We start from the raw sequence: 277,399 nt of genomic DNA on the forward strand, positions 1-277,399 counted from the left end.
ATCCCTGTCCTGGATCCAGAGTAGGGGGGCGGCCTCAGGGCCCTGTCCACATGCCAAAGTGTGCGGTCCGAGCTGGAGGGGCTTTTGGTCTTGGAGTTCAGGTAGCACCTTAGTAGAGAAGGGGGAGACGTCCTCAGAGAGACGACGGTCAGCTCCGCCCCTCGCCTCGGGCCTCGCCCTCCCGAGCATCCTCCCAGGCCCCTGAGCACCCTCTGGTCTCCCATCCGACCGTCACCTGGCTGCCTCCAACACCTGCCTCTCGCCAAGTCACTGGACCCCGAGGAGGCAGCCCCGCCTCCCCGCCCCGCCCACCCCAAGGGAGGTGAAGTCAGAGATGACGACACACAGGCTCCCTCGGGGGCCCGGGGTTGGGGGGGCAGCCGTGGGACTGTGGGCGCAGGGCCCCGGCCTGGCAGCTGGGGCGCCTCGGGGGTGGCTGTTCCCCGCGGCCTGGCCAGCCTCTGGCCACAAGGGTGGGCGCCGACCCCCACGGGGCCCCCCAGGCCCGCCCGTCGAGTCCCGAGTGTGAGAGCCGCAGGAGGCTGTTCCCGGGGCCGGAGCCGGGGCGCAGCGGGCCTCGCCGCTGGACGAGCTCTCAAGTCACCCGGAACCGGTGGCCAGGAGCTGCCCTGGACATCATGACGGAAGTGGCCGCGGGGGCCCGGCATCGAGGGGGGCACCCCGGAGGCCTGCAGCGTGGGGCTGTGCGGCCACAGTTCTTGCCCCCCTGGGGGTCGCGGAGGGACAGGGGCAGCTCCGGGGAGGGGCGAGCCGGGGAAAGATGAGGGCAAGGTCTGTCTCCCTGAGACCAGGCTTCCCTGTAAGAGCCCCCCCAATTATCCACCTTTTTGCTGAAACGATTTTTTTTAAAGATGTTATTTATTCATGAGAGACACAGAGAGAGAGAGAGAGGCAGAGACACAGGCAGAGGGAGAAGCAGGCTCCATGCAGGGAGCCCGACGTGGGACTCGATCCCGGGTCTCCAGGATCACGCCCTGGGCCGAAGGCAGGTGCTATACCGCTGAGCCACCCGGGCTATCCAGCTGAAACGATCTCGAGCGAGACTTGTGTCACCTAGAGCCAAAAGAGCCCCGACCGACACGGCCACATTGGGAGCCTGAAAGGGTGTCGGGAGGCTCCTGTGGGGACCCCGCTGAGCCGGGTGGGACGTGGGGCCCAGAGGCTCGACGTCTGCTGGTGCTCCGGGACGCCTTCCTGTCCCAGGTGGGGGGCTGGGCAGCCCTGGCCGTCGGGGCATGAAGCGGTTGGCCCCGCGTGCATCATCTCGAGGTGCCGGGTCCACCGGGCCTGGGTAGGAAAACACGGGGGGAGATTGCGCTGGGTGCTCCCGAGCCTGGGGGGAGGCTGCAGGAGAGGGGCCCTGCGCCGGACGGGAGGGGGCTGACAGCTGCAGGGACCAGCTTGGGCCTGCGACACCAACGCCCCTCCACCTAAACCAGGGATGGGAGAGGCCGAGGCTCCGCTCGCCGCCCGTAGCCCGGCACGCTCACCCCCCGCAGAGCGGGGTCCTGGCCACGGAACGTGTCCTGGGAAAGTTAGAGGACTTTAAGGCCGGGAGAGTTGGGATCCTTGGGGGGCCCAGGGATTGAGCACCTGCCTTCAGCCCAGGGTGTGATCCTGGGGTCCTGGGATCGAGTCCCACGTTGGGCTCCCTGCATGGAGCCTGCTTCTCCCTCTGCTTGGTCTCTGCCTCTCTCTGTGTTTCTCATGAATAAATAAATAAAATCCTTAAAAAAAAAAAAAAAGGCCGGGAGAGTTTGGGAAGCCTGCTCTCGAAGCCACCTGTTCCACTCGTCTACATCAAGGTCACCTGCGCAGCCAGCGGCAGGGCCAACTTTCCAGGCCTCCTGCCCGAGCTGTTTACCGTCCCAGCCTCCGGGCCAGAGGACTGGGCAGGGACCCAGGAAGGGGGTCAAAGGGCACGATCCTAAAGCTTTGGCTGATGTTTATTAACAGAGCTCTCCGGAGAATGAAACTGCCAGGCCGTAAAATACAGTTTGGGGAGGAAAATGCCTGTGTTCTCAGCCAGTGACGAAAGCCCGAGTAGAATGACCACAGAAGGTGCTGGGCATAGCGAGGGAGCCTCGGGGCACTCGGGGGACCCGTCCAGTGCCTGCACCTGAGAACACCGATAAGGACGGAGGATTGGATGGTGTCCAGGAATTAGGTTTTTGTGTTGCATGTATTGTGAATTTTGGGCAATGACACTGTGGTTTGTTTGGGGCTTTTCAAATCCTTATCTGTTAGACGTGCACGCTGAAATGGGAGAATAGCTGGATTTGCTTTAAAATACCCTAAGAACAGGGCAGCCCGGGTGGCTCAGCGGTTTAGCGCCGCCTTCAGCCCAGGGCATGACCCTGGAGACCCGGGATCGAGTCCCATGTCGGGCTCCCTGCATGGAGCCTGCTTCTCCCTCTGCCTGTGTCTCTGCCTCTCTCTCTCTCTCTGTGTCTTATGAATAAATAAATAAAATCTTTAAAAATAAATAAATAAAATAAAATAAAATACCCTAAGAACAAAAAGGACAGGGACAGGGGAAGTTTGGCAGGTGCCAGGGATACTTAAGGAGTCACTCCATTCTCTTTGTGTGTAGGTTTGCAAATGAAAAAAAAAGTTAAAAGTGCTTGTAAGTTTTGCTGGTCATGCAATTTAACCACCCCACTGACCACGGGGTCCTGGGTGACGAGCATTCTAGAGTCTCCTGCCACCTGGAAACTTGGTGGAAACCCAGACTCTCAGGCTCCACCCCACACCAGGTGACACGGGCTCGGCATTTTAAGGAGATCTCTGGGTGATTTGTGCACACGCCAGGGTCTGGGAAACGCTGATCTAGGCTCGTGAGGGAAGAGCTGTGTGGTGCCTTGTCCTCCTCCGGCATTTGAATTCCAGATACAGGGATCCCTGAGTGGTGCAGCGGTTTAGCGCCTGCCTTTGGCCCAGGGCGCAATCCTGGAGACCCGGGATCGAGTCCCACGTCGGGCTCCCTGCATGGAGCCTGCTTCTCCCTCTGCCTGTGTCTCTGCCTCTCTCTCTCTCTCTCTCTCTCTCTCTGTGTGACTATCATAAAAAAAAAAAAAAAAGATTGAATTTCAGATACAAAGAAAGCGGTTCAGTGTGTGACTTCGTCTAGAGTTGGCAAGATTATAGGAAGCCATGGCTAAACCTGATCCAGACAAAACTGGAAAAGAACAGACCACCCAAAGTCACGCTTCCCGACCTTTTCTCCTCATAGAGAGGATAAAAATAATATTTGGCTCAATTTATGAGCACGTTACAAGGCAATTTTATTCTTGACAATGCTCCTGTTCAAAACAACTATAAATACTGGGGAAAGGGTAGAGAATTCGTCAAGGGGCAACAAAGGAAAGGGCTGGTATGATGCTGTCGAACCACCAGGTCAACACTCTGAGAAGTACTCCCTTTCGTCCACATGGAGGCCCACGTGGTGATCACGAGACTGAGTCCTCCCTGGCCGCCAGGGTGGAAGATGAGTTACATATGGAGGATTGAACAAATAAGTAAAATACTGAAGATAACGGGAGCCAGGCTTCCCATCACCAGAGGGAAGATTCACAAAGATGCAACAGGAAGACGCCAATAAATCCTGTGGTGTTGGTTTGGAGTTGGAGCTATCTGCACGGACACCTGGCCTTTAATATATTTAGATGAATGTTGAAATAGCTATAGTTGTGTACGGGTACGTACATGTGTGTGATACACATATGTACATATATCTACAAGCCCTACCCTCTAGAAAAGCCTAGAAGCAATGACAACCCAGGAATGAGAGGGCACCTTGATTTCTGACTACCATTCTCCATGAATAGGTATCAGGGCTCCATGGAGAAATGGCTGATCTGAGGGCTGGGGTAAGGAAATAATAAGCCTGGAGCATCTCAGTGTTCTAGAAAGTAAGAAAGGGCTCAAGGAATAACAGAGACGTGTTCCCAAGGATGTAGAAACCAGATTAAAGAGACTCCCACATGCTTTATCTGGGACAATTTATCAAAATAAGTAAGGATAGGAATGGATTTTAACTCAGCAACTAAAAATAAGAATCTGTTAGTCCAGATTGAAACAATTTTTTTACAAGTTCTTTGGGTTGTTCTTTTTTAAGATTTTATTTATTGATTCATGATAGACAGAGAGAGAGAGGCAGAGATATAGAAGAGGGAGAAGCAGGCTCCATGCAGGGAGCTCAATGCAGGACTTGATCCTGGGACCCTGGGATCATACCCTGAGCCAAAGGCAGAGGCTCAACCACTGAGCCACCCAGGCGTCCCTGAAACAAATAATTTTAAATAGATGGGAGCAGGAAAAAAGCTCTACAGTAAAATGGCCACTGATATAATTTATTAACTAGCAAGTATAAAATATTTAACTTGACGGTGGTGAAACACGGCAGACATGTCTTCAAGTGACAAGCGTTTAACACCACCAGCAACAGGACAGTCAAGATTGTGTGGGATCCCTGGGTGGCTCAGCGGTTTAGCGCCTGCCTTTGGCCCAGGGCATAATCCTGGAGTCCCAGGATCCAGTCCCACATGGGGCTCCCTGCATGCAGCCTGTTTCTCCCTCTGCCTGTGTCTCTGTCTCTCTCTCTCATTCTGTGTCTCTCATGAATAAATAAATAAAAATATTTTTAAAAAAAGATTGTGTGCCCCCAGATATAATGCACTGGCGGAATACGGCATCACTTCTGTGATATTCCTGCTAAAAGTGTACGCACAAACCGAACCTACTTAGGACATGACAATCCAAATGGACGTTATTCTAAAAAATAACCAGCTGCACTCTTCAAAACCGCCCGTGTTACGAAAGACAAGAAAAGACAGACAAGATGGAAGAGATATTACAACTAAATGTGGTGAGTGATCCTGGACCAACAGAAGACCTACTTGGGACAACCGGTGACATTTGAATGGTGACTGTGGTCTAGATGGGTAGTACCATTTCAAAGTGAATTTCCTGAATTTGATAGTTTCCTCTAGTCATGTAAGACAGTGTTCTTGTATTTTAGGAAATACATACTGAAGTTCTAAGAGGGTAGTGAGGTATCAGAAAAAAATATACATGGATTCACACATGAAGAGTTATAAGGCCAATACCTGCGGTACAATAGCAATTGGACAACCTAAGCGAAGGGCATACTGGAGGGGAGCCCTTCTTGCTACCTTTCTCTGAAGTTTGGGATTATTTCAAGATAGAGTGTTGTTTTGTTTTGTTTTGTTTTTTAAGTCTAAGTGAAAGCTGGAATACTGAGATGCTGATTTTCTCAGAAGGCACTTGAAACCCTGGGCAAATGTAGATGCCTCCCAAGACGGCAGCGGAGAGGAAAGCTTTGGACTCCTCTTTATTGTACCATCATGTTTTTTTTTGTTGTTGTTGTTGTTTTTGTTTTTTAAGATTTTGTTCATGAGACAGAGAGAGAGAGAGAGAGAGAAGCAGGCTCCTCAAGGGGAGTGTGATGTGAGATTCGATCCCAGGATCCTGGGATCACAACCCGAGCTGAAGGCAGACACTCAACCACTGAGCCCCCCAGGCATCCCTTCATCATTTTTTTCCCTTTATCATTTTGAAAAGATGTTTTCGCTGGGTATAGAATTCTGAGTTGACTCTCCTCCTTTCGGTACTTTATAGATGTCATCCTAGTGTCTTCTAGCTTACATAATTTTTATTTTATTTATTTATTTTTTTAGCTTACATAATTTTTATTTTAAAAAAAAATTTTTTTTTTTTTTTTATGATAGTCACACACACAGAGAGAGAGAGAGAGAGAGGCAGAGACATAGGCAGAGGGAGAAGCAGGCTCCATGCACCGGGAGCCCGACGTGGGATTCGATCCCGGGTCTCCAGGATCGCGCCCTGGGCCAAAGGCAGGCGCTAAACCGCTGCGCCACCCAGGGATCCCAGCTTACATAATTTTTAAATGAAAAGCCTGTGTCACTCATTTTGTTGTTGCTCCTTTGTTTTCTCTCAGCTGTTTCCCAGATTTTCTCCATCTTGGTTTTCAGAAGTTTGACTATGAAGTGCCTGGGTATGTTTTTGGTTTTTGTTTTTCCTTTCTTTGTGTTAATTCTCATTGGGGGTGTTCTGAGCTTCCTTGTTCTGTGGTTTGTTATCTTATATTGATTTGGGGAGAATTTCAGCTGTTATTTTTTCAAATGCTTCTTCTGTCATATTTTTATCATCTTCATCTGCCACTTGCGTTACATGCCTGATATCGTGGTACAGCTTAAATATTCTGCTCTGTTTTATTGTTTCCATGTTTATTGTTTCAGTTGGGTTAATTTCTACTGACCTGTCAGCAAGCTCATGAATCCTTTCCTCTGCTGTGTCATTTTTTAAAAAAAATATTTGTTTATTCATGAGAGACACAAAGAGAGAGGCAGAGACACAAAGAGAGAGGCAGAGACACAGGCAGAGGGAGAAGCAGGCTCCATGCAAGGAGTCCGAGGAGGGACTCGATCCCGGGATCCCACGCCCTGGGCCAAAGGCAGATGTTCAACCGCAAGCCCCCCAGGATCCTGGCTGTGTCATTTGTTAAGTACATCGAAGCATCTCATTTCTGATGGTTGGGGGGTTGTTACCTTGTGCTCAGCCTGAGACATGGAATTCAGGGGGTTTGCATGTACCTCAACGTTCAACGCTCCATGGATGCCTGCACCACAGAGGGAATCCCTCTCCAAACACTTGCCCCTTCCCCAGCAGCAGCTTGCCATTATTTATGATGCGAGGCTTGTGTTGGTGGCAGGAGAGTTTTCTCCTCTGTCCTCCTCCAGCCTTAGTTGCAGACGGGCCCTGTGCACCTGAGCCTCAGGGGCGGGCTCTGTCCTCCCCACATAGCATCTGACCTTTGCATGTCCTGGTAGTGGGTCTTGGGTGGCAGGGAGTTTCCTGCCCTTTCACCAGGTAGCAAACTTGTTTTGTGACAGTGCAAGATCCTGGTCCTGAAAGGGTTTCCTACTTCCCACTAGTGACAGGCAGCACCTGCTTCTACTCACCTCAGCAGTTGCAGCCTTTATGTGGGGCTTATTTCTTGCCTTTCCATTGCTTTTGTGTCTCCTAATATTCCAATAGGATCATTTTCTTTTGCTCATTAGTGCAAGTCTGCTGCTTGCTTGTCAGTGCTCTCCATTTTTGTCTCAATCTGTCTTTTCTTCACCTTTGTATCCTACTGTGTGGAGGAGTCCTACGTTGGCAATTATTTTCTTTGAGATCACTGAAGGTATCATTCCACTGTTTTTTGTTTTTTTTTTTTTTTAAGATTTTACTTATTTATTCATGAGACACAGAGGGAGGCAGAGACACAGGCAGAGGGAGAAGCAGGCTCCATGCAGGGAGTCCAAGGAGGGACTCGATCCCAGGACCCCGGGATCACACCCTGGGCCGAAGGCAGGTGCTCAACCCCTGAGCCACCCCGGTGCGCATCATTCCACTGTTTATATGGCGACCATTCTTTCTGTTCCAAAATCAAATGTCAGCTTTAATGTCATTTCTTTCAAAGTCATCATTCCCCTCCCAATTCTTCTTTTGCCTCTCAAAAATTGTGGTAACATTATTGATGTGTTTAGATGTAGATTTTTTTTTTTTTTTTAATGTAAGTTTGTGGGCTTCTTGACTCTTTTAGTGTCTCCTCACTAATCAGTTCTGGGTAAGTCTGAGCCATTCTCTCTTCAATCTGCTTTCCTTTCTTCTGTGGCTCCAGTTATAGCCTGTTTGATTTTACCATATTCTCTCTTAGCTTTTCTTCTGTTTTCCATTTTTTAAATTATCTGTACTTCATTATAAGTGGTTTCCTTCAACTGTCTCCCAGTTAACTAATTTGACCTTGTTATATTTAATCAGCTTCCAAATATTACCCATTGATTTCTTTGAGGCATTATATTTTTCTCTTCTCAGATTCCCATCTGGTCAATTAAAAAAAATCTGCTGGGTCAAATATAGTTCCTGGTTCCCCTCTTTATTAGCTTGCTAGGGCTGCCATAACAAAGTACCACACACTGGGTGGCTTGGACAACAGAAATGTACTTCCTCACTTCCTAAAGGGTGCAAGTCCAAGATCTGAGTGTCAGCAGAGCCAGTTTCATTTTGAGGCTTCTCTCCTGGGTTTGTAGACGGCTGTCTTCTTCTGGTGTCCTCAATGGTCCCTCAGCTGTGTGGATGTCTGTGTCCTAATTTCCCCCTCTAAATTCATAAGAATACCAGTCATATTGGATTAAGGCCTACCTCAATGACTTTATGTAACCTTTATTACCTCTTTAAATACCTGAGATACACAAATAGTCACATTTTGAGATATTGGAGGTTAGGACTTCAATATATGAATGTGAGTGGGAGACCGACACAATTCAGTTCATAACACCTAAAAATTTTCAAGTTTCTCCTTTATTTTTTATTTATTTATTTTTTCATAGAGATGCAGAGAGAGAGAGAGAGAGAGAGAGAGAGAGAGAGAGAGAGAGAGGCAGAGACACAGGCAGAGGGAGAAGCAAGCTCCATGCAGAGAGCCTGACGAGGAACTTGATCCAGGGTCTCCAGGATCACGCCCTGGGCTGCAGGCGGCGCTAAACCGCTGCGCCACCAGGGCTGCCCAAGTTTCTCCTTTAATCTCCATAAACAGCAAATATAATTGCTTCGCAGTCTGTGTCTGTCATCTTTGGCATCTGGGGTTCCTGTGGGTCCTTTTATTATTGTCTGTTTCAATGTTGTCTGTCATGGTAACTCGTCTCCCTGTAAACCTACTTATCTTTGACTATGTGCATGATGTGGCATCTGCAAAATATGTGTAGAAGGAAGGCCTAGGGTTATTTGCTTTAGCTCATGCGTGGGGGCACTAGCTGTTCTGGATCACCTTTATCCAAGTTCAGGACTTGAGATTTCTGGGCCCCCATGTACCCCCAAACAGGTTGCAATCTGTGTGAGGGTTGGTTTAGTTAGCTACTGTGGTACAACCGTTCAAGATCCCCAACTTAAAGCATAAGGTAGTTTACAAAGGTCCCCACAGTTGGTGGGGCTGGACTTTAGAAGTTCTTCCCTCCAGCACTGTATAGCTGCCTCTTTCAGATCAGCAAACACACTTTCAGATCAGTGCTCAGCCTCTTAGTTGCCTCTTCCAGATTTACAAGTATATCCAGGGAAAAGGTAGTTCACTTTTCTACATTACCATCCTTTGCCTGGACCCAGCCTGGGAACCCCAGGTGTTTTGTTGCTTTTAGAAAGATTTTAGAAAATATCTAATATTCCTGGCTGTCATCAGCAGAAGAGTTGGACCAACATTACCACAAATGGACGCCAAGAGTCATCTTTTCAAAAGCTATCATATTAATTTTAGAGTACATTTAAACTTCATGACTAATAGAACACTTTTTATTTCTTCTGTGAAAGTGATTATTCGTGACCGATGCAAATTAACAAGACTTATTAGATGTTAAATATTAAAATATTAACCAGAGTTGGTGTAAAATTCTATCACCTCCTTTTTTAAACTTTTTTAGAAATCGCTACACCCAATACGGGGCTCAAACTCATGACCCCAAGATCAAGAGTCACACGCTCCATCGACTAAGCCATGAAGGAGTCCCTAAAGTTTTAAATTTAAATATGCATTCCAAAAATTATCCAATGAGCACATAAAAAGTTATACATTTTTATAGAAATGGAAATGATGATATACAAATGACAAAGTCTCACAAAATGGTTTTTTTTTTTTTTTAAGATTTATTTATTCATGAGACAGAGAGAGAGAGAGGCAGAGACACCGGCAGAGGGAGAAGCAGGCTCCTCGCAGGGAGCCCAGTGAGGGACTGGATCCCGGATCCCGGGATCACGCCCTGAGCTGGAGGCAGATGCTCAACTGCTGAGCCACCCAGGTGTCCCCAAAATGGCCTTTAGTATCAGTTGTTTCCTTGGACAGGGCCATCTCACATCTCTTGCTATAAAACTGACAATCAGGGATACCTGGGTGGCTCAGTGGCTGAGCGTCTGCCTTCAGCTCAGGGTGTGATCCTGGGGTGCTGGGATCCAGTCCCACAATGGGTTCCTTGCATGGAGCCTGCTTCTCCCTCTGCCTGTGTCTCTGCCTCTCATGAATAAATAAAATCTTTAAAATAAAAATATAAAAATGTAAATAAATAAAACTGACAATCACTGCAAGATCCTAAAATCAGTTTTGTTTCCAACGTACTCTTTTTTATATCTTTATTCAACATCTTCCCCATCATTTTACACCTACGGCTGATCCTTGACATACAGACAGGCTAGAACAATTGAGTACAGCAAACCCTGGGGAAGAGAAGCACTCTGACTTACTTTTTTTTTCTTTGTTTTTAAACTTTTTTTTTTCTGTTTTTAAAGATTTTATTCATGAGAAATACAGAGAAGCAGAGACATAGGCAGAGGGAGAAGCAGGCTCCATGCAGAGAGCCCGATGTAGGACGCGATCCCGGGACTCCAGGATCACACCCTGGACTGCAGGATCACACCCTGGACTGCAGGTGGTGCTAAACCGATGTGCTACGGGGGCTGCCCTGACCACTTCTTTTCTGATCAAACTTTTTTCTTGGGCCCAGAGTATTATTTTGAAAATGAGAAATCCTTCTACTTGAAGATAACCTGGGTTCCCTATCACCAGCTCCTCAGCCCAGACAGAAAGCGCAAGAGGGTGGTAGAGCTAGTTGCCCGAGCAAGCTAACAATCTACTTACTTTTATTATTTGTAGCCTTTAGGTAGGCCCTCCTCTACCTGTAGCACCAGAGGGAGGCAGCTCCTACTCACTTTCCCCAGCCACAGGTCAGCCTCACCAGTAGTGTCAGAGACTAAGCCTTCCCCACTAGCAGAACCTCGGCACCAAGCCTGTCCCAGCCTGTCCTGTGTGACCCTTCCTGGTTTACTTTCTCCTCCCCTAGTTGGCAGTTGTAGCTCTCCAACCTCCAAATCTGACCCACGTTTGCTCCCTCCCCAAACCGTCCCCAGCCTCTTCTCAGAACTTCTACATTCACTTTCTTACTAGGCCTCTAAGACTGGCTTCCCTGGGGGTCCTTTCAGTGGCTTCTTTCCTTCCCCCTAAACCTGAAGCAGTAGGTCTCCTGGTGGTGGGCTGTTTCCTCTAGATCACACCACTGCCAACTTCTAAACCACTTTCATCCTTTGGAAGAAGCCCTCAAAATCTCAACCTTTGAAGCCTATGCTTCTAGACTAAAGCCATTATCTAGCAATAGTTCTTGAAGATTTTTAACTCCAGAATCCCGAGCACCATCTTCTCATGCACATTACATCCACTACCACTTGCAGCAGTTTCAACACCTAGATATCCTTTGAGCAGCATGGTCTTTTTGACATTTTCACTTCCAGTAATGTTCACTTCTTACTCCTCCTCTTGCTCACAGGTCTATCACCTAGAAACTGTCATTACCAGTAACTGTGCTCCTCCATAAGCACAGCAGCATAGGTACACCACACTTCACCTTCCAGCTCCCTTAAATACTTTTACTCAAAGTCTACGTGGAACTCACCAACTCTACACAGATAATTTTTAAAGATTTTATGTATTTATTCGCTAGAGACACACAGAGAGAAAGAGAGAGACAGACACAGGCAGATGGAGAAGCAGGCTCCATGCAGGGAGCCCGACGTGGGACTGGATCACAAGTCTCCAGGGTCATGCCCTGGGCTGAAGGCGGCGCTAAACCGGTGAGCCACCCGGGCTGCCTCTTTTTCTTAGAATGTTCTGCTGTTACTGGCTTTAGCTAATCAGAATCCATTCCTGGGGGGTCTGGGGATGGGGGGTGGGGGGAGAGGATGCTGGGAACACTGTTAATTGTAACCTTGCACCTACTGTTAATACCTTGGCACTTCTGTTGAATTCAGTTGGGAAAGTTCTGGTTAAATTCAGTGCTCTACCTTCTCTAGCAATTCTATTTCCCTGGTGCATTTGTTTTCCCATTCTCCAAGACAACTATTTTACATTTTCTTTTCTAAGTCTTTAAGTAATTTCTTCACCCAAAGTGGGGCTCAAACTCACAATCCGTGATCAAAGAGTCGCACATTCCACCGGCTAAGGCAGCCAGGCGCCCCAACGCTTCTTTCACCAAACCTCTAACATCTCTTTTTCCCTTTTCTAAGATCCATCAAAGTAAGATTTTTTTCAATCTTTTTTATTGAACTTAATTTGAATAGATGAATTGACAAGCCTCTAAAGCCATTAACATGAAAACCTCCCAAGAGCTGATTAAGCCACATGTTGGGCTCTGCACTCAGTGGGCAGTTGGCTTGTCCCTTTCCCTCCCCGCCTGCCCATGCTCTCAAATATAAAACAGCAAGTTTAAAAAAACCCTTTATTACATAATCTCTACACCTAACCTGGGGCTTGAACTCACAACCCCAAGATCAAGAGCTACATGTCTACCAACTGATCCAACCAAGCACCCTCAAAACAGTATACTCCTAAATACACTTCCTTGATGCTACCATGAAGTAAAAAAGTTTTTACTAGCTATTAGACACAAATGGGTGTTAGTCATTTACTAACACATTATCCATCCTTAAGTTGACTGCAGACTTTTCATCTATGACATACGTCATGGTTTCCTTTCCATTCTTTAGATTTTTATCTCTACACACTACCTAGGGACTTCAATGCAATGTTTTTAACATAAACTATGACAGCAAGCAGCACCCTCACCTTGTTTCTCATTTTGAATAGAACAAAATATACCACATGCCAGGTACAGAATACCTAATTCTTTACCACTCTCCTGTGCTTATTACTCTGCTTCAGCCACATATTCTTATAAAGTCACACTAACATGTCAAGTCTCCCCTATCTGAAAGCAATGCATTCCTATGGAACCCTCTGTAAGCTGAGTAAAGTGAAGAAGCAATTACCAATGTCCATCAATGGATGGACGAAAATGTGGTGCATACACACAATGGAGTATTACTTGGCCATCAAAAAAGAATGATTATCTTGCCATTTGTAAGGTGGATGAAACTAGCGTATTATGCTATGAAAAATAAGCCAGAGAAAGACAAATATAGGATTTCTTATGTGTAACTCAACAAAATAGATGAACACAGGGAAAGACAGTAAAAATAAAAACAGGGAGGCAAACCATTGTTAGAGATTCTTAGAGAATTGCTGGGGCAGGGGCAGGGACGGGCCAGGAGATTGGCTAAAAGGGCGATGGGCATTAATGAAGCACCATGTGATGAATCACTAAATTCTATACCTGAAACCAATACTATACTATACATTAAATTTCAATTTAAAAAGAGCATAGATGGGATCCCTGGGTGGCGCAGTGCTTTGGTGCCTTGCCTTTGGCCTGGGGCACGATCCTGGAGACCCGGGATCGAATCCCATGTCAGGCTCCCGGTGCATGGAGCCTGCTTCTCCCTCTGCCTCTCTCTCTGCCTATCATGAATAAATAAAATCTTTAAAAAAAAAAAAGAGCATAGATGCTTACAGTTCCAAACTATGGTGACTTGACTGTTCTTAGGGAAGGAGCCTGGTGGACCCACTCTTGCTGCTCAGTGTGCACTGTCCTCTGCAAACAGCTCACTGCCGCAAAACAAACACCAAATACTATTTTCATAAAAGCAGAAGTTCTCTTCAGTTTTTTTGGTGGGGGGGGGGAAAAAACAGTAACATAGGTTTTTATTAAAGTTACCAGTGCAATGCAATCTTGTGAATTCTGAGCACACTCTGGAAAGGAGCACCACCACCTGGACTTACACAGAACTGCAAGACTCCTGGAAGTGCTACTCTAAACCCCTGGCATCTTTTCCCTGAGGGATGTCCAGGATGATCCCAAATGAACATGTAGCAAGATACCATAAAATAACCAAAACAGGTTTAGGTTAGAAGGGGGTTGAGACCACATAATTATTTTCAACGACCTCCAAGTTCTTTATCAAGTCTTCCTTTGGGTTAATTTGTTGTTACCATCTTGAATCAATCACACTCAGGAACTGAGCCTGTTTACTGACCACACTAGGCCGTGTGGCAGGCTGAAATAATTCTTCCACAAGCACAGAAATAAGTGGCTTGCAGGGAACAGAATTAGTTGATGCTAGAGCATGTCTTCTCCCCTTTACCACTGCCAGCAAAAAGAATTTAGAAAGAGAAAAATGTCCAAATTATCATAGTAAATATTTTCTCTTGTTCAGTAGAAGTTCGTAGGTCACTTAATCACACATTTTAAGGAAATTTCCCTGTGTAATCCAGTGAGTACCATCTATTTGCAACTAGATTTAAGTTAAGTGCCCTATGGCCAAGGCTAAGGACACACAAACTAAAACAAGACAAAAATATACACAAAAACAATTATTTAAGACCTTTATTAACGGGTGCTTGCCGTTTGTTGACTTTTTTGAAAAAATCAAGTTGTAAACTTTTATTACAAATTAAAAATGAGGTTCTTAAAAATCTCAACTTGACCAGATATGAAACAATTTAAAAACCTTTAAAGGTGTATTGAGAAAAACCAGGCTTTTTTTTTTTTTTTTTTAAAAAACACGTTTATCATTACCAAAAAGAGACGTCTTTAGGTAAAAATAATAAAAACCCCATGCTGCATAGATAATGCAGATAGTTCTATTTATCTGGTCAATGGGCAAAAAGCAAGCACTTAAGGTCTTCAGCTCCAATCTTTTGTTCATTTCTTATTGCTGGAATTTCATCTTCATTTCTTCATGTTGGATGACTAAACTACAAAAAAAAAAAAAAAAAAAGAAAAGAAATAAATTAAGCTTATCTTGCACAATGGACTACAATGTTCTTTTAGTATAACCCCAAATTGCTCCAGATCACATCAGTTAAGTAGGGAAGAAGGCATTAACAAACCTATATGTTTATCCCAAGACACAGATTACGAACAGGGGCAGACACAATGCTCTGCAACAAGAATGGCTATTTACAGGTTCTGGATGACCTTCTGTCACCCGGAAAATAGGAGGAAATAAACCAAAAGTATCACTGGCTGGAAATGACAATTTCTGAGCCAAAGACAAAATTATATGCCTCTCAGTATCAGGTAAAAAGCTGGAATTCCTAACTGTAGAACTGATATAATATCAAAGCTGCCACTTTCCCCAAAGAGATTATAGGGCTCATCACCATGCAGGTTATTAATGCTAGTGAACTATCCCACCTTTGTTTGAAAATACAATGTAATCATCATACTTCTTATAGGATGAAGTTATAGTGAGACTCTCAGCCTACTGGTGAAATCACAGAATTCATTCAGAACAGTTGACAAAAGGCCCTAATATTCAAGAAATATTTAGATAAGCCTTCAGCTGTCACAACTGAGGTGTCTGAGAGGCCAAGTATGCCCTGATAATTGCCATTACCCAAAGAGGATATTCAAGTAACCTGAAGAGGACTGTGGGTAAAAGACATCCTCAAGTTTACAATGGCTCATCTTACCTGACGACCTGGGATTTTCTCTTACATGAATGGCCACCACTCTGCTCAGAAGGCAGAAGGCCACCTAAGCCTAAGCCTACTTACCCGGATGATGGTAGAGATGGTAAGCCGGCATTTACTCAGCCCCGCCCTGCTCAGCCTCGGGAGCGGACGAATTCTCAGCTGGTGGATCGGCTGCTTTTGTCTCTTTGCCATCTTGTGGTTTAGGGTTTTCTGGGCGTCTGCGTCGGTAATTGAAGTTGCGGCGGTACCGACGTTGAGGTGGCTGCTGACCTTGGGTCTCATCTCCTTGATTTTCCTTATCTTCCTCATTTCCATCCTCTCTAGGCTGTCTTTGGCGAGGAGGACCCCTGGAATGAACATTGTGCAAAAACTTTTAATGAAAAACCTTCACTCTTTTTTTTTTTTTATTTAAATTTTTTTTTTTTTTTTTTTTTTTTATGATAGTCATGCACACAGAGAGAGAGAGAGAGAGAGAGAGAGAGAGAGAGAGACAGGCAGAGGGAGAAGCAGGCTCCACGCACTGGGAGCCCAACGTGGGATTCGATCCCGGGTCTCCAGGATCGCGCCCTGGGCCAAAGGCAGGCGCTAAACCGCTGCGCCACCCAGGGATCCCGAAAAACCTTCATTCTTTAACCAACCCACCAGTGTTATCACTTGGGTCAGTCAACTAAACTCTGTATCTAGCCTGCTTATCAAAAACAAATGCAAACTTTGTTCCTATTTCACAGACTGAACATGAGTGTGCAAGGATTTGTAGGTGTCAATTGAGAGATGTGCATTTAAAATTAGTTTTAATGGACTAACTTAACCTATTACAAAGTTAATCATGAAACCACTAGCAGTGGCATAACCAGGGTTGGGAAGAAGTGCTACTGATCCTTCATGGATAGAGAAGCACATGCTGAAAAGGCAGGGCATCAAAAATAAAAGAGGCGCTCTCTGTACATAATCAAAATACACAGCAATCATTAGTCATTAAGGACATGCAAATCCAAACGAGTCTGCCTCATACCCACACCAGGATGGCCATAATCAAAAGATCAGAAAACCACCAGTGTTGGTGAGGATATGGAGAAGAAACTAGAATCCTCACACACTGCTGGTGTAAATGTAACAGTGCAGGAGCTTTAGAAAACACCCCAGCAATTCCTCAAAATGTTAAAGAGTTACTATGTGACCCAGCAATTCCACTCAAAGAGTTCTGTACCTGAGAAAATATCCATTTTATGATAACCAGTAACAAAAATGTGACAACAATCCAAGTGCCTATCAGCTGACTAACGAAACAAAATAAGACATCCGTGCAGTGGACCCAGATTTACCCATGAAAAGGTAGAATGGTGGTAGCCAGGGGGTGGGGTAGAGGGAAATGAGAGACTATTAATTAATGGACACAAGAGCCTTTTTTTTTTTTTTTTTTTTTTGGCTGAGGGTGGAAGGAAGTAGTGAAAAAGTCTGGAATTAGATAGTGGTCATTACCATTGGCTTCTAAGTCAATTTTCCCCTTTTCTTTCTAAAACTCTGAGCTTTTCAAATCTTATGTTAGGCTAGGTTCCATATACTATCCTTTGCCTGTTGTAGTTATCCTGACAGACTCAAATAACTTGAGCATTTTAAGTTCTTTACCTCCTATCCAGTTGTTTATTCTGAGTTCTCCCAGTTTTAAGCATTCTACTCTCCAAACACTCCTTTTCCTATTCTTGTAGTTTAATTCATTCTTGTTTTCCCATTCTTTTATTTCCACTGGGACTTATAATCCAGTGATTTTATCACTTACTCTAGCTCCCATTCTTTAATATTTTTCTCCCTTCTTACCCAAGAATGTAAAGCCCATCATTAAATTATGACCAATCCCAATCCCAGAATCTTCATCAGAATTGACAAATGCTAGACAAATTCAACTCTGCTCAATCTAAGCCTGCTGCTCAAAAATGGCTGGGAAAGACAATCACATTGGGTGGACCCAACTTTAAATTTGTGATCATTTTTCTATCCTTTGATTCCTAGAGCTCATTCCACATCTTTGTCCCAAATTCCCCCCACTTCTTACCTCTCCCTCTCCTTTTGACTTGACTAGCAGCACACCAGTGCCCACACACTCTGGCTTCTTACACACAAAAGGGTCCAACCCTCACTTTTGCACAAAATCCTATCCTATCTGGAGATAATTCTAACAGTCGCCTTCTGCCAACTGTCTTCTACTGCCATTTTTCAGCCTACAAATACACCCTCTATTTCTTAACACCACTCCTCCTCTCATCGCCATTCATTGGTCTCCTTTTCAGTAAAAACTGCTACACTTAGTGACAGATCTTTCAATATGCTCTGGAACCTAATTAGGATTTTACCCCATTCTTTATATCTAGCACTGTCAACTTGTCTATCCATTCAAATGAGACTCCTACATCTAACTTAAAAGGCAAACAGCCAAACTGAAGCACTCATCAACAAAAACTCACGTGCAATTTTTAAAGACACTAATGAAGCAAGGCAAAAAATTTAAGCATCTTTATAGGATTAGGATAACAAAAAAGTAAACCAAGTTTTCTGCCATTGGTACCCATGGATGTAAAGAACAGACTGCCATGAGAGCCTATTTTAGCTCAATTTTAAATGCACTGGTCACTGTAAAAAATGATACTGTGGTATTATACGTATTTCAACAAGGTAATCTAGGTCTAGATTAAAAGCTAGTTTAAACAATAGTTCAGCTCACGATCAACAAAGTTCATCTGTCAGCATCAATAATCTTCCCCACTCAACAGGGAAAACCCCATTGATCCCCAACATCCAGCAATGGGTGGAGATTTTAATGAATCAGCTAGAACTGCAGGCCATTTTCATGAAATAGAAACTCAGAGGACACAACACACATCTATGGAAACAAGAATTACAGACACTGGCTACTGCAAAACCCTCAACGCATATATACTGGTGTAGATAGTGCAATCTCAACTGAGTTCCAAATTTCTGAAACTTCAGTGCTGTGCTTTCCTTGCAAACATGGGTGTATGGGTATCCAGAAACCTCTCTTAGAGTCACAGTGTATTTTGAAGACTTCTGTATTGTATTTTGGATACTTTTACAGTAAAGAATGGGTTTCTTAAAACTTAAATTGCGAAGTGATTAATGGAAAATTAGGCCTTCTCGGGGGTGACACCATAAATTCTTCATATATGGTAAGGTACAGTTTTCATACTCCCTTAATGCTTTAAAGGCAATGCTTATCTTTACCTTTCTCCCTCCCAATGAAGCAGGTCTTAAACATATAACACAGGTTGAACTATTCTCTCACCTGTTCAAGGACAGAAAAAACTGAAATTCCATACCCTCATTTGGGGGAGGGAGAGAACCCACAACCGTATAAAGTAGACCTCATTTACACAAGCTGTTTTTAACCAGTGCCAGCAAAGAACACATTCTCAAAGATAACTGACTTCAGGTTCACTTCTTAGGTATCTGATGAAAGAAAACGTTAAGCGTTCACAAATAAAATGACTCAAAAAGTCTGCAGGAGAAGCAGGTTGCTGCTGAGTCCTAACATATGCTTGAGAAATTTAATACAAACCATACCTACGGAATCGTGGTCTATAACCTCGATACATATTCTGTCTCACTGGTCTACCTTGTTCTCCTGCACCCTGGTTGTCAGCACCCTGAAAAGACAAGTTGACTCAATCAGTAATAGAGTAAAAAACCAAATCCAAAGTTTGCATACAGGAGTTAAAAAAAAAAAAATGCTCCCCATGAGACTAATCACTCCAATATAGGGGAAGACATCCATAAAATGCAGTTCTATTTAAAGTTATTGCATGCTGTTGATGCTTTTCTTTTTGGTGAAAACTTACTTCCATCACTTCTCCCTGCACAGGAGGGTTGGAATATTGTGGTCGACGCCCGTAGGGTCTCCGCATGTAGTAAGGTGGGAACCGTCGCCTGCGGTAGGGCCGGCGTTGTTGGGCCTGGCCTTCGGGAGCACTTTCCGATCCCTCGTTCTTTTCCCCACTCTCACTATTCTGGTAATTCTGCTGGTAATTGCGTGGAGGACCCCTGCGACGTGGATAGCGTCTATAATGGTTACGGTCTGCTGCATATTTACTGCCTTGCACTGGAACTCCACCAGGGCCTGTAACATTTGCTGCCTCCGCACCCTACAAAAGCCATCATATATTGACAGTGACAACAGAATTAAGTACACTTTACAAAATTTACACAAAGCAAATAACAAAGGGTCTATGTGGCCAGGGGTGCATAGAAATGATTAAATATCAGTTCCTCACTGTTCCGAAGAGATTGCCCTCTAACTGCAGCCAGCACATTAGGCTTGATGCACCTGTGTTCATGTGATCACCTGACCCATCCATCCACATTAGAGCCACCATCCTAACGGATAGAGATCTCCAAAACATTTCGATACTGAAGTCAAACCTTTACACAAAAAGCATCCTCACCTTTTCTCCTTCAACAACATCAAACTCCACAGTCTCTCCATCTCCTACACTGCGAAGGTACTTCCTGGGGTTATTCTTCTTTATGGCAGTCTAGTAATATCACATTCCAAAAATAGATTAACAGGGGAGAATAATGTGCTTTTTCATTCAAAATGTACCAGAGTCAATATTATTTTAGATTGGATATACACTTAAAATTAACTTTATGTAAGACCAAACCGTCAATAAATTTAGGAAAACAGGGACCAATGCTACCCCCAACCTCAACCAAAATACTCTAATCTTACAAGGCCCCAACATTTTACCACTATTTTCCGAACTAAAGTATTTAACACTCGACACAACAATTATTTTTTTTTAAAATGCCTTTTGCAAAAGCATCATGTGTAGCTTTAAACAAAATGAGGATATCCATCTATCCCCAAAGACTGCACTTAATAGTAGAAGCTAGCCCCACACAGGGCCAGTTTAGATGACAGGCGAGTTTAGTTTTGCATGCTTCAAAGTTGACAAAACCAACTTTGTCCCTGTGTTAACCATATCAAACTCAATTACAAATGTCAACCAAAATCCCTTCCACCTGGTCTGTGATAGTACTTCAATGGAAATGCAAATGCAATTCACATGTATTGACTATGCGCCACTCTTTATCAGACCACATGGGATAATAGGTTATTACCACCTCCAAATACAATAAATCTCACATTGTTACTTGTTCTCTAGATTGCTACAACAAAGTAAAAGGGGAAGAATAACACCTCACTTTTGAGTTGAGTAGAATACAATAAAGTTCTTTCATGTGTTAGTCAACCTCATGACAAATGAGGTGAGGTATTATTACTCCTTTTTTACAAATAAACAGGCTTTTAAAAGTTAGGTGACTTGCCCAAGGTCACACAGCTAAGTGGCACAGTATGGACTTTTCTAAATCCAGATCTTGGGACTCCAAATCCCATGTTCTAATACATCACAGCGGTATCCATTACAGGGTCACTCATGCATTTCCATTCCATAGGAGGCAGGACAATCAACAAAGCTGAAGCCAATTAAGCTAAGTTGCCCAGAACTGCAATATCCTTGATACACTAAGACCTGAGCATCCAAAGTCTCAAGAAACCACTAAATGTTGAACCACTTCCAAAATAAAGAGGAAAGCATATTGGTGACACCTGTGGGTCAGTACCATGTGGGTGACATGCATTCAGCCAAATAATTGATCTCATCTGTCATCTAAACTGTCACAGCTTTCATACCTTCCATATATAGCCAACACTCAATTACCTGCAGTCATAGGGGATAGCAGAAGTACAGAGAATTTTAATCTCAAAACTTCTTTCAGTCAGCATCTTCAAAACACCCTATATGTGCCCCAACCATTTAGTGTTGCTGACAAGGAAGACCGACCAGCCTTGCGGTCTCTTGTTCCTCAATGTGCATATTCCTTGAACATGCCAAAGTAAGGAACACAAAGGAGTTGGCATTCCATTTTATAAAACATTTGTTTTAAAAATAACACTGAGCAGCCCTATACTTATGCTTAAGATTTAATTTTAAAGGTTCACTTTTTTTTTTTTAAAGCAATCTATACACCTGACGTAGGGCTCAAAACCATGATTCTGAGATCAAAAGTCTCATGCTTTTTTGACTGAGCCAGCCAGGTGTCCTTATGTTTAGAATTCTAATGTTTCCATACTTTATATATTTGACCCTATGATTATCTGATAAGGTTTTGGACATTACTAGAGATTGATCTGGCTCCCTTGATTGCTGCTGACACCTCAGGGACAAAAGCACCAACCTCATATAGCCCTTCCTAAGAGAAGTATGCTGCCATCAAGCTCACACCTGCCTGAGTAACAGTGCGAGTGTGAAACCTGTCTTTTGTTGTCTAGATAAAAAGTACAAAAAAGTGGTTAAGAAGCTCTTAGGGTGATTTTCAATGCAAGATAATATTTCAAGTCTCGGTAAAAAAAAAAAAAAAAAAAAATGCAGTGCACACACATACACAACTGTGTACTTCCTACCCACTGCAAACCTGTTGAGGATCATGAAGTCCAATAGAGCCCATGAGATACCTAAGCTTGAGATATTAGTGTTTACTGCAGTAAATGTACTTTAATAAAATTAAGCATTGCTTAATGCTCATTTTTCAAAGTATTTTTCTTAAATGTACTTGTGAAAGCTAAACAAATGGCACCTGATCATCCCATGTTAGTTTTTCCCTCTCTAAACACTGAAGCCAATCCGAAAATTATTTAATGAGTGATTGTCAACTTTGTCACACTGCCTTTTCACTCAACCACAAACTAGTGAGAATTTATAAATTTTCCAAGTCAACTGAAATTCTCAAAGTACTTTAAACAGAAGGACCCAAGCTAACTTTGGTGGTATTCTAGAGTCCACTTCAAATTTATGTTTTTTTGTGGCTTAGTTCTATTTCCCCAGGATTATTATGATTTTTTCCTTACCATAGAGGTGAAATCTGACAGTGTTTGAAAAAAAACCTCAAAGTTTGTGTATTTACTGCAATACTAGTCAATGGAGATTTTTTCTTCCTCTGAAATTAGGTTTCAAAATTTAGTGAGTTGAGCACATTTCCTCATTTAAAAAAGCTACAGCTATTAACAAAATACCCATTTGAAACACCTATTTTAATTAAGTAAACCACCAATACAATGTTTCAATGTATACATTCAAGCAGACTCCCACTCTTAGAGTAGGCACTGGAGCTAAACTGGTGTTTGGATAAAACAACCTTTTTGCAGGGAACAGTTGAGAAAACACCCATCCCTTTGTCACAACCCTTAAAACTAGGACTCTAAACATTCACACAAGCACTCACCTGGTGTACAAATACATCTTCCTTGGTGTCATTCCTGCAAGACAGAACCAAGTTGAAAAAGTCAGAAAATGGAACACATTTCATGTTGCCAAAGGTGAAGGATAAGCTTGGTTCTTGGTGCACTTCCCCCTATTTTTCCTATTGTTAGAGACTTTCTGGCTGCCAACCAGCCACCAGGAAACTTAAAGCAGAAACATAGTTTTTGATTTTTTTTAAGACTAAGCACTTGCCAACAGCCGTAATCTCACTAACTATAGAAACATTAAAAAGAAAAAAAAATGTCTTAAGTGTGACAAGCCAAAGGCTATTAAGAGGGTTTAAATGACTAGCAACTATCCTCCTTATTCTACCAAACGTTAACAAAACTTCCTAGCATATACCACTTACTCCTAGAGCCTTGTTACACTAATTTCAGATAATATATCTCCTTCCATTATTACCTTTTCTTATTTCTTCCTCACCATTCCCAATTCTCCTTGACTTCATAAAAACCTCTAAAAAAAAAAAAAAAAACCCCTCAAAATGTACGATACCAGGTGAGAGTCCCAATGTTAACTATAGGCTTTGGGCGATGTGGTAAGGATAAAATGTCACTCTGGTGCTGACTGGGGCGGCGGGGGGGGGGGGGTTTGCATGTATGGGCATGGGGTACATGAAAACACTTTCTGCTCAATTTTTTTTGTTAGGAACCTAAAAACCTCTCCTTAAATGGACATGTCAATACCCACATCATTAATGTGGTGACAAGCATTGTACTGGAGAGCTAAGGAGGCACAGATGAATGAGGTAGTTTCCTATTTGTGCATACACCCCTACATTCAGTATCAGACACTATTTTATAGCACAACATTTGGCTTAAACCTTAAAAGAAGTTCACTGGAAAATGAGAACATGTTCCAGAAGTAGACAGAAAGGAAGTCATCGACAGAGGTAAAGCAAATAGCAAATTGAACACAAACAGGGTTCAAACACACCAGAGCATGAAGCATATGGCAGCAGGGGAGGGTAAAATGAATAGGGGCTAAATGATTATGTAGGTAGAAGAGACACCAAAGGCTTCTGAGTAGACAAGTATGGCATGATAACATCATCGAATGTTAAAAATTTTGTGGATATTAGGGAAATTTCAAATACAAGAGGAGCCTAGTTAGTTCTAAAAACTACTCTAGAAACCCAGGCCAGGACTGATGGAAGCCTAGGCTAGGGGGCATTTGTGAGGGAATATTTGAGGATCTCTTTTTTGAGGTAAAAATGGGGAAAACTTTATGGGTACATGGATTTTGGAAGTGAGGGGAAAAATATGATGAGCTTATTTTAGCTAGGACAGTGGGGTTAAGATGATACTATAAGCAAAAACTTACAGGAGAAACATTTCCAGACCTTTAATGACCTCCCCCACCTTCTTCATTTTGTCCAGTAGTCAGAGAATGGGCTCAATAACTAATATTTAATGACAAAAGGACCAAAGTTGCAATGAACTAGACTGGCTTACTGACTGTTGGCTCCTTATTGAACTATGCATCAAAGAATCCATATAGCTTGGATTATTGTAAAATGAGGACATATATGGTAACAGAACTTTAAATCTTTAAAAGAAAAATCTACACACACCCAGAATACTGCAAAAGCTATTCAAAAGAAGTGATTAAAAACGGACCTTTACAAGCTAGTTAAGTACTGGAAAACTTGGGGATCCCTGGGTGGCGCAGCGGTTTGGCACCTGCCTTTGGCCCAGGGCACGATCCTGGAGACCCGGGGATCAAATCCCACATCAGGCTCCCGGTGCATGGAGCTTGCTTCTCCCTCTGCCTAGGTCTCTGCCTCTCTCTCTCTGTGACTATCATAAATAAATAAAAAAAAAAAAAAAAAAAAAAAAAAAAAAAAAAAAGTACTGGAAAACTTAAGGAATTAATGGTTGCCATAAGGCCCATCTATCAAGCCCACAGGCTTCCCACAAAGTTCCACAGCCATCAATCTTAAGTTCTCACTTCTAACACTGGGATTGAATTTCAAACCCTTAAGGATCCAAGGAGAAATGCAACAAAAATCTGGTAAATAGAGAAGGAAAGCTGGGCAAAGTCTAGAACAGGAACTCTCAACAGAGGCAGTGCTGATCACAATAGGCCATTTAAAACTGTTCCAAAGATGGGCACTATTTGCCATTATCAGGGTGAGGAGGAGTTCAGGCTTGCTGGAGGACTAGGTAAAGAATTATAAGTACATTTATTATAACTTGAGTTTTGAATCTGGTATTTTAGTTTTAATATCCATTAAATTTACTAAAGATGGGACTTCCATATAGAGAAAAGTTCATTTACTGATAATGCCACTTGTGTATCTAGGTAGCCAATACATCATTTTATCAGTTGGTATCTGTGATGCCACTGACTATTCAACATGTCTTCTGATATAGTTGCAGGTAGCTACTGTACATACAATACACTACACACTACACTAAAAAGAAATACAAGTAGCTATCTACAAAAATTTTTACTTCAAGATCAGGGCAGCCCAGGTGGCTCAGCGGTTTAACGCCGCCTTCAGCCCAGGGCGTGATCCTGGAGACCTGGGATCGAGTCTCACGTCTGGCTCTCTGTGTGGAGCCCACTTCTTCTGCCTGTGTCTCCGCCTCTCTCTCTCCTGTGTTTCTCATAAAGAAAAAAATAAACAGCCAAAAAAAATTTTTTTAAACTTCAAGATCATAAAAGGAATTAGAATATTTAGCAACTACTTATCTAGTAGTTAGAACTATCTTCTTAAAAGTCCAAGGTAGGAATACACCTAAACATCCCATGAAAGACAGCTTAAGGAGAGGTTTTGTAGGTACAAAGGTATGTGGGAACCAATACAGGCTCATTAATGATGTGCCAGACAACAGCACTCATGTACTTGGTGAACAAACCAGCCTACTAGGGAATTACCATAGCCAAAGTATACCTGGAATTTAAGAAATGTGACAGCTCAAAAAAACGCAGTTTTAACCAAAATAGAACACTACAGTTTAGATTAATTAAATCGATCTAATAGTTACAACTTAAGTGACTATGCAGAAATTCAAGGTACTGCTAAAAGAAAACCCAATTTTTAGTCCTCATCCCACTATTAACAGCTGTGCAACCTTGGAAAGCAGTCTCCTCCTCACTGGATCTCCTCCTTCATCTGCAAAATGGGAAAAATTAGATAGGACAGACAGCTTACCTTACTGAGGATTTCAGTTCCAGATATTGTTCCAATGCTTTAACTATACGTACCATTCAATCCTCAATCCTGAGGTAGACACTATCATTAATCCCTCATTCTACAAATTAGGAAATGAAGTATGGGTTCGTCTGCTCAGTGGTAGAATTGGACTCCATAGACTCTGATCTTAAGCATGTTGACCAATTTGGAAATCATTACATTTTTAGCTCTAGAAGCAGCCTACAGTAATATGGTCTCTCCATTTTCTGGGAGGACAACAAATAAGTATCCCTACATCCTCACCTGCATTACACAGCTATTCCAAGTAATTAGATCAAAGTTCTGCTAGGTATCTCCTCCCCCCTTGTAAAAACTATTTTGGGCTCACAAGCCATACAAAAAACAGCTGTTGAGTGGTAGTTTGTTGACCCATTATTATTATTAATGCAGTAAGAAGAACAGAGACATCCCTAGTACTGAACCATACCTTTTGTGGTATAAGCTGAGAACCAAGAGGCATACTTCTAACTTTACCATACTTGACTGAGGGTAGAAAATTATGGACTGGGCAGACCAATATACTAGTAAGCTACCTAGCTAGGGGTGCCTGGGTGACAGTTATGTGTCCAACTCTTCGATTCAGCTCAGGTTGTAATCTCAGGGTCGTGAGACACAGTCCTGCATTGGACTCTGCTCAGCAGGGAGTCTGCTTAGGACTCTCCTCACTCCCTGTGTCCCTCCCCCAACCCATAAAATAAAGCTTTAAAAAAGCAGCAAGCTAGCTAGGCGCTGTGCTAATAAGCACCAGTAATAAAAAAAAAAGGTCTATCCTCAAGGATTTTTATTACAGTAGGTTTTCCACATATTACGAGTCCTACCAATCAGAGAGGAGGAAGAGGAAAAGAGCCTGGAAGTATACATACAGCAGTGGTTTAGCGCTCCTTAGGAGAACCACTGGAGCCAAGGTAAGAATTCTGGCTGCTATCCCCATTACTAACTACATGATCTGAGGCGAGTTGCCTTATTTGGACAGTGGGGATGAAACAACACTTACCTGAAGACCACACTATCATCAAACCAAAGCCCATCTATACATACTGCTGCCAGAGACATTTTACTGGCAGCTCACTGCCTAGTACTGTGGTCCAAAAGAAATAAAATGCAAGCTTGATACATGTTTGTCCAACTAAGTTCACTTTACATCATTTCACTTTCTTGAAAGGTTTCATGGGAATGCGCTACTTTTGGATTGCAAGGGGAAATCTGTATCTACATTTATTTTTTAGTAGCCACAATAAAAAAAGTAAAAGCAGGTTAAATTAGTTTCACCATTTAAACATGTACAATCAGTATAAAACACTAAAGTATTTTACATTTCTTTTTTCATACTAAGCCTTCATAATCTGCTCTATTTTTTTACACTTCTGAAAAGTAGGTTCACAAACGCAAGCTGTTCATGAGAAAGTGGTTCAAAACAAACACTAAATTGGGTATCAGTCTTAAAATTCAAATTAAAAATTACATTTCTCAGATGCAATAACCACAAGTCTAATGACAGCACAGGCCCACAATATTCCAACCGTATCACTCCATACAGCACAGTCTTCCTGCTCTGAACTGAACCCAAGTGTACGCTTTCTGCTGTATTCTTCTACTCCACCTCTGGCTGGATAAGGGCCTTATTTACACTGAAAAGTTTTCATAAAAATTCCACCTCTCAGGTTCTCACCAAACCAGTAGTACTGTCCTTATTCACCAAATAAGTATGGATTTCAAGGAAAAAAGAATCCGCAAGAGGCTCAAGGAAAAAAGGGGTTACCGTTTTTAAGTTTGGAAAATGCTAAAGAAAAAAAGAAATCCCGCTGGGATTTAAAAAGTCTCTTAGGGATCCCTGGGTGGCGCAGCGGTTTGGCGCCTGCCTTTGGCCCAGGGCGTGATCCTGGAGACCCGGGATCGAATCCCACATCAGGCTCCCGGTGCATGGAGCCTGCTTCTCCCTCTGCCTCTCTCTCTCTCTATCATAAAAAATAAATAAATAAATATTTAAAAAAATAAAAATAAAATAAAAAGTCTCTTAAAAGTTCCTAATGTAGCACAATTGAAGGTAAAAAACATGTAGCCAGCACTAAACTCACTCCTACACTACTAAATTTATCCAGAAATTGTCTTAAGATTTTAGTGTCCTGGGGACGCTTGGGTGGCTCAGCAGTTGAGCATCTGCCTTTGACTCAGGGCATGATCTCGGGGTCGGGGATAGAGTCCCACATCCGGCTCCTGCAGAGAGCCTGCTTCTTCCTCTGCCTGTGTCTCTGCCTCTGTCTCCATCTCATGAATAAATAAATATAATCTTAAAAAAAAAAAAAAAAAAAGGTTTTAGCGTCCTAAAGTTTTAGGAAACTTTTGCCAAATCACAGTTGCCTTAAATGAAACCTCACATAAAAGCTCATGTATCCATAACTAAATGCTCTTATCCTATTATCTTGTTGCAAATTACCATACCACGCTCTTAACAGCTTAAATTGCCCAAACACAAATTATTAATCCTACAATCAAAAAAACCCTCTAGGATTTAGCATCTATATATGCTCCATAACCCAAAGCATCCAAGACACCAATTTCCAAGTTCTGTAGATGGTTATAAGATCATAACCCCCCCCCCAAAAAGATCATAAGCCCTACTTATCTTTTTACTTGTTTTCTATTACACCCAACAGGCACATTATTTTCCATCATTCTGCCTCAAGTGAGCTGGATTGTAGAGGTTTCCAAGGGCTAAGACTGAAGGGTGGAAAACTCAGCAAAAACAGCCCCAATACTTGAAAAACAGAAGGCAAATAGCTAGTTCTGTATTCCAGAAGATTTTAAGATGAAAAGGTTTTACCTATCAGTGAGTTGGTGAACTAGGAGGACTTCTGGCCAACTTAAGATCCATGGCTAACACAATCAGAATGTAAATTAATCCTAAAGTGCCTTGTACATAAGTCTGTACCAAACTGAAGAGCTTCAGTTCTGAAATCCAAACAAAAACACCCTCTACACAAACCTACAACTAGTAACAGGGCTCTTTCAAGACTGCCAAGGATACAGCATGCCTTGGGGACTATTTAGACATCATTTTTTATGCCTCCACCCACCCACCCTTCCTTAATAGCACATCACCAAGTCAGTGCCACAGCATTTAGTCAATCATGGTATAGATTATCCATCCATACCTTCTATATTTAGAGAGATCTTACCGTTTGTGATCAAGTTCAGTCTGATTTTAATAGCCCAAGAGACTTGGCGGCAATCATTCTTTCACAGGTCTACAAATTTTTAAAACTAAGAACCAGGTAGTTAATATTTTAGGCTGTATCTGTCACATATTATTCAAATAACCCTTAAAAATAAAAGAAAACCCATTCTTAGTTTGCAAGTCCTATAAAGACAGAAAAGATTCAGAAGTGAGCTAAGTGTCAAAGGTTCCTCTCCTCTAATTCCTCAACTGCATCCCAGCATTAGCTATATTAAGCCAGTTCTTTTAATTTGGAAAAGCCAACCTGCAAACTGGACTGTGGCTGTTACAGTGCTACTGAACCATACAAAAGAGGCAGTGCAAAGAGAAAGATTTTCAAGTCTGGGGAACTAATAAATCAGAACCCAGGAGTTCCAGCGACTGCTAGCTATCACCTAGGAAAAGTCTTTTGATGGCCAAGAATAGCCACCCTAAGATATTACCTCTAACTGTGGATACCAACCAAATTGAAGGGGACTAGGGCCTATTTTCAGGGACAGCGTAATAGCAGCTAGTTCAAACCGTAGCTTTGACACTTACTATGCTTCCTAGGGCAAGTTACTCAACTTCTCTGTCTCAGAATAATATTGACATCTTTTGAAGCTTGTTTCCACCACTTCCAACGATTTTGAGGATTAAATGGCTTAAGAGTTCACGTAAAGCACTTACAATAATGCCTGGTTTAAGTGCCTGAGAAACATTAGCTACTTTTTAATGTCACCACTGTATGAAGGGAGTCACTCACATCAGTTACATAATATATATACACAGGGAACCCCGAAAACAGAAGACTAAACCTGACAGCTACTACTAAGCATTTTTCCTAAAGAAAAGATAGCTAAACCCTTTCTTGCCTTAGTTTATCTCTTCCTAGACCATGGGTAATAAACTCAAATGCATATGCAGAGACCAGGCAGGGAAGGGAAGTCAACATGAGAAACTTAAGCCTGACCTATTATGGTAAATAAGGAGAATGTATGCCCCAGTTAAAAGTGGTAATAATACGCATACCCAGCTGATCTATTTACATGGGATTTCTGACCCCAAAGCCAAAATTCAGTTTGTAAAATATTTTTTTTATTCATGAGACACAGGCAGAGGGAGAAGCAGGCTCCCCTTATGGGGAGCCTGATGTGGGACCTGATCCTGGGATCCTGCCCTGAACCAAAGGCAGATGCTCTACTGCTGAGCCACCCATGTGTCCCTAAAACTCAGATCTTAAAAAAAAAAGTTGGTAACCTGAGTATTTTGGAGATTATGTCCCCAATTTTAAGTATCATTAATTAATCCCAATTCTTTTTAAGACACCGTGTAGTCCAAACAAAACATATGGGGGTAGATTCAGCTAATAGGTCACCACTTTATGTCCTCTGCCTTACTGGATTCTCTGTGCTCCAAATTCCTTGCCTACCCCAAAACCCTAGAATGATTGATCAAGCACTTTTAAGTACTATGGAGAACACACAAGTACTCCTATTGCGGTCACTATGAAATACACATGTCCCAATAAAAAAATTGCTACTGATTCACGCCTTTTCATGGATTTGATGAGCATGGATTAATCCTCAACAGCTGGAAGCAAAAGACAAAATTAGGTTTCCAGATTTAAAAAGCAGAGAATCAAACCCTGAAACCACCAACCCCTGTGGCATACTTCTAATGACATCTTCAATAATTTTGAATGAAGCTTTTCATAACAAAATGAAAAGAAATGGGAGGGGGTATTAAATAAACCCCTCCCGTCACGTAACCCAATTACTGTTTAAGGCACAGCACATGAAGGACTAACCATGAATTTCTCAGGATTTCTAGATTCTGCAGCCTAACAAAAAGCAGCAAAAATGCTTGCCGTGTTAAAGCTCTATGCTCTTATTCAGCACCTTTAATACTAGAAAACCATCTGAAGAAAACACTTTAAAAAATAATTGAGGGATCCCTGGGTGGTGCAGCGGTTTAGCGCCGGCCTTTGGCTCAGGGCGCCATCCTGGAGACCCGGGATCGAATCCCACACATCGGGCTCCCAGTGCATGGAGCCTGCTTCTCCCTCTGCCTGTGTCTCTGCCTCTCTCTCTCTCTCTGTGTGACTATCATAAATTAAAAAAAAAAAAAAAAAAAAATTGATAAGGCTGTTACATATTGTTAATTTAAATCAAAAAGTTTACATAGAAATTATCTTTTAATTAAAAAAAATCTTAAGAACCAGTATGTAATTCACAGAATGCCACGGTTAAAATTATAGCCACAGCACTCATCTCAAACACTATTCTCTCCTTTATACAGAAGCAGCACAGTGTCTGCCTCTCCCCAACTCCCACCGAAAGCCCAGTGTCTTACGTACCCAACCAACTTGCAAACTACCATACTAAGTTTAAGACCTACATTTTTCCTTAATCAAGGCAAACATCTCCAGGACTTAAATGCAGTCAACATTTTTAGTGACTTGAAAGCCTTCGAATCAGTGAAATAACTGGTTTGGAAACACAAAGCATTTAAATCAGTTAACTTGACAAAATAGTTGAAGTTAGGACAGTCCACACAAAGGATCATCGAAAGTCAATTTACATTTAACTTGCCCTGGAGAACTACCAATTGGGTTGACTCCAAGTTAGAAAACAGATATTCAAGGAATGGCAGCTCATAAAAAAACCTGAGTATGCAAATAAAGTATTCTTTTATCTTGGATTATCAATTGTTCACTTCAAAAATCATAACCTATGTCCAATTAACAAGATACAGCAAAACATAAAGCACGTGGTAAAATTTCTAAAGTGCAAACTACAATCTAGCCACAGAAAAGGCTGCAAATATACAGTCCCATTCTAATGTGTACACCAGCGTAACACTGGGTAGAGGATTAAGGGCAGTGTTTTCAAGGTATGGCCCACAAAACATAATCGCCTGGAATTTTTGTTAAAAATGTACACTAGACCCAATGAATCCAGGCTAGGAAGGAACTCAGGAATCTGCATTTTTAAACAACCTCCCAAGACAAGCCTACGTTAATTTAAAAACTATTGGTTTAGGGGTTAGGCCAGTAAGGAGAATCAGACAATTAAGAAGGAAATCCTAAATATTCAGAGATCAACTAAGAAGTGGCCAAATACAAGCACCCAAGCACCCCCTCCCTTCCTTCATCGCTAGTAATCTATTGTCAAAAAACTGATTTAAAAAATGTAGCCTTGGCCTGTCACAAAAGCAGTGTATGAACCGATGGAAAATTCCTAAAGATTCTGGAAGAAACAAAATGTTTCTCCACACTACAGACGTGGAAAACAGACCATCAAATAAATGCTTACGATCTATTTTGTCTTGAACACTTCCGCGGTACTTTACGGTTGAGGAATGAAAGGTTTTTCATCAGCCAATTAGGTCTTGAAGCTTGCTCTTGCCCACTTGGTTTCTAGCAGTAGTGCCCATTTCACAAGCATTCAGCATTATTTCTTACTCGCAGGTGTTCTCTCCAACACCTGGCCGCTTAGTGCCTCCTGGAGTAGGAAGGTAAGAGACGGCTGCGCTGACAGGCGCCTACCTGGGAGGCCAACGAGCTAGGAGCACACGGTGCTCTGGCCCATCTGCAGCCGCACCGGTAGCCCGGCTTGGCAGCCATCTTGAAAATGATGCCCGGCTCGCAAGGGAGACCACGGAGAGTACAGTGCGTGCCCGCACGTTAGCAGCGCGGCTGCTACAACCATTCTAGACTCGTCCTAAGGACGGGGCTGAAAGAGTAGGGGAGAGAACAACTGAGAACGGGAGAAGGGCGATTTCTTCCAGATGCGACTGCAGGAACAAATAAAAACTGTTGCAGTCCTCACGTGAAACTGATCCGAAGCCTTCACAACAGCACAGATTGAAACGTTAAACAAAGGCGATATAAACCTTAACAGTCCAGATGACAGCACCTCACCTCCTCGCACTGTCAGTCTTGTTACCTCCAAAGGCTAACGCGTCGGAAATAGCCCCTACGCACTAACGGGGGGGGGGGGGGGGGGGGCCACAGCACGTTTCCCACCACCAATTTCAATGCCGCATACGAGGGTGGCCAGGGTGAGAAACGCGCCCACGAGGAGGAGACTAAATCTCCGGTTGCTGTTTGCCCCGTTAGGAGTTGCCTCCCTCGCTGCGCTTGCCCTTTAAATGGCCCTGCACCTAACAAGCCTCGCAAACGGACTTCCGAGGAGTATTCAGCTGCAAAACAAAGAGCGTGTCCAGATCCCTAACCCCGCAGCCTTCAAGGAAAAACCACCTCGCGCCACCGCGGAGCAAGCAGGCTACACACGCTTCCACCCTTCCGAGTCCGCAGCGCCTACCCACCGAGCAGAGCATGCAAGAGGCAGGACGGAGGCTACGGCGGCGGTCATCTCACCTGTTGATGAAACCATATCCGTTTCTTACATTGAACCATTTTACTGTTCCCAAAACCTTCGTTGCTGGAGGGGAGGGGGAAAAACACAGAAACAAAAAACCCACGATTACCAGACGTCCTTTCTTGAAAGCCGCCACGCTCGGGCGCCCCGGCCCCGCACGCGCTGCGCCGCGGCCCGAGGCCACCTGACAGCCTTTCTCCTCCCGGGCCGCGCGCGGGCCCCGCGCACACGTGGGTGGGCGGGCGGGCGGGCTGGCGGGCCCGGGGCGGCGGGGGCCGGGGCCGGGGCCGGGGCGGGCGGGCGCGGCTGCGGGGCGGGGAGCACGTGAGGGAAGGGGAAGCGCCCGGCCCACTCGGGCCTGCGTAGGCGGCGCGCCGCGCCCTCCGGGCACACGCGGAAGGGAGCGGGCGGGGGGGGCGGGCGGAACAACGGCGTGCGGGCCCGAGCGCACGCGGCCGCCGGGGAGGGGAGGGACCCCGCCGCACACGCGGTCGGCGGCGCGCGGCGCCCGGGGGGAGGGGCGCGCGGCCGCGGGGTCCGCAGGGGGCGCGGGAGGCGGCGGGCGCGCGCGCAGGCCGGGCACGCGGACCGGGGCGGGCCGGCGTCCGCGAGGGCGCGAGTGGCGGCGGCGGCGGCGGCGTGGGGGAGGGGGAGGGGCGGCCGCGCGCCGCCGAGTGGGTCCCCGCCGGCCGCGCGCCCCCGCCGGCTCGCCCCGCTCCGCGTAACGGTTCCGCCGCCGGGCTTCCCTCCGGCCCCACCCCCGGCCCCGTCCGGCCCTCACCGATGACCTTCTTGTCCCCGCCGGCAGGCGCCGCCGATGTGAGGCCGCCCGGGCCGCCGCTCCCTGCGCCGCTGCCCGTGGTGCCGGGCTTGGTGTCGGCGGCGCTGAGGGCGGGGGCGGCGGGGGGGGCGGCGGGCGGCTGCTGGGTCTCGGCCTCGCTGCTCATGGTTGCGGTGATGGTGACTGGGGCCGGCTGCGGCAGCTGCGGCTCCTCCCGGGGTGTGATGGTAACTAGGCCGGCGGCGGCGGTGGGGCTGCTCAGGGCTCTCTGGGGTCCGCTCTCCGCTCCCGCTACCGATCGAACTAGCGAGAATGGCGGGACGGGCGGGATAAGCCCTGCGCTCGGCCCGCCCCGGGCGCCGCTGAGTGGCCAGCCGCGCTGTCAATCTCACCACCTGACCCCAGCCCCTGGCCCCTATTGGCCGGCACTTTATCACTCCTCCGCTCCCATTGGCTCTCAGGCGGCTAATTCGGCCGACCTACAACCGTTCCTGCCTCCGCCGCCGCCATAGAGACCGGAACTAGAATTAGAGTAGAGTCACCACGAGAACCATAGAGTACCCGAGAGGACGGGCAGAGTGAACGTGACTTTCACGAGGCTGCGGCGCGGGCGGGCCCCACGTCCAGGGTTGGGTCCTGCCCGGGGGAAGGGCAGCGGCCAACGCCGGGGCCGGGATTACCTGGCCTGGCCCGGGGGCTCGGAAGGGGAGGCGGCGACACCTTGGCCCCGGGTGGAGGGGAGGCCGCCTCTCCCCCGCCGGTCCCTGGATGTGGTCCTTGTGACCTCGGGCCATCGCTGCGGATACAGCCGTCTTTTCTGCAATGGCCGTGTGCGGTCTGCACAGCGAGGGCTTCGGGGACCGGCCTAAACGGATGCATTCAAAGAGCGTCCGCTTGGGCGGAGCAGTCACCTTGGAGGGACCGTGCCGTCCGTCGGGCCGCCCCCGCTCAGCATATTTAGGGCGGGGGGCGGTGGGGTGCTCCACGGCGACCTGCCTCCTGCACGATCGCACGATCGTACCTCTAAGAACTGTCTCGTTAAGTATGCACGTCTTTCTGTATTGGCCACAAACCAGATTCCACTGCAGCTCACGTTTATTGAGCAAGCTGGCCATTTTCCTTGCATTCTGTCCGTGCAGCAGCCGTGTGAAATGGGGACTACCGTCCTCCTCGTACAAACCATTTCTGAGGCTGCCACCTGATGTAGCCCAAGTCCCCCCCCCCCCCCTTCATTCGTTCTTAATGCTAAGGGTTCTCCTGTGGGCCCTGACGCGCCAGCACGAAACTCCCAAGTCTCTGCCCTAAATTCCGTCTAGGGATGCAGGCAGACGTTTAAACACAGGAATTTCAGTCTTGAGGATGAAGGCAGAAATTTAAACTCCCACAAACACTCTTACAGCTTCGCAAAAGCACAAAGCATTTTGGGAGTGGAGGTGGGAAGAAGGTGGGAGTGCCGACTCCAGGCACGAGGAGGTTTATGCAAAAGCCTGGAGGCAAGACGACGGGGAGGGCCTGGGGGAAATGGAAGGCAAGTAGTCGGGGTAAGGCTAGAATGAAGACCTTGGGTTATAGAGGTAGGCTGGTTCCAATTAGGAACATTTTTATTTGAAATTATCCTAAGGGCAATGGTGAAAAGGGTAATTTTAGAATTTTAAGTAGGGAGTGGCAAGATTTTTAAAAAATGGCTACTGGGTGGAAAAGGGATTGTAGAGGGACAAGATGGAAGGAAGGAGGCAGCAGGCTGGGGCAGGATGATGGAGGCTTGTCCATTCCACCTCCTAAAGATCTCTAAATGCCAAACCAGATCTCTCATTCCTCCTGCCCTGACACTAGTGCAGGCAATCATCTCTTGCTTACAGCAGGAATAGGCAAACTTTCTCAGAGAGCAAACAATTTAGGCTTTGCAGGCCAGACGATTGTGTCTCAACTGCTCAACTTTAGAGCCTGAAAGCAGCCAATCAATAAACAAGTGCACCTGTGTTCCAAAAACCGCAGCGTTGTGGACGCTGAAATTTGAATTTCATATTTTTTTTTACATATCACAAAATATTCTTTTGTTTCAACTATTTAGACACTAAAAAAACATTCTTATTCTTAGCTTAGGAGCCACTGATAAACAGGGAGTACCGTCTGACCTGTCAACCGGTCTGCTGACCCCTCACTTTAGAGCACTACTGTGCCCCCCTACCCCTGGCCAGTCTCTACCTCTTTCTTACTCTAATATCCTCCACCGCAACATCCAGAGCATTCTGAAAACATCTATCTGATCATGAGAGTCCTACTTGAAATCTTTCAGTGACTACTACCACTCTTAGGTTTGTCCAAATTTCTTATTGTGATTTACAGGACTCTGAAGGACCTCTCCAAACTGACACTTCTTTTCACATTTCCTTGTTCAACCTTCCAGGTGATCTTTTAGCCATCGCCTCCTGTGAGTTATTACATACTATTCCCTCTACATAGAACTCTCTTCCTTTCTCTCTTCTTCTCTTTTGCCTGCTTAACTCTTCATCCTTTGGGTCTTGCCTCAGATGTTATTCATTAGGAGACCCCCCCTATCCTAACACACTGTGTCGCACTATTTAAATCTTCCTCTCCTCAGACTGAGTTCCTGAAACATCTGGACTAGTACCTGACACCCAGCATCTTAGTAAGTTTGTTCTATAAATAACGTGGTGTGGAAAATGGACTGGAGAAGGTACTGGCAGCGGAGAAGTCATCTGGGCAGCTGCACCGGTAATCCGGGTGAAAAAGGCTTGCAGCAATTATGTGTATGGACAGAATAGGTGGATTCTGGAGCTGCTATTTATCTGTTCCAACTCCACATAACTTTTGACTGTTAAAAAGAAAATGCTTCCTCAGAGGCAGTTCTTCCAACACTGGGGACATTTAAAAGTGTGCCCTATAGGTTTGCGACCTTTCTTCCAAAGTAGAGTTACAAAGACACTTAGAACAATGGGAGCAGGGGATCCCTGGGTGGCTCAGTGGTTTAGCGCCTGCCTTTGGCCCAGGGCATGATCCTGGGGCCCCGGGATCAAGTCCCACATCGGGCTCCCTGCATGGAGCCTGCTTCTCCCTCTGCCTGTGTCTCTGCCTCTCTCTCTCTGGCTCTCATGAATAAATAAATAAAATCTTAAAAAAAAAAAAAATAACAATGGGAGCAGCACCTCTGTGAATAAATGAGCAATATTCCCTCTGTAACTGCTTTGAAGGGATGGCTTCTCAAACAGCAATATCAATTCTGTAAGATTTGTCTTTAAAATGTTACTTAAAAGTATCATTACTTATCCACACTAAGCCCTCTCTTCATGCTCAATGAGTATAAAGATGAGTTACATAAGAAACTAGTTTCCTTGTAGCCACCTCCATAGCCGCAGAGATGATACTGATGCCCTAGAGGATAAATAGTTCACGTCAAAATTCAACCCCTGCTCCAAGGTGGGAGCTTTCTGCTCCAAGGTTTGCTAGCCCCTTGCTAGTACACTGTCCAGCATGGTGACCAGTTTGGACAACTTCAGTGCCACCCTTAAGTGATAGGAAAGGCAAAGAGATTCATTCCAAGAATCTCCATTGCGAAATAATGTTCACCCGGTCTTCCATCTCTAACAGAGTGTGGCCCAAGAACATAGTTCCTCTCCCTAGAAAGCCCTCAATCTGTCCATAATTAACTCAAATGTTACCTCTTCCTTTCATGCTACTCCTCTACCCCCCACCCCTACAGCATACCATTGTACATACCATCCACACAACAGGTATTCCTTGAGCACGTACTAGATACTAGATACCTTTCTAGGTGCTGGGGACATAGCAACAAAACAAAACAACACAACACACCAATATTTCCTGGTTCACATTCTAATACCACACTGAATTGAAATGTGCCTAACTCCTGCCACAAGCATGGGCCACATCCTACTCATCTTGCAGCTCCTGTCCTCTCCTGCAGGACAGAGACTGGCCTAGAATGCAGATGCCAAAAGTAACTGGATTCAACTGAATGACCCATCACAAGAACATCAACTCAGGATCTCAGCTGCTCATCCTTCTTCCTCTTTCTCTAATTCCACCTTGTCTGGTTAAAGAACTCTCCACCATTAGGTCGTCCTTTCTTCACTTTGTCGCCCGAACCCTGTCTACTTAGCTATAGAGAGTTGCAAATATCTATACTGTAGGGCCTTTGTATAGCTCACCAGCTCCCTGTACCCCAATACACTGAAATGGCACTTTTAAACAGGTTCTCTTCTGTCACAGAATTCAGCTCTGCGCTACCTCTGCCACTGCCAGGAGTTGAGTCATCCCTGCCCATGAGCCAAGAGAGATGGCAAGAAATGGCTTCATGAAAGGAACACCATAGAGCTTTTTTATTTTTATTTTTTAAATATTTATTTATTCATGAGAGACACAGAGAGAAGGGGTGGGGGCAGAGACACAGGCAGAGGGAGAAGCAGGCTCCACGCAGGGAGCCCGATGTGGGACTCGATCCAGGATTTCAGGATCACGCTCTGAGCCAAAGGCAGACGCTCAACCACTGAGCCACCCTGGTGTCCCACCATGGAACTTCTTTTTTTACCCCTTGAACATTATGCTCAGTGAGGTCTTTCCATGTTGGGCCATGTCCTTTCAGGATAAGCATTTTCCAAGGCAGTTACCTTCATATCCATGTTCTTATTTGACTCTTTCAACAATGCTATGAGGTAGGTAGGTGTTATTATCCCCATTTTACAGATGAGAAGACTGAGGTTCTGAAAGGGGAAGAGAACTTCTCAAGACCTCTACTGTTTAAAAAATGACCCCAGGGGCACCTGGGTGGCTCAAGCCAGTAAGCATCTGCCTTCAGCTCAGGTCATGATCCCAGAGTCCTCTCCCTAGCTTGTGCTCTCTCAAATAAATAAAATCTTTTTAAAAGACCTCAGATTAAAACTAAGATTTGAGTAAATTATTCCCATTTCATCATGACTGAGACACATTCTACCAAATGGTCTCGGATCCAAAAATATCCCAAGTTAGTGACCTTTTTCCCACAGGCTCCAGAACCAACCAAACTGAACCTGGGAACATCCTTGGAATAAATTGTACTTATAGCCCTGGAGCTTTGCCTTCTTTGCCCAACCAGCTGGAACCAAAGAAGGGAGTGCTACAGTTGCTTGCAAGTCTGAGGCATCACCTAACCACAGGGACAGTTTGGCTCCGGTCCATGCTAGCCTCTGGCGAGAGCTAGTCCTTCTAGGTGAAGGTAAGGTGTGAGGGGACAGGCTAGACTATCATTATAATAGGTTAAAAACAACACATATAACAAAACAAAACAAAACTTTATTTACAATCGAAAATGTAAACAGTCTTGGGTTCTGAATCTGTGACACTTCCAAGGTCTCTTGATCAGAAAGGTCAGCAGCAGGCAGGGAAGCAAACACAGGGGCCAATCCAGATGATCTCCCTCAAAGCGCCACCCAGAGCAAGGGAAGGCCTACGGTGGCAGAGGTGGAGGTCTGTTAGGGATGGAAAAGAAGCAGCTCGGATGCAACTGAAGGGGACATTCCATGAGACACAACACTCCCAGCTCTTGTCTACACTCCTAACCTGCTTTTCCCCAAAGAGCAGAACTGGCCTGACTCTTGCCCACGGTCAGACCTTTGGTTCCTCATGATAAAGTTGAGAGTGTATTACACAAGAACCAAAAAGAAAGAAACTAATATTTATGGCCATGCATATAGCCTTTTATTTGCCCTTCACAAACTGTGCAGGATATGTTATCTGTAATCAAGCAGAAGAGGAAACTAGGGTCTCTCAGGGTTTATTTTTTTTTTTTTTTTTTTTTTTTTTTGTCTCTCAGGGTTTAATGGTTTGACGGTGATGGGGCTTCTTGGTCTCCTTGGCTCCAAAGTCTGTGCTTTTTGCCAGACCTCGATGGCTCTCTGTGGAGCTCTAGAACAAAGAGCAATCCTTCGTCCTTGCAGGTTTTGGTCCCAGTGTCATAGAGAAAGTAAAGTCCACACCCTCTGTTTATGGCCTTGGTAGTTAGCTTTAAGAACAGAGTGAGTACATTCAGAAACTACCCTGTCTCCCTCCCCCTACATGTGGCCACACCCCTTTCCCTTCAGGGGACAGGGAGTCCTGGTGTCAGGCGGCAGGCTCAGAAGTTTACCCCTAGGCCCCAAAGCAGAATGTATAAAACTGCGTACATGCACTTTGTCCGTCCCATGGTGCTCCAGGACCTAAGCTCTATTGTAGACCAGGTGCTGTGTGAGTCAGCGTGGTCCCTGCCTCAAGGAGTTCTGTCTAGAGAAGACCAGGCCAACAGGGGTAATGTGCCACGTTAGATGCCGTACGGAGATGGACCAAGTACTGTGCCAGCACCCAGGAAGGCACCGCTGCTGTGCCTAGACCGGAGAGATGGGAGGGACCAGGCTGGTTAGCCACATGCTCCTGGGAGCAGCTGCGAGGAACTAGGATCAGTTAAAACTCCGTATATACACAATTTTATTTCTATTATAAGATACATGCTCAATAAAGAAAGTTCAAGCATACACAGGACGATAGAAATGGGGGGAAAAAGACTCTTTGCCATCTCTACACAAGTAACTATTATTAACAGTTGGCTTAATTTCACTATAGTAATTCCTGAAACACTCAAATGTACTAAATCTTGACTTTGTCCCTTAACATTCCCTAGAAATGGGCAGCCCGGGTGGCTCAGCGCTTTAGCTTACCACCTTCAGCCCAGGGAGTGATCCTGGAGACCCGGGATCCAGTCCCGCATCGGGCTCCCTGCATGGAGCCTGCTTCTCCCTCTGCCTGTGTCTGTCTCTCTCTGTGTCTCTCATGAATAAATAAAATCTTAAAAAAATAAATAAATAAATAAATAAATAAAAAGGAAGAGTAAATGATACTCTTTCATAAAAAAAAAAAAAATTCCCTAGAAATCTGCCCCCCCCCCGATCTACGTTTCTTTTTCAGGCTACGTGGTATTTCACTGATTGGTATAGCTCAGTGTGAGACCTGATCCCTGTGATCACTACCCGGAGCTGTGCCTTTGTACTGGATTGGACTGGAATGAAGCCATTCTCCCTCCCTCTCCTTTTGGCTGGCAAGGTTTCTGTCTTTCAGGGCAGGCGACAACAGTGTCACACACCCAGCAGGCATGCAAATATTTGCTGTCAAATCTCTGGTGCTTCCTAGACCTGTATTTTCATGGGGAACCTTTTCTCTGGCCCGGACTTCTGCAGTGGACACCTCACCGACCTCAGCTTCTCCTGCACGTTGCTGCCAGAATCATCATTGGAACAAGCAAATTCAATCACAATGTCCTGCTCAGAATCTTCCAGTGGCTCCTGTTGGCCTGGTTCTTTTTGGAGGGCCAGGCAAGGCTCCTTTCTGACAATGCCCAGAGTACAATGGACTCTCACCCCAGGAGGGAACAAATGTGCATACTGCCTGAAGCCCTCTCAGGATAACATGAGTATCTCAGCCTGCCCTGATCTCACAACTGGCCCTGGCCTTCTCCAGCCTTACCCCTTACCTTTTGCTTTAAACACCTTCCTGCTTTGGCCATATGAATTAGGTGCAGTTTCCCTTACAATTCCTGCTGTTTCCTGCTTTTGTGCTTTTGCTCATGCTGTTCCCTCTGCTTGGAATGCCCTTCCGTTTTAGCCACCTGAGAAGTTCTCTTCTTTCACCTACTCAGCCAGCCAGAGCAGCATCTCTCCTGTGGTCTCCCCAGACTGGTTCAGGCAGACATAGGCATTCCAGCTTTCCTTACTTTGTTCTGAAGCCTCTAGTCCAGTGCTCTTTGCACTATAATTGTCAGTTTCCCCAAGAGACTGTGAGTTCCTTAGGGACAGGAACTGGGCTTTTCAAATTTGCAGTCTCATATGCAGCATGGGGCCCATCTTAATCCATCAGTGCGTACTGTGGAAAGAATGAAGGACCAGTCCATGTGCCACCAACATGCCTCATCATCTTCCTCTACAGGAACATATCACATCTATGGGTAATCCCAGAATGGGGGACAGTGTTTCCTAAAGCTCCACCATTCCAATAGCACCTTCGCCACTGTTCTAGCCACCACCCACAGGTTAATTAATTTTTAATCTGATCACCATTTGAATTTGAATGATGCCACACTGTTAAAAGGTACTCATCACAGCACCACCTAAAGCAGCGTTACCCATATTCCTCTGATAAGATGCACCTGAAATGCTTGTTACAAACATAGCGTCCTGGATCCTACCTCACACTCACTCACTCAAACTCTCCAGAAAAGGGATCTAGGAATTAGTAGCGTTAACAGATGACCGCAAGTGATTCGATTCTTTAGGGAATTTGGGGATGGAAGAAAGCTATCTACTGCTTGCTACAGGTACCAGGTCTGGGGATAATTGGAAGAGCAGCAATCCAGACTAGCTGGACTGCCAGAGCCCTCAGCCACTCCCCTTTCCAAGAGACTCTCAAACCAGAGGCTCCAGACCAGTCCCCAAGTAGTCCTAAGTAGCAAAGAAACTGGCCTAGACTACAGCAGGAGAATCATGAGGGCCAAGGGTCACTTAGGTATACCTAATCAAATTCATCGTAAAAAGCTTTCACAGCACCCACAGAGATAAAACCATGGTTTCTATATCTAGAGTTGTACAGAAAACTTCATGCTCACTAAAACCAAAGTCAGGACCTAAGGCAAAACACAGAAGTTCCAGGAGTGCTTCCTAGGGAGATACAGCTCATCAAGCCACCGGCACCATCTTCTATCTCCTTCCCATCTTCTTTTATTTCCAGTGCCTAGGCACAAGGCCCCATATGCATGATTTGGTGATATCTTGATTTCAATGCAGTAGATTCCTGCCGGACCAGTGCCACCAAGAAAGGATCTCCTTCTGGGTCTTTCTCATTGGAATATGGAGGCTTCTTAATTAAAAAGCAGGTTCTGTTATTCTACTATAGCCCTGCCACTCAAAGCCAGCATTAGCATCTCCTGAGTGCTGCTTAGAAATGCAAAATCTCTGGCCCTATCCAGACCCACTGAACCAGAACCAGCATTTTAACAAGATCTCCTGGTGATTCATAAGTACATTAAGGTTTGAAAAATACTGCCCAGTAGGGTTTGAAAACAGCATCTATATTAGCTGTCAACCATTATCCTGCCCCACACAACTGGAGGAATCTAAAACATTCCCATAGGAATTAGAGATGCTTGTAACTTTATAGCTGGGAAGAAAAATGATGGGAGGACAACTGTTCTCCAGGGAATTAATCTCCACTTTTCCTTTCTTCCAAATCACAGTACTGAGAAACCCAAAGTGGGGTCAGTACTGCCACCTAAATCCCTAACACCTTAAAGCTTATAATAAAGATTTTTGGTAAAGTTAAATGAGATAATTCAAGTTCTTAGCTCAGTATTTAGCACAAAAAGTATGCAATAAACGATAACTGCCATTATGATGTTGCCTCTAAGTATTAGCTATGAAAAGTTCAATTCTGAGCAAGTCAGGGGTAGGAGACTGAATTGGAGGTATCAGACTTCTATTTAATTAAAATTAAATAAAAAAATAAATAAATAAAAAATAAAATTAAATAAAAAATTCAGTCCTTCAGTCACATCAGCCACATATTTCAAGTGCTCAACTGTCACATGTGGCTGGAGCTGCATGATGGACAGCACAGATATAGAACATTTCCACCATCACAGAAAGGAATTTCTATTGGACAGTTCTGGTCTAAGAAGCCTCTGGAACGTCAAATGGACCCTGTGGAATTTATTCTGCTTGGGTTGCAGGCCAAGAAGAGAGGCTTCCATGGGGGCAAAGGTTTACATACCCTTTGCTAATAAGAGATGAGGAGGGGAGGGTTGTGATCACCACCCTCAGAAATCAAGCCCCCAACAAGGATTTCCATGAACTTTCTATAAGGGACTCAGAAAAATAAAGAAAAGAAGCCCGAAGCAAAAATTTCTAAACTCCATATTCTTTTTATCTTTGTCCTCCGGTAGTGATCAGTGGTCAATCCTTAGAAGGAAAAGGACCTAGTAGCTCAATTTAGGTTCAGCAAAGAACTAAGTGGGAGAAGGAGGGAAAAGCCAGACACTACTGAAGTAGAGCATGCTGAGCCCTAGGGACCCCTGGTACTGGCAGAAAAGAAACCTCAGGGTGTCAACTGTGCCTGAGAAGGGATCTTTTTTGGCTGGACAAGAGAGAGGACCATGTGCAGCTTCTAGGAAACACTTGTGCATGCCTGCCTCAGCATTTGCACACACCAGTTCCCTGCCTAAAATGCCTGACATTCTCCCTCTCTATTAACTCATGTAATAAATTTTTAATGAATGCCTGTAAGTGCCAGATGCTATAATACAAAATCACAGAGAGAGGTATGTATAGTTATTAAAATGGTCTGGCATTTGACTAGATCTCCACTGAGGAACAAAAGCAGAGAAAAAAAACATAAATTCTAGGTAATTTTTTAAGTATGTAAATAAAACCATAGAAATATTAGAAATAATACAAAAGACATTATGATCTGAGATATTAAGGACCTTCCTAAACAAAACAAAACCACAAAAGCCGTAAGAGAAAAGACGGATAGTTTTGACCTCATCAAAACTTAGAACTTCTGCTTAACAAAAGTTATCACCAATGTTCAGAAAACCAACACATTGCTAGTTTTTGCTTAAAATACATTCTGGACAAAATAGTTATAACATATAAAATAGAGAACTAAGGTTCAAAATTTATAACTATTCAAATCATAAGAGAAGGGTAAAATATGTTATATGCTACAAACATAGAATATTGTCAGTTTTGTTTTAGTACAAAGTAGTTTCATGTGATGGGAGAGGAAAAGTCTTCAAGACATCTGCCAAATGGAAAACAAGTGATGAACAAAATAGTGTGACGAAATTTGGGAAAAACAAAACCTCCCAAAATAAGATAGGAACAAAAAAGGCCCTGAAGGACATACATCAAACTGATAAAGCAGCTACCTCCTGGGACAGAAGTGGGATTGGATGGGGTGGGGGAGGAGAGATGATAAGGACTTGAACTGTTTTCTCAAGATTGTATTATGTTACATTTATTTATTTATTCATTCATTCATTCATTCATTTATATTTAATTTATTTATTCATGAGAGACAGAGAGAGAGAGAGAGAGGCAGAGGGAGAAGCAGGCTCCATGCAGTGAGCCCGACGCGGGACTCGATCCTGGGTCCCCAGGATCACGCCCTGGACTGAAGGTGGCACTAAACCACTGAGCCACCCGGGCTGCCCAACATTACTTTTATAACTAAAAATAAACAACCAAATGAAATATATGAATCTTCATTGAATCTTTTTTTTTTTTTTTTTTTAGAGCTATTAAAGTTACTATGTGGACATTGGGGAAGTTGGAGCATGTATGTTAAATAATATTACTGTGAAAAAAAATATTACTGTGGTCATGTAGGATGCTATTTTTAGGAGTTGTTTGCTGAAGTATTTAGGGGTAAAGTATCAAGAAGTCTTCACCTTTCGGGATGCCTGGGTGGCTCAGCAGTTGAGCCATCTGTCTTTGGCTCAGGGCGTGATCCCGGGATCTGGGATCGAGTCCCACATCGGGCTCCCTGCATGGAGCCTGCTTCTCCCTCTGCCTGTGTCTCTGCCTCTTTCTGTGTGTCTCTCATGAATAAGTAAATAAAATCTTAAAAAAAAAAAAAGTCTTCACCTTTCAAATGGGAAAGAAAGGAAGGAAAACAATGGAAGGAATGAAGGTAGAAAGGACGGGAGGAAGTAGGGAAAGAAGGGGAGCAGGAGAGAGGAGAGGCAAGAAGGTAAAGAAAGAAAACAAGTTAAAGCAAAAATGATAAGTGAGAATCTTAACCACTGGAATATCTGGGTGAAAGGCAGATAGATGGGTGTTCAGTGTATCATTCTTCCAACTTTTCTGCAGGTTTGAAAACGGAAGGAAGGAAGGAAGGAAGGAAGGAAGGAAGGAAGGAAAGAAGCAAAGCAAGGCAAAACACCACTACCCCACACCTAGCTGAAGTGATCAATGTCTCCCTTGAACTCTGATAACACTTAGCAATGTCACTCATATTACCAGTGATCACCTCGGAGAATGTGTCTTACTCCCCCCCATAAGCTCCTGAAAGACAGGCATTTTTCAGTTGTCATCCGGCAAGGAGCAGGCAGTGGCAAATATGGGTAGGAAGTGAGCCCACATGGGCTGAGAAGTATGTTGCGTTCACTTATGAGGCTGGCAGATACAAAGTCAGGGCCTGGAAATGAGCATCAGTTCTGAGGAGAAGCGTGACAGCTGTGCTCCAGGCGGCCCAGGCTGCTCCCAGCAGGGAGTTGCTGGGGGGGGGAGGGAGGGGGGAGGCGGGGTGGGGGGAGGAGGGGGGAGGCGGGCGGGGGGGGGGGGCGGAGGAGGCAGGTCCTTCCAGCAGGAGCCCTGAATGGAAGGAACTACAGTCGGGCAGTACTGTCGGAGACTGCCTACTGCTTCTCAGGTTGATACTTTGTAAACCACCAAGTGGTAGAAAAGTAAAAACACCCCAATAACCCTTCCTCTTTTGATCCTTACAATGAGCCCGAGATAGCTATTGTCCCCATTTGACAGATGAGGAAAACAGGCTCAGAAAGGAAGGTGATTTCCCCAAGGTCACAGAGACAGGAGACGGGCTCAATCTCATGCTCTCATGTTTCAAGTGTGAAGTTCCTTCCACTAGATCATGCTGTCTTCACTGGGGACTCCTAACCAGGAGGAGAAAGACACACGTACCTGATGATCAGTCTTGCTCTGGACTACATCTCCCCACACTGTGAGATTACCACAGGTAGCTTGGGCTTATTGTTGGGGCCTGTGGGAACATTCTAGGAGAGAAAGCACAGTGGAGATTCATGTACTCAGACACAAGCTCACCAAACATTTACTGATGTCTGTCAGCCCCTGTGCTCTGGATTGAGGACTCAGGGACTGAAAGGATAACAATCCACATCCTAGCAGAAGGGTAAAGATAATCCAGATCAAAGAGAAAATGTACTACAGTTTAAAAAAAAATATCAAACCTATGATATGTAACAAGGCAATAAGTTATAAGACAGAGTTTATACAACAGGGCAGAGGAAGCAACCACTGCTTCAGCAGGTCAGGAAGGATTCACACCACAGGAGATATCTGAGCTGGGCCTAGAAGGAGGCAGTGGATCCAAAGAGGAGGAAAAGAAAGGAGAAGGGCATTCCAGTAGAGGAAACAGCATGAGCAAACGCTCAGGGGCAGGAAGGAGCCAGAGGCAGGAATGTGTATGGCACATTTAGAGAAGAGCTAGTAGCCTGAGGAGGCTGTAATATGGAGGCAGTAGAGGCAGAAGGGGCTGTGCAGAGGTGGCAGGAACGAGGTCATGAAGGATCTTGGATCCACTGTAGGATCTTATCAAGGAGGTGAAAGGGCTGTCAGAGGCCAAACTTCGGTGTGCACTAGAGATGCAAAGCTGCAGGCTGAAAACACAGGGAGGCAGGGGCCACGTACTCCTCCCTCTTCCTGAGGGAGCCCACGTAACTGGAGGTGGTCAGGCCCGGGCCTCACACACTCGGCTCCTAGACCAGAACGGACGAGATACAGGAAATCAGAACATGACTCACCTCAATCTTTCGCATCACTAGAAGTCCATCAATGATCTTTCCTGTAGGAAGAATAAGAGCTAGACTTTATTATTCTCATTTGCGTAGCACTTTCCAGCTTCTGATGCCCACTGTTAGCCATCATCTCATTTGACCCTCCTCCTACCATCAGAAAATTGGGACCTGATGGAAGTGAAATGATTTGCCCAAGGTCACAGGTAAGAGGTTACAGAGCGCTAGGTCTGAGCGACTGCAGAGCCCTACCATACCATGCTGCCTCCGCATGGCGTTTCTTCAGTGATACCATCTGGGTTTCCCTCCCAGACACACAGATCAGCCAAGTGGTCACACACTCTATCACACAGCCCCTCCGCCCTTCCCTTTAGTGCTCCAAGCACATGTCCTCCCCACCTCCCACCACCTCCACCTTCCCAGACCAGTTATATCAGCTGAGCCCTCTTGGGCTTAGAGCCTGGGGACTGGCTCCTTTGGAAGTCCCACTCCGTGTGAATGGGGCCTGGACTCTGGGACAGGAATAGCACTCACCAAACACTACGTGCTTCCCATCCAGCCAATCACATTTAGAACAGGTGATGAAGAACTGGCAGCCATTTGTACTGGGACCACTGTTTGCCTGACAGAAACCAAGTACATCTCCAGTGAGTTTTCCCGGCCACGCTAGCCGAAGGATAAGATTCCCAAAAGAGCCTGTAGCCTTGATTCCTTTCTTTCAGCAAACCTTACTGAATATCTACTATAAGCCAGGTCTCCGGAGCTAGGATCCAAGGACATAAACAGGATACATAATCACTGCCCTCAAGGAGCTAGATCCTTGAATCAAGGCACAGTTCTCCTGCAGTGTGAATTTGTATGTATGTATTTATTTATTTATTTAGTGTGAATTTTTAAAGTGGGAACAACTGTTCATGGGACCTGATTTGCTGTATTTAATCCAATATTGGTTATACCTGGATTATAGTTACAAATTAGATACCACTGAGAAAAAGCCTGTTGCCTATGCCATAAGCTCTTTTGTCTGAATAGCTTTGTACTGCACCGTGACAACGGTAATAAATGCCTTTAAGAAAATGCAAGAAATTGCTAAGCTAGTGCCATGCTAGAAAAAGACTACATTTAATCAATGATGTTTGCTTTTTACAGCTACACCCAAAATCCTTATTGAATTTTACAGGAGCAAGAATTTTTTAAATTGAGAATCTGAAAGTCTCTACCTGTATCCTCCCTTGAAAATTTTTTTTTTTTTAATTTTATTTATTTATGATAGAGAGAGAGAGAGGCAGAGACACAGGCGGAGGGAGGAGCAGGCTCCATGCACTGGGAGCCCGACGTGGGATTCGATCCCAGGTCTCCAGGATCGCGCCCTGGGCCAAAGGCAGGCGCTAAACCGCTGTGCCACCCAGGGATCCCCTGAAATTATTTCTATATCATTACATTTCATAATGTGTTATAAAAGAAGAGGCTATTATTACGTACGATGCAGAGGGATAATTTCTAGGGTGATATTTGACTTTCTAATGAAGTGTACTTTTGTACTTTACATGCTAGTATCCCCAAATTGCCTTTAATACACTAAATTCAGGCTTTTGTACATCGACAAGTTACCTTTCAGTAGCACTGCCTTGCAACAAGGTCTATGTGAACATTTTATTGCATACTTCTTTTGTTTTGGAAAAAAGGAGTAGAAAGTGGAAAACAGAGTACTATTAAAAGCACAGGTCTCGTAAGATTAACATGACGGAGACAGGACTGGAAATAATGACATAGGCCACTAGCAGTAATTGGACGCTGCGTGGATTTAAATTGGTTAATTCTGTGCTCAGCTGTGTAGGGATAAAAGTGTGTATGAAATACATTCACAACACTGTCTAGGGGAACGTGCTCACTACCTCACTGAGGATTTTTAGTTATATTTAGAAATGCCCCACGTAAGATGAGGCTACTTTTGGGTTTTCTGCGTGTATTTAGAACAGCTCATTGCACGAAAGCAAGGGAATGCCTAAGCCAGTCACAGAGGGCACACATTGTGCAATGAGGGACAGACTTCTCAGGGCTCCCAAATCTCTGCTTCCTTCTTTCCACCTAACAACCAACCAGTCAATCAATCTACCTTGCTGCTTGGCGTATGAACATTTATTAGCAAACAAACCAGAGAACCATCATATACATTTTATAGCTCAGGAGACGCTCTCTGTCCTCAGCCACTCATTAATTCATTCTCAGGCAGGTCTGCTTACTGCTTTCGAGAATAAGCTCTGGAGCCAGATGATGACCTAGCTGGAATCCCAGCTCCACCACAGACTGTGTGACCTTAGTTTAGTCACATACCCTCTCTGGGCCTCGGGATCCTCATTTATACCTATCTCAAAGGGATGCTGAGAGGATTAAAATGAATTAATGCAAATACAGTGCTTTTTGAGCAACTGGCCAATAAATGTTAGCCATCATGCTGATGATCTTTTGGTCATTCATCGGTATCTGCTCCACGCCTTTCTGTCTCAAGTAGTAGGGCTTCAAGACCACTGAGGCCCAGTCCCTGCCCTTAAGGAACTTACGATTTAGAGGAGGATGGAAACAAAAACAGTTCTGCACATGATTTGTGATAGCACAACTTCACCAGTGTCAGCTTGAGGGAGCAGACACGGTTTCCTTCCATTTTTCTGACTCCTCCATAGATGCTAACATAGGGGCATGCCCATAGAGGGTTCCAGCCCTCCTAGCAAAGATCCAAGCCTACCTAAGCTCCTCCTGCAGCATTTACCCGTGATTACCCAGCCTGGCTTTCCAAAAATGGGGCTTGCACAGTTTGCTGGTCTGGTCTTGCCCAATTCTCATGGTAGCATCCTGACTAGCTTCCCTGCGCTCACCTCCATATTCCCATCTGCCACTCACCCCGCAGCCAGGAGCTTCATCCTAAATCACAAAGTTTATTGACCCTGTTCAAAAAAGCGTATGGCTCTCCATAAACTATGCAAGAAACTCCAGACACTTCATCTTTACTTTCATTTAAAACCCTTAAGGAGCTAGACCCACCTGCCTCTCCAGGGGTCTCTACTGGCCCTTCCCTCTCCCATTCATAAGAGATGTTCTCATCCTTCCTCACCTTCAGCCCCTTGACTGCCACCCTGCTATTTCACACCACCTTCCTCTGAAGCCTGACCCCTGAAGTACTTACTCTCATGCTACGGGGCCCTCCCAGTACTTTTACATACCCGGGGGAGCCCTTATATCAACAGGCAGTAGTGTGAATTATACTACACTGGGCTTGTCATTTTGCATGAGTATTGCCCCATTAGATGTTAAGTGTCAGAAGGGCAGGGATCAGGTCTGTACCAGAGCACCGTACACTCGTCTGAAACAGACTGGGTGTCGGAAAACCTTCACTTGATGAATGCCTGCCTAAATAAGTGGAAGGTTATGCAAGTGAGCACAGAGCGAGTGCCTGGAAATACTAGATCAGGGAGAGCAAGACTAGAGACCCTGCCAGGGAAATGGGTGATGAGGGAAAGCAGGGAGGGGATTCAAGAATGAGAGGAATGCAAGGTGGGATGAGTAAGGAAAAATTAGGGCAGGATGAGTAAGAGGAAGACGAGGGAGTGAGCATGCAGCAGAGTGAGCAGGAGTGGGATAGATAAGGCATGGAGCTGAGAAAGGGGAGGGAGAGATGGGAGGGGGTAGAAAGGGTGCTCAGGGAGCAGGAGAGGTCAGTGAGCCCAGAGGAGGACCAGCCAGGAGGTGGCATGAGTGGGAAGGTGTCTTGGGAATCCTGGTGGATGGAGTGCCAAGTGCATGGATGTTGGGCCTAAAGGAGAACTGGCTGTGTTCTGAGCAACAGGGTTGGATGCCAAGCTGCATATCCTGGCTCAGACAAAGGTAAGAAAACACACATCAGAGTTCAATTTTGGTTTCCCAGATTGCTAGGGGGCCCAGCTGAACAAAACCAAAGCCAACTGGGAAAGGAGGTGAAGCAGAGGTCAGTCCTGGGACAAGCAAGAGAAGAGTTTGCTTTGATCCTAAGAGACATCACTGGGCTCAAAAGGGGCCCAGAAACCTGCTGCATACAAATCTAATCCAAAACCTTGACTGGGTGGGCAGCCTGGGTGGGTCAGGAGTTTAGTGCCGCCTCCAGCCCAGGGCCTGATCCTGGAGACCCAGGATCAAGTCCCACATCAGGCTCCCTGCATGGAGCCAGCTGCTCCCTCTGCCTGTGTCTCTGCCTCTCTCTCTCTGTGGGTCTCTCATGAATAAGTAAATAAAAATCTTAAAAAAACAAAAAACCAAAAATCTTGACTGGACCTCACTTACCATGGAAAGCAGGCCTGGAGCTGAGTGTCTAAGTTTAAAATTTTCATCTGCAAATGGCCCCCGGTAAATACTGGCAACTCCAGTACCATCTCCCTGAGCAGAGAGAAAGGAAGTGTTAGCAAGTTTTGAGTGTTGGGCATCCCCTGAAGCCCAAAGGAGGAATGCTGCTGCACCACAGCAACACTCTTCAGGTATACTCTTCCTCTTGAAGGTCCCTTTGAGAACCACACCTCTTTGACCCCATTGTACAATCAAAGCCACCCCCATACAAGGCACCTGCAGCCCAGAGACTGGCCAGGGCACTGCATAGATTGGGTCCAACAGGTCACAGCTAGACTTCTAAAAGTTCGGTTTAGACAGAGGCAAAGTAGGGAACAATAGTACAACCATCATGTACATAATCCTTGCCACTCCTGAAGACTCTTATGCCTGGAGTCAAATAAAATTACCCACTTAACTGACCACTATCCCTACCTCCCCAACCTATGCAAGTGGGTGGGTTCTTGGAAGTCTAGTCTATACAGATACTACTACCCTCCCGATCAGAGCTGATTGGTCCAGGGGAGGATGCCCAAACAATGCAGGACCAACTAAAGTTCCTTCTCTGGGAATCGGGAAAGAGGACTGATGCTTCCCTTCAAGGTTGACTTTATCATGTAAACCTGGAAGCTAGCAGTGACCATCTTCTGTAAAGCGGACTAGAGAACAGAAAGAGAAGGTAACATACAGGTCCAGAGAGCACTGGAGAAACAGAAATAAAAGGAGTGCCTCGGTTCCATATGGCTTTCCAGTTTTTAGACCTGTTTCTTCCTTTGGGTTTCATGAAACACCTTATCATAAATTCCCAATTTCTGCTTAAACTAGTTTTATCAGCATTATCTCTTTGCTCTTTCAGTAATCACACGGAATAAGCACTAACATCTTCCTCATTTTTCAGCGGAGTCGACTTAAATCAGGGTAATAAAGCAACTAGACCACAGTCATATTTGCAGTACCATAAGCAGAATCCCTGGGGTCTAAAGGTAATATTGAGAAGGTGCCAAAAGACAAATCTCTTCCAGCCAGTAAGGAAAAAGAATATTGGGTGCATGGCAGAAAGGGAAAGCACCGACCTAGGGCAGAATCAAGGGGCCCTTATTGAGGCAAAGATTACCAAAGGGGATTAACATAAGCCAGAGATGGAAAAAAACTGTCAAAATCGAACCTTTATTTGGTTAAAAATTACTAAAACCAAGCTCTGTGTAGTGGAAAGATCTGGATGTGAGTTCCAGATCAATCCTTTATGAGCTGGGAAAGTCACTTCATATCACTGAGCATCACTTCTCTCAACTATCAAGTTAAGATGGAATCACCTGCTCTCTACACTGCTGCCATGAAGATCCAATCAGAAGAGACCCTGCAATTGACACAGCACTATATACATGTGAGCTATTATACCTTTAACTCCTACATATATACAGAAGAGAAACCAGTTCACTTCCAATTTCCCAATAAACCTGGGGGACAGACCACTGCCCACATCCTTCTCTACAATTATGCGATCTATTGCTCTCCAGGAGCCAGAGTAGGGAAAATAACAAAAATTAATTCTCAGGGGATCCCTGGGTGGCTCAGCGGTTTGGCGCCTGCCTTTGGTCCAGGGTGTGATCCTGGAGTCCCGGGATCGAGTCCCACGTCGGGCTCCTGGCATGGAGTCTGCCTCTCTCTCTCTCTCTCATAAATAAATAAATGTTTAAAAAAAAAATTCTCAGAGCAAACAATAGGCAGTGGCTTAAAAATTAAATAGATACATATTAAAAAAAAAAGCTAACTTAAATTTTTAACAATTGTAGATTGATCAAATAAATTTGTTATCTATTCATAATGGGATATTACATAGCTATTATATCGTGACTTAATGACAAAGAAAATGTAGACAATTATTAAGCATAAAAAAATTAAAATGTATACATGATCTTAAGTCTGCTAAAAATTATATTTGATATACATACATATGTAACAATAAGACTGGCAGCTATAAACTAAAATGCCAAGAATATATTCCTTGAAAAGCAAGACTCCTTGAGAGATGATTTTCTTTTTTGCACTTCTGCAACCAAAAAATAATTATTAAAACAAATACATATTCTTGGTCCAACTCTAGAAGGTCTCAAATCCTACTTCTGCTTCTTGTTCATTCTATTTTTTCTTTCCTAAGAGTGGCACCAAACAACTGTTTCTTGACACTCAGCCTTCTGGCTGACCGACTATATTGTCTGATCCTGGAGCTATCGGCAAGTGACTGGATGTGCCTGGCAATGACCAGTAAGAAGCTGGTCTTGTCCCTGTTAAGACAATACAGCAACACAGGAGCCTATGGGAAGGAAGGAAGGAAGGAAGGAAGGAAGGAAGGAAGGAAGGAAGGAAGGAAGGAAGGAAGGAAGGAAGGAGGGAGGGAAGGAGAAAGAGAGAGAGAGAAAGAAAGAAACAAAGAAAGAAAGAGAAAAAGGATGAAAAGGAAGAAAAGAGGAAGAAAGGGCAGAGAATAGATTTTTAGCCCTTCTTACCAGGTACCACAAAGTATACAGTTGCCCAGGCCCTACTACCATCAGTGGAAGCCAGGGGTTGCAAACTTGCCCTCCAGGGGCAAGTGACATAAGTAAGGGAAGCAGGTGGTAGTGACTGAGGTGAAATGGCAAGGACAGACCCTGATTAAAGGAACAGTTATTTGATTCTAAACCATTGCTGCTACATGAGAAACACAGGCCAAGTGCACACCTGTTTTCCATTCTTTAAAGAGAAAGCAAAACTCTGGAATTTTCTGGTGAAATGTCCCAGTTTTACAACATCACACACATGAAACAACGTGTATCTAAAAGTCTGGTTCACCTAAAATCTGCCACTTTGTAACCTTTCCTAGACAGGAAGGAAGTCTTTAAAAATTCCTCAAAGTTTAACTAAATAAATATACATAAGAAGGAGAAAGACATCTCCCAAGACTCAAGAAAATAGCAACATGACTAACCAAATGATATTAATAAGACCACAGACATGCACACAAGTGGTTGGTTAAGAACAAAAGTAGATTTAAGAAGAAGAGATATGGTTTATTCAGCACCTTCCAGAGTCAGAGGAAGGCGAAGAGGCTTGGTATGAGAGACACATACAGTCTAGTCACAAGAAAGTCCATTAATCGCAGCGAAGAGCCATTCTACTGGGCCCCGCTAGTAAATAGAGGAAACATCCTTCCAGAATGATCTACCTCTGTTGCTCTGATTCTTTGCCCACTAAATCGGTTTCTGATGAAAAACTCAGCTTTCCAGGCATGTGCAAATAGGACATAAGCATTTAGCTCACTGAAAGAGAACTTACTGCCATTTAGAAAACAAAACAAAACAATTGCATCTGATTTCTACCCAAGTTTCATGTGACTGACTAGTTTGCATCTCTCATGGATCATCTATAGGCATGCTGGGAAAGTTAGCTTCTGGCCCTAAAAGGCTGATTTGGAAGTCAGTGACTCAATCAGGGTGCTGATGTCTGTCACCTAATGGTATAAAGAGTGGAAGCCAGCAACTCTAAAGGACATTCCTGTCACCCCTCTTCCTCATCAAACTTGGTTATTGTTTCAAGCCTCAGGACTGGACTCCGTAGCAAAAAAAATAGTAGCAACAGCAGTAATAAAAACCAATATTCCTACAGGTCTTTATTAGCAAAGAAATAATACTTACATTAACAAAATCCCCACCCTGGATCATGAAATCTTTTATGACCCTGAAACAGAGAATAAAGCATCCTGAGAGAAGGTTCTGTCATTTAGAAAAACATTGACGTACTCATTATACTTTAGATTAACACTGATTTAAAAATAAAACGTTTTTTAAACTTTGGTGTTTTGTTTTTTTTTTTAAAGACTTTATTTATTTATTCATGAGACAGAGGGAGAGAGGTGGGGGGGCAGAGACACAGGCAGAGGGAGAAGCAGGCTCCATGCAGGGAGCCTGACGTGGGACTCGATCCGGGGTCTCCAGGGTCACGCCCTGGGCTGAAGGCGGCGCTAAACCGCTGAGCCACGCGGGCTGCCTCCTTTTTAAAGAATGTTCTGCTCTAAAAAAAAAAAAGTAAGAAATTACAGGGCAGCCCGGGTGGCTCAGTGGTTTCGTGCCTGCCTTCGGCCCAGGGTGTGATCCTGGAGACCCCGGATCAAGTCCCGCGTCCGGCTCTCTGCATGGAGCCTGCTTCTCCCTCTGCCTGTGTCTCTCATGAATAAATAAATAAAATCTTAAAAAAAAAAAAAAAGTAAGAAATTACTTTTTTAGAAAGTAATTCTAAAATCCTGCAGGATGGTTTGCCAAGCCTTACCTGTGGAAGGTGCTCCCTTTGTATCCTATCGGAACCCCATCTTTTCTATAACCAAAAAGAAAGAGACTTGGAATGACGACAAGTAATGACAGGTCTTCCCAGCTTCCCACACACTCGAGCCAAGAGACTCTCTAAAGGTGGTGGGGAGGAGAGAGATAAAGGAGGCAAATGAACTGAAGACAGACCCTTGGGGTATTAACCTACTACCGGCACCAGCAATCATTCAAGGCCTACGGGCGTGGTTCCCCAAAACCCCACTGCGGCCCCGGGGCACCCTTCAGGAGCGAGCAGACGAGTCAACCACGTCTGAGAGACTGACCTGAATTCTCCAGTGCAGAACTGCCTGAAAGGGAAAAGAGGGGATGCTTCAGTCTCGGTGACCCCACAGCGGGGGGCGCTCCTGGCGCAGAGGGGCGGGGAGGGGAGCGCGGCCTGAGCCCCCCGCGGGCCCGCCGGCCTCGACACCCAGAATTACGATGAACTGAGATGGGAAGGGTAAAAACGGGGACAATTCGGAGCTCCGATCTCAAGGGCGGGGAGCGGGCCGCCACGCAGGCCCGGTCCGGCTCCCGGTTCCGATGAGCATCCCCTTACCTAAAATTCTCGGCCGTCTTCGGCACAACGTCTGCAAAGAGCTCGATCTTCATGCGGCCGACCTCCTGCAGGCGGCGGGACACGGTCAGAAGGCCTCAGCGAGCAGGGATCCGGGGGGGCGGCCCGGTCCCCCCCGCCCCCCGGCGGGGCGCTGGGATGCGCGAGACGACTCCTCTCCCTCCCGAGCCCCCCGCCCCGCAGGTCGGTAGGTCCCGGTCCAGCTTCGCCTTCTGGCTTCCCGAGTCCGCTATCCCCGGGTGCGGGAGACCCTCCTGGCCGGGCCTGGAACCTCACCTGGCCGCCGATGCTGACATCAAAGAACACCACGGGATTGACGGGGCTTGAATTTGCCACCGCCATGGCTCCGACCCGGAAGCAGTAGCCGCAGGCACCGGTTCCGGCGAACCCGAGCCCCGATTTCCGGGGCTTCTACTCGCCGGCGCAGGCGCAGGCAGAGCCACCCGAGGCCAGGCCCCGCCCCCCGGAAGTCCCGCCCCGCTGCGGAGCGCTCCCGGCCTCCGGCGCCGAAACTGGGCGTCGCGGAAGTGGGCGGGGCCAAGGCCTCCGAGCCGACGTACACGCCGCGTCTTTCCCCCTCCGCTCAGTGTGCGCCGCGGCGGCGCGGGAGGCGGTGGGTCTTAGGTGCTGGACCCTGAGCGCTCGGGTTAAGCCGGAACCGGAGTTCTGGTTCTCGCGAGCTGCCCCTCTTGTCACCTACAGTTCATTCCTGCTGGAGCTTTTTGTTTTTTTCCCCCTTTTAAAGATTTTACTTATTTAATCACGAGAAAGAGCGAGGCAGAGACACAGGCAGAGGGAGAAGCAGGGTCCATGCAGGGAGCCCCACGTGGGACTCGACCCCGGGTCTCCAGGGTCACACCCTGGGCTGAAGGCAGGTGCTCAACCGCTGAGCCACCTGCCCCCAGCTAGAGCTTTTAAAAAGAACCTGCTTATAGATCATTCCTGGCCTCCCATCCTTAGCTCTAGTGCCTACTATTGAGTAGCCCATAGTGAGGATCCAATAAATAGATTCAATGAATTGAGTGAAAAAAGGTGACCTTGGGCAAGGCTTAGAGTCACAGCCTGTATCTGATATCATAGCTATTGTGTCCTATATCCTTTGATCATCCTTTTTGGCCAGTTGTCTGCGGAAGCAGGGGTTACATGTAAAAACTCAATGTCTCAACTTAATGGTGTCTTTTTTATTTTTAGTTACTTTTCCTTTCCCCTTGGTATCCTTCTCTATCTCCAACTGAAGAGGGAGAAGAAAGAGTCCGAGGAGAGTAGGAGGGAGAGGAGCAGGATGGGAAGAAAGAACAGCAGGAGTCACCCTTCAGTATAGTTTATACCAACTATTCTAAAATAATTTTTTTTTAATTGGTAATATCCAATGTTGATGAGGTTGTGGAAAAACCAGTGCTAGTGAAAATCAATGATGATGCCTAGCATTTGTTAAGCAGCTACTAAGTTCTAAATACACATTTCATTTACTTTGGTCCTCACAACTCTATGGGACAGGAATGACTACTGTTCCCATTTATGGATCAAGAAATTGAGGCTTAGAGAGGTTGACCATAGGGGCACCAGTGGCTCAGTCGATTAAACATCTGACTGCATCTCAACTCAGGTCTTGATCTTAGGGTGGTGTGTTCAAGCCCCACATTGGGCTCCATGCTGGGTGTGGAGCCTACTTAATAAAAAGAAAAGACAAGAAAAAAAGTCTGACTATAGAAACATTACGTTGACACAAGTTTTTCTTTTTCTTTTTTTTTTAAAGCAACACTACAAGTGATATACCAAAACTGTGTAACATTTGTGTCTTCTGGCCCATAACTGCCAATCTTTTCTGGAGTAACTCGAGAGAAAAGAAGAGTTATATTCGCAAAGACTTTCACCACAGCATAATCTCAAATAGTGAAAAAGCAGAAACAACTTGAATGCAAACAAGATAATTTATAGAACATCAACGTGATAGAATATCATGTGGCTACTGAAAGAATAATTATGAAGACTGCTAAAACACAGGAAAATGTTTTATGGTGTATATATATATATTTTTAAAGATTTTATTTATTTATTTATTTATTTATTTATTTATTTATTTATTCATGATAGACATAGAGAGAGAGAGGCAGAGACACAGGAGGAGGGAGAAGCAGACTCCATGCCTGCAGCCTGACTTGGGACCCGATCCCGGGACCGTAGGATGGCGCCCTGGGCCAAAGGCAGGCACTAAACCGCTGAGCCACCCAGGGATCCCCTGTTTTATGGTATATTAAGCTAAAAATCAGACTGTGAAAATGAACTTATAACAACCACTTAAAAAAATATATGCATTTGAATAAGAACCAAAAAGGAATATATGAAAATAGTTGTGTTAAGAATACCAGATTAGAGGAGATTTTTCTCTTTAAAGTATTTGCCTTAATATGATTATGTTGTTTTTACTTTTCAAAAATAATACCCATGATAATAGGGGGAAAGTGCTGAATTAGACATATATGTGCTCTGCTGAACAGAACACTAAGTAAACCATTGAACTTAAGTCATTATTATTGATCAATACAAAGTTACTTGAGGATATCAAACACACTTGAGAAATATATTTTTATAACTGGTTTAATGAATTTATCAGCAATTTCAAAGACTCTCAGTTGATGTCCAGTGGGGATCTGTGGTAATTCTTCTCCATGTCATGTTCCACCCTCACACCCAAGCTTTAAGTTAGCAGCTTCGATCAGTCTAGTTTTAGCCACCAGTGATTTTATGGTTCTGACTTTTGGTCTTGTTCTTGGATGCACTGTGTCTCTTTCAGAATAGTCACTTTTATGTATCCAGCTTCAGAATTCTGTGAACCCTAAAGAGACTTGGGGGACTTCAAGGTTTGCGATTGCTTCTTCTGACTTACGTTCCTCAAGCTCTTGAAGGTTTCTGACTGACTGTACCAAACCTCTTCCTGAAAAACTAAGAATGGCCATTTGTGAGGACTTTGTGAAAACGGGATCTCTTGATAGCACTCTGGGATTACAGGGATAAGGTATCAATTGGATTTCAGTTTTTTACAAGAGTCAAATACAAAGAAAGTCAAGTAACATTTACCTTAAATTTATGTTCAGGGATTACCTTCTACCTTAAGTCAAGATTCTGTCAGATATGGGGGTGAAGAGGTGGAAAACAGAGAAGGAAATGGAAAAAGATTCAAGTACTAAGTATAGAAAAATCGCCCCCAAATGCTATGCTTTGTCAAGCTAGCAACTCAGGAGGGGTTAGGCTGCCATGACTCTCAGGCTTGCAGATGATTGTCTTGACTTTACTAACCTGGAGCTTGATAAGGGCAAGATTTTACTCCATACTTCAAGTTCAGGGACGTCATTAATTGTCTCCTAAAAGAAAAGAAAGGATTGCATATTTAAAATTATAAGCCGTTGGCAATATGATCCTAAAATGTATGCTTTATATATATGTTTGGCTAAAGATTTAATTCACTTACCTCATACCAATTAGAATGGCCATCATTAAAAAAACAAAACAAAACAAAACAAAAACAAAAACACAAGAGATAACAAATCCTGGCACAGGTGTGGAGAAAAAGGAACCCTTGTGCACCATTGGTGGGCATCTACATTGGTGCAGCCACTGTGGAAAACAGTAGGGCAGTTCCTCATAAAACTAAAAACAGAAATGCCATATGATCCAACAATTCCACTTCTGGATATCCAGAGAAAATGAAATCACTGTCTGAAGATATCTGCACCCCACGGCCCCATGTTCATAGCAGAATTATTTACAACAGCCAAGACATGGAACCTAAGTGTCCATGGATTGATAAATGAATAAAGAAAATGTGATAAACACACATGGAATGTTATTCAACTATAAAAAAAGAAGGAAATCCTGCCATTTGCAATGACACGGATGTACCTTCAGAGCATTATTCTAAGTGAAATAAATCAGAGAAAGACAAATACTACATGATTTCACATATATGTACAATCTAAAAAAAAACAACTCACAGAAGCAGAGATCAGATTTGTGATTGCCAGAGGTGAGGGTGCGGTGGATGGAGGAATTAGTTGAAGGTGGTCAAAAGGCAAAGACTTCCAATTATAAGATAAATTCTGAGGATGTAATATACACACTGAAGACAACATTTAACAGTGCTGTACTGTATGTTTGAGAGTTGCTAAGACAGTAGATCTTAAAAGTTCTCATCGCCAGGAAAAAAATTGTAACTAAGTGAGGTGATAGAGGTTAACTAATCTTATTGTGATAATCATTTTGCATTGCATGCATATATCAAATCATTATGTTATACAAATCAAAGTTACACTTTTTAACTTATGCAATGAATGTTATAAGTCAATTACACCTCAATAAAACTGAAAAAAATGTATTCCCTAAATACCTATAGAATATCTGGTAATTATAAATCTTACATTTTTACATTAGCACTTCCACTGTAAGCCTGCTTATTATATCTATTTTCCTACATGAATCACCTCATATTAGCTGATAAAAATCATTCTGTTTTATTTACTTAGGTAAGGTTTTCTTAGTACTCTGGTAAATATTTTCTGTCCCTTTAAATTATGAAAAAAGTATTTTTTTCATAAAATCTATGACTTTTTTTTTTAAATCTATGACTTTAAAGACCAAATACCCTTTCTCACAGAAACCAATCAACAGAGACCAAATTTTACATATGATTATGAGGGTTTAGTAATTCTCCAAAACTTGGACCTCTATTTAACCTTTAATATAGGCCAGTTTGTTTCTGTGAGAAATTTTTAGTTATCCTGAAATAAATGAGAAACTTCTATAAGGAGGAAAAAACTAGCATTCAGAAAAATTTATAATGTGTGAAAAATATTACTAGACTAGGAATTAGGAGAGCAAGGCTTGAATTCTGGCTCTACTAGTTGTTAGACTCTGATACATCCTGTCACCTCTCTGCGTTTTGCTTCCTACATTTAAAATGTAAGAATAACAATTAATACCTAATCTTTCAGGGGTATTGTGAAAATTTATTAACATAAACATATCTAACATATGGGAGGAACCCAATAAGTGTTCAATATAGAAACAAGTGTATGTATATGCAGTGAAAGAAAGAAGCTATATATATTTTAAAGATTTTATTTATTTATTCATGAGAGATACAGAGAGAGAGAGAGAGACGCAGAAACACAGGCAGAGGGAGAAGCAGGCTCCATGCAGGGAGCCCGATGTGGGACTTGATCCCGGGTCTCCAGGTTCACGCCCTGGGCTGAAGGCGGCGCTAAGCTGAGCCACCAGGGCTGCCGTTTTTTGAATGCCATTTATTTGCCAAGCAACACACTAGGTACTTTATATGCATTATTCTAATTATTCTACTTTATCGCCAGCAGCTGTATTTGAAATTCATTCACTGATTCATTGATTCATTCATTCATTCTTGTGGAGATATAATTCACGCAATAAACAACTCAGTCATTTAAAGTGCACAATTTGGGGCGCCTAGGTGGCTCAGCTGGCTAGGCATCTGACTCTTGGTTTCAGCTCAGGTCATGATTTCAGAGTCATGCGATCAAGCCCTGTGTTGGGCTCCACACTCAGTATGGAGTCTGCTTGTCCCTCTCCCTCTGCTCCTTCCCCCTGCTTGCACTTTCTCTCTCGCTCTCTCTCTCTCTCATATATATATAAATAAATAAAAGTAAAGTGCACAATTCAATGGTTTTTAGTACATTCACAGGGTTGTACAACCATTATTACAATCAATTTAAAAAATCTTCAGCACCCCCAATATAAACCTAATACCTTTAGCTACACCTCCCATCCCTAAATGATTCAGCCCTAAGCAACTACTCATCTACTTCTATGTTTATATAGTTGCCTATTCTGGATATTTTATATAAATGGAATTGTATAATATATGGTGACTGTTTTTCTCATTTCACATATCTTTAAACTTTGTCTGCATTATAACATGGATTAATGCTTCATTCCTTTTTATGGCTGAATGATATCCTGTTGTATGGATGGATATAACACATTTTATTTTATCCATCATCTGATAGACATTTGGATTGTTTACTTCTTGGCTATTATCAATAATGCTGCTCTAAGTCTTTATATACAGATTTTGGTGTGGAACAACCACCTTTGAGTGTTATTACTACATTTTCCCAGATTAGGGAACTAGAAAGTGAATTAGGTTTCCTTTCTTCACACAGCTAGTAAAATGCTGAGCTGGGATTTGAGACATGAGGTGCTTTGAGAAAATATATCAAGGACACAAAGCCATATTTTGAGAGGGGAGGATTCAGAAAAAGCTTTATGGAAGAGAAGATATTTAGTTGAATTCTGAGGGACAGTAGGAACCAGCCAAGAGAAAATCTGGTGGAGGGAAGTCATGGGAGAAGGCAGTGGAGGGAGAGGGGTTTCCTAGAAGAGCCTAAAGCTGATAGAATATAGAATTCAAAGACCTGTACAATGTGGAACCCTAGAGTGGATAGGGGAACCAATGAGAGATAAGAAGGGTGAGAGTGGCAGAGGCCAGGTTGTGGAGAATATGAAGACTGTGTTGGAAAATTTGGGTTTTATCAACGAGACTGTGTTAAGTCATTGAATAGTGTTGAGTCATAAACTCAGATTATATTTTGTAAAGACCCCTCTGGCTATAGACTAATAGAACAAAAGGACTTCAAAAGACAAAAGCCAGGAAGATGGGATGTGTCTTTCCAAGTAAGGAAAATATATGATCCAGAGGGAGGAAACTTCAGAGCTTTGGGTGAAACAGCAAATAGATCTGTTTCATTTGATCAAGTTTGTTTGATGTCAGAAAGTTATTTGGACCATGGGAAGTTCCTGTGTGGCTTCAGTTCTTCTGGCTTAGACATCAACAACTCTGGAAGCCTTCTCTAACTACCCCAGACAGATCTAGATGCCATTCCACCTGCTTTCACTGCATTCTGGGCCTACCGCTATTGTGCTTATCACAGTATATGGTAGATATGACTTTCACTCTCACTAGGGCTGAGTGCAGGGAGCGCAAACACTGTATCTTGTACATCACCATATCCAAACCACAAGGGGGACAGTGTGAAACCTGGCACACTCTATATGCCTAATAAACATTTGTTGAATGAATGAACTTTATCTGATAGACAAAGCAAGTCTCTGAAACTCTGTGAGATGAAGAACTACGAAGGCAGGCAGTGTTTCGTTAAGATTACTCTGGAGGCATGGGCAGGACAGATTACAAGGGAAGAGTGAAAGGAGATGAGTGAAATTGTTGCTGTAACTCAGGTACTAAGTGCTTGGGATATGGAGGGTAACACGATGAACATAGCTCCTGCTCTCATGGGTTTACAACCCAAAAGAGAGAAAGATGGGATTACAATGCAGGAAGCAACATGGTCTCTTACCAGCCTATGTCTCCAGTTATGCCAATACCCCAAATGGGAAACAGTACACTTGGGGTATTATGAGGTAACGGCTAAGAACAGAGAGAGTTGGTTTCAGTCCTTGCTCTTCTATTTATCAGCGATGTGCCTTGGGCAGTGATGTCACTTCACCTCACTAGAGCTCAATTTCCTGAGCTGTGAAAATGGCAAGGTTATTTTGTAGATTAAAAGAGATAATGTACATAAAATGCTTAGCAAAGTACCAGGCGCATAGCAAGCACTCAATAAATGTCAGACTCTCACCATTTTTGTCTCTGAGGTGTTGCAAGGAAAGAGGAGATCTAGAATATGTCTGATCTCTATATGTGATCTGTTTGTAGTATGATAATCATTGAGAATCAAGAGACGTGGGAAATGTCAGCAGTAGCTGTGTGACTCAGGTACATCATTAACCTCTCTCGAGTTTCATCACCTTCCCATATAAAATGAGGGGACTGAAGTGGAAGATTCTTAAGATTCTAAGTTTAAAAGCAATTTTGGAGTTGTTTTAACACATATGAAGATGTTACCAGTTGGTACTTTTGTTCCACATGAAACGTGGAGTTTGATATACTGTAGTCCTGACCCATGTCACATTTCTTATCTTGTTTGAGCATAATATGGTGGCAATCAAAGCTATTGGTCCTAGTATATACTCCACTCAGGCTCTAACTCAGTACCTATAAGACTATAATGCTTATTCATGTATGTCTGTCCTTCTCTACTTAACTAAAGACTTCAAGAAACAGGGTCTATCTTCATATTCCTAGGATTTAGCATAGTTCCTAAAACTGATAAATATTTGCTGAATGAATAAGTATATTGTGAATGGCTAGACAATTGAGAACAGTTGTAGCTCAAGCAAAAACATAAACTGTTGGAAATCAAGCCCATAATCTGGCAGTTCTACTTTTGACAAAATCTACAAAACAACTCATATGCCTTAGGAATAATTACCTTTCTTTTATTTTTTCTTAAATTTTTTTACCTTTCTTTTAAAAAAGATTTTGTTTATTTATTTAAGAGAGAGAGTGAGCAAGAGCAAGAAGTTGGGGGAGGAATGGAGGGGGAGAGAGAGAGAGAGAGAGAGAGAGCGAGAGAGAGAGAAAGAGAATGAGAGAGAGAGAATCCCAAGCAGATTCTGTGCTGAGTGTGGAACCTGATATGGGGCTTGATCCTGCAAACCTGAGACCATGATCTGAACTGAAATCAAGAGTTGGATGCCCAACTGACTGAGCTACGCAGGGACCCCAGAAATAATCACCTTTCTGAGAATAAATCAGATGTGGGTCTTATGCTCATACCAATAGTACCCAACAAACAGAATCTACATGAAATATCTTGGGAAGAAACATCTAGCAGATGATATAAACCAGGGGAGAAAGCAAGCAGCCTCTGTATCCTGGATTCAGAATGCAACTCTGTTCACTGAAGTCCCTTTTGCTGACACATTGACCAGCTTGACTCTGGACCTTCTCTGAACCTATACTATTTGCCACAGCTGTCTGGACTCTGCTACTTGTCTACTTGGATTTCTGTACATTAATTGCTTTTCTCTGACTCCAATGTTCTCCTCAGGCTTGACTCATTGCCAGACCAGACTATCTCCATTTACCTCTCTGAGCCTCAGACTGCTCATTTCTCAGGGCTAGAATAATCCATGGCAAACAGGTTTGAGAATGAGGCATACATGTGAGAATATTTAAATTCATTCATTCTCAAATATTTATGGAGCACCTGTCTATAGATACAATGACAGATGAGATAAAATACTTGCCCTTCAGGATCTCACTGCTGAGTTAATGAGATAGAGAAGAAAAAAGGCAATGATGATGTAGTGTTAAGGAAGAAGCTATGAGACATGTACAAATCTCTTTGGGATAATGTAGGGGGAGAGTGTTTACTAAAAGCTGACCCAGGGGTGCCTTGGTGGGTCATTCAGTTGGGCATCTGACTCTTGATCTTAGCTTGGGCCTTGATCTCAAGGTCATGAGTTTGGGTCCCAAGCTGACCTAATAAAGAGCAAAGTTGGCCAAGAGGAGTCTCAGAGTCTGTTGCTCTGGTGCAGCCAATGAGCCTCTTTGCCACAGTCCACTATGAGGCCAAGTGCAGCCTACAGCTACATGAAGATGAAGGGAAGGGACACCTGGGTGGCTCAGCAGTTGAGCGCCTGCCTTCAGCCCAGGGCATGATTCCAGAATCCCAGGATCGAGTCCCACATCAGGCTTCCTGCATGGAGCCTGCTTCTCCTTCTGCCTGTGTCTCTGCCTCTCTCTTTCTCTTTCTCCCTCTCTGTGTCTCTCACGAATAAATAAATAAGATCTTTTTTTAAAAAAGGAATACGTTTAAAAACAAAGATGAAGGGAAGAGACAACACAATAACCTTGGCAACTAGGCTTCATATGAAGGACACGCAAAAGCACACATCTTACCTTTTCTTCATAAATCTGCATGCTCTTTATGATTCGCTTTAAGAAGCCAACGTGCTGTGTAAGCCGGAGGCTGATTTCCCGCAATTGCTTATTTTCTTGATCCAGAAGAAAGACTCTAAGAATGGGATAGATCAGAGGAATAATTGAAACTTTCTGTATAATTACTAAAACTCAACACTATGTCCCACTTCCCACCAGCTCTGGGTCCTAGCCCACTGCCTAGATTATGTTTGGCAGAATGATTCCCACCATGTTCCAAGACCAAGTAGAAACTAATAAGCTTCTGAACCATACATAGTCATTAAAAACATATTGAGAATAGAGACATACCATATGCAAGAGTGTGGAAGGCACAGTTCTAGCCCTAGAGAAATGTGATGATGGATATGGTCCCATTTAGGGGTGGGACTGAAACAAGAGACTCTGCATCCCTTCAAATATTGTAGCTACACAGCCTGCATCTGGTTCTAATCTCATGCAGTCCTCCCATACTTTTGTAGCAGTAGCATAGCAGCAGTAGTAGCAGCAGAAGCAGTAGTAATAGTAGTAGTAGCAGCACTAGTATTAGTAGTGGCAGCAGTAGCAGTAATAGTAGTAACAGCAGCAGCCATAGTAACAGTAACAGTAATAGCAGCAGCATCAGTAGTAGTGGTAGTAGCAGCAGTAGTAGTGGTACTAAAAGCAGTAGTAGCAGCAGCAGTAGCAGTAATGGTAATAGTAGCAGCAATAACAGCAGCAGCTGTAGTAATAGCATTAGTGGCGGCAGCAGCAGCAGTTGTAATAGCAGCAGTAGTAATAGTAGTAGTAGCAGCAGTAGTATTAATAATAGTAGCAGCATTAGTAGCGGTAATAGTAGCAACAGAGTAATAGCAGCAGCAGCAGCAACAGCAGTAGCAGTAGTGGTAGCAGCAGCAATAGCAGTAGTAATAGTAGAAGTAGAGCAGCAGTAGTAGCAGCAGCAGCAGCAGCAACCTTTTACCACGTACTTACCATGTGTTACGCACTGTAACCACCCACAGAGTTAACACTTAAAACCGCTCATGTATTGGCTCATTCGATCCTCACAACAACTCCATGAAATCACTATCGTTATGGAGTCCATTTTACAGATGAGGAAACTGAAGCCCAGAAAAAAGCAACTTGTTTAAAGACATAAAAACCAGAAAGTCGTAGAACTGAGATGCCAATCCAGATCTTTCAGACTTCTAAGCCTGAGTTCCTAACCAGTATTCCAGGCTCACTCTCCAGGGCCATGGTTTATTTAGGACACATGAGGGTACAACAGTGTGGGTCGGAGATTTGTGTTTGAGTTCTGGTTCTGCCACTTACTAGCTGTGTGATCCTTGGCAAATTACCAAACCTGAGCCTCAGTTTTCTCATCTGTAAAAGGAAGAAGCACCCTGTAGAAGAAACTTACTCCAGTTTCTGGAGTAAGTAAACTGTAAGTAACTGTAAGTAACTCTTGTAAGTAAAACATACAAGTCCAATCCAGATGGCCAGAGTGTGTCTTTAGGAGGGTAAGAGGAGAACATCATTAATGTTAAGGCACGGGTAATAAGTCAGTTGTGTTGGGAATGTCAGAATCAATGACATAGTTTGAGAAGGGCAGTGGCTTATATAGAGTATATTCAAGGGGAGACACAGATAATAAGAGATAATCAGAGACTCCCCAGGCCTGCCCGGAGAAGTGTGTGTCCACAATAGCAGAAGGAGAGTTCCAGGCTACTGGACAGATCTCCCCACAGACTGTGGGCTGCAGGGCCAAGCTAATGAGGTTTGCACACTACTGTGTCACTGACCAAGCTACCTGAGCTCCCGAACCTTTCTGGACCTTAGCTTTCTCACCTATAAACTAAGGCTAATCCCAGAGCATCCTTCGTGGATTGGTGTGAGGCTTGGTGAGACAGCGAACTTACATCAGTGCCTAGCACATAGTAAATGCCCCCAAAATGTTATCACTATAGCTATTATTGGTGACTCTATGTGTTAAGATCAACCCATTCTCTTTGCCCTAATTCTGTGCTCTTTGGTGAAGGAGAAACCTCTATGGAGAATTCACTGGCTCCTCAGGCAGGATCGCACCTACCTGTTCTCGACTGAAGATATTACGCATTTGTTGCTGTGGGTTAATTGTTCTTGGTCTAGGAATTGTTCCAGAAGTTTCCTTTTCTCTAGGAGCAGTATATCATTTTGAGCAATGACCTGGTCCCGGAATGCCTTATCCTAGAGATCATAAAGCCCCTCGTTACTGCAGGAGGAAGAATTATGAAATGGACAGCAAATTTCCTTTTTTTATTTTTCCTCTCTTGCCCCCTAGGTTGTCTTCACCTATTTGCTGATGTTGCCAGCTATATAGTTCTTTTGTTGATTTTGGTCATTTTAGGTCCTGCCTTTTTTTTTTTTTAAACAATTAGTCATTCTTCTGGCTAACAGTTAAAAATATCTGAGCACTCAACTTCCAGTAAGATCCCAAGGCTTTCATGTATATTTTAATATCACAGGGTATCAAATCACTAACAAATACAACTGAATCTCCTAAAGCTCCAGTTTGACATTTTTCCTTATAACACACCTCCATCTGCAATGTGGTGATAGTCTTAGGCAAAGAGAAGAGATGGGAATTTAGCCCTCAAACTTGGCAACCAGCGTCAGGATCTTAGTTGGCTTGGCAAATCAAGCAGGTAAGCCAGCTACTGAGAATATCTTTGTGGATATCAGCCCAAAGAGACTTCTAGCTTGACACCAGGTTTCATTTCCTACCAACAATTTTCCAAAAAGCAATAGCTAGTGAAGCTATAGCTAAAATGATAAAGGAGGGTAGCTTGTGAAAAATACTAACGTTTTTATATTGAAAGAGTCAGTGGATATTAATAAATATCACTGTTGGTGAGGAGTTCAGAAGCTCAAAAGTGTAGACTTGCCCTTTTCACATCAGTGATGACCTATCACTGGTAAGTGCCTTCACCCTTCTGTGTTTGTTCCCTACCTGCCAAAGGCAGGAGTGAGTGGGGATGGGAAGAGAATAATGAGCTGCTGGCAGATGGTGAATCATAGAGTTAAGAGGGGCAACTTTCTTACTATCTTTTAAATAAGGCACCGATATAGATCATCCAGAAAAGACTCCATCTATTATTCAAGAATTGTAAGAAAGGATATGACATTATGTTCTGAAACAAACCACTCCAGATTTTAAAGTCCCGCAGCCAGGACCCTTCAATGTCTAACAATAGTCTTGTCTGCTCTTATTTAAGTATGTTTTTGGTAAGGATTGAGAATAGAAGCAGTCATCCCACTGATAATACTCTGCAGTTACAACTGGATTAGAAAGGAATCTGGATGGGGCAGGCTCCTGAAACTCTGCCCTTTGGAAATGCCTTATTCTTTGAACCAGAAAATCAGGACATCTGCTCTAATAAAAGGATAAAATATTTGGAGAAATTTGGTTTGGATGTTTACAACAGGCAAGAGACTCAACAGGCTCACTGTATAAAGAGAAGGCTGAAGGAATGAAGTCCAAAAAAAGCGGCATTACTTTCTGGAGACTTGGTGCTTGGAAGGTGAGCCCAGCTCTGGTCCGTGGGCCCTAAAATAAGTAAAATCAGGACCTCCAGGTTTGTACCACTGTGGCATTAGTATTTCCTATTCTATTAACAATTTCTCTTGTTAACTGACATATACCAATTAACATGTTTCTAAGAGAGCGTATACCAAGAGAGAAGAAAATAACATCTATGTATAGTTGTCTGTGTCAGGTGCCACTCCATGGCATTTCCTATTTTAACTGCACAAAAGCCTTATGAGGTGGGGATTAGTTCTGGCATTTCATGATGGAAAACAATACCCAGAGACTTGTGCCAGGTCACAGAACTATTCAGTGGCAAGTCAAGATTTTGCATCTAAGGCCAAAACCCACAGCACCCTTCAATGGCAGTAGGCAAAGGGACCAACTGCCCTTCCTTAGCTCTGCATATTTGCCATCTCCAGAGTATTTCCTGGAGATCTGTTGTTCTCTGGGTAGATGTGTCAGATTCCCAGGGCTGCTGTAACAAATTACCACAAACTGGATGGCTTAAAACAACAGGACCTGTTTTTCTCACATGTCCGGAGGCCACAAGTCTAAACCTGGAAGTGTTGGCTGGGTTAGTTCCTTCTGCCTCTCTCTCAGCTTCTGGTGCTTACAAGCAGTCCCTGGTGCTCCCTGGTGTAGCTGCATCACCCCAACAGCTGCCTCCACCATCATGCAGCCTTCTTCCCCTGTGTGTGTCTACATGTGCTGGCTCTTCTCATAAGGACACCAGTCATACTGGATTTGGGGCCAACTCTAATCCACTATGACCTCATCTTAACTAATTACACCCGCAAAGACCTTATTTCCAAGTTAGAGCACATTCTGAGGTTCTGGGGAGACACAAGTTTGTGGAGGACACTCTCTAACCCAGCACAGTCAGGAAGAAAGTAAACATGCCTGCTGAAAGTAGGAGGCTGTTTCTGTCATGTAACCCTAGGAGTGGAAGGCAGGCAGTACAAGAACATGGCAATGCAGAAGTAGGCTGATATTTCTGGTGAGCCCATGAACCAGGATTGCTACTTTCATCTGTATACTTTTGTGTACTTTTCCTAGTTGTGAGTCTAACCTAGATCTAAGTCTTTAAAAGTTTGACAATTTCGTGCCCAAATAGAAGGATACAGCAAAATCCAACTTATTTTCCTTTCTTACTATAGCGTGGAGTATCAGGAGGATTTTTTTTTAAACATTGGTGACCCATCTGTTATAATCCAAAAATGTTTTATTGTGTGTAGTCTAGAATTCTTAACCATCCCATAATAGCCCATGGAATGACTGAAACTGCATGAGTTCTTTCGGGATCCTTGGCACACACATAGCAATGAGTATTTTAGGAGTGAGCACAGAGTTTTCAAAATTCTGATGGGCTAAGGATCTCAAGAAGGGAAAACATTACTGGCTCTCCACTTTGAATTCACATAGCTTAATGATCTCCAGACCATTCTGCAGTTGATTCCATGCCATCTGTGTCATTTTCTTCCTGCCTACCACTAAGTCACAGGGGCAATGGGACAAGGATGAAGCAGCCATGAATATTGAGGAAAAAAAAGCCTAGAGACACTACACAAGCATTGATAAAGGAACACGAGTCACCCACTTTCTCTGCCATTTAAAACTGACAGAAGTTCGATGCAAACTGAGTGCAACACGAAGTAGGAATGAATTACTGAGGGTCCTTTGGAAGTCTCTGCTGATGCATTTAAGAGAAGACATTTTCATTTGAAAACAAGACACTGATTGGGGTTGGAAGGGCAGGGTATTTTCAGTGCCTGATCCATTTTAGCAACACCATGAGTCTTACTTTTTTTTTTTTTTGGCAGAATTACACCAAAAGAAGGTGCAAGGGAAAGAAATGAGAACCTAGGGTATGAAGAGATTGCAAGATAATTAAAGCAGGAGGGGACTTTCTCGAATGAGCCGAGCCACAGCACATCAGGGAGCTCTTCACATTTCTGCTCACCTTTTCCTTTTCTTGATGCAGAATTCTGATTTCATGTTCTAGTTTTTCAATTTTCTTATCTCGTAGTTCTACTTCGTGAACTAAACGGTCCTTAACTCTGCGAAGTTTGGCTTTGTGGTGCTGATGTTTCTCATTATAGTTCCTATAAATGTAAATTTAAACAGAGTGCAGTTGAGCAGTGAAAGTTTATGTTGCTTCCTCAGTACGCACCTTTCTTAGGTTTCCTTCTCTTGCTTTCTTGAGGCCTGCCACCAGATGTGGATACTTGTCCAGCCTCACAGCTGTAGGACTTCTGGCCCCCAAGGTAGGGGAATGGACCAAGGGTAACCTCCTAAATAGCAGCAGCTTTAGTCACCCCCAACTCAGGAAACTCTTTGACATCTATTTCTGATTCCTGCTCCATGGAATCAGTAGTTGAGTTCCTAGTTCTTGGCTATACGCTTGGACAGTGATAAACCCACTCCAACCTCCGATAACTGAGTCTGCTCTCAGTCCTTGCCTGAGTCTGGACTTCTGAAGGCCAATTCTACGTAGGTCTCTGCTCAAGACTCTAACTCAGATTCCGACATAAATCAAACTTACCGCCAGCAAGCCCATGAGAAGATACTCAACATCATTAGCCATTAAGGAAATGTAAATCAAAGCTACAGTGAGATACCTCTCCACACCCCCTAGACTGGCTAAAATAAAACAAACAACAACAAGTGCTAGGAAAGATGCAGAGAGATTGGAACTCTCAAACACTGCTGGTAGGAATGTCAAATGGTGCAGCCTCTTTGGAAAAAGCCTGAAAGTTCTTCAAATGGTTCAACAAAGAACCCTGGGACCTAGCAGTTCCACCCCCAAGAGAAAGGAAATGAAAACACATCCATGTGAAAACTTGTATATGAATATTCATAGTAGCACTATTCACAATAGTCAAAAGGTGGAAACAACCCAAGACCATCAACTGATGGATGGATTAACAAAATATGGCATATTTGTACAATGGAACATTATTCTGGCACAAAAGGGACAACGTACAGATCCATTCTACGACACAGATGAACCTTGAAGGCATTATGTTAAGTGGAAGAAGTCAGTCACAAAGGACCACATATCACATGATTGCATTTCTATGTCCAGAACAGGCAAATGCAGAGGGTTCCTGGTGGCCTACGGTTGGGGGCAGGGAGGGAAAATGAGGATGGCTAAAAGGTTTCTTTTGGGGGTAACAAAATGTTCTAAAATTGATTGTGATGATGGATGTACAACTAAAGCCACCAAATTGTACACTTTAGTGGGTGAACTGTTTGGTATGTTAATTATATCAATAAATGTTTTTAAAAGAAGGACAAAAATCTACATTACCATTTCAAGCTACTATAAACAGCTAATCTGAGTAAACAAGAAAATAGATTAAAGCCTGGATACCCCAACTAGGCAAGCGTCTTTGAAGATGACTGTGCTTTCCAAATAAGGATATGGTTAGTCAAGAAGCACCTCTTCAAATTAAAAATTGAGGAGATATCTTACTTTGAACCCATTAGGTCTGATAACACAAAATCACTCTAAACTAGTGTTTCTCGACCTCTGTCCTGTTGACAATCTGTGCCAGGTGATTCGTTGTTGTGGAAGCCTGTACTGTGGTGTGTAGAATGCTTACACAGAATCCTTGGCCTCGACCCACCATATGCCAGGAGTACCTTCTACCGTGTGACAACCCCAAATATCTCCAGACGTTGCAAAATGTTCCCTTGTCCGGGGAGGCAAACCACTGCCCCATGAGAACCATGGCTGCAGCCCACGTTCCTAAACTGAGTTTTCTCTAAGCCTACAGCAGTGATTCTCAAACTGTGTCCTGACTGAGAGCATCGGCATCACCTGGGAACTTGTTAGAAATGCAAAGTCTCAGGCTGTATCCCAGAACTACAGAATCATAAACTTGGGGTGGATCAGTGTTTTAGCAAGTCCTCCGGGGATTCTAATGCAGACTAAAGCTTGAGGGAAAGCCCTGGACATATTTGGGAGGGAGCCCCTTACCACTTCCATTTCATTATAAACAGACCCCTTGTGGCAGGCTATAAGGTCTGCAGGTATGTAGCCTTTCTTCTTTCCTGCTAACCAAAGCCAGATTTCATTTAGGTGTCCACAGAGAGTCCTTGATCTCAAGAAAGGTGGGTGGGCCCCAGCTGTGTGTGTGTGACAGGGGGGTGGGCTTGTGAGAAGGTGTGCCTGCTGGACACTTCTAGGAACTTGAGAAACCATCCCTCTCCGCCCTAGCTGCCCTTGTGCTGAGGCTGTGCGACCTGCAGCTGCAGTCACTGCCTTGTAACCACGATGGGACAAGCCTAAAGACGAACGTGCCCACCCACCAAGCACAGCAGAGCAGAATGAAGGAAAGAGCCTGGTCCTTAGAGACACTGAGCAGCTGAAGCCATCTCCACAATCATATTCCTTGAGATTTTCTCCTCAAGGAAGAGAAAGGAGAAAAGATTTTTGGTCTAAATATGTGTCAGGTGGTTGCTTTGTTTTGGTTGTGTTTTGTTTTGCAGTCAGTTACATCCTGATATCTTAAAAACAAAGCAAAGAACACTACTCCAAACAAACAAAAACTATTCTAATGGGGGGTGCTTGAGTGGCTCAGTCAGTTAAGGATCTGCCTTCGGCTCAGGTCATGATCCCAGGGTCCTGGGATGGAGCCCCGCCCAGTGGGGAGTCTGCTTCTCCCTCTCCACCCCCCCCCACTCATTCTCACACTCTCTCTCTTGATCTCTCATGCTCTCTCTCTCTCTCTCTCTCTCTCAAATAAATAAAATCTTTTTAAAAACTATTCTAACAGTCTCTATAGCCCCTGACTCCCCTGAATGCCTCGACATTTGGGTAATGGCATTTTAACTGAAACAAAATGTGTTTAAGGAATGAGAAAGCTACTCTTGGTCCCTGTAGGCACTAGAGGACACAGCCAGTCAGGCCGGGGGTGGCAGGCAGTCTTCACATTTTGACTATCTGATCTTACCTCTGATACTTAAACTGGGGGGAAGCCCTAACTTAAGGGAAGGTAACTAAAAACCTTGTTTGATTTGATTTGATTTTTTGGAAAAGATTTTTATGTATTTATTCACGAGACACACACACACAGAGAGAGAGAGAGAGAGAGAGAGAGAGAGAGGCAGAGACCCAGGCAGAGGGAGAAGCAGGCTCCATGCAGGGAGCCCGACGTGGGACTTGATCTCAGGTCTCCAGGATCACGCCCTGGGCCGAAGGAGGCGCTAAACCACTGAGCCACCCGGGCTGCACCCTTGTTTGATTTTAAAGCAAATTTGTGCAGCCTATCTCCATACTCTATGAAGTCAGCAGACAGAGGCTGTGCAGGAGTTAACTCCGTGGACCAAGGTAGCCAAACCCTTCACATTCCTTGACTGGCTCCTGGGAGACAACCTTTAAGCCCCTGGAATATCCTGCTTGGTAACGACATCTTTGATTACCTGTGGCCTGGGGCCACACCAATATTTTATGCTAACAGTATGATTGATGGTGAGTGCATTTTTGTTCAGCTAGAGCCCTGTGCTGTGCTGTCAGTTTGACCTTGGGGGTTAGGGGAACTAGAGACTGAGTAGTTAAGGTTAATCATTGGGGCACTCCATGACTATGTGACTGACCCCTGATAAACTCTCTGGATGTCAGGCCCAGGTGAGTTTCTGTGCTTGGGAATACTCCATACATGTTGTCATGCGTCATTGCAGAGAGGATTATGTACTGCCCTATCTACTCTAGTGGGAGAGGACCACGGGAAGGCTGCTTGTGTCTTGTCTCTTCTGGCTTCTATGTGCCTTTTTCCTTTGCTGATTTTAATCTGTATCCTTTCACTGTAATACAAACCATAACCATGAGTATAACAGCTTTTTTGAGTACTCTGAGTCTCGATGAAATCACCATACCCGAGGGTGCTCTAGGGACCTCCTCACACGGAAGGAAGTTACTTCTACAGAGAAGAATGCTAAAATATCAGCAAGGCCAAGCAAACCAGACACTGCTGATTTTTCCCAGTAAGAAATCTATTTTTAAATTTTTAATAATTAAATTAAATTTTATTATTCTTAAATTGAGGTATAATTGGGGCATCTGGGTGGCTCAGTTGGTTAAGTGTTGGACTCTTGGTTTTGGCTCAGTTCACGATCTCAGGGTCATGAGAGCCCTGTGTTGGACTCTGCTCAGCAGGGAGTCTGAAATTCTCCCTCTCCCTCTGCCCCTCCTGCTCATGCTCACTCTCTCTCTTTCTCAAATAAATAAATAAAATCTTTAAAAAGAATAAAATGAGGTATAATTGACATACAACTTTATATTAATTTTGGGTGTATAACATGATGATTTGAAATTTGTATATATTGCAAAATGATCACCACAACCTAATTAACATCTATCACCATAAATAGGATTTTTTTTCTTGTGATGAGAACTTTTAAGATTTACTCTCTTAGCAACTTTCAAAGATGGGATGCAATAATATTAACTATTAACTAGTCACCATGCTATATATTACATCCCCATGAATTATTGAGCTTATAGGAAAAGCTTTCAGTGTTTCACCATTGAATATGATATTAGCTGTAGGTAGGCTTACATTTCAGGTCTTTAATCCATTTTGCATAAATTTTTGTATATGGTATAAGAGAGTGGTCCAGTTTTATTCTCTTGCATGTAGCCATCCAGTTTCCTTAAAACACTTTATTGAAGAGACTGTCACTTCCCCACTGTATATTCTTGGCTTCTTTGTCATAAATTAATTGATCATGTATGTATGGGTTTGATATTTTGTTTTATGTAAGAGCTGGGAGCCAGATGGGAGGGAAGGAGCAAAGCAGACTTATCTAGATGCTAATTCTAGTCAAACTGTGATAGAAGAGCTACTCCAAGACGGTCCTGTGTTCTTCTAAATTATGTCTTACTCCTAAATATGTTTTTGTAAGACTCCTCCATTTTCCAAAATAGTGCCCTCTCTCTCTTACTTGCTGATCGTAAGAGAGAGAGGGCACATACAAGAATCATTTGCATGTTTTCCCTTAGAAGATTAACTTAGCTGTTAGTGGGACGCCTGGGCAGCTCAGCAGTGGAACATCTGCCTTTGGCCCAGGGCATGGTCCCAGAGTCCCAGGATCAAGTCCCACATCAGGCTCCCTGCATGAAGCTTGCTTCTTCTTCTGCCTATGTCTCTGCCTCTCTCTGTGTCTCGAGTGAATAAAGAAATTAAAAAACAAAAAAAAAAAACAAAAAAAACAAACTTAGCTGTTAGTCAGATATCCGGCTGAGAAGTTGGAATTCCTGAAGGCCAGAGACATACATACCAGCCTAGATACAGCTTGTCATTGTGTTTGGCAGTGATTGACTGCTGGAGTTGTCCCCAGTCCATTTTCTCCTTCCTCTGTCATTATAGACCCTCTGATTTTCAGCTGGGCACCTGGTTACCCATAAAGTGAACTATACTTCCTGACTTTCCTTCCAGCTAGGTGGGACCATATGAGTAAATTCTGGCCAATAGAACATGAGTGGAAGTAGTGTGTCCTTAAGGCAAATGGAACATCCTTGCTGTCCCCTCTTCCTTTTTTGTTGGCTTGAAGGTGGATGAGAGTAACATGTTAAAGATGCTGGAGCAACGAGACAAAGGAGTCTAGACTCCTGTTACACTGAGTCACCATACCCCTTCTAGACTGCTTATGTCTACACTGTTAAGTAGGAGAGAAAACTTTTCCTTTCAAAAGATGTTGCTATTCAGGGTCTCTGCTCCAGCAACTCTACCTACATCCTAATTAATAGAGTTGGTCTAGATACTGGGTTCATAAAACTGCTTCAGGCCTGTTCAGTTTTGTGGCTCTTGCAGTACCCACTGCATAGGATGAAGTATATATTTTTGCAGAATTGTGTTCAAGATTACCACTGCTGTGACTTAGATTCTTTACAGGGAGATATTTACATCTCATAAATGTTCTTATTTCCCTTTTTACTAGAAATAGTTTGGCAAAAGATATCACTGGGTTTTAGCATCCTCTGGTCCATGGCTTCAGAGGTGTAACACCTACCAGTGTACAAACAACCTACCTGGCATCCTCTGGGTTTCTCAGCTGTTCACAATTACTCTGATTTTTTTTTTTTAAGATTTTATTTATTTACTCATGAGAGACACAGAGACACAGGCAGAGGGAGAAGCAGGCTCCATGCAGGGAGCCCGACATGGGACTCGATCCCAGGTCTCCAGGATCAGGCCCTGGGCTGAAAGCGGCGCTAAACCGTTGAGCTACCCAGGCTACCTGCTGAGCCACCCAGGCTACCCTACTCTGATGTTTTGACGTCATTTGAAACACAGCACTTGTTTCTGGGTTTTATTTTACCCATCCTGCCCTAGGATATTAAAACCCAAATCCTAGCTGCTTTCTCTCTTATTTTGCCATTGGTAGTATTAAGAAATTAATTTTTAAAAAAGATTTATTCGTTTATTTGAGAGGGGAGGGGCAAATGGAAGAGAGAGTCTTTTTTTTTTTTTTTTTTTTTTTAGGAAGAGAGAGTCTTAAGCACACTTCCTGCTGAGCATGGAGCCCCACGTGGAGCTCAAGTCTCACGACCCTGAGATCACAACCACTGAGCCACCCAGCTGCCCCTCCTTTCAGTCTTTTTATAAGCATCTTTTGTTTAAACATTGCCTACATTAAAATTTTAGTCTTACCGTCTTTCCATTTATTATATTGTAAGCATTTCCCCATGCCACTGTCTAGTCTTTGGGGGTCCCCATGTTTTACAATTGTGTGAGGTTCCATCAAGTGAGCGTATTATGCTTGACTGAACTGGCTCCTGTTGCTTGATATTCAGGCTTCTTTCTATAGTGTTATGCATGGTTTGAAGAGTATGTTGATGCAGTACAGCTGGTGAGAGCTTGGAGCCTTCCCTCGCCAGTGCTGGCTGGCTAGGTGGCACACCTTTTGGTTTGGTCAGAAGCTCTCCTGGCCAACGTGTGTGAAGAACATGTGAATTTTCTAAGTTTATTTTTCACTTTATTAACTACTAGATCTATGAGGCAGCACAATACTCATGTCTAAAATGTAGGGACAATTTTTTGCTTATGTTTAAGTAAAACCAGATGGACTTTTCTATTTTTTTTTTTCTTTCAAAAAGGCAAGGAATTTGTTCCTCTGGAGAGTGGTTGGGACAACTTGGAAAAAATAAGCATTGTCTGTAAAGGTCAGGGCTGGGGTCAGGGGAATGAAGACAAAAATGAACCTAGAGTTTGATCATTCCTTCCATTTTCTTTCCTAAAGCTGTGTTTTTAACACTGGATGACCCATCAGAACCACACAAGGAAGCTTTTATAAAGACATTGGTCCCTAAGCCCTATCCCCACAGATTCTGATCTAACTAACCTATATTGGGGTCCAGGCACATGAAGCTAGGGTCAGGACCCACTGTCCTAAAGGCAATGGGCAAATGACACGGAAAAATATTCAGCCACACTAGCCATCAGAGAAATTTAAAATAAAATGACAAATATTTATAATTATAAGTGAGCATTAAAAAAATCATAGAATATGTTGCTCAAAAGAAGTCAGGCACAAATATTACATGCAATAATATTCCATTTAGATAAAATTCTAGAAGAGACAGAGATCAGAAGAGTGGATGTCTGGGAGGAAGTGGGGGACACATCTCTGCATCTGCAGGAGATGCAGGGCGACTGTGAAAAGTTCAGATGGAACCTTAAGGGATAATGGAAATGTTCTGGATCTTGAATACAGTAGCAGTTGTGTAGGTGTATATATTTGCCAAGTATAAGGCTGTACATACACAATCTGTGCATTTATTATAGGTCAATTATACCTCCACTAAAACAAAGAATATTGGGTAAAATTTCTTCAGAGCCCTCCCCCCAATAGCAGCACCCAGTGCTAATGAGGATGTGGTGTGAATTGCTACTTTTATATAATGATAGCAGAACATTTTGGTGGGATGCTTCTGAATGTTTGCCATGACATTTTAAGAACCAGAGTTCCAGATTTTTGACCAGTAATTCCACTCCTGGAAATTTATTCTATAAAAATAATGTTTTAAACAAAAAGTATGTGTATGTGTGTATATATACATATACCAAAATACCTTTTTTTCTGTGTTATTCTGAGTAAAAATCTCATTTATAAGACCAGTGAGTAATTTGTAACTCAGGACTGTGTTGTGAGGGTTGATTCCAGCAGGCCTAGAACTGACCTGAGCTGTTTTGCTAAAGTTCTTCCTTGGCACTGACTATTGGTCAAGTAATGAAATTTGCTGATTAAAGCAGCATTGCTTTGTAATCCCAGGGCCGAGGAATCTGATGGCAGTTTTCACCAGCTTGTCAGCACTGTTTACTGATAACAGTGAGACCAATGATTTGTACTTGGTCTCAGTAAGATCTCAAGAAGACTCTGCTGTTGAGGCTGGTTACGTAGCAGAAATATGCTCACATGACCAGCCGAATATATATATATATACATATACGTATATATACAAAATATATATACATATATATTTATATATATGTGTGTGTATATATGTATAAAGAAAAATCTCAGTTGAGACTCCATCTGGGGGGGTCCCTGGTTTTGAGGTATTCAGTGCACACACTGGTAGTTCCTGACCCAAGAGAGGAGGTGCATGCCAGCATGGCCCTTACACATCTGGATCACCTCTGGGGATCCTGGCTGGACCACTCAGGACTGTCTGCTGTGAGACTGCCATGGAAGGCAATTCTGTTGTGCTACTGTATCCTCTCCTGCAACAAGTTGGACATTTGGAAGCACTGTCATTGGATCCTGTTAGTCTTCTTTAGCAATCAGATCCTGTTTAACTGCAACTATTTGTGCAAGGGTACATCAACTTTACAAAATACTATGTTTTACAAAAATAAGCAAATTCAAAGGCAGTCGCAACAAAACACTATGCTTACGAGACAACACTAAGAGGAGGGGAATATAAAATTTTATCCAAGCTATGGGGCAGCCCGGGTGGCTCAGTGGTTTAGCGCCACCTTCAGCCCAGGGCATGATCCTGGAGACCCAGGATCGAGCCCCACATCCAGCTCCCTGCATGGAGCCTGCTTCTCCCTCTGCCTGTGTCTCTGCCTCTCTGTGCGTGTCTCTCATGAATAAATAAATAACATCTTCAAAAAAATTTTTATCCAAGCTATGATAGTAAAATCATAAAACTGTGTATTGACAGAGACTAGGAATGAATACATGAAGGATTCTGGGTAAGCAATTTATATACACATTAGATTCAGTGTCAATTCATTTGGCAGGCATCGTGGCATTTTATATGTTCTGGATCTCGCACTTCATTCTTTCAACTCCTTCTAATACCGAGATAAGGTGTGAGAAGAGCACTATATAGGTTATTAGAGGACTGAGTTCTAGTCTTAGATTTCTAAGCAGCATCAACTGAACCACACATAGTCCCCTGACCATGGTTTCTACATTTCTCACTAATATGATGATTGAAGCAAGATAAGGAATACCAATGACTTTGAAAAATACTCTTTGCTATACAGCAATGGACAATGGTTTTAAAATCATTATTATTAATACCATCAACATAGTTGGCGAGTAAGAATACAAAAGAATAAGAAATTTCAGCCTAATAGAAGGAATAGAGCAGGAGACTACAGAGCTGGGAGCGGAGGGGTGGGTCATGGAAAAATAACTAAAAAGAAATAGAATAATAGCTGTGTGCTAGACATTGTTCTAAGTGCTTTATGTCTGTTTATTCATTTAATTTTCACAACAACTTTATGAGATAAGTGCTGTTATTTTGCCCGTTTTAAAGATGAGGGACTTTGGGCATAGAGAGGCAACATAATTCATCCACAGTCACACAGCTAGTTTCTAGTGGATCCAGGATTTGTACCCAGGCAATATGGCTCCAGAGTCCATATTCTGAACTACTATGCTACATTCCAGAAAGGAGAGCAGGAGGCATCTGGTGGAATGATGAGCAGGGAATGGAAGAAAGAGCAAGAAGTTCAGAAACACATTTTTTATTGAACACCTAGTATATACTGTAGACTAAGGAAAATAAGACCATAGTCCATGCCCTTGAAAAGCCTATAGTCTGGTAGGAAGACACGTAGTGAATCACATTATTTCAAAATAATGCGGCAAGTTCTGAAATAAATACAAAGAGGCATATACCAAGCGCTGTTAAGGATACAGAGAACAAGCACTTCACTCAGCCCAGGCTGGTGGCACCAAGAATGGTTTCTTAGAGAAGGTGACTCCTAGCCTAAGAATTATGAGTTGAAATGAGGAATTGAAACAGGGAGAGGGTGATCCGGACTGAGCAAAGTATGTGCAGGGAGAAAACCATGAAGGCAAATGAAAAGGGTGTATGTGGGAAAAGCATGAAATCCCTATCCAGAGGGAACTGGTTTTTGTTTACCTCACATGGACATCAAACTGCTTCAAAAGTTGCCCATATTTTTCACGTAGCACTTCCTTCTCTTGCTGCAACCCAGAAAGCTTTTCTGACAATTCTTGGTTGCTCTTAAGATGCTGAAAAACAATTTTTAAAAAATTAGTCTATTCTGTGCTGCAAGGTTGGAAGTCTGAAAACTACATTTCCCAGACTCTCTTGACAGCAGAGTTCCAGCACTGCGGGGGGAACCCATAGTTCTCCTCTAGCACTAGCAGGTAAATGGACGGAGAGACAGCTGACGAGACATTTGCAGGGGCTTCAGGAAGTGTTCCTGCAAATCTCCCACTCTGGGGCTGCAGGAGTGGGTTTCTCTGGGATTTCTGAACTTCTGGAGTTACTGAAAGTCAGCAGCAGTTCTTTCTGACCTTCTCTCCACCCCTACGTTTCCCTTCCAACAGTTTCCCTTCCAACAGTTTGTAAGCATGTTATTCCCTGTGTTAGATCCTTTCTTGCTTGAGATATCTAGAGTAGATTCTGCTTTCCCAATACACTTAACGGGTAAAATGCTAGGCACTCAATAACTATTAGGTATTACTCAGGTCTATGGAACAGGAAAACTGAGAAGCACATCTATTTGCTTTTCTTACCTCGTCTGATTTTCTTTTTTCATCTTCTAGTTGTTTAAGTTGGGCCTCCTGTTCCTGAATTCTGGATTGTTGCTGAGAAGTGGTTATTTCCAGTTGATTCCCTTTATCTTGTAAGATGCTCACTTGCTTTTGTAGCTCATTTACATTCTGATCTAGGAGTTTCCTGAGAGCAATTAATGTACATTAAATCACACTGAAATTATGGAATTCTTTGACCTAAAATTGTTATATCATCACAAGGGATTTTACTGGTTCATTGAGGTAGGGCACGTGTCCATAAAATAAAGAGACCAGCACAGGGGACCTCTTTTGTGACAAATGCTTCTCTTAGTTCTCTCTCTCACTCATCAAGACAACCCTACAAAGAGGAAGTAATTTCCCTTATTTCACAGAGGAAGCTGTGGTTCTGAGAGGTTTAATTAACTTGCTAGGACAAGATGAAGGTAGGGCTCTGATCCTGAATCTTTTATTCTTTCTACTTGTTCTTGTGGCTTTACAAGTTGGGTCCCTTGATCTTGGTTCAACATAGGGCTGTTAGTTACAAATGTTATTGATACTAATGCACACAGGTTAACACTGCAAGAGCTGAATCATAAATAAGCCCATGTTTGATGAGGAAATTCACCCTTTTCCAGAAGGGCCATAAGTACTTAACTCCTTCAGAGGGAATCTCATCAGACTACAGTTCGTGGAAGAGTTTCTGAGGATTTCTGACAAGGCTCTTTGGATTTAGGAGATGATCAAGAAGAATATGATGAGGATGATGGAGTAACATCTACATGCTAGGTCACTACTGATACTGGACAACTGAACTCACTTTCTCTAACTTCAGTTTTCAGAAAAGCCAATGGATTACTGGGAAAGATTGATATTTGAGACTTGGAACTCATATCTCTCAGCCTCCAGCACCTCCAGCTCTTGTCATGGCTCTGGATATAAGTGCAGGCTCTATAAGCTTACCTTGTATGATTCATATCTGCCCCAGCACCAGGACTGCCCCCTTCACCTCTGTTTTATCTCATTCATTATAGACCTGAGCAATTCTTGCCAATTACTGTCTACTCTTTTAGTTCCATTCTGAATTTCTGATCAAGGGGCCAGACTAAGAAATAAGCTTTGGAGCTGAAAGGGAAGTTTTAAATTGCTAGAACTAAAGAAAATTGAGTTATATGCAATAGAATCTAGGAGTTGGAAATGGACATTGAAACATAGCAAGTCAAAATTTAAAAAACCAATGAAATGTTAGAAATTAATTCCCATATTATATATAGTTTGAAAAAAGACAAATAAACCAGTTATGCCAATGAATGAAATTAAGAAGGCTCTCTGCTCCTCTCCCTTAGATATATGCAGCCATATCTTCTGGTGCAGTGCCAGTCCTGTCCCTGAGACACAACGATGAAAGTTGGAGTAAGTCAATTTGGCCATATTGGGCACCTGGCCACTGGGACTGCTTTTAACTCTGGTAAAGTGGATACTGTAGCCATCAATGGCCCCTTCACTGACCTCAACTACATGATCTACATGTTCCACTATGATTCTACCCATGGCAAATTCCATAGCATAGTCAAAGCTGAGAACAGGAAGCTTATCATCAATGGAAAGCCCATCTCCGTCTTCCAAGAGCAAGATCCCACCAACATCAATTGGGATGATGTTGTGCTGAGTATGTTGTGGAGTCCACTGCTGTCTCACCATGGAGAAGTCTGGGGCTCACTTGAAGGGTGGGGCCAAGAGGATCATCATCTGTTCCCACTCTGCTGATGCTCCCATGTTTGTGGTGGGCATGAACCTTGAGGAGTAAGACAACTCCTTCAAGATTGTCAGCAATGCCTCCTGCACCACCAACTACTTGGCCCCTCTGACCAAGGTCATCCATGACAATTTCGGCATCGTGGAGGGACTCAGGACCACAGTCCATGCCATCACTGTCATTCAGAAGACTGTGGACAGCCTCTATGGCAAGCTGTGACATGATGGCTGCCTAGAATATCATCCCTCCTTCTACTGGCACTGCCGAGGCTGTAGGCAAGGTCATCCCTGAGCTGAATGGGAATCTCACTGGCATGGCCTCTGTGTCCCCACCCCCAATGTGTTAGTCATGGATCTGACCTCCTGCCTGGAGAAAGCTGCCAAATATGATGACATCAAGAAAGTGGTGAAACAGGCATTACAGGGCCCCCTCAAGGGCATCCTGGGGTACACTGAAAACCAGGTTGTCTCCTGAGACTTTCATAGTGACACCCACTCTTCCACTTTCAGTGCTGGGGCTGGCATTCCTCTTAATGACCACTTGGTCAAGCTTATTTCCTAGTATGACAATGAATTTGACTACAGAAACTGGGGGCTGGACTTTATGGTCCTCATGGCCTCTAAGGTGTAAGAAACCCCTAGACCACCAGCCTCAGTGAGAGCAAGAGGAAGAGAGAGGCCCTCAGCTGCTGGGGAGTCCTTGCCCCAATTCATCCCCTAACACACTGAGAATCTCCAGACCACCACAGTTTTCATCCCAGACCCCTGAAGAAGGGGAGGGGCTTGGGGAGCTCCTGTGTTGTTATTACCATCAATAAAGTACACTGTATCCAGCTTAAAAAAAAAAAATAAATTAAGAGATAAATGGGTTGAAGCCTCCTGGTTTCCCCAATGGCCTTAATCTCTCAATCCATTCCTTACATAGCAACCAGAGTGCTCTTTCTACATCACAATCTCATCATATCATAAGGTTCAAATACCTCAATATAGCTTGCTAGCTAGCTTACCTTTCTAGCCTCGTTTTCTTGCCCCCAAACATTTTGTTCCAGGCAAAATGAACTTTTTTCACTCCTGAAATAAGTCATCCTCTACACTTATTTCTCCCCTGCAACTCCAACCTTGTCCTTATCTTCCTCTTCTAGGACTTCTTTCCCCTAATATTCTCTATTGAGCTATCCATCCCAAGTTCCTCACACTAAGCTTAAACAGATTTCATTGAGGAAGGCTTTCTTGAGCTCCCTAGACTAGACTAGGTGTTTCTGCTATGCACTACCATAGCATCTTCTTTTAGTATAACACTTATTATAAAGTCTATGTACACAGATATTCATTGCATCATTATTTGTAACAGCAAAAATGTCTAAAAAGCATTTTATATAAATTATAGTTATGTAACAGAATGTTATAAAACTGTTTAAAATAATATTATGGAACTAAAATCAATAACAGACCGATAGCTGGAAATTCCCAAAATATCTGGAGATTAAACAATATGCTTCTAAATAATACATGTCAAATAAGAAGTCATAAAAAATTAAAAATATTATGAACTACATGTATTTTACATGAAGATGAAAATACAACTTACAAAATTTGTGAGTTGGAACGAAAGCTGTGCTTAGTGGGACATTTATAGCATTAAATGTAAATATTGGGCAGCCTTGGTGGCTCAGTGGTTTAGCACCACCTTCAGCCCAGGGTGTGATCATGGAGACCTGGGATCGAGTCCCCTGTCCGGCTCCCTGCATGGAGCCTGCTTCTCCCTCTGCCTGTGTCTCTGTTTCTCTCTCTGTGTGTCTTTCATGAGTAATAAATCAAATCTTAAAAAAAAATAACTGCAAATATTATAAAAGGAAGATAAAAAATCAATAATCTAAGCTTCCACTTTAGGAAATTAGAGAAAGCAGACCAATATAATCCTAAATAAAGCAGAAGAAAAGAAATAACAAAAAACAGAGCAGAAATTAGTGAAACTGAACACAGGAAAACAATAGAGAAAAACAATTTAAATGGTTCTTTGAACAGATCAATAAAATTGATAAACCACTAGGCAGGGTAATCAAGAAGCAGAGAAGACACAAATTCCTAATATCAGAAATGAAAGATGGATCACCACTACTGATCCTATGGACATAAAAAAGGACAATAAAAGAATATTTTTTTAAACAAGTCTATGCCTACACATTTGATAACTTAGATGAAACAGACTGGTTCGTTGAAAGACACAGTCTACCAACACTTATGCAAGGAGAAATAGATACTGTGAATAGACCTCTACCTACTAAAGAAATTGAATCACTATTTAATAACTTTTCAAAAAATAGGGCACTAAGCCCAGATGGTTTCACCAGTGAATTCAACCAAACATATAAAGAAGAAATGATATCAATTCTCTACAATCTCTTCCAGAAAAAGTGAAGAAGAGGGAATACTTATTAATCAATTCTATGATGTCAGCATCTCCCTAATACCAAAACCAGATAGAGATGTTACAGGAAAGGAGAGCTGTAGACCAGTGTCTTCCATGAACATGCCCCAAGTCCTTGATGTGGCTTGTTACGTTCAGCAGGGCTTGAGTCTAGCTTACTTTTCTAGCCTCTTTTCTTGCCATTTGCCTTATTCTCAGACATTTTGTTCTGGGCCAGATGAACATTTATCACTTCACTGAAGAAGATGTTGATGACAACAGTAACAAAAATAACATCAAATATTGCAACAACAATAATAATAATAACACCTTTTTAGTCCTGACTTGTAACGTGTCAACTTGTCCAGGAATTACCTCTGTATATGTTTCTGGTTAGACTGGGCTACAAGAGATACACTTTACTTGTACAGGGTATGGAGGGTGGAAGTAAAGCAGTTTGGGTTTTACACTCAGGAAGTCAGAGTAGGTGCCTTTGAAGCTCATCCCCATTACCAGGTATCTGCGGCTCACCTCTGTGTGAAGCAACAGCTAGGCTTGCAACTGCTCTATCTTCTCCAGCTCCTGGACCAGGTGTTCAGTTAGCTCCTTGATAAGGGAGACCATTTTCTCCTGCAGGACACCTACTTCATCAAGGTTGGAGGCAGGGACAGGGTCCAGTCCATCCTCACGATTTTGCCCTGTGCTCATGGGTTTAGCTTGTCATTGCACTCTCACTTCATATCCATCTACACTTCCTGACCACTCATCCTGCAGACTTTGAGCTCTAGCATAAGATGAATGATGATAGCCTTACAAACTGTGTAACCTGCCCCACAATGGCATAAGACCAAATCTTGGTACCAAATCTCTTACTAAATATGTATTTCTCTTACTGGTTCTATTCTGATGGATTCCTGACTAATACGAGTGCTTACTATGTGCCCTATGCTGATAATATAACCTAACTCTTAAAGCTCATTTAATCCACGCAACAATCTTATGAATTAGGTGTGGAGAGGCACTGAAAGGATAAGAAACTTGACCAAGATTATGTAGCTCTTACATAGCTAATAAGATGCCCATGTTATATTGTTAGGTAAAAAATGCAAATTCAAAAGCAACATAGCTAATAAGATGCCCATGTTATATTGTTAGGTAAGAAATGCAAATTCAAAAGCAACATATTATTTTAAAGATTTAATTTATTTATGAGAGAGAGAGAGAGAGCATGAGAGGTCACAAGCAGGGGGAGGGGTAAAGGGAGAAGCAGACTCCCCACTGAGCAGGGAGCATGATGCAGGACTCGATCCCAGGACTCTGAGATCATAACCTGAGCCAGAAGGCAGATGCTTAATCGACTGAGCCACCGAGGTACCCCAAAGCAATATATTTTAAAGGGGTCAACTTTTGTCAACAAAATACGAATAATAAAAATATATGCATATGTGTAGAAAAAAGACCTGAGAAATATGTATGAACCACTTGAAGTGGTTATTGCCAAAGGACAGAATTCTAAAGCATTTATTCTTTTTATTTTATATAGCTCTTTTTTTTTTTTACAAAGATTTATTTATTTTATAAAGAGAGAGAGTGCACAGGTCTGTGCGAGCAGGGGAGGGGTAGAGGAAGAGGGAGAGAATCTCAAGTAAGCTCCATGCTCAGCGCAAAGCCCAACACAGGGCTCAATCTCCTGACCTTGAGATCATAACTTAAGCCAAAATCAAGAGTCAGAAGCTTAACCAAATGAGTCACTAATGTGCCCTAATATTTCTCTTTAGTAACTGAAATTTCATAATGAGTATTATAATTAATTATAATTAATTACAATTGTACTTGCTAGAATTATCCCATGGAAGTAGTAAAGGATATACACAAAAATTTGGCTACAAGGAAAGATATTAGGTTATTGCTTATTACAGCAAGAAACTGGAAAAGATGTAAATATACAACAATAAGGGATTAAATTAATTATGGTCTGTTATTAGAATAATGTTCTAGAAGGTTTATGGAAGATAAACCGAACAGTGAAAAAAGTAGGTTACAATCTAAATATCTAAATTGGGGTTGCTTTCCTCCAGGTTACAAAACAATGTATATTATATAGTTCTTTGTGGAAAAGAATTTCCCTACATATTTCATTTTCTTATAGCTAGCTGAAATATTACATATTACTTCTACATAGTTTGTCTTGGGCGATCTTCACAGAAGTAGTATAGAGCTGGTATTACTAGTCCCACTTTAGAGATAAGAAACCAAGTTTCAGGGAAGTTAAATAGCCTTTTCCTTGTTCAATTCTTGGATTACATCTTTTGTTTCTTTTTTAAAAATATTTTTGAGTATAGTTGATGCACCATGTTGCATTAATTTCAGGTGTAGAACGTAGTTATTTGACAAGTTTATACATTATGCTGTGTTCACCGTAAGTATAGCTACCATAATATGTCACACACAATGCTATTACAATACCATTGACTATATTCCTTATGCTGTACCTTTCATTCCCATGATTTATTCACTCCATAACTGCAAGCCTGTATCACCCACTCCCCTTCATCCTTTTTGTTCATTCCCCTACTATCCTTCCCTCTGTCAATCCTCAATTTGTTCTCTGCATTTATAGATCCAATTCTGCTTTTTGTTTGTTCATTTGTTGTTGTTGTTTTTTTATTTTTTTTATTTTTATTTTTATTATTTTTTTGTTTTTTTTTTTTTAGATTCTACATATGAATCTGGTATTTATGGTATTTACCTTTCTCAGTCTGACTTATTTCACTTAGCATAATACTCTCCAGGTCTATCCAATTTGTTGCAAACGGCACAATCTCATCCTTTTTATGGCTGCATAATATTCCATTACAGAGGGTGTACGCACGTACAGCATCACATCTTTCTTATCCATTTGTCTATTGATGGACGCTTATGTTGCTTCCATATCCTGGCTATTGTAAATAATGCTGCAATAAACAAAGGGGTGCCTGTATCTTTTTAAATTAATGTATTTTCATTTTCTCTGGGTAAATACCTGGTAGTGGAATTACTGGATCATATGGTGGTTTTACTTTTAATTGTTTGAGGAACTTCCATCCTGTTTTCCACAGTGGCTGTACCAATTTATGTTCCTACTAACAGGGTATGAGGATTTCTTCATATTTTGTTTCTTTAAAAACCTCATACAGTTGTTTTGCAATCTATTATTCTTAATTCCTGTTGCAGAAGTTCTTGGGGGTTATAAATCTGGTGTTTGTTGTATCCAATGACAATCATTTGTGGTAGCCAGTTTCCTCGTGTCATTTGGTAATTTTTTATTGTAGGCTTATATCTGATTAAACTTAATATATAGGAATCCTTCACATCTGAATTGGGCTTTCTTTCCTCCAAAGATAATTTGGGGAAGTCAGGAAGCTGCCTACTAGGGAACACTTCAAGACTCTCAGCTTAGTATCAGAGTCCCTAGTTTACTCTCCCACCTTAAGGCAAACTTCCTCAGCTCCTTTTCCCAAACCCGAGGTGATATTATTATTTGCCCTCTGACTTAGAAGTTTATTCACATTCATCATTTTTGTTTGAGCTTATTGTATTTTTGCTGTTGGTGCTTTCTCTTGCTTTACTGTGGGTAAAGCTTTAAAAGGTATACGGACTATAGTTTATTCAGGATCTAGCTGTGTTATAACAGAAGGATGGCCTGCCATCCTGTTAGAGGCAGCAGTGAGACAAATATTTTTCTACTGTACCTCACTCAGTGAACTCATTATTCATTCACACATTTATTCATTTACTTATTCAAACATTCATTCATTCACTATTTTCTGAGTACCTATTGAGTGCTAGGCCCTATACTAGAGCTTTTAACTAAAGCTGAAAGTATATTTCTCAGCTTCATAATATACATGAATGCATATCTTTTCAGCAGCTAAAACCAACTTTTTCTTAAAATATATGTGAATTACTGTGAAAAAAAAGAAAGAAACCAGTTACTGAAGTTTAGGGTATCCAGGGAGATCGCCTAAGTAAGAATTCTAATAGTAATCCTAATAATTTGAGAAAAAATAAAAAAGAAAGCTCTTAATCTGGGAACAGATTATTGATGATTAAGATACCTGGAAAGTACTTGAGACTTCTTTGAAGAAAATCAGCTGATAAATACAAACATCAATTTCATTTGGTTTGCCTTTTCACCAGTCATGTTAGAACTAGAAAAGCAAATCCCAGAGTATCATATTTCAGAGGTAATACAATTATCAAGAACATGGACTGGGGGCACCAAGTGTGTCTCAAAGCAACAAGATACAATCCCTGCCTTTACGAATCTGACACGCTAGTGTGAATGGCAAACAAGACCAACAATGAGAACACAGTGTTGGTAAGTCTGGTGTAACTGAGTTCACTTGAGTGGGAACACTGAGGAAATACGTCCATAAACTGACATTGCTGGCAAACTCGGTGGTTAGCCCGGGGGAAGCTGCCGTCTTTGTTCCTCTTACCTGTTTTGTTGCTCTTCCTGATATTGTTGCTTTGTTTTAGCTTCATTTTCCAGGGCTTCTTTTATTCTTTCCTCGAGTTGCTTCTTCCCCAAAGCACACGTGTCTGAGAGACAGACTTTGTGAGCTTGTTCTAATTTCTGCTGTAGATCCAAAATCTTGAAGGAAAAATTTCACCAATAAAATGTTAAGCAAAGTCTGACTTTTTTTCCAATTAGGGATATGCCATATGAGGAACTGGCAAACACAGTGCTAACAAACAAATCTGGTCTAAAGTAAACAGCAAGGCTAGATTTATTTTAATTTTAAAATAAATTACCTAAGTTTTACAATATATGAAACATTCACACAGTTTAACGGATGTTTGTGTAAATGAAGCTTTATAGTGAAAGCTCCTTCCCATCTCTAGCTTGTCTTCCTGCCAGTTTTCCTGCACTACATACATAATCACTGGTATTAGTTTCTTGTGTACCTTTCTGGGATTTATTTATGCCTACATAAATATTATACAGTTCTCCCTTGTATGCATATTTTTTACACAGATGATGACATATCATATATACTTATGTGCTTTGCTTTTTTAAAAAATATATTTTTTTTAGATAGAGAAAGAGTGAATAGAGGAGGAGAGGGGATAGGGGGAGGAGAAAGAATCTCAAGCAGGCTCCATGCCCAGTGTAGAGTGCGATGCAGGGCTTGATCTCTTGACACTGAAACCACGACCTGAGCCAAAATCAAGAGTCAGACACTTAACTGACTGAGCCACCTAGGTGCCTCAGTTGCATTTTACTTTTTAAAAATAACACTATATTTGGGGATTTTTTCCATATTATATATGTATATGGAACTCTTATAGATGTATACCATTCCATTATAAGGATATATTATAACTTATTTAAATAGATCCCTACTGATGGGATATTTAAATTGATTCCAGTCTTTCGCTATTACAAACAATCGCTCTAGAATAAATTATGAGATATGGATTTGCTAGGGCAAAGGTATTATTATTTGTTTGTTTGATAATGCCAAACTGACTCCATAGGTATTAGGCCAATTTATACTTCCAACAGCAATGTGTGAGCATGTCTGGTTTCCTCACAGTGCGGCTAGATTCATGATAAGATTTTTTTTTAAATTTTATTTATTTATTCATGAGAAACACAGAGAGAGGCAGAGACAGAGGCAGGTACAAGTACTAAATTGTTTTCCAAAGTGTTCATACTGGGATGCCTTCGTTGCTCCATCGGGTGAGCATCTGGCTCTTGATTTTGGCTCGTGATCTTGGGGTCCTGGGGAGCCCTGCATGGGGCTCCATGCCCAGCACGCAATCTGCTTAAGGATTCTCTTTCCTCTCCCTCTGCCCCTCCCCACACTCTCACATGTGCTGCTCTCTGTCTAAATAAATGTCTTTAAAAAAAAAACCCAAAGTGTTCATGTTAATTTATTCTTCCAATTGCAGTCAATATTTAAAACTCCTTATTGTACAAAATGCTCACCAATATTTAGTACTGTCTAAATTTAGATTTTTTTACTAATCTGGAATTACCAACTACTTTTCTGTTTTGTTTTGTTTTGTTTTTTTTTTCTTTTCTGTTTTTTTATTTAAAAAATTTTTTAAGAGATTTTATTTATTTATTTTAGAGAGAGAGTGAATGAGAGAGAGAGAGAGAAAGAGAGAGAGAGAGAGATCATGAGCAAGGATTAAACGCAGAAGGAGAAGCATACTCTCCACTGAGCAGGGAGCCCGACTGGGGGCTCCAACCCAGGACCCTGGGATCATGGCCTGAGCCAAAGGTAGACACTTAACTGACTAAGCCAGCCACCCAGATGCCCACCAATTACTTTTTTAATGGAGTAATAATATACACAAAGTGCACATATCTTGAGCATACTGAATGGAGTTTCACTTACAACTGTCTCTCACATCAAGGTATAGGATACTCCCAGCACCACAGAAAATTCCCTCTAGTCCTCTCCCAATTAGTGACCCTAATAAAGACAATCCCATTCTCAGATCATAACTTAGTTTTGTCTATTCTTAAACCTCATATAAATGAAATTAAACAGTATGAATGTTCTTGTTCTGGTTTCTTTAGCTCAAAATTAGGCTTTTGAGCATAATTAAGATTGCTGTAATCTACATTTATTTATTTATTTATTTATTTTTAAAAATATTTTATTTATTCATGCACACACACGCAGAGAGAGAGAGGCAGAGACACAGGCAGAGGGAGAAGCAGGCTCCATGCAGGGAGCCGAACATGGGACTCGATCCTGGGTCTCCAGGATCAGGCCCCGGGGCAAAGGAGGCGCTAAGCCGCTGAGCCACCCGGGCTGCTCGCTGTCATCTACTCTTAGATATTTATTTTATACTTATATGGTTTGATGAAATGATTTATTTACTTATTTTATGATTTATTTTTTTATGTGAAATTTGACTCTCCAACCCACAGACCAAAATGTGCAACTGTTACATACTACTGCCACCTGGTGTTAGGCAATCTGAAATGCAGGGGCATTATTTCAAAAACAGTCCATTTCACAACACAAATCTCCCCAAAATTACAAAGTAAATATCATATCAACAGACAAATGAGAGAAGAATAAATCTTTTAAAAGTTGAAAGTATAAAACAAAAGTCATATGGCTTCAATCGGTTACTTTAAGTTCATGTTATAGCTTTAATGAAACTTAACCTTTTAAAGTTCACGCAGTTTAAAGAAACACGAGATTTACTGGAACGGTAGGAGCAGGTGATGTCAAAAGAGAGGAAAGTATGGAAGAGCAAAGAAAAACCCGAGAATTCTATCAAGTTGGCATTGTAACTACTTCTTAATATCCTTAGGGAAATAGGATTTCAGTTGTGATATTCAGTGCATGCTGTTTATTAAGCTCGAGGATAATTACCTTCGCTTCTGCATCAGCAACTTTTGATTTCTCCTGATCCAGCTTTTCCTGCAGGTTGTTCTGTGATTTAATGCTCTGAGCCTGTACCTCCAGCTCCAGTTCCCTGATTTTCTGCTGACAGTGCTTCCATTCTGCTGTGAGTGAAGAGCACATCTTTGTGCTATCTAAGAACTTCTGCTGGGCCTGCTTTAGTTCAACTTTGATCTAGAGGTGGGGATTAAACAGAGTGATAGTAATAAGCATTGAAATAAGACGAATATTGAGCCAGGATAAGCACTTTTCATAGCAGTGCAGTCCCCCAAGAGCTGACAAATAACCAATGTCACATGGATGGTTACCTCTCTGGAGCTGTCATGTGTTAGTAAGATTTGCCAAAGTATATCCAGCCAGATGGCAGATGGCAGCTGGACAGAGGAATTTCCCCAAGAGTTTCTATACACGCATCATCTGAACATTTTCCATCCTTTTTTTCAATCTCCTACAAGCTGGCTTTCATCCTCACTACTCCATGAAACAGTTTATGCCAGGGGCACTACTGATCTCCCCACTGCCAAAATGAATCCAATGGACAAACTGAACTCTTAGGTAGTGTTCACTCCCTCCATCTCAGAAAGTTCTGTTGGAGTCTATATGATACCGAACTCTGCTGGTTTTCTCCTTTCTCTTTTCTGTGTTCCTTCCTGGTCCTTTCACTCTAATGCTACCCAACTTCTAAATATCATTGGACTACCCTAGGCCTTGAGAGTGGTTTTGAAATACCACCTTTATGCCCATAACTGCCAAAATAAAACTCCTTGAGTCTGTCCATATCAAAAATCATTTTTTCCCTCAATCTCCCTGATTTCAGTAAGTGATGCCACCACCTAAAGTTCTGTTTGAGCCAGTAGTCTGAGAGTCATCCCCGAGCCTTCCTTTCTCATCATGAGCCCATTTGGCACCTGCTGGCATGCTGCCTCCACAACGTGTGTCGCATCAGCCCATCTGTGTCCACCACCCTTGTGTATGACATCATCATCTCTAGCCTGGATCATCATGATAACAACATGGTCCTGCTGCTTCCATTTTTATTCCCTTCTTATCTCTTCTCTTCATTGCAGCCCAAGTGTGTGTTTGTTGTTTGTTTGTTTCTTTCTTTCTTTCTTTCTTTTTCTTTCTTCCTTTTTTCCTCCTTCTTTCCCTCCATCCCTCCTCTCTTTTCTTTTCTTTCTTTCTTGAGAGCAAGTGCACAGGAGGGAGGGAGGGGAAGAGGGAGAGGGAGAGAAGCTCAAGCAGGCTCCACACCCAGCACAGAACCTGATGCAGGGCTCCATCTCACAACTCTGAGATCATGTCCTGAGCCAAAATCAAGAGTTGGAGGCTTAACTGACTGAGCCAACCAGGTGCCCTCCCCCCGACTCCTTTTCTTCCCCTTGCCAACCTCTTTTAAATCACAGGTTACTTAGCACCATGAAAGTAAAGGGACTATCTTTATATTTAAAAATTGATGACTAATTTTAGTAAAAATTTTGAAAATTTAAATGAAAAGAAAAAATTTCTATAAAAATAAAATTTACCAAAGTTGATAACAAGAAAAAATGAAAAGTGTGATTTCTTATAACTATTAAGAAACTGAATCAGTAATTGAAAATCTTCCTAGAAGAAAACTCTAGAATCATAAGGATTCAGAAATCAGTTCTTACAGTTATTGAAGAAGAAGGAATTGTAATTTATTGTTAGAAACTCCTCCAGAGAACAGAAAAAGGGTATGTTTCCCATCTCATGTTAAGGGGCTAGGGTAACCTTAATGCCAATATCTGACATGGATGTTATAAGAAAGGAAAATGACAGGCCAGTCTCATTCAGGAACAAAGATGCAAAAATTCCAAAGAAATACTGGCAAGCTAAAATCAGCAATGTAGAAAAAGAATAATAATTTAGGATGAAGTTGGGTTTATCCCAAGAATGCAAAGTTGAGTTAACATTAGAAAATCAGTTAATGTAATTCACCATATTAACAGATTTAAAAATCAAAATATGCAGAAAAGTAATTTGATAAAATTCAACATGTGCTCATCACAAAACATTGAATGAACACTAGGATTTTCTTAATGTGATTTTTAAAAGTCTTAAAAAAATACCTTACAAGACATATTCAATGAAATGAGACTGGGAAGGAGAAAATGTACCCACTATCACCAGCTCTATTTGGCACTATATTAGCCACTGCTTAGAACAAGGATAAAGAATGAAAGGTGGAACATGTATGTAGAAGGGAAGAAGGAAAATCATATTTATTCTTAGATGGTATGATTGCTTATATATAAAATACAGAATAATATAAACATAAATTATAAGGAAGTAATTAAAAGCATGGCAAGGTTTTTATTAGAAAAAACTTAGTACATTTTTGTGTTAGCAATAGTTAGAAGATGAAATTTTTTAAAAGTTACCACTTACAATAGTATGGAAAGTATCAGCACCTAGGAGTATGTCTAACAAAAGATGTATAAGACCTCCACAAATAAAATTATGATACTGGGAGAAATTAAAGAAGACCTAAATATAATATATACACATTTTGTAGAGGATTTGATATTATAAAGATTTAAATTCTCCCCAAATTTATCTATAGATTTGGTGTATAAATTCAGTGTAGAAATCCCAAAAGACCATGTGTGTAAATATGTGTATATGTGTGAGTACATGTGGTATGTGCGTGTACTTTGACAGGCTGATGACAAAATTTATACAGAATTTCAAATGGCCAAGCGTAGCCAAGGCATCCTAGAATAAGAACAACAAGAAAAAAAGATGTGCTCTATCAAATATTAAGATTTATGTAAAGCTGAAATAATTAAGATAGCATGTTATTGGCTCAAGAATAGACAAAATAGGACAATGGAACAGAATAGAGAGCTTGGAAACAGACCATATATATATACTAATATTCTTATGGCCCAGGTGACAATATAGTAATGTAGGAGAATATCTTTATGACTTTGAGGTCGTCAGTGATTTCTTCCTTTTTTTTTTTCTCAAAGATTTTTTATTTGTTTATTTGAGATAGCAAGAGAGAGAGAGAGCATAAGCATGAGCCAGGGAGAAGAATAGAGAGAGAGAAGTAAGCTCTCCACTGAGCAGGGAACCAACTTGGGGCTTGATCCCAGAACCCTGGGATCATGATCTGAGCTGAAAGCAGACACTTAACTGACTGAGCCACCCTTGTTATAAATGGCAAACATTGATTAGGTTAAAATTTAAAACTTTGATTCATCAAAACATATATTTAGAGAGTGAAAATATAAGCCATAGAGTAGAAGATGTTCATAATACACACCTGATCAAGGCTTCATAAATTAAGAATTCCTATAAATTAATGGGAAAATAAAAAGGAGAAAGAAAGAAAGAGAAAGAAAGAAAGAAAGAAAGAAAGAAAGAAAGAAAGAAAGAAAGAAAGAAAGAAAGAAAGAAAAGGACAGAAGCCCCCCAGAAAGGTAAACAAAATCTTGAACAAGTGTTTCACAAAATAGAAACTCAAATGTCAAATAAATATATAGAAAGCTGTTCAGCTTCATTTTTATTTTTTTATTTTTATTTTTTTAAAGATTTATTTATTTATGATACACATAGAATGAGAGAGAGAGAAGCAGAGACACAGGAGGAGGGAGAAGCAGGCTCCATGCCAGGAGCCCGACGTGGGACTCGATCCCGGGTCTCCAGGATCGCGCCCCGGGCCAAAGGCAGGTGCTAAACTGCTGAGCCACCCAGGGATCCCCCTCAGCTTCATTTTTAAAACAAGGAAATGCACATTAAAACTGCTAAGAGCTACCACTATACACATATAAGATTAGCAAAAATTGTAAAGTCTGACAGTATCAAGAAATGTCGAGAATGTAGAGCAATAGAAAACTTCATACCTGCTGGTAGGAGTATAAACCTTTAGCAGAAGTTCAAGTCATATATACCCTATGATTTCACTCCCACTCTCTTCCTAAAGAAATACGTACTATGGATGGACACCAGAACACATGTATACAAGTGTTCACAACAGCAGTTTTTGAAAAATAGAGGCATTACTCAGATCCTTTTGTGCATTCACTATTCAAGAAAGAGTCTTACATTCAATAAATGAACATATCTGAAATAACATGCTCTTATGCTCTATGTTTAAAAGCAAAGGTCCTTGGATAAAAGCTGCTCAAGCGTCCAGAGAGCTAAGCTCCTGATACCTCCTTTTGCATTAAGTTCTGAACACCAGATATGCCATCTCCAAAAATGTTAACAGATATGTAAAAATGATCAAAATGATTTATTAAACAGAGTAGAAATGCATGTGCGTAGAAATAAAGAAACTCTACGGGACTAATATGCCTTGATATCATTGGTGGTCAATATAGATCAATAGAGAAAAACTACTGTAATAAGCTAGTCTCTTTGGTATTACCAAAAATAAATTATAGATCAAGTTTTAATAAGCTTCCTATTTTTCCAGTAAAAATCCTTCTTTGTCCCCTTCCCTGCCACTCTAAACTAGTTCAACCTCTCTCTCTCATTTTCTCATTTTATTTTGGAGGATTGATACAGCTTTTTAAACTTCATTGACAGGACCAAACCTATTAAATACAGGTGTCTTCTCAAAAGGCTCTCTAACTTATTAGCTAGGAACTTTCATTTTTCTTTCTTTTTTTAAAGATTTTATTTATTCATAAGAGACACCCAGAGAGAGAGAGAGAGAGAGAGAGAGGCAGAGACGCAGGCTGAGGGAGGAGCAGGCTCCATGCAGAGAGCCAGACGTGGGACTCCGTCCTGGGTCTCCAGGATCACACCCGGGCTGAAGGCTGTGCTAAACCGCTGAGCCACCGGTGCTGCCTGGAACTTTCATTTTTCAAGAACCAGGTAGCCATGTATAGAGGAAGACATGTGATTTCACTTATACGTGGAATGTGAAATGCAATACAAACAAAACAAAACAGAAATGAATTCATAAATGCAAAGAACAAACACACTATTACCAGAGGGGACAGAGGTGAGGGGGTGGGCACAATATGTGAATGGAGTTAGGAGGTTAAAAAATAAATAAAAAAGAACAATGTAGCCTTAAAAACTGAGTAAGATGCAGGCAGATCTAATGAATAGGAGAAAAAACAAATAAATGAGGGAAAAGAAGAAATCAAATGTTGGAAAATTTGGTGCATTTGATTAATTCAGGGTTATGAGACCTAAACTTCTTGCTACAAATAGAAAAGTTTTGAATCCTCTCATAATATATTGTCTACCTCCTCCATAGGCCAAGAAAGCTAAAGGCTTCCGGGACCTGTGATCATCAGTCATAGAGCTAACACACACAGTATTTTGGCCATGCTGGTAATGAAGAAACGAGATAACAGTGGAGCAAACACTATTATGGCCAATGATGTGCATCTAGGAGGGCTTCTTTAGCTTTAGGTTGGGGTATTCAATCACAAATAAGAGGATCCAGCATAGTGTCTCAGTGTTGGTGGGGGCAGAACAGCTCTCTGCCCGAAGCTCTGCAAGCCTATAGCATTCTTCTTAATAGCCCCAAGCTGGAAACATATAAGATGTCCATAAACCATACAGAGAATAAATAATGGCAATTTCTTATGATGGACTGCAAAGGAAATGAACAATAGCTATATACTGCAACATGGATGGACCTTCCAAAGTAGGTCATAAGAAGATAGACACAAGAATAGGCAGAACTAAACTATATTGTGTGAGATTCATATATGGGTGGTGAAACTATAAAGTAAAGCAAGAGGGTTATTGTCAAAATTAGCAGTTATGGCTAAAACGGAAAGGTGATGGAATTACAATGGGAAAGAGGCACGAACTGCTAGTAGGTGGCCAATGTGCTGTTTCTCATCCTGAGTGGTGGTTACATGGGTAATCACTTTACGACAATTTGTTAAACTCTATTTTTAGGTTTTATGTACTTTCTGAGTGTTCTAGGTCATAATGGTTTAAAGGCAATCAATTAATAATCTAGTTTCTTAATTAATCTTAAATATGTCTAACATTAGCCAGAGACCCAGAGTTTGATATTTCTGAGTGGGTTTTTAAAAGTAAGTTCTTAGTTTGCAAAGCTGAGGTTCCAAGATGATCCCAAGTTGAGGAGAGGTGTAATACGGAAAGTTAACTCTTCACAGGAAAGAGAGAAACAGACCTGGATTTAAATTCTGATTCCATGATGCATTAGCTTTGCAACCTTGGACAGTTTCTCATCTATAAAATGCTGACCCTTGACAGCCGTAGGGAGGTTTATAAGAGATAAAGTAAATTAAAAAAATAAAAAGGTAGTTGGCTATTGTAATGACTCCATTTAGGTGCTTTGTCTAAGGAACCAGCCAAAACACTGATATCTCATTATTGAAATGGCCAATATTTTACCCCACCATTAAGGCGATTTAGAACAGAACTTTTACCAATCTATCATTTACCCATCCCTAAAGGACTCATTCATTAATTTAACAAATATTTCTGGGGTGCCAACCACAGATAAGGTATCATAATGTGTGTTGCTCTGGTTATTACACCTTAAGAAAGATACAGTATTGCTTGAATACGCTCAGAGTTAGACAGCTGAAATGATCTCAGAAATGTGTCTGAAAAGAAAAGTGAAAGCCCCTCTTATAAGGAAATTTCAGATTTAACTTAAAACTACAAAGGCTTGAGAAAATATATTCAAATTCAAAAAATCATGAAGGGTAAGGATAAGGAAGAGGTTTCTTCAAATAATCCTGGAATAGTAGGACTCTTTAGAAGGGCTTCCCTTAAAGTTTGACATAAATGACTATTTATTTTCTTCTGTATCTTCCCTACTAGATTTTGAGTTCCTAAAATGTAGGGACCCTTCTTAATCCATTCTTAGGTCACTTTTTGAAGAAGGTACCTTGTTCCCACTACACTAGGTGTGATGAATTTTCCTGTAATAGTCCAGAGAGTAAATATTTTAGCCTTTGTAGGCCACATGGTCTCTGTTAGAACTACTCAAATCTGCTAATGGCCAATAAAGGGGGCCAATAAAGTGGGCCAATAAAGCTTTATTTACAAAAAAAACAAGAGGCAGGCAGGATTTGACCATGGACTTCTACAGACGGGGGGTAAGAACTGTATCAGTTTTACCTACAGTTAAACCCTCAGCATTAACAAGATTTCCTGCCTAGGCTATGACTTAATACTCAGCACATACTTGTTGAATGTTGAATTCCAGAACTTTAGATAGGGACTTACAGAAACTAGGCTCCTAATATACATTTACAGAATCAAACTTCAATTAAAAGGAAGCACTATTTTACATAATGGTTCAGTCTGAATATTTATGTGATTCATAAAATTTAGATGACTTTCTGGATGGCAGTTCTATATAGATAATTTTAAAACAAGCATGTTTGGGGGCTGTCCTCCTAACTTTTGATAGTCTCATGTCAGGAAGAACAATTTTGCCCTCCTATGAATTAATTGTACCTCGGTGCAGTTGATATATGATTCAACCAATAATAATAGAGCTCTTAGGGATAAATAAGTTTATAGGTAGAACTAGAGCAGGACCTCCAGCATTTGGGGTCAGGTCCTTCAAATTTATTGTTACAAGTTTTAGCTAATGATTTCAAAAGACTGTGTAACTTAAAAAAGTTTTCCACATTTACAGGTTGACAGTACACACACAAGTTCAACAGCAGAGAAACAACTGAACTGTGTACCTACTTGGTAGGGCAAAGTCGGAGTGAGTTATCAGAGAGCTCACATTGTCCACACATCTGTGGGTCCTATCACGAATTATGCAGCTGGGGAATTCAAACTCATTTGTCCCCTTGGCCAATTAGCAACTGAGACCTCCCCCCAAACAACCCCCCCCCAGTCAAGGCTATGCCCACCAGAATTACCTTAATGTTTTCTTCTTGAAGTAAGCTATTGTGCTGCTTCAAGTCCAAGTTCTTTCCCCGCTCATATTGGAGCTCTTTTTCGGCTGAGCAGCACAAAACCTGGAGCCGGTGCAAATTCTGGCGAAGCTTTTGTACATCCTCTTGCTGCTGGTATTTCAATTTTTCTTCAGATGATGGAGGCTAAACAAACATTTTAAAAGAGGAACATGGGCAATTTGAAAGAATATTGGTAAAACATGGGTTCTAGCTGTCAGAAGCAGCAATGCCAGAACGTGAATATTCTTGGAGTTGGCTTACCGACAGCAAATTACTCTTTTTTATATTTATGGCTAGTTGGTACATGTTCATATAACTTAATTCCTACTATTTTGGAGTGAAAATATCAAAGAAATCATTTGAGCAAACCAGTTAAGTATAGACAACTAACTTTCTCACTTTTCATACCGATGAAGGGAAACAGAAGCATGATCATTTTAGGGTAAAACATGCTTTAAATGAGTTCAAAGAGCCAGTATGTGAAGAAGGAAAGTATACACTGTATGTGTGTGTGTGTTTTTTGGGGGGGGTATCTGTTGGCAAAAGAGAGAAAGAAAGAGAGAGAGAGAGAGAGAGAGAGAGAGAGAGAGAGAGAACATTTAGCAGGAGATCTTAAATTCCCAGTCTTACTCATTGCTTTCCTGTTACTACCAGAAAATTCTTTTTTTTTTTTTTTTTTTTTTTTTTCAGAAAATTCTTCTTCAGTTACTATTTAACAACCACACACCCTCCTGTCAGGTCTCCAGGGCAATAAAACCACCTTGACCAAAGGAGGAGTCACTGGGTTTTCTAACCGGTAGGCTCACGTGGGGGTGCTATGTAGACAAAGAATCCAACCTTATCCCATTCAATAGATGACATATATTTAGAGTTTCCTGAGTCTGGGTCCAGTGTACTTCCTGCCTGTGACTTTCTGGAAAGCCCAGAAAGTCATTAGTCTAGTTCTCTCTTGCTTACAACAGAATTGCAACACAGAATTCCCCAAGTCCTGTAAAGCCTTTTAATTCCTATCTTGGTTTAGTCATAAAGGCAGTCTGAATCCAATTTGCCTGTCCTAGAGCTGCAAGTGTCTAAGTTCCCTAGAAAAAATTCTTTAATGGAAAATTATTAAGAACCCTAACTCTGGAATTAGTTTCAGTCCTGAATCTATCTTAAAGAAGTTACTTAGTCTTCCTGCTTTTCATTTTCCTCATGTTAAAATGGGGATAATAATGATAACTGCTGGATGGAGTAAAGGGTAAGAAAAGGAAGAAAAGGCATGCAAGCACTTAGCATGATGCCTAGTGCACAATAAGCACTCAGTAACATTACCCATTACTGTGGATGCTACCAAGCTTAATTTTAAGGGCCTTCTGCTTCCATCTGAAAACAAGAATTCTCCTGAAGCCTGGAAACCCTTGATAACCAGTCTAGCTTCTTATCTAACTATCAGATGGCAGTATTTATTTATTTATTTATTTATTTATTTATTTATTTGATGGCAGCTTTTAATAATCAGTTAGTAATCAGCAGCCCGTATGGCCACTTAACATGCCCAAACAGAAATATACAGAGAAGCAACCCCTTTTATACCAAAGTACAAAGTTTTTAGCCTGTTTTGAAGATGAGAAAAACCAGAACAATAGTTCTTCTTGCCTACATTTTCTAGTCAAGTCACTTTGCCAGAGTAGAAATGCAAACTATTTTTCATGATAGGCAACTAGTAAAGAAACTACCGGTCAACCAGTCAAGTGACCAACATAAAGTGTATTTTTTCCCTACCATATAAAATGCTTCTTGGCAGAAAATTATTACAGAAGTGTTTGGACTCACTCAGGCTAGTAGGAACCATGTAGTAATGCAAAGTAAAGAATATTAAGTGTCCTTTCCTGATCCATCAACAGACTTATTAAGCTAATCATCCTCTCTGAGTCTCAGCTGACTCATCTGCAAATTAAAGGCTTAAGACCAGATGATGTGTATGTAATGGCTCTTCAATTCATAATTCCTTAAGAATTAAAATTAAACAAATTGGAACCAGCATTATCTTAATTTTATATGCTTAAAACCTAGCTTTTAATATTTTCAAATATTATCTTCATAAAATAAAAATTTAACATGAACCAAATCCATATACTGGTCCCAATGACAGAATCATTCCTTTTGTGGAAATAATTAAAGCCTATGAGCCTTAAATATTCTCATCCAGGGCAGCCCGGGTGGCTCAGCGGTTTAGCGCTGCCTTCACCCCAGGGCATGATCCTGGAGACCTGGGATCAAGTCCCATGTCAGGCTTCCTGCACGGAGCCTGCTTCTCCCTCTGCCTGTGTCTCTGCCTCTCTCTCTCTCTCTCTTTCATGAATAAATAAAATTAAAAAAAAAATTCTCATCCAGTGAATGTGGATGGAACAGGCTATCCAACCTGTAAATATGTCAGTCATTAAATGAAGTCCAATGGTTCTGACTCTCTACTCATCAAACATCCTTCAGATTTTGATTTGTCTTTCTCAGCTCTCTATAGGTAAATGTATTGTTCATTTTAACATGTTCAAGTGCTGTTTATAATTACTACAAAATAATAACTGATATTCTGATTTTACCCAATAGTTTCAAAAGTTTGGTTTAATGTGAGTTTATCCCCAAGACACAGATCTATTCTAAGGGGACTAATGCATCAAGTTTCAGAGCCTGCAAGCCTAACAACAGACACCCCGGGAGGGCCTCCAGGAGACAGCTTGCCAGTCCTCAGGAAATTAGCTTTACATGAGAAGTGTATGCTTTCTTTGAATTTTTCAGCAGAGGGAAGCAAATGACACAGCAGCTAAGAGGTCAAACTCTAGAGTAGATCAACTCAGGTTCCACCACGATGTGTCATTCTGGGAAAATGGTTTAACCTAAGGCCTCAGTTTTCCTTATCTGTAAAGTGGCAACAATAATATCCTGCCTCGTTGTGTTGCTTAATATACACAAGGTATTTAGTACAGTCCTGGAACAAAGCAAATATTTAAAAATGTTACAGAAAAACATGAAGCTAGATTTTTAAACCTATAAAATTAATTATTGGTGATTCCAGTTTGTTTCACAAACATTGGGGAGGTAATAATCTCGAATTCAGCTATCACAACCTTACCTGGAACACTGTTGAACAGCAGAAATTATGCCACCAAATGCGATCAGCAGCCACAAATGATATCACAAATATGTATGAACAATAGAGCTCACCTACTTACTCATAAAAAAGGCTTTCACAATTCTTTTTCTATGTATTTACTATCTATAAGCAATGTTTAAAGTTTGGTATCTGGTCTCAAGCTACAGTTGCTTAAATGTGTATGTTATAAGATTAAGAAGATGCAGCACACATGGATAAGCAGCTAGGCACTAGACACTAAACCAACAACAGCAGTGAAGACCAAAAATTTACACATACCCAAGTAGAGCAATTTATAGCCACCAGTAGGTCAAAGGACCTTCTGCACAGAAAAAAGGTTCTGAAATTATCATTACACAGCACCCTGAAGGAAAAAAAAAAAATCTATCTAAAACATCTTTTCTTCTCTGCTTACTTAAAGATGCAAATGAAATAGTGTGTGCGATACTGTTTTGGGAAATGTAAAGTTCAAAATATAAATATGTTCTTTTTTCTCATGAGGCCCACATCTATCTTGTCTCTTGCCATATGTGCCCTGACACCAGGGCCTGGCATGTTATAAATACTCAATTAATAATGGTCAGATAAACGAGTAAGAGCAACTTACCCTTCTCTCAATAATTCAAAGTCATTATTATGGAACAAAATTAGTGAACTCTGCAAGAATTCAGTGAAACCCTTGAGGCTATGTGGTGTAGAGAACCATCTGCCCTTTCACAAAGTGGCTCTTCTCCCAGATGTCCCACATAATTTATATATATTTAATAGTTTTTTACCTCTCTCCTGGGTATAGGGAGATGATTCTTCAAATAATGAGAAAGGACGCATTAAATAAAATTAACAAATGAACTGGGGTGCTACTTCTCATACTCTCCAACTCATTGTTTTGTAAGTGCATTAATCATTTTAAGCTTATAAACAAAGATTTTATAATCTTTGTGACCACAGTGCTCAGCCTCTTCCCAAGCCTCCTACGCTGTTGTTCCCTGCCCAACGAAGGGAACGAACTTCTTGGGGGATTTAAAATTAACCTCTTTTTGAACATTTGGTGTTATGTTCCCCTTTGGTCTTCTGAATGGATGTAATGGCTCCCTTCTCTTCCAAATGTATCTGAATCTCCTTTTAGGTATCTATTTTCCTTCTTTATTGTGACTTGCCTCAGTTTTCAGACTCTATATTTGAATCTCTTCTCAAATATATTTTTGACTTCCTTTGCTATTACTCTGCCTTTTTTCCCCTAAATATATACTTGAAGCCATTTTTAAATGCATATTATCAGTCATTTCAAGTTGCTTTACATATGTGCACAAAGGCCTCCCTCTGTGGATCTCAGAATAATTCCTAGATAGGTACATATGGGGGAATTTATTTATTTATTTATTTATTTATTTATTTATTTACTCATGAGAGACACAGAGAGAGGCAGAGAGAGATACAGAGACAGGAGAAGCAGGCTCCATGCAAGGAGCCTGATACGGACTTGATCCCAGGACTCTGGGATCACACCCTGAGCCAAAGGCAGATGCACTGAGCCACCCAGGCATCCTGGGAAGTCTTAATTTGTACAGGAGTGAACCTGAAAAATTGAGGTATAAAAGCTGAGGTGTGGTTGGCAGGAACTCCCTTGATTTCTCCAGCGGGCAGATCTTGTGTAAATAGCAAAAGCCAAATTTAAAACAATTCCAAATCTATGGTCTTTTCCCCACCCAAACTATTTTGTACATCTAAGCCAGGCACTATGAATAGAAAATATGGCCCAGATCCTGCCCCTCCCTATCTTGCCTCCCCGGGGGGCACACATTGGCAACCAATCAGTATTTCTTTCTGCTGAGCCTAAATGAAGCCTTAAGAACCCTTTATAACAAAGTGGATCAGCTGATGGGCTTAGTTCTGATCCTGATTGCCATTTTATGACCATTCAGGCCATGGTGATGATCTTGCTTAATAACATAGATTAATGTTGATATAAAGAAGGTGCTCACATTCAAAGCTGGCCGGAGGAAATGGACCTAGTCAGAGCAAGTGTTTACAGCACCTACCTGGGCATTACTGTCATTTGAACTATCCCCCGAGCTCTGAGACTGCCGGAGGCTCTGATTTATAGGATTCAGCTCTTCACTAAGCCTCATGACTTCCTCATGCTTCAAGGTCAACTGCTGTCCTTCACCCTTCATATCTTGGTTCTGTTGTGAGTCCTCCTTCTGCCTCTCTCTTGGCAAAGTGCCCTCTTTTACTGACTCCTCTGCAATTTCCTTCTGCTTACTTTCTCCTTGTTCAGGACTTGGTACAAATATAACAATAGAAAACTGTCAAAATGCTTGTTATAGTAGCAGAATATGGAGAAAAAAAATATCAACCAGTACTGCAAGCAAATTTTTCAACTTGAAATCTTTAGCAGAACAGTTATCTTACTCTTATAAACTTTAAAAACAAATGAGTCATATTTTTTTTACTCACACTCAGGGAGATGACCCATCAGAGATTTTCATCTATACCAAATCAACCAGTTTACTTTTATTTTTCCAAATCAGCCAGCTTAAGTGAGCTTTTCACTTTTTCAATATTAAGTATGGCACTGGGCAGACACAGCTTATAAAGATTTTTTTAAATCACTCAATAAGCATCAGGCACTTTTGCAGGCATTGGGGCTACAACAGGACATAATCCCTGCCCTAAAGGGTTTACAATTTAGTGAGAAATAAGGATAATAAGTGAGTAGATTACACCAGTACTAAGTAATCTGAGGCCTGATGTAGGGACAAACCAGGCAAACATAAAGGTACAGACATGTGCATACTTGCATATATATATGTTGGGGGAAGGTGCTGGTATAGGTGGGAAAAGAGAAAAATAAGTGTTCCGAGACGACTTAATAAATAAAATAGGTAAAAGCCTAGCAGCAAAAGAGAGAATGTCCTTAGAAAGATCATTTAGATGCCATTGGTGGGAAACCAGAGATTATTAGTGATCTATGTGATAAACAGTGATTGACTCGAACAGGATGGTGGGGATGGAAACAAGCAGTGGATTCTAGAAATATTCAGAAGACAATATTGATAAAGTTTGTCATGAATTGGATGTGGCAGCAGAGGAGGAAAATGAATAATGGATGACACCTAGATATTTCTGACTGGGGCAAGTAATCAAACGGATGGTAGACCAAGAAGAAGGAATGTGGATTTAGATTGGAGAGATGCCTTTGGTGAACACAGAGATACAGAAGATTGTGAGCAGAAGCCTCAGGATCAGATAACACAAGCCAAGGAAAAGGGAGAAAGTGAGAGGAGGACCACCATTCTAGATAGATGCCTAAAGACTTGCAAGGAACAAGCAGAGGAATGAGAGCCTGGAGAGGAGGCTGAGAAGCCAGAGAGGGAAGAGGAAAACCAAGAGACTGTGAGCTGAAGAAGCCAAGGGGAGGGAATGTACCTTCAATGGTCAGACAGTGTGGATGACAAGTAGAGTGAAGACAAACATGCTGAGTTTATTTTTATTCCCTTCATTTTAAATTTGTTTCAGCTACCTTGGAGCCTAGCATAGCATGCTTCACAAATTATAGTTGGTGCTCAAATTCTTCAAGAAGGCAATTTGGCAATACAGATCAAGAGCCATAAAAATGTTCAGACCCTTTGACTGAATAATTGAATACCAATGAATTTACTGCAATAGAATAATTCATAAGAAGAAAAGAGCTGAATGTATAATAATGCTCATAAGCATGCTATTTAAAATAGTGATTAAATGGAGACACAGAAATGGCTAAAAGAATTAAAGATAAATCAACTTGAAAGTGGTATAAAGACTGTTCATCAACATGAAAAATACTGATTAAAATAAAATGGTAGAACAATAAACTATATATATGTATATAATGTGTATAAACATACATGCTGCCTTGGGAAATGTATATATAGAAAAAACTGGAAAGGACAGGGGAAAAATTATGTCTAGGGAGGTTTTTTTTTCCCTTTTAAAATTCCATTGGCATTATACAAAAAAAAAGAATTAAAATTCTTTTTGAACTCAGCAGGTTGTGTTTTTGTTTTTATTTTTGTTTTTAGAGAGAGAGAGAGTGCAAGAAGAAAGGGAGGAGAGGGACAGAGGGAGGGAGAGAGAGAGAGAGAGAGAGAGAGAGAGAATCTTAAGTAGGCTCCACACCTAGCACAGAGACCAATGTGGGGCTTGATCCCATGACCCTGAGATCATGACTTGAGTCAGATGCCTACCTGACTGAGCCACTCAGGCACCCCAACTCAGCAGGTTTTTAAAGATAATATACTCAAATTATCCAAAGCAATATGAAAGACTAAAATGCTTTAAAAATAAATTTCTGATAAAATACAATGATTTTTTTTCCCCATCCTTCATAAACTCTGTTCCTTTTCCTACTCCCAGTGGAAGCCAGATTTAATTGAAGACTGGGAAAATGTAAACATATATCTCATAATTTTTAGAATAGAAAAGCCGACTTCTTCTGGGAAGATGGAGTAAACTTACTTTCCTGTTTCTTCCACCAAGTACAACTAAAAGCCCGGCATTATAGATAAAACAAACATAAGAAGACTCTGAAAGGTAGAGAGAAGGCAGACCCAATTAGGGTACTCAGGACCCGAGGAGTGGCATGACTGTGAGCTTCCTGGGTTTTCTTTTCACCTCAGGTATCCTAGACTTGCATCTGAAGAAGCTGGCAACCCAGACAACACCAATAAGAACAGAGGACCAAGAAATGGACAGCAAAACAAGTAAGAAAACTTTCAGGCAATAACTGCTTTACTCCAGCCAAACACCACAGAAAAAACTGGTCCCACCCTCACCCGTGTCAGCCAAGGTCAGGTTAGGAGTCTATACTTCCTCCTCTGCCAGGCTATAATGAAGCATCCCACCTACCCCATTAGGGTGGTGTGACAAGCCAACAGGGAGCAAGGACTTTTATCTCTGCCAGGCTGACATGAGGAGTCTGGACTTTCACCCCCACCTGGCAGTGAGGAGACACCTTTCTTCCTTTCCATTGGGGTGGTGTCAGAGGAGGTCTAGTGGAGAGTAAGGACTTTCACTAACAGGACCACACTTACCCACTTACATGTGGTATCATAGAGACCCAGTGGATAACAGTAACCAGGCACTCTTCCCCCTCACAGCCAGAGCAGGATAAGCAGAGGCCTCCCACCCTCACCAGCAGTAATGAGGAGCCCTTCTTTCCTTAGGTGTCCATGGAGGTTGAATGGGGAACCTTGACTTGTACCCCACCTGGGGTAGTAATGAAACAGCACCCTCCTACTCCCCCTGCCAGAGTGGTATCAGAATAAGCCAGTTAAACTGAAGGCTTAAGTAAGACCTAGAGTCTCATAAAACCCAAAATATTCAGATTTTAATCTAAAATTACTTATCATACCAAACTCCCGGAAAATGAGAAGAGATAAAAATAGATGATAAAACCAACAAGTCAGAATTATCTGACAAAGATTTTTAATCAGCCATTATAAAAACGCTTTGATGAGCACTTATGAACACAGTTGAAACACATGAAAAAATGCAAAGTCTCAGAAAAGAATTAGAACGTCTTGGCAGGGAAATAGAAGATATAAGGGAAGAGCCAAATGGAAATTTTGGAACTGAAAAGTACAATAATTAAAATAAAAACTCAAATGCAAAATGAACTTAAGTTGTAAAAAACAAAACCAAACAAAACACAGGAGACAGTCTTCAAGATTTAAAGCTAAGCAGAGTTCCGAGACTTAACACCAAAAGTATGATTTATAAACTGAAAGACTGATGCGTCATCAAAATGAAAAACTTCACACTGAGAAAATCCCGAAAAGAGGGTAAATAACAAGCTACAGACTGGGAAAAATATTTGCAAATCACATAGCTGATGAAGGACTAATATTAGAATTCATAAAGAACTCTCAAAACAGTGAAAAAATAAACCCATTAGAAAATAGGCAAAGACACAAAAGGAGACTTCACTAAAGAGGATAGACTGCTACAAATAAGCACATAAAAACATACTCAATATTATTAGACTTCAGGAAAATGCAGATTAAAACTATAATGAGATACTACTATACATCCGTGAGAATGGCTAAAATTTACAAGTGACAAAACCAAATGCTAGTGAAGATGCAGAGAAACTGGATCACTCCTATATTGCTAGTGGGAATGTTATAGTAACTGGGGGAAAACAGCATAGCAGTGTCTTAAAAAACAGCAAAAACCCCTAAGCATATGGTTACTACGTGACCCAGAAACTGCACTCCTGGGGATTTATCCCAGAGAAATGAACAATTACGTTCATATAAAAACTTGAATATTTATAGCAGCTTTATTCAAAACAGCCCAAACTAGAAATAAACTGGATGTCTTTCAATGGATGAACAGTTAAACTGTGGAACAGCCATACTGTGGAATACTACATAAGTCAAAGGGTCCAATTATTTTTTAAAGATTATATTTATTTATTCATGAGAGACACAGAGAGAAGGAAGAGACATAGGCAGAGGGAGAAGTAGGCTTGGACGGTGGGGAGGGAGCCTGATTCAAGACTTGATCCCTGGACCCTGGGATCACGACCTGAGACGAAGGCAGACGCTCAACCACTGAGCCACCCAGATGCCCCAAAGATCCAATTATTGATACAGAAATTAGGTGAATCTCCAGAGAATTGAGTGAAAAAAGGCCAGCCCCAAAAGGCTATACATTGTATGGTTATATTAATATAACATTCTTGAAATGAAAAACTTAGAGAAATGGAGAATAGGCTGGTTAGAATTAGATGAGGGCCTAGAGTTAAGAAGTAGGCGAAGTAGGAGAAATGTTGGGAGGGGGCTCTCTTATAGAGAGCAATACAAGGGATCCCTGTGGTGATAGAAATGTTCTGTACCTTGACTGTATCAAAGTCAATACCAAGGTTATCATATTATACTATAATTTTACAAGATGCTACCAATGGGGGAAACTGATAAAGGGTACATGGGACCTCTCTGTTATTTCTTACAACTGTATGCATATGAGTCTACAAGTACCTAAAACTAAAAATCTTTCTTTAAAGAAAGGGCAAATATGAATTGGTCATTTAGGTGTAATATCTATGAAGGTGATTGATTTGTTACATTTAGAAGGGTAAATGACTTTATAAAGAGTAAACTTAGCCAGACCTAAATGTAATTTCCTTCTATAATTGCATGGGGGCCATGCTGACATGGCAAAGGGAAGTAGCCTTCATTATGCTTCCATAGTTTAAGGATAAAGTTTAAATGGTCTTCCTTGGGATCCCTGGGTGGCGCAGCGGTTTGGCGCCTGCCTTTGGCCCAGGGCGCGATCTTGGAGACCCGGGATCGAGTCCCACGTCGGGCTCCCGGTGCATGGAGCCTGCTTCTCCCTCTGCCTGTGTCTCTGCCTCTCTCTCTCTCACTGTGTGCCTATCATAAATAAATAAAAAAATAAAAATAAAAATAAATGGTCTTCCTCTCAGGTGGGCCTATGAGATGTGCTTGTAAAGCCATATTTAGAGCAAGGCAGTCAGTAAGTCTTCTTTGACTTGGAGGGAATGATGAGTAAGTGCTCTCTAGGGTAAAATCCTGGGGCTGATGCCATTTTACATCTTCATTAATGGTCTGGATAAATGAACAGCATTCACATGAATTCATTAATTAAGAAGAATTAGCAATATCTCGGAATATGGGAATTTAAAGTGTTCTTGATACATGAGGACAATTATCCATTAAATAAATGCCCTCCAAAAGGAAGTCTTTGTCCTTTCAAAAGATATAAAATGTGTGATGCAGAAACAAAAGGCAAACTGAACAGATTTTAAAAAGTAGTACATACTACTAGGTATTACTTTATTTTCTTTCATGTAGTAGTAGTTAGTAGTAATAATGATAATGATAATAATAATGTAAAAGTTGTGTAAGCAAAAGTAAACCACCAGCCAGAAAAGACATATTGCTGAGAACATGTCCTGCATTGTGCACACCTGTACTTTAGGGCTGGGAAAACTCACGGTGACTCTCAAATTTCTCCTTTAACACAGTCCTTTTTTTTTTTTTCCTCCAGTAACTTTTCTTTTGTGTGTTTTTTTAAAGTTTTTACTTTAATTCCAGTTAGTTAACATACAGTATAATGTTAGTTTCAAGTGTACAATATAGTAATTTAACACTTCCATACAACACCTGGTGCTCATCATAATGAGTGCACTCCTTCACCCCCATCAGCTATTTCCTTCATCCCCCTCCCATCCCTCTGGTTCTTAATCTTTATTTGAAAGGATCTGTTACTGACTGAAACTCACCCCTTCTGTTATTTATTTCATTTTATAAGTTTGCAGTTGTCACTAGGCTTCAACAGGTAGGTGCCTAAGAATAATCCCTACCCTGTTCCTTTTCTAGTAGCTTAGATACATAGTCTTGAACACATACAGAGATTTAAGAAAGACTATAACACAGTAGAAGCTGTGAGTTCTAGTCCTGGATATTCTACCTACTACTTAGGTAACCTTCGGCAAGGCACAATCTCTCAGAGTCTTAGTGTCGTCATTTATAAAATGGGATTTGTTGGATCTTATGAAGTAAAATGTGAAGGCATTTTGAAAACATACAAGTATAAGATATGATCAAAATGAATCCAAGCCTAGTAGAACAGAATAGGGATGGGTAGTACTAGAACTCTGCTTCCAGAGAGGAAGGAAAAGATTAGTTCACTCATTCATCAAATATTTATTGAATATCAATTATAGGTCAAGCACTGTTCTTTTTTTTTTTTCTTCTCGTCAAGATTTATTTATTTATTTGGGAGAGAGAGAGATAAAGAAAGGGAGAGCGAGCCTGTGAGCCAGGTGGAGGGACAGAGGGAGAGAATCTCAAATAGACTCCCCACTGAGCACGGAGCCCCATGTGGGGCTCAATCTTAGGACCCCAAGATCATGCCCTGAGCTGAAATCAAGATTCAGATACCCAACTGACTGAGTCACGCAGGTGCCCCACCAAACACTGTTCTATGTGCTAAAAAGTTAGTGGTGACTGAGACAGCCAGGACTGTGCTCTCATAGAGCATGCGCCCAGAGGAGGAATACAAGGACACACAACAAACAAGTAAACCTGATACTTAGATTATGATAAGTCTACATGGCAGAGCAGGAGCTAGGATTTTTCCCTAACATGATGCTTACTGATTACTACTCTGAGAAGGTGCAAAGGAGTTAGCCACACGAAAATCTGGCAGACGAGCATTCTGGGCAGGAACAGCTTTTCAGTGCAAAATTACTGAAGTAGGAAAGTGCTTTAAGGGCTAGAGGCTCTGAAAGGCTGCATGATAAACAAGGCAGAGAGTGGTACAGTGAGGAAATTGGAGAGATGGACAAAGGCCAAGTCACGGAAGGCCTTATAGGTCATGGTAAGGGTTTAGACTTTATTTTGAGTGCAGTGGGAAACCATTGAGAGGTTTTTAACAGAGGAGTAATCTCATTCAACTTGCATCATTAAAAGACCACTTTGGCTGCTCTATGGAGAATGGGTTGGTAAAGAGGTATAAATGCAGGCAGGTCAGTTAAGAAGATATTGTGATTAAAAAAAGAAGAAGAAGACGATATTGTGATAGTCCAAGTGAGTGATACCAGTGTCATAGAGTAGGGTGGTAGCAGTGGAGATATAATAGAAACAAACAGATGAAATATTCTATATTTTCATGGTGGAACTGACAGGATTTGTTGATGTGGGGAGGAAGCAACAGTGACTTCTTAGGTTTTGGTTTGATCAACTGTGAATGGAGGGGCTATTCACCGAATGGATTGGACTGGAGAAGAAATCGTGCAGAGGAAGATGGAAAATGTGTCAGTAGTTTATGAAATGGATATAAATTCACTGTCAAGTTGAAGTGGAAACAAAAATCAACTTGAACATTTAACAAATAATTCTTGATAAAGGTAGTAAGAATGCAAGGAGATGGTGAACGAGAGTGTGTTAGAAGGACAGTTCATTAAGGCTTTAAAGTCAAAGGAAGCTACCAGCTGCTCTGGCCCAAGCATCCTAACAAAGCAAATCCAGGCTGAGATCAGCTTAGGGTTACCATCGGAAATCCAACTTTGGGTTGTAATGTAAGTACACAGGGGGAGTAGGAGGAGAACTCCATTCATTCCAATATTTTAAAGTACCTACTATGTGTCAGGCATTGTTCTAGACACTGAAGATAGTCCAGAACAAAGCAGATGGAACTTCATTCTTACCCCGTCCCTCTCCCATGTTATATATATACAAAGACTGAGTCCTGAGCCATTTTTAATACCATAAAGCTCACTTTCATAGCAACTATTTACAACCCAAGTGTGCCAGCACCTTCTTGCCCCTAGGATATTTATGACTCTCCAAAGTAGGTAAAGTGGTAATCTAATTCAGAGTTAAGAGACTCGGAACCTCCTTCAGTCCTGCTGACCACTTGCTAAGTATGTGACTGTGACCAAAATAGGCATTTCAGTTCTTCTGGTCTCAGAGACCTGTTCTGTGAAAGGAGAAGGCTTAGCTACATAGCTGTGGTTTTCAAATATTTTAGCTGTGGCCCCTTTCTTGAAGTAAAATTTTATACAGAAGACCACATATAAAACAGGAAAGGTGAGTCTTCTCTGGCTGAAATGTGAGTGGAGGGCTCCTAGTCCCACTCACCAGTCTTTCCTCATCTCCAAAGGTAGTTTCTGAGCCCCCGCTTAGAGTTCCTAAAGTCTTGGAAGGCTGCAGTGTGAAAACCACTAGAAGATCTGCAGGTCCCTCCTGTTCTAAAGATTTGTTACTCTTTAAGGAAAGCATTATAAACAAGAGAAAAACAAGACACAGTCCATTACCTTAAAGGAGCTAAAATCTAGTAGAAGACATGTACTACAAGAATCAATCAATTTGGCTCATGGAGCACCTTCTATGTGCATGGAACCATGTTAGGTGTGCTGTAACACCTTCTACTTTTTTTCAGTGGAAGATTTTAGCTCCTGGCTTTCTGGCATCCTCTTCACCCCAAATCCTGCCATCATCCTGGAAGATTCCAAGGACCATACAGATCACCTACCAATGCCTTGGCATCTCACTTCCTCAGTCTCCTTATCTACAATTACCTCCTCATCTCTCCCTCTTTGCCAACTACTTGCATAATCACACTGTGGGTTGTATCATAAGCAAACACTTTACTTCCAAAATAACTAAAATTAGATATCCAGATTTCAGCTTTTCCTTTTTACGTAATTTTTACGTAAATACCTTCAATTCCTTATCTCTTTTTCTATCAGCTCCCTTTACTTGCTTCTTTAGCCAATGTAGAGCTTAGTGTTGATTATTATATTATTATTATTATTATTATTATTATTATTATTTAAGTAGTCTCCACACTCAGCCTGGAGGGTGGGTGCAGAGCTTAATCTCATGACCCTGAGATCAAGATCGGAGCTGAGATCAAGAGCTGGATGCTTAACCAACTGAGCCACCCAGATGCCCCAAGCTTAGTGTTCATGATTTTAATCACTGCCTAAATGAAATGTTCGACTTTCCCCCCGCATTGTCCTTCCAGTGCACTCATGTGGCAAAACCTTAGCCCTGGAGGAATCCAATCGTCTTCTTCTGCCTATACTAAATGTTGTCCCACACATCACATATTCTCAAAGACAAATGCCATATACAGTCATGGTATCTAGCCTTAACCGGGCCCTCAACACTGCCTGACCTCCCTAGTAAGCTTTCCTTTCCAATTACCACAGTTATTTCAAACTTCTTTCACTCTGACATTTCCATTACTCTCTCTCTTTCAGCATATGACTTTCCTTCCCATTTCACAGAGGACACAAACTATCAAACAAGTCCTTTGATTTCCTCTCCAGTTAAAAACCCACTTGGATCTCTTTCCATTCTCCCTTTCTTCCTTCCCCTACACCAGGCCAGGTAGCCCATCTCCTAAGGCTAGGCTCCCTCTGGTAGTCAGAATCCTAAACCTGCCCATTTGTCTTTCTCAGCATTTGAACATACATTTCCTTTTACCTCAGCTCCATATTCCCTTCTCTCCTTCACAACTAAACTCTTTGGAAAGCATCCACACTCGCCATTTTCACTTCCTCAAATTCCACTCACTCCCAGTTCACTCCCGTTTATCATCCCATGAGATGTGATCTAGGAAGCCATTTGTTTTTTGCCCTTCGTTGGAACAACTCTTACTAAAGTCTTCAACCACATTCTTAATCCTAAATACAGTAGTTACCTTTTGTTCTTTATTTTCTTGGCAGTCCATGACATTATTTGCTATTTCTTTCTTCTTGAAATACTCTCTAACCTGACTTCTGGCACATTCTCCTGACTTTGTTCTACTTCTCTGACTGTTTTGTCTCAGTTACCTTTGGGGTAATTCTTTTTTGTCTCTTATGGGGAGGCTTTCCTTACATTTCTGCCTTTGGGTACCTTCATCAAGCAACTTACGGGACTATCTTATCCATCACAGGACTTCTGTTACTGTCTACTTATTGATGATTTTCAAATTTACCTCCAGTCCAGGCTTCACTCTTGGCATGGCTGTTGCAAAGACACTTCAAAGTTAATGTATCAAAAGCTGTACTCTTTTCCCTCCTCCCTCAAAACTGTGTTAACAGATGACACCATCAAACCAGAAACTTGGAGGTCTTCCTTAACCACCCACACCCACGTCCCTGATGACCATACTTTCTTCCTCACTTCCTATACTCATTAGTCCCTAAGTCCTGTTGATTTTACCTCTTCTCAATTCCATCCACTTTTCTCTATCCTCACATCACTATCTTCTCTCACCCAGATTATAGCAATAGCCTCCAAACTTCATTCCTGTGCTAACATCTCTTTTCCACATAGCAGGCAGAGTGAACAGGCCAAATCTGCTTTGGTCTCTTCCATGTTAACAAACCCTGCAGTCGTTTCCTACTGTCCAAACTTCCCCATGCAATTACTCACTTTCCTTCATAATTAGGTCCCTGCCTACTTCCTCACTCTTATCGTCTCCTTCCCCATTTCCTCTCTCCATGCTCTGTGCTGTAGCAGTGCCGAGGTTACTGAGTTACTCAGACAAATCAGGCCTTCTCTCACACATGTCATAATCCCCCTAAAAATTATTCCCTCACCATTTGCTTGGTCCTGGGTTACCTATGCTTCAGGACTCAGTCTGTTACTTCCTTTAAGAATGAGCCAGGTCACTTCTTTTGTGCTCCCATAGTTTCTAGTACTGCTTTAATTTTCTATCTCCCCTCTGCAGGCTATATGGAGCATGAGGGTAAGAGCTATGTCTTATTTTGTATACTCAGTTTCTCCCTACAGTACCTGGCACATGGTAGATATGGAATTTTATTGTCTAATGTGATGGTGTACTGGAGCTGAGATAAATGGGGACTGTGAAGGGGGGCACAGGAGATAAATGAGAAAACAATCTGAGAAGAGGAGATAGGGCAGATATGTAGCTTCTCACAATCCCAGTGATAGGAAGTAATTTGGACCAAGTAATGGAAACAGGTGGTAGCAAGGGGCTCTTGATAAAGAAGTCCAGTATCTTTTTTTTTTTTTAAGATTTTATTTATTCACTCATGAGAGACACAGAAAGAGAGAGACTGAAACACAGGCAGAGGGAGAAGCAGGCTCCATGCAGGGAGCCCGATGTGGGACTCAATCCCGGGTCTCCAGGATCACGCCCTGGACTGAAGGCAGCACTAAACCGCTGAGCTACTGGACTTCTGGGCTGCCCCAGAAGTCCAGTACATTTATCATGGCAAGGTTCCCCACCTCCAAATGAATTAAGGCCACAGCCTTGCTCCCTGTGGCAAGTATCCCATTTCAGCTAGGTGGATTTTTGTCAGCTTTGATAATGTCTATATCTTCTCTGAAGAGTGTTCAGATTAGCCACTTCAACTCCCACCTACTCAATCTAGGCCACTATCTCTTCATCTATGGCTCATATCTGAATTAATTGGTCTTCATCGATTTACCTCTTATAGAGGTACTGGAACAATCTCCCTCAAAAACCTGGTAATACACCATTACAGTGCTCAAGAACTAGACTTCCTTTTTTTTCCTATAGCAAACTTAAATGCTGTGACCAAGCTTCTTGGCTTTTTTGTTCTTGTGACCACTATCATGCCTGTCCCCCACCATGCCTCCAATATGCTTTTTCCCCTTCTGCAATTAGGTTTCATGATTGTGAATCTTGGACTCAGAGTACACTCTAAAGTTAAAAGCAACTTTCAGGAAGGCATGAAATTCAGTGGTCCAAAACTAGCAAAAAAACCCCAAAAAACAAAACCCCTCCTTCTATGTTAAAACATTACAAAGATATAAATTTGGCTATACCTAGACCATATTTTCCTAGTTTACTGATGATGTATCCTTTAGTATATAGTATATGTCAAAATTGCCATCTATAACAGTAGATGACCTAGTTCTAGGCTTTTGCCCAGAAAAAGTTTGATTGCATCTATTAGTTTTTGCACCGAAGCAGAGTAATGCATTTGCCCAAAGTCTCAAAAGCTTCAGTGAAAGATATTTTTGGTGAAAAAGTAGAAATATAAGAGTTAGAGGACAAGATTAATGAGAAAGATGGAAGGAAGGAAGGAAGGAAGGAAGGAAGGAAGGAAGGAAGGAAGGAAGGGAGGAAGGAAGGAGAAAGAAAAGAAAAAAAAGAAAAGAAAAGACAGAAAGGTAATCAAAAGAATTATCGGATACAGTGTTAAATAAAAACAGCAAAAAAATCTCTTAGCAGAGTATAGTCTAAGTTAGGACATTAACGTATTTCCCTGGTGAAACTATGGGTTATAATCATTCCTTTTATTTTTCCATGCCTTCCAAATTTCCCACCAAAAGCATAAATTTATTTTTAAAAGCAAGAAAAGGTTTAAAAATGTAATAATATATCAAAAGACAAACTCCTTGGGGGAATGCTCACTTGTAATTAATTTTTCTGCTCACATCATTTGGAAATGAATGTCAAATTCTTACAATGATCAAGTCAAATAAAGTATACCCCCCAAATAATTAATGTGATATGGGACTTTCTCAATTTACCAGAGTTCCTCTCTCTCCTCCTTTGGGCTTTGAGTCTCTAATTCCAAAATTGGTAGTTTAGACACAGGATCTTTACAGATACTTTCACTTGCAATTAAATTAGCAGCTAAAGTAAAATGATTAACTTGTTCAAATTCTTGTGAAAGCTTCATGACCTGTAAAAGTTAAGTGAGAAAATACTCTATTTTGTATGTTTTAATATAGAATTATGAGAAAGTACATTGAGTCCATTGAATGCTTAAATGATTATTGACATATAATATAAATTGATATCCTATTTGAAGTCTTCTTCTAATTTAACTTAACATTTTGCAGTTGTTATGCAAATCCATTTTTACCTTAGGCATAAGGATATGTAAATCCATGGTGTTAAAGAAGGGTATTCTTGGAAAAAGGGAGACAGCGCTAGGATGACAAAGCACCTGTGGTACCATGTTAACATTGGAGGGGTGAAGGTACATGAAAATTCTTTGTATTATTTTTGCAACTTTTCTAGGAGTCTGAAATTATTTCAAAATAAAAAGTTTTTTAAGAGAGAGAGAAAGGGAGAGCCAGATTACCAGGATAGTGATCTGGATCTCTCATTTTTATATTATATCCTTGTTGCCTCAGTTCATCTTCTGTGTTACACTGTCCAGAGATATTTCATAAGACAGGATCCTTTAATTGTACAGTGTGATGATAACTCACTTTGATGACAAGGTCTCACAAAGCTCATCTATAGGCTATGCCCCATGTATCCACCTTTCCAGGTAGACTAAACCATGTTCTGCATCTTTCCTTCTCTAGGTCACATACTATTAGATCCATGTCCCAATCCCTCAGCAACTTGCACCCTACTTTCAAGACAACAAATTCATATAGGATAAATGAGGCCTAAACTGAATCTTCCATTTCACATGTGGTATGAAAATATGTTTTAATTGTGTGGTCAAGCCTTCACTCCTTCCTACCATTTTAATCAAGACCAAGAGAGTAACTGAGGAAGAGAATTTTCATGTAGGAGTTGTTAATAATAAGTGGGACTCCAGAAATCACCCTACAGGCAACCCTTCCTTCTAACCCTGGTCTGGCAGCCATTTTTTTTTGGCAGCCATTTTTATACTTGGGGAACACATTGGGGTCAGAACATTTAAACATTTTCCTAATTCTAAGTATAAGCCTAATTTTCAGTGTAGCTGGAAAAAAAAAGCTTTGATTTGAAGGTTTAAAGTTGAAGACACTTAAGTAAACTTTTGTTTGTTTTAAATTTGGGGGATGGTAGTAAAATACACATAACATAAAATCACCATCTTAACCTTACACACTTCAGTATGTTGTTGAGTGGTTCTAAATACATTCACATTGTTGTGCAACCATCACCATCATCCATTCCCAGAACTCTTTTCATCTTGTAAAACAAACTCTACCTATTAAACAATAACTCCCCCTTTCTCCTCCCCCAGCCCCTGCAACCACCATTATACTTTTTGTCTTTATGATTTTGACTACTCTAAGAACCTCACATGATTGGAATCATATAGTATTTGTGTTTTTGTGATTGGCTTATTTCACTCAGCATAATGTCTTCAAGATTTATCCATGTTGTAGCATATTGTACAATTTCCCTCCTTTTGTAAGAGTGAATGAGTTCCCATTGTGTACATACCACAATTTGCTTATCTATTTATCCGTCAATAAGCAACTTGGATTACTTCCACATCTTAGCTATTGTGAATAATGCTGTTATGAAAATGGGTGTGTAAAGTATCTCTTCAAGATCCTGCTTTCAATTCTTTTGGGTATATACCTAGATAGTGGAATTGCTGGGTCATTTGGTAGTTCTATTTTTAGGTAAACCTTTTACATTATAATACGTGCTCCAAAAATTAAGCTGTTGGGAAACTGATTTAAAGTAAAAAATTCACTGATTAATCCTAAGAGCGACATACTGGTTGAAGTCTATTCTGAGACACAGGTTGGCTTATAACCAAAACTATATGGAAATATATTCTATAATAATAAAAGAAACCCTAATTTCCAAGTAATATTTCCCTGAGAATTGATTTCCTTTTTTCTTATCTTAATAAAAGATAAAGTCAAACACTGAACATTTAAATAATTCAGTCTCACCTTTGTTTCTAATTCAGAATTCTCTCTTTGTAGCAGGTCATATGCTGTTAAAAAATGGTCTCTGTCTTTTGTTGTCCCTGGAAGACTTTGAATTTCATTATAAAGGCATATAAGTTCTGACTTTGATTTTTGTAATTCCTGATTAAGAAATAAAGATATTTAGTAAAATAAAACAAGACTTTTCTCCATAAGAGATATAATACTTCTAAAAAGGAATCTTTAAAATGACTCTGAAAATTTTTTTCGTTTTAAATATTCCAACTTATTTTTCTGGCAGAACTACTTTCTTAGTAGTTAAAGTTTACTTAAATCAATTAATTAAACTGAGCACTCTTAATTTCTATCATTCACAGGTTGAAGGACTGGTTTGTAGAGTCATTCCTACTTTTAGCAAGGCTTGTAGAAAGGTAAATTCTTCAGCAACTCCTGCATTAGTTATATTGCCTATTTTTAAATGAATCTTTTTAAAAAATTACCTTTTATAGAACAACTGTACTTTTAATTTTGCGACAATCCCATGTGCTAGGGTTACTAAAACAGGCTCAGAGAGTATAAGTGGCCTGCCTAAGTTCGCATAGCTAGGAAGTGGTAAAGCTGACATTCAATTGTCTGACCAACTTCAAACTCTGTTCTTAGCTACAAATTATGCTGCCTTACTTAATGTTGTATATATTCAGTGACATAATCAACTAAGCTTTCCTCTAGTCCTCTGATTTTTTTTTTTAGATCCGTGAGAGAAAACACTTCAGTTATATGTAGATTCTTATCCAATTTTTACATTGATGACATGGAATATATAGTTCAGTTGGTGGATGATTGGGGCCTGAGAATCTGTGGTGTCCCATAAAGGGAACAGGTGATATAAAATTTGTTTTAGGAGAGGAGTTACTTGCTATTTTCCCAAAGCCTTGAGATCAGAAGAGGAAGAGAGTGTTGATGAGGAAGGCGTTGGGAAAATAGAGGGAAAATAGAGAGTGGCCACCCAAAACCACAGGAAGAGGGCAAGTGGCATCAGTTTCCTACCTCATTGCATTGAAAATCCCTGTAGGTCATCAAGGTGGGATTTGGGGCATTGCACTGCCTGTCACCCCCCGCCCACCCCCACCCCCTGCAAACCGGTTAAGTGTCACCATCCTTCAAATTGGTGATCTAGACTTCCATGAACTCACTTCCAGGTGTCTCTTCCAAATATAGGCTGGTTGTCTCCTGATAGACCTTTCCAAGATGGTAGGACAAGCAGTTAAAAGGAAAGACCAGTCCATGACTCCATGACCACCATAAAAACCAAACACCTGCTACTTAAAGGCTGCTGGAACTCAGCTTGTGGAAATGATACTCACCTCATTATTACTAACAGAAACGCATATTCTACAGCTACGATTTATTTTAGAATCAAAATGAATGGTAACACGAAATCCCTAAAGTAGGAATGCAAAAAGAGGGAAATAACATCCTGAGTGATAAAATACCTCGCTTTTAACTTTCAAAGCCATCTGCACAGTATTAAGATCAGATGTCAATTGCTTTTTCCCTTCTCTCTCTTCTGACAACTCACTTTCAAATATTTCAATTTTTTCTTGGCTCATTTTCAAAATCTGTAAAAAGCATTTTACATCATTAATTCTATGTACAATAATGTTTCTTATAAATATTGATAATAATAATTTCCTGCCTAATTCAATTATAAAGTCATTTAGGGGAGATATAAAGCTGGGAAAAGGAATTCATGGTCCCATAGCTTGTAAGAGACATTTTTCTCTCTCAACCTGTTTTCTCAGTTGTCAAATGGAGCTAATAATTGTTTTACATACATTATAATCATCAGAGTAGGTATTAAGTGAGATTTTGAAAGAATTTTATTAAGCACCTACCAAATATAAAGTGTTGGTAAAATCTTTTCAGATTGATAATAATAATTAAAATAATGAGAGCAGCTACTAGTTAGTGCTTACCATGTGTGAGACATTATGGTACATGCTTTACTTGCATTACCTCATTTTGTTTTCCCATGACTCCTGTGAAATTGGAACTACTACTTTTTTTTTTTTTTTTTTTTTTTTACAGAGAACAGGGGTGAGGCTCAGATATATTAGACATTTTTCCCAAGATCACATAGTCAGCGCTGGGATTCAAATCAAATCTAACTTACAAGTACTTACTTTTAATATCTTCTCTATTTGGACTTGCCTAAGTATATTTTCTCCTGTTACAAAAACCTATGAGGAAATTAAATGGAGGCCAAAATGCAATTTAGTGATTTAGTAATGGAGTCCGCCTCACCTGTATTAGCAACTGTCACTGAAAACAACCTTTTTATTTCTTGCCTCATTCATATCTTGTACTTGCACTGTCTCTTGACCTTTCGTACTGGTTTCTCTTCTGTTTTCCTATATTACTGATAACTCAGGCTCTAAGAGGGAAATCTTAATCCAAATAAATCATCAGTTTAAATTCATTCATGTGTTACTCTAAAAAACACCGAAAACATAAGCTATAGTTCTTAAGTGTCCTTCCCTGAAGCTACACCTTGAAAAATTTCCCTATCAACAAGTTTCACCCCTTGTCTGGTCTTAGGTCCTTTGGAGAGTTGCTTTATTAAGTATTTAAGCCCTCACTGCTGTTTGGCAGCTAAATCAAAGGGACCAAGTATTAGAAAAATATACTACAGGATCCTCATTGTCCTAACTTAAGCTGCTAATGTATTTTTTTTCACTTTTGAAAAGTACCCTTTTATTGTTGATTGGCCCAGTAACAATACTATATGCAAAGGAAGCTTTTGAGTATTTAGATGTAATTTAGAAATAGAAGACACTAATACTGATATTACTTTTATTCAGAATTAGGTTTCAACAGAAACTTCAGTTAAGTTTTTCGTTTATTTCAGAGACAAAAACATTCATTTATTTAAGCTGAAGAAAAGAAAGGGTTGATATATCAGAGTTTCACCTAATTAAATTTTGGAGAAAAGTATTTTGGGGCTTTGCTTATACTTGCAGATTCATAATTTACTTCCAGATACATATTAATTTAACCTACAGGTTTTTTCAAAAATTAATTTATTAGTTTGGTAAAGTTGATTATCAATAGACTTACCGTTCTTGTGTTTAATATCAATAAAATAGGAAGAGAGGACAGGCAACTGGAAAAATGGATGATGAACCCCAGTGTAACTTCTACAAATTCTTCTGTCCAGGAGTATAGAAAAAAGACCTGGTTAAGAATGAAGTCGGCTTCCTAGGAGCGCTGAACAAGGATATAGGAAAGGGTAAATTTTTTCCTCAGAGCAGCTTTTCCCCTTCATCAGCCCCCTTTTGCCCTGCTGAATGTTTCTGCACATCCACACATGACATGCTGATGCATGCGGCACTCAAGGCAAGAATCTCCTTGGCTCCACCTGAGATGCCTCAGTGCAAAATGCAAGAAACATTTCAACTCTTAAAAATGAAAACTCCCCTCATTTCCTCTGTGTTTTTTAGTATAAGAATGCCATGTATTTTAATGCTATAGCTTTTAAAAGATAGCTTTTCAAGAGAATGCTTATTTGAAATTTAACATAATTTGCGGCATACTAAAAATGCTTATGCATTTAGGCTATCTATGTCCTGCATGTACTTCGTGGTGATCAAAGTTTCAAGCAGAAAAACACAGCAAAGGGGCAGCAAATAATCTAAGAAATGAGCAGTGGGATAGAGAGAGCTCTGGGTAGCTGAAGGGAGCCTACCTCGCCTGTCAGGCAGCAGTCAGAAAAAAGCAAGCACTACCAGACTTATTAGGGAATTGCCTCACTGGCATGGGGTAGCCACCAACGACTCTGGAGTGCAGTGTAACAGCTCAGAATTCTCCACTTTCAGTGTTCTACTGGCCCAAAGGTAGGGATCGTCTACTACTGCTCTGAAGCAAACTGTGCCTCCTAGGCACAGTATGACAAGTGCTACTGCCATCTCAACTATGTGCCTGCACTAGGCTGTGCTCTCTCATAGACACAGTCAATGGGATGGCAGGTGCGGGCACCAGGCAGGATGGGACATAGTCATCACCTCCAGGTGGGCACGGTTTATATGCTCAGTGTTGAGCATGCTGTAGCCCCCATGAGTTGTTATAAATCCCCTACGTAAACCCTTCCATAAATCCTCATCCAAGAGTTGATGTGATATACAAAATCAGCTCCAAGGCCTGACGACCCTGGAACAACTCCTAGCTCTGCCGCTCACTTTGTTCAAGACCTTTCAAGTTCTCTCAAATATGAAATGGGGACTATACTTACTTACCTTGGGGAGGGCTGTTACAGGGATTACATGAGATTATGTTTATAAAATATCTACAACAGATCACGGCATTTGAGAGATGCTTAATATATTGTGGCTATTATCATTCCTACCAGATACCTAGCATTTCTTCTTTTTAAGCATCTTCTCTGAGAATAGCAGCATTAAGATGGTCTATCAATGGTAAATCTGTCTGCAGATAGAAATGGATAAGGGGGGCAGCCTGGGTGGCTCCAGCGGTTTAGCACCGCCTTCAGCCCAGGGCCTGATCCTGGAGATCTGGGATTGAGTCCCACATTGGGCTCCCTGCGTGGAGCCTGCCTCTCCCTCTCCTTGTGTCTCTGCCCGCCCCCCCTACCCCTGTGTCCCTCATGAATAAAAAAAAAAGAGAGAGAAAGAAAGAAAGAAGAAAGAAAGAAAGAAAGAAAGAAAGAAAGAAAGAAAGAAAGAAAGAAAGAAAGAAAGAAAGAAAGAAATGGGTAAGGGTTACAGGTCATTATCTTGAATAGCCTGCCCGATTTAAGGGATTGGTTTTCTAAATTATTTGTCCTTTTAAAGTCATCTCTTCCCATTTATTTTCTTTTTTTACATATTTTTTAATTGGAGTTCAATTTGCCAACATATAGCATAACACCCAGTGCTCATCCCATCAAGTGCCCCCCTCAGTGCCTGACACCCATTCACCCCCACCCCCCACCCACCTCCCTTTTCTTCCCATTTATTTTCAAAAGAATTCTTATGGGGAAACTGTCTACAGGGTACCCAGAAATGGAGGCTTCTCTGGTTGATATAGAGGAAGAAGACCTAGAGCTCTGCATCTGTGGAACATCAAGGATCCTCAAAACACAGTTTGAAAATTGCAGTAGCAAAAACATGAGTCTTGTAGTCAGTTGAAATTTGAAATCTTCACACTTATGAATTTGTGATCTAGGTTTCCTCACCTACACAGCAGGGTGAGAGATACCTACCTCCCAGAATTTTCTGTTAACATTAAATGAGTTATATCAAACCCACAGCAGAGACCTTATAACATTGTAGGCACTGAAATTTTCATTCCCATACTCTTACTTCTTTTTTGTAGGAAACAGAAAGTAAAGCAGTAAGAAACCAGGAATAATGGCATGAGACACCCATGCACCCACCTAAAAGCTGAAGATTCATCCCAAGGGGAGCATGGCCCTGCATCAAGATCTGAAAATCCTAACCTACTGATTACAGTACTCGGTTCACTCAATTCCACAGATGAGAAGGATCCTTTAGTTAATAGTGATAGCATCATTGCTTGGCTGCCAAACTCAATCAAGAAAGCTTGAATCTTTGTCTTCATGGAAGATCAAGAGAAAACATTGATGGCAAAAATCTATTTAGTATTATCTTAGAAATCCACACATATTTCAAGTCTTTATGAACAAGTAAAAAAAAAAAAAGTGGTTTATACCACAGCCTACAGGATGGAGATTAGACAAAGAAAAAACTTCTGGCATTTAAAATTAAACACGAGGGATCCCTGGGTGGCGCAGCGGTTTGGCGCCTGCCTTTGGCCCAGGGCGCGATCCTGGAGACCCGGGATCGAATCCCACGTCGGGCTCCCGGTGCATGGAGCCTGCTTCTTCCTCTGCCTGTGTCTCTGCCTCTCTCTCTCTCTCTGTGACTATCATAAATAAATAAAAATTAAAAAAAAAATTAAAAAAAATAAAATAAAATTAAACACGAGAGGACAATGTATAATCTTCTTTACTAAACATATTTTAAAATATGATGTATGTTCATTTATGTCATAGATAACATCTATCATAGAAGGAGTGGATTAACCAGTTACTCTACAAGGATCTGTTCTACTATCAGGAATCCTGTGATAAAGAGGGCCACATGAAAGTGCACCACTGGTAGGTATCTCTCTCTTCAGGAAAGAACTTGGCATTCTCTTCCCAGGCAGCCTCCAGTGAATAACTGAGCATGGTGAGGATATTAAGGCTCGGACATTTCTAGTTAATGTGGAATTCCTTCACAGGTTACCATTACGCTAAAGCCCTGTTGGTCTGAACAAGACTTCTCAGAGCTACACCACAATCTGAGGCTCTTCCTATTCAATCTTTTTTCCTTCTCCCTCTTCTTTAACAGATATCAGACCTACATCATGAGCTAAAGGCTTTTTTGCTAGGCTACGTCTGCCCTTCCCTTGATCCTTCTCAGGGACCACCCCCAATAACTCCCCTGCAACTCTAGTCTTGTCTTGGTGCTTGCTTCCCAGATCAGTCTCCTTCTAGTGGATATATGGATGATAAGACAAGGAATGGGCAACAGGTCATGGTTACCATCAAAGTCAAAAGAAAATGATCATTTATTTAAAGACATGAATATAAACATCAAAGAAGCTCACTGAACTGCAAGAGACTCACACTGAGACATATCAGGCCACCGAAAGCCAAAGACAAAGAGATCATCTTTAATGTAGCAAAAAGAAGTGACTTGTCACCTACAGGAGATCCTTAGTAAGATTAATAGCAGATTTCTCATCAGAAACTTTGGAGGCCAGAGGAGCAGGCTGATATATTCAAAATCTAAAAGAACAAAACAGCCAAGAATTCCATATCCAGCAAAACTGTTCTTTCAAGAGTGAGGATAAAATTAAGACATTCACAGATAACAAAAGCTGAGGGAGTTTGTTACTACTAGACCTGCCCTGTGAGAAATTCTAAAAGGAGTCCTGTAGGTTGAAATGAAAAGATAACAGACAGTAACTCAAAGCCATATGAAGAGATAAACATCTCAGTAAAGGTAAATACATGGGCGATGATAAAAATTAGCAATGGTTTAAAACTCCACTTTTTGTTTTCTACATGATTTAAGAGATTAATATATTCTTTTAAAAATTAGGGATGCAAAAAAAAAAAAATTAGGGATGCCTGGGTAGTTCTGTGGTTGATTGTCTACCTTTGGCTCAGGGCATGATCCCAGGGTCCTGGGATTAAGTCCTGGATTGGGCTCCCTGCAGGAAGCCTGCTTCTGCCTCTGCTTATGTCTCTGCCTCTCTCTCTCTCTCTCTCTCTCTCTCTCTCTGTGCCTCTCATGAACAAATAAATAAAATTTTTAAAAAATAAATAAATAAAAATTATTATTAGCCTAAAAGCTAGTATTATTGTAACTTTCATTCTAATTCCATGATTTGGTTTCTATGTTAAGAGACTAATACATTTTTTAAAGATTTTATTATATAAGAGAGAGTGTGTGTGTGTGAGAGAGAGAAAGAGCACAAGTAGGGGGAGGTACAAAGGAAGAAGCAGACTCCCCACTGAGCAGTAAGCCTGATACAGGCTCCATCGCAGGACCCTGGGATCATGACCAGAGCCAAATGCAGCCACTTAACCAATGGAGCCATCCAGGTGCCCCAAGGGGCTAATACATTTTAAAAAGCAATTATTAGTTCATTGTTTTGGATACATGCTATATAAAGACGTAATTCTGTGATGTCAATTACTGAGAACAGAGCTGTAAATGAGTAGTTTTTGCATATTATTGAAGTTAAGCTGGGATAAATCCAAATTAAAGTGTTATAACTTTAGTATGTTAAATGTAATCCCAATGGTAACCACAAAGAAAATGCCTATAGAATATACACAAAAGGGAATGAAAAGGAATTAAAATGTTTTATTACCCAAAAAGTTAACTACACACAAGAGAGATACTAATGCAGGAAATGAGGGGGATCAAAAGCTATAAGGCACATAGAAACAAATGGCAAAATGACAGAGTCCTACTTTAATAATTACTTTAAATGTAAGGCACTTAATCTCTCCAATCAAAAGACAGACATTGGTATCATGGAAAAAACAAAGCATAATCTAACTATATACTGTCCACAGAAGATTCACTTTAGATCCAAAGATATGAAGAGATTGTAAGCAAAAGGGTGCAAGTAGTACCAAAAGATAGCAAGGCTAGTTAAACTAATATCAGACAAAATAGATTTTTTCAAAGATTTATTTATTTATCTATCTATTTATTTATTCATGAGAGACACAGAGAGGCAGAGACATAGGCAGAGGGAGAAGAAGGCTCTCTACAGGGAGTCTGATGTGGGACTTCATCCCAGGATTCCAGGATCGTGCTCTGAGCCAAAGGCAGATGCTCAACTGCTGAGCCACTCAGATGTCACAGATTTTATTTTATTTTTAAAATTTTATTTATTTGAGAGAGATAGAGCATGAGCATGAGAAGTGGGGGAGACAGAGGGAGAGGGAGAAGCAGATTCCCTGCTGAGCAGGGAGCCCAATGAGGAGTTCAATTCCAGGACCCTGAGATCATGACCTGAGCTGAAGGCAGATGCTTAACCAATTGAGCCATGCAGGCATCCCACAAAATAGACTTTAAATCAAAAAGATTACAAAAGACAAATAAGGGCATTATATATTAAGAAAAGTTTCAATACAGCGATAAGATATAGTAGTACCTAATCACCAACCAAAATATATAAGGCAAAAATTGGCAAAATTGAAAGAAGGCATAAACATTTCTATAATAAGAGTTGTGGGGGCAGCCCAAGTGGCTCAGTGGTTTAGCACCACCTTTGGTCCAGGGTATGATCCTGGAGACCCGCAATTGAGTCCCACATCAGGCTCCCTGCATGGAGCCTGCTTCTCCCTCTGGCTGTGTCTCTGCCTCTCTCTCTCTCTCTCTCTCTCTCTCTCTGTGTCTTTCATGAATAAATAAAATCTTAAAAAAAAAAGAGTTGGGGACTTCAATATCTTACTTTCAATAATGGATAGGACAGCCAGGTATGAGATAAATAGGGAAACAGGACTTGAACAATACAATACAATACAATACAATACAATACAATAAAGCAACAATATCTAACAGACATATATAGGACACTCTACTCAATGACCGCTCTTCCCAAATGCACACAGACATTCTCCAAGACAGACAATATTTTAGGCCATAGACTAAGTCTTAGTAGATTTTGAAAGACAGATCTTATGCAAAGTATCTTCTCCAACCACAGCAGGATAGAAACAGATATTAATAACAGAAGGAAAACTGGAAATTTCAACTATTTGTAGAAATTAAACAACATACTCTTAAACAACCAATGGCTCAAAGAAGAAATCACAAGAGATTAGTAAATACCTAAGATGAATGAAAATGAAACATGAAACTACAACATATCAAAACTAATGGGATGTAATGAAAGATGTACTAAGGGAGAAATTTATAGCTATAGCTTACATCAAAGAATAAGAAAGATCTGAAATCAACAACCTAACTCTATAATTTAGAGAGGTATAAAAGGACAAACAAAAAAACCTAAACTTAGCAGAAAGAAAGAATAAGAGAGCACAGATCAAATAAAAAAAGAAAAAAAGAAAATCAGGTATACCAAAAATTGGTTCTTTGAAAAGATCAACAAATTTGATAAATCTATTAGCTAGAAAGACTAAGAAAAAAAGAGAAGAATTAAATTACTAACATAGAAATTGAAAGTGAGTACATTACTGATTTTACAGATTAAAAAGCATTAGAAGAGAGTACTTTGAACAATTGTACACCAATAAACTAGATAACCTACATGAAATCGACAAATTCCTAGAAACATAAAAGCAACAAAGACTGAATCATGAAGAAACAGAAAATTTGACTAGACCTATAACTCACAGAATACTGAATCAGTAATCAAAAATCTCAGGTACAAAAAAAAGCCCAGGCCTCATTGCTTCACTGGTGAATTCCACCAAACATCTAAAAAAGAACTAAGACCAACACTTCTTGAACCTTTCCCAAAACTTAAAAGGGAAGAAACACTTTCTAACTCATCCTGTGAGGCCAGCTTACCCTGACATGAAAGTCATACAAATATACAAAAAGGAAGAAAAAAACCACAGACCAATATCCTTTACGAGCATTGATGCAAAATTCTTAACAAAATATTATTAAAATGAATTTCACATTATATTTGAATGAATATGAGCAAGTGAGATTTATTCCTGAAATGTAAATATGGTTTAACATACAGAAATCGATCAATGTAATACACCACATTAAAAGTATGAGGGAACATTGACATGATCATCTCAATTGATGCAGAAAAGGTATTTGACAGAATCCAACACCCTTTCATGATTGAAAAAAAAAAAAACATGAAATAAACTAGGAATAAAAGTAAACTACCTCAGGATCCCTGGGTGGCTCAGTGGTTGAGCGTCTGCCTTCAGCTCAGGTCGTGATCCCTGGGGTCCTGAGATCGAGTCCTGCATTGGGCTCCCTGAAGGGAGCCTGCTTCTCCCTCTACCTATGTTTCTGCCTCTCTCTGTGTGTCTCTCATGAATAAATAAATAAAATCTTAAAAACAATCTACCTCAACATAATAAGAGATTTATAAAAAACCCACAGTGAACATCATATTCAATAGTCAAAGACTGAAAGCTTTTCTATAAGATCAGAAACAAAGCTTTCACCACTTCTATTCAATACAGTATTGGAAATTCTAGCCAGAGCAATTAACAAGAAAAAAAAGATATCCAAATAGGAATGGAAGAAGTAAAATTATCTGTTTGCAAATGATATTGCCTTATATGTAGAAAGCTGTAAAGATTCTATAAGCAATTAGACATAATAAGTTAATTTAGCCAAGTAACAAGATACCAAACCAACACACAAAACTCAGTCACACTTCTACACACTAACAACAAGCAATCTGAAAAGGAAATTACAAAAACATTTCCATTTATAGTAGCATCAAAAAGAATAAAATAGTTAGGAATTAACTTAACCAAGGAGGTGAAAGATTTGTACAATGAAAACTACAAAACATTGCTGAAAAAATTAAAGAAGACAAACAGAAACACATTCCATGTTCATGAACTGGAAGACTTAACATGGTTAACATGTCAATACTACCCAAAATGATCTACAGATTCAGGGTAATCTTTATCAAAATCCCAATGACATTTTTTTGCAGAAATAGAAAAACCCATCCTAAAATTCATACGGAATCTCAAGGGATGCTGAATAGCTAAAACTATCTTGGAAAAGAAGAACAAAGCTTCAGAACTCATACTTCCTGATTTTAAAATTTACTGTGAAGTCACAGTAGTCAAAACAGTGTGGTACAGGCATAAACACAGACATACAGATCAATGGAATAGAATACGGAGCCCAAAAATAAGCCTTCATGTATATGGTCAAATAATTTTTGACAAGTGTGTCAAGAACATTCAATGGGAAAAGGCTAGTCTTTTCAACAAATGATGCTTGAATAACTGGAAATCTATATGCAAAGGAATAAGTTGTATCTTAACAGCGTATATAAAGATTAATTCAAAATGGATCAAAGATTTAAATGTAAGACCTAAAACTATAAAACTCATAGGAGAAAAGATGGGAAAAGCTTTACAACATTGAATTTGGCAATGATTTCTTGGATATGACATCAAAGGTACAGACAATAAGAGAAAAAATAGACAAACTGGACTTCATGAAACTTAGAACTTTTTTTGTTCATCAACACAGTGAAAAGTAAACCTATGGAATAGAAAAATATTTGCAAGTTATAAAACCAATAAGGGATTGATGTAATCAGAATATGTAAAGAGCTCCAAAAACTCAACAACATAAAAACAACCTGATTTAAAAATAGGCAAAAGACTTGAATAGATATTTCTCCAGTGATGACATATGAAAGGTCAATAAGCACATCAAATGATGTTTAACATCTTTCATTATTAGGTAAATGAATCTCAAACCACAGTGAGAAACCACCCTGCATTCATTTGGAAAGCTAGCACCAGAAACAGAAAATAGCAAGTGCTGCTGCTGATGATATAGAGAAAGGGGAATCCTTGTGCACTGTCAGTGAGAATGTAAAATAGTGCAGTCACTGTGGAAAATGGTATGGTGGTTCCTCAACAAAATGAAAGAGAACTACCATATGATCCAGCAGTTCCACATCTATATATATACCCAAAAGAATTGAAAGCAGGGACTTGAACAGATACTTACACACTCACGTTCATAGCAGTGCTATCCACAATAGCCAAATGGTTGAAGCAACCCAAGTATCCCTTGATGGATAAATGGATAAACAGGATGTGGAATATACAATGGAATATTATTCAGCCTAAATAGGAGGGAAATTCTGATCTATGCTGCAACATGAATGATACTTGAAGACATTATCCTAATTGAAATGTGAGTCCCAAAAGGATAAATAGTGTATGATTCCCTTTATGTGAGGTACCTATAGTAGTCAAAACCATAGAGACAGAAGTAGGATGGTGGTTGCCAGGGGTTGGGGGAAGGACAGAAAGGGGACTTACTGCTTAATGAATATACAGTTTCAGTTTTACAAGATGAAGGGAGTTTTGGAGGTGGATGTTAGTAATGGCTGCACAACAATGTGAACATGCTTACTATCACTGAACTGTACACTTAGAAACACGAGGGGCACCTGGGCACCTCAGTGGGCTGAGCCTCTGACTCTTGATTTCCGCTCAGATCATGATCTTGGGATTGTGAGATTGAGCCCTGCAGCGGGCTCCCTGCTCAGCGCAGATTCTGTTTCTCTCTCCCTCCTTCTCCCCCCTTTCCCCCACCTGCCACTCATGCTCTCTCCCTCATATAAATAAATAAATCTTAAAAAAAATAGTTGACATGATAAATTTTCTGTTATGTGTATTTTGCCAAGGTAAAAAGAATTTTTTTTAAAGTAAAGACTTTTATGGACAAACAAAACCAGAAAGTTTATCACTAGTAGACTTACTCTAGAAGAAATGTTGAAACATGTTCTTTAGGCTAAAGAAGTATGATTGGTACCAGACAGAAAGTTGGATTTATGCAAAGTAATGATGAGCTCTAGAAACGGTCAATATGTGGTTAAATATGAAGACTTTTGCTTTTCCTTTTTTTTTTAAAGACCTATTTTTATTTATTTATTTATAATAGACATAGAGAGAGAGAGAGAGAGGCAGAGACACAGGCAGAGGGAGAAACAGGCTCCATGCTGGGAGCCTGACGCGGGACTCAATCCCGGGACTCCAGGATTGTGCCCTGGGCCAAAGGCAGGCGCGAAACCGCTGAGCCACCCAGGGATCCCCTGCTTTTCCTTTAAAAGGTAATAGGCTAAAACAAGAATAATAACAGTGTACTACAGGGCTTAGAACAGCAAGTGTTGTTCCTTTTTATTAACAGTTCATCCAATTTATTTCCTTCCTCTTGCATTTTACCATAATCATCGAGGTTAAACCACACCTTACACATTTTGTTTGTAAATCACCATAGTTAGGCATCCAAGTCTGTCACTTATAGGTTCTACTTTCCACCCAATGGTAAAACATAATTCAACCACATTCTCCTACCTTATAACAAGTATCACCTCTTCTCCAAACAGCATGTTGCTCATTGCTCTCTGAGGCCTCAGCAGAAGCACCTTTGATGTGCATATTTATAGCAACATTCTGGACATGGCAATCTATGTGTTGTCTGAGATGACAAAGCCTTCCCTGAAGCTCTCACTTCCTGAGCTCCCATCAGAATAACCTTTAAATCCATATTATACCAACATTCCCTTCAAGGCAGTTTTGCTTTTTCTATCTAGCACCTCAAAATTATTCTAGCCTCTATATATAATACAATTATGAAGCCCATTCTACAGTTTTAGGTATTTGTTATAGAAGTGCCTCACTTTCTGGTACCAAAATGTCAACGAGTTTCCTAGGGCTGCTATAACAAAGCACCACACATAAGGTGGCTTAAAACAACAGAAATGTATTCCTCATAGCTCTGGAGGCTAGAACTCTGAAACCAAGCTGTCAGCAGAGTCATGTTCCCTTTGAGACGCTGGGAAGAATCTTTCCTTGCCTCTCCTAGCTTCTGGCGGTGGCCGTTGATCCTTGGCATTTCTTGGCTTGCAGCTGCATCACTCCAACCTCTGCCTCTGTCATCATATGGCACTCCCTGAGCATCTCTGTCTTGAAACAGCATTTCCTCTTCTTATAGGTACACCAGTCATATTGGAGTAGGACCCATTCTAATGACCTCATCTTAACTCGATTGCATCTCCAAAGACCCTGTTTCCAAATGAGGTCATATTCACAGGTACTAGGGGTTAGGATTTTAACACACTTTGGGGGAGGCACAATCCAGTGTATGAAAGAGACTCATTAATAGAATACATAAAGAATTCTTGAAATAAAAAGACAAATTAGTCCATTAAAAGTTGGCAAAAGATATGAATAGACATTTTCTATAGAAGATGCACAAATGCTCAATAAGCATAAGAAAAGATGCTCAATATCACTCAGGAAATGAAATTAAAATTACATTAAGATACTAATTCACACCCACTAGGATGGCTATAATAAAAAAGACAGAAACTGGAATTCTCATATACTGCTGATGGGAATGTTATATGGGGCAGCTGCCTTGGAAAACAGCCTGGCAATTTCAAAAGGTTAAACATAGAATTAACATAGGACCTAGCGGGATCCCTGGGTGGCGCAGCGGTTTGGCGCCTGCCTTTGGCCCAGGGCGTGATCCTAGAGACCCGGGATCGAGTCCCACATCGGGCTCCTGGTGCATGAAGCCTGCTTCTCCCTCTGCCTCTCTCTCTCTGTGACTATCATAAATAAATAAAAATTATTAAAAAAAACATAGGACCTAGCAATGTGGGACATGTGGGACCACTCCTACATACATACTCAAGAGAAATGAAAACATGTCCACACAAAAAATTTGTATGTGTGTATTCATAGCAGCATTATTCATAATGGCCACAAAATGGAAACTACCAAATGTCCATCAACTGGTGAATAGACAAACAAAATGTGATATATCCATGCAATACTATTCAGCCATAAAAAGAAAGTACTGATTCATGCTAAAATTTGCTTGAATCTCGACAAGATTATGCTAAGTGAAAGAAGCCAGATGCAGAAGACCACATACTGTATGATTCCATTTGTATGAAATGTACTGGATAGGCGAATTCTTAGAGACAAAAAGTAAATTAGTAGTTGGCAAGAGGCTGGCTGGAGGCTAAGGGAATGGAGAATGTAATGGGTTTGGGGTTTCTTTAGGGGAGTTGAAAATGTTCTGAAATTAGATAATGGTGATAATTGTGTGACTTTGTGAACATGCTAAAAACCACTGAACCATATACCTTTATGGTATGTAAATTATACTTCAATTCTTTCTAAAGAATAAATGTAATTACATACAGGTAAGACCTGTGTGCTGAAAACTACAAAACATTGCTGAGACAAATTAAAGACCCAAATAAACAGAAAGATGTAGACCATGTTAACACATCAGCAGATCCAATATTGTTAAAATAAAAATTCTCCCTCACTTGATCTGAAGATTCAGTGAAATCCCAATCAAAATCCTAGCAGGCATTTTTGTCAAAATTGACAGGCTGATTCTCAGTTGGTTAAGCATCTGCCTTCAGCTTAGGTCATGATCCCAGGGTCCTCAGATTGAGCCCCATGTCAGGCTCCCTGCAGAGCAGGGAGTTTGCTTCTCCTTCTCCCTCTGCCCCTCCTCTCTTTTCTCTCCTTTCTCTCTCTCTCTCTTTCTCTCTTTCTCTCAATAAGTCAATAATATCTTTTTAAAAAATGTATATGAAAATGCAGTGGACCTAGAACAGTCCAGACATCTTTGAAAAAGAAAAATAAAGTTGGAAAGGTTTCCTTTCTGATTTCAAGACTGCATGGTATTATCCTATGAACAAATATGTAGATTAGTGGAACAGAATAGAGTCTAGAAATTGAGCTGCATAACTAATTTTGGATAAAGGTGCCAAAAACTTTAAATAAGGAAATAATTCTCTTTCCAATAAATTGTCCCAGAATAACTGGATATACATTTGGAAATGAATGAACCTCAAACCTTACATCACACTATTACAAAAATTCTCTCTGATGGATCATAAACCTAAATGTAGGAGCTCAAACTATAAAACCTTTAGAAGAAGAGAGAGGACAAATATTTGTGTCCTTGATGTAGCCAAAGATTTCTCAGATGGCTTTTCTGTCCATAATAAAACTTTGATAAATTTCTATCAAAATTTTAAAACAACTATTCTTCATAAAACACTTTTAAAAATGAAAAGCAAAACTCTGGGAAACGAACTAGGGGTGGTAGAAGGGGAGGAGGGCGGGGGGTGGGAGTGAATGGGTGACGGGCACTGGGGGTTATTCGGTATGTTAGTAAATTGAACACCAATAAAAAATAAATTAAAAAAACATTAAAATATATATATATAAAAAAAATGAAAAGCAAGTCATTTTCACTGAGAAAAATATTTAAAATACATATATCTAATGAAGGCCTGATTCCAATCTATATAAAGAATTCCTGCAACTTAATATTCATATAATTCAATTAATGAACAAAATATTTGAACAGAAATCTCATAAAACAAAATATACTAACAGCCAATGGGCACATCAAAACCTACTCATTGTCATTAGACACTCTCAAAAGTCAAATTAAAACCACAGTGAGGGGCTCCTGTGTGGCTGAGTTGGTTAAGTGCCCAACTCTTGACTTCAGCTTAGGCTATGATCTCAGGGTCATGAGATCAAGCCCCATATTGGGCTCTGCTGAATGTGGAGCTGACTTAAGATTCTCTCTCTCTTTGAGCATCCGACTCTTGATTTCAGCTCAGGTCATGATCTTAGGGTCAGGAGATGGATCCCCTTGTCCAGCTCCATGTTCAGTGCAGAATCTGCTTCAGATTCTCCCTCTGGCTCCCTGCCCCTTTGCCCCTCTCCCCATTTGCGCTCTTTCTCTCTCTCTCTACTCTCTCCACTATTCTCTCCCACCTTCTCTGCTTTTCTTCCCTTCCTTCCTACAAAACTGCACTGCTTCTATGCAAGAGGGTTTTGGAAGACAAGGAATAATACTAGTTCCTTGAGTCAGAGCCAAAAAATCCTGTAGCTGCAGTTTCCATGATACCTAAGAGGTCTGGGCTATATGGCTCAAGGAGCTACAATAAAAACAAGCTCAGCAACAAGGGATGTCACTCATCTTGGGTATGGAAGAGGAAAGCCCCCCCAAAGCAGTCTAGTCCCTTGCCCTGAATGTTTGACACAACCCTATCTAAACCACACTGGGTCCCACTTCATTCCAGCTTGCGTTTGATCACTTTGCCCACCACTTCAGAGGCTGATCATGCTGAAAAGATGAGACATGGTGCACAGCATCTAAGCCCTTCTGGTTCTTCACCATAGTTTATTTCTTTCAGTGTGACTCCAACTACCCACTACCCCACCATTGTTGATTCTATAAATCAACTTCATTTTGATTATTAAAAATGCTGAAATTGGTTGTATCTTTGTAAGATTCCTTTTTTTTTCCTTTAAAAAAGAAAATAGTCCATTACATTCTTCATATAAATTTTCCCTGTGAGGAAGATTTTAACAGAAACACATCCTCTGCTCCCCAATTTCTTCCTCCATTCTAATTGGCCAAGCAATAAAGAAAGACAGACAGCAAGAGGAGAGTAGCAAATGATCAGTACAATCACACTGGTGTATTTTAGAAAAATGCGACTTGCTTCAAAATTCAAAATCAGAATGAATAGACTTTACAATACCTGTTCTCTCTGTTTGGTGTCCACAGTTTTCCCAGGGGAGTGGTTTCCAAGTTGCTTATTCTCTTGAGATTCATGAATCTCTCCTTTAAGTTTTTCAACCTCAAATACAAAAGCATTTTGAATATGAGAATATGGGGTTTGGGGAGGTGGTCTGCTTTGTTTTTAAAAGATACAAGGAATACTGAATACATCCCTTATGAAAACATTTCAAACTATACACATAGGTATAGAGAATAAAAATTGAAAATTTCTTTCACATAATCTTACCCCACAATCCCATTTCCCTTTCCAGAAGTAACACTGTTCAGAATTTACCCTTCTTGAGTTTTATCATGTATGTATATATATGTATGTGCATGTATTAAGTATATTTTAAGTATTATTATAATAACTTATTATATAGCTTATATTACTTATAATATACTTAATATGTACATATATGTATTAAATACGTAAATGCACAAAGACTAAGACAACTTGAACAGTTGTTCATTCTTTTTATGATGGTGTTTTAAAAATGAAAAAAAAAAACAAATAATACAAAATCTACCATGCTGACCATTTTTAAGTGCACAGTTCAGTACTATTAAGTACCTTCTAATTATTATGCAACCATCACCACCATAAATCTCCAAAATTCTTTTCATCTTGCAAGACTGAAATTCTATGCCCATTGAAGAACTCCCTATCCTGTCCTCTCCCCGCAGTCCCAAACAACCAATCTACTTTCTGTCTGTATGATTTTGACTACTCTAAGTACCTCACATAAGGGGAATCATACACTATTTTTCCTTTTGTGACTTACATTTCAATTAACATAATGTCTTCAAATCTTATCCATGTTGTAGCATAGAATAGAATTTCCTTCCTATTGGGTTGCCTGGGTGGCTCCACAGTTGAGCATCTGCCTTTGGCTTAGGGCGTGCGTGATCCTGGAGTCCTGGGGTCAAGTCCCACATCAGGTTCCCTGAATGGAGCCTGCTTCTCCCTCTGCCTATGTCTCTGCCTCTCTCTCTGTGTCTCTCATGAATAAATAAATACAATATTTTTAAAAAAAGAATTTCCTTCCTATTTAAGGCTGAATAATATTCTATTGTATATTCCACATTCTATTTATCTATTTATCCAACAAGGGATACTTGAATTGCTTCAAACTTTTGGCTGTCATGGATAACACTGCTATGAACATGAGTGTGCAAGTATCTGTTCAAGTCCCTGCTTTCAATTCTTTGGGTATATACTCAAAAGCAGAATTGCTCAATTAAATGGTAATTCTACATTTACTTTTTAAAGAAAATGCCATGATGGTTCCTATAGTGACTGCAGCATAATTTTTCATTCTCAACAACAATGCACATGGGTTCCAATTTCTCCATATTACCATCAACTTGTCAATTGCCATATTACTTGTCATTTTCTATTGTTTTGATAAGAGCCATCCTAATGGGTACTTTTTTTTTTATAAATTTATTTTTTTATTGGTGTTCAATTTGCCAACATATAGAATAACACCCAGTGCTCATCCCATCAAGTGCCCCCCTCAGTACCCGTCACCCAGTCACCCCCATCCCCTGCCACCTCCCCTTCCACCACCCTTAGTTCGTTTCCTAATGAGTACTTTTATCCATTCTTGCAACAAGTATATTGTGAGCACTTAGTATATGCCAGGTGTTGTGTGAGACACTAGAGATATAACTGTAAAATGAAAATAAACTAAAATCGGGGGCAACTGGGTGGCTCAGTTGGTTAAGCATTTGCCTTTGGATCAGGTCATGATCCCAAGGTCCTGGGATCGAGCCCCACATGGGGCTCCCTACTGAATAGGGAGTCTGTTTCACCCTCTCCTCCCTGCTTGTGCTTTTTGTTGCTATCTCTGTCTCTCTCTCAAATAAAATCTTTTTAAAAACTCATTAAAAAATGTTTTTAAGATTTTTTTATTTATTCAGAGAGAGAAGCAGAGACACAGGCAGAGGGAGAAGCAGGTTCCATACAGGAATCCCAATGCAGGACTCGATCCTGAGACTCCAGGATCACGCCCTGGGCCAAAGGCAGGCACTAAACCGCTGAGCCACCCAGGCACCCCAAAACCCACTAAAATTGAAGAGACATATATCCAGAACTTGGAAGTACACATTAAAAATCAATAGAGGATGAAAAAGAAATAATTAAAAAATGTGACACAACTCAAACTTATCCAATAAAATAGAGAAATAATTTCTATTTGGTAAATTAAGTATAAACTATTACCTAAATCCTTATTAAAAAGAAAAGATCCTAAACTGACATAATAGCATTAACATTACTGTTTAGCATGGGTAGTTAAAATGTATAAAACATAAATACTGATAGACTGCATCTAGGTCAGAGTATGGCATCTATCTGGGATATGATAGGCACCAGGATTGGTCCTCAGTAATCATATGTATACAGTGCTCTAGCTGCTGATTGTTATTATAAACACATTTAAATAAATTCTAAGAAAAATTACATTGAACAACTTACCACTTCTCCAAGCATTTTCTTTTCTGAGTCAAGTGATCGAACCCGATTTCTTAAAGCCAGAATTTCCTCATCTAGTCTCTGATTATGTTCCTTTGCTTTCTGTAGGTCAACTGAATCTAAAATAGAACAGAACACAGTTGGTTCGACTGGATCAAAGTTTTGATTTGAGGTACTAACTTTAAAACTAAGGAAGTACTATTTCCTGGCTTCTTGTCAGTCCTACCATGTTTCTGCATATGTGGATCTCTGCACAGGAGAGCTGCTATGCTCTCAAGTCCAGCCCTAGAATATTCTAACAACCTATTGAAACAGAAAAGAACTTTTTTATTTCTCACACTAGACTAATGAGCTGGATTTTTTTGAGAATAGGATTTCCAGCAACAGAGGTTCTTTAGGGAATTGTACTTTTAAAGCCGTGGAGCCTACCTCCTAAAAGTTAAACAATCGAGAAAATCAACTTCCTATCTTGCTTGTGGTCCTCTCTTACATATCACATATTACTCCTAGACTCTTCTCTTCTACTTAGCAACAGTAAGGCCCCACAGATGACAAGTGATGAGCCACGAGCCGTGGACAGCCAGATTTTCCTAGCTAAATCAAGTTCATGCATCAAAATCATCTTTCTGCCTCCACCACAGCCCATAAAATGGTAGTTCCCTCTGAGTTTAGCACCTCATGTTAAGACCTGCTCTTTCCAGCTTTCATCAGTTTCAATATTGCAAACTTGCTGCCTGAGACTTTCCTAAATTTGTAGCTGTTTCTTTGAGCCACTTCCACTCATATTTCTTATTTTTCTTCTGTTGCCTTAAATTCTCTTTTGTTTTCCTTCTTCATCACTTGTTTTGTATTAATTATTCTTCATGTTCTTTCTTTATTTTTAGTTTTCCTCTTCCCATCTACTTTTCTCCCTTAGTATTTTTTTAATTTGAAAAATTCTGAAAACGTACCAAAAAGGGGGAAAAATTATTCACAATCCCACCCTATCTATGTGTGAGTGGGTGTGGATTTAGAGTGAGAGAGACAGGCAGAGGCAAAGACAGAGACATTTGGTTTTTGGCCTGTGCAATATTTAAAGATTTAAACAATGCTACATAATCTGTCTGCAAATTCACCACTTGTGAACATGTCATGGATGTCTTTACAGCACAATCCTTATAAAGCCATTTTCCATTTCTCATTTGGAACTATTTTTAGATTAGTTTTACTGGATTTTGCTTTTCCTACAAATGGAATCTTAATATATGTATTTTTCATGTCAGGCTTCTTTTGCTCAATATATATTTTGGCGATGCCATCTGTCATATCGATAATTTGTTTCTCTCTACTCTTTAGTCCATCTTATTCATATACCACTTATTAACTATAAATCTTCATCCAGTCTCTCATTTTGTTCTGTACAATGCACCATTGTCCAAATGTGTCATCATGTGTGTCACTTTTCCCCTACTGAAGAAGATTCAGGTGCATTGCTGATGCTTTACTCTTATAAATAATTCTAAAATCATTATCCTTGTTCATCAATCTTTAGGCACTTATGAAATTATTTCCAAAAAACAAATTCCCAGAAATGGGGAAAGCTGGATCAGAGGATATGTGCATTTAGAAAATTTAATAGATATTGCCAAATCACTCCTTAAAAAGATTGCACAAAGTTACATTCTGCCCATTTCTCCACACTGAATGTTACCAGAATTTTAATTTTCATAAATCTTAAAAATGCAGTTGAATAATGGCTTGTTTTAAAAGTTTATTTATTTATTTGAGAGAGAGAAAGAGAGAGAGAGAGAGAGAGAATGGACCAGAGGGGGAAGGAAGAGAAACCCAAGCAGACTCCACACTAAGTACGGAGCCTGACTCAGGGCTCAGTCTTTTTTTTTTTTTTTTTTTTTTAGGGCTCAGTCTTATGACACTGAGATCAGGCCTGAGCCGAACCCAAGAGTTGGACACTTAACCAACTCCACCACCCAGGCATCCCAAATAATGGCTTGTTTTTAAATGCAATATGTTTTGCTGATCACAAATGAATATAGGCTTTTTGTTTAAAAGTAAAACTGTACAGTTATCTTCAAGTGAATATTCTCATCTAACCCTTACTCAAAGGGTTAGATGACCCAAAATAATATTAATACTTAGTAAATATTCATCAAAATATTTTATATGCATATACAGACAAGGGTTGTATTAAAAGTATTTATCAACTGCTAAAGTATGGGTCCTCACCTATAAGAACGTAGCTCTGGAGTAGAGTTCTAGAGAACTGCCAAGTATTATCCCTTTAATGCCTGGGAAGACAAGGGGTTGGAAGGACTCAGATAGTTGAGGTAGATGGTAGACAGCTGAAAGACTCAGGGTAGCAGCTATTTACAACTTATACAAAATTATTCCAGTGTCTTCACTGTCATACATTAATGTGTACCACTTCATAGCCGTCCTATGGGCATACACACAGACACACACATCCAAAAAATAAAAACTAAAATAACATTATACTACATATATTACTCTACAGCTTGCTTTTTTTAACTTGATAATATATCATAGACATCTATTCATGTCTGTGCACATAGATCTACATCCTTCTTATTCATAGACGCACAGTCATTTAGTTAGCCAATCCACTGTGGATAAACACAACTTAATTTTGCTACCCCAAAAGTTTTCCTTTCTCTCTGTACTTTTACAAGTTCTTCTATAGTCATTAGTGATAGTGTAGTATTTTTGTCTGGTTTTGATATCAGGGTAATGCTGACCACTTAAAAGCTGGAAAGTATTCTGGAAGACTTTATGTAAAATCGATATCATTTATCCTTAAAAATTTTCTCAGAAAAAAAATTTTTCTTAGACATCTGAGCCTAGAGTTTTCTTCATGGGAAGATTTTTATTTACAAATTTATTTCCTTTGGCAGATTTCTTCTTCTTTTTTTTTTCTTTTAAGATTTAATTATTTATTTGAGAGAGAGAAGGAGGGCAAGAACAAGCAGGAGAAGAGGGAGAAGCAGATTCCTCACCAAGCAGAGAGCCCACATGGGGCTCAATCCCAGGACTCTGGGATCATGACCCTAGCCAAAGATAGATGCTTAAGGACTGAGCTACCCAGGCAGCCCGGCAGATTTCTTCTTGAGTGAGGATTGGCAGTTTGTCTTTGAAGAAATGTGCACAAGTCATATGGATCCTCAAATTTATTGGCATAAAGTTGTTCAAAATATTCTCTTATTATCTTTTTGGTCTGTAGAAATGTTCTTCCTGTCATTTCTTATATTGGTGATTTGTTGTCTTCTCTTTTTTTTTTTTTTCATGATCAATCAAGTTAGAAATTTATCAGTGTTATTGATCCCTCCAAATAACCACATTTGGTTCCATAATTTACTCTCTTGTGGTTCTGTCTTTAATTGTATTGACTTCAAGTCTTATTTTTAATACTTCTTTCATTGCACTTGATGTGGATTTAATTTGGTCTTCTTATTCTGGGTTTTTAAGGTGAAAGTGTAGATCACTTTGAGTCCTTTCTTGATTTCTGGTATAAGCATTAAATGATATAAATTCCCATCTAAGTACTGTTTTAGTTACTTTTACCAAATATTGATATGCTTTTTTTTTTTCATTTTCATTCAAGTTAATTCATGGAAAATATTTTCTAATATCCCTTGTAATTTTTTCTTTGATCACATGGCAATTTAAAATATCTTGTTTGGTTTCCAAATATTTGGAGATTGTCTAAACATACTTCTGTTATTGATTCTTAGTTCAATTCCATTATGGTCAGAGAACACAATTTGTGTGATTGTAGTTCTTCCACAGAAAGTTGTTTGATGGCTCAGTATGGCCTTTCCTTGAGAATGTTCCATGTGTACTTGAAAAGTATGTGTAATCTGATGGACTTTCTATAATTATTAATTTGGTCATGTTGGTTGGTACTATCCTTAAGTCTTTATCTTTACTGATTTTGTTTTCTTATTTTTTTTCAGTTACTAAGAAAGTAGTGTTCATTTTATAATTGCATTGATATATTTTTGAAAAGGAGGGTTAGCAACTCTAATCACCAATTATAATGTGTGGATTTTTTCCCCTCACACATCCAGGCAATTCTTGGACAGTAGCCAGGTATCCTATAATTCAACTCAATTGTGGCATTATCTAGCTGGAGACAGCATCAGATTCTACAGGTTAAGAGCTCAGTTCCACAAGAATGCCCACCACTTCAGATACCAAAGACAAATCCATGTTGTTACCTGTGCTTCTGACTGACCGGTTATAAATCAGAGGTTGCAAATCATCTTAGTTCAAATGATTTGGTAGAGGGGCTCACAGAATTTAGGGAAACATTTTATCCACTAGATTTCTGGTTTGTTATAAAGGGATATAACTCAAGAATAATCTAATGGAAGAGATGCATAGGGAAAGACGTGAGGAGCTTCCATATCCTCTCTGGGCACACCACTCTCCCCAAATCTCCATGTGGTCACCAACTCAGAAGCTCTCCAGACCCTGTCCTTTGGGATTTTTACAAAGGCTTCATTCATTCATAGGCATGATTGATGAAGTCATTGGCCATTAGTACTGAACTCAATCTCTACCGGCTGTCCCCTTCCAGCCTTGGTAACCTAGGGGCTTTCCAAAAGCCCTCCTTAAGATAATAAAAGACATTTTTTATCACTCCCATTGCAGGAAATTTCAAGGGTTTTTGAAGCTTGGTGCCAGAAACAGGGCCAAAGACCAAATATATATTTCTTATTATAAATCACAATATCACTGGGGAAACCTAGTTTTAGAATTATTTAAAACAAGTAAAGGATTTTAATTATTTTTGTAGTTGCTACCATTATAACACTCAAAGTTCATTGTATTATTTATATCTGGTAGCATTTTTACATAGTTCAGCTAGGGTCAGATTAATTCACCAGGGATTCCAAGCCTATTGGCTTCCCAGTGAGCAAGTATGTATGAAGTATTGCTAAATTCATCATAATGTGTCTTGATCTCAGTAGTAAAATATGTGCTATTTCTGTTGACCACAGGTTTTAGAGTTAGATATATTTGGGTTCAAATACCAGCCCTATATTACTTAATTCATTAATACTCAGTGTAGCTATTGGATAACTCACTAAACCTTGCCATAACTCAGCTTCTTTGTCTAAGAAATGGGAATGATAATACTCACTATTTGGAATTGTGAGGATTAGAGTCAATGCATATAAAGTGCCTGATAGATAGAATGCCTGCTATTTAGTAAGAAATAAGTGGTAGTAGCAGTAATAGTAGTAGAAATAATAACAGTGACAATAGTGCTTTATCACTATTATTAAAGACATTATGTTAAATTGTGTATAATACACTTGTTATTATTTAGTGTATTATTAATCATATCTGCTAACATGCATCACTCACCATTTTCTTGCAGCTTCGTCAAATTTTCTTTCAATTTCTTAATTTCTAGCTGAGCCTTCTCAAGTGCAGAATCTAAAGAAAAAAGAAAATCTTTCTGTAAGGAGCAAATGATTAGCATTCCCTTTCTTTGGAAAACTCACTTTCTGCTGATTGTCCTTTGAGTTTCCACAAAATGTCACCTCCAGGAAACTCTTCCAGACTCCCCTTAGTGTTCTCACTGCACCCTATCATTATTCCTGATTGTGCAGTCTCGCAAGAGTTCTGTTTCCCTAACTGAGTCCATGTTGAAGAGTTTGGATCACAATAAACAATAGGAACAACTAAACTTTTTAAGCATGATACTCTCAGCTTCAATTACACTCAGAAATATTTAAAATTAATTCCTTCAATTAGTAATATTTAGAATTCTACCAGTAGTGGGGTGCCTGGGTGGCTCAGTCAGTTGAGCATCCAAGTCTTGATTCTGGCGTGGGTCATGATCTCAGGTTGTGAGACTGAGCCCCACGTCAGGCTCCAAGCACAGCAGGGGGTCTGCTTGAGGTTCTCTCTCTCCTCCTCCCTCTCTCTTTGCCCCTCCCCTGCCCCATGCATGCACGCTCTAAATAAATAAGACAAAACTTTTTTAAAAAAATAATTTTACCAGTAGTTGCTAGAAACATCAAGACAACAAAATTTCAGGAAATACCTTTTGATACTATTGAAGAATTATATGAAGATGGCCAAATGGTACAGGGCAAGGACATGGGGCACTGGAGTCTATTGGATTTGGGTTCTCTAATCCAGGTTTTATCACTTTGCTTCCTTGGGTCTAGTCATTACCAGTGATATGTTTGGTGGGCTTCTATGTCAGGATGAAGAACCTCTCAGAAGTAAGAGGCTAACATGACCCTTATAAGAGATCATTCCTAATCACAAAGTAAATACATCAGCAAAATTGTGCATGTTTTATTATTACTCCCCAAACGCTCAATTCTTTGGAGTAAATCCCAGTCTGATCTACTAGATTCACCTAAAATTATATTCCTGACCATAACAATAGTTACTACCACTGCTACCAACAGCAGCAGCTACTAGTGTCAGATATATTAACATTATAACAAATCTTCAAAGCAAATACTAGCATTCCTATTTTATGGATAAGATAAAGGAGGCTCAGAAAAATTAAGCAATTTGCTCAGAGTCACATAATTGGTAAATGATAAAGCTGGGATCTGAACTCAGGTCTGTTTGAGTATGCTATGCCAGAGATGTGAGAATAGCTTCTGTTTTATTAAGACAATGGTTTTCTGGGACACCTGGGTGGCTCAGTAGTTTAGTGTCTGCCTTTGGCTCAGGGTGTAATCCCGGGTGTCTGGGATTGAGTCCTGTATCAGGTTCCTTACAGAGGGCCTGCTTCTCCCTCTGCCCATATCTCTGCCTCTCTCTCTCTGTGTTTCTCATGAATTAAAAAAAAAAAAAGACCATGGTTTTCTAATATGTTTGTCTCTGGAAGGAGAGTGAGTAAGAGAACACTGAATGTTCTGGGAACTACATGTAGTTTAATACTCCTTGGGTCTACAGTGCAAAGGATTACGGGAAATATAGGGTATGAAGCCATATAGATAGGCAAGAGCCAAACCAGAAAGGCCTTTGGGAAGCTCAGTATTTATCCTTCAGAATAAAATTTTTATGGAAGGTTAAAGTCCTGAGGAGGTAATTGAGAGGTTCTGCAAACATTTGATTTGATTTCCACTTAAAAAGCAACAGCAACCCATTTTTACATTAACACATACAGCCAAATATATCATATACAAAACTCAAATATATCAGAGACCACCAAATGCATTAACTCACGTTGCCAGGTTAGCTTCTCCTGCCATGCTCATGCAGACATGTGAAAATCATAGCTCTCCATTATTTCTCTTAAACTAGTAATATTTCTAACACTGTGTTGGTTGTAGGTTTCGGAGACCTCTCTATTATTTGACAGTTTAATTTTCTAAGTCTATTCCTTTAGTGGTTACCCTAGATAATTTTTTAGAACTTCTTTTACTATGGAATATTTCAGACATATACAAAAGTAGATACAATAGTTAAGGAAATACCTATATCTATCATCCAGCTTTTAACAATTATTAAGCCATAGCCAATCTTGTTTCATTTGCATCCTTAAATATTACATACATATACAGAGTTCTATCAACTTTTAGAAGCAACCAACATTCTTTGCCACATGGTCTCCTCCATCTTCAAAGTCAGCAAAGGAGAATTTCCCTCATGTTGAATCCTTCTCCTACTTTGAGTATTTTTCACCCAGAAAAGACTAAGCCCTTTTAAGGGCTCATCTGATCAGGTCAAGATAATCTCTTTTTCTTAAAGGCAACTGATTTGGGACCTTAACTACATCTGTAAAGGCTCTTCACAGGAGCATCTATATTGTATTTGATTGAATTAACTGGTAAAAAGAATATTTACACCAAGTGGGGCTCTTGGAGACCATCTTAGCTTTCTATCTAATATATCTATTTCCTCCAGTTCTTATATTTTTAACAGCTTTATTGAGGTATAATTTTTGAGGTACAATTTACATAAAATTCACCTATTTTAAGTGTACAATTAAGTGACTTTTAGTATATTTACATATGTGCAACCACCACCATAATCTGATTTTAGAACATTTTATCACCCCCTAAAGAAACTTCATGACCATTTAGTTGGCCCTGATCTCAGCCCCAGGCAACCACTAATCTACTTTCTCTCTATATAGGTTTGCCTTTTCTGGACACTTCACATAAATGGAATCATATAATATATAACCTTTTGCATCTGACTTTTTTCCTTAGTATTATGTTTTTCAGATTCATCCATGTTGTAGCAAGTATAAGTATTTTGGTTTTTTTATAGGCAAATTGTATTCATTGCATGAATATTAGGAGTCCCCTAAATCACTCCCAGGTTTGGTGACTCTTAGGACTTGCCTTACAGGACAAAAGATATACTAATATTCACAGCTAAGATTTACTACAACAAAAGGATACAAAACAAAATCAACAAAGTTAAAAGGTAAATGGGGCAAAGTCCAGAGGAAATCAGGCTCACGTGCCCAAGAGTCTTCTCTTGGATGTGCTTAATTTCTCCAGCATGTGTGAAATGTTGTTTATCAGAGGAGTTCACTAGAGACTCAGTGCCCAAGATTTTTGTTTGGGGCTGGTCACATATATACCACCTTCTACCCATCAAGTACCAAAATTCCAGTTTCTTGGAAGGAAAGGAGGTGCCCAGCCCTGTGGCACTGTGATTTGTAATAAGAAATATGTATTTGGTCTTGTTTTCAATCCATTTCTGGCACAGAGATCCTAAAACCCTTGGAATTTCTTAGGTGATGAAAGTGATAAAGGCATCTTATGTTAATGAGGTGACTCCTGGACCACGCTTAACAACAGAGGCTGGTTTCCAGAAGAACCAACCATGCGATTAAAGGGTTGGAACTTGGTGGCTCAATCAGTTAAGCATCTGCCTTTGGTTCAAGTCATGATCCCAGGGTCCTGGGATTAAGTCCCACGTTGGGCTTCTGCTCGGTGGGGAGCCTGCTTCTCCCTCTCCCTCTGCCTTTCCCCCTGCTTGTGCTTGCGCTTTCTCTCTCTCTCTCTCTCTCTCTCTCTCCTCTGTGTGTGTGTGTGTGTGTGTTTGTGTGTGTGTGTGTGTAAAATAAATGGATGGAATCTTTAAACAAATAAAATAAAAATCAAACAAAGGGTTGGAACTTCCAATTATCCTCTGACCTCCAGGGACAGGAGAGGAGCTGGAGGTTGAATCAATTACCTATAGCCAATAATTTAATCAACCATGTCTATGTAATGAAGCCCCCATAAAAACCCAGGAGAGGGTTTGGAGAGCTTCTGGATTGGTGAACACATGGAGATTTGGGGAGGATGGTGCACTCAGAGGGGCATCCCCTTCTATCTGGCTATTCCTGATTTGTATTCTTTTATAACAAACCAGTAACCTTGTGACAAAATGTTAGAATTTCTGAGTTCTGTTAGTCACTAGCAAATTAATTGAACCCAAGGAGGGGTAATTAGAACTTCTGATCTAAAAATAAATAAATAAATAAATAAATAAATAAATAAATAAATAAAGAACTTCCAATCTACACCCAGTTGGCAGAAGCACACAGGTGATACCCTAGGCTTGCAACTGGCATCTGAGGAGGTGGGGAGCAGTCTTATAAGACTGAGCCTTAATCTGCGCAATCTTTTCAAAAAAAAAAAAAAAAGAGGAGGGCACCTGGGTGGCTCAGTTGGTTAAGCGTCCAACTCTTGATTTTGGCTCAGCTCATGATCTTGGGGTCTTGAGATCAAGCCCTGAGTGGGGCTCCATGCTCAGCTTGGGATTCTCTCTCTCCTTTTCTCTCCTCCCCTGCCCCTTGCAGGCACATGCTTTCTCTCTCTCTTCAAAACAAAACAAAACAAAACTGAGCCTTAATCTGTAGAATCCAACACTATATCCAGGTGAACAGTGTTAGAATTAATGGAAAATAGTGTTAGAATTAAGTTGAATTGTAGGACACCCAACTGATGTCCAAGAACTGCTTGGTCATATCGTAATGAGAGACACCTCCCTCTTCCACATTAAAATTGGGATCCAGGAACCCTAAATAAGTAAGTGTAAGCCACATAGTTTGTACAAACATTAAGGCACAGTGAGCCACTATTACCAGTTAGGGAATGGTGAGAACCTTCCCAAAATTCAAGTTCCCAGATGTTATCCAAGGACTGACCTTCAAGCATGCCTTTCTAAGGATAGCAGCGTCAAGTTTTTTCTGTTAACTATTTCCTACACAAAGTGAATATATCACATTTTGTTTATCCATTCATCAATTGATAAACATTTGGGTCATTTCTTCCTTTTGGCTATTGTAAATAATAGTGCTTGGAACATTCACATATAAGTCTTTGTGTGGACACATGTTTTCAGTTCTCTTGGGTAGATACGTAAGAGTTAAATTGATGGGCTTCATGATAAGTCTACATTTAAAATCCTGAGAAATTTCAAAATTATTTTCCAGTATCTGTATCATTTTACATTGCCATCAGCACTATATGAAGGTTTTAATTTCTCCACATTCTTACTAACACTTGTCATTGTCTTTTTTTATTAGCTATTTATTCTAGTGATTGTGTGTGGTATCTTATTGTGGTTTTAATTTGCACTTTCCTAATGACTAATGATGTTGAGCATCTTCTATGTGCCTACTGGCCATTCATATATCTTCTCCAGAGAAATGTCTACTCATTTTAAAATCATACTTTCTTTTTATTATTGGAGTATAGGAATTCTTTACATATTCTAAATATAAGTTCTGTATCAAACATATGATTTGCAAATATTTGCTTCCAGTCTAGGAAGTTGTCTTTTCATTTTCTTGATGTTGTCTTTTGAAATACAGAAATTTCAAATTTTTATTAAATCCAGTTTATTAGTTTTTCTCTTACCACCTTTGCTTTTGGTGCTGAACTAATATATTATTGCCTAATCCAAGATCATGAAGATTTATTTACTCTGTTTTCTTCTAAGAGGTTTATAGTTTTAACTCTTATTTAGCTTTGCAGTCAATTTTTGTGTAGGTTGATGTAGGACACTTTATAAAGCAAATCCCAGAAACCATATCACTCATCATAAATATTTCACTATATATCTCTAAAAGATAAGAAATCTTTTTTTTTTTAGTGTTGCTCATTATTTTACTTTATAGTTAAATTACAAGATAAGAACTCTTTTTAAACATAAACTTCACATGTGGTTAGGGAAATTTAACAATTCCTTACATATCCAGTACATACTCACATTTCCAATTTTTTCACCAATGTTACAAATGTGTTTGAATCAGGATCCAATAAAGGCCACATGTTATATTTGGTTATTAATTCCCTTAAATTTTAAAAAATTCATCTTTTTATTTCAATTTGTTTATTGAAGAATACTCTAAATATCTCACATGAATTCTGTTTTATTCTGAATAAATATCTTTGTTACTATCCAGAGTTTTTCATTCTCATCCAAATTTTTGGATGTGATATAGAGAGAGATAGAAAATAAACTAAAATAGAGTACTTCATTTAAAAGAGTCAGTTTGGCGGTACCTGGGTGGCTCAGTCGGTTGTGCAGCTGCCTTTGGCTCAGGTCATGATCTTGGGGTCCTAGGATTGAGCCCCATGTCAGATTCCCTGCTCAGTGGGGAGTTTGCTTCTCCCTTTCCCTTGGCCTCTCCTCTCCCTCACGCTCTCTCTCTTTCAAATAAATAAATAAAATCTTTATAAATAAATAAATAAATAAATAAATAAATAAATAAATAAATAAATTTGTTGTAAGTAGACTAATACTTGGTAAACATTGTCATGTAACACAGTTACCTAGAAATACATTGACTTATAAACTGAGAAGTCAAGAATTTATACATAGGGCACACACTGGTACTAATATTTTATTTTGTTTTATTTTTATTCTTTTTGATAGTACATATATTTTTAAAGGACTTGATAATTTAACTTCCCAACAGTCCCCCAGTATACTGACTGTAGAGAGACAGCGTTCAGTTAATAGTTTAGGATCTATGAGACCAGCCAACTGGTTATAGAACAGGGTGCCATGTGATGGTATTCTGTTGTGTCCAAATGTAACTAAGAGGAATGAGTGTCCTGCTTTTCCTTTCTCCTTCCATATTACAAGTAGCAAAGACTGCTTTTCATCATATTCACAAAGCCAAATTTCTTTCACTTTTTAAAAAGTTGGGTGTAGAGCTTGCATACAGTAAAAATTCATCCTTTTAGGTGGACAGTGAATTTTGACAAATATATATAGTGGTATAATCACAAACCCTATTATAGAACAATTCCATATTCCAAAAATTCCTTTGTGTACACTGTTTAAAACACATTCCTAACAAAATCCCAACCTCTCTGATATTCTTCGTTTTTAAACCCATAATCAAGTCAGCAGAATCATTATTTTTTTTTTATTGGTGTTCAATTTACTAACATACAGAATAATACCCAGTGCCCGTCACCCATTCACTCCCACCCCCCCACCCTCCTCCCCTTCTACCACCCCTAGTTCGTTTCCCAGAGTTAGCAGTCTTTACGTTCTGTCTCCCTTTCTGATATTTCCCACACATTTCTTCTCCCTTCCCTTATTTTCCCTTTCACTATTATTTATATTCCCCAAATGAATGAGAACATATAATGTTTGTCCTTCTCCGACTGACTTACTTCACTCAGCATAATACCCTCCAGTTCCATCCACGTTGAAGCAAATGGTGGGTATTTGTCATTTCTAATAGCTGAGTAATATTCCATTGTATACATAAACCACATCTTCTTTATCCATTCATCTTTCGTTGGACACCGAGGCTCCTTCCACAGTTTGGCTATAGTGGCCATTGCTGCTAGAAACATCGGGGTGCAGGTGTCCCGGCGTTTCATTGCATTTGTATCTTTGGGGTAAATCCCCAACAGTGCAATTGCTGGGTCGTAGGGCAGGTATATTTTTAACTGTTTGAGGAACCTCCACACAGTTTTCCAGAGTGGCTGCACCAGTTCACATTCCCACCAACAGTGTAAGAGGGTTCCCTTTTCTCCGCATCCTCTCCAACATTTGTGGTTTCCTGCCTTGTTAATTTTCCCCATTCTCACTGGTGTGAGGTGGTATCTCATTGTAGTTTTGATTTGTATTTCCCTGATGGCAAGTGATGCAGAGCATTTTCTCATATGCATGTTGGCCATGTCTATGTCTTCCTCTGTGAGATTTCTGTTCATGTCTTTTGCCCATTTCATGATTGGATTGTTTGTTTCTTTGGTGTTGAGTTTAATAAGTTCTTTATAGATCTTGGAAACTAGCCCTTTATCTGATATGTCATTTGCAAATATCTTCTCCCATTCTGTAGGTTGTCTTTGAGTTTTGTTGACTGTATCCTTTGCTGTGCAAAAGCTTCTTATCTTGATGAAGTCCCAATAGTTCATTTTTGCTTTTGTTTCTTTTGCCTTTGTGGATGTATCTTGCAAGAAGTTACTATGGCCGAGTTCAAAAAGGGTGTTGCCTGTGTTCTTCTCTAGGATTTTGATGGAATCTTGTCTCACATTTAGATCTTTCATCCATTTTGAGTTTATCTTTGTGTATGGTGAAAGAGAGTGGTCTAGTTTCATTCTTCTGCATGTGGATGTCCAATTTTCCCAGCACCATTTATTGAAGAGACTGTCTTTCTTCAAATGGATAGTCTTTCCTCCTTTATCGAATATCAGTTGCCCATAAAGTTCAGGGTCCACTTCTGGATTCTCTATTCTGTTCCACTGATCTATATGTCTGTTTTTGTGCCAGTACCACACTGTCTTGATGACCACAGCTTTGTAGTACAACCTGAAATCTGGCATTGTGATGCCCCCAGATATGGTTTTCTTTTTTAAAATTCCCCTGGCTATTCGGGGTCTTTTCTGATTCCACACAAATCTTAAAATAATTTGTTCTAACTCTCTGAAGAAAGTCCATGGTATTTTGATAGGGATTGCATTAAACGTGTATTTTGCCCTGGGTAACATTGACATTTTCACAATATTAATTCTGCCAATCCATGAGCATGGAATATTTTTCCATCTCTTTGTGTCTTCCTCAATTTCTTTCAGAAGTGTTCTATAGTTTTGAGGGTATAGATCCTTTACATCTTTGGTGAGGTTTATTCCTAGGTATCTTATGCTTTTGGGTGCAATTGTAAATGGGACTGACTCCTTAATTTCTCTTTCTTCAGTCTCATTGTTAGTGTATAGAAATGCCACTGACTTCTGGGCATTGATTTTGTATCCTGCCACGCTACCGAATTGCTGTATGAGTTCTAGCAATCTTGGGGTGGAGACTTTTGGGTTTTCTATGTAGAGTATCATGTCATCGGCGAAGAGGGAGAGTTTGACTTCTTCTTTGCCAATTTGAATGCCTTTAATGTCTTTTTGTTGTCTGATTGCTGAGGCTAGGACTTCCAGTACTATGTTGAATAGCAGTGGTGAGAGTGGACATCCCTGTCTTGTTCCTGATCTTAGGGGAAAGGCTCCCAGTGCTTCCCCATTGAGAATGATATTTGCTGTGGGCTTTTCATAGATGGCTTTTAAGATGTCGAGGAATGTTCCCTCTATCCCTACACTCTGAAGAGTTTTAATCAGGAATGGATGCTGTATTTTGTCAAATGCTTTCTCTGCATCCAATGAGAGGATCATATGGTTCTTGGTTTTTCTCTTGCTGATATGATGAATCACATTGATTGTTTTACGGGTGTTGAACCAGCCTTGTGTCCCAGGGATAAATCCTACTTGGTCATGGTGAATAATTTTCTTAATGTACTGTTGGATCCTATTGGCCAGTATCTTGTTGAGAATTTTTGCATCCATGTTCATCAGGGATATTGGTCTGTAATTCTCCTTTTTGGCGGGGTCTTTGTCTGGCTTTGGAATTAAGGTGATGCTGGCTTCATAGAACGAATTTGGAAGTACTCCATCTCTTTCTATCTTTCCAAACAGCTTTAGGAGAATAGGTATGATTTCTTCTTTAAACGTTTGATAAAATTCTCCTGGGAAGCCATCTGGCCCTGGACTCTTGTGTCTTGGGAGGTTTTTGATGACTGCTTCAATTTCCTCCCTGGTTATTGGCCTGTTCAGGTTTTCTATTTCTTCCTGTTCCAGTTTTGGTAGTTTGTGGCTTTCCAGGAATGCGTCCATTTCTTCTAGATTGCCTAATTTATTGGCGTATAGCTGTTCATAATATGTTTTTAAAATCGTTTGTATTTCCTTGGTGTTGGTAGTGATCTCTCCTTTCTCATTCATGATTTTATTAATTTGAGTCTTCTCTCTCTTCTTTTTAATAAGGCTGGCTAATGGTTTATCTATCTTATTAATTCTTTCAAAGAACCAACTCCTGGTTCTGTTGATCTGTTCCACAGTTCTTCTGTTCTCGATTTCGTTGAGTTCTGCTCGAATCTTTATTAACTCCCTTCTTCTCTTGGGTGTAGGATCTATTTGCTGTTTTTTCTCTAGCTCCTTTATGTGTAAGGTTAGCTTTTGTATTTGAGTTCTTTCCAGTTTTTGAATGGATGCTTGTATTGCGATGTATTTCCCCCTCAGGACTGCTTTTGCTGCATCCCAAAGATTTTGAACGGTTGTATCTTCATTCTCATTAGTTTCCATGAATCTTTTTAATTCTTCCTTAATTTCCTGGTTGACCCTTTTATCTTTTAGCAGGATGGTCCTTAACCTCCACGTGTTTGAGGTCCTTCCAAACTTCTTGTTGTGATTTAGTTCTAATTTCAAGGCATTATGGTCCGAGAATATGCAGGGGACAATCCCAATCTTTTGGTATCGGTTCAGACCCGATTTGTGACCCAATATGTGGTCTATTCTGGAGAAAGTTCCATGTGCGCTTGAAAAGAATGTGTATTCAGTTGAGTTTGGATGTAAAGTTCTGTAGATATCTGTGAAATCCATCTGGTCCAGTGTATCATTTAAAGCTCTCGTTTCTTTGGAGATGTTTTGCTTAGAAGACCTATCGAGTATAGAAAGAGCTAGATTGAAGTCACCAAGTATAAGTGTATTATTATCTAAGTATTTCTTCACTTTGGTTAATAATTGATTGATATATTTGGCAGCTCCCACATTCGGAGCATATATATTGAGGATTGTTAAGTCCTCTTGTTGAATAGATCCTTTAAGTATGATATAGTGTCCCTCTTCATCTCTCACTACAGTCTTTGGGGTAAATTTTAGTTTATCTGATCTAAGGATGGCTACCCCTGCTTTCTTTTGAGGACCATTCGAATGGTAAATGGTTCTCCAACCTTTTATTTTCAGGCTGTAGGTGTCCTTCTGTCTAAAATGAGTCTCTTGTAGACAGCAAATAGATGGGTCCTGCTTTTTTATCCAGTCTGAAACCCTGCGCCTTTTGATGGGGTCATTAAGCCCGTTCACATTCAGAGTTACTATTGAGAGATATGAGTTTAGTGTCATCATGATATCTATTCAGTCTTTGTTTTTGTGGACTGTTCCACTGAACTTCTTCTTAAAGGGGAATTTTAAGAGGCCCCCTTAAAATTTCTTGCAGAGCTGGTTTGGAGGTCACATATTCTTTTAGTTGCTGCCTGTCTTGGAAGCTCTTTATCTCTCCTTCCATTTTGAATGAGAGCCTTGCTGGATAAAGTATTCTTGGTTGCATGTTCTTCTCATTTAGGACCCTGAATATATCCTGCCAGCCCTTTCTGGCCTGCCAGGTCTCTGTGGAGAGGTCTGCTGTTACCCTAATACTCCTCCCCATAAAAGTCAGGGATTTCTTGTCTCTTGCTGCTTTAAGGATCTTCTCCTTATCTTTGGAATTTGCAAGCTTCACAATTAAATGTCGAGGTGTTGAACGGTTTTTATTGATTTTAGGGGGGGATCTCTCTATTTCCTGGATCTGAATGCCTGTTTCCTTTCCCAGATTAGGAAAGTTTTCAGCTAGAATTTGTTCAAATACATATTCTGGCCCTCTGTCCCTTTCGGCGCCCTCGGGAACCCCAATTAAACGTAGGTTTTTCTTCCTCAGGCTGTCGTTTATTTCCCTTAATCTATCTTCATGGTCTTTTAATTGTTTGTCTCTTTTTTCCTCAGTTTCCCTCTTTGCTATCAACTTGTCTTCTAGGTCACTCACTCGTTCTTCCACCTCGTTAACCCTCGTCGTTAGGACTTCTAGTTTGGATTGCATCTCATTCAATTGATTTTTAATTTCTGCCTGATTAGCTCTAAATTCTGCAGTCATGAAGTCTCTTGAGTCCTTTATACTTTTTTCTAGAGCCACCAGTAGCTGTATAATAGTGCTTCTGAATTGGCTTTCTGACATTGAATTGTAATCCAGATTTTGTAACTCTGTGGGAGAGAGGACTGTTTCTGATTCTTTCTTTTGAGGTGAGGTTTTCCTTCTAGTCATTTTGCTCATTGCAGAGTGGCCAAAAGCAAGTTGTATTGGGAAAAAGAGAAAAAGAGAGGAGAGAAAGAAGGAAAGAAAAGAGAAAGAAAAAAAAGGGAAGAAAAAAAAACGAAAAAAGAAAAAAAAAAGAAGAAAAAGAGAAAGAAATAGAAAGGAGAAAAAAGAGGGGGTGGGGGAAGGAAACAAATCAAAAAGCAAAAAAAAAAAAAAAAAAAAAGAACCACGGGGGAGTATCTTCTGATTCTGTGTACTTTAAGTCCCTTGGCTTCTCCTGGAAGTTGTCAGTCTAGCTGGTCTTCTGGGGGAGGGGCCTGTTGTGCTGATTTTCAGGTGTTAGCAGTTGGGGGAGCTGCTGTGCCCCTGCCTGGTGCAGGGCTCAGTGGGGGTTGTTTACCCCGTGAGGCCGCAGGAGGAACAGCCCCAGTGGCGGGGCAGCTCTGGAAACCTGGATTCAGCTCCGGCAGGAACTCCGTCTGCAGGGCCTGGAGGCTCCGGGGCGGGGCCGCTGATCTGCTCAGCTGGGGCAGGAGCGTCCTCGCTGTCCTGGGCCCTCCCGGCCTCTGCCTGTCCCGGGGGAGGCGGGATCCTGGGCTGTGTCCCGGCGCCCTGTGCTCCGAGGCCTGCGCTGGTGGATTCGCGCTCCCGGGCCGCGCAGCCCCCTCCGCGGAGCCGCCGCCCGAGCCCCTCCGAGCTGCTCCTGGAACCGCGCAGCCCCCTCCGCACGGAGCCTCTTCCTCTGCCCGACCCCCCCCAGCTGCTCCCGCCCCGCAGCCCCCTCCGCGGAGCCGCCCCCGAGCCCCCCGAGCTGCTCCGGGTCCCGCCGTGCGCGCTGCAGCCCTTAGGGAGCTCGGCGCACTCTCCCGGGGCGCAGGTGCCTGTTAGTGTCCCCGGGAGCCCGAGGGCATCCCCGCCCTCCTGGTCCTGCTCCACCTCCCCGCGAGCCCCTTTCCGCCCGGGAAGGTCGGTGCAGCTCCTGCTCCTCCGGGACGGGGCTCTCCTGTCCTGGGGACACTCGCCCCGGCCTCAGCCCGGCTCCTCGCGGGGACCCTCCCCCTTGGAGGCCTTTTGTTTCATTTCTTTTCCCCCGTCTTCCTACCTTGATAGATGCGTGAACTCTTCTCACTGTTGCATTCCAGGTGTTCTCTCTTTAATTCTCAGGCCGAATTCATAGATTTTCAGGATAATTTGAAGGTTTTCTAGGTAGTTTGGTGGAGACAGGTGATTTGGAGACCCTACTCCTCCGCCATCTTGCTCCTCCCTCAGCAGAATCATTATTGTTTTAACATTTAAAGATACAATCCTAAAGTAACTTATATACTTCATTTGAAAATTGACCTAATTTCTTAGTCATTGTAAATTATAAATATAAAAGGGGGATAAAAGTTTAAACTTTATGCTAAAATAAATTATTGATAAAGTGAAGACTGAAATATAACAATGAAACCATGAAAGCGCAATAAAACACTAAAGGGATGAATACTTTCAAAAACCTTGTAATGATATAGAAAAGGCTTTTACACATGAAAACCCAGAAGCCATACAGAATAATAACTCTGCTAAACCCAACTTGAAAAATATTAACATTTCTATATGGAAAAAACCCCAATGTAACATTTATAACCAACAAAAGGCTCATATCCAGAATATATAAAAGAATTTTTTTAAATTTCTTTTGTTCTTTTGCTACTAAGTAGTCTCTACGCCCATTGTGGAGCTTGAACTCACGATCCCAAGATCAAAAGTCACATGCTCTATGGATTGAACCAGCCAGCTGCCCCAGGAATATATAAAGAATTTTTACAAATTAATAAAAAATACAACCCAATGGAAAAATATATATAAGACTTAAGCAGGTACTTCACAAAAGAATATATCTAGATGAGCAACAACAACAGTAACAACAAATTATGACAGGGTTTTCAACTTCATCAGCCATCAGGGAAATGCAAATTAAAGCCATAATTACATACCACTACACATTTATCGGAAAAGTCAAAGTTAGTAAGACTGACAATACCAAATACTGACAAGAAATGTAGAGTAACCAGTCTCCTATACAGCTGAGCAGAGTTTAAATTAATACAACTCTTTGGAAGACAGTATAACAGTTATCTACCAAAGTAGGTTATACACATAACCATTCAATCCAATAATTAGTATATCACAATCAGAAATGTGTTGGTAAGTCCAAGAACATCCATAGCACTATTCATAACAGAGCACAGCTGGAAGCAACATAAATGCTCACCAACAGTAGAATGGCTAGATAAAGTAAACTATATGTTTATTCAGTGGAATATTATACAACCAGCATAAGTGAACAAAGTGCTGCTACATGCAACAACAGAGTGAATCTCATGGACATAAGACTGAACATGAGAAACAAACTAAATTTAAAAATGCATATTACCTGCAGTCAAAACTCAGAAACAGTATTAAAAGTCAGGATAGTGGTTACTTTTGGATGGGAGAGAGGGTGTAGACCTAGAAAGAAGAAACAAAGGGGGCTCTGGAATGCTGGGAGCTTCTTGGATCACATGGTGCACACTTAGGAGTTGTGCATATTTTGGTAGGTATGTTATGCTTACGCTTCAGTAAAAATTTGTAGACAGTGTACAAAAAGAAGCCGTTTATCAAACTTCTATGTGTTTGTCTTAGAAGATTTTTTTTCCAATGCACTCATGTTCCACCCTGAGAAAATATCAATTACATTGAAAACATCATCAGAAATGTTCATCTGCAACCACAGCTTACCTAATTTACTCTGTTCTTTCTCCTTCCTTTTTAGTTCATCAGTGAGCCTTCGGATCTCTTCCTGGGCCATCCCTAACCTCTCTGCTACTTGTTTTGCATTCCTCTCCAGGCAGTTTTGTGAAATTTTAGCTTTTTCCAGGTCTTCACTATGGGACTGAAATAAAACTATTATTAGTTTTAAACTAACAAAAACTAAAATAATTTTTTAAAACAAAAATTAAATGTATTTTTAGAACACTGTACTATTTCCTACAAGCATTTGAAAGCTAATAAAGAAAAGTAGCAAACAATATTTCATTTATATGTATTTCTTTTAAGTTGAAATATAAAATTGATACTTGATTTTTTACCTATGAACATACAACTTCATATAGTTCAACTTAATATCTAAGAGTTTATGATTAAAAAAATAAGAGTTTATGATTATATGATTATAAAAAATAGAAATTTTATCATAAAAATGAGTATCATCTGGCAAAAAAGAGAGAAAAAAATCCTTATGTATATGGTCCATTAAATACAGTTTATAAAATGTTTTCACATTTAATTTCAAGATATGAACACACTCAAATGTTTATAGCTCCTTTTCTGCAATTATTTTCAAAGTATTTTAAAAGCTAAGAAATTCAGTCTCAATTATACCTTACTTTTGATCCCTAAAATATGTATTATTTATATAAACATCATACAACTATTTCTGAAAGACAACCAAAATACCATCTACATAACAAAATCACTTCTAGGATATTGGTATATATCCCTGCAGTATTTTTTATTTATATACATTTTTTATGTAGTCATAATCCCAATCTATATACATGTTTCTGTCTTTTTCATTTAACATTATATGAGAAACATTTACCCAAATAACTGTACAGATTTTGTAATGATAATTTTTAAAAGCTATATAATGTTCCAAAGTAGGTGTAATATGATTTATATAATTATTTAAATATTTGGTAGTTTCCAATTTTTGCTATTTAAAATAATACTATGATATACTTTTATCCATATACATTTATCTTGGGTTATTTCCTGCAGTTAAATTTCTAGCACATAGTTTATTTACTGGATTTAGCACTTAATAACATTTCCCCAGATTAGAAAATTTAATTCTATGAGGAGAATTGATTATACTTAAAATAATGTGCTGTATATATTAAAAGACTACCCCCAAAAAAGGGCTCCAAACATATTTGGGAAGAAGTATGTATTATCCCAAAGTGATTTTTCAAAGGATATAACACATATTGATTGTTTAAATTTTGATACATTCAATAAAAATTAGCTATTATTTTTTTTCTTCCCAAATCTTTGTGATATGTTTACAATACTTTTACGTATAATTTTATAATTTTCACAGCATATATTTTAATATATTCAAACAAAATACTTGGTAAAAACTAATGTGTAATTAGCTGTGATTATTAAGTGAAGGATTCTTTTTTTTCTTTTTTTTTTTTACCTCACTCAAAATTTTTTCAGATTGCTGCACAGGTTCCTGATATTTCTCGTGTTCTCTTTGCAGAGGCTGGTAGACTTGCTCAAATGTCTCCTAAATAAATAATAAGAGATAAATGAAACTTGCATCAGTCTTTGTAAAAAAAATGTCATTTAAAATTTTTTTTAAAAAGAAAAAAAAGGGACACAGTCCAATCCATTTTATGAGGCTAGGCTATCCATTCTCAATGAGACAATATCATCCCCAAAGGAGTGAAAATTGGTTTCTACAGGGGCAAAAAAAATCGTACTCTTCTTATGTACAAAGCATGATACGCCTACAGTATATAGAACTCTACAGTAGTAGTAAATCTAAAAAGTCTCATTACAGAGGCAATAATGAAAAATGGCTGGTTAACACTGGCTAGCCAAACCTTGAGATTAAAACCCAACAAAGATAACAGGAGAAAGAAAAATCACAGGGCAATCTTCTTATTCATAAACATAGATTAAAATTTTATCAAATCTAACCTGATAATATCTAGGAAGGATAAAATATCATTAACAAGTTAGATTTATCCTAGGAATGCAAAATAGGTTTAACATTAGAAAAATAAATCAACAAAATTTTCCCATTAACAGATTCAAGTTTTAAATAATTTCATCATCGATGACTATAAAAAACTCTTAGCAAACTAGAAACAAGAGTATAAATGATAAATAAACAGTACCATTTGAAACAAAACCTTTAGCAAACATCATACTTAATGAATCACTGAATGCTTTCTCTGATATTAATAACAAGATGAAAATACTATTTAATACTACTAATTATATTAATTTCAAGGTAATACTAGAGGGCCTACCCAGTAAAAGGCAAGAAAAAGAAATGAGAGGTGCCTGGGTGGCTCAATCGCCTTCAGCTTGGGTCATGATCCCAGGATCCTGGGTCAAGCCCTGCATGGGGCTCCCCGCACAGTGGAGAGCCTGCTTCTCCATCTCCCTCTGCCCACTACTCTCCTGCTTGTGCTCTCTTTCTCTCTCTCTCTCTGTCAAATAAATAAAGTTTTAAAAGAGAGAGAGAGAAAGAATGGAAAGAATAAGGGCTGAAACGGAAGAAATGAAAGTATCATTATTCTCAGATAATATGATTGTACAGGTAGAAAATATTTTAAATCTTCTAATAAATTATTAAAATGAATAAGAGGGGCACCTAGCTGGCTCAGTTGGTAGAGTACATGACTCTTGATCTGGGGTTGTAAGTTGAAGCCCCACACTGGGTGTGAAGCCTACTTAAATAAATAAATAAAAATAAAGAGGAAAAGTAGTTTATAAATAAGTAAATAAGTAAAATGAATAAAAAACTTTAGCAACAATGTTAGATATAAGTCAGTATAAAATAATTGCATTTTTAAATACCAGCCACAGATAGTTAGAATATTAAATTCTTTTTAAGAAGATAACATTTGCTATTAATAGCATCCAAAAATGTGAATATGAAGTACCTAAGAAAAAATGTAACAAGAGTACAAGAGTTTGTGGGGAAAATCATAAAACTTTACTTATTTCACTCAGCAAAAAATAAATGGATATTCTATGATCACAGATCACATCAATATTGTAAGATAGTAAATTCCTCTTAAACTGATTCAATACAATCAAAAATCAAAATCCTAGATTTTGTAATAACATGAATCAGATTGTTACTCTTTCCTCTTAAAAGTGTTTAGTGCCTCTCCAGACCTTCTATAACAAAGTCCATTAAATGTTTTTATGCCTTGGGGCACCTGGCTGCCTCAATATGCATAGCCTGCAACTCTTGATCTTGGGGTTGTGGGTTCAAGCAACCTGTTGGGTTTAGAGATTACTGAAAAATAAAATCTTTTTTTAAAAATAATTATTTTTTTATTTTTATTTATGATAGACACAGAGAGAGAGAGGCAGAGACACAGGAGGAGGGAGAAGCAGGCTCCATGCCGGGAGCCGGACATGGGACTCAATCCTGGGACTCCAGGATCGCGCCCTGGGCCAAAGGCAGGCGCCAAACCGCTAAGCCACCCAGGAATCCCTGAAAAATAAAATCTTTTTAAAAAAATATTTATGTCTCTAGTATGGTTCAGGAACACTGCTGGGTGCTGAGTCCAAATTTGAGATTAGTGTATGAATCTCACCATGATGTAGTTCCTGAAAACATCTCCAGCCACATTACTTAGCATTCACTTCCGTGAACCACCATGTAATAACACATTGTTTCCTCTGCTAGGAATGTCTTTCCCAGCATCTTTATGTAGCTAATACATATTCAGCTTTCAAAATACTACTCAACATCTTCCTCTGGAAGACGAGAGATGGAAGATGTTCTTCGGTCACCTATCACATCTGACTCAGCCACTCCTCTCAGTTTCCCGAGCCTTCTGTGCCTTCCTTTATCATGGGACTTTATACACTGAACTATAATCACTGGCTTTTTTCTTCCATCCATTACCTTGTAAGTTCCTTGCAAGCCCAAATCATGTCTAACTTGACTTTGTTTCTACATCCACTGGGACAGAGCCTGGCAGATGGAAAGTTCTCGATAAACAATTAACAATAATGCTAATTAATATTCTGATTTCTCTTCAGATGGCATAAATCTTTCACTTTTTATTATATATTTCTGTGGAGGAAAAAACCCCCACAATAATGCTAATTAATATGTGAGGTACTATTCTACAGTCTTATACATGTTATTTCATTTTCATGATAACCTCATGGAGTAGTTAAGTTGATCTCAGATTTTATAAATGAGAAAATCAAGACTCACAAAAGTTCACTAACTTGCTCAAGGTCATACCATGAACAAGTGGCAGAGATGTTCCTCCAAACATAAAAGCTACATATTTGGAGTGCCTGAGTGGCAAAGTTGGTTGAGTGGTCAGCTCTTGGTTTTGGTCAGGTCAGGATCTTAGAGTCCTTGGATGGAGCCCCACATCTTGCTCCCCACTGAGTAGGGAAGTTTGCTTCAGATTGTCTTCCTCACCCAGTCACCATCCCCCCCCCCACCTCCCCTTCCACCACCCCTAGTTTGGTTTCCCAGAGTTAGGAGTCTCTCATGTTCTGTCTCCCTTTCTGATATTTCCCACTCATTTTTTCTACTTTCCCCTTTATTCCCTTTCACTATTTTTTATATTCCCCAAATGAATGAGACCATAAAATGTTTGTCCTTCTCCAATTGACTTATTTCACTCAGCATAATACCCTCCAGTTCCATCCACGTCGAAGCAAATGGTGGGTATTTGTCATTTCTAATGGCTGAGGAATATTCTATTGTATACATAGACCACATCTTCTTTATCCATTCATCTTTCGATGGACACCGAGGCTCCTTCCACAGTTTGGCTATTGTGGACATTGCTGCTGTAAACATCGGGGTGCAGGGGTCCTGGCGTTTCATTGCGTCTGTATCTTTGGGGTAAATCCCCAGCAGTGCAATTGCTGGGTCTAGGGCAAATCTATTTTTAACTCTTTGAGGAACCTCCACACTTGATGGGATGAGCTCTGGGTGTTATTGTATATGTTGGCAAATTGAACACCAATAAAAAATAAATTTATATAAAAAAAATAATAAAAAAATAAAATTACAACACAAACCTTGGGGAAAAAAAGATGATCTTCCTCCCTCTCCCTCTGCAGCTCCCCCAACTGGCTTACGCGCGCACTGTCTCTCTCAAACAAATAAGTCAATCGTTAAAAAAAAAAAAACACCACACACAAAAAACCCACCCTATATATGTAAGCATTATTAAAACTAACTTCCTGATCATTTAATCAATGAATTATTAAAGAAACAAACAAAAAACTGGCCTGCCTCTTATTCAACTACCTAGTTAATTTCAGAATACCTGGGCAAGTCTTTCCTGTAGGTGACTGGCCATATGTCTTTGGGACTCTTGCTTGGGGCCCCCAGTTTCCAGTTTTCTCGAGAATGTGCTTCTTTCTACCAGTAAGTACTCAATCTGCTCCCTGGGGCTGCCCAGAGCTATTTCAGACAAACCCTCTTGAGACAACATTTCTTCAATCTCTTTTATTTGCACTTCTGTTAAGAAGAAATAACAGAAAAAAAACTGTTAAAAGGAATGCAGGCAAAAAAACTGCTGTTATAAGGTGTTAAGTGTGCTCTTAGTTAAATAGCAAGTTAATTTAAATTAGCTATACTGCTACTACCACTCTTCTCCCCATCTCTTCAGAGTGTTTGCAAACTTTCAGAAATAATAACAACAACAAAAAAAGTAGTGGGAAAAGGTTCTCAAAAGTGGTAGATATTCTTACTGTTGTGTAACTTTAAAATTTGTTGTTTTATTGAGTGCTTACTATGTGGCAGCATAAATTTAAGGTAAATTTATGTAATCTAATCCCTGCAACAATCCATTTAGGTAGGGAACTTGATTATTCCATTTATGAGACAAGGATGCAGGCACCAACAAGCCAACTAGTTTGTATATGGTTACTTAACTAGTCCCTGCCAAAATTCTTGGTGATTTCAATATTCAGGTAGATGATTCTAGTGCTTTGGCTTCTCAGTCTCTTCACCAACTAACTTCAGATTGAGTCTGCTACCTCATCTCAGCTTCTACTCCACAGATATTCTCTAGACCTTGTTGTTAGCAGCAACTCCCTAGTCTCAATTTCAAGCATCCCATTCTCCAATCATCCTTTCCTATGTACTTTTGGTAGCTAGATGTCAACAAGTTTTGACCATAATGGCAACTATAATCCACTAGCTTTAAACACTTTTTAACGTTCCTCATCCCACTCCTGTCCTCATTTACTTTCTTACCAACCTAGGTTCATCTAATCAGTTCATCATTATAATCACTCCCTTGATTTTTTGTTTAGATTTACTTATTTATTCATGAGAGACACACAGAGAGAGGCAGAGACACAGGCAGAGGGAGAAGCAGGCTCCATGCAGGAAGCCTGATGCGGGACTCAATCCTGGGACTCCGCATCACAATCTGAGCCAAAGGCAGTCATTTAACCACTGAGCCACCCAGGTGTCCCTAATCACCCCCTTGAAAACACTCACAACTTCTTGCCCCTCTTTCTCCATTACACTTAGTTGACAGAACTCCAGCCTATTAAATCTAACCCTTTACCTCTCCTGCACCTCACTCTAGAAGCTGAGTGTAGCTAGAGAAAAACCACACAGCCAGTGGCAATTGGTTTCACTCTAAATTCATGTCTACTCACTACTCACCCCAAGTGGATCCTTGTTGTCCACCAATCCTCCCATAGTTCCCTGGAATTCTCTCTCTCATTATCTAGAGATGTAGACCATTATTTCATTACTCTTTCTTCTCAAGTCTCAACACCTCCTTACCATCTTCACTCTCAGCTGAATACCCTGCTTCCTATTTCACTGAGAAAAAAGCAGCACTCCAATTTCCACAAACTCTTCTTATCGTATCTGCCAATTCCCACATACTCTTCCATCTTGTGAGATTTAACAAACTATCCTTGCTCCTAAGGCCAGACTCTCCCCTTGTGCACTGGATCCCATTCCCACTTATCTCAAAGATAACAGGCTTTCATCATTTCTCCCTGGGACATCATACTCTGTTGGTTTTCTTACTACCATGCGTGCCACTCCTTCTCAGACTCCTTGACTAATTTCTCCCCTTTCCAACCTCTAAACATAGAAATGCCCAGGGCCCAGCCCTTAATCTTCTTTTCATTCCCCAGATAACCGTCTATAGTCCCAAGGCTTTAGGTGTTGGCTATTTGCTGATGACTCCCAAATTCACAGCTCTAGCTTGCGGTGCCTTCCAAACATACACAATTGTCTACTTGACATTTCCACTTGGATATCTAATACATGCATTGAAATGTACATGTCCAAAGGCAAACTCTTTACTGTCTTCCCCAAATGGGACCTCCCATAGGCTCCCCAACCTAAGTAGCTGGACCTCTAATATCCAACCACTCAGCCATAAGGCTTTGGGTCACCAGTGATTTCTCCCCTTTTCTCCCACCTAACATTACATCCATTATCAAATCATATTACCCCTACCTTCAAAAAATACCCTAACTATAGAAGCATTTCTGAAGTGATTTTTATGTTTCTAAAACAAACTTGTATTTTGCCAACTGCTTGCTAAAAATAATAAAGTTTATTGAAGCAACAGATTGGTACAGGCAATTCCAAACTTCTGTCATTGTGTAACTGGAGTGCTATAAAAAACACTGACAATCCTAATAATTATACTGGTACATTTAAAGAGATACATCAAATTCCTAAAAAATAAAGAAATACTATAGTAAATATAGGACTTTTATCTTCTTTTAAAAAATCAGGCTTGCTGTAAAGGTGAGCTAAAAGAGTCTGTGGAGTTATGAAAACAAAGGCAAAATGCTCAAAGATTAGGGATATCTTGGCATAAGCACTTCCAAGGAGAAACATGTGGCCCAACTGAATTCCAAAGAAGACTCTGGGACAAATTAGCTTCATGTATAAACTCCAATGCTTGCTGGTAAGCCCAAATCATTAACATGCTGGGGTACACTGTATATGAATTTCTGCATTAAAATGACATCATTCCCTTATTTACCAATATTTCATGAGCTAATTTATGTTGGCAGCAGGACATAACAGTATCTTCCATTTCTCACAAAACAGCAGATTAGAGCCCTGAACCAACCTCTTGCTGAGAATAACTAAAAATGCCAGAAGAAACTGAAAAACTCTTAAAAATGCAACTACTGGGGCAGCTGGGTGGCTCAGGGGTGAGCATCTGCCTTGGGCTCAGATTGTGATCCTGGGGTCCTAGGATGGAGTCCTGCTTGTGCTCCCCATGGGGAGCCTGCTTTTCCCTCTGCCTATGTCTCTGCCTTTCTATGTCTCCCATTAGTAAATAAAATCTTTTTTAAAAATGCAACTACCATACAAACAAAAATAGAATGCAAACTTTTAAAGCAGTAGAAGAAAATTCAGTATACTCAATGGAAAACAAGAAAGGAAAATAAATGAAGCAAGAGTGCTGAACAGATGAAATATGTCCTATACTTCACTCAACCCCTCCATCTGAGATTCAAAATAAAGAGAAAACTTCCATCAGCAGACCCTCATGACAGTTTTAAAATGATTCCAAATGGAATATATGGAATATCTGAGATGCAAGGGAAAATGCTGAGCAAAGAAAATAATAAATGTGTGGTAAATATAAATAATCACCAACACTAGTAATAATCATATATAATTTGTGAGGTTAAAAAAAACCCAAAATATTCTAAAGGGGTTCTATCCAGGTCTTCTCTTGTAGCTCTGTAGTACTTAAATAAATATTTCCTATTATTTATTATTATTTATTTATTTTATTATTATTTATTATATTTATTACTTTATTATTACTTTATTTTTATTATTATTAAGGGATGAACATTCCTTAATGTGCTAGTTCTTTACAAGGCAGGTGCTGTGGGAACACAGAAACCACTACGATCAGGGCATGATCTCTGGCCCAGAGGAGCTGACACAGGTCACTATGACATAGTGTAGTAAGTACCAGAATAGACACTGAAGGAAATAACCATCCTGTACTCTCTCACACACATTCCTGACTATTTCAGAATAGATAATTTAAAACACCAAGCAGAAAATACACTCAAAACATTATAAGTACTTTTCTTGGAGTGGAGGATTATATACTAATTTTCCCCCGTCCTTCTACTTTTATGCATTTCCCAAATTTGTCACATATTATTTTTAGAAGTAGAAAAAAAATAAACTTCACATTTTTACAAAAGGAAAGATTACCCTGTTTGGGTTGGAGTTCTTTAACCACATGTCTAAGCTGTTTGTTTTCCTTTTCACAACTGTGAGCAAATGCTTCTCTTTCCTCTATTAAGTTACGGACATGACTTGCATACTTTTTAACCTAAAAAGAAAGTAACACATTTTCTTACTCTTAGTCCATTGTTCATATAGTAACCTACATCGAATCTATAAAGTGAAAGAGTCATTAAGAGATCACCATACTATCATGTCCCTAATCTAAGAAATAAAAAGAAAACTTGGCTTTCCTTACATGTGAGTTTCCCTCCCTAAACTTCCTTCCAGCTGTTTTATGTTAACAGACCGTTTCCCATAGACATGATGACACACCATCACAAATTTCGCAGACACTCACAATCTCTAATTTTTTCCCCATTAACATATCAGGTTTGAAATCAAGTCTCCTTATCTATAGTTTAGGAAATATAAAATGATACCCACGAACAGAGAAAAATCCCCACAATAACTGTTTATATTCCTATGTTAATAACGATGATGATGCCTGAAATCTTAACATTAAGATTGAATTAAAATCAATTATTGAGGGCAGCCCAGGTGGCTCAGTGGTCTAGCGCCGCCTGCAGCCCAGAGCGTGATCCTGGAGACCTGGGATCGAGTCCCACCGTCGGGTTCCCGGCATGGAGCTTGCTTCTCCCTCTGCCGGTGTCTCTGCCTCTCTGTGTGTCTTTCATGAAAAAATAAAATCTTCAAAAAAAATTTTTTTTGAAAAAAAAAATCAATTGTTGAGTATTTTTTAAAAATAGCTTCTGGTTAATATGGCAGCTTCCTAAAAGGTACTTTTATGAGTTCATAATAACAGATTAAAAGCTAACTCGATGCTCCAGACACTAGAGTAAGGAGATCAAAGCCTTCATTTTCACTACAATCTTATGAGACTATTACCCTCCCACTTTCTAGGGGAGGAAGCAGGCTGCTGGAGGCCTAGGGGATTTGCCTTGTCATGCAGGAAGTAAGGGGAGGGGCTAGACTTCACACTGCCCGACCAGACCCAGAGGCTGAGCTCTAGCCTAAGTGCCAAAGTGCTTAGAAGTAGACTGCCAAAGTAACTGAATTGCATTTTGCTGAACTGTGTTGAAATCAACTGGACAACATCTTGCAATATGAACAAAAAGCTGAATGGTATAGCAGAGGTAACACAGCACTGCCACTTAACTTTATAACTTCCTGCTAGTCTTCAATTTCTTTCTCTTCAAAATGGCAGGAACAAGAATACCTGTTTCTTAATAATAACAGCTATAATTGACTGAGTACTTGCTAGGTGTCAAATACATGTGTGTGAAATGTTTTATGTACTTTAACCTGTGTAAACATCACACATCTCTTTGAAGAAGCTATTATCAATCCTCAACGTATAGATGAGGAATTTCAAGTTCAAAGAAGTTATCTAACTTACACAGAAAGACAGTAGTAAAGGCAATTTTTCACCCCCATCTGCCTAATGTTAAAGTTTATGGTCTATTATGCTGTCCTGCTTTTGTTCTAAAGGAGCTGCATTCTTCTTTAAGAGTTTGAAAATCAAATTGTCCTCTAAGAGTTAAATTTAAAAATCAGTAAGTTGCCTATCTGAGCTGAGATGTTGAAACACAGCAGAGTGATTTCCAAACAACCTGAGAGAGTATTTTTTTAACTCATTTAAAGAAAGAATATGTCAAAAAGTAGGTTGATCAGTATTGGAAACATCAAAAGAGTGATAAGAAGGTCAAAAGATGCCATTACCTACTCATCTAAGGGCTAGTTACCCTGGTTCTAACCTATAACAGGTCGAGAAATAAGGACAGCTATAGAGAGCCCTATTGTGGTTATCTTAGCCAGTGCTAGAAAAATTATAATCATTTGTTCAACAAGTAAACATCTGTAATATGATGTACCTATAGACAAAGAATCCATCAGCCACAGGACATGTGTGCCTGGTCCTGTGGCAATTACATTTCTTTTTGTCAATTAGTAAGCTGCTATCTATTTTTCTACAAAATTCTCTGCGAGTGTAGTTAATATAAGGTCACCTTTGAGAAACAGATCCACTCACAGTACATGACTAATCAGGTTTCTAAGCCTCCAAGCTATAAAAGCACAAGAGTCAGCTAACGAGTCAGTTATTGAAACAAGGATGAATTTACAAAGATAATGCAAGCCACCCTAAGCAGGCCTATTTGGATATCTAACCAGTCATCCCTAGGTGATAACCTGTAGGTGTACTCTACTGGAAATGAAAAGACAGACAGACTGTTGGCACGTTTCAAGGAAAGAAAACAAAAACATATGTGCCAAGTGCTTTGCACACTACACAAGAATATTCAAATGTTGGTTTTAATGTGTCAATTTAATGAAGGACAATGAACAAAATCATAGATATTTTAAAACTTTATATTATTAGTTCTCACTTCTTTCATTTCTTCCATGTGCTTCACCATAAGCTCTTCTAAATTTCTGGTTAGCAGTGCTCAGCCCGTCTTCACTGTTCTGGAATAAGCACCAAACAAAATAGAGTGGTTCTTCTGTAGCAACAAGAGGTTCAGTTCCTTCTTTCTTGAGATGATGCAGTACATATTCTAACTGAACTTGTCCCTTTGTAAAAGAGATAAGTGTATGTGTAGGCACATGCATGCATACACACGCATACAGCTGAGCATGCAAGTAAGCTGGTGCATATATACACCTAGAGTTAGACTCTGTACAAAGTATCGTTCAGTTCTCCTGTTAATGGATATGTTGTCCAGTTATGATGAACATTTACATGAAAAGCCAACACAAAAAAAGACATGATGACATGATGTAGATAGATACATGATAGATAATGCAAATGTCTGTCTTTTTCTTTTTAAGATTTTATTTATTTATTCATGAGAGACACACACACAGAGAGATAGGCAGAGACACAGGCAGAGGGAGAAGCAGGCTCCATGCAGGGAGCCCGATGTGGGACTTGATCCCAGGACTCCAGGATCAGGCCCTGTGCCAAAGGCAGGCGCCAAACCGCTGAGCCACCCAGGGATCCCCCAAATGTCTGTTTAAAAAAAAAAATACAAGCTTTTCTGTATGCCCAGTTCTGAAGTTTACAATTTAGTAATCTGAAAATCACCCAAAGGCCCCTTGCAAAGTTATAAATTCCAAAGAAGCCTTTTTCCCTCAATTGAATTTGAGAGATAAAAAGACTCCTCTCTAGAAGCTAGAGAACTCATTGATTCCATAGTACCAAGGAATGACTGTGCTCTCAGAATATGGCTTGAATTTTTGCTGACTTCTAACTCACTCGGTTCTCTTCCAAAACTTCTTGATACAAGCCTGCCATCAATATTATCTTTAGTTTTTTAAGTTAAAAGTAGTCATGCTACAAAACAGCTTACACTATAATAGTGGGTGAAAGATAAATTTCTGATTGATGAAGTTGTATCTGTGTTTCTCTGTTACTAGAACCTTTAGCTGTGAATATGACAAACTTTTTAAAAAAGATTTTATTTATTTATTTGAGAGAGAGAGAGAGAGAGTACAGGGCGGAGTGGGGGAGAGGGAGAAACAGACTCTGCTGAGCAGGGAGTCCTATGAGGGGCTCAATCCCAAAACCCCAGGATCATGACCTCAGCCGAAGGCAGACACTTAACCGACTGAGCTACCCAGGTGCCCCAAACATCACTTTTTTCTTTTTTTATGATTTTATTTATTTATTCATTCATTCATTCATTCATTCATTCGAGACACACAGAGAGGCAGAGACATAGGCAGAGGGAGAAGCAGGCTCCATGCAGGGAGCCTGATGTGGGACTCGATCCCAGGACCCAGGGATCACGACCTGAGCTGAAGGCAGACGCTCAACCACTGAGCCATCCAGGCATCTCCCCAAACATCACTTTCAACCAAGTTAATCTAATTGTAGTGATCTGCATAATGATTATTGTACTCCAGATAGTCTACACAAACTATACTCAGTTTTGATAGCAAAATCATATTTTACTATTTTTCTCCTTTCTTGCTAAGTTCTTCAGTCTCATCATTTTCACATCAACAGTTAGAATGGACATATATAGAATTCTAATTATCATCTGAACCTCACACTGAAAGAACAAAGATCCAGGTCTGAATCTTTATACCCCATGTGTCCTCCTCATGAGTTGCAGTTAAAAATCTTCTTGTGCTCCTCCCCATCCCACTCCCATCATCTGGTCCCCACTCGTGTTTTCCTTCTCCCTTTTAAGGCTGAATAATAGCATAAGTGTGTGTGCATGTGAGTGTGTGTCTGCATGTGTATATGTGTCACATTTTGTTTATTCATTCATCTGTTAATGGACATTTGGGCTGTTTCCACCTTTCAACTGGTATGAATCAACATGTTGTGAACAGGAATGTACAAGTATCTGGTTAAGTCCTTGCTTTCAATTGTTTTCGGTATATATCTAGAAGTAGAATTGTTGTAATTCTTTTTAACTTTTTGCAGAGCTGCCGCACTGTTTTCCAAAGCAGCTACACCATTCTATGTTCCCACCATATGATGCAGATGGGTTGGTTCCAATTTCTTCAAATCTTTGCCGACACTTGTTATTATTTGTTATACACACACACATACACACACACACACACACACACACACACACATATATATACACTGATGAGTATAAAATGATTGCTGTCTTAAGCAGTACTTATTCTGCAATGGCAGTAAGACCTGTCCCTAGGCCATAACATCTCTCAAACCACCAGATACTTTTGGCTTCTCCCTCAAGCCTAGACCCAATAGTTGATCATTTCAATCTCTCATCAATGTCCCCAGTTATCCTGCTCCATGTCCCTACCTTCCCTGAAAATCCCAGTCCTGCAAAAGCTTGACCATTTGACTATTCTCTATCTATTTTCATTTGCTGAGTGGTAGTAGAGAAAAATAAAACAAGCAAAACTAAAACAAACTGGAGCCATTACAAATCATGGCCTGCAGTCTGAGCCAAGCTTCTCTATTGTCAGATCAATCTATGCATTCTTTACCAGATTCTGCTACCATTTCACTCAGCAACTATTCAGAACTTCCATCTCTCCCATTAAACTCCAAACCCCACCTCTCCCTTCTTTTGGCAGATGACCTTATCTCCCACAGCACTAGTAAAACTAAAGTCATCATAAAACTCGGTCAGCTTCTTCCCTAACACCAAGATACTAGCCTTCGTCTTTAGAGACCTTGCTTTTTCTCCACTCAATGGAGATTTCCATCCTCCTGATCAAAGCAAGTCTCTTCAACTGTGTTCTAGATCCCATCCCATCTAGAATTTCTTCAGGGAAGCTATTTCTTTTCTGTATACTCATGATCTCCCTTTCTACTGATCTCTTGCTCTTCACTCAAGATGTTTCTCATCCCAGAGTGCCTGGATGGCTAGTTGGTTGAGTGTTTGACTCTTGATTTTTGGCTCAGGTCATGATCTCAGGGTCATGAGACCTAGCTCCACATCAGGCTTCATCCTGGATGTGGAGCCTGCTTAAGATTCTCTCTTTCTATATGTAAACAATGGAATATTCCTCAGCCATCAGAAAATATGAATACCCACCTTTTGCTTCATTGTGGATGGAACTGGAGGGTATGATGCTGAGTGAAGTAAGTCAATCGGAGAAAGACAATCATCATATGGTTTCACTCATACGTGGAATATAAGAAATAGTCAAAGGAGGGGAACTGAGTTGGAAAAATCAGAAAGGGAGACAAACCATGAGAGAAAACTGACTCTGTGAAACAAACAAAGGGTTACAGAAGGGGAGGTGGGTGGGGGAAATAGGGTAACTAGGTGATGGGCACTGAGGAGAGCAATTCATGGGATGATCACTGGGTGTTATACTATATGTTGGCAAATTTAATTTAAATTTTTAAAATGAAAATAAATAAATAAATAAATAAATAAATAAAAATTTTAAATGTAAAAAAAAGATTCTCTCTTCTTCACTCTCTGCTCCTCCCCACATGGACTCTCTCTTTCTCTCTCTCTTTTTTTTTTTTTTAAATTTTTTTTTTTTAAGGTATTTATTTATTTATTTGTGATAGTCACAGAGAGAGAGAGAGGCAGAGACACAGGCAGAGGGAGAAGCAGGCTCCATGCACCGGGAGCCCGACGTGGGATTCGATCCCGGGTCTCCAGGATCGCGCCCTGGGCCAAAGGCAGGCGCCAAACCGCTGCGCCATCCAGGGATCCCTCTTTCTCTCTCTCTAAAAAAAAAAAAAAAAAAGATGCTTCTGGTCTTAAAAATAAAGATAAAAAATAACCCTCCTTTGACCCCACCACATTCCTCTGAAGCTACTGTCCTCCTTTTAATTTGTCTACCCCTCCTCAAACAACCGCATTTTGGCTTCTGTTCTTAGCATGAGACTCAAGATATCAGTTACCAATAACCTTCAAAATGCCAAACAAACTGGACATGTTTCTGTAATTTTTCTGTGATCTCTCTGCAGTATGTCCACCTCTTCCTTGAAAGTGTTTCCATCCCTGTTCTGTGACATCACTTTCTCCTGTTTTTACTTTTACCTCTCCAGCCTTTCCTTCTCTGTGTTCTTCCTGGGCTCCTCTTCTTCCATAGCCCCTTGAGAGGATGCCATTCCTAAGAATCATGTCTTTGGCTCTCTGCCTTTCTTGCTATCATAGTGGTTAACAGCATGGATATAGGAGTCTGACATTTGGGTTCAAACCTCGGCTCCACCACTCTCTAGCTTTGTGACTAAGCAAGTCACCTAACTTCTTTCAACTGTTATTTACTCTCAAATAAAATGGTTTATTAATAATGCCTACTTTATGGGGTTGTTAGGGTTAAATAATAATCAATTTTTACTAAACTCCAGATCTATCTAGAAAAAAACGGGAAGAAACAAACACACTGAAGTTAGAACAAACACAAGTGGGTGTGGCAAAGACTGCCAGTTGTCTCCCAATATTTATTCTTCCCTTTTCCCACAGCGTAACTGATTTCTTGAATGATCACATGGCTGCCTGCCTCACTGCTAGATATAGCCATGTGATTTAAGTTCTGACCAATGGGATGTAAATGGCATCGTGAGCCACCTCTAGGAAATGCCCAGAAAGGAATGAGACCACCCTTCCCCACTGCTTCCTCCATTCTACTGGCTGGAATACACACAAGATAGTTGAAGCTTGAGCAGCCATCCTGGACACCATGGGGTAGAAGCCACCTGCCACAGATAATATACTATCATGAGAGGAGAAATCTGATTCTCCGACAATTTTAAGACACTGCCCTATCAGTTCTGGACTGCTTTCTTCTTTACTCTTACTTGGGAGAAATAAATTTCTATCTTTTCAAGTCATTTAATTATGAGTTGTCTGACCCTCACAGCCAACCAATCCCAACTATCGTAGGAGGGTTAATTAAAGAATAAGATAAAAGGGCATATACTGGAAAATACATATGACTACATAGGAACTGGATATGGAACTGGACAGCCCACCCTGGACTAGATTGGACTAGTCTATCCTGACTCCTGAGGTCTTTCAGCTCTGAGTTTCCATGTGAATCTACCCCAATTTACTTGCTTCTCCACATGGATAGATTTTTCTCTGCTTGCTCATCAGCCAGGCTAAAAATAGCCATTCATGTTAAGCCTTAGTAACTTTTCAGATTAAGTCATTTCTGTCCTTTGTCTTTTATTTTTTTTTTTAAAGAATTATTTATTTATTTATTCATGAGAAACACACACACAGAGAGAGAGAGAGGCAGAGACACAGGCAGAGGGAGAAGCAGGCTCCATGCAAGGAGCCTGATGTGGGACTCGATCCCAGGTTTCCAGGATCACACCCTGGGCTGCAGGCGGCGCTAAACCGCTGCGCCACTGGGGCTGCCCCGTCCTTTGTCTTTTAATTCAAATTCATGAGAGTTGATTATTTTTTGCTCATCCAATGAACGGTGTCCCCCTCTCCAAAGTTAGTTTCTACAATCCTCATTCAGTCCATTGTCACTGGAATGGGTTGGAAGTAGGGGTACAAATATGGCCACCAAAGCCTATTCTTTAAATAAGGATTGGTGGAGAGGTACATATTCCAGAGTAGATGATGTCGGCTAGGAAGACAACATAAAATGAGTCTACTATTTAAGACCTATGCATATCCAATTGTCTAATGAACAACTCAGCTTGAATCCATTCATCTTTCCCTTCCACCTGCTTCTCCTTCTGTAGTCAACAGTTAACAAAATCACCATCGATACAGTTTCCCAAGTCAGAATCCTGGGAGTCATCCATGGCCCTGCCTTCTGATTCATCCCACTCTCATTAATGACCAGTCCCTGAATGTGTAGATTCCACCTCTTATCTAAGGGTGGAAGTGTAGGAAGCCTTAGTGTAGATCTCCTCACTTCCTGTCCAGTTTGGTGTAATTGCATCCTTAACTGATGTGCTGCTGCCAGGCTGGCCTCCATCCAAAGCCCTCAGACTGACTGTCCTGAATGCAAAATCACTTGCTGCTTATCATTCCCATTGCTTCCAGGAAGAGTTCGCACCCCTTGGCTGGGCAGCAGAGATTCTTCACAACCTGCTTCCTGCCTATCTCCATAGCCTTATCTTCTACCACACTTTGACATTAGTCCTCCACGCTGGTATACTTACAGATCCCCACCAAGCTGCTTATATCTCCATGACTTTGAACATTTGGGTCGCTCTGCCTGTTTTCCTGCAACATCCCAGAACACACATTTTTTTTCCAGGAGGTTGGTTCACTGAGACTCAATGGTTAAGTAATTTGAAAATTCTAAAAAAGCAGATCTTGAGGTGATATAAATCCATTATCTGGCATCTGCCTTCAGTGCAGGTCATGATCTCAGGGATCATGCTGAGCAGAGAGTCTGCTTCTCCCTCTTCCTCTGCCCCTCACCCAGCTCATGCACGCGCTCTCTCTCTCATAAATAAAATCGTTTTTTAAAAAAATCCATTATTTGAATTATAAATGCTCTAACATATGAACTGCACCTAAAATCCCACAACAGGGCACCTGGGTGGCTCAGGTTGTGATCCCAGAGTTCTGGGATTGAGTCCTGCATTAGGCTCCCTGTGAGGAGGCTGCTTCTCCCTCAGCCTCTCTCTGTCTCTCATGAATAAAGAAATCTTTAAATAAAAAATAAAATTACCCACATAACAAAGCATACATGCAAATGATTCTCTACAAAGCAGATATTGAATAAATGCTCATTAACTATCTTAAAAAGTTTTTGAGTCCCCTCACCCCAAACTTCTAGAGGTAAAGAATGAGTTGGTAAAACTGTCAAAGCAAACTGAGACAAAGAATTTTAAATGGAAATATGGCAAGGAGAATGGGTGCAGAGTCTTTGCTACTTGTTCTTAACTCCCCTACAAGTGCCCTCAAAACATAATGACAGGGCCAGGACCATACCTCATGCTATAGCACATCTTCTGGCTCTGAGCAAAGGATGAGTTTTAAATCTAACGGTCTTAGAGTGACATTAGGGAAAAGACGTCAATAGCATGCCTGCAAAAACGCATATACCCAGATAGGCCATTCACCCTAACTCTTCTTTCTTTTCTACACAAATATAATTTAAAAATTATAGACATCTGGGCAGCCCAGGTGGCTCAGCTGTTTAGTGCCACCTTCAACCCAGGGTGTGATCCTGGAGACCCGGGGCTGAGTCCCACATCGGGCTCCCTGCATGGAGCCTGCTTCATGCAGGGAAATAGTTTTCATTTAAACCTGAGTACTGAAAAAGAAATAGTAAGACTCAACAAGGAACACATACTTTAAGGCAAAGTTTTCCAACTTAAAAAAAAAATTGCACTGGCTCTAAATGAATCTCATTCTATTTTTAAGGTCCTATGTTCCAGTCTTTTTAGGACTCTTAAGCCTACTCCCTTGCTAGAAATACTTTTTTTTTTTTCCAATCACTCCTCATTGTTTCCGTTTCTTGGCTCACATCACAAAGAACTTTCTGGTTAAGAAACTGACACGAGGGCACTTGGATGGCTCAGTGGTTGAGCATCTGCCTTTGGCTCAGGTCATGATCCCGGTCTGGGGATCGAGTCCCACATCAGGCTCCTATCAGGGAGCCTGCTTCTCCCTCTGCCTGTGTCTCTGCCTCTCTGTCTCTCATGAATAAATAAATAAAATCTTAACAAAAAAGAAACTGACATGAAAGGGCACCTGGGTGGCTCAGTTGGTTGGGCAGGGAACTCTTGATTTGCCTCAGGTCTTGATCTCAGAGACCTGAGATAGCCCACCCACCCCCTCTGGCTCTGCTCAGGGGGGAGTCTGCTGGAGCATTGTCTCTCTTCCACTCTCTGTCCCTCCCCCCATGTGCTCGTGTTCTCTCTCTAAAGTAAATAAATAAATCTTTAAAAAGAAAGAAAGAGGGACGCCTGGATGGCTCAGTGGCTGAGTGTCTGCCTTCAGTTCAGGGCATGATCCTGGGTCTGGGGATGGAGTCCTGCATCAGACTCCCTGCATGGAGCCTGCTTCTCTGTCTCTGCCTCTCTCTTTCTCTCCGTGTCTCTCATGAATAAATAAAATCTTAAAAAAAAAAAAAAAAAGAAAAGAGAGAGAGAAACTCATATGAAAAGAAGGCACAAGAACTGTTTCAAGCAACTCCTCTCCAGAAAGTTCCATCCTATCAAGGCATTGTGTTTGTATGGGCTTAAAGTTGATCATTTCCAATGATCTCTTCCCACGCATGAATACATCACGTATACATAACACAATATTCACGTGAGCAAGGAACCATCTTCTTTCTTTCTGTAAGCCTGGGACGGGCCTAAAAAAATGCATTTTGACTTTCCCCATCCGATTTTCAAAACACACCAGGCCTGCAGAAATTTACTGTATTTACCAATGTGCGCTTCTCCACGCTACCGTCTAGTTTACCCAAGCCAGGAAAGCTTGCCATAGCGCAGAGAAATAGAGAAGAAGAAGAAAAAAATCTTCACAATGATTCCAGAGCTGGAGAATGTGGGATACTTAGCTACCCGAAGCATCATCGTAGCAGAAAGGCGGAGGGAGGCGGTCTGCAGATGGCAGGGGTGGTGGAGACCAATGGACAGTCAGTGATGCACAGCGTGGACGAGAGAGGGTGGAGATGGCTGTGGGATGAGCAGGGTGGGAGGACAGGTGCTGGGGGGATGAGAGAAGAGGAGGCTGTAGCTCGAAGGGCGCAAGGTAACTGACTTGGTGACGTCTGCAGCTGACGACACAGAAGGCCTCTCCAGAGCTTCATCGGGAATCTGGGTTCTGCAGGATGAACATACCCCCCCCCCCCAAAAAAAAAAAAAAAAAAAAGAAGGCAGAAAAAGAAAAAGGCAGTTCTTTGTTCCCGAGCCTACCAGCGGGGGAGGCCAGGCCGGGAGGCGCAGGGCTGAGTCTTCGCCTGGGCGGTGAGAAGGGGCCCCGAGGTCTGAGTACGGCCGGCGGCCCAGCCCTGAAGGCCCGCGGCGGCCGCGTCCCCGGAGGCCGGCGAGTCCCCCTTCAGGCGGCATCAGCCCGGGCCGCGACGACAAAGGCAGAGCCGGGAGAGCCTCTCCTCCCGTTCCGGGCCATACAGGCGAGAGCGGGAAAGACCTGGAGCGCTGAAAAGGAACGCAGAAGGGGCTGAGGCGGGAACGCGGGAACCTCAGGAACTGGGCCGCCAGGGGCCTCTCGGGGAGTCGGAGGCCCCGGGTCACTCAGCTCCGCCGCCAGCGGCAGGTGCCTGCGGCGGCCCCGGCGTCATAGCAACCGCGCTGGCCGCGGAGACGCCGAGGCGCCTTTCCGGCGGGCACCATAGAAACGACGCGCGCTATTGGCTCAGGGGCTGCCCTTCCTGTGCAGATCGCGCACCCCATTGGTCTCCGGGTCGCGGGGCGGGGTCTTTCGGCAGGAACGAAAGTACGGCTCATTCCATTGGCTGGGCCGTCACCATGGTAACAGCACAGCTCCGCGAGTCCCTACTTCGAGGCTAAGTTTTGTCAGCCGGCATTATAACCCTCAAGCAGTTTCCCGCCAGAGCCTTAAGTTGGAGACCCGGCCTGATAACCTTGGTTTTATTTTTCTAGAAGGCACTTCATTTTTTTTTTAAAGATTTTATTTATTAATTTTTATTTTTATTTTTTTACCTTTAAATTTTTTTTGAGATGCAACAAAAATTTTTAATTTTATTTCACTTAATTCAGCTTGCTTTCATTAATAAGTTCTCATCAATTTGTTGTTGTTTTTATCTTGCAAGGCCATTTTTTTTTAAACATTTTGCAGGATCATGGACTTTAGAATGCTTTAATTCCTCAGTGTCTCTCAATCTTACACATGACTATTGTCTAATATTTTAGTTTCTTTTTTTGGATTTCAATTTGCCAACATCGCATATCACCCAGTGCTCATCCCGTCAAGTGCCCCCCTCAGTTCCCATCACTCAGTTACCCCAACCCTCCACCCACCTTCCTTTCCACCACCCCTTATTCATTTCCCAGAGTTAGGTGTCTCTCATGTTTTGTCATCCTCGCTGATATTTTCACTCATTTTCTCTCCTTTCCCTTTATTCCCTTTAACTAATTTTTATATTCCCCAAATGAATGAGACAATATAATGTTTGTCCTTCTCCGATTGACTTCCTTCACTCAGCATAATACCTTCCAGTTCCATCCACGTTGAAGCAAATGGTGGGTATTTGTCGTTTCTAATGGCTGGGTAATATTCCATTGTATACATAAACCACATCTTCTTGCCCATTCATAAGATTTTATTTATTTATTCATGAGAGATACACAGAGAGAGAGGCAGAGACACAGGCAGAGGGAGAAGCAGGCTCCATGCAGGGAGCCTGACGCGGGACTCGATCCCAGGTCTCTAGGGTCACGCCCTGGACTGAAGGCAGCAGAAACCACTGAGCCACCCGAGGGATCCCCAGAACTTCATTCTTAAAAGAGAGAGTCAGGAGTTCTTAATTTTAAGCCTAGGTCTGTCACTACCTGGGGCACCTATGACAAACCGCATTTTTTTTTTTTTTGGACCTGGCTTTATTATTGTAAAAATGAAGAAACCGGACTCGACTAGAATTGTCCCTAAGACAGAAGCCCTTTTTAGAGGTCCTAAGCAGTGAAAATGCAGTTTAAGTGAACCGTTCTTCCACCGATGTCATGCAAAATAAAAATTTCTAAATGACAATTTAAGAGAGGCTTGGTTTATATCATGTTCATTTAAATGCTCTTATTGCAAGATTCTAGTTAGTTCATCAAAGCTTGATTTGACCCATGTTTTGGGTCAAATCATTGCTTTGCTGATACCTCAAATAGGTACCTACATCTCAGTCTTATAGGATCCTTTCCAAACCTTGGTCAGCTATCTGGACAGATGGTGCATTATTTGGACAGATCTTATCCTTTATGGAAGTGCTTCAATCATTTCTACCTTACAATTGTTTTTTCTCCATCTAAAATGCCCATCACCATCACTTCCACTCCACTTAACTGCTACATACTAGTTCAAGTGTCACTTCCTCAGGGAAACAATTCTTGGTCCTCCAATCTAGATCAAGTGCCTTCTCGTTTGCTCTCATTGACTCGTGTTCCTTTTCAGTATTTCTTTCTTTGCACACTATTTGCTGTTAAAAAAAAAAAAAAAACACCTCTTGGAATTTCAACGTGTGTAAACACTGTTTAAGTGCTCCAAATGAAAATTGAACTGAACTGGAAAACACTTTATATAAATCCATGTAGGAAAGTGGTGTTTGTGTAAGCCTAATACAACAGGATAGGAAATGGTTCCCAAGGGAAGTAATAATTATGGTAGAAACATTGAGATCACTTCTAGTTTTCACTCCATTTACCCTCATTGGACGTTCAAACATCATAATGATAGTCATCATCCACATGAAACTACAGATGTAGGGAAGGAAATCAATCTTTTACCTCCTAGCCCTTTAGTACTGCAGCCACTGGTGACCAAGCCTGTCGTCTTTGAGGTTTTTGCTAAATGGACCTTAAGTTCTCTTAAAATGTTTGTTCAGTGGGACTGCTGCTTCCAGAATAGTCCTAATTGCTGCAGTTATTTTTCCTCTGCTCAAATCTTTTCAACTAAAATTTATTGTTCCATTGTCATCAGACACATTGGGGGGCTATCCTTCCCAAATCCATGATATATCACTAAATGCATTTCAAATCAAATATGTGAAGTACAGTCCCTGCTTCTACCTACTTATTAATGGTACTTTCTCAACATACACTCTAGACAATCCAACCATTTAGGGCATTTTTCTGAACCACACTTCTTGTACTCCCAACCCAAAGCCCAGGACAATGAGAGGAACTATGAAAAACCAAGAATTCAGAATACATCCTTGCTGAAAAAAATTTATAGGCAGGTTAAAAATCTACATGCCAGACACCAGGCTAACGTCTTCTCGTTTTATTTAATCCTCACAACAAAGGGCATTACTTAGCAGATTTATTATCTCTGTTTTATAAATGAGGACGTTGATATTAAGTCAAGGGTCTAAGCTTACACAGGTAATGGTTGACACAGCTGGAAGGGCCAAACTTGGCTGAGAGGTTTCCAAAGTCCCTACTCCTCACATTGTAAAGCTTCCCTCAGGGCAGAAGTCACGTATGGGCCCCTTCCTGGCCCCAAGTAGGAGTCAGATTAAGTTTCCCTTAAGAAGAGTTCCAAAATATTTGAAAGACTGTTAACTCAAATGGAGTCAATCTAGGAAAAGGAGCAAAAAGTGAATGTAGTGGGAAGCTCGTCATTCTACAGGCAATCTGTCTTAAGGGAAGTGTCCTCCCTCTCGTACTCCCACCTTTGATAAATTTCCAAAAAACATCATTTCCATTGTGTTGGCTTTTGGGCACACTTTATTGCACTTTATTTTTCATACATCTGTTTCCCAGAGACATATATATTCATCTTTTTAATCCTCATAATCCTCTGGGCCTACCACATAGTAGGCCATCAAGAAATATTTGATCGTTAAGGCATGGCCATTCATGCATCCATAATCCTCATAATATGAAGAAGGTTGATATTCAGGCCTCACATGTAGATTCTGAGAAATATAATTCCCAATAAGCTCTTTTTTTAAAAGGTGAGCAACAGTTCGTGTTCATTTTCACAATCCAGGTGATAATCAGGTGAGTGTGTCAGGTGGTTTGATCATAACTGCTTTGCTTTTTTCATTTTACTGAGTATGAAATGATCTTTAAAAGATAAATACCAAACTATATTCATCTGCACACCACTCACAGTTTTTTCCCTTCATTATTTGTCTTTATGATAGCAAAGGATTTGTTTTTACCACTTATAAGAGCCCTGATCCACTGAACAATTTTTGATCCTACAAACAAAGGCTTTTCTTTTTACTTCAGTTTTTGTCATGTATAAAAACTGTGTGTCGAGACTGAAGGTCATCTACTATCTTCTTTTCTATATCTATGCCTTTTCCTGCTTCTTCCTCTGACAGCAGTATCTTGGTTTCTGAGTCTTTCGTTAAAATAATCACAAAGGACCCGTGTGACTCAAGGCTATTAGCCACCACCACTTGATGTCGATAAACTTCCAAAGCATTCCGTGCACGATCGATCATGATGGAAGGGTCAGTCTCCAACTTAAAGGAAATTGTAAATGCTTTGGGAGCCCAGTCTTTAACCAAAGGAGAAAGCATTTTTGGCACCATCTTCATTGTTATCTGTATCGGAAAAAGAAAAGTTTAATAAGCAAACACAGGTCACTATCTATCTACCAGGTCAGTCTCATGGGAAACTAAGGAAGCAGGGACTCAGATTTTTTGGCTATGTCAATTTAAGTGGGATTTCTCATTGTCAAACTTATCAGAGCATTTTAAATGCTTAGCTTAAGAACCTTGGCTCTGTGGGGTTCGTAAGGATACCTAATTCCAAGGCTTCATACAAATTCTGACACAAACCACGTCTTGTGAATTAACCTTGCCCTACCACCCTGATCACCATCAACAGAGCTCTGAAAACAGCATTGTATTTTCTTAAAACATTCCCCTTATTTTAAACCACTCTCAAATAAAATGCAAATAATCTATTCGCGCAAATTGGTAAGGCAAATGTGACCTTGGCAGAAGTTTAATTCAAGTTGGGTTTTTAAACCTCTCAGCCTAAAATATTTCTTGCGCCAGTAGAATGGCTATTGGATTCCATTTAAAAACTGTCACTCATAACACATCTTAGCACTGAAGAAACAGAACTGATTTTATTTTCATTTGATCGAAAGTCCTACTACTACGGTAGTTCTTGATCCCTCCTAAGAATGTTGAGTCGGTTTGTGTCCTTTAAGAACTAAGAAATACAGGATAAGCTAAAGCTCCCAGAATTTTAAAAGTATGAAATTACTACGGTAACTATCAGGATTTCAGAAAGTTAGCAAGTGTGACAGGGATTATATATGCATTCCCCACTTAATTTTTCTGCTTAGCATTTTTCACTAACATAGGATGCATCTGACTTATGTATAGTCTCTGAAGACTATAAGCCACACAAGGGCGCAGTACGTTTCTTTACACTGCATTATCTTCAGGACCTACTACAGTGCTTGGCATATAGCAGGTAGTCAATAAATATTTGTGGAAGAAACGAACAAATGAAGTATCCTACAAAGTCACCAAGTGTCCCACAGATAGAGTGTCTCCTATTTAACTTCTGCTTGGATCATAACGAAGAATTCTTTCAGGTTCCAAGACGCCAGATCTCCTCAACATCTCAACCACACCACTAGCCACCCACCCCACGCCCTTTATCCTTAAACTACAGCAACCACCGTCACGTTGCCAACGTACACCCGCCACTCACTCTCTAATGCACTTTTCACAGTGATGCCAGAATGTTTTCAAACGGAAACTTTACCTCGTTCTCTTTAGTTTTCCTTAGTGCCACAGGAAAACTTAAGCTCCAAGCTCCTTAAGAAGCAGTACAAAATCTACGAGAGCATCTCTCTGCAGTCTGCCCGCCCCCCTTGCGGCCCCACTCTCCCTCCTCTCCAGCCTCACCAAACCACTCCAGCTGGCAGCACGCTGCTCGTTCCCAAACTCCAACTTGCTCTCTTTCTGGAAGGACCTTCCCTACTTTGCTACAGTCTGTTCATCTTTCAAAACCCAGTTTGTGTCATCTACTCCAGGAAGCCTTCCTTGACTTCCCCGAGAATGCACTCACCCCATGCTCTGGCTTCACTTTGTACGTACCTCTACTAGAGCATTTATCCCTCTGTACTGTAATTATGTCTGTGTCCAGCTCCCTCACTAGATTGTGAGGTTCTTGAGGGAGGGCGGTGTCTTAGTCATCTCTGTATCCCTAGCGCCTAGCACATACGGAATGCAGAAAGGCCATCTCCAGATCAAGAGGGAATTAACCCAAGATTGATTATGGGGGATCAGATCTCTGGAAGAGAAGCGCCCATCACCTGCAGTGGGCCCCTAGATGACTGGATCTTGTGTTCAGGCATTTCTGAGACAGGAACATAGAAATCTGACACGGCCGCAGCCAGGTAAATCATCGCAGAAGAGCCTGCGGAGAGAAGCACAGGGTGTAATAAATCGGAGTGGGGTATGGGATCGGCTCCTTTCCAGCTGAGGCTCCCCGGCGGTCAGACTGCGGATAACGAGGAGGTGAGGGGGGCAGCGCCTGGGGAGGCCGCTCCGCCTGCAGGAAACCCTGAACTCCTAGGGCACGCACCCAACGGATTGAGCGCCTGGGCCGCAGCCTGCAGCAGGTGCAAGTAGTCCGCCAAGGTGGTGAACTCCACGGCCAGGAAGGTGCCGGCAGCCGCAGCCTCCTGGTAGCTGCGCAGAGCCGCCGCGAAGCCCGGAAGAGCATCCTCCTCGGCCTGCAGGCTCAGCAAGCCCGGAGGGGCCGCGCCGCAGGGCCGCAGCGCCGACAGCCAGGTCTGGGGCGGGAAGCGGTGGGCAAAGGGGAAGGCGGAGCGAGCGCGGTACAGGAACAGGACCCCGTAGCCCGCAGCCAGGAAGGCCTCGGCCGAGGAGGCCCCGCGCCGCCCGCTGCTGAAGTTGTCCAGGAAGCGCACTGGCCGGGCCTCCAGCGGGACCTTGGTGCCGCCGGACGTGATCAGCACCACGCGCCGGCCCTGCGCGCCCAGCCTGGCGGCGAAGCGAGCCATGACCTCGCCGCGGCGCGCCGCGTCCGCCGGCTTGGGGAACTCGGCGACCAGGTCCACTTCCGCCATGAGCCCCCGGCGCGCTCCGCACTCGCGCACGCTCCGGGCCGCCCGCCCGCGCCGCACCCCCGCCGCCGCCCGCCGCCCGCCCGGCCCCGCGCAGCCGCAGTCGCGAGGGGCGGGCCTCGTCCTGCGCGGCTGCCCGCGGTGTCTGCAGCCGGAGCGCCGCAGAGGTGACCCAGGGCTGGCGGGGGCTGGCGGGGGCTGGCGGCTGGGCAGGGCAGGGCAGGGCAGGGCTGCAAGGGCCCGGGGAGCCGCCCCTTCGCGTCCTCCTCCGGCTGCTCTTGCCGCTCGCCGGCCACCGTACGCGCCTCCCTGCGCTTCGATTGCACTGAAGTCACACTGCCCGAACCTTTTAACCCTCGGGACGTACGGGGAGGAGTTGTGTCTCTTGCGTTTGATTTTTTTTTTTTGTTTGTTTCTTTTTTTAATTGCACAAATAACACTCTTAGATGTCAGTGCAGCCACGCCCCCTCCCCCTCCCTGTGCGCCCGACGGCGGTCACGTGACGCCGGCGCGCGGCGCGTCGTTGCCAGGCAACCGTCCTGGAGACAGACGCTGCGGGCTGCAGCATGGACCGCATCTACCCGCTGGCGGTGCCCAAAGGGCGGCGGCTGTGCTGCGAGGTGTGCGAAGCCCCGGCCGAGCGGGTGTGCACGGCCTGCACGGTCACTTATTACTGGTAGGCCCTTGAAATGCGGCACCTGGGTGCCTTGCGCAGGGCGTAGCAGCGGCCCTGCCCGGGAACACTCCCGGCGGCTCCCGGACAGCTCCCCGGACTTCTGCGTCCGCACCCCCGGCTCCCGCTCCCTCATTCGTCACCTGAGGTTTCGTTGACCGCCTCCTGCACGCTGTGCATCGTCCTGGCCGCACAAGTTCCTGGGGGATACTTGGCGGACTGTGCCCCTCACTTACTAATGTGGGACAGGTAGACGAGTAAACAAAGAAAATAAGATAATTTCCAGAGAGCCTTGAATGCCATTAAAACAAAGGAAATGTGCTGAGAGGACAACCCTGGTGGCTCAGCGGCTTAGCGCCGCCTGCAGCCCAGGGTGTGACCCTGCAGACCCGAGATAGAGTCCCGCCTCGGGCTCCCTGCATGGAGCCTGCTTCTCCCTCTGCCTGTGTCTCTGCTCCTCTCTCTCTGCATCTCTGTGTCTGTCATGGATAAATAAGTAAAATCTTTAAAAAAAAGAAATGTGCTGAGAGGTTGGGCAGATGGCGGCCTCTCTAAGGGTAGATATTGATTTGATGGTAAAGTAGCAGCAAGCAGGCTGCCAGGGAAATGTTGGGGGAAGAGTAAGGCTCTGAGGGAGGAAAGACCTTGTGTGCTTGAGGACTAGAAAGAAGGCCAGTTTGTCTGGTGCACAGCCAAGATGGTGAGAGTGTGGGGGAGGGTAGCAGAAAATGAGGTGAGTTTTCATCTATTCAAGGGGACATCCCCTGACCTTTGCTTCCGATTAGGCCCTATTTTGGACTGGAGATAAAACAGCCAGGTTGCTCATGTCCAGAAACCTCGTCCAGAGCAGACTGACCTGTTTCTGAAAAGTCATTGTAATAGACCCTGCATGGCACGTACTGTCGCTCAGGGTGTGTTATTTCCTGGGACCTCCAAGGATGGAAGTACGGTGACTGGGGCAATATCTGGAAAGGTTTCTCTGAATAAATAATGTTTGGGATGACTCTTGGGAGGTCAGTAGGAAATTGCTAGGTGAATAAACAATGAAGACAGAAGGGCAGGGTTCTCCTGGCATCCAGGCTACTCTTTGGATCCAGGCATCCAAGCACAGAGCTTGTTCAAAGCCGAGTGGAGAAATTCGTAGTGGAGGAAGCAGTCACTGATTTCAAACTGCAGAATAGACCCATTAGCAAGTCATGAATAAATCAACCAGCATTTTAAGGAAAGAAGTCAGAAAGTATCAGAGTAATCCTACTTGAATTGTTTCTTGAAACTTTCTGGCGTTTGATGTGGATAATGTGTGTTTGTAATGATAAAATGTGTTTCCTACTAAAAAGAAAGTTTAAAAACCATTGTGATAGGTAGTGGTAGGAGCTTAAACCGAGAAGATAGAGGTTAGGGCCAAATGGTGACAGGAGATCAAGAAGTTTTGGAACTTACCCTCTGGGAGGTCATAGATAGTTTTGACCGGCTCTCATTTGTGTCAAGGAAAGATGATAGGTAGCAGTGTGGAAGATAAGTTGGAAGGTGACTCTGGAGGCTGCATAACTGATTGAGAAGTTGTTGCAATGGTCCCTGTGGAGAGTGACTGAATTAGGTGTCCCCTCCTCCGTGCTCTCTTACAGCACTCTGTATATTCCCTATCTTAAAACTTATGACACAGATTGAAATCAGTTGTTTAATAATCTGTATTCTTCACTAGATCTGTATATACCATGAAGGGAGGGATGGCATCTGTGTTTTCATTGCTGTGTCTTTCGTTGCATTTAGAATACAATTCAGAATTTGTAGCAGAAACTAAACTGCAAAGCCCCGGTGAGCTCTCTAACTTCATTTCCCACCATACTCCCCACCCTCTAATCCTTGATGTAATTACAGAGGTTTTCTTTCAGTTCTGACTTGCTAAGTCCTTTCCTCCCTCAGTGTCTTTGCCTAAGCTGTTCCCTCCACTGCTGGGAACCTCCACTTCAATCACAGATCTTCCTAGGGCCTTCTCATCCTTCAGTTCTCAAAAATGTTATGTCTTTAGAGAGGTCTTTCTGAAAATGCTCCTCTCTTATTTTTCTGTCTCACCTCTTCTTTTTTCCTGTACGGCTGTATTTTATATTTCCTTGTTTAATATCTCTGTCTTTTACTAAGCCTACTGGTGGTACATACCAGACACTCTGATCATTTGTTGAGTAAGCAGACTTCTAAGTGGATAGGGAGGTGGTGGTGAGATGGGGATAGGGACACAGAGTTTGAGAGCCTTCAGGTCACTTGGGAAATATGGCTAATGAACGACTTCAAGTACAGGCCTGGCACTCAGGAGAGAGATTAGAGTCCTATGGCTGATACGAGCATGTATCTCTTTCCCTCTCGCCATCATCCCTGCACCAGAAGCAATTCCTGCTTCCTCTCAACTCACTTTGTAGTCACTCTACTCTCAGTTGACTCTTATTTCCCTTCTTCATTTGAGTTGTTGGCAAGTGTGTTATGTCATTTTCTCATGTTTCATTAATGCAGGATATTATGTTGAATATGTATAGAAGGACTGTGATACATATGCTATCTTTTGATCTGTGTCAGACCCATCTGTGTATACCCTACAGTCTCCTGCAGAGTGTCTTGAAATAGTTGAAACTAAATATTTGATGAATGCGTGAATAAATCATTATTTCCTATGCCCTTATCCAGCATTATTTGCCTTCTCCTCTTTCACTGCCTTTCATTCTCTTTAAGGTCTTCTCTTTGCCCCACCCCTACCTCACTCAGCCTTTTTTTTCCCCTCCAGATTTCTATATCCTTGTATCCTGGAGATGTCAAGATTTTTCCATAAAATAAAACTGAGGTAATTGTTCTATATGTCAGAAATGGGTACTTTAATATTCCTTCCTCAGAGGGTTTTTGTGTTTTAGTGTCATGCCTGAGACTAAGTTGGCACTCAATATTCCTTTCCTTCTCTTTCCTTCTCCAACTTAAGGAGCAGGAAGGAGAGTCAACTTGAATTTGTGAAAGTGTTTTTTTCTTTTTTTGCCAAAGAGTTTTTCCCCGATTGTAAATGTAAGTCATGCTCACTGTAGAAAACTTGAAAATATAAAAAATAAAGAGAAATAATCCATAATCTCACAGCCCAGAAATTAATAACCTGACATTTTGATCAATTTCATTATATTCTTTCCCTATACATACATCCGTTTTATATGTATGCTCTCTGTAATCTTTCACATATTGTTCTGTATTGGTTTGTGAGAATGTTCCCAGGGAATTGAACATTTGTAAGAAAGGGCAATTTCATTAAAAGTACTCACTGAAACATTATAGACAAGTAAAAGAGGCTTCAGTACTATAGATGAGCAAATCGTAGCATATAGATAAGAGTAATTTGAAATAAGTTTTCCTTTTATTGAACAAATGGGGCACAAATTAAAATGCTCTCACTGTCCAGGAAGAGAGAACAGCAGTGAAGTAGTATTCAATAGACAGTAGGATCTGTGGTAAACTACAGAATGAGTGTCCTGCCAAAAGACATGCATTTCAGTTTTAAAAACAAGATAATGGCCAAACAAAACACGTCTGGCTCACAAGCTACTTGATTGTGAGCCCTGATTGAAAATATAATTTGCAACTTCTTCTCTATGCATGACCCTGTGTTGGGTGTTAGGGGTGAGACAGACAAATAAGGAAAGAGCTCATGAACGTATAAATAATGCTTATTTTATTTGGAAAAGCAAGATATGTCAAATGCTCTCAGTGGAACAAAAGTCTAGGCAGTTAAGTAAATTAATACTTCCATTACTCACACAATTACTCAAGAAGCCCCGATTTAATAAATACCCTATTGAACTCAACTATTTCTGTGTCCTGGCTGTTAAGTGCTTTTATTGATTTGTTTACAATAATTACCTATAAAAAATTTTAAATACTTTTATCATTTCTGTGATAGTGGTTACAGTTTATAAAGAAAATAATTTATTGCATCTCTGTTGTCCCACAAGGAAGGAAGGAGAGAGAGTGATTGAACAAAGCTATATGTTGTCTATGACTGCTTTTCTGCTACAACAGAAGAGTTGAATTTTGCAGCAGAGACCATGTAGCTCTCAAAGCCTAAAATATTTACTATTAGGCCCTTTACAGAAAAACTTTGCTGACCCTGTGCTAGGTTACTGTTACCAGTTTTGGAATATGTATAATTGGAAGCAAACAGTTAACTTAGTCACATTTGAGTAAAAATATACAGTAGGCAATAGAAATGTAAAAATTCATGATTTATGTATCCAACAACAGTTTCAAAATGCATGAAGTATTAAATGTCAAATTGAAGGGAGAACTAAATAATAGTTGGACACTTCAGTTCCACTGTCAATAATGAACAGAAGATTAGCAAGGCAATACAAGGCTTGAACAACACTATAAACCAACGGAACCTAACAGACATCTATAGAACATTACCACCAATAGCAGAATATACATTCATCTTGAGCACATATGGAATGTTCTCCAGGATAGACCATGTATTAGACCATAAAGCAAGTCTCAATAAATTTAGAAGGATTGAAATTATACAAAGCATGTTCTATAACCACAGTGGAATGACATTAGTTAGTAATCAATGACAGAAGGAAATTTGAGGAATTTATGAATGTATGGAAATAAGTCGTAAACCAGTGGATCGAAGAAATCACAAGGGAAATTAGAAAATGCTTTGAGATGAAATGAGAACAAAAACACAAATATTAAAACTCATGGGATGCAGTGAAAGCAGTACTCAGAGGGAACTTTCTAGCTTAAACACAGAGATTATAAAAGAAGGAAGATCTCAAATCAATAATCTAGCCTTCCACTTTAAGAAACTAGAGAAAGAAAAGCAAACCCCACCCAAAGCTAGTGGGAGGAGGAAAATATTAAATACTAGAGCAGAAATAAGTGAAGTGGAGAATAGAAAAGCAATAGAGAATCAACAAAACCAAAAGTTGGCTTTTAAAAAAGATTAACAAAATTGAAAAACCTTTAGCTAAATTGAACAAGAGCAGAACACCCAAATTACTAGTAGGAAATCAAAGTGGGGACATTGCTAGCAACTTTGCAGAGATAAAAGAGGTCATAAGAGAATACTATGTAGCATAGCATACCAACAAGTTAGAAAACCTAGATGAAATATATTCCTGATAAAATACAAACAACCAAAACTGATTCAAGAGAAAAATATCTGAGTAGGTCTATACGTAAAGAGATTTAGCTAGCAATCAAAAACGTCCCACAGAGAAAACCCCAGGACCAAATGACTTCACTGGTGAATTCTATCAAATACTTCAAGAAGAATTAATACCAACTCTTCAAATACTCTTCCCAAAAAATACAAGAGAAAGAAAACGTTCCCAACTCGTTTTATAAGGCCAGTGTTATCCTAATGCCAAAACCAGACAAAAACATCACAAGAAAACTACAGATCAATATCCCTCATGAATATGGATGCAAAAAATCCTCCATAAAATACTAACAAACCAAATCAGCAACATATAAAAAGGATTTTTTTTTATATATATCATAACCAAGTGACATTTCTTCCAGGAATTCAAGGTTGGCTCAACATACGAATATCTATTTAAGACATTATCCTAACAGAAGAGAAGACAAAAACTGCATGATAACCTCAATAGATAGAGAAAAAGCATTTGATAAAATCCAATAACTTTTGTGATAAAAACACAACAAATTAGGAATAGAAAGGAACTTTTAACTTGGTAATGAGTATGAATAATCTATAGAGAAACACAAAGCTAACATCATATTTAGTGATCAAAGACCGAAAACTTTCCACCCTAAAACCAGGAATGAGACAACAATGATGTTTTCATCACTTCTATTAAACATTGTTCTAAAAATACTAGTTGGAGCAATTAGGTAAGACAATGAAATAAAAGTCATCATCTATCCTGGAAAAGGAGTAAAAGTACTTCTATTTGGTGATGACATGATCTTATATAGAGAAATCCCTAAAGAATCTACAAAAAACCCACAACAAACTATTAGAACTAATAAGTGAATTCAAATTCAGCAAGGTTACAGAAGACAAGATCAATGTGAGAAAATCAGTTGTATTTCTGCATGTTAGCAATGAACAATCTAAAAATGAAATTAAGAAAGCCATTCCATTTACAATAGCATCAAAAAAGAGATTTAATCAAAGAAGAGCAAGACTTATACACTAAAAACTGAAAAACATTTTTAAAAGAAAGACCTACATAAATGGAAAGCTGTTCCATATTCATAGTTTAGAAGACTTATTAAGGTAGTAACAACACTTCAGGGCACCTAGGTGGCTCAGTGGTTGAGCATCTGCCTTGTGCTCAGGTCGTGATCCTGGGGTCCTGGGATCCAGTCCCACAACAGGCTCCCCGCAGGGAGCCTGCTTCTCCCTCTGCCTTCTGTGTGTGTCTCTCATGAATAAATAAATAAAATCTTTTTTTTTTTTAAAGACAGTTAGCATTTCAAATGGATCTATTAATTCAGTGCAATCCCTATCAAAACTCCCACCTGTCATTTTTGTACAAATGGACACACTGATCCTAAAACTTAAATGAAAATGCAAAGTATTGAGAATAGCTAAAGAGTCTTTTAAAAGAACAAAGCTAAAAAATAAAAATAAATAAAATAACAAAGCTGGAGGACACATACTTTTCAATTTCAAATTTTAATGTACAGTACAGTAATAAAGTACTGGTCATTTTTTTACTGGTATTAAAGTACTGGTCATTTTCTGACCAAAAAAAAAAAAAAAAAATCAGACCCACTTAAAAAAATGGTCAGTACTACTACAGTAATAAAGACAGTGTGGTAGTGGCGTAAGGATAGACATATAGATGAGTGGACTAGGTTTAAGAGTCCAGAAATAAGCATGTACATTTATGGTCAATTGATTTTCAACAAGGGTGCCAAGACCATTCAACTGGTGAAAGAGTGATTGATCCCTTTCAGATGATGCTGGAATAACTGCATAGCCACATACAAAAGAATGAATTTGAACCCCTGCCTTACACCATAGACGAAAAGGGCTTAATGTAAGACCTAAAAACATAAAACTTTCAGAAGGAAATATAGTTGGAAATATGTGTGAGTTGGGATTAGGATACAGTTTTTTCATTTTTGTTTTTTATTTATTCATGAGAGACACAGCGGCAGAGACACATGCAGAGGTAGAAGAGGCTCCCCTCAAGGAGCCGGATATGGGACTTGACCCTGGACACGCTCCACCCAGGTATCCCAACAATTTAGCTTTTATACCAAAAGCACAAGGATCTAGGGATGCCTGGGTGGCTCAGTGGTTGAGCATCAGAGCATGCTGGGGATCAAGTCCTGCATCGGGCTCCCTGCGAGAAGCCTGCTTCTCCCTCTGCCTGTGTCTCTGCCTCTCTCTCTCTGCGTCTCTCATGAATAAATAAATAAAATCTAAAAAAAAAAAAAAAAAAATCAGAAAAATCCAAAGAAAAAATAGATTAGTTGGACTCCACCAAAATTTAGTTGATCAAAGATCAATTTCTGTGTATCAGAGAACACTATTAAGAAAGCAAAAAGAAAAAAAAAAAAAGAAAGAAAGCAAAAAGACAACCCACAGAATGGGAGAAAATATTTACAAATCATGTCCAATAAGGATTTTATATCTAGAATATGTAAAGGACTTTTAAAACTCAACAATAGGGATCCCTGGGTGGCGCAGCGGTTTGGTGCCTGCCTTTGGCCTAGGGCGCGATCCTGGAGACCCGGGATCGAATCCCACCTCAGGCTCCCGGTGCATGGAGCCTGCTTCTCCCTCTGCCTGTGTCTCTGCCTCTCTCTCTCTCTCTCTCTCTCTGTGACTATCCTAAAAAAATAAATAAATAAATAAATAAAACTCAACAATAGGAAGATAAAAAACCCACTTAAAAAAATGGTCAGAAGATTCGAGTTAACACTTCTCCAAAGATATGCAAATGGCCAATAAGCACATGAGATGATGCTGAGCATTATTGGTTGTTAAGGAAATGCAAGATAAAACCACAATGACATACCACTTCACACACACTAAAATGGCTGTAGTAAAAAAAAAAAAAAGTAACAGGTGTTGGCAAAGATACAGAAAATGTGAACCCCTCATCTGTTGCTGCGGGGCTGTAAAATGGTACAACCTCTACGGAAAACAGTTTGGCAGTCCTCAAAAAGTTAAACATAGAGTTACCATAGAGTATGACCCAGCAATTCTTAGGTATATATTCAAGAGGCTCTGAAAGCATGTGTTCATACAAAAATTTATAAACAAATGTTCATAGCGGCATTATTCACAATAGCCCAAATGTAGAAACAACCCAAATGTCCACCGACTGATGAGTGGAGAAACATTAAAAGTGATACAGCCAGACAGTGGAATATTTATTCAGATGTACAAAGGAATATAATATTGATGAATGCTATGAAGTGGATGAACTTTGAAAGCATTATGCTAAGTGTAAGGGACCAGACACAAAAGGTCACATATCATCTGTTTCCATTTATATGTAATGTCCTGAACAGGCAACTACATAAAGAAAGTAGATTCGAGGTTTCTGGGCACCAGTGGGTGGAAAGAAGAATGAGAGGACCAGTTAGAGCAAATGGAGTGTCTTTTTTGAGTGATGAAATTGTCCTGGAGTTAGATAAGGTGATGGCTTTACAACCTTGTGAATATACTAAAAACCACTGAATTTGAATTATAGTGTTTTTTTTTTAAGATTTTATTTATTTATTTGAGAGAGAGCGAGATAGAGCACAAGCAGGGGGAAGGGGCAACAGGAGAGGGAGAAGCAGGCTCCCCTGCTCAGCGGGGAGCCTGATGTGTGGCTCCATCCCAGGACCCTGGGGTCATGACTTGAAGCAAAGGCAGATGCTTAACTGACTGAACCACCCAGGCATCCCTAATTATACTTAAAAATGGTGAATTTTCTGTGGTATGTGAGTTATATATCATTTTAAAAATGTAAAAAAAAAAAAATTGGAGGAAGGGTCAGAATCTGGGAAGAGATTTGAGAATCAGTGACAGAGGTATTTCTTTGAGGAATGGGAGTAGATTCTTGGCAGGACTTCTGTCCTGTCCAATGAATTAGTTGAAAAAAATACCAAATCTGTATGTAAAACTCAGAAAAGCTTTGTACCAAACTGTCAAGGTGCTTCCCTCTGGAGAGCTGGCTCTGGAATATAGGCTGAGAGTAACGACTTAAGCTCTTCCTGCCTATGCTTCTTTATCTTTGAAGTCATAGCTTTTGTTCTCAAAAAGTTAAACAGTCACTTGCAGAGACACCTGCTGCAATGCTGGGAATGGGGACCCGTTCCTAGCCTGTTCCTGTGACTGTGCCCCTGGAGCACAGAAGACAATGCCCGTTGCGCGGGGCGCTCCCCCAGAGCCATGCGACATCATAGCCAAGTGGCTCCTAGAGCCTCAGCAAATGTAAATTCCTTTCCCTTCCCCAAGAAAAAGATCCTCACAGCCATCAGCATTGATCAGATATTCCGAAAGTGGCCTTAGATTAAAAGTTGTCTTTGTTGGTTATTAACAAAGCAGGAAAGCAGAACAACAGCCACAGTGTCACCAGTCACCATGACTTTGGAGTGTGAACCTGTGCCCAAAGAAGCCACAGCTTCTCACCCCAAACTAGTTTCTACACTATCAAATAAGCACATGAGAGAAAAGCAATTTGTGTCAGAAATGGCTTTGGGGTCCCTGCCTGAGGTGTGTTGGGCTTACCTTTCTGGTGTTTAGGGCTCAGCCAAGTAGTGGGGCCACTAGAATCTTAGGCCAGGCTGCAGGGAAAGATACTGAAGTCCACGTTTTTATTGTCAGCGGTTTGGTTCATCAAAGAGCTGACTGGAGCAGCATCCATGAGAAGATATGTCAGCTGCTGATCCCGCTGCGCACTTCCATGCCCTTCTACAATTCGGAAGAGGAGCGGCGGCATGGCCTACAGCAGCTCCAGCAGCGGCAGGTGGGTCCTGTAGGCCTGGTACAGGCTTAGCTCATGGGCGCAGGGAGACCACCCAGGACACGGGGTGTACTGCAGCCACATCACCAAACTGGAACCTCTTTGAGGACAGAGGTGACTTTATGCTTTGCTTCATGACTTTATGTCCTCAGTCTGTCATTCTCCACATAGTTGCTGAACACCTACTGTAGTAGGTTCCAAGGGCTGCCATAACAAAATACCACACACTGGGTAGCTTAAACAACAGAAATGGTTTTTTCTCACAATTCTGGAACCAATTCTCACAATTCTGGCATCCATGATCAACATCAGGCATCAGCAGGTTTGGTTTCCTGTGTGCACAGGCATCCTTGGTGTTCCCCAAATTTCTTCCTATTATAAGAACACCAGTACGGTTGGGTTAGGGGCCACCCTAATGGCCTCATTTTAACTTAATCACCTCTGTTAAGGCCTCGTCTCCATATGCAGCCACATTCTTAGGTACTAGGGGTTAGGGCTTTAACATAGGAGTTTGGGTGGGGTGCAGCTGGGGTGGGGACAGAATTCAGTCATAACGTCCATATATGCCAAGTATGTTGGCAAGAGCAAGGTGGTCAAAAAAATGATGTATGAATAGACTGGTGAATTCATAAAAGAACTTTTAAAACTTCTATTATAGCATTGGCAGCATCTCAATTATTCTAAAAAAAAAAACAAAAAACAAAAAACTAAGGCTTTATAAGCCATAAATCTCAAAACACCAGATTCATCAGTTTTAGCATTGCGACACTTTGAGAATGGCTTTGGAACAATGCAGTTTCAGTTATTTCTGATATTTGCTAAGCAGGCTAACTCCAGAATGAAAGATAAGCTATTTCTCTCAAAATTAACTCAAATAACAGGGGGAAAGTTTTGGAATATCCTGAGACATAACGATTTTGCTAAACTACAATTTTACTATAAATACAAGAGTAATATTTGTTTAATTAACACTGAGCACTCATCTCTGCCAATCAATGAACTCAGGTGAAAAGACACTGCTCCCTGGACCTCGAGGAACTCACAATCCAGGTCCACCTTTTTACATCACCCGTTTTGGGTCTCACGTCCACCTGTACAAGCAGGTTAACCAAGTGCCCTCAACCAGCTCATTGGATATTAGCTTTCCTCCAGGTGTACCTGTGGCCACCATTGCCTTTTACCTTTCAGCTGTCTGAGATGCTCTAGTTTTTTCTTCTGCAGAAGCATTTGATTGAATTCTGCTACACTGTAGCCCAGAAATACCTCTTTGAAGGAAAACACGAAGCTGCCGTTCCAGCAGCTTTGCACTCGCTCCGCTTCCGCATGAGTGTGCATGGCCTGAGCTCAGTAGAGCTTGTACCTGCTTACCTGCTCTTGGCCGAGGCGAGCCTTGGTAAGTGAAATGACTTGAGACCCGCCACCCGCCACCCCCCAGGCCCCTTAAGGAGCTCTATATTGGGTTATACTGGCAGTGGCACCAAAATACCTTTTGTAAAAGAGCAATGTCACTATAAGGTTTGGCCCAAGTGGGGAAGCAGATGTCATCAACTTTGGGCTACTACAGAAATCCACCCTAGCTGGCCCAAGCAAAAGGAGGGCATTTATTAGGACCCTGGAATGTCCCAGGGGAACTGAGTCTTCACGAGGTACTAGAATCAGAATGTTGTAACAAACTAAGGCCGGAGCTCTCTTTCTTTCTTGGGCCTTTGTCTTGTCTCTGCTTCTCTCTTGGCAGCTGCTTTATTCACCATCTCTGCAGACCAGGTGTTTCTGTCCCATGCCTGCTACGGAAAACAGCTACCCCAAAATATCAGATGTACCTGAATTTATGTGGAATTTACACGTCCTCCAAGTTCAAGGAGGGTAGTAGAAGCAATCAGCATCCGATTGCCAGTGTTAAATTCCTAGAAGAGAGAGTTGGGTTGACTCAGCTTGAGGGTGATATTTACCTTTACCAGCCTTTGTGTCAGGGTCACCTGGTTCAAAGAGGAGTGTAGGAACCTGCTCCTGTGGAGGGGAGAGGGAAGAGGAACTACATATCTCATCCCTTGGGTGAGAGTGGGAAGTGCAGACTTGGCTCCATCCCACATGGCGGTTGCTCCCAGAAGAGAATTAGCATCTTGGAGGGGAATTAACATTTTTGAGCATCCGCAGGGCTTTAGTTACTGTACAGCCCACTTTATACATCGTAATAGCCACTACTTTCTTTTTAAAAAGTGGACTTTTGAAAGGCAAAACTGTTGGAAATACAGTACAAACCAGGTCTTTCCCCCTGAGCTACATGAGAGTAAGCTGAGTGCCTGATGCATTTCCCACAAAGACCAAATCCCTCAAATCCACCACTACAACCATCATCTGCTCTCATCTACTAAGCACTCCCCATTCGAGTTTCTCTAGTCGTCCCAGTTACATCTTTAGAGCAGAAGGATACAATCCAAAATCACGCTTTTCACTTTTGTTGCCATGTGTTCTTAGTCTCCTTCATTCTGGAATAGTTTCTTAGTCTTTCCTTGACCGTATGACTCTGACACTTTGAAGATTGAAGGCCAAGTGTTCTACAAAATGTCCCTCGACCTGGGTTTCTCTGATGTTTCCTCTCGACTGGACTCAGGTGATGTATGTTCGGTGGGAGTATCACAAGTGGTGCTGTGTTGTTTGCACCTCATCCTACAAGTTGGCACGTGTTTTCAGTTTATTTCATGCCTGATGATACCCATTTAAGTCACGCTATTAAGGTGGTATCACCAGGCTTCCCTTTGTATACTCTTCCTCCTTTTTGCGATTAATAAGTATTTTGTGGACAAGTATTCTGAAACTATATAAATATCCCATTCCATCAAACTTTCAGTAAATTCATTTACTTATTTATATCAGTATGAAATCTTGGTTCCCTTTTCTAGTCAATGGATTAATAATCTTATCATTAATTTGGTGCTTAGACTGTTTGGGATCTGGCAAGTGGCAGCCCATTCAGACTGGATTCCGTGTCTCCTTGACACATTCCCGAGTTCTTCGATCACTTTCCTGCTTTCTGGAACATCCCTCCAAGGAGCTTTGTTTTTTTGTTTGTTTGTTTGTTTGGTTGGTTGGTTTGTTTTTTTTTTTTTTTTTTTAGTGGAAAATGGGATTCAGGGTCAAATCACTCCACTAAATAAAGACCGGGTTCCTCAAGAGCCTATGAGGTACAGTTTGGGCCAGGCTTTATAAATTTTTCCACCTCATCTGATATCTTCTCTCTCCCTTTTAGTTACACTGGCCTCCTTCCTTTTTGTACTGGAAGGTTCTTCTCCAGCCACTCTTTCCACCTCTCCTGCCTTCTTCTCCCCTCCACCTAAGTCCTATTCAAGAGTTACCACCTCCTTGTCTAGAAGCCTTGCCAAGCCCCCAGACTGGGCCAGGTTTCTTTTTATATACCCCCTTAAAAATCTCATCCTCTTTTCTGGGCACTTATTTCAGTAATAATTATACATACAGGGGCGCCTGGGTGGCTCAGTCAGTTAAGCATCCAACTCTTAGTTTCGGCTCAGGTCACCATCTCAGGGTCTTGAGATTGGGCCCCAGGTAGGCTCTGCGGTCATCAGGAAGTGTGCTGGAGATTCTTCACCCTTCCATCTCCCTCTGCCCTTCCCCTCAGCTTGCGTGTGATCTCTCTCTAATATTAAAGTATTTTTTAAAACCAAAATAATAATAGTTATTATTATATCTCCATTGATGAGATTACTTAATTAAAATTCCTCTTCCCCCCCTCTGACTACAGGCTCAGAGAGAACTGGGCCTGTCCCTATTCTTACTCACAAGAATCTCTTCACACCCAGAACAGCACTTAGCATGGAGGAGGTGCTCAAAAACTCCTCTCATAGAACCTGACATCTGGTGGGCACTGTGAAAGCATTTGGTGAATCTGAGTCCCCTTCACAGGATCGTTTTGAGGATTAAATGAGTTTGTGTGTAAAGAACATGAGAGTGCTTTGCAAGCCGGAAGGTTCCATCTAAATGGAAGTTCTCATTATACCTCCCCCGGTCATTGAAAACCTTGCCAACCTTTTTGAAAGTCTAAATAAATCACATTCCTTGTGCACATGTCTCTTTGTCATCTTAGAGATTCCTCCAGACTGGAGTGGAAAAAAATAACAGGTATTTAGTTTCTTCTTTTCTTTTTGGTAAAACTTTGGAATTTTAATCAACAAGAGATGATATTGTCAGTCAGACAATATCTTCAACGAGCCACCTTACTCATCTTCGCTCACTCTGGTTAGCACTTTGGAACCAGGAGAGCTTGGGTTCAAATTCCAATTTTTTTTTTTTTTTTAAGATTTATTTACTTACTTTAGAGAGAGTGCACATGCAAGTGGGGGGAGGGGCAGAGGGAGTGAATCCTGACTCCCTGCTGAGTGCAGAGCCCATCACAGGGCTCTATTTCATGACCCTGAGATCACCACCTGAGCTGAAATCAAGAGTTGGATGCTTAAACCAACTGAGCCACGCAGGGACCCCTCCAACTCTTTCTTTACTGGTTGAGTGATCCTACGTATCAAGGTATTTGCCTAAATATCATCTTCTCAGAGAGGTGTTCCCATCCAATCAAGGTATGTTTCTTCCCCCCTTTTTTTGATGCTTGTGTTCTGTTCATTTCCTTCATGGCACTTTATTTTTGTTTGTTTATCGTGTATCTAGCTCCCTTGATTATAAGCTCTTGAGGGCAGAGATCATGTCTGTTTTATTCACTAGAATGTGCTGAGCATCTAGCAAAGGGATAGAGACTCTAGATTAAGTGAATGTATGGTTGAATGAATGAATGAAGTTTCCTCCTCGGCACATTCCTCCTCTGCTATTTATTTCATGGAGTTGGTGGCCAACTTAGATCACAGGTGCAAATGGTGGAGCATAGCATACGGACAGCAAATAGCAGGCCCTCAGTGACTGCGAATTCCCTTTCCTTCCCCTGGATGCCTCCCAGCCTCGCAGATCTGTGACTGCCTTATTCTTGTCTCCTCTACTTTCGTCATCAAGCCTTGCAAAATCTTCCCCCACAACATCTCTCAGATCGGCTGCTAGCCCAGGGTGAGCCGTCTGTCTCACCTTGCAGACAGGTGCCATCACTCTTTAACTGGCCATACTTTCTTTTTCTCTTCTGTACGCTAATGACATGGCCCTGTAAGAGTCTCACTTCCTCTGGCATCTTTGTGTGTCTGAAACCTCCGCTCCATCCCTACACCTCCCCAGGCAAGCACTGTGTAGAAGGGGGCATGCCTAGACTTACCCTCCAAGGGCCACAGTCTTAGTTTAGACCTGCTTGGAGCAGTACATTCCTCCTATCTCACTCTACCTGTTGTCTGGATTTTGGGACCTCAAGGTTTTTCTCCCAAGTATGCCTTTTCCTCTGGGATGCTAGTTTAGTTGCCGGTTCAGCTTGGCCTTGGGGCCTTCCTCCCCTGGCATAGTCTCCTCAAAGGGAAACTGCATGAAGAAAAGTTTCCAGTGTCTGGCGGTGCCCTCTACCAATCTCTTCCCCATCTAGATAATCTTTGCTAAGAGTCGTTTGATTCTTTAAATCTGAGAAGACCTCAGTCTACAGCTCTTATTTTAAAGAAAAATCCAGATGGAAGTTGTGGTTTGCAATGTTCGCATGAGCCAGGAACCTGGGCCTCGGCCTTCTGCTTCTAATCTAGTATCTTCCCATTTTAGTTTGAACTTTAGTCAAGCAAAGTTACTTGCTTCCTCCCTCAGACTGCTTCTTCTTCAGCTCTCCCCCTTCAATTCAGTGACCTGTGATTATGGCTAGACTGGGTGATGCCTGCCTGTGAACCAGGCCTGGGAGGAGGGGCAAGCAGAATAGAAGATTGACTTTTTTTTTTTTTTTTTTTTTTATGACAGTTACACAGAGAGAGGGAGAGAGAGAGAGAGAGGCAGAGACACAGGCAGAGGGAGAAGCAGGCTCCATGCACCGGGAGCCTGACGTGGGATTCGATCCCGGGTCTCCAGGATTGCGCCCTGGGCCAAAGGCTGGCGCCAAACCGCTGCGCCACCCAGGGATCCCCGAAGATTGACTTATGAGGGGTTTCTGTCCTCATCTCCTGACCTTTCCTGGTGCCATTTCTGCTGCAGCATCCATCACAGGAAATACCCCACACCCAGAGCACACCTCCAGCTCTGCAGAAGGCTGGCAGGGTAGTTTTCTATCCGGTTCTGACAGCCTCCCTAGGAGGCAAGCAGGGAGGCAGGAAACTGTGATGCATCTTTACAACCAAACAAAAAGTTTTAGGTGTCAGCAGTCTCTGAATAGTAGAAATAAAGGTGCCTTTTACTTAGTAACCATGTGGGGTCCATTCTAGCTCCTAAATGTCTCTTATATATCGGCTCCATCTTCGCTCACTGCCTTAGTTCAGGCTCTCATCAGTCTTTGCCTGAACTATTTCAAAAGTCCTCTAGTGAGTCTTCCGCTTTTCTTCCTCCCCTCTGGTCCTTCCTCCTCCACCCTGGCTCCTGGGGATCCTTCTAAATCTTTTTTTTTTTTTTTTGGATCCTTCTAAATCTAAATCCAATTCTCTCTTTCTCCATTTCTGAAAATCCTCTAATTTTTATCCACGTGCATCCACCTCCTTGGAGCAACTGACTAAGCCCTACATGACCTGTCCCCTGACTATGTCTTTAGCCTCGTTTCCTGCAACTTGATTCCTCCTCACACTTTGTGCTCCAGCATCACAGATGCACAGACAGTTCTCCACTCACAGCCTACTGTTTCACATCCCGATGGTTCTGCATATGTATTACCTCTGCTCCAGATGCCCGCCCTCCATTATTTGTCAGGAAAACTTCTATCTATCTTCAAAATTCAGCTCAGATTTTCCTGTCTTAGCTCAGCTGCTATAATAAATACCACAGACTGGGTGGCTTAAACAAAAAGTTATTTCTCACCGTTCTGGAGACTGAAAGTCTAAGATCAAGGTGTCTGCAGATTCGGTGTCTGGTGAGGTCCCACTTTCAGGCTTATAGACAGCCACTTTCTCACTTATTATCCTCATATGGCAGAGAGAGGGATCACCTTTCTTGTATCTCTTCTTTTATGGCACTAATTCCATTCACAGGGCTCTACTCTTAGGACCAAATTACCTCCCAAAGGCCCCACCTCCAAATACCATCACTTTGGGGATTAGGGCTTCAATTATGTGTTTTGGGGTGACTCAACATTCAGTCCATAGCACTGACCATGCCGTTCCCCATACCATTGGCCTCTACATCCCATCTATAGAATTTTTTTTCCATCTATAGAATTAAACACCTCCTATTCTCTACCACTTCCAAATCTTATGATGTAACTGTTGTTGCACTTATACTATGTTATAAATATATTTGTTTTCATGTCACACATGCATTCCCTGACCGCAGCTGTAAATCTTTCAAGGGCAATGGCTTGGATTCATCTTGGAATCCTCATCACTCAACACAAGGCCTGGTACATAAAAGATATTAAATTAAATATTTAATAATATATAGTTAATATCTTTTATGCACATAATATATATATAAACTGAAATACGTTTCACGTACATAAAATTCACTCTTTTAAGGTATGATTCAGTGGTTTTAGTATATTCGCAAGATTGTACAACCTTTACTACATCTAATTACAGAATATTTTAGTCACCCCAAATGGACGCCCATTCCCATATTAGTAGTCATACTCCATTCTCCCTCCCTCCAGTCCCTGGCCACCATTTTCTGTCTTATGGATTTGCCTATTCTGGACATTTCATATCAATGGAATCAGACAATATGTGACCTTCTATGTCTGGCTTCTTTCACTTAGTGTAACATCTTCAAGGCTTATCTGTGTTGTAGCATGTGTCAATACTTCTTTCCCTTCTGTGATTGAATAATATTCTACTCATGGTTATGGATAGACCACATTTTGTATATCTATTCATCAGTTGATGAACATTTAAGTTATTTCTATTTTTTGGCTATTGTGGCTCGGCTGCTATGAATGTTCATGTGCCAGTTCTTGTGTGTCAATAAATGATGGGGTCAGTGAATCAATGAGTGAATGGGTGCTGACTCACAGTGCATCATGTGTCCTCTAGCCAGGATATGAATTATAACCTTCTTTACTTCTTTTGGGCAGGTCTGGGCCAGATTGTTCAAGCTGAAGAATATCTATCCCAAGCCCAGTGGACAGTCCTCAAATCAACTGAATGTTGTTATGCCACCCAATCTTTACTGCATCGGAACCTGGGACTTCTCTCTATAGCCAAGGAGAACTATGAGGAAGCCCGTTATCATCTGGCCAATGATGTAAACAAGCTAAATTTTAACACCTGAATGTTTCTGGGAACCGCTATACTTAGTTTTGTTTGTTCTTTATTAACTGAGCATTTCTCTAGAACTTTCTGTTGACAACTGACTGGTGAGGTATTAGCAAGAACACAGTTCTAATGACCTAATGATCTGAGTTCGAGCCTTTCCATTTCTTGGCTCTGGATCCTTGGCCAGGTCATATCACTTCTCCAAGCCCGATTGCTCTGAGGATAATAAAGGCAGAACAGCACACTGGTTAAGAGAAGGGCTTTACTTCTACTCTTAGACATAGTGTTGGACAAACTATTTCACCTCTTTCATCAAGTATAAGACAAATCATCAAATAGCTCATGCCTCATTGGGTCATTGAGGTTAATAATAGGACACTGTATATGCAGCATTTTGCTATCATTTTTACATATAACATCAATGTTTCTACTTCAGAGTGTGGTTATTAAATTTAAATGAGCTGTTCATATATGAACGTTCTTTATAAACTATCAAACTGTAAAACTGTTAGATAATATGATGATGAGGGTGATGATGGAGCTGTTCTTCCAAAATTTAATGAGGTTTCTATAAGGATTTCAGTAGTGGACAGTTTTACCAGAGAGAAGGTTCCTGAACCTGAAATCTGGTTGAGGTTAGGGTCAGGATGCTGTCTCAACACGAGTTGGTTCTCTCTTCAGCCCATCCACTGAGCAACCTTCCCTCCAGTTGTCTCCACTGCACAATGTCCATAAATCCACTGGAAGCATTCTTGTGCTGGTTAGTCTCCATATCCCCCTCCCCCAAATCCATTCTCTGCTCTACTATGTCCTGGGAGGCTGACCTCTACCCAGAATCCATTGCTTCCTGGTTTCTGAAGGATTTAGAGAGTGAGAGGCATAGCAGGGGAGTGGATGTTAGGAGGGGAAAGAGGTTGGGTGTCTATTTTCTCTGCTGCCTTTCTGCTCCATCCCGGTTCTGGCAGGGGTATTGTTCCTCCATGGCCCCAGCTACTGGCAGATGGCCTTCTCCCATAGCTCTAACTCTTGTAGGGCCCTGGTGACTTGCTTTCTCTCTTTCTTTTTCAGGAGTCAGGAGAGTAATAATTTCTTGCTGTTGACACTCGCTGGTGCTTCACTAGCTCTTCTTGGTTCCTTAACCTCTGTATGTCTCTTTAAACAATCTTTTCATTAAACTATCTTCAGGAAACACTTTGAGGGTGCCATCTATTTCCACCTAAGAGACTAATACACTTCCTTATTTGTGTTTTCTCTCTATGCTCTCACAACAAATTAAGCAGAGTTACAGATTCTATCTTTTGAGCTGGGCCACACAGTTAAGAAGTAGATCAACCTCAGATTCTTCAGCCTACCTTTCAAAAAAATAAAACCAAAAACAAAACAACCGTAGCTTTATAGATACATATCATAAAACTTACCACTTTAAGAGTACAACTCAATGATTTTTAGTAAACTTACAGAGTTGTGCAGCCATCAGCACAATCCCATTTTAGAACATTCCCATCACCCCAGAAATCCCTCACACCCATTTACAATTCATTTCTCATTCTGACCCCCAACCCCAGGCAGCCACATTCTGTTTCTGTAGATTGGCCTTTTCTGGACATTCAATATAAACAGAATGATATGTGGTCTTTTCATCTGACTTCTCTCACTTAGCATAATTACTTTGAGTTTCATCCGTGTTGTCCTATCAATACTTCATTCCTTTTATTGCTGAGTAGTATTCATCGTCTGGATATACACAATTTATTTAGCCATTTATCACTTGATGAACACTGGGGTTGTCTTCGCTGTTTGGCTGTTATGAATAATGCTGCCCTGAACATTTGTGTACAAGTCTGAGTGGACACATGCCTTCATTTCTCTTGGGTATACGCCTAAGAATGGAACTGCTGGGTCATATAGTCACTCACCATTTAAGTCTTTGAGAACTGCCAATCTGCTTTTCACAGAGGCTGCATCATTTTCTATTCCCACCAACAACATGCGAGGGTTCCATTTTCCCCACTTCCTCGCCAACACTTGTTTTCTGCCTCTTTGATTAGAGCCATTGCAGTGTGTGTGAAGTAGTATCTCATTGTGATCTTATCTTGCATTTCTTTAGTGACTAATAATGCCAAGCATCACTTCATGTATTATTAGCCATTGGCATATCTTTTTGGAGACATGTCTATTCAGATCTTCTGCCCATTTTTAAATTTTAAATATGCTGCCGTGAAAGTTCATTACAATTTCTATGTACACAAGTTCTTTATCAGATATGTGATTTACAAGGAGAACTAAAGCACCTCTTCTTCCTCCTGCTATAGATTTATTTTGCCAGTTGTGCATTTGGAACAGAGGACATCAGGACCTCGGGGGGCTATTTCCACCTGGCTAATATCTTCTACGGCCTTAAAAAGTTGGACCTAGCAGACACATTGTACACCAAGGTGAGCTGGGGAATGTGGGAGTTGAGCCTTGGTACTTTGGCCTTCTAAGTCACAACTGGTGTCAGGCCATTCAAGAGAAATATGAGGCACAGAGAGATGAAATGACTTGCCCAAGATCATGTGGTCTGATACATGATATATTCCACTATTCCTTTCTTCCTGTTTCTTTACTAGCAAAATGGACTAGGCTCGGGTCTGGCTTGCTGCTCTGATTGCATCTGCTTTCCCAACAGATCGCTGAGATCTGGAGTAAATACCTGAACAATCGCTACCAAGTGCTCTCACAGAATCGCATCCAGCAGATAGACTTACTGGGCAAACGATTTGAGACCGACACTGGCTTGGGTGAGTGGCACTCTCCCTGGGAAGTAGAGCCGTGGCTTCACCCCTCTTAATTCACAGGCCTTGTCCCCATGACGGAGAGCCACTGTCCCTGTCATGGAGCACATCAGTGCCACCTTCTGTATTTTACTGATGAGGACCCTGAGATGGGGGAATCCAAAAGATTCAGAGCCCTGGCACCACACATAGCCTCTCTGGGGGCTCATAAGGGACATATATATAGAGAGAAAGACCTTCCAGAGCCCTCTGTGATTTCCACCAAGCCATGTCATGTGTGTTATCTCTCCAGGGCACATAAGCCAGGGTTTTCTCTGAAGAAGCCACACTGCTCATTTGTTCTGGTGCTTTCTCCTCCTCCTTTACTGAACAGTGAGGTCCTCAGCGGCGGAGCTGAGTGTCATTCATGTCTCTGTTCCCAGGCTCAGCAAAGTGTGAGTGCTGAGTGGGGCTGCACAGCATCATTCCCTCTGAGATAATAAAAAGGGACAGAGGATCTAGTTCCTCTAATTCAAAAGGCACATACAGTGTGGTTGATGAGATAGAAGCTATATGAAATAAAAGGAAGTTCTTGCAAGTACGCATTGTATTACAGGGTGGGCCCCAGAAGGAAGAGCATAGGGAAGTTGGATAGTGTTGAAGACTTCTTGGAGGAGAGGTTTGGAGCTAAGATTTTTTTTTAAATTTTAACTTTATTAAGTTTTCTCTCACTATAAAAGTGGTTTAGGTTAAAGGAAGAAACTTGGAAATCATAGAAATCCAAAGGCAGCCAACCTTAGCGTTATGGTGTATGTCCTTTCTGCCTTCTTCTCTAAGCATAGTACATGAAGGTACTTATAAGCATCTGGCCCCAAATAACTCAAAATGGTCCAAAGTAGGACCCAAAGTTGCTGGGAGGAAGAATAAACAGACTCACACTGGGGGAGCAGAGAGGCCATTGCTCAAGCACCCTTGGATTTGGGGGAGGATCACGCTGCTGGCTGCCAGAAGTCCTGGCTCCCCACTCTTGCTCTCCAGCCGAAGCTGAGGGGGACCCCAAGGAATCCCACTGTGACAGCTTCCTGCATTTGGGGCCTAAGAAATCAAGAGCTCAGGACTCCGAAAGAGAGAAACCAGAAACCGTAGCTACCTTGAGCAACTTGTGGGGAGGAGCAGGTTTGGTGGAGCTGCCTGTTACCACCTGGCTTCCTACTTGCACGTGGCCACCAGGTGAGGAACCTGCTGTGCTTCGTGCAGGAGGCCGGTGCCCTGACCGCTCCTTGCTCACCTCCAGGCCGGCTTCTTCATTCCAGCTTCCTTCCTTTCCATTGCAGATGAAGCCCAGGAAGCAGAAGCCATTCAGATACTGACCTCAATCTGGAATATTCGAGAATCTACATCCAACACAGACCCCCAAAAGACAATCTTTGTTCTGAAAATCCTGGTCATGCTTTACTACCTGATGATGAATTCTTCAAAGGCAAGTTTCCCCAGAAAGCACCGTGTCTGAAAGGGAGGTAGAAATTCCTCTAGGTGAATTTGGCGGGGTTCGCCCAGTTGCACTGGCTTTTGCCCTCTGAGTAAGCCCTCACTTCATTCAAAGCAGTCTGGATGCTCCCAATGTTTCTCATTTGTTGGGTCCAACATGCATAATGGAAACTGCATTGTCTTCCTCCCTAGGGACATGCCCATCACTAGCCTAAGTACTTCTCATGAACTATCCTATTTAATTCTTGGGCCAAACTCATGAAGTAGGTACTGTATTATACCCACTTTACAGATAAGGAAACTGAGGAACAGAGAGGGTCCATTGTTTGCCCAATTTCTTTTGGAGGAGGGGAAGTCACAATAAACAAGGAAACACTTAATGCGTAATGTAATGTCAGATAGTGAAGAGCGCTGCAAGGAAAAAGAAAAGCAGGCAAGGAGAGAGATGGGGAAGGAGGGTTGGCTGGAGGAGGCTTTTCTGTGTGGGGGTCATGGAAAATATAGGATCCCCTTCCCCACCCCCTTCCTCCCTACCTATCTTCAGCAAACTTTACTAAGCACCTACTGTATACCAGGACCTAGTAGAGCTCCGTGAGTGAGTTATAATCATGTGATAGTGAAGACCAGGGCACTCTCTGGGGTTAGGTAAGAGTGCTGAGAGAACAGGGGAACATTTCCATTGAATTTCCAAGCTTACACTGGACAAAACCTCTTTCCTACAGTTCAGGGATCAATTTTGACTGTGTACTCCAAAAAGTCCTGACCCCAAGGCAGGGTGAAGGGTGTTAGATCTACAGGAGGTCCTTAGGGCATAGGGACATATCTATATACTCGAGATTGACACCTCTCTCCCTCCCTTCCTTTTTTTTTTTTTTTTAATGATTTTTATTTACTTGTTCACAAGAGACACACACAGAGAGAGGCAGAGACACAGGCAGAGGGAGAAGCAGGCTCCCTGTGGGGAACCTGATATGGGACTCCATCCCAGGACCCCTAGATCACACCCTGAGCCAAAGGCAAACACTCAACCACTGAGCCACCCAGGCGGCCCCTGACACCTCCCTTCCTTTAGGTCTTTACTCAACTGTCTTATTTTCAATGATGATTTCCCTGGCCCCACATCTAAAGCTGCAAAACCCTCCTCCTGGTGCTTCCCAGCCCCCTTTTCCTACCTTTTTTTTTCCTTAACATGTATCACTATTGAAGGTGGATGATGTTTTGCTTATTCGTCTTGTTTATTGCCTCTCTCCCTGCCCTGTATTGTAAATTCCAAGAGGGCAGGCGTTTTGACCTGTGATCATAGTACTTGGAACATCGTAGCCATGCAATAAATATTTATTGGAAGGAAGGGAGGAGGTGAGAGGGATAGAAGAGGTAGCCCAGAGGGTGTCCCAGGATGTTCCGGGAGGCCTCGGTCCAAGTCAAAACTCTGGATTACATGGCCCCCAGGATGGCACCTGTCACCTCTGCATCTTGCACAGTTGGTTCAGAGGGTCCTGATTAAGACCCTATAGAGAGCTCACTCTGCTAGACAGCTGTACTTACTTTGTGCTTAGTTTGTCAAGCCAGGTGGGTTTCTCTGGTCCCCCACGCCCCACCCAGCACATGTGTGGCTAGCTGTAAGGACCCGGTGGGTGTTCACAAATTTCCAACAAGGGCTCCGTGGCAGGTGTGAGAAGCGGAGGGGTCCTTTCCTGTGTTTCTGGGTTGAGCACAGATGGGGCTTCCCAACATAAAGCTTTCCTATGACAACTTCCTTTTGTAACTGCAATTCTATTCCAGGCACAAGAATATGCCATGAGAGCCTTCAGTCTAGCCAAAGAACAGCATCTCAGTGTCAACGAACAAAGCACCATTGAAGACTTACTAAATATGATCTCAGCTGAAGAAGCTCATCCCATTACTTAGTGACCCATGAACTCTGCATCAGGGAACCGTTCAAGGGGCTACTCAACATCAAATATATTCCAGTTTGCACAACTGCTTTGAGGAGCTTGCTGAAGCTCCTACTCATTTCCCCTGGGCCTGCTTATGGAGTCATGTTTTTATTCTTACACAGCGTATGGGAGGGAATATAGAGTTTTAGGCATAGAAATCAGTAAAACTGATCTTTATCATGACCTTTGCACTTGGCTTCATGACTTTGTATGACTTTGAGTGATGTGCTTGAAATTAAACCACAAATAGTTTATCGCATTTGCCAGAAGTCTCCCCGGGACACATGTTTCATAAGTCTTTGCCAAAGAAGGGTGTGGGGGATACAGTTCCAGTGGAGCAAAGTTTTCCTCTTCTACCAGAATTAAGTTAGCATTAATCTGGAGGTAGATTGTGATTTCAATGTCCGTTGTAGTTCTTGGAGCAATCATTAAGAAAATTGCTCTGAAAAATAGTTACAAACCGATAAAGAAATTAAAATGTTATGCTAGAAAATATCCATTTAACACAAAAGAAGACAGTGAAAAGAAAGTAGTGGAACAAAAAGGACATGAGATATATCAAAAACATATAGGAAAATGCGGACATAAATCACAGGTCTTTGCCAGAGAAGGCCCCTGGGCCTGGCGGGGCACCCCAGAGTCTGGATAGGCTGAGATACTGTTCCGGGCCAGGGTCTTTCTTTTCTTAGACAAGGATTTGATGGAAGGGACAGAGTATAGGCCTTGGAGGCAGACACACCTGGGTTCAAATCCCCACTCTCTCACTTTAATAGCTTTCAAGTGATCTTGATCCCCCCAGAATCTCATTCATTATTATTGTAAAACAGCCCAGATATGACCGTGGCTATTTCGGCCTGTCCCATCGATGCCTCTGGTCATCTAGCACATCTTTCTTTTCTCCAGACTCTCCAAGCAGCCTGCCCAGTAGCACTTTGCTTCCTGGATAAGATCTTCATCCAAGGGAGAGGATATGGAAGTTGAGGACTTGGGAGACAGTTTTGTGTTCCTCACTGTAAGTTAATAAAAATATGTCAGGTGGGGTCAGGTGGCCATGTTGCCCCTTCAGGTCTAGGTAAAATCTGCTGGAACCCCCATTCCATACCAGTGCGTGTTCTGAGCTTCTCCATGGTAGCTATGAAGTCACAGGGCCTTACTGTCACTCCAGGCGCATTCTCCTCTGCACAACCTTCATGCAGCTGTTTTTCCTCTCTTCTGGAACATACCCTGTGCTTCTGGATTCTCACCCCCTAGCCTGGGGTATGGGTCCACTCTTTCAAAGAGATGTGTGATGAAGTTTGGAGGGGTGAGGAGGAGCATCAACCACTCTTCAGCAGATAATTTACAAGAAAATACTGGAAATTCCCTGTTCCTAGGAAGTCTCCCAAGGCCATTTCACTAAACTCTAGCTCCCTCCTCACCATATTCATCAGCCCCTTTCTTCCTTCTTCGTTGCTCCATTCTCTGTCCTCCTACCACCTCTGAGGTTTTGTTCATGCGTCCTTCCTCACTGAATCTATTTATAAACTCATTGTGTAAATTAGAGTGTTTATACTTATTGTTCTTTTTAAAAACGATTTTATTTATTTATTTGAGAGAGAGCGAGAGAGAGCATGTGAGCAAGCATAAGCAGGCGGAGGGGCAGAGGGAGAGGGAGAAGCAGACTCCCCACTAAACAGGGAGTAAGACATAGGACTCGATCCCAGGACTCTGAGATCATGACCTGAGCCGAAGTCAGACACCTAACTAACTGAGCTAACCAGGCACCCCAATTTATTGTTCCTTTTGACTGATTTTCCTCTTGATTATAGGCCATAACCTTCTACTTTTCCATATGTTTAGTAATTTAATCATCAGGTCTTTGCCATAGAAGGGTGTGGGGGATACAGTCTTTCTGCTTTTTGAAAATTTGCATTTAAAGCTATAAATGTTCCTCTAAATACTGCCTTAGTTTATCCTACACAATATGAAAGGCAGCATTTCAATTGTCACTTTGCGTTAAATATTTAATTTTCTATGATCTATGAGTCCATTAGAAATAGGATTCTTAATTTTTAAAAGAAGGTGGTAACCTTAATTCCTTCTTTGTTGCTGACTTTTAGCTTAATTTTATTGAAGTCATAAAATATGCTGTGTACAATTCTGACTTTTAGAACTTTGTTGTGGTTTGCTGTATGGCTCAGGATATGCTCAATATTTGAAAACATTCTGTCTGTGCTAGAGAAGAATAGAATTATTGGGCACATTGCCCTGTGTATGTCTGTTAAGTCGAGCCTGTTCATATTTTCAAATCGTGCATAACCTTGTTGAATTACTTGTTTATTTCTGGGAGAGGCATTTAAAATCTATCCATTATGATTGCGGATGTATCTGTTTCTCTTTGTAGTTCCATCCATTTTTGCTTTATATATTTTGAGGCTTTATTATTATTAGGCAAGTACAAATTCAAACATTAGGCTTTCCTGGTGAATTGAATCTTTATTTTCTGTACTATGAAGTGATTCTTTTATCTCTAGTTAACACTTTTGACCATAGAGTCTGTTTTGGTCTGGTAGTAATGTAGCTACCTCCGTTTCCTTTGGGGCTGGATTGCTTGATACCAGCAAGGCATCCTCATGGTTTCCTTCAGCATTATCTCTGTATCCAATGGGGAGCTTAGAACTACAGTTCCCTCTTTTTTCTTCCATGATTCTGGATTGAATTCAGCCAATCAGGGGCAACTACACAGGAGTTGGAGGCTGGATGAAAAGAAGCAGCCATTAATCTTCTTGAAAATCATCCGGTTGCTTTCCCGAAAGCGGATTTTCTGTGAAAGCAGCTTGCTGACCTTTGCTCCTTGGTCTTTATCACCCAGCGATTTCAAAGATCATGTAAGCCTCTAATTCCCTGTATTAAATAAAGCTCCTTACTTAAAAATGTCTAGAGGCTTCTGTTCTCCCAACTGAACCCTTACCGAAACACTTGATATTTCTTCTTGCAATCTTTTACTTTCTAATAATCTATATCCTTATTTTTAGATATATCTCTTGTAAAAATAGAACTAGATATTTTTATATCTGCAATTGTTAAATCATCATTTAGCCATTTACATTTTATTTACATACTAAATTATTTGAGTTTAAATCTACGTTCTTATTTTGTGTCTTCTCTTTGATCTGCATGTTCTATTTTCTTCTTTCTTTTGGATTGATTATACATTTTTCCCATTCTATTTTCTCCTCCTCTCTACTAGCTTGTAGGTTATATACCATGCTTCTAGTCTTTCAGTGGTTACCCCAGAAATTCAAATATTCGTTCCTAACTAATGAGGTCTTGAGCTCTTTAGGATGTATAACCCTCATCCCCAATAATATAAGACCTTTAAAACCTTTTAATTCCATTTACTGCCCTAACTTGTATATTATCACTATTATTTATTTCAAATATGTCTTACATCCACAAATCACAATTATTTTTATTTTATAAAGTCATCATATTCTTTCTTGTTTTTCATACTTTCATCTGGCTCACCTGGGATTTCCATGTGAAGGTGTACTGATGGTGCTTCATTTGAGATTTCCTGTAGTGAGGGTGTGCTGATGGCAAATTCTCAGATTTTCTCTTTCATTAATCTTAAAATGTTTTATTTTGCCCTCATTTTTTTTGACTCTTCAATGAAGATGTATTTCATTTTCATACATGACACAGTGATGCGGGACATAATCTCAGTTCCAATGATCTCTGTGAAATGTGGTTTACTTGACCCAAAAAGGTATAAGAAGGCTAAAGAGAACCAGGAGTTCTGGTGATGCGGTGGGTCCTTCACAGAGTGTCTCTTCTCTTCCCACCAGGTCATCACATCTTCCCTATGCATCTTCAGCAGAACTTGCAGGCTTGGAGCTGAGAAATCATCCTTGAAAGGTCTAGCTAAATTTTTTCTACCAGCAAGTACATGTTCATTGTCACAAATTATATCATTTGTCTATGAACATTAACAAAAATTCACTTTTGAGTACTTGCTCTGTATTCCTGATATATAACATTTTATCACTGCACAGGTATGGAGTGGTGCTGTGTCACTGATCCTCAGATGACCAAGATCAGTAACAAACTGCTCTGCCACCAGAAGCTCCCACTACAGGTGTACAACACGCAAGTGAGGTGTCTCTGTATTCACAATGACACTATAAAGTGTGACATCTCCCAGCAGATCCATAGGGGGGCATCTGGGTGGCTCAGTTGGTTAAGTGTCTGCCTTTCGCTCAGGTCATGATCCTAGAATCCTGGGATCAGCCTCCCTGCTCAGTGGAAAGTCTGCTTTGCCTCTCGTCCTCCCTCTTCCTTTCCTTCTTTCTCTCCCTCTCTCCCTCCTCCCCTCCTCCTCTCCTTGCTTGTGCTCTCTTCTCTCTTTCAAATGAATAAATCAAATCTTAAAAAAAAAAGAATAACAGGTCATGAAAAACAAATATCTGACAAAGTAAGTACTTCAAAAAAGGATAATGAACATTACTTGAATGACAGACCATGTCATCATTTTGTTTGATAGAAAAGGTATGTCTTTCCTGATATTCATCAATATTGATGGCAACGCAACAGAGATAAATATTTTAATATATTTTAATATGTGCCCACACGAACATACAGTTTCAGTAGTTACCAAATAGTTAAATAAATGCTAGCAGGCTTTAAAAGCATATGGATGTTGCAACCAGGTGATAAACCTAGAATTATATATTATAAAATCATTGTCCATTGCTTGCAAACCTTTGCAAAGATCACAGATCTTCTAGAACATCTTGATGAACAAGGCAGTGACGAAAGACCTCTCCTAGTTTGAAAGTCAAGTCTCACCACAAGAAACAAAAATGTCCATGAAGGATGAGGAAGAGAGCAGCCCAAAGGGAGCACTGGAGTTGCAGTTTATTTTCTTCTGGTTTGAGCAAGCAGTTGGCACCATGCAGGCAGGTGAGGGGGCCGTGGAAGAGGAGAGGGCTTGTGAGGGGAGGAGAGGGAAGGGGAGGGGAACATGTACTCAGACTGGGGCAAGGTGAGTTGGAGGAACCGGTGAGACATTCAGGGACCAGACAAAAAGGTAGGCGACAGGACATACCATCTGACATTATGAGAAGAAGCCTAGGTTCCAGAGAGAAATTTGATTTGATGGGATGAGCACTGGGTGTTATACTACACGTTGGCAAATTGAATTTAAATAAAATACTTTTTTAAAAGAGAGAGAGAGAACTTTGAGAACATCAGGTAGATGGTAACTAATACCAGGGAGAGAGGAGATCGCCCATGGAAGAGAAGAGAGACAAGGAAATGCCCCCAGACTGAAGGATTAATGGAGAAAACCCAGCAGAGGAGGTAGACATAATTTCAGGTTTCTTCAGACTGTTCATGCAAAGAATCCCCTTGTCCCTTTCATCCAGATTCCCCAAATGTTAACATTTTACCACATTTGCTTTATCATTTTTCCTCCCTAGCTATTCACTGTTTTCTGAACCATTGGAAGGTAAGTTGCAGACATGATGCCCCTTCACCCCCCAACACTGAATGTGTATTTTCTAAAAACAAGGACATGCTCTTACATATGCTTGGCAGCACAATCATCAAAATCAGGAATTAACCCTGATATGATACTATCAGATGATAAAATATGGACCTTATTCATAGTTCACCAACCAATGGTCTTAATGTTCTCTGTAGCAAAAGAAAATCCTGAAGCAGGCAGGGCATCAGTCGCCCCGTGTCTCCAGTGAGAGATGTGTGTTCAGATGTGACACATGTGCTGCTGCTCAGAAGCTCCACCACACATCCCATGAGGAATCCAGCCAAAATTTCCTGACAAATGAGGAGGCCACAGTGCTTTGGGAGAGCTGAAGAGCTGTGATTCCCTGAGGGTACGGTAGATCTGAGGCTGGTGAAAGAGGCAACCCTTGGGAGAGGCCTCTTCCCTGATTTAGGAAATACCTGCAGTGAAAGACACAGGTGCAGGAGAAGCAGTGGAGTGGGTGCCACGGTGACAACCAGGGGTGTCCGCAGCACACAGGCTGGGTGAGTCTCAGGGGGAGACCGTGGGACCCTGGAAAATAGAAGGGGAGCTTCGTAGGCCTATTCCTTGAGGAGAGGAAGTCCCAAGACCCAACCACTTGGAAAGATGTCTGTAGCCAGCTGGTGCCCCTCCAGTGGTGTCTCCACAGGTGGCACAGTTTCTGCCAGAGCCAAAATCAGTCACCACCCTTTCCCATGTACCTCCTGCCCCATCAAATACCCTGAACTACAGTGCAGCTAAAGGGAGTTCTTTTTGAGACAACTAGGGGAATTTGACGTAGAATGGCAAGTAGGTGGTACCAAGGAATTATTGTTATTTTTTTTAGATGTGGTAAATGCATAAGGAAGGGTCTTCTCTTAAAAAAAGAGATACATGCTAGGGCTCAGTCAGTGAAGTGTCTGACTCTTGATCTCAGTTCAGGTCTTGACCTCAGGGTTGTGAGTTGAAGCCCCACATTGGGCTCCACGCTGGGTGTTTTCTGTGCTTTTGTGTCCTTTGAAGATTCTCACATCAAATAAAAAGAATAAAAAGAAACATAGGTCACATTCCCCGATGTTTAGGTCAAAGGACACATGAGGGGTAGGACAGTGGCATCCCCCAAATCATCCCTGGCAGCAACAATCAGGGATTACCCTGCCAATCTCTTGACTCAGGCTGGGTTCCCTGACCGTCACAAATTGGGGAACAGCCCTAGTTCAAGGGTCTCCGGCCTGGTGCTGACCATCATAAGGTGCTAAAGGTCTTATCCCTGTTTCTCCCAGCACAGCCTGTGAAGTATCAGGCAAATACAGGTCCCTGTGGCTCAGCCGGACCTGGGAGCATTCTTTTTTTTTTTTTTTTTTTAATATTTTATTTATTCATGAGACAGAGAGAGAGGCAGTGACACAGGCAGAGGGAGAAGCAGGGTCCCTGTAGGGAGCCCGATGCGGCACTTGATCCCAGGACCCCAGCATCATACCTGGAGTCGAAAGCAGGTGCTCAACCCTGAGCCACCCCCAGGTGTCCCCGGGGTGCCTTCTTCAGGTGGTCGCACAGATTCCTTCAGTCCCCTGGGGCCCTGACTGCACCACGTGACCCTTGTTAAAGGCTTTCAGCTCTCACTTGCTCCTTGAATCTTAATTCAAATGTCAGTGCAAGAGAGCTCACGGAGCAGGCCCGTGACATGCTCAAACCATCTGCATTAGTATTTTCCTCCATCATCTTGACAGTTGAGAGTTGGCAATATTACAATTCAGACGGCACTCCGCGTTTGAAAGGAAAATTATGGTTTTTCAGGATGCAGCTGGTGTGCAAGTGAATAGGATGAAGTTTTTGTGAAGCTTTTCCCTCGTTTTGTGATATGAAGATAATAAAATGTAGCTTCAGCGCGTGGCTCTTACTTAAAAAGAACCACCAAAAGGCACGGAGTGTGGGGAACAGAGGCAAACCAAGCATTTTGTCCCACAGTTCTCATTTTAATAAAAAAGCGAAGACAGCAAAAACAATCAGTTATAAACGATTTCTTCCCTGTTGGGGGACTTAACATTGTTATTGCTGAAGACACCACGTGGCGAGGAGCTCTCTCCGGGCCCAGGTAAGATAAATTCCTTGCAGCACATTTGCACTTTGCCAGTGGGGCAGGAGAAACCACCCTTCACTCTGCTGGAGGGAACTGGGCTAAGGTACAGCCTGCAGGGAGCCAGAACTCTCCGATGTCTCCAGAAGTTTCGGAGCGAAGTAAACAAGATTTCTCACGCGTGGCAAACAGAGGCAAGACAAAACAAGCAGAGGAGCAGCGTTCTCAAGCATCTTTCTTGGTCAGCTCGGCGCACTACACCAGGGCACCTGCTGCAAGGAGGACCTCACACAGGCCAAGCCCCTGGGAACCAGCTCCTTCAGTGCTCGTGTGGCTCAATTTCTTCCTCGGTCACCAAGTAGCAGGTGTGTGCTGATGCCTGTTTCACCACCATCCCTCCAGGGGTAACAGCCTGCCATGTGGCATCTGCCCATTGCTGGCAGGTAGCTACCCCACCGTGGCCGATTTCAAGTGGCCAGGGTCACGGCACGGTGGCGCTTGCAGAGCCGCACAGCAGCCCGCCGCTCATCATAGGCGTCTCCACCGTGACGAAATGACAGCACAAGCTCAACAGCATCGAGCAGAGGAAAACGTAGTCAAAAAATCAGGAAGTGATGACATTTGAGTATTTATTACCCATGTTTTTAATACACTTGATTTCTGCGTGATACACTTTAGTCGTAGGCTTATATCTTTTAATTTTTGATGATGGCTGTGTTTAAAAAAAAAAAAAAAAACACCAGCTCACTGAATTCCTGAAAATGCTAACAATCCAGTCTCATGGGCCAGGACGAGCTGGCTCCAGGACACCACTGGCACTCCGGAGACTTCCCCGGTGGGATGAAAACACTCCAGCCACCTGCCTAATCCTGTCTTCAGAGACCTCTGTTAGTTCCGCAGAGGGATGGAGAGCCCCGGCTCCCCCTTAGAGGAGATGAGCATTCTTTCTAGATGGGAGATTCTGGGCGCCCCACTCCACAGGCGCAGGACGGCAGGATAGTAGCCACTTTCCGGGCTCCTTGCATCTGATCTCAGGGCTGTCATCGCTGCCAACCCCAGATGGTGCTGTTGGGCTATTGGAGTTCCCCGCGCAGCCCTGGCCTTCTGCACCCCCTCACCCTCTGTGTGACAGATTTAATTCAAGTCCCTGGCATCTCCTCCTTCCATTTGATGCAAAGCCAGCAAACCTAATACAGGAAAAGTCGAAGAAACCAGGTGCTAAATCATCCAAGGGCAGGCCGCTTGCCAGCTTTCCAGACTCCCCGTTGTCCAAGGCAGGCTTTCGTTCAAACACAAGTACATGAAGCCAAATGCACCACCTAGATCCTACACTCTAGCATCATAGAATCTCCAGGACGGATGGAACCTGCCCATCGTTAAATAGCTGCCAGGCCTCCTCGCCCTCCTCCCTCCCCAGCTGTAGAGCTGCTGTGTGCTCGCTCTCATCCCTTGGCCCTGAGCCCTGATCGCAGGCAGGAGCCGCCCGTGACTGCTGACAGTGGGAACGAAGCTGCTGAAAGCTAGGCATGTGGTTAAGTGCTTCACATTCGCGATCGTGTTTATCACATTTATAGGTAGAGAAACGAAGGTTTGGCCAGATTAAGTGACTCTCCCAAGGTCACACAAACCATAGGTTATGTGGTCAGGATTTGCACCCGGGATCTCAAGCTCAAACTGGCATTATTGACCTTAGCCCATGTTGCCTTCCACTGAGAGTGAAGCCCCTGACAGTGGGGCCTCTGGTTGCTGTGATGCCTGGTTAGCGTAGAGCGAGTGGAAAATGTACCACCCTAAGCGGTGACACTGCAGTTCCTCTTGAGGAAGGAGCCGTTTTTGCTTTTTTTGCTTAAGAAAATGCCTTCAATAAGCCACCCATTGGAGAAGGGGAACTCTCCAAGGTAAGGGCATTGGCAGAAATCAAATTAAGAAAAGGACTGGCCTCACTGCTGTCCAAGAGCACTTAAGTGGATTTGGTTTGCCCCAAGCAGAGAGACAGGTACTTGTGGGGTAGAAGGTGATGGGCTCCTTGGTGATGTATCCAAAGAACCCTTTATGGAGGGGCGGGTATCGTGTCTGCATTGCTGTAACCTCTTGCTTCCTCTCAGGTCACTGGAACACACATGCACACACATATGCTGGCACGTTTGAATTTTGTTGTGTGCAGAAATAGGAGAAGGAACTGAGCTTCATGTCATTGATGTACGGCAGGGAGGAGACCCCGTCATTGCCTAAAACGAGGTAGCAGAAGTCTGGAGTCAGCTGGACTGCCAAAATGTCAGCACCTTAGAGAGCAGACATCCAAAGGCCCAGTTATATCAGATGTGCCTGGATCCCAGGGGGTACGTGGGCCTCAGCTGACCTATGGGCTACAAGAGGGAAGAATCTGGCCTCGTGGCTGGGCTGCAGGTGAATGCACCGTGGGTTTGAAGGGGAAGGAGACTTTTGACTTTGTGGCCGATTGCAAGTGGAACGTGTGCATCCATCAGGATCCCCGGCAGGAGTGCCCGATGGGAGAATTTTGGGACCTCCAAGCCGTTGACCTCCACAGAGGCCCACAAAGGCCTCCACACATCCAAGACATTCCGCAGCGGGGAAACGTCAGCTAAGTTGGGGCCCAGGGAGCCTTCGGCCAGCTCAGCAGGGCCTTTCCCTCTCTCATCCATCACTGACAGCGTGAGGTGGGGCTGAATGGGTCTTGGTGGGTCTGAAGGCACAGGCCACACGCCAGCTTGCACCCTAGAAAACCTCATATATGCCTCTAGGACTCATTCAAAGCCATCCAAGAGATAAACCCTTCAGAGCTGGCCCATCAACACCATGTTGATTGAGAGCAGAGGCCCAGCAGGACAAAGGGCAGAGGGGGAGTCCAGGGTGACAGCAAGTGCTAAGCCCCAGGGGAGAACAGAGCCACCTCTGGCAGTGTGCTGAGCCAGAATGGGGAATGGGCCTGCCCGCGTCCCCACCCTGGCGCTGACTAGCTACGTGCTCTTGGCTCCTGGGATTCAGATCCTCCATCTATAAAATGGGGGGACTGAACTGGTGTCTGGAGCGTGGTTATTCCTGGGTCCACTTGACGGGTGACATCCTCAGTCTTGCCTCGGAGGCACGGTGAGCATGAAATGGCACAGCGAGACTACCAAATGGGGTTGGGATGCCAGCACGGGGCCCAGGAGACGGCCACACGCTGGCATGGGAACCACACCTGGAGAAGGGAACTGAGAAGCTTGAAGGAACAAAGTGGTCGGACTCGAGAGAGTGTTCTAGAAGGGAGGGCTGCAGGGTCTGGCCATACACTGGGAATGGCAGCATAATATAGTTTTAAGGAAGGATTCCGACAACATTTTCCTGAGATGGGGAGGTCTTCCAGATGGAAGCATTTTGAAGTCACAATCTGACCTTGAGTCTCAGAGAAAGTCAAAAACAGCACGCGGCTTGGCCTAATGGCTGTAGCAGCCGATGGGAGGATGCTAAGTCCAGAGACAAGATGACTGTCGTCAGGGCTCGTCCCCAAACATCTGCAGTCTGACAGCAAACAGAAGTCTCACCTGCAGATGCAAAGGAAAGTACGGAAGCTGAGGTGTCCCGTTCTAATGGCTTCGGATTCACTCGGACACGGCCCCTCAGACCCACCTCGGAGAAGGTGGGTGCCCAAGGCTCACCTGCAGGTGCTATTCTGCAATAGTGCCTGCTGTTACTTGGGGGATCCTGGACCCACCTCCCCCAAACCGCTTCCGTCTCCCTGGGACTTGCATCAAGACCAGCGTTCCTCAGGACTTGAGCAAGTGCCGAGGCAATGTCTCTCCCACTTCCCCAAGGTCAATGAGAATCCGTGTAATTCATTTTCTTTATACAAAACAGTTTCCGAAACCCCTACCTCTAATGAATGCATGTGCATGATTCTTTCACTGAAACAACCCACGGAAGAGCCATTTCTTCTTCCTTCCGCCTGGAATCCCAAATGATCCCAATTTCTTATTTCTCCCCCCGCAATGTCACAAAACCATCCAAGACCTTTCTCCTTCCCTTTCCTCCTCGCCCCATCCCCAGGCGTCACGGAATCCCCTCGTAGCTGGGAGCAATGAGTCTGGAACGGTGATAGTAAGAGCTTATGATCCACTCACACCATTTTATCAGATGTTACAGCCCCGAAGCCCCAAGCCCACATTCTTGCAAGCCCCCACCCCCCAGCAATCAGATACCATGAAGACGTTTTTCCCAAGTGCAGAATCGTATATATTCTGAGTGACGGAGCTATTGGCATTCAAGTTTTGACCAGTTTCAAGATGCTACTATCAGATAATGGGAAGACCTTATACAGACACTGCAATTTATGTTACAGAAGGAAGACTGTTGATATAGGAGAGTCAAGAGTTCCAGGTTAGATACGATCCATCCAGAACGCTGTGCGAATACACGAGAGCCTTAATCCTTTCAGGTGGTAAGGTCTCTGAGAAGCTGCATCCTTTCTCATGGTCTAGTGTGCTAATGCCAAGAATCCATGGCCTTTTTCTTGACTCCCTCAGAGGAGGGACAATGAGAAACTTCTAAAGCCAGATGCGGGAGGTATTCTTTTACCACCTCCCACACGATGCACAGTCTCATTAATTAACTCACTTCAACCTCAAAGCAGCCTCAAGAGGTAAAGGGGCGTCTCCCCTATTGGAAGAATGGAAAAATGGGAGGCAGAGTCCACCTGCCTGTACAAGGTGAGTCAGCTCTTTAAGGGGAGAGCCAGGACCAGGATGTGGCTCTGTGGCCACATCTGTGGCTCCTTCCAGCAGCCTGGCGGGCGGCCGTAACAAGTGTGGCCCAGACCCACGACCAAGGCTCCCAGGGCCCATGGCCAGTGTGGGAAATCCGGGGAGGAAGCTGTGATCCAGGTGCGATCTAGCTTTCTCTGCTTCCAGGCAGGGGCTAGATCTCAAGCAATGGTGCCAAGGACTACAGATGTCACTAGCAGCTGGAAGCACCCTCCAGCTGCTCTGCTCAGGGTGGGGCCTGCTAGCGTCCTTTTAGATAAAGTGGGAGAGACTGGGCTTACAGTGAACAGTGGGAATGAGCGAATGCAGCTTCCAGAGGGTCACCACTTGGTTCAGATGTTTACGTAGAAAGCATCTGGACAATTCCAACAAGAACAGACCTTGAACTATCCTTCTGAACCCACCCTGAGTGGTAAAGATAAGGTAAATGTCTTAACCTGTCTAAGGGTGAAGTATTTATCATTTGTCAACTGTACAAGACACGTTACTAGAGTTACAATTGAGTGGCATGCAACCTAGGCTGGACTGCATTTAAACTACAACTGTGTAGTGCGGTATCTCCATTACATGGAGCCAAACGCTTTTCAACTGCGCGTTACTTGGTGAGATGTGCTTTTAGCCACAATATTTTAAAAGCCAATTTCTATTTAAATGTGTTGTGAAAAAAAATGTACTAGTTTTGACTTTGTACACATTTTACATGTACAGCAGAGTAAGTACAGGGATTTATACACCCAGATGGGTGTTGCTGCCTTCACACTAGTCACCTTGGGAAGATGTATGTGTAGTCCAGTTAAGCTAACCTTAACTCAGACTATTTCTAGAGCCTTCCTTGGAAACTGTCCACTTGAAAGCTTGCTTCCTCATTGTTGTCCTTTATGGGTAGACTGGTGTTTTGAGGGATGATTTTTTTTTTTTCTTTTTTGGAACAGTCAAAGAGCATTAGAAGGTAAGTCTGATTAAGAAAATGGGTGATGGAGCTTGGAACTACCTCTGGGAAGGGTAGTGTGAAAAAATGAAGTCTGACTATAAGGCTGTGAGGCATCTTTCCTTGCAGGGCTTCAGAGATAATCCCAAAGACGACTTCCACCCATTCTTGGCACGTGCAACATCACAGCTCAAGAGTATGGTCTCCCAAGGAAACAACACAGATTATGGTAACTCTTGAGTGCTTATGTTTTAGTGTATTTGGTTAAAAAGGGAGCCTTGCTCACTCTCATCATACTTCATTAAGTAGAAATGGAAAACCCACCTCCGCGATTTCTCCCAAGGGAAAGATCATCATGTGCTGCTTCAAGAGTTAAATTGAAAAGCACTTGGTGTCCTGTCCACACTATCCAACCCCCGTCCTCCCCTAAAATGTGCAATGAATAATTCCTGAGTCTCCCCAGTTTGGAAAAGTGGGTAAGGACCGGTCTCTGGGACCTGGCTAGGACTAGAATGTCAAGGGGATTAGAGTGTGTTTCCAATGGCTCTATCTACCCAACAGGCCCACAACACCAATGCATACAAGAGAACCTCCTACAGCTAAGCAGTACACAAAGTTTTAGGAGAGAAAGGGGGAAATGATTATCTTCCAGTAAGCTTTCTATGATAAAAACCCACCGGCTGCTGGATGACAAATGAACAGAGTCCATTGACAAGAAAGTTCATGGCGTTCAATTCTAGTGCACGCAGAAGAAAGAAAGTGTGTGGCCACTAGCTCGTTGAGTGCATTTCCAGCTGAGGCCAAAGGCAGCAAAGGTGCAAGAGGCTGCTGGGGCTGGCATTAGTTGAAGCAGGGTCTATAAATTCGGAGTGGCAAAGCAATTTGTAGAAAGCCCCAGTTACACAGCAGGTACCTGCCAACCAGTGAAGTCAAGTAACGCTCAATCTCAAACTTTCTACAAAGTGCTTCGTCGAAAATGCTAATGAGGAAGCTCCCTAAAACACCATATCCTGAGTGTCAGAGAAATATGGCCAAGATGGTGATCGACGGGGAGCAGAGACTGAACTGTGTATTCTTCAAGCATCACACACACACACACACTTAACGAAGGGCACGTAACTGCAGTCACATTCCATCTCTTCTGCACCGGCCTCCATCCGGTGGTGGCCTCCGAGGACAGTACTTCCGGGAGCCCTTCCGAGTCCACGGGCTCTGCTGATAGCAGCCAGAAGCAGCGACAGAGTCAGCGCCTTAAAAGTCAGCCGTGGTATCCAAGTGCTTGCGGCAGACACTGATCGGTCTCAAGTTGATCAGTCGGGATGTTGCTCGTGGTGAGTGTTTTTATTTCAGTCTTTGTAAAAACCACAAAGCTAAGCCGTTTGCTTAAATCACCGTTAGAAAGAATGCGGAGTGCCCAGATGGGATTTCTTAGTTCCTGTGCAAATGAAATCACGTTAGTCCAGATTTTATTCACTCAAAACTATAGGGAAGCAGTAGGATTTGGTTTAAATGCTGCCAAAAAGCAGGAATTCACTTAAGTTTTAATTCTGAAGCAATCCTGTTGTTAATGTTGTAGCCGGGGTCGGGCAGCATGGGGGGCGAGGCCCCCGTGGTGCTCACTGAGGAATCCCGGATCTCTCCCAGTTCAGGCTCACTCTCACTAGAGGTAGACCCATTGTTGATGGCGTAGACGCTCTCTGCGACTCCCTGAGCTGAAGCGCAGCCATCTGGCTCTTTCTTCTCCCTGGGACTGGACAGTCCTGGGAGCACAGCCATCTTGCCAGTCTGCCTATTGGGCAGCAAGGACATGGTGTAGTCCGCGATGATGCCACCCACGTCTAAATTACACGCCTGGTCGAAGGCTAGGAAGCCGACGTTGGCGTTTGCCTCGCACACCACAAAGGAGCCGTCGTCCATAATGAGCAGATCGATGCCACAGAAGTCCATGCCCAGGATGTTAGATACCTGAATAGCCAACTGCTTGCCTTGTTCTGTCAGTGGGCACATGACGCCCACACCACCTGCGGGGAAAGCACAGCGACATAATGGTGACATCAGACACTAGGGCCACGCTGACCCTTCAGAGAAGAGATGGGGGCAGGGAGTGCTGAGGAGAGGCAGGGAGATGGGCATTCTTAGTACCCACAGAAGATCCGCTTGGAAATCAGGATGCCCTTTGGGAAAACAATAGGGTCACTGCTTATCTAGTTTTAAAAATGTTTATTTCCTCTGACCTACTACTAAGGAAATAGTCTTACGTAATGGGAAAAAAAGCTGTATGCACAAAGATGGTGATGGCAGAGGTACTTAAAATCCTGGAGGGGAGCCTGGGTGTCTCAGTCGGCAAGCGGCTGCCTTCAGCTTGGGTTCACGATCCTGGAGACCCCGGATCTGCTCAGCGGGGAGTCTGCTTCTCCCTCTCCCTCTGCTCCTCCCCCTGCTTATGCTCACACTGTCTCTCTGGGCCTCTCTCTCAGATGAATGAATAAAATCTTAAAAAAATAACATAAAATACTGGAAAATAAAAATCCTGGGATATAGCAGGCACTCACTAAATATTTGTTGGTGAGTAAATGAGAAACTAGAAACCTCTCACAATAGAGGGAAGCAGCATATTTTATAATCATGAATAATAATGCCCATTGAGAGTTTGTTATCCCACGGAAAAATACTTGGAAGGATTAAAGACTGCAGCATGACCACAACCGTGCCAAAAGACATTGCCAGAAAGAACAATACAGAAATGTTAACAATGCCTGTCTTTAACGGATGGGATTAATGATAAATATCTTTTTTATTGCACTTTGCCGTATTTTCCAAATTTTCTACATGAGAATGCATTCCTCTTGTACAGAAAAAGGCAAAATTAACATTATGTTGGGGCGCCTGAGTGAACCAGTCAGTTAAGCATCTGACTCTTGATTTTGGCTCAGGTCATGACCTCAGGGCCGTGGGACCCAGACCCACATCAGGCTCCACGCTCAGCATGGAGTCTGCTAGGGATTCTCTGTCTCCCTCTGCCCCTCCCTCTACCTCCAAAATAAATTTTAAAATCCTTTTTTAAAAAATTAATATTATATTTTAGGAAGAGGGAGATGGATAGGCTTGTGAGACAAAATCCCATACCAAAGATAGTCTGACTGTCCTTACCTACTACGAAGCTAAGACCTCAGGTTTAACAGTCTCCATGGAAAGACTTAGGACCTGTATTCTCAGGTCCAAGGATTCATGCCTTTTCCTTAACGCCATCCCTTCTCCACCTGCTAGAATGTATAAGGAAAAGGCTATAAAAGAGTTTTAGACTAGCTCACCAAGGAAAGCAACATGGGCAAATGGCAGAACCATCTGGTTCCTACCTACTTAAAGAATGCATCTTGTAAGGGGACTACAAAAGACAACATAATACACGAGGTTCAACATGGTGGCACCACGCACACGCTAATGAGATGAGACCGTGTCTTGAGTACTTAGCACTGTGTCAACCTGAGCCTGGCATCTGCCCCCATCACAACACTCCATCAAGTGTCCTGCAACGATCTGCTTTCAGGTCTTCTCCTTTGTAGGGCTGTGAGCCTCTCTCATTAATTACACACGCTCTTGTAGAGTCTGCTCCTGCCAACTGCTTAACCAGTATTAATAAAGGAAGAGCTGAATTGGTGTCTCAGTCTCTTTATTAGTCACTAGCCTTGGTATACTCACAGGGTCATTTAGGATATAACTGTGGGCACTTTTTTTTTTTTTTTTTCAGATTAGCAACATACACATTCATTCGATGAGGGTGACAATAGCTTTTTGTGATGGGGACAATAATTTATCTCTCTCCTGAAACATCTCCATTCACTATAACAGAAAACAAGATTAACAATAGGTTCGTGGGATGGTGTTATGCATTTGATCCAAACATGAACTGCAGCTTTCTAATAATATCATACATATAGGAAAAACCCAATCTTCAATTACAACGTAAACACGAAATACACTCTGCCTTCTGCATTGCCTTAGTGTCGACTCTCATTATTTCTTGCCTCGACAGTTGTAAAAATCTTCTAAGCTCCTCTCCTTGCCTCCTGCCTTCAATCCCTCCTTTACCCACATGTCAGTTTTTCTCAAGCCCGGGTCTACATGTCACTGCCTAGTTTAAACCTGACTGCTGAGTCCCAACGCCTACCAGACAAGGCTCCCTCTCAGCGTCCCGATGCCCAGGCCTGACCTGTGTCACAGCAACGTCTGTGACACTGACCCATCTGTCCTTTTCCCGGGCTGCTTGCTGTGACAGGACAGGGCTTGTTTCTAATCCTTATCTGTGATCCTGGTGTGCAGCGGAGGACCTGACAAGATAGGAGGGATCGATCCACATTTACTGAATGGGTGCAAACAACCTAATGAAAAAATTGACCGTGAGCTTGTCTACCTTACCGAGAGAGCAGTTGCTCTGCATCCGTCCATCTGTGGAGCAGCGAAGCATTGAGCCTATCACCCGGCCCCCTACCACCACCACCCGGATATCTTTGCCATGTGACTCCTTCACATATTTCTGGAACAGGTAGGGCACATCATGGCGGATCAGATGGCAGATGTCTGAGAGGTGATGTTTATCTCTTGCGAGAAAAACAGCTTTTCCTGAAGAAGAAAGACAGAGCAAGAGGAGTGGTTAGAGAAGCCTCTGCCCTCCCATCTCCCTGTCCCTACCGCTGTCGTTTCTTTCTGAACTTGCCTTACCTGAGCCCCTTCCCTTTCTCTGACCAGACTCTCGCTTCTTCTCAAATGGCCGCCAAACTTTCTCTTGGCTTTCCTCAGCTCCCTCTCCCTCTACCACAACTCTTCTTTCAGGATGGAATAATAATGTGTTCCAGAAACACACAGAAGAGGCCAAGATAAAATCTTAAGGCTCTAGTCAATTCAGTTCCAAAAGCAGTTAGCATCTCCTCTCACCCCAGGATTAGGCTGAGTCTAATCTCCAGCCCACTTTGTGAAGGCCCCAAAGCTCACAGTGGGTCGAGGTACAAAGCTGAACCTCAATCCATAATTAATGGAACACACTGTAGAGGAATTCCAAGTCTAGGCAGAGAGAGACCCCCAAAAGGTAAGCACAACACAGCAGGATATGGCATTAAGAGAGGTCTATGGACAAGGTCTGGGAGTCCAAAGAGGGAGCCTCTGACAGACTCCCTCCTCCTTCTAAACATGAGAAACTTATTATCTGGCTGTACCTGTTTAACTCTAAAAAAGGAATGACCTATACACTTCTATCTAGGGAAAGCATTTCTTCTTGACTCCAAATCCTTTATTTTCTGCCTGAATCATCAGTGCTTTTATAATCACTTGGCATCTCCCTTTCCATTTACATATTAGCTGACAGATCTGAGTGGGAGTTCCTGATAGGTTTGCTCTACAAATCTGACATGAGCACACTCAGCCTGAGCCTTCCTGTTCACAAATATGGAACAAAGAGATGGTTTTCCTAAAATTTGTGTCACCACATTAAAAGGAGTGGGAAAAAAATAATAAAAAAAAGGAGTGGGATCTTTCTGAAGTCTTAACAAAAAGAGTGATGGGTATCAGCCCCCCGGGGCATAGAAGACTGAGAAGTATCCTCCAACACATGTCTCTGCCACTGGACATTTGGCACCAGGAGACCTGGCGTCTGACCACAGATGGCTGGGATTCAATTATAGGCACTAGGGGTTCTCTGGGCATTAGGTAGGATTTTCAGTAGAGATGGGGGCTAGATATAGGGGCTTGGTTCCTGGGTTCCTGGCAGGTTCTAATATAGGACTTAGTCTAAAATTACTAAAGGAGCTACAGTTTTCAGGAACAGAGGAAAAGGGGGGAGGGGTGGGAAAGAGGACTTAGATTAATCATCTCTCATGTGCCAAATAGATTGTTTTCTTATCATTTCATTTACACCTCATATTAGCCCTATGAAGCCATTAGGACAGGATGGTTATTTTTATTTTACAGTACAGGGAAATAAAGGTCTACAAGATTAGTAACTTTCTCAAGGGCACAGCCCGTACCCTTGCACTGTCTTCTTTAGATTTATTTCTATAGGCCAGAGTATAACTGCCGCTATAATTTGTTTACTCCCAATCCATTTTCCCTAAGATACTATGTGTGACACCAGCAACGAACAACCTGAAAACCTGAAAACGAAATTAAGAACACAATTCCATTTACCAGAGCATCAAAAGGAACAAAAAAGTTAAGGAATAAATTTAACCAAAGAAGTATAAGACTTATCACTGAAAGCTACAAGACATTTTTGAGCGAAATTAAAGATCTCAGTAAATGGAAAGATACCCCATGTTCAGGGACCGGAGGACTTCATATTGTTAAGATAGCAACACTCCTCCAGCTGACCTACAGATTCAATACAGATCCCACCAAAAGTCTAACTTCCTTTTTTTTCTTTTTTTTTTCTTTTTTTTTTTTGCATAAGTTGACAAGCTGATCCTAAAATTCGTATGGAAAGGCAAGGATGGGCAGCCCGGTGGCTCAGCGGTTTAGTGCCACCTTCAGCCAAGGGTGTGATCCTGGAGACCTAGGATCAAGTCCCACGTCGGGCTCCCAGCATGGAGCCTGCTTCTCCCTCTGCCTGTGTCTCTGCCTCTCTCTCTCCCTCTCTGTGTGTCTCACATTAAAAAAAAAAAAAAAAGAAAGAAAAGGCAAGGATGCCAAATATCCAACACAATCTTCAAAGAAAGAAAAAAAGGACAAAGTTGGAGCACAACTTCCCAACTTCAAAACTTATTACAACGTTACAGTAATGAAGAGAGTGTGTCCTGGCATAAGATGAGAGACGTACAGACCAATGCAATAGAACCGAGAGCCCAGAATAAACCCTCATATAGACAGGTGATTTTTGACAAGAGTTACAAAAACATCCAATGAAGGAAAGAATAGTCTTCAACAGATAATACTGGGAAAACAAGATAGCCACATGCAAAGGAAGGAAGCTGGACTCCTTCATCACACCATATACAAAAATCAGCTCAAAATGGATCAAAGACTCAAAGGTAGGAGCTAAAACTATAAAACTCTTAGAAGGAAACACAGGTGTCAATCTGTGTGACCTTGGATGAGGCAGCCACAAAATGACATCTAAAAGCACAAGCCACCAAAGGAAAGAAAAATAGATGAATTGAATTCCATCAAAATCAAAACCTTCTGTACATCCAAGGATACTATCAAGAAAGTGAAAAGACAAACTTTTCCCCACAGGGTGGGGAAAAAAACATGTTCACATTATGTTTGTATGTTGTGAACTCTTAAAAACTCAGCAATAAAAAGGGGCACTTGGGTGGTGCAGTTGGTTGAGCATCCAACGCTTCTTGGTTTTGGCTCATATCGTGATCTCAGGGTTGTGAGATCAAGCTCTTCAGCAGGCTCTGCCCTCAGCATGGAGTCTGCTTAGGATTCTCTCTCCCCCTCCTCCCGCAAAACAAATAAATAAATCTTTAAAAAGAAAAAAAAAACCCCTCAGCAATAAAAAAGACCAATAATCCAACTGAAAAGTGGGCAAAGGATTTGAATAGACAGTTGTCCAAAGATCTACAAATGTCCAATAAGCACAGGAAAAGATGCTCAACGTCACTAGTCGTTATGAAAATACAAAGCGAAACCACATTAAGATGCCTTACACCCACTGGGATGGTGGTAATAAAAACAAATCACATGTTTGAAAGTTGCTAAAAGTTCTCATCATAAGAAAAAAAAATTCTGTACGGTGATGGATGTTAACTAGACTTTGACCATAATGTATATAAATATTGAATTATTATACTGTACAACTAAAACTGACATTAATTATGCTGTATGTCAATTAGACCTCAAAGAATATTTTAAAAATTCAGAAAGAAAAAAAATAAAAAATAAAAATTCAGAAAGAGAGGGAAAATTAAAACGAGATGAAATCAGAGAGAAAGACAAACCATGAGAGACTCTTAATCACAGGAAACAAACTGAGGGTCACTGGAGGGGAAGGGGTTGGGGGGATGGGGTAACTGGGTGATGAGCATGTGATGTGATGAGCACTGGGTGTTATATAAGCCTGATGAATCACTGACCTCTACCTCTGAAACCAATAATACGTTGTATGTTAATTAATTGAATTTATTTATTTATTTTTTAAGATTTTATTTATTTATTCATGAGAGATGCACACAGAGAGAGGCAGAGACACAGGCAGAGGGAGAAGCAGGCTCCATGCAGGGAGCCTGACGTGGGACTCGATCCCCGGTCTCCAGGATTGCGCTCTGAGCTGAAGGCAGGCGCTAAACCGCTGAGCCACCCAGGGATCCCCAATTAATTGAATTTAAATAAAAATACATACATCCATACATCCAATGGGCCCCTAGATTACTAGTGCTTGGAAAACATGTAATTTGGCCTGTGGCTTGTTTTTATGATGTAAGTATGGTGACTATTAGCTTAATTTGTCAAGACAAAGAAGACATTCATACATGTATATTCTAAGAGTTAGGCCTGCCCAGTTTTCAGGCTACAAACTCTCAGATTAATATATACAGTCAGGGGCACCTGGATGGCTCAGTCGGTTCATCTCAGGTCATGATCCCAGGGTCCTGGGATCAAGTCCCATGTCAGGCTCCTTGCTTGGTGGGGAACCTGCTTCTCCCTCTCTTTCCTGCCCATGCTTTCCCTCACTCTCTCTCTCTCTCTCTCAAATAAATAAAGTATATATATATATATATATATATATATATATATACACACACACACACACACACACACAATCAAAAAGTTTTATTTAGTATTCTAAAAAAATAATAAATAAATAAATGAGTGAATGAATAAAATAAGGATTAGGGAGGATGTGGAGAAATCTGATCCCTTGTGCACTACTGGTAGGCCTGTAAAATGACACAACCGTTGTGGAAAATAGTTTGGCAGTTCCTCTGAAGCTACACAGAGAGTCACCACATGACCCCACAGCTCACACTTAGGTAGATACATACCCAAGAGAAATGAAAGCATATGTTCACCTCGACGCTCATACACACGCCCACAGCAGCATTATGCATAACAGCCACAAAGTAGAGACAACTAGATGTCCATCAGCTGATGAACAGATAAACAGAATGTGGTCTATCCGCACAACAGCCTATTACTGAGGGATTATTAAGAAGGAATGAGGGGCTGATCTATGTTACAACATGGATGACCCCTGAAGACAACATGCTAAGTCCAAGAAGCCAGACACAAAAGGCTACGGTGTAGGATTCCATTGATAGGACACGTTCAGTATAGGCAAATCCATAGAGCAGATTTGTGGCTGCCAAAGACTAGGGGAGGCAACTGTGACTGACCCCTAGTAGGCACAGGGTTTCTTTTTTGGGATGGAAAGGTTCTGAAGTTAGACGGTGGCTATGGTTGCACACAATAGTGAATATACCAAAATCCACTAAATTGTACACTTAAAAATGGTGAACTGTTATGTGAATTACATCTCAATGTTTTATTGTAATTTTATTTTTTAAAAATGTTTTATGTATTTATTCACGAGAGAGGCAGAGACAAAGGCAGAGGGAGAAGCAGGCTCCCCACGGGGAGCCCGATGGAGGACTCGATCCCAGAACCCCGGGATCACAACCTGAGCCGAAGGCAGACAGACGCTCAATCACTGAGCCACGCTGTGCCCCTATTTTTTTTTTTTTTTTAAAGAGAGAGCACAGAAGTGAGGGTTGGAGGAGGAAGGGAGAGGGAATGTGAGAATCTCCAGCAGACTCCCTGTGGAGTGTAGAGCCCGACACACGGCTCCATCCCACGACCCTGAGATCATGACCGGAGTTGAAACCAAGAGTCGGATGCTTAAGGGACTGAGCCACCCAGGCGCCCCTACATCTCAATTTTTAAAACGTTTGAAAATATGATGTATTTTATCTAATTTCTGTTTATTGTCTGTCTTACCTCTCTACGACATGAGCTCCTTGAGGACAGGGGTTTTTGCTTTGTTCCCTTCTGTATCCCCAGAGCCTACAACAGTGCCTGGCACTCTCTAGGCACTCAATAAATATGAGTTGAATTCTAAATTACTGTATATTTTAGCACAACAACAAAACGAGACATTGAACTTCAGGCCTGTAGCATATCCATCTGAATAGTATTAAGGGCCCCACATTGCCCCCCAACTCATTCCTTTCTCCTCAGTAGGATCCCTGGGCTCCTACAGGTTGCTTTGCTCACACCTGCTCCTGTGTGTTTGCTTCCTCGCTTCCTCCAGTTGGAATTCCAGACCCCAACTTCAGTCTCCTTCTCCTCCGGGGAGGCCCTCCCTGCCTCATGGCAGAGTCAGCCCCGCTGTCGGGCACAAGCAGGTGCTGGGTGAGCTTGCCTCGGAGGTTGTCACCTTGCGATGCAACCGTCTCCACCCTGTGCACGCTGCAGCTCCTTGGGAGCAGCAGTGCCTGTGTCCAGTCCATGTCGCCACCCAGTCCCCAAAGCAGGACCCCCTCGGCACTTGTCTGTCCCAGGTGCCTCCCCTCACTGCAGTCGCCCTGGGGTCACATCGGCAGGTACCTGCCCTCACGTTGCGGGGAAACCTCCCTGCTGCGTGACTGCCCCTCTCAGTTCCCGGTCCCTGCTATGCCCCAAGCACTGGAGCAGGTGTCGGGGACAGAGGCAAGGGGCCGGGTTCCTGCCGCCGAGCAGCCTGCAGCCAGTGAGGGAAAAGGGCACAAACACCTGTGACTGTGTTAGAGGCGTGGACAAAGTGCCATGGAAACACAAGGGGAGAGCAAATCACTCTGCTGCCAGAGAGGGAGGGGGACCTGGGCTGGGCAGGGGGGAGGAAACAACAGTGGAGGGGGCAAGTCAGCTGGGGCGGCCCTTCACGGGTGAGCGGAAGTCACCAGAGGCCGGAGGAAGATGGCCTTGCCAGCAAAGGGAAGAGAGCAGAGGTTTAAAGAAAAGAAAATCCAGGGGGATTCCTGGGTGGCTCAGCGGTTGAGCACCTGCCTTCAGCCCAGGGTGTGACCCCGGGGTCCTGGGATCGAGTCCCGCATCGGGCCCCCTGCATGGAGCCTGCTTCTCCCTCTGCCTGTGTCTCTGCCTCTCTCTGTGTGTCTCTCATGAATAAATAAATAAAATATTAAAAAATAATAATAAAGAAAAAAGAAAAGAAAACCCATGGTCTAGGTTGTGAAGGAGAAGGGGTCTGCAGCGGGTTAGGGAGGGCTGACGCGGCCAGAGGGGCTGCCGAGGAAGGCTGAAGCTTCGGGGCCTTCGGAGCTATGGTGAGGAACATGGACTTCGTGGAACAGGCCACGAGGCCCGTGGGAGGGCGTGTTTTTAGCGAGGGAAGGACAGGAACAGGTGGGTCAGAGGATGAGTCCCTAAGAAGAGAGGATGCCCTGGCGGCGAGGTGGGGGAGGCCAGTCAGTCCAGTCAGGAGCCTGCTGCCCAGGCCAGGGCGGGAATGACAAGGGTCTGAGGAAGCAAGGACAGGGGGACAGAGGAGGGGACAGAGGGAAGGACCCCGAGCCCCTCCGGGGGGCCCCACTTCTCCCGGCAGACGAGGAGCAGCACTGACCCCGGTGTCCTCGCGTGCTCTTCACCACGACCGGGTAGCCCAGGGGCTCGGCTTCGTCAATCATTTTTGAAAAGTCTTCATGGCCACCTGCCGAGAAAGGGTGAAAGTCAGTGCAGGTGAGGCCGGAGCGGTCGGCCCAGCGCGGGCCCTCGTGCGAATCCTCCCCAGGCCTCCAGGTCCTCCCATGGAAGCAGCTCAACCCCCGTGACACCCGTGGGAGCAGGCAGGGGAGGCAACCGACGCGGATCGAGGACGTGGGTGTGCCGGGGGCTCCCGCAGTCCGCAGTCCTGACAAGGCCCGGGCAGGGCGCGCACCCCAGCTCCGCGGCTGTGGCCCCCCCCACGCCGTAACGGTTGGAATAAAACCACGGCGGGGCTGTGCACACACACACACACACACACACACACACACACACGATCAGGGGCGGGAAGAAGGTACCAACAGTCGGTTTTACTAGAAGGGAACTCCGGGGACGCCGTGGGGCTCCGCTAAGCGTCTCGGTCGCGGTCTCATGGGAGGTGACATGGGTCTCATGGGAGGTGACATCTGACACTGCTGGAGGCCCCCTCTGCCCCTCCCCCGACTCGCATTCCCTCTCACCCTCACTCTCTCTCAAATAAATAAATAAATCTTTAAAAAAAAAGAAGAAAGCAGGAACTCCTGCAGGCCGTGCCTCCTTTGCTGCCCTGCCCGCGGCTCCCCTGCGGTGTGTGAACTTCTGTCTCCTCTGTGTCCCCAGCCCGTGCCACCAGCCCCCACCTGGCTGGGATGCCCCACATTTGGTGGCCCGTATGGGGAAGGTCGGATGCCCAGGGCCCTCCCTGGCAGGGCCTCAGCCTGGTGCACCCTGGGGAACTGATGACTTCCCAGGGGGAGGTTACCCCTTGGTGAGGACCCTTAGCCCCAGGGGGACCCACCAGATTGCCCCACCCCGAAAGGGTGAGGGATGTCCCCCCTCGCCCTCCCTCCCCCCTTCCCTTTTTGGCCTGTGGGTGGTCTGACCCCTGTACTGCTCCTCGGACAGCAGAAGGTCTCTGGCCAGGGCAGCTCCCCGGGGGGCCTGGAGGTCTGAGGGCAAACAGGTCGGCCTACCTGGGCCCGTGAAAGCCAGGGGCCCTGTCTTCTCCTCTCCCACTCCGTCCCCCGAGGTCTCCAACCTGAGGAGTAATTGGCAGTGGAAGCTCTTCCCCAGTGAATCCACACATTAGGGACTCGGTGGGGACCCTTTCCTGATGTGCCTGCCTCTCAGCTGCCTGGCTTCTTTCAGGCCCCCTGGTATTCCTTTTGTTCCCTCCGATCCAGCTGCCATTCTAATCGACAGGCAAACAATGTTCCCAAGTGTCTGAGTAAATCCCACAATTGCACATACAAATGACGATTCAATAAGGACCCCAGCCCATCAGAGGCTCCCCGCCCCCAAAATCCCATGGACCTGGCCGCCAAGGAATTTCATTCCCACCTCCAATCAGCACAGTGATATAATACATGCTCTGCTCTGTAACTGCACAGAACCCCTGAGGGACCGACAAGTTGCGTTGTTTTTTTTTTAAAGATTTTATTTATTCATTCATGAGAGACACAGAGACGCAGGCAGAGGGAGAAGCAGGCTCCATGCAGGGAGCCCGACGTGGGACTCGATCCCAGGTCTCCAGGATCACGAGCTGAGCCCAAGGCAGACACTCAACCACTGGGCGGCCCAGGCATCCCTGACTGACGAGTTTGGATAGGGACAGCATAGCCCCCTGCCAGCATGAAGAAGCTACTGAAGACGGGACCTCTGCCCAAATGCCAAAGATCTGCCCTGGTTGATCTGTCAGGGGGATGTAGAGACTGCTTTTAGGCAATGGGCTTGAGCGATGAGGGCCTGAGTCAGGTAGAAGGGCCCACAGTGACCCTCTAGTTGGACCCTCTTACTGGAACAGGCTCATTAGGTGACCCACCTCAAAATATCCACAAGCCCTAGCTGACCAACGGGACAACCAGGCACAGGAACCAAAGGAAAAGACAATTCCATACGTTCCCATATCCCCCTCACCCCCCTTAACTACAGTCCCCGCCAACCCCCCCACCACTGCCTCCAGGCCGATGACCGTGTCTCCTTTGCTGTCCTGCCTGCTGCTCCCTTGCAGTGCACTCAACAAACTTCTATCTCCTTAAAAACGCAAAAAAAGGGAACCCCTACTTCCTGACATCGCTGACCTATTTACCTCCTCTCTAGCTATCCTTTTTCCCTTCCCTATAAAACAGTGAGAGAGGGGTCCTGCTTACTCAAGGCCATCCCTGCACCTGTGCTTCATACCCCTTTCCCTCCCGCCTCCTCGGGGGTCGGGCACCACTAAGCTCCCTCTAGAGGGTCTCCAACCTCCTAGTTCCATTGCCATTTTAAACACGCTCGACTCTCCCCCATCTTTGACAAATAAGATTCCTTGCCCCTGCCCCGCCCCTTAATGACAACCTTGAACCCCCACCATCAAGCTACTCAAACCGGTTTGCATTGTCTCACTTCTCATTCATTCCCTCGGCCTCCCTTTTCTCCCCATCACTAAACTGAAGTCTCTGCTGCTAAATCCAACACACGTCTCGGTGCTTATGTTACTTGTCCTTTCAGAACCAGACCACAGGGGTGCTGTGCGGGGGGGGGGGGGGGGGGGGGGGGGGGGGGGAGGGCGGGCGGCGGGGGGTTGCTCAGCGGTTGAGCATCTGCCTTCAGCTCTGGTCATGATCCGGGGTCCTGGGATCGAGTCCTGCATCGGGCTCCATGCTCCCCAGGTGGGAGCCTGCTTCTCCCTCACCCTCTACTCCTCTACCTCACTTGTGCTCACTCGTTCTCGCTTACTCTCTCTCAAATAAATAAAATCTTTAAAAACAAAACCAAACCAGACAATACCTTTAATTATACCATCCTTCCTGGAATGTTCTTTCATTGGCATCTGTCCTCTCTCCTCTCCCTCTTCACCACTCCTGCTTGGTCTCCTGGACACGTTCCTCTTCCTTGACCCACTCTCGAAAGGGTTCCCTCTTGAATCCTCTCACTAAATTTTATTTATTGTGGTAAAATATGCAGAAAATTTACCACTTTAGGTGTACAGTTCAGCCCTCTCTTCATTCTATACGTTCCCCTGAGCAATCTCACTCATTCTTGTGACTTTGCTTAACGGAGCAAAGGTTTCCAAATCCCCTCCTAGACGACAGCTCTCTCAGGAGCTCCAGATCCATTTATCTGCTGCCTACAGAATACACTTGCTTATACTATGGACATCTCAAAACAACAAGCCTCAAACAGAAATCATCTCTGCCCGATAACCTCTCACTCCCTACCCACCAACCTGTTTCTCCCCTCATGCTTCTCATCTCTGTGAATGTTTGCTTTCACATCTGGTTGCCCAAATCGGAAACCAGAGTCACTCGATTGCTCTCTAGACTCCTCATATCCAGCCAGTCGTTACATCCTGTTACTGCGATCTCCTTCGTAATTCCCAATGTGTTCACTTACCTTCATTCTTATTATGGCCCCCTTATTTTATTATTTTTTAAAAATATTTTATTTATTTCCTTGAGAGAGGGAGAAAGAGAAAGAGATAGAGGGAGCACAAGTAGGGAGAGCAGCAGAGGGAGAGGGAGAAGCAGACTCCCCTCTGAGCAAGGAGCCAGATGTGGGGCTCGATCCCAGGACCTCAGGATCATGGCCTGAGCTGAAGGCAGACGCTTGACCTACTGAGCCACCCAGGTGCTCCCGGTCCCCTTAGTTTAGATCATCACCGCTCACTTGGATAGTTTAAAAAGCCCATCACCACATATCCTGTCGCCCTGGTCTGAGTCTTTCCTCACAGAACAGCCAAAGTGATCTTCCGAACTCCCATCAGGCCACCTCCTTGCTTACCACCCTGTTATCCTCAGGAGTCATCCTGATCCACTTCACAGACTCTACACCTACAAACTACTCAAAATACCACCCATCTGTCATCTAGGCCGATCCAGATTCTGCTCTGGGCTCAGGTTACTCCCCATCCCTGCTGCTTCAGCTGGACAACTTCAGCTGAGTTTAGATATTCTCTCTTTCAGGAAACCCTCCTCCATGTCTCCCGAGCTGCATGTGGAGCCCTCCGGGGTATCCTGTCCCACGTCACGCTCACTCATCAGGGCACTCACCACTGCCCTGACACTTGCTGTCCTCCACCACTGACAGCGGTGATGAACTGGGAGTGCCTTCAGGGCAGGACTCTCTCAGTCCCTGCTATAGCCCAGGACCTAGGATGGTGGCCGCCACAAAGCGCGTACCACAAACATACGGAACGAGTGAATTACAGACACAGGGGGCGACCGTGGTAAAGACCCAAGATGTTGAGTCACCTAAGATGAACAAATGCACACTGAAAACCAACAAGACCTAGAGTGCTTTGGGGGAGGGAAAACCTAGCGATGCAGGTGCTTTGGAAAGGTAAGTTCCAATCCCAGGGACACTCACCATAGGAGAAGGTGTCTGGCATGGGAACCCCATGTCCAGCCAGCTCTTGGAAAGTCCAGAACTTGTTGACGCAGTTTAAGATGCTCTGTGGGCGGTTGACCAGGCGGCAGCCCAGCTTCTCCAGGTGGCGCAGGACCGTGATGTCGCTGTCTGACTGCACGGAGGGCGTGGGCACCCGCACGAGCACCACATCTGGGAAAGTGGTGAGCGCCTTCTGGTTCAGCTGAAGGCCTGCAATTGAAGGACAAGAGTGAGCTCCGTGCTGGCCGTGGTCTAGTCCCTCCAGAAGAACTGGCTCCAACCGACTCCTCAAGATTGAACCCAGCAGGAAGACAGCCTTGAAAACGGCACTGGGAATCCTGTAGTAGCCAGAGGGCTACAGTCAGTGCCACACTCCACACAAATGGGCAGAACATGATTATGAGGAAATGCAAAAGAACGAACAGGAAAAAAAAGAGAGAGAGAGAGAGAGAGAAGCAGCAGATCAAGAATAATCCAAGTTAGAAGATTCCACAGAGGAGAGATAAGATAGCACAGCACCTTCCTTCCATGTAGCCCTAGTGTAGCCACTCCAAGTGTAAGGGGTTGGGAGGCTGGAGACGTAATGAAAGGGAAGCAGTGCAGCTCACTTAAGGGATCCTTATTAGTCTTTTATGACTTAACCTTTTAAAGTCTGTCTAGGGGCGCCTGGGTGGCTCAGTCGGTTAAGCATCCGCCTTTGGCTCTGGTCATGATCCCAGGGTCCTGGGATCAAGTCCCTTACTTCCTGCTCAGCAGGGAATCTGCTTCTCCTTCTACCCCTGCCCCCTACTCATGTTCTCTCTCTCTCAAATAAATAAATAAAATCTTTACAGAAAAAAAAAAGTCTGTCTGAAGGGGTACCCTGCTGGCTCAGTCAGTAGAGGATGCAACTCTTGATCTTGGGGTCATGAGTTTGGGCCCCACATTGGGCACAGAGACTACTTAAAAAAAAAAAAAGTAAAAGTCTGTCTGGAAAATTATATAACTGCTTAAATGATTTTTATGACTATAATGAATGCAAACATGCCAATGTTAAGTAGAAAAAAAACAGGACACAAAACCATACATACAGTTAGAAAAGACTAGAAGGAAATATATCGACATTTTAACAATGGGTAATGGGATGATGGGTGATTTCCTACTTTACACTTATCTGTATTTTGCAAAGTGTCTCCAAGTGCATATTACCTTTAGAACAACAACAAAAATCTTTTTTTTAAAAAATCTATAAAAAAAATTTTTAAATAAATAAATAAATAATCAATCTAGGGCAGCCCTGGTGGGCTCAGCGATTTAGTGCCGCCTTCAGCCCAAGCCGTGATCCTGGAGCCCCGGGATTGAGTCCCACGTTGGGCTCCCTGTGAGGAGCCTGCTTCTCCCTCTGCCTGTGTCTCTGCCTCTCTCTGTCTCTGTGTCTCTCATGCATAAATAAATATTTTTAAAAAATCAATCTACAAAAATCAATTTAGTATCAAACAAAACTAGAATGTACCCAAAGACAAGCAGTCCATATAATGAAAGGACCTGCGCTTGTATTACACTTGGAAACTGGGAGTATTGGCTTGAAGTAAAGACTCAGAGGATCACGAGTTCAGTCTTGACGTATCTGTAGGGCTTCCATGCAGAAGACTGGTTTGGTTGGTCTTCTCTGACCCCAAGGACACAGCTATCCATAAGCATTATTTTGTCTGTCAGTGCCTGGTGCATGACAGGCACCTGATGTTTGCTAAATTGTTCAGAAGCCACAGGGAGGTAGATTTGGAACCAGAGACAGGAAATGGGATGGACAGGGCGATGAGATGTGAGTTCAGGGAATTACTAGGTCGGTTTGGTGAGCCTTAAAGGAGTCTCTAAAAGGCTCTAAAGAGGACCTTTTAAACAGTTTCAGAACCATCTTATAAACAGGCTTTAACTTAAGTGCTTTCTGTTCTGCAAGTGCTGTGCCACACCACCAGATAATTCCGAGAACACAAAAAATGCTAATGAAACGTTAGTATTTCTCCACTGGGGGATGAATAATATTAATATAAAAACACAAAGCAAAACAAAACAAAAGGAAGCAAACAGAAACCAAAACCACAAAGGTACTATATCATCTAGCTTGCCCAGTATCCCCCCCCTCTTCTAAGAGTTGTTCCATCAATTTAACAAAAGGGGGCAGGTGTGATCATTAAGATAAACTGTTCTCGGGACTTCTGCAAACAGTGTGAACCCCAGGAATTGGAACATAATTCTCAGGTGATGACTTATAAAAGAGCATTTGGGTTATCTTCACTCTGCCGTCAGAAAACAGAATCATTTATATGTTTTTTTTTTCCTTTGCCACCTACAGCCCCCAGAGAAAAGAATATAAAAGGAGAAAAAAGTAAACTCTGTATTAGTGTCCTCAAAAGTGACAGGAGAAGAAAGAAAGACAGGTATCCAGTGGGTGAGAATGGTGAGTAAACACTCAGGGCAGAAGCGACAGCCCGGGACGACATCACGCGACGAGGGAATATGTGCAACTGTGCTCTGGAAAGTACACAGAGCCACCCACACGTGGGGCGCTGGCATCGCCACTGCACACACACACTCTACCGAGCAGGGTAGGACAATTTATGGAGCTTTGCACCTCCTGATGAGAGAAAAATGGCTTTGCAACAGAAAAGTGACCTAGAGAAATGAGAAGCAGCAGAAATGTCTGGCTTTCCAATCCCAACATGAGGCCACAGACGAACAGTTAAACTTCTAAATGGGAAGAAAAGAATTCAGTCGTTTCTGGAAATACCAACCACAGGTGGACGGAGACAGCTCAGCCTCAAGCAGATTCACAGACACCTAGGAAGTCTTACCAGAACTTCATCTCTCTTCTCCAAAGGTAAATCTTTGGGCCTGGCTCATTCCAACTGAAGCCTTCAATAAATGAAGAATGGAATGGGTTAAAGCGGAGTTGGAAAGGCTCTACACCAAGCAGTTAGACAGGTGTGGGCTCTGAGCCTCCAGCTCCGTGCCGAGGGACCCGACAGGTTTAGGAACACCTCTGCACCACTGGCTCCTCCGCCGCCCACGTTCACGGCTCCAGCATTCCTGCTCTGGGCATCTTCGCCTGCCCTGCACATTTCTGTTCTCTTTGCCATCTAAACCCAGGGAAGTCACCAATTCCACAAGGAGCAGACAAGAGGCTGCCACTCTCCCCCGTGGCTCCAGTGCAAACAGCGCTTCCACTCGGCCATGGCCAAGAACAGCTTGGGTGCGTAAGGCTGGCTCCTGGCAAACCTGCTGAGACCTTGAGCCACTTAGTAATGGCTCTCCCCCCATCCCCACCCCATCCATATCTGCTCTCAGGGAAAGACCTGATAAAGTTAATACAGGATGCAGCTTAAATGGGTCACCTTTCCCAGAGTCCTTAGCACTTCCACTGCAATCTATAGGCCTCAAGCCAAGGGAATGAAGAGCTGATGCAGGACACCAGGGCGGGCAGGGCTCTGCTTGGCTGCCAGTGGATGGAGGGAAGAGGCTCGTGCCCCCAAATAACAAAAGATTTCATGTGACTAAGTGGCCCCGTGCTCTTGGGCATCACCTTGACTTGGGGAACAGGGCAGGAGGGAGGGAGTAGAGTTGTTTCTGGAATATTTTTCGGGGTCTCCCAGACTCCTACAATGGGCTTGAAATGTACTGTTTAGCCTCAAACTACCTTTTTTTTTTTTTTTTAAATTAAACCACTCTGTCCCCAAATGGGTCACTAAGATAGTAAAAAAGGTCAAACCTCAAACTAATTAGTACAGTGACCAACAGCCAACCCAGCCACAACAATATTTTCTCCATATTACTTCTACAAACAATAATCTACTTCCGTGGATCGTTATGGGCTAATGTCCTTTTGATACCTGTTATTTATGTTTGGAAATATTTTACTGCATTAAAAACAAGTAGGGGGGGGATGCCTGGGTGGCTCAGTGGTTTAGCGCCTGCCTTCGCCCCAGGGCATGATCCTGGAGCCCCGAGATCAAGTCCTGCGTCCGCCTCCCTGCATGGAGCCTGCTTCTCCCTCTGCCTGTGTCTCTGCCTCTCTCTCTCTCTCTCTCTCTCTCTCTCTCCGTGTCTCTCTCATGAATAAATAAATAAAATCTTAAAAAAAAAAAAAAAAAAACCAAGTAGGAAAGGGGGACAACTTTCCCCAAACACCTGGGCCTGTTCTTTTCTAACTCGTGTATCAGGTTGGATTGAGTCTATTAAACTTGACTTTTGGGATTCCCTGGGTGGCGCAGCGGTTTGGCGCCTGCCTTTGGCCCAGGGCACGATCCTGGAGACCCAGAATCGAATCCCACGTCGGGCTCCCAGTGCATGGAGCCTGCTTCTCCCTCTGCCTGTGTCTCTGCCTCTCTCTCTCTCTCTCTCTCTCTCTCTGTGACTATCATAAATAAATAAATCTTTAAAAAAACTTGACTTTCACATTGTGCAATAGCAAAGAAATATACTCTATGATACAGAGAAATAGTCTTAGAAAGAAGCAAATCATTCTTGGAAAGTAGAGCTCTAGAAATTAAAACCCATCCTCAAAAAAAATAAAAAATAAAAAATAAAAAAATTAAAACCCATTCTCAATCATTCCCTCCCATAGAGAGAAGTAGAAGCATGGCTAGTCAGAGGTGCGGACGTTCAGATCTGAATCAGGTTAGCGTTTCTATTGAGCGTCTGTTGTATTTTAGGTACTGTGCTAAGTAAGACCCTTCACATATATTATCTCATTTAAATGAAAAATTTCTTGGGGCACCTGGCTGGTTCAGTCCATAGAGCACGCAGCTCTTGATTTCAAGGTTGTGAATTTGAGACCCATATTGGGTGTAGAGATTACTTTGAAAAAAAAAATTAGGGGTGCCTGGGTGGCACAGTCAGTTAAGCACCCAACTCTTGGTTTCGACTCTGTGATCTCAGGGTCCGGAGACCAAACCCCGCGTCGGGATCCTCGCTCAGCAGAGTCTACTTAGTGTTTTTCTCTCCTTCTGCTCTGCTCTGTCCCCTCCACTCTCTCTCTCTCTCTAAAATAAATAAATAAATCTTTTTAAAAAATGAAATAAATAAACAAAAGATTTCTTGCCATAGGGATCCCTGTAATAGATCTGACTTTAAAAGTCTCCATGTTGGGATCCCTGGGTGGCACAGTGGATCGAATCCCACGTCAGGCTCCCAGTGCATGGAGCCTGCTTCTCCCTCTGCCTGGGTATCTGCCTCTCTCTCTCTCTGTGTAACTATCATAAATAAATAAATAATTAATTTAAAAAAAAAAAGTCTCCGTGTTGACAGAAAACAAATGCATCATGGGTCACGATCCTTCCAACCCGTGTGTACCTGTGCACACACCCTGGGCTTCACAGGAGAAAGCTTCAAAAGTAAACTGGCTTTTGGTGTACTAGAAAAAAAACCTTCATGTACAAAGCAAGCAGCAGAAATAAGAAAATCTGAGGACACAATAGCATGACAGCAAGCAAGGACCTCACGGCAGCTTTAAGAACCCCTATATTTTAACAGGATCATGTAACCGTGGCTGGCACTGAAGCTCTGGAAGTTGTCAGGAAGGAATCGACAATATAAATAAAGTAAGTGGATAATTCACGGAGAGCTTTACATGATCTCCTTGCATTACGAGGGAGAGGTGCCATGTGAAACACGATCTGGCTCGTGTCAAATCATGCTCCAGGTTTCCCTGGTTTCTTTCTACCTTTCACCCACCACTTTCTCATAAGGAAGTTATTTTTATTTTATTTTATTTTATTTATTTTTATTTTTAAGGACATGCTATCCCCACTCCACCTTCCTCTTTTTTTTTTCCACCTTCCTCTTAAAGTCCTTTGTTACAACGTCCCAAGAAATCTTACCTCCACCTCATTAAAACCCACAGTCATCATGTGGCCACTTTTGTTCTCTACCAACTGCTGTTTTCAGGTCACTTAATTCACTTCAACCTTTATTGAACTGTTGGGATGAGTCACACTGTTAAGCAGGAATACCAAGCTGAACCGGGGGATCTCTGTCTACGAGGAGACTCTAAGCTCCTCGTATTGGAGGACACATAAACACAACTTGAATATTCATTCAGTCCAGCACTCGACACGTCCGTTTAGCAGTATTTATTTAGCACCTACTCTGGGCCAAGTCGTGTTAGTTTGGGCACCCCCAGAAGCACGCCCCGAGACAAGTGCAAGAAGTTTATTAATAGGGGGGTAATTTCAGGAAACGCGGGTGGGGGAGTAGAGGAGGGAATGTGGCAAATACAGGGTGTGCTATCAAGTGAGGGCGACTGGGGCTTAATCCTGCTGCATAAAAATAAGAAATGGTTAGTGCATGAGGCTCTGTTAGTTATCCCACCCTAGTGGGGAGGGGACCGATCATTAGCCTACACCGTGTCTGTCTTTGGTTGAAAGCTGCACTAGTAGTTTCCTGGCCCTCCTGGCTTTGCATGCATCTGGGGGCCCACATCAGAGAAAGCCTTCAGACAGAGCTTCAGGTGCCCAGGTTAGATTTGGGGCCCCAGTGCCATCAAATGGTAAGGGCAGCAGAGACATGGGAGGGCCACTGACAGCTAAGGAACAGCCACCAGCTTAAAGGCTGGGCCTGGGGGTGGAGGGGTGATTCCTGGAACTTAAGAAAGACAACACACAATCGTGATGAATGCTGCTGCTGCTGTGTGCAGAGCATCTTGGCGTCAGGAAGTTATCAGTCTGGTTTGGGCAGCGGGTGGGGAGAGGAGGCGACCCACTGTAACTCAACAGAAGTGGCCTAACAGGCCCCTGTATCAGGGCAGAGTGACAGCAGGGGCACAGGGAGCAGGGAGTGATCGTCTCTGGGAATCAAGAATAGTTTCAGAAAGGAGATGTTGACTCATGGTGCCTCTGGGCTCAGAAGAAATGTGTAAAACCAACAAATGCATGATGACTACCTCTCAGGAAGAAATCCGCCGTCAGGCCTGGCACCTTCGAGGCCCCGAGCTGAGGGATATCTCAGGGCGAGTGTATTTACCAAGGCCCCGCAAGAGGTAGAGTGCACTTGCACTGAAAGCTGATCACGGTCAAGCGGACAAAGCACTGGCCTCCAAGTCAGAGACTTGATTTAATTCCTTGTTGTCATTCGACAGCTTGGCAACACGCACGTCTCTCGGGTGTCAGTTTGCTCTTCTGCAAAATGGAAGGGTCCCAGGACCTGGAAGCCACCCCCAGGCTCCCCCGCTCCACTCACCAATGCGAGCTTCCCTGCAACCACGAAGATGAATTTCGTCAAGCCCTTTATCCCTTTTGTGTATCGGTCACCCTACACTCCAGTCTCCAAAGCCCCCTTGTTTCTGGAGATGCCAACCTCCCACCCCCCAGCTCTGACACTGTCTTTTCTACTCCCCCTTCCATCCTTCCCACCGTTGAGGTGTCCTCCGGGACTCAAGGGCAGCAGATCCTCTATCCTGGACCTCCCTGGTGAGTGTCCCTTCGCCTCCTTTCCCGAGGGCAGCGGATCCCCGGCTCTCCCCAGCTTCCCCAACGTCCCTTCCCAGCTGTGGCATTCTCATTCCCTGGCACCTGGGATTCCTACCCAAGGGAGGGATGCCCCTGGCTCCTCACAGAGGCTTCCAGACCATCCTCCTCTCTCTCCCCTCAAACTCCCAGCTTGGCCCTCATCACTCCACCTGTGTGGGTCATCCAGGGACCCAGCCACCCCCCTCGGTCCCTCCCTGAAGCTTTAGCTCCTGACTTACGACTCCCCACGGGGTCAGAGCTAGTGGTGATGTGATCTCAATATTCCTGTGCAAGTCTTCCAGTACCCAGGCCCCTATTTCCTGAATTCATTTCCTCCAAAGATGCTGTCTACCACCCCACCCTGGCCACCACTCCGGGTTAGTCTAGACATGATGCACTTACCCTAATTCAGTTTTCAATCACTGTCTCCCATCTTTCCAGCATGCTCTCTCTAGTACCCCAGCTCCAGCCCAACGTTGACCCCCCCAGGAACTACCATGGATGGATGCCCACCTTTTCACTGTCTCTCACTTCCCCTTTTAACCTATTTAAATTCCATGGTCAAACACCATAGCATGCATCTTCAAATCTACGGTACATCCTCAAATCTTGCACCTGCTTCTTGCTTGGCTAAACCATATCCCTGGTTAGACTGATCCAAATCTGCCTATTTTGTGTGCGCTCCTGTGCAACGGAATATGGAGAAAAAATACATAACCCTGCTGACTGGTCTCAAGGGCATCCTTACTGCTGCCTGGCAAGCACCCTATTTCCCTGGTCCATTCACTCTCCCTGACCCAGACAACAATTTCACTTTCTCTTCTTGCTACTTCCTCCCTCCTTCATCCTTCTCACTCTTCCTATCGCAATGAGAGAAACTGAAACAATCAGAAAGGAACCTGTCTACGAGCCCCTACAAGCACATCTACCCGCCTGCCGACACCTGGGTCGTACAGGTTATCTTCTCTTTTATTATAACGGCTGAAGTGTCCTTGCTCCTAGCTTAGGCCAATTCCTTAAAATATGCAATAGATCCCAACCCCTTCCACTCAAAGCACTGCTCCAGCAATTCCCCCCCTCTCCCCTGCATCACCGATCTCTCTGCTGGATCACTCACTCGAGCATACAACATGCTGTTATGTCTTCTTTAAGAAAAGCTTCTCGGGATCCCTGGGTGGCGCAGCGGTTTGGCGCCTGCCTTTGGCCCAGGGCGCGATCCTGGAGACCCGGGATCGAATCCCACGTCAGGCTCCCAGTGCATGGAGCCTGCTTCTGCCTCTGCCTGTGTCTCTGCCTCTCTCTCTCTCTGTGTGTGACTATCATAAATAAATCAAAAAAAAAAAGAAAAGCTTCTCAAAGCCATCCCCCCTTTGGGTGAGGTCTTAGTCAGCTCAGGTTGCTATAACAAAATACCACAGACTGGGGGTGGGGGGGGGCTTAAACAAGAGAAATTTATTTCTCACAGTTTGGAGACTGGAAATCTGATATCAGGGTGCCAGCATGACTGAGCTCTGGTGAGGGCTCTGTTCCTGACTTGCAGACAGCTACCTTCTTGCTGTCTTGTCTAACCTTTTTTTTTTTTTAAAGATTTTATTTATTCATAAGAGATACAGAGAGAGAGAGAGCGAGAGGGAGAGAGAGGGAGGCAGAAACACAGGCAGAGGGAGAGGCATGCCCCATGCAGGGAGCCTGATGTGGGACTCGATCCTAGGACTCGATCCTGGGACTCCAGGATCATGCCCTGGGCCGAAGCAGGCAACAAAACGCTGAGCCACCCAGGCGTCCCTGTCTTGTTTAACCTTAGAAGGCAGAGAGGGAGAGAAAATTTGGGGGAGAAACACAATTCAGTTCATAGCAGGCTATCAACCCACTTTTCACCTTCCTTTTATAACAAAACTCCTAAGACAGTGTAGCATATCTGCTGGTTTCCGTTACTTCATGAAACTTCTCTTATCAGGGACACTAATGCTAAGGCCACATTGCTAAATCCAATGGTCCATTCTCACTCCTCACCTGACTTGATCTACCAGCAAAATCTGACACCATTTGATCACATCTTCCTTCTTAAAATACTCCCACCATTTGGCTTCCAGGACACCATTCACTCCTGGATTTCTTCATCCCTTATTCTTAGGATTCTTTGTTGGCTGCTCCCCCTCTCCCCAACCACTCTCAGGGAGCGCCCCAGAGCTCAGTCCTTGGACTTCTTCTCTCTTCTATCTGTAGTCACTCCCTTGATAGGTAAATGGAGATGCTTCTAATTTTGATCTCTTCAGGCCAGGGCTTTCCTTGGTATCCCAAATAATATGAAACTGTCTACTTGACATTTCCACTTGGATGTCTAATGGGCATCTCACACTCAGTCCTGATCCTCACCATCTGCCCAAACTTACTCCTACATCCTTTCGATACCAGTAAATGGCAAACTTGATTCTTCTAGCTGCTCAGGCCAGACACACTGGAGTCCTCCTTGACTAGTCTTCCCTGAACATCCAACATCTGATCCAGTAGGCAAATCCTGACAACTCTGTCTTCAAAATCTATCCCAAATCCAGTCACCTTGCACATCCTCCCCTGAAATCATTCTCTTCCAACAATCATCATCTCTCACCTGAACCTCAGCAATCTTCCTGCCTCTGCCTTTGCTATACCATCAGTCTGTTCTCAACACAGTGACCAAAATGACCCTGTGACCATAAGGCAGATCACGTCACTCCTCCACTCAAAATCCTTCAACGGAGTCCCAGTTCATCCAAAGTAAAATACAAAGTCCTTCCATGACCAGGGCACCTGGATGGCACAGTCAGTTAACTGTCTAACTCCTGACCTCAGCTCTTGGGACTGTAAAGTCAAGCCCAGCGTTGGGTTCCACACTAGGCATGGAGCCTACTAAAAACAAAAGTCCTTCCAAGGCACTATATATTGGCTTTTCTCTCCTCATCCTCTTCTCTGGCCCTCCTTCCTAATGCTTATCCCTTGGTTCATGCTGCTCTGGCCACAGAATGCTTTGTTGTTCCCTCTTGCTGACACTACTCTAATCCCAGATACCTATTTTTTTTTTAAAGAGTTCATTTATTTCTTTGAGACAGAGAGATGGGAGACAGCACAAGCAGCAGGGTATAAGGGGCAGAGCGAGAGGAAGAAATAGACTCCCCAAGGACGCCTGGGTGGCTCAGCAGTTAAGCTTCTGCCTTCAGCTCAGGGTGTGACCCTGGAGTCCCAGGATCGAGTCCCACATTGGGCTCCCTGCATGGAGCCTGCTTTTCCCTCTGCCCATGTCTCTGCTTCTCTCTGTGTCTCTCATGAATAAATAAATAAAATCTTTAAAAAAAATGATAAAAAAGAAAGATTCCCCACTGAGCAAGCCCAACTTGGAGTCCAATCCCAGGACCCCAGGATCATGACTTGAGCCAAAGGCAGATGCTTAACTGAGCCACCCAGGATCCCCTAATCCCAGATTGCTAAATGGCTTGCTTCCTCATCAACTTCAGGTCTTTGCTTAAACAACATCTCCTATATGAGGACCGCCCCAGCCACCCTATCTAAACTTGCATCCCCTCCCCTACCTCTAGAAAGTCTATCCCCCGATCCCCCTTCCCTGCTTTTTCCTCCTTAGCCCTTTTCACTAACCTCCCACATATTTTACATTTTTGTTTGTATCTTCTCTCTGCCATCTAGGCTGTAATTTCCTGGAGAGGAAGAGATTCCTGCCTTTTTGTTCTGGCACCTAGAATGATACCTTATACATAATAGGTAATCAACAGGTATTTGTTGACAAAATGAGTGAATGAAATCTTAACAATGAGGATGGAGACTCTGTTCTTACTCTTCGTTATATCTCTAGTACCTAGCACAGGCTTGGCACAGACTGGGCAGGCAACAGCTGTTGAATGGGCAGGACGGTTGTGAAGATTAAGGCACATAAAAGATATGGAAACATTAATAATAACAAAGTCACAGAAATAAAGAACCACTATTCCTGTCAGTTCCTAAATGCACAGTAGCTTAAATTTCTTACTTTCTCATGGGGCAGGCAGTCTTCTTGAGTTTCTTTTTTCTTTTTTTTTTTTTTTTAATTTTCTTTATTTATTTTGACAGAGCACACACACAGCAGGGAGCAGCAGGCAGAGGGAGAGGGAGAAGCAGACTCCCCACTGTGCAGGGAGCGTGACATGGGGCTCGAGCCCAGGACCCTGAGATCATGACCTGAGCTGAAGGCAGATGCTTAACCCACTGAGCCACCCCGGGTCCCCTGAGTTTCTTTTTAACAGCAAAGGATCAAACAGAAATACAGTGAAAGCTTCAGTGGCATGCTGTCGGTTTGTGTTAAAATAATATAAACCTTAATAAGGTGAAGTCTCTTAGCAAAGTGGGCAAGGTGGTGCAGGAGAAGCCACTGGAGAAGGGGGTAGAATGAGGTGAGGCTAGCTCTGACATACAAGCCGTCACTGGACTCCCTGTTAGTAAGGGGGATGCCAAGGAGGAGGTGTGGATGGATGGGAATGACACGGACTTCCCTGATGGCTCTACGCCTTCCACCAGGCAAGCCTAACAAATTTGGTGGAAGTGTTATGGTAGCAGCAAGAGGCAGTCCAGAAATCTGTAAGTAAGGCTTTGAGATCTACTAAGGATCCCAACCTACTGGTTCTAGAACTCTCTCTGACACAGTTGATGAAGTAGCCCTAAAAACTACTGCTAGAATCATAAACTACACATCCAGTCCATCCTCAGTCCTTGAGATTAGCCCACGGATGTAAACGTGGACCCACAGCGCAGAGCATATCCATTCAGTGTTCACAGCAGCTTAGAAACAGTACATGGTAGATGCTTCCATCCGCTCTCTGACTTTTCCACGAGTCCCGTATGATTGTTCATTCAGATGACACAGTGTCAGGCCCGGGCCCGTGGCAGAGAGCGAGGCCAAAGACCAACCTCTGTGCCCTCGGGTAGCACGGGACCCTTCCTTGTCTGCTCGTACCTCCTGGCACAGCAACGGGACTCCTTCCTTCTTCTGTGAGGCCTCTGTTGTCTTCTGGAAGGCTGCAAGACCACCATTTCTTCCAATTAAGTTCAGACCCCACCCACCCAAACATTTAAATCTTACTCAACTGATCGCAGAGAACCAAGGAAAAGTAGCCCAGACACCTTTAGAACCTGACCCGGGGGCGCCTGGGTGGCTCAGTCTGTTGAGCACCTGACTCTCGGTTTCGGCTCAGGTCATGATCTCATGGGTCCTGGGATCGTGGGGCTCTGTGCTCAGTGGGGAGCCTGCCTGAGAGACTCTCTTCCTCTGCCTCTCCCCCAACTCATAGGCATGCATCTACACACGTGCTCTCTCCAAATAAGTAAATCTTAAATAAATTAATTAAATTTTAAAAAAGAAAAAAAAAGAATCTGACCTAGAAATCACCATATGGCCACCAAGGTTTCAGCTCTGAAAGGAAGGCAAGGAATGCTGAATCATTCTGCTCCTAAGAGACTAACTATTACACACCCTCATTTCCAGGTCAGACGCATTGTTTTGGTCTTGATGCCTATCCCTGAGTTTGTGACTATACTTATTTCTTGAGACAAGAAATTGTCATTGTCAAGGCTCATGGGTGGCCAAAGAACTTAATTTGCACTAATGACTCTGCCCTCGCAGACAAAAAACATTTACACATCCAACCATGATCTCCCAAACAGAACCTAATTATGGTAAAAGTCTCATATGCTTCAAATTAGCCTCTCAGGCCCTTCACTCAATCATCCAAACATAAACTGGAGGCCTACTGTGTGCCAGTTGCGGAGCACACATCTGAGGGATTCCCAGTCATTTAGGGAGAGACAACAAACTTTGTAAACAGATAAATTACAATAAAATTTGATGGATGCTATTTTAAAAGGATATACAGTGTTAACTTGGCAGCAGATGGAGAAGAGATGGCCTGAAGGGAGGGGAAGGAGTTCCAGAAAGACCTCAGAGGGATGAGTGACGTGAGCTGAGGATGAAGGAGGAATACAAGTTTGCCACGTGAGGGAGGGAGAGTACCAGATGAGCACCCTGGGGTGCTCCTGGGTGGCTCAGTCAGTTGAGTGTCTGCCTTCAGCTTGGGTCATGATCTCAGTCCTGGGATCGATTCCCTCTCCCTCTGCATGTCACTCCCCCTGCTTGTGCTCTCCCTTTCTCTCAAATATATAAATAAAATATCTTTTTTTTTTAGATTTTTAAAAATTTATTTATTCATGATAGACATAGAGAGAGAGAGAGAGAGAGGCAGAGACACAGGAGGAGGGAGGAGCCTGACGCGGGACTCGATCCCAGAACTCCAGGGTCACGCCCTGGGCCAAAGGCAGGTGCTAAACCGCTGAGCCACCCAGGGATCCCCAAATAAATAAAATCTTTAAAAAAACAAAACAAAACAAAACAAAAGATGATGAGCACCCCGGGGCCGAGGCAATCAGTGCACAGGGCACGGTGAAGCCAGGGCAGGCGATGCGTGGATGGGGTGGCATGGAAGAAAGGAAACAAGTTTGCTGAGCCTGGAATTCCTGAGTATTGGTCCTAACCACCAGCCAGTACTAGGTGCCAGATACCCTACCGATGTTTACAAGAGTTCATTTGCAGAAAGAACCTCGACATCTGCCTGGCACACAATAAACACTATGCATATTTTGCTTTGACCATTATGATGTGTGTTCGGGTGACACATTCACCACCACCTTACCCTACAGTTGAGAATAATTAAGAAATATTTGCTGAGTGAATGAAGAACTTGTGGTTTCTAGGAAGGAATGAAGTGAGACATGGCTCTCATTATGCTATGTCCTGCAGGAAGGTGAAGGGAAAGTGTTCTCTACGGGATTGCTTCAGTCCCAGGAAGGTCATTCTGTTCTTCCCAGTAGCCATTCCCATTCATCCCATCCAAACCTACGCTGGGGCAGCTGGACCACTCATCACAAAATCTTGCATTTGCATGGCATCTTCAGCTTCCTTGTATTATCTTAAATAACTGCAATCTTGGGGCAGCCCGCGTGGCTCAGCGGTTTAGCGCCACCTTTAGCCCAGGGCCTGATCCTGGAACCCTGGGATCGAATCCCACATCGGGCTCCCTGCATGGAGCCTGCTTCTCCCTCTGCCTGTGTCTCTGCCTCCCTGTCTGTGTCTCTCATGAATAAATAAATAAAATATTTTTTAAAAAATAAATAACTGCAATCTTTAAATCCCAAACCTTTCATCCCTTGTATAAATCCTATTTCCAGACATAACCTGAAATTTTGGTCTCTGGATTTGGGGTCCCACCAGCCTCCACAGAAGGAAGCTCAGGAAAGAATATCATTGGCTGAGGTCCTCCCCATACTGTCCCAAAGTGACTCCTGCACTGACCCCCATACTAACGTCAAGAAGGAACAGAGGGAGCAGTAGAATGAATGCAGACTTTGTAAAGATGGTGCCTTAACTTTGTAAACTTTAAAATCACTCTGCAAAGTCACCATGGAGCCTCAATGTAATTCAATTCAGTTCAATTCCATATCCACAGAAAAAAGCACTATAGGCTACAGATGCCCTTGCACCCGCTTATTTCATACCCGTAGCTGGGAATTAGATCGGGTCTTAAACTGTCGTTAGCTGCTAACTAGCTGCTAACTGAGTATCTTTGAGCGTCGGGTCCTTCATTTACAAAAACGGAAGGGTCAGGATGGATATCTCAAAGGCTTTCCCAGCTCTCACACTCAGTAATTTTCAAATGGGAAATGGCATTAATATCAGTAACTATTTCTGTATTTCAAAGCCACTAAGTTCTAGAGTTTATTTCAGAGGATTACTTGGCTCAGCAAACTGCCAGTGCTTTTCTACAGTCTGTAAAAGAAATTGGGAAATAGAGTGCATATCTTTATTCACTCAAAAGTATTTAGAGTGCCTATTATTGCAAGACACTGTTCATGTCATCATCACAGCACTGAACAAGCAAAGGAGCTCACTCTTTGCATGGAGCTTACTTCCTTGTGCTTCAATTAATCCATTCCCATGACAAATAAATCTTTTGATTGCTTGGGACGGCAGAAATAGTGATCGGGTTGGTTTGTTTTGTATAACGAATTGTGTGCGGCTATCTCTGATTTAGCAGAAGATTAAAACTGCTTCAAAAAATGCCTGTCTTCAGTTTTCTGCATCAACTAGGCAAATAACTACATATATTTTCTTCTACTTTAAAAAGAAGGAACTTCTGCTCTGTGAAAAGACTGAGATACATTCACACATGAATTCCTGTAAAATTTTAAGACACTAAACAAAAGGCTTTAAACTCTTCCTGCAGCACGAGAATATAATTTTCTTTCTCTAGGGCCAATTCTTTAAAACAGGTTTTTTTTTTTTTTTAATTTTTTAAGAGTAATCTCTATGTTCAACGTGGGGTTCAAACTCATGACCCGCAAGATCAAGAGCCAAACGCTCTACCAACTAAGCCAGCCAGGTGCTCCTAAAATGGGGTTTTAGAAACAAAACAACGTTTCCCTCTTCTTTCACAGAATGCAGGATGGGAACAGGAATATGATATGGAACTTCAATGACTATACCTCAATAAAAGGCATCTTTACAAGCTGTAAAATAAATAAAACGAAGAGCAAACAAACTGACCCTGGGGGTAGAAAGACGCATATACTAGACCTTAGATCGGTAAAATATAAGATTATTCCATTTAAGATTATTCCATTTAACAATTTCAGAGCTGGACGGATCTTAACCCTTAGTTTTATATACACAAGAAACCTGAGATTCAAAGACATAAAGTGACCCGGCCAGTGCAAAGCCAAGATACTTGTTAGCAGCAAAGCTGTGCTAAGGATCCAGCTTTGCGGATCCCTCGTTCAGGAATCTAGGTCTATGTGAACTAACTGTAAGAGTTTTAGCAAATCCAGATTAGAGAGACAGTAGCCCTTACAGATGACACACTGTTTTAGGCTAAATGTATGACATCTAATAACGCTTGCAGTGCATTTCTCCGGGAGGCTACACAGTCTGATATTACTTATGAAGGGTTTAGATAAATCTATGGATGAAGCTTCTAGAACAGATACATTAGACACAGGTCATATTCAAGATCTCTAGGAGTAACCTGTTCAGAATTTGGAATCCCTTTTCTCTGCTAAAGAAGAGCAAATTATGAGCTTATTTAGCCAGGGTATGGTTGAAATAATAAGGACGATGTCCCACAAAGCACCCTGAACCGGGCCCCAACACCGCCCCCCCCACCCCCAGTCCCACATCTTATCCCAGAGAAGTAGCTGGCTTCCTTCCAGAGTGGAGGCTGGAGCCACCCGAACTGCAGGCTGTGTGTGGGGGGGGGCGGGGGGGGTTGTTCCTAAAACAGGGATTCCCATCAGAGGCTGCTCGCCTTAGAGATACCTCAGAGTATCTAAAAACATGCTTAACCTTTTGAGGTCAGGGTCACAGGTGAATAACCGTGTCTTACCCCAAAATGTCTCTTGGACACATCAGTGGAGAAATAGAGGAGGCCAGAACGGTGTGTACCTGAAATCTTGGCTTTTCTGGAATCAGCATCGGACACTTTCGGGGGGCGGGGGGATGAGTTTAAAGGAAAACCCATCAACGGGCTCCTCTCCCACTTACACACTCAAGAGGTGACTCCAACGGTAAATTTCTCCCCCCGTGCAGGCTCCCGGTTTGGGACTGATGCTCAGGTAGTGCATCACCGAGGCTCACACACTCCCGAAAAACTTTGGAAGGCGGTGGTCCTAACGGCAAGGGTCGGCGCGGCGGGGGTCTCCACAGCCGTCCTGGCAGGGGCGGGCGCGCACCGGGGCTGCCAGGCTGGGGCTGCGGCCGGACTGTCCGCGCCCCTCCGGGCGGCTTCGGGCGCCTTCGCGTTCCTCCCCAGACTCGCCCGGGCACCGGGGATGCTCGGATGCTGGCCTCGGGGCAGCCGGCGGGGGCCCGAGCGGGCGCCCGAGGTTAGGGCTCCTGCGGCCCGAGGAGGGCTGGGGGGACCCCGGCGCGCCTCCCCGCCCCCCCGGGGCCCGCCTCGCTCACCGAGGTGGCCGCCGACGACCGTGACGGCGATCTGGTCCATGAGCACCGCCCGGAAGCGCACGTCCTGCTCGGAGCAGCGCTGGCGGAGCGCGCGCAGGATCTGCACCTGCGGGTAGTCCTCGCGGATGCGCCGGTCCGTCAGGAACCAGAGCTGCGAGCACATGGCGGCCAGGGCGCCGGCGCCCCGCGGGCCCCCTCCGCGCCCCGGGCCGCTCGCTCGGGCTGGCGGGCGGCCGGCGGCCGGCGTCTGCGCTCCGGCCCCGGCTCCGGCTCCGGCCCCCGCGCTCCGGCCCCGGCCCCGGCCCCGGCTCCCGCTCCCGCTCCGGCCCCCGCCCCGCCCCGCCCCGCCCCCGCTCCCGCCGGTGCGCCAGGCGCCTCTGCAGCCCTGACCCCGCGGAGCCGCCCGGCCACTCAGCGCCGCCGCCGGCCCGGGCAGCCAATCAGCGCGCGGCGGCGGGCGCGGGCCGGCGGCAGGGGGGCCTCGGCGGGCGGCCGGGGGAGGGGCGGGGCGGCGGGGCGGCGGGGCGGCGGGGCGGCGGGCCGGGGGCCTGCGGCGGCGGCCGGGGGAGGGGCGGCCCGGGCGGCGGCCGCAGCGTCCAGGGCCGGGGGCACCGGTGCGCGTGGCGTCGCCGGCCCGGGACGGGGAGGACGGGGAGGGCGCGCGGGGCGGGGGGCGGCGAGGTGGCCCGGCTCCGTGGCCGGCGATGCGCAGCGGGCGCGTCCCACGGCGGCCGCGGCGTCCAGGCCCGAGGGCACCGGTGCGCGTGGCGTCGCCCGCCCGGGAGGTGGGGGGCGGCGAGGTGGGCCTGGCTCGGGGGCGAGGCGCAGCGGGCGCGTCCCACGGCGGTCGCGAGCACCCGAGGGCCCCGCCGGAGTCGGGAGCAGGGAGGGGGATCCCGGGGCCTGGCGAAGGTCACCCCCCCCCCGCACCCCAGTTTGGTCCCTGGCCTGGGAATTCTCTGCGGAAATCCTGGCCTGGAGCTGCGGGTGGGGTGAGGGGAGTTGGGTTTTAGCCGCCTCCCATCCGGATAATTTGAAGGTGCATTTCTCAGGGTCTCGGATTTTCTTACACTGGGCAGCGGCTCCCAGGGTCCGGCGGTTCTGGGCCTCGGACCCCCAAGGTGATGAATCCACTGGCTTAGGAGGACCCCTGGCTGGTGCCCCCCCGCCCCCCCCCCCCCCCCACCGTACAACTGAGTCATCTTTAAATACCGTCCTCGGTCCTAGCCAATTGCAAATTCTGCCCAAAAACAATGTTTGGAGCCAGATCCTTTCTAGATAACTGCAAGACTGAAGTGAGCCATCTTTGAAGATTGCATTTGCTCTTCCAGCTCATTAAAATATGTCTTTTCTGTTTCTTGTTTTTGTTTTTGTTTTTTTCCTGCTTAGGGAAGCAAGAGTAATTTCAGGGCCTGCCCAGCAGTGACAACTTAGGAACCCATTTTAAGATGTCTCAGGTAAAGTATAGACTTCACTGCAAACAGTACGCAGATGTGTGCATTTTACCCACTGGGTATGTGTTTGGCAAAGTAGCGTCTAAACAGAATTTCAAAAATTAATGCTTTTTCAAGCCATAGTAGGTAAATCCTATTGTGTTGCAATAGAACCCTCCCCCATGTATTAAAGTATCACTAAACTAGTAACCTCCAAATCCGTTTTTTTTTTTTTTTTTAAGATTTTTAAAATGTATTTTAGGGGCACTGTGTGGCTCAGTGCGTTAAGCATATGACTTCAGCTGGGGTTATGATCCCATGATCAAGCCCCATGTGTGCTTCTTGCTCAGTGGGGAATTGGCTTCTCCTTCTTCCTCTGCAGCTCCCCCTGCCTCCCTCTCTCTCTCTCTCTCTCTCTCTCTCTGTTAAATAAATAAATAAATAAAGTTTAAAAATTTTTTAAATTAATTTATTTTTTGAAGTAAATTTATAGAGAAAAAGAGCACGAGCAAAGGGAGGGGCAGAGGGAGAGGGAAAGTATCTCAAGCAGGCTTCACGCTGAATGCAGAGCCCATGGTGGGGGTGACGCTGGTGACCCAGACATTGTGACCTGAGGGAAATCAAGAGTCAGGCACTCGACTGACTGAGCCTCCCAGGCACCCCCAAAACTATCTTCTAACCACAGATCAGCTTGGGCATCAGAGACTCTATCTTCTATATTGACCATTTCCTTGACACTTCATGACATTTATTTTGTTGACCTTGGTGATCCCTCTGGGGCTTTTGCAGTATGACACATAGAAAGCCTATGAGATGATGAACCATAGTTTGCTTTAACGATTGTTTCCTAAAAGGTATATAAGGGGCCGCCCGGGTGGCTCAGCGATCTAGCGCCGCCTTCGGCCCAGGGCATGATCCTAGAGACCTGGGATCGAGTCCCACATCGGGCTCCCTGCATGGAGCCTGCTTCTCCCTCTGCCTGTGTCTCTGCCTCTCTCTCTCTCTCTCATTAATAAATAAAAATCTTTGTTTTAAAAAAAAAATGTATATAAGAGTAAATTTACAAGGCGCTTACAACCCACGTTTATAGTCATCTATGCAAGATTAGAGCGCATAAGTCATATGCAGATCATGTGCATATCCAGGCTTGAGGAGAGCAGGGTCTGAGGACCCAGATGGTGTCATCAATGCCTCACTGTCTTTGCTCTCCCTTGCTAGCAGGTTCCTACCACCCCTGTGATCTCCCTTTCCTAGGATGGGTGACAGGTGAGGACCTGGGATAGTGGTATAACCAGTTAGGAGATAGCTACATTTGTTTAGGTTAATGTTTTATTATATTACTGAATTCCTTCAAGTACAGAGATACTGTCTCTGGCATAGGATTATTTTCCCAGATGTATTGTTATATAATATTTCTCCACAGATGACTCCCAAATTCAAATTTAATTCTGACATCTCTTGAGCTCCGGCAATGTAAAAGGATGTTTTGCCATCACCTTAATGCCCCTAAAACGAAACTCATTCTTTTCCCCTCAATTCCAGATTCTACTGTCTTATTAAACTATAAGGAAAATATATTATCTCACGTAGCAAGAAATTTAGAGATAGGTTCATTTAACAGCTAAGTAACACTATCAGGGGATCTCAATTATTTCCATCTTTTCATTCCAACATTCTTAGGTCAGTACCCCCCGTAGTTACAAAACGGTTGTCAAGTCCACCTAACTCATGTGTACACATAATGTCTGGCAGAAGTAGAGAGACTGTTTCTTCTCATGTGTCCCTTTTAATTAGCATGGAAATACCTGTCTTGGAAGCCCTCAAGCCAACTTCCCGTAGTCTCATTTGCCCATATCTGAACCAGTTGCCATCAAGGAGGAAGAAACTATCATAAAATTAATTATGGTTCGCCCCTATGACTGGGAATTAGAATCTCTTACCCCCAAGCACACATAGAGTTTGGAGAATCACCTGAGCAAAATGAGGGTTTCCTTAGGAGAAATGAAGGGAGAAAAGATATTAGGACAAATCACAATGTTCGACTATATAAGGTAAACATGTCAGCTAGGTTAGGCTGCAGTAACAAATGATCTCAAAGTAGCTTATAACAACAAAGTTTGTTTGTTTGTTTGTTTGTTTGTTTTTCTTGAAATACCCTACATGTTCATGGCAGGTCAGCTTGGCTATATCCTAATTTGTCTTCATGCTGGGGTTGGGCTTATAAGTGACCCTTATCCAGAACAATGTTGATCTCATGAAAGAAGAAAAGCGATTATGGTGATTATGGTGAATGACACACTGGCTCTTAATGCTTCTGCCTGGAACCGATACATTTTCTTGGTCAGAACCAGTTCACCTGGCCAACTCTGACATCCACAGGGAAGGACAGCAAAAATGTATGACAGCCGGTGACCAACAATATAATATGCCACACTCAAGGACCAGAAATAGTCAACTGCTCTGCTAATCATCTCTCCTCTCCTTAGGGTTCCCAAGGGGACTATACATACACAAGAAAGAAATTGGAATTGAAACCAAAGGATCATTTTATTCATAGCTGAGCTCACACCCAATAACCTCTAGAATAGAACTCTGCCAGAAGACTTAGTTGAATGACGTGGCGTAGGTTTAAGGCTGCTGCAGTGAAGCTTCCTAATTCCCTGTTCCCCTTCCACCCTCTACATTTTGGGGCCAGGATGCGTGGGCATGCCTGCAGAAAGAGGGGAGAAGATGATCAGATCTGTGAAGCAGACCAGCTTTCCTCTTCTAAGTGTGCGCTGGAGGCTGAGCTGGGCCTACTTAGCAGGAAATGGAGAGCAAAGCAGCACACACAGCCATGTGACCTTTCAACACAAAGTGACCCCAACCAAGTTGAATGTGGAATCCGCTGGTGTCCTGGGTTCTGACCAATCCGATTAACAAATCCTTCCTTCTGAAGGAAGCCATTAGGGCAGAAGAGAAGGGAATACCCCCATTCTCACTTCTGTTCCCTCTTACCCCATTAGGGAGAGGAACTGGATAGTCTCCTATGCATCGTCTATTTGCCTCCTCATCTGGACTGGAAGCCTCTTAAGAACCAGGGGCCAATGCATCATGTATCATGGTTTCCACCTGTCATAGGTACTCAGGTATCTGTTGATAATAGTTATAACTGTCATTAAGAGACATCATGCAATTTCGGTTGACAAAATTGTGGTCAATTACAGAAATATAGTTGGCCTTTGAATAACACGGGCGTTAGAGACGCCAACCCCCTGCAGGGTCAAAAATCCATGTATAGGGCAGCCCGGGTGGCTCAGTGGTTTAGCGCTGCCTTCAGCCCAGGGCCTGATCCTGGAGACCTGGGATCGAGTCCCACGTCAGGCTCCCTTCATAGAGCCTGCTTCCCCCTCTGCCTGTGTCTCTGCCTCTCTCTGTCTCTCATGAATAAATAAATTAAATCTTTAAAACAAATCCACGTATAATTTTTTAACTCCCTACTTAACAGTAGTTAGAAACGTAAAACTTAACAGTAAAGTTTTTCTATCGACCAAAAACCTTACTAATAACATAACAACATAAACAACACATATTTTGTATATGTATTTTATACGGTATTCTTACAATAAAGTAAGCTAGAGAAAAGAAAGCATTATTAAGAAAATCAAAAGGAAGGGTGCCTGGGTGGCTCAGTTGGTTAAGCATCTGACTCTTTTTTTGTTGTTTTTTTAAGATCTTTATTTATTCATTCATGAGAGACACACGGAGGCAGAGACACAGGCAGAGGGAAAAGCAGGCTCCCCGCAGGGACCCCAATGCTGAACTTGATCCCAAGATCCAGGTATCACGACCTGAGCCGAAGGCAGATGCTCAACCACTGAGCCACCCAGGCATCCCCCAAGCATCTGACTCTTGATCTCAGCTCAGGTCTTGATCTCAGGGTTCTGAGTTCAAGCCTCTTGTTCAAACCAACTTTAAAAACAAAAATCAAAAGGGAGGGAAAATACACTTTATAGTACTATACTATATTTATTGAAACAAATCCATGCATAAGTAGATCCACACAGTTCAAGTCTATGTCGTTCAAAGGTCAAGTGTACTAGGTTTTGTAACCTGGGATTCTAGGGCTATATTTCTCGTTTTACTTTTAACCTTCAGTACATATTGGCACAAAAGGGTATTGAGATGTGGGTCTGGACAGTGGAAAGAAAGTGATAGTCTTCATCAATATTACATATGACCCCAAGCAGATGGATATGCCAAGTATATAGAAGATCAAAATTCAATTGACCTCAATAAATTAGAGAAATGGTGATCAATGTCAGGTTAACATGCATTAGGGAGCAAAAGAAGCATCTCACACACACATGAATTCAAGCAAGAAAAACTGGCCAGGCAGAAACGTGGCCAAAAAGACCTGATAGGTGTGGAAAACCAATAACAATGAATAGAAAATAGCAGGATGTATTAACAGAAGCCGCTGAAGCCAAATTCATCTTCACATCCCTGGGACCTTGCATTGCACCTGGCACACCGTGGACATTGCTAAGTATAAATTGAAAAAAAAAATGTGGGGACTTTGGCTTTTGTCAGATTGTCCATGCTGTTCCCTTCCCCCGAAAAGCCTTTGCATGACCGATTCCTGTCCATTCTTCAAGGCCCAGCTCAAATGTAACTCCTGTCATGTTGCCTTCCTTAAATTCATCCCACCCTCAGCTAGAAGAAAGCTCCTTGTTTCTGAATTTTCTTAAGCGATTAATATGTGCCAGTGGTGATTATTCCAGTAATGGGCATTGAGTAGTTATTGGGTGAACAGTGACTCAGAATAAGACAATCCAGGACACATCATTTCAAATTATAGAATTAATGACTAACAGAGGGATCCCTGGGTGGCTCAGCAGTTTAGCACCTGCCTTTGGCCCAGGGCGCGATCCTGGAGTCCTGGGATCGAGTCCCACATTGGGCTCCCGGCATGGAGGCTGCTTCTCCCTCCTCCTGTGTCTCTGCCCCTCTCTCTCTCTCTCTATGTCTACCATAAATAAATAAATAAATAAATAAATAAATAAATAAATAAATAAATAAATAAATAAATATTTTTTTAAAAAATGACTAACAGAAAGTATCCGAAATTCTAGAACTGTCAATCACTGGCATTGACTCTCGCTTTCTGTGCTCTGGTTTCTTCTCTCTATGCTGTGTGTAATCCAGATGTCAGCTTTTCCCTCATCCTCTAATTCAAACTCCTGCCCCTTATGCCCTCATACCAACGTCTTAGTGAACAAGTCAGAATCTGCTGAAGGGAAGACCTGATTTACGTCATGTAGGCTGCAGCAACTGAAGACCCCCGATAACACACCCACACCTCTTTCTCCAGAGGAGATGCCACATGGATCTTTTCCCATCCCCTTTATGACCATACCCCCTAGCCTCCAGCCTTGCTGCTCTTAACCACCACCACCTCCCAGCCCCATGCAGATTCCTCAACCCTTCCTTCATTCCTCAGAGGAATGCATTCTATCCTAGTTTCTTTTTTTTTTTTTTAAGATTTTATTTATTCCTGAGAGACACAGAGAGAGAGGCAGAGACACAGGCAGAGGGAGAAGCAGGCTCCCCATGGGGAGCCCGACGTGGGACTCGATCCCAGGACCCCGGGGTCATGACCTGGGCCGAAGGCAGCCTCTCGACTGCTGAGCCACCCGGGCATCCCTCTATCCTAGTTTCTACTTCTAAACCTGTGCCTGACAAATTACCGTGCTTAGCAAAACAGAAGCTCTTCCAATTACAGGACCCATCCTCTTCAGGAAATAGAAGACGATTATAAATAACATTTTTCTTATGCAAACATAATTAACCCAAAATGACTAAGTTGGGCCTGTCAATGAAGTCTTCAGGCAAAGCCTGTTGGAGTTGGCTTTTGAAGATGACAGTGGACACACAGCTTTGAGAGGCAGAGTACAAAGAAGACGTTCAGGAGGATGCTGGCTGCCATCCTGGATTAACTCGGCTCATCAGAGCCAGGTAGAAGTTTCTGGTTCTCAAGGGGCTTCCCTCTCTCTCTTGCGACAAGGCTGCGTAATTGCTTAATTGCTGCCACTCTCCGCCAGCCCCAGCCTCGTTCAGCTCTCATCATTAAAGACAGGTTGGCTTTCCCCACCTTTCCTAGCTCCTCCGTCATTTGTGACCGAGTTGGGAATTCTATTGGAAATCCTCACATCTAAATAAATCTTTTAAAAAAAGAAGAGGAAGAGGAGGAGGAAGAAGGAGGAGAAGAAGGAGAAGGAGAAGAAGGAGGAGAAGAAGGAGAAGGAGAAGGAGGAGAAGAAGAAGGAGAAGAAAGAAGAAAGAAGAAAAAGATCCCTGGGTGGCTCAGCGGTTTGACACCTGCCTTTGGCCCAGGGCCTGATCCTGAAGTCCCGGGATCGAGCCCCATGTCGGGTTCCCAGCATGGAGCCTGCTTCTCCCTCCTCCTGTGTCTCTGCCTCTCTCTCCATCTGTCTCTGTCTCTATCATCAATCAATCAATCAATCAATCTATCTATCTTAAAAAAACAACAAAAAAAGGAAATCCTCCCTCACATCATCTCTCCTACTCTCTCATGTTAGGGTACATGCTATGTTGCAATAAGAGACCCCAAAGACAAAATTCCCCCAAAGAGGGAAATTTATTTTCCTCTCATTCAGTGGTCCAGGAAAGACCGGTCTGGGATGAGGAAGTGGCTCTGCTTCACAGGTTCATCCCAGGACCCAGGTTCCTTTTATCTGTAGTGTGCTACCTACCCCGGGGGCATGGTCATTGTTGCCATGTCTGAGGCTGGCTCTCTTGGCCACATCTGTGTTCCAGGCCTCTGGAAGGAAAAAAGAGAGGAAAGAGGAAGTGGGGAACAAGTGGCTTCCTTTGAATGCGGTGACATGAACTTAATAGTCCTAGCTTCCATTCACAGCCCAAGAACTTGGTCCAATAGTCATGTCCACTGCAAGGAAGGCTGGAGACTATATTCCCTAATTGGGGAGGTATATGCCCAGCTACAGGGCTTCTATTACTAAAAGGAAGAGGAAAGATGGACATGAGGGTGATGAATTGCTCCCACCATACTTCCCTACCCCTGTGTGGGATAAACACCTCAGCATGGCATAAGAGACTCTCTGGACTTCCCACTGCAGGGATACCCAGCTTCTTGAAATGCCCTGAATGTGCTTTTTCTGTGTCCCACCCCCATGACTGTTCATGGTAGATCTTTCTCACTTTCCCTTGCCTGCTGGAATCAGCTCAAGCAGCATCTTCTCCAGGAAGTCTTCTTAAACCTTGGTTTGGGTTCAGTGACCCTTCTTTGTGTTCTCATAGCACACTATGCATTCCCCTCCTTTGGCATTTATCAAAGTCCTCCAGTATCTGCATGCATTTGAAATCATCTCTTTATGCTCAGTCTCTGTCTAGATTATAAGCAATTTGAGAGCAATTATGCTGTGTCTTCGTCCTATTTGTATCCTTACTACCTAACCTGAGCTGGATTCCTTTAGCCTGCCAGGAGGTGAAATAAGTTGCCCCATCGCCTGATGGCCAGGCATGTCCACTGAGTTACAGCTTTCCAAGTGGGCATTCTTCTTCCGGTTTGGACAAAAGGACTAGCCTGATGCCCCTGCTGGTCTAAGATCCTGATCCTCTTCTTAACTCTTTGAATTCCTGCCTCTGGGGAGCCCAAGACCTATTCTTCTTACCTTGTAGAGGCTGACTGCCCACTTAGAACCAGGGTATGATTGCCATTTGCTGCCTTTGATCTCAGATCCCCCAGTAGCTAGGCTTCACCTGCTAAGCATCTCTTGATACTGAAACCAGCTGGGACTCAGTCCTGGCATATTCTTTATCTTGGGACATTGACAATTGACCCTTTAGTTAGGTCGGTTTTCCCTACTTCTGCTCCTAGTGGGCTCTGGCCATCATCCCCCTCATCACTGGTCATCCTGCTAAAACTCTATCATGCCTAACCTGTGAATGAATTTGCACATATTAGGGACGCCCAGGTGGCTCAGCGGTTGAGCGCCTCCCTTCGGCCCAGGGCGTGATCCTGGGGTCCTGGGATCAAGTCCCGCATCGGGCTCCCTGCATGGAGCCTGCTTCTCCCTCTGCCTGTGTCTCTGTCTCTCTCTCTGTGTCTCTCATGAATAAATAAATAAAATCTTAAAAAAAAAATAAAAGCTCATTTAAGAGTTAGGAGATAGGTCTCACCTGCATAGCTCAGGTGCTCAGAACCCTTCCAAGTTTCCCTGCCTACATTTGTTAGAGGCCATTCATTGACAAATGACAAATTCAATTTAAACTAACATAAGCACAAAGGGAATGTGCTGGCGGCTTATAACCCTTGGAAGTCTAGGAGTGGAGTTCAGTCACAACTACATCTAGGGGACTAAAAATACATTTTCTGAATTGGTCTTTCTCACTCTTTCAATCTCTTCTCTCCCTTTCTCTGCCACTCCCTCTGCTTCTTTCTTACGTTGACCCCACCCTCTCCTACAAGAGATACCTTCCTCTACACTGCCCAGAAGACAGCCCCCATTCACCTTCTTAACACTCTTTATCTGGAATGCCAGGTGACTTTTCTTCTACCTCTAAATGAAAAAACAATCCTCCAGAAGAACTTGATTGGCTGACCCCGGGGCTAATCATAGCCAAAGCTATGGGTTCCTTGGTTGGCTGGATCCTGTGGCTGTGAAGTGGGGTGCGGCCATTGGCAGCCTCCACAGACTCACACCGTTTGTGTGGGTGTGGGCAGACAAAACAAGAAATATCACCACACTCTGCCTTTCTAACGCCCTGAACGTCCCCAGCAAATATTTCAGGGGTTCCCACCATACAGCCCAAGCTTCACTTCATACTTCTGACATTTCTACTCTTAATGTTCCACGCTGATCACTGCTTGCCTGCCGTGTGGACCCCTGCTCCTTGGTTCCCCTGGACTGCCTGCCACTTAGGCTGTTACCACTGAGCTGGACCAGGGTTGGCCACCCTGACGTTCAGGCCTGTGTATCTTTCTTGGACCTCCTCTCGCTTCTCTATTTGGAGATGTGCGCGTGAGCTTCCCTGACAGTCTGACAAGGGCCAGTGCATAGAGCTGTGCAGTTAGGCACAGTTGTGTGAGTTGTTCAGTGCACAAGCGCTGAGGCATAGGCACCAAAGTCTAACACGAAATGTGGTTCACTGTGGTTAAGCTACCCACCCACCCACATGTGTTCTCCAGGAGGAAGAAGCCCTTTTTCTGTTTCTGCAAGAAACCTGAGCCATGCCCCCCAGGAGCTGTGACTGCCCCTACGCAGCTGTTGGCTGGCACACACATAGCTCCTACTTCCTCTGAAAAGCAGAGGAACAGCTCCCTCTCTTGTTTGCCAGTGTATCAGAGGGATGCCACTACCTTCCACATAACACAGCAGGAGCAGCAGGGATCACAGGCCCACCCCACCCCGTCATCCAACTGTAACGTCCTCATACGCCCTCCCAATATGCCTTAGCAAAAAATAATGAAAACCGTCACAAGTGTGACAGAGCCGTCAAAAGCACACCAACAGCAGCTGTGAAAATTATAAAGCATTTTGGGTTCTGTGTTTTCTGAAACTGGCACGTTTCTTATCAAGATAGAAAATGATAAAAAAAAAAAAAAGATAGAAAATGATAAAATCTAAGGGTGCCTGGGTGGATCAGTCGGTTGAGCATCTGTCTTCAGTTCAGGTCCAGGTCTCAGGGTCCTGGGACTCCCTGCTCAACGGGGAGTCTGCTTCTCCCTCTGCCCTCTGCCCTCCCTGCCACTCATGCTCTCTCTCTCTCTCTCTCTCTCTCTCTCAAATAAATAAATAAATAAAATCTTAAAAAAAAAAAAGGAAAAGAAAAGAAAATCTAAGAAGCACTGTGAGAACCACGTCATGGAGATACCAGCCACCACCGTGTGCACATCGAGTCACGCAGTCAGGTTGTGATGGGTCTCTGATGTACCAAGACAGACCTTTAATGTCACACACAGCCTAAACGTGCCCCTCTCCCGCTCCCCAGAACCATGCAAGACACCAATGGTGAGTGGCTGGGTTTGACAAGTTTTGGTAAGAGCCACCCTGTAGTCCCCAGGACTACCATACTCACCAAACCTGAAGCCCTGATGCCACAGGTGGCTGCTGACACCACACCCTTTCTTTGGTGCTCCCCTGGGAATCTGGAGTCCTGCCTGCAATTAGCCTCTGTCAGCCCTGCCCCGGCCCACTGTCCCCCAGCCCCTCAGATAGAGCTACATAGAAAACATGGATACGGGGATCCCTGGGTGGCACAGCGGTTTGGTGCCTGCCTTTGGCCCAGGGCACGATCCTGGAGACCCAGGATCGAATCCCACGTCGGGCTCCCGGTGCATGGAGCCTGCTTCTCTCTCTGCCTGTGTCTCAGCCTCTCTCCTCTCTCTGTGTGACCATCATAAATAAAAATTATAAAAAAAAAAAAAAAAAGAAAACATGGATACGGCTTGAGTTCTCTTCCTGGAAGCTTCCTCAGCAGTCAGCACAGGAGGCAAGAGATGCCATCTCACTGGACCCCAGCAACACCCAAATCTCACTTGCGTCCCAGTGGGCCCTCACTCCAGTAGGAATAGAGGAGCCTGTGGCTACTGTTGCCCCCTGGTGTGTCCTCTGGAGCCGTGACTCAGTGAGGCCAAAAGTGGTCACACACACATGTGCATCTCTCAACCTGTGTCCCTCATGCGGCTGCCCTAGGGCTTTATTTTTCAGTAGAAGGGCACACAATTGAAGACCCAGGAGTGCTTCATAATCTGGCCCTCAGACATTCTCTTGTTCTCCTCCTGTGTTGTTCTCAATAAAACTAAATTGGATGGGGTTCTGGCCGATGATAGGATGAGGGCAGGAGGGAGGTGTGGAAGGGAGGTCTCCTGAGGTGGTTCCTGAATACATCAAACAGAGTTAGAAGAAAGTAATTTAGAGGCAGTGTAGACAGTGCGAGAGCTGCCCGGAACCACAGGAGCGTCCATGGGATTGCTCAGATTCGAGAAAATAACAAATTGCAGGGAAAGATCATATCAGTATTGCGAGGGACACAGCTGTGAATAAATCATTTTCAAACGGATTTGCCAACAAAGAGCAGTCCTGTACCTTCTGAACTAAACCCTCTGTGGAAAGCAAAGGTGACATGAGTCACCCCCATTACTTGGAAAAACTCAAAGTAATCGACTCTGTCCCTTCTTGCCTGGGAAGCTGACAACACACTGTGTGGTATTTACTTTGTCAGGTCGTGCTGAGGCCTCTTGATTGCATTATTTTTTAAATCTTGATGCCAGTGAACGCATTAGATATCTTAGTCACGTGCAGTAGAACACAGTGTACTATGCATAGTGGAGAGGAAGTGGGATATAGGGGAGGCAGCACACGTTGGAGGGAAAAACCCCACTGAATTAGGAGACCCAATTCTTGTCCTACCTCGCTAGCACTGTTGACTAGCCAGCAATGGGATGTCAGAAAAGTCACGTAACCCTCACTAGCCTTATCTACGAGATGGAGAATCTTATATCGGATAACCCATTATTTAAATTAAACAGCCTCTGGGGCACCTGGGTGGCTCAGTCAGTTAAGAGTCCGACTCTTGATTTTGGGTCAGGTTGTGATCTCAGGGTGGGTGAGATGGAGCACCGTGTGGAGCTCCACGCTCAGCAGGAGTCTGCTGGAGATTCTTTACCCCTCTCCTTCTCAAATAAATAAATAAATCTTTTAAAAAATTAATTAAATATCCTCTAAAGCCAGCTCTAAAATACTATAATTCTGGGATGCCTGGCTGGTTCAGTCGATAGAGCGGGGGGCTCCTGATTTTGGAGTTGTGAGTTTGAGCCTCCTGGTGGGTGTAGAGATGACTTAACATCTTTTTTTTTTTTAAGATTTTATTTATTTATTCATGAGACACAGAGAGAGAGGCAGAGACACAGGCAGAGGGAGAAGCAGGCTCCCCGTGGGGAGCCCCATGCGGAACTTGATCCCAGGACCCTGGGATCACGCCCTGAGCCAAAGGCAGATGCTCAACCACTGAGCCACCCAGGCGCCCCACAACTTAACATCTTTTAAAAATAAAATAAAATGCTGTAATCCCATAGTCTCATCGGAAGCATCACCAGGTGCTCAAGAAACTCATCGATAAACACCAGGAGCCAAGAGTAAGTGAACTGAACTGGGCCAACGACCAGAAGGAAACAAGCCCAAGCTGGTGAAGACCAGAGAGACAGCTGCAAGGTCCCCCCTTGTTTTCCAGGGAGGAGTGGAATGGTGGGCACAGCAGCCACGGACAGTACTGGGAAAAGACTTAGTCCTGGCTCCACCAAATGTTCCTTTCCATCAGGGGTGAGATTAAGAGACATCAAAATGTTCTCTGTGATTTGCTTTCTTTGTCTTTTGTCTGTTGTATCTCTAGGGGAATGTGAGATTACTCACACAGCAAAGCTCATCATGTACCTATAGAGGCGGAGCTTGTACATAGCAGACCATGGTTAACACTTCCCGTTACCATACTCATTTCTATGACGCTGGAGAACGTGGCTTAGATGTGAGAGTCAAACTGTCTTCTTTTTTTTTTTTTTCAAACTGTCTCCTTAATGCTAAAGCTCAGGGTTAGATGGGTTTACCACTCGGTCAGAGGAATCACTGAATTTCTGCAGGGCTCCTCTATAAGGGAAGGGCATTTATAAAACACACGACATGTGGAAGCAGAACAGAGGGCCTCTACTGTGGCCAGGCCCATTCCCCAAAGGAAGGAGTGGGAAGGGGGTTCTGCTGTTTTGTTGCTGAACTCAA

General features: G+C 42.5%; 6 protein-coding genes and 2 long non-coding RNA genes across 20 annotated transcripts; 3 read left to right on the forward strand and 5 right to left on the reverse strand.

The window, feature by feature from the left end:
• Nucleotides 1-14,334: 14,334 nt before the first annotated feature.
• YBX1 (Y-box binding protein 1) lies at nucleotides 14,335-34,647 on the reverse strand. 4 transcript variants are annotated; one of them, XM_077844453.1, is made up of 8 exons: nucleotides 34,347-34,647; nucleotides 33,565-33,628; nucleotides 22,748-22,781; nucleotides 19,906-19,995; nucleotides 19,303-19,605; nucleotides 19,028-19,110; nucleotides 15,536-15,801; nucleotides 14,335-14,731 (listed from the first exon to the last, which is right to left on the reverse strand). In XM_077844453.1, exons 1-7 carry the CDS (start codon nucleotides 34,510-34,512, stop codon nucleotides 15,567-15,569), a joined length of 975 nt encoding a protein of 324 aa, XP_077700579.1. In that variant the 5' UTR covers nucleotides 34,513-34,647; the 3' UTR covers nucleotides 14,335-14,731; nucleotides 15,536-15,566. The 4 variants fall into 4 exon arrangements, with proteins under 4 accessions (XP_077700579.1, XP_077700581.1, XP_077700580.1 ...); XM_077844455.1 differs by having other exon boundaries at nucleotides 33,513-33,628; nucleotides 34,347-34,489; XM_077844454.1 differs by lacking the exon at nucleotides 19,906-19,995.
• A 4,989-nt stretch (nucleotides 34,648-39,636) lies between these two features.
• PPIH (peptidylprolyl isomerase H) lies at nucleotides 39,637-57,635 on the reverse strand. Of its 4 annotated transcripts, none has more exons than XR_013350156.1 (10): nucleotides 57,478-57,622; nucleotides 56,909-56,932; nucleotides 56,590-56,720; nucleotides 55,959-56,001; nucleotides 52,249-52,341; nucleotides 48,472-48,559; nucleotides 47,947-47,987; nucleotides 47,087-47,178; nucleotides 40,526-40,723; nucleotides 39,637-39,832 (listed from the first exon to the last, which is right to left on the reverse strand). XR_013350156.1 is itself a non-coding variant. In XM_077844458.1 (10 exons), exons 1-9 carry the CDS (start codon nucleotides 57,541-57,543, stop codon nucleotides 47,110-47,112), a joined length of 534 nt encoding a protein of 177 aa, XP_077700584.1. In that variant the 5' UTR covers nucleotides 57,544-57,635; the 3' UTR covers nucleotides 39,637-39,832; nucleotides 47,087-47,109. The 4 variants fall into 4 exon arrangements, 3 of the variants coding, with proteins under 3 accessions (XP_077700584.1, XP_077700583.1, XP_077700585.1); XM_077844458.1 differs by lacking the exon at nucleotides 40,526-40,723 and adding an exon at nucleotides 57,184-57,248 and having other exon boundaries at nucleotides 56,590-56,634; nucleotides 57,478-57,635; XM_077844457.1 differs by lacking the exon at nucleotides 40,526-40,723 and having other exon boundaries at nucleotides 57,478-57,615.
• Nucleotides 57,636-59,783: 2,148 nt separating this feature from the next.
• Nucleotides 59,784-184,779, reverse strand: CCDC30 (coiled-coil domain containing 30). 2 transcript variants are annotated; one of them, XM_077844461.1, is made up of 18 exons: nucleotides 184,393-184,779; nucleotides 175,478-175,661; nucleotides 169,147-169,340; nucleotides 165,291-165,380; nucleotides 163,826-163,979; nucleotides 149,105-149,176; nucleotides 143,720-143,835; nucleotides 141,218-141,316; nucleotides 103,046-103,225; nucleotides 95,163-95,366; nucleotides 92,256-92,410; nucleotides 83,616-83,778; nucleotides 82,993-83,105; nucleotides 72,562-72,703; nucleotides 69,123-69,259; nucleotides 67,037-67,151; nucleotides 60,499-60,563; nucleotides 59,784-60,144 (listed from the first exon to the last, which is right to left on the reverse strand). In XM_077844461.1, the coding sequence occupies exons 1-18, from the start codon at nucleotides 184,543-184,545 to the stop codon at nucleotides 60,021-60,023; spliced, it is 2,460 nt and encodes an 819-aa protein (XP_077700587.1). In that variant the 5' UTR covers nucleotides 184,546-184,779; the 3' UTR covers nucleotides 59,784-60,020. The 2 variants fall into 2 exon arrangements, with proteins under 2 accessions (XP_077700587.1, XP_077700588.1); XM_077844462.1 differs by lacking the exons at nucleotides 141,218-141,316; nucleotides 143,720-143,835; nucleotides 149,105-149,176; ... (3 more) ...; nucleotides 175,478-175,661; nucleotides 184,393-184,779 and adding exons at nucleotides 108,251-108,491; nucleotides 121,247-121,401; nucleotides 123,359-123,496; ... (2 more) ...; nucleotides 126,452-126,601; nucleotides 127,080-127,226.
• Nucleotides 127,220-129,118, forward strand: LOC144281757 (uncharacterized). Its single transcript, XR_013350157.1, has 2 exons — nucleotides 127,220-127,401; nucleotides 128,705-129,118. It is a non-coding gene; the product is annotated as an uncharacterized LOC144281757 (long non-coding RNA).
• Nucleotides 184,780-187,867: 3,088 nt separating the features above from the next.
• Nucleotides 187,868-191,266, reverse strand: PPCS (phosphopantothenoylcysteine synthetase). 3 transcript variants are annotated; one of them, XM_077844463.1, is made up of 3 exons: nucleotides 190,729-191,266; nucleotides 190,457-190,560; nucleotides 187,868-188,720 (listed from the first exon to the last, which is right to left on the reverse strand). In XM_077844463.1, the coding sequence occupies exons 1-3, from the start codon at nucleotides 191,234-191,236 to the stop codon at nucleotides 188,397-188,399; spliced, it is 936 nt and encodes a 311-aa protein (XP_077700589.1). In that variant the 5' UTR covers nucleotides 191,237-191,266; the 3' UTR covers nucleotides 187,868-188,396. The 3 variants fall into 3 exon arrangements, with proteins under 3 accessions (XP_077700589.1, XP_077700590.1, XP_077700591.1); XM_077844464.1 differs by lacking the exon at nucleotides 190,457-190,560 and having other exon boundaries at nucleotides 190,729-191,002; XM_077844465.1 differs by lacking the exons at nucleotides 190,457-190,560; nucleotides 190,729-191,266 and adding an exon at nucleotides 190,239-190,446.
• Nucleotides 191,267-191,753: 487 nt separating this feature from the next.
• ZMYND12 (zinc finger MYND-type containing 12) lies at nucleotides 191,754-216,538 on the forward strand. 2 transcript variants are annotated; one of them, XM_077844466.1, is made up of 8 exons: nucleotides 191,754-191,909; nucleotides 201,736-201,877; nucleotides 203,096-203,267; nucleotides 209,997-210,166; nucleotides 212,490-212,612; nucleotides 212,846-212,957; nucleotides 214,265-214,410; nucleotides 216,201-216,538. In XM_077844466.1, the coding sequence occupies exons 1-8, from the start codon at nucleotides 191,800-191,802 to the stop codon at nucleotides 216,324-216,326; spliced, it is 1,101 nt and encodes a 366-aa protein (XP_077700592.1). In that variant the 5' UTR covers nucleotides 191,754-191,799; the 3' UTR covers nucleotides 216,327-216,538. The 2 variants fall into 2 exon arrangements, with proteins under 2 accessions (XP_077700592.1, XP_077700593.1); XM_077844467.1 differs by lacking the exon at nucleotides 203,096-203,267 and having other exon boundaries at nucleotides 191,770-191,909.
• An 11,609-nt stretch (nucleotides 216,539-228,147) lies between these two features.
• Nucleotides 228,148-263,375, reverse strand: RIMKLA (ribosomal modification protein rimK like family member A). 2 transcript variants are annotated; one of them, XM_077844468.1, is made up of 5 exons: nucleotides 263,173-263,375; nucleotides 245,641-245,871; nucleotides 241,175-241,261; nucleotides 234,043-234,246; nucleotides 228,148-231,647 (listed from the first exon to the last, which is right to left on the reverse strand). In XM_077844468.1, the coding sequence occupies exons 1-5, from the start codon at nucleotides 263,333-263,335 to the stop codon at nucleotides 231,157-231,159; spliced, it is 1,176 nt and encodes a 391-aa protein (XP_077700594.1). In that variant the 5' UTR covers nucleotides 263,336-263,375; the 3' UTR covers nucleotides 228,148-231,156. The 2 variants fall into 2 exon arrangements, with proteins under 2 accessions (XP_077700594.1, XP_077700596.1); XM_077844470.1 differs by lacking the exon at nucleotides 263,173-263,375 and adding an exon at nucleotides 262,654-263,072.
• A 468-nt stretch (nucleotides 263,376-263,843) lies between these two features.
• On the forward strand, nucleotides 263,844-268,300 carry LOC144281528 (uncharacterized). 2 transcript variants are annotated; one of them, XR_013350002.1, is made up of 3 exons: nucleotides 263,844-263,930; nucleotides 264,562-264,629; nucleotides 267,611-268,300. It is a non-coding gene; the product is annotated as an uncharacterized LOC144281528 (long non-coding RNA). The 2 variants fall into 2 exon arrangements; XR_013350003.1 differs by lacking the exon at nucleotides 263,844-263,930 and adding an exon at nucleotides 264,016-264,293.
• The last annotated feature ends 9,099 nt before the right edge of the window (nucleotides 268,301-277,399 follow it).

The sequence above is a fragment of the Canis aureus genome, chromosome 13 (assembly GCF_053574225.1).
Source record: "Canis aureus isolate CA01 chromosome 13, VMU_Caureus_v.1.0, whole genome shotgun sequence".
Classification (NCBI taxonomy): Eukaryota; Metazoa; Chordata; class Mammalia; order Carnivora; family Canidae; genus Canis; species Canis aureus.

Bases quoted from the DNA above. Each gene is read 5' to 3' on its own strand.
- YBX1 (XM_077844453.1), bottom strand. From the start codon at position 34,512: ATGAGCAGCGAGGCCGAGACCCAGCAGCCGCCCGCCGCCCCCCCCGCC. The intron at 22,782-33,564 runs GTGAGATGACCG...TCTGTCTTGCAG, and splicing joins GGATATGGTTTCATCAACAG to GAATGACACCAAGGAAGATG. The intron at 19,606-19,905 runs GTGAGGATGCTT...TGGCTTTTGTAG, and splicing joins ATGTTGTTGAAGGAGAAAAG to GGTGCGGAGGCAGCAAATGT.
- PPIH (XM_077844457.1), bottom strand. From the start codon at position 57,543: ATGGCGGTGGCAAATTCAAGCCCCGTCAATCCCGTGGTGTTCTTTGAT. The intron at 47,988-48,471 runs GTGAGTGCTATT...TTCTTCCTACAG, and splicing joins TGGGAAGCACGTAGTGTTTG to GAAAGATCATTGATGGACTT. The intron at 47,179-47,946 runs GTGAGTCATGTT...TTTCTCTCCTAG, and splicing joins TAGTGATGCGAAAGATTGAG to AATGTTCCCACAGGCCCCAA.
- CCDC30 (XM_077844461.1), bottom strand. From the start codon at position 184,545: ATGCCGCCTGAAGGGGGACTCGCCGGCCTCCGGGGACGCGGCCGCCGC. The intron at 165,381-169,146 runs GTATTCTGAAAT...TTATTTATTTAG, and splicing joins TACAGGAAAGACTTGCCCAG to GAGACATTTGAGCAAGTCTA. The intron at 163,980-165,290 runs GTAAAAAAAAAA...GTTTTATTTCAG, and splicing joins CTGAAAAAATTTTGAGTGAG to TCCCATAGTGAAGACCTGGA.
- PPCS (XM_077844463.1), bottom strand. From the start codon at position 191,236: ATGGCGGAAGTGGACCTGGTCGCCGAGTTCCCCAAGCCGGCGGACGCG. The intron at 190,561-190,728 runs GTGCGTGCCCTA...TTCTCTCCGCAG, and splicing joins CCAGGCGCTCAATCCGTTGG to GCTCTTCTGCGATGATTTAC. The intron at 188,721-190,456 runs GTGATGGGCGCT...TTTCCGATACAG, and splicing joins CATCTAGGGGCCCACTGCAG to ATAACAATGAAGATGGTGCC.
- ZMYND12 (XM_077844466.1), top strand. From the start codon at position 191,800: ATGGACCGCATCTACCCGCTGGCGGTGCCCAAAGGGCGGCGGCTGTGC. The intron at 191,910-201,735 runs GTAGGCCCTTGA...TTTTATTGTCAG, and splicing joins TGCACGGTCACTTATTACTG to CGGTTTGGTTCATCAAAGAG. The intron at 214,411-216,200 runs GCAAGTTTCCCC...ATTCTATTCCAG, and splicing joins TGATGATGAATTCTTCAAAG to GCACAAGAATATGCCATGAG.
- RIMKLA (XM_077844468.1), bottom strand. From the start codon at position 263,335: ATGTGCTCGCAGCTCTGGTTCCTGACGGACCGGCGCATCCGCGAGGAC. The intron at 245,872-263,172 runs GTGAGCGAGGCG...CTTCAATTGCAG, and splicing joins GGTCGTCGGCGGCCACCTCG to GCCTTCAGCTGAACCAGAAG. The intron at 231,648-234,042 runs GTAAGGTAGACA...CTTTCCCCGCAG, and splicing joins GCAGAGCAACTGCTCTCTCG to GTGGTGTGGGCGTCATGTGC.